Source organism: Doryrhamphus excisus, chromosome 4, assembly GCF_030265055.1.
Source record: "Doryrhamphus excisus isolate RoL2022-K1 chromosome 4, RoL_Dexc_1.0, whole genome shotgun sequence".
NCBI lineage: Eukaryota > Metazoa > Chordata > Actinopteri > Syngnathiformes > Syngnathidae > Doryrhamphus > Doryrhamphus excisus.
Window position 1 is genome coordinate 3,303,445 of NC_080469.1, and position 244,184 is coordinate 3,547,628.

The window sequence follows — 244,184 nt, forward strand, 5'->3', positions numbered from 1 at the left end:
TTAATTTAATTTAATTTAATTTAATTTAATTTAATTTAATTTAATTTAATTTAATTTAATTTAATTTTTACATTTGTTCACTTCCTGCTTTCCTAATATAATTTAAGTTTTTTTTGTTTTTGTTTGATGAACTTCGATTGATCACCATCATTTTTAAAAAGTATCGGTATGGACATGGACGATATCTGTCCTGTATTTACTTGGTATCGGATAAATAGCCAGACGATTCATTCATTCATTTTCTACCACTTAAATTGCAGGAGATCATTACTCAATACAACAGTCTGACTCATGGTGCTACAATCATCACACAGCAACTTAACTCTAAAAATATACAAAGCAAGTACCATTCATTCATTTTCACGAGGGTCGCGGGGGTGCTGGAGCCTATCCAAGCTGTCTTCGGGCGAGAGGCGGGGTACACCGTTGACTGGTGGCCAGCCAATCACAGGGCACATATAGACAAACAACCATTCACACTCACATTCATACCTATGGACAATTTGGAGTCGCCAATTAACCTAGTTATGTTTGTTACAATTTGTTAAGGTTTGGCTGCTAATGAGATGGCCGAGGATGGAATCGAACTCGGGTCTCCTAGCTGTGTGACCTGCACGCTAACAAGTCGGCCCACTATTTTTCAAAAATATATTAATTCATGCATTGGTTTCAGCAATGGCATGAATGAAGTGAGCCCTTTTTACAGCCCCTTTGTCTCGGTGGGGGGAGGCGAGGCCGGTAGCATACACACAGAATAGCAGTTGTAACATGAATTAGTGAATTGTAATATATTTTTTAAATATTTTTTCATTGTACTTTTATTAGAATTAATGCAAAAAAAAAAGTATTGTCTGGATTAACCGTAATAAACGAGGGATTACGGAACTTCTGTATCATGACAATTAACGACAACTCATTCAAAGTGCTGTAACGGACTATGGTTTGGCGTGGTTTAAAACACATGAATTAGAGTGTACATTAGGAGAATATTTTACAAGCTAGTTAATGCTAAGAAGAGGAGGTTCCCATACATCCTCCCCTCGAGTTAAATTTAAGAACGGACCCAGCTGTGCACCCATTCTGTTTACATTCATCATTTATACACACTTACTGCATGGAAGCACATGTTACTTAGCTTTATTTATAGCCATCTGTGTATGAAAGCTACGGATATACTATATATATACGTGTGTGTGTGCTCATTGGTCAAAAAGTGACGATTGATGACTCACACGCTTTAGCTTCCTTCCTCTCAGATCCAGTTGTGTCCCACATATCAACACATGTCGCCATGTTGGATATGGTGGCAGACAGCATTAGCAACTCAAGCATGCAAACGGAACATAACTTCCTCCTCATGTAAAAACAATCATACATTTATAACAAAAAACTACTTTTTGTCATTGACATGTACCCAGAAAAAATTATTACGTTTGATTAATGTTCATGTTAAAGGTTAAATAACTGTTAATAGTTATCCTCCCTATCCGTGTGGAAGTGGTAAGTTTTTGGCTATTTAAGTTTAAAGGAAATAACTTGAAGGCTACCGTTTAGGTCGCTAGCTCTCTAGTTTGCGAGTTAGCATGTGTCTCAAGACCCTGCAGTTGCGCAATATGTTGTAAATAAAGAGAGTATAAATGTGACTATAGTCGTGTTTTGTCATGTCTACAGGGCTCTAATAATGCTTTGTTAATTTAAATCTGAATAAAAATAATTTGTCTACCCATCAACTATATGTGGTTTCTTAAGCTTTTATTATTTGCTGTTTTATTGTTATTATTATATTTATTTATTTATTACGGATTGATTGATTTTCTTTATTCTTGATTTCTTTGTTTATTTTTCATCTTATTTTGTGTAGAAAAATAAAAAGTAAGATATTCGAGAACAGTGGAATGTTTTATCAGAGCTTTTCTTGTAGAAAATTGGAACCAAAGCAAATTTTTTTAATTTTTTTTTTTTGTTTTTAATAAATGCGTTTTTTTTTTTTGAAAACCTGATGCGGCCCAGTAATGAACATTTTGGAAAAACCTTACAATGGTTGTAGTAAAATACATAATTGTACACTTTACATGTAAAAATTAAATTAGTAAATAAAAAAAGTTCTCCCATTTCATGTGGAAGTGGTAAGTTTTTGGCTCTTCACTTTGTCCTTAGTCCCTACTCTGTTTGATGGTTACTATGGTAACCATTATGTCATTGTATGGTCATATCACAATGGTCATGACAAAAAAAATATGCGTATATATATTGTATATATACAAAATAATAATAATAAAAAATATATAACCCAGACCCGAGCTCCAGTGGCCCCCAAGTAAATTGAGTTTGAGACCCCTGCCTTATGTAATTAGCGTGATTATATGAATATATATGAATAGGTCATGGGTTTGTAATGGGCCATCACCGGGTCCCATTTGGGCTAGTCGGTGATGGCCGACTTATAGTACTGTATATCCTAATTGTCAAGACACAATGTGCTGAATGAGACAGAGATGGAAAGACATAAAAAAGAGAAAGTCTGGGGAGTGGCACCAACAAAGAAAGAGGACGGGAGTGGGAGGATAAATAGAGTGAGAGCAGTGGAAAAAAAAAAAAAAAAAAAGCAAAAGAAAAGAGGGCCAGGGAAAAAAGCAAGTCCTGCATGTGTGTAAGTTCCCAGCCCTGTCAGGGCCCTGTCAGCCTGTGATTTATGGCACTGAGACTGGGAGCAGTCTTCGCTGCCAGCTCAGTATTGTTACAACTGACAGCTAATGAGGCCGGACTGGCTTTCAAGCACAGCACTTAACAGAGGCCTCCATCTTCTCTACTCTCTTTTCTCGCCTCCATTTAGTTCTTCTTCCAGGGTGGTAGCGTGCAGTTACCTCACTATCCCCAATGCTTCCAGGGGTCCGTCTTAGGGAGACTTAGATATATATTCGTGTCACATATCAGATTCTGAGTTGGAAAAAAAATGACATTTAAGGTTATTATTGTGAGTGTTACAACATGGAAATGCATATTTCTTTTTGCCAAGACCAAGCCACTCTACTCTTTGAGTTCTCAATTGATCAGCACGAGCGTCATCTTTGCAAACGTTCCTGAACTTTATAGCCTTTGCACCACTATATAATCACTACCAGAGTCTCTGGCAGAGCTGTCCTCCCTCCTTTCCTCCCTCCATCCCTCCTTCCCTCCGCCTCCCTCCCTCAGCCCCTAGTTTCATGTCAGTCGTGATTAATGGCACCAGGGCCCCAGCGCGCCTTACTCTGCCAGTTCCAGCGATGTTCCCTTGATACTTAATGAACTCTGACAAACTTCTTTTCCCTTGCTCTGTAGTTCCCTCTCTCGCCCCCCCCAAACCCCATCCGTCTGGCTTAAAATGCAAAGCACACAGCTGCCATTGGCACACCTTGGGGTTAGCTGTGCTCCTCTTGTACATTTCTCAAGAGGCCAATGTCTAAAAATAAACCACCATAGTCATTTTGAGTGGAGAAACCTTTGTGTTTTGGAGGTGATTGGAGATTAAATGAAATGTATCTAATTCTGAGGCAAAACCTAAACTGAACAGAAGTTCAGTTTAAATATAGTTTACTGATTCGGTAGATTGCTGGAATGGTGGAAGAAAAGCATGTACTTTCTAAAAAAGATTAAGCATTGCAATATAGATGAAATATAGTATGAAATAGTACATGTCCGGTCTTTGTCGCCATCTGGTGTTTTTAGGTAGTAACGCAGTTTCTAATGAGCCGCCATTTATTGCCCTGTGGTTTAAGAATTTTTTTTTGTATACAAATACCATCCATGTATCAATTTTCTGTAGCGTTTGTCGTAGCAAGGGTCGCGGTTTTTATTCATATGCATACTTTCTGAATATATTTATAATGTTTTAATTTATTTTTTTAGTCGTGATATTTTTTGACATGATAGATGTGCTGTGCTAGGTGGAATAAATCAATAATAATGAAAGGATTTTTGTAAATAAATACGATTATTTCAGTTGTCGTTATCACTGCTACTATGTAGATTTTATTATCCGTGACGTGAGTACTGTAACACTTTAGTTGGACTTGCATGCCAACCTGTAGTACAACGTCTCGTCCACTAGAGGCCGATAGCACTCTGAGTACCCTGCGGTGGCGACATTGCGAAGAAGACAGGTGATTTGAGGTGCATTGTACCTCTTTTCTGTTTGGAGGCGTTTTGGACGAAATAAAAGGTAAGGGTATTCTATCAAGGACACAACATTTGTTAATATGCATACAGAAAAAAGAGGTACTGGTCTGGTCTTAGTTTCAACTTGTTTAAAAGACAGAGGTTTCACATTGTTTGCTACCTAGCCTTAGCTAAACTGATTGTCTGTCATTTTATGGCAGTCAGATAGCTCATATTGTAGCAAAACATCAAATCAAAGAATGATATCCCCTGTATAATGTAAGCAACTGGAACCTCACAATCCCAGATCGCTTTAGAAACGTGAATCTCATTGAATGTTATACAGATTTGTTTGATAGCAGATGAAGTTGACGTTTAATCGTACCGCTTTAAATGGGAACCGATGTTTAAAGTCATTACAGTCATTCGATGTAATGATTCTATGTAAAGTTTATGTTGCTGAAGCCTTATTGTGAACCGATGTGGAGCCTCTGCTTCGCCTCAAACGCGGAAGTTGCTTACTTCCACACTGAGTAGTAGAATCCGAGTGTTTCCGAGTTATTCTAGCCATATTTGTATTCATTGTATTAATTTTTATTATACTATTTTCTATTGGCTATTTACGTGCATTACAGAAAAGGTTTTGAAGGGCGCGGATTTCGGATAGAGTAGTGCTGTCCCAAATCCATTACTGTTGTTGCCGGAAACAGGAAATGACGATTACAGTATTTATCAGTTGGCTGCACTTTTCCAGCAACCGTTCGCATTCTCTCCTTATTAATTGTTATCATCAACCGTAACTAACCGAGTTAGTCCATCAAAGACGGCAATGATTGCGGGTGGTTAGGATCCAATACAACAACAACAACATCCGGGTACTGGCGGTCAATGTAAGCACTCAAACATAGCAAACCGAGTTCACATATTAGTGGGCATCACCAGTTCAAATAAACTAAATCCAAATAAATGCATGAAAATACAACAGTAGGTATATTTGTATATGTGTGGACATCACATTTTTGGTTGTCAAGACGACAATGTTAAATTTTGGACTACAATGCCCTGGCGTCCACTTATGAGGATGTTAAACTGCCATCTAGTGGTGGAAGAGTGTAACAAAGCACCTGTAAAATACAAGATGGCTGACAAGCCACCCAAACATTCAAATGGCTCCTCCCAATCCAAAAGTCGACCAGGTAAATATGTTTGGAAGTTTTCAATGTGTGTTGTGGAAGTTGAATTTTGCAAAATTAAGAAAATTTGACTATTTATCATGCTGCTAAACTTGATGTAGCAGCACTTCATATGACTTGCGTAAAGTTTTTGCTTAGAATTTTGTTTTTGCACTCAGAAAAAATGCTGCTGTGTTCAGGCAACATTACTCAACATGACATTATTGTGTTCACTCAAATTTAAAACAAATGTCCTCCTATGTGGGCATCATTTTTTCTCAGAAACTACGTCATTAAAAAGATAATTCATTGTTTTTACACTCATCAGAATCAGAAGAGGTTTATTGCCAGGTATGATCAAACACATACTAGGAATTTGTTTTGGTATAGTAGCAGACACATCTATTAAAAAAAGAATGAAAAATACAAAATATACAGAATAACAGTATAAATATATGTACACAGTCTGTTTTTTGTTTGTTATTCCGGAAGTGCAGTCTGATTGTTTTTCCTAAAAGTCCAAACTGGGCGTTAATGTAACGCATCAGGTCCCAATTAGCCTAAACATCAAAGAGAAAATAAAAATGCATGCCTTCAGGTCTTAGGGGGTTAAATTATGTTGCAACATATTAGACCACAACATTAAAAATGAGACGTGACGTTAAAGCAGAATTTATTTAATTTAAATAACATTCAAGCTTTTCCCAAAGCTTGTCAAAATTCACGACATGAAGCAGCACGACTGGTACGTAATGTCGCTTGAAGGAGCGTCTGTCATCACCGTGATTACCGCCCCAACCGCAGCAGAAATTCCGCTTTTGTGCAAGCTATCGCGTTATTGATCAATAAAATAGCTTCACTACATTACCGGATGATGAAACATGAAACAGTTTTGCTGGCAAATTATATAAATAAAGAAAATCAACAATATATTAATGCAAGATTTTTATTAAATCAGAATGATGTGATTATATTTGGGGTTTATTCCCTGTGCAAATTACGCACTTGTATGAGTACTGTCAATATATTTTATGACCAGAGATGACCGCATTCTCACACTTTAGGCTAAATCCTCTTTAAGGGTGACAAAGGCCAGTCCCAGCTGATGCCCGGATAAGCTTGAGCTGAGAGGAGATAACCAACGAGCAAGAAGCCAGCATACATGTGTTACTACATAGACTGCTGACTGAATGCAGGTCAGATTACATTTTGAGACTTAAGAGTTTCTGATCATGTCAACATTGTATCGTATTTAAAGTAGCTCGTCACTATTTTATTATCGTTTATTTTGTTCACCAGGATGGCACAGTGGGGTGCCATATTCTCAATCGTTGTCGCTCTTGCTGGAGCAGCCCTCTTGGCTTCTGTGCACAAGATCGATGAAGGCCACACCGGCGTTTACTACAGGTAAGTGTGCGGCACGCTTAGTTGTCAGGTGAAGACTTACTGAGTTCCACTCAGCTGTAAAACAGAGCCATCTGTTTTAAATCTGTTCAAGTCTTTGAAAGTAGAAATTTATAACACTAAATATAACACTGTTAACATATAGGCTTTTCACAACAATAAAATAAACCAGTTTATAAACTTGCAAGGTTGCCTAATGTGACTTAAATTGTATTACAGTATTCATTTTTAGTTAATAATAGTGTTTGTATTTGTGGTGACCAGGGTGGGACGATGGGGGGAAATCTACCAAATGTGCTTTAAGCATTATAAACCTGCCCTCTTCCTTCTTACTTTACCATTGCAAACCGCGCCTCGCGTATCTCACACAAACACACACGCCAATGTTAGCGATTATTGATATTGATATATTGAATATGCAGCCGTGCCTCCTCATGCAATTTCTTTTGCCAGAATTAAGCATTTTAAACCATACAAAAGGCTAATTGCAACATACACATGCATAGACGTTGTAATGATCTGTAGTATTCTACATTGGTCAGTAAGTGTCAGTAATGGCACCAGACTTAATGGCTGGAACAACAGGCTTTTGTTGCAGGTTTAAATGAACAACAGGCATAATGACCCCTAATACCGTTTACTGTTGCCGAACACGGTAAAACTCAGCCCTCAAGCCCCAATCTCCCCTCGCATTTATAAATATGAGCATTTATGTACATTGTACATGTATATCACAATCAAAATAGTCTACTTGTTAGTGTAAAACATACAGAACTTGTCAAATCTAACCAGTAAACTTTGCAACTACTATACTAAATACTAAAGATTAGTATTTCACAGGTCATCAAAATAGTTCCTATCATTCAATTCACAATTCAAATCAATATGGCTATAAAGATAATTGCTGGTTATAAATAAAATATTCCATTTTATATTATATTCATTCATTTTCTACCGCTTTTCCTCATGAGGGTCGCAGGGGGTGCTGGAGCCTATCACAACGGTCTTCGGGCGAGAGGCGGGGTACACCCTGGACTGGTCGCCAGCCAATCACAGGGCACATATAGACAAACAACCATTCACACTCACATTCATACCTATGGACAATTTGGAGTGGCCAATTAATTTAGCATGTTTTTGGAATGTGGAAGGAGAAAACCCACGCATGCACGGGGAGAACATGCAATTGGAATTGAACCCTAGTCTCCTAGCTGTGAGGTCTGCGCGCTAACCACTTGTCCACCGTGCAGCCCCATTTTATATTATATATTATTTATATTTATAAATAAGGAATTGTGCTTTGCGGAACATCATTTATCATGGTTGGGTTTCAAACCAGTTAACAGCAATAAACAAAGAGTTACTGTACTGTATTGTGCTGCAATACACGGCTGCACAGTGCTGCGTTCAAAACTATGGTCAAACTCTAAAAGTGGACCATCTCAGAACATTCGACAAATACTAGAATACTATAATTCTTGTCATTTTTTTGTTCCAATTTCTAATGTGCTTGTTCAATTTGTTTGCACAACAGGGGCGGAGCTCTCTTGACCACCATTAGTGGACCTGGTTTCCATCTCATGCTTCCATTCATCACCACCTACAAATCTGTTCAGGTGATTCAAGTGAACAACCAAGGGTCCCAATCACAGTAATACCTTTTCTAAATGAAAAGCTCCCTTAACTATTCCATGTACAAATGAAACCATGACATGCTGATAGTGATATCATACCACCCAAGTAAGATACAGTATTGTTCTCTTGTCATGGGTCATGAAGTTTAGTAAATTGCTCCTGACATTTGTAATATCTGGAAATAATGAATTATTTCTGCCTTGTAGACAACACTGCAGACAGATGAGGTGAAGAATGTCCCGTGTGGTACGAGGTAAGGTTTTTGTTTTGATTAGTGGTATCATATGTTGTTGCACTGTAGCACGGGTTTCAAACTCAATCACACAGGGGGCCAACTTTAGGTTATGGGCCAAACTGGACAGTACCTCCCACCCACATTTTTACATTTTAGTGGGGGGAATGTGCATTTTTTTTGGTGTCCATTCATTCCTGCTTGAATTTTCTACTTTATGATATACGACTATAGTTTTGGTATGGTTGTTGGTTTCAATATAGTGATTGTTATTCAACCACCCTTTATTATTCTCGCAATTTCTGAGCAAAAGCTACAAAAGCTATTATATATCAACACAAAAAAACACAATCTGTGAGATGTGTTTGTACTGTAGAATGGGCAAATGATGCATTCACCAGCCTGCTTTGCTGGAGTTAAAATGACCACTTTTGACTGTCTTGTGCCTTTTTAAAGTGTTATTTTGTACAGACAAGGTGTAATAGTGAAAGTGCTGCCGTTTTTAGTCATGTACAGTTTAATTATTTAAATGTAAAAATTGTTGTGAATTTGGTGCTTTATACAATATTGTTTCTACTTTTAAAATTGAAATGCCAGAGGAGTAGTTTATACGCTTACTGGCTGCACGGTGGATGAGTGGTTCGCGTGTAGGCTACACAGTCAGGACATTGGGAAGACATTGGTTTGAATCTCCGCTTGAGCATCGCTGTGTGGAGTTTGCATGTTCTCCCTGTGGGTTTCCTCCCACATTCCAAAAACATGTTAGGTTGTTATTGTTATGTTATGTTACGTTACGTTACGTCTTATGTTATGTCTTATGTTATGTCATATGTTATGTTATGTTACGTTATATGTTGTGTTACGTTATATGTTGTGTTACGTTATATGTTGTGTTACATCATATGTTATGTTATGTCATATGTTATGTCATATTTTATATGTTATGCTATATGTTATGTCATGTTACGTTATATGTTACGTTACGTTATATGTTATGTTATATGTTATGTTATATGTGATGTCATATGTTATGTCATATTTTATATGTTATGCTATATGTTACGTTATATGTTATGCTATATGTTACGTTATATGTTATGCTATATGTTACATTATATGTTACGCTATATGTTACGCTATATGTTACGTTATGTCATATGTTATATGTTACATGTTATGTTATGTCATATGTTATATGTTACATTATATGTTATGTTACGTTATATGTTGTGTTACGTTATATGTTGTGTTACGTTATATGTTGTGTTACGTTATGTTATGTTACATCATATGTTATGTTATGTCATATGTTATGTCATATTTTATATGTTATGCTATATGTTATGTCATGTTACGTTATATGTTACGTTACGTTATATGTTATGTTATATGTTATGTTATATGTGATGTCATATGTTATGTCATATTTTATATGTTATGCTATATGTTACGTTATATGTTATGCTATATGTTACGTTATATGTTATGCTATATGTTACATTATATGTTACGCTATATGTTACGCTATATGTTACGTTATGTCATATGTTATATGTTACATGTTATGTTATGTCATATGTTATATGTTACATTATATGTTATGTTACGTTGTATGTTATGTCATATGTTATGTTACTTTATGTTACGTTATATGTTATGTTACGTTATGTTACGCTGCGTTGCGCTATTGGCGACTGCTGGGATAGGCTCCAGCATACCCCGCATATCCTCCTAATGAGGAGAAGCGGTATAGAAAATGGACGGATGGATTCGCTTACTTACTCAGATCGCTTTTAGCACTTTGTTTCGTAAGGTCCATGGATTTGGCCCCCAGTCTTGAGTTTGACACCTGCAATATACAATTCATCCATGGACTGACTTTTTTCCCACTGCTTTTTAGTTGAGTTTCCTTGATTTCACTGACTGCTCTTTCTCTCTAGTGGAGGAGTGATGATCTACTTTGATCGCATCGAGGTGGTCAACTACCTTGTTCCCTCAGCAGGTAAGAAATAAAGTCATTTACAATAAGTGCATGTTTTCACCATAACGCCTGCCTTTCCCGCTGCAGTGTTTGACATCGTGAAGAACTTCACTGCAGACTACGACAAAGCTTTGATATTCAACAAGGTGCACCACGAACTCAACCAGTTCTGCAGTGTCCACTCTCTGCAGGAGGTCTACATCGGCTTGTTTGGTATGTACAGTCGGTTACAGACTCAGCCAACTACTACTTTTGTGGAACATCTACATTACCAATATGGAGTCACTCTACAACTTACATTAGCTCACAAAAGTGAGTGGTTGTTCCTCGCCATTTTGTGCTTTGAATTTTGCGGCTTCACTCGATCACGAATTATGCATGTTTAATCAAATTTAATGTACATTCGTCAATGGTGGCCACATTCTATTCCGACTGATTTTCAGCGACACACAGCCTACCACTTCAGTTCATACTTCCATGCAGGACATGCAGGGGCTCATACAGTCACAAGTCTTCATTAAAAATAATTTTGCCCAGTCCGCCATGGGGGGCCATCATTGGGGGATGATGACTTGTGATAAAATTCTGCTCTTTTATATTTATTTACTCACTCAGCAGCAAGAACGTGTAAGAGCATGGAGGAGCGTAGTGTGCAGAAGGTTATGCATTGTAGGGAAGCTTTTGCGCATGCATATGTATGTATGTGCACGAGCATGCACACGTGCACATGCACAGTTTACTTCCAAATGTGACAACTAAATAGTTCATGGTGTAAACATTTGCAAAACTATTTTTATATTGTTTATATTGTGGTAATGTTGTTTAGATAGTTAAGCTGTCACAGAAGCCAAACAATTGTGTCAAAGTGATAATTATGCTTGAAATGTGTATTTTCACAAAAAGCAGTTTTTCTACTTTTTTTTGTTGGGAACTGAAGTTTCCCGAAACCTAGCTATGTTCTGCTGCTGATTACTAAAAAAACGGAAAAAGGTAGAAAAAAATATTTTTTCTGATGAAAGATGAGTCTAATCTTTCTTTTGGTGGGTTTCATATTTATATAGACATAGAGCAAAATATTATGTGTGCCTTAAAAGAAATCTGTCAAAATTGTCTAAAATGGCCTGTAGTGAAAAGGATGAATTTTGAAAAATCTATGCAGTATAAGGGGTGTCACAAGATTAAAGTGTCATGAGAATCCTTGCTTTGGAGAAGAGCTGTATTGCGACACCAGGACAGGGAGAAAAGAGGCCATATAAGAGCACATTTAAGGAGAGGAGAAGCCAAGGAAACAGAAAGTGAAATAGGAACACAGAGGAACACTCATGACCACATAGTGTATGTTGTCGCTGATGTGTGATACCTGTCAGTTTGACAAGATTGTATTCTCAAGGGCACACCCACTTTCTTCTTCCACAGACCAAATTGATGAAAACCTGAAACTAACATTGCAAGAAGATCTAACAAGCATGGCTCCCGGTCTTATCATACAGGTACTGTGAAAACTTTGATGCCTTATATTTGTTTGACATGCCAACAATCAATTCCACTAATGTGTTTTGCCAATATGTTTCCTCAATTCCTCCCCCCAAGAAACCCACTATAAATCCATTAATCATGAGACTAAGTCCACACCTAACAATTGATCAACAGTGCCTCATCATTGCCAGGCTTCAAACAGGAGCCTGGAGTGACTGTGTGTCATCAGCAGGTTGCAACAGAGATACAGATATACTGGAAGAGTCATAGAAAGACATGTAAATATTGCAATAAAGATCAAACTGTTAAGCGGGGGTTAACATTTTTCATGTATTGGTATTTTTCAGAGCTGTAAGCATTGTACTGTAAGATACACTACCGCTCAAAAGTTTGGGATCACTTGGAAATTCCTTTGGAGAGTCTGAGATATGGCTTTTTCTTGCCAATCCTGCCATGAAGTCTGAAGTCGCTGCTTCACTGTTGAGACTGACACTCGTGTTTGACGGGTACTATTTAGTGCAGCTGCCAGGTGACGACCTGTGAGGCATCTTTAGCCACGCTTACATGAGGAGTTTTTCTCTTTCCGAAAGCAATGGTATACATGGAAAGGAATATTCCAATGGCGTGTCTACATGCGCCGCTATAATCAACCAGAATAGTGAATAGGGCATGCGCAGTAAAGCGTAAACACCAACATCACGTGATACCGACTTCCTCGACTTTTTCTTTCACTTGTTGGAATAACTCCGTATTGCCAGTTTTTCCTTCGTCCAGTCTTGAAATTTAGTTTGAATAAAAACAAACTTTCCTTAGCAGTCCAGTGCCGATTGCTCGCCTCCATTTTTTTAAACAGAAGAACGTCTGGAGCTGCGTGTTACGTCATATCTCAGCATTCGCTGAAAGAACGCACCCGGGAACAGGAAAATATAAAGTTCAATCTTGCTAATATTTTATAATTAAGCTCGGCACATGTTTTTATATAGATATGTATTTTCTTTTTGAATAAAAGTGGACTTGTGAATGGCGTATAGAAGGGTTTAGATTCTGTTCCACAGATGGCGCTAATGCACACCAAAGCTGCTTGCCAACCGCCAATAAACAACAGAAGAAGAAGAAGAACGCAGTCTGACAACTTTCCGTTTGAGCGGGTACAAGATACCTCAATCGGATTGGGGAAAGGAATATTCCACAACCTGGGAATCCCATTATATATTCATTCAGCTTGGCACTTTTCTTTCGGAATGAGGTGTATACAAAGGTTACATTATTTCCCTTTGAGCAAATAACCCGAATAGAATTGGAATATTTGGGTCCATGTAAACGTCGCTTTTGTCTTAAGCTACACACTCTCAGATATTTGTCTTCTTGGGGCCTCCTACTCCTTTTTATGTCCTTGTTAGACACAGTTTGTGCTGATCTCTGAAGAGAGTAGTTAACACATGGTAGGAGATTTTTAGATGGGTTTTCTAATAATCTATTAGCCTTATAAAATGATTAACTTGGATTAGCAGCCATACCAGGAGATTGATGCAGACTGTTGTTGTTAGTAAGCCTCTATGCAAAAATGTAGATTGTTCTTTGTGTTCTTTGTTTGTGAAATGCATGAAAATGTTTTTCTTTGGAAAACAAAGAAATTTGCAAGTGATCCCAAACTTTTGAGCGGTAGTGTATATAGCAGTCTTACATAATCAACCACCAAGGGTAGTCAGACACTGGTATCTGTTAGAACTTGTTACTTGTTAAAGATGACTCAAACGGAACATCACTTTTGAATTAATGTGACTTCAGAGGCTGCGGAAAGTACAAGAGTACCATGCTACTTCGTTACTCAATCTTTCTATCGTTCCACTTCACCTGAATTTCTGCCTTCTGATTGCCGACCTGCCAATGTGTACACATTTTTCGTACCTCCCGAAAACATCCTCAAGGTGCGCTGACATTTAAGACTTTGATTGGTCGGCTTTAGAACATTATTTCTTGTCTACATACAGCTCCTTCATAGGGCTTATAATCAATTGTTCATTCAGATTAACTGTTTTGTCACCCATCCATTAGTCAACTTGTTCAATCGCGACGAACGAAGCTAACAAGCTAAGATTATGTCCACATGTTTTGTTAAAGGGGACCTATGCTAATTTTACGACTTTTTGTATTGAGTTGTGGTCTTCTACAAAGCAGCTACACACAATAACTCGCAAAGAAAATGTTTTAGATCTGTCAAAACAGTCTGTTTTAATTTATGAACCATATAAGGACGTCCGCCCCTCTGTGACATCACAAAAGAACATTTTACCGCGCCTTTTGAATCCGAGCGTTTTGAGCAATCCCAAACTTCTTTCAGAGCTCACTTCCAAATGCGCAAACATCATTATCTGAAACTTTGGCATCATTTAACATTTGAAAACAACATTTTGACTACATTTATAGGTCAGAAAAAAGTGGGAAAAGCACAGTAGGTCCCCTTTAATAGTTGTGATGTCTTGATACAGTATTTGGGTAGAACAAATCTACAGGTACTGTTTCTTTAATTCGTTCTTGCCATCTGGTGTCCACAAACTACAGTATAAAAAAATAATAGATATGAAATGTTATCAGTTATCTCTATCAGTCTTGAAAAAAACTGTGCATCTTTAATTATAACTAATATTACTGTTTGAATACAATTGAATAATGGACACAAAATAGTGCAATAACAAACCATATTTTCCTGAACAAAAAGGTTGCATATTTCTTAGGAAACAAATCAAAACGCAAAGTAGCTGCAAAAGCAGGGGTGTCCAAACTCCGGTCAAGGGACCGTTTGCCGTTTTGCCTGTGGCTTGATGTTTTGGAGCAAAATAACAACATAAAATAGAGCAGCATAATATTAATGTGAAACCAAAACAGTCAAAGCTAGAATTCCCAAGCTTTGGGAATTTAGTCCATTCACCTAGAAGAACATTTGTAAAGTCAAAGGTCACTGTTGGTTGAGAGGGCATAGCTCATAATCTCTGTTGTGGTTTATCCCAAAGGGTGTTTGACGGGGGCTCAAGTGAGAGCTGTTATGCCTTTTATGAACCCTTGTTCACTGTTTTTCACCCTGCAACAGAAAGGGAACTTCCATAAACTGTTCCCACAAAGTTTAACAGTTGAAAAAAATCTTAAGTATGGGGGGGTAAAGTAACCAACAGCTGAACCCCTCTTGAGTTTCATGTCAACATTGTATACACAGTGTCACAGAAAGACCAGGAGGCTTTTTATAGTTAGCTTTTGCAACCTCTGCAAAAAAAAAAAAAAAAAAAAAAACAGCATCCCCACAGGATTAGCCATCAGTACCTGTTTTTTTTAGGAAGTTTTAATAAAGAACCCAACGATAAACACACATTTCATTGCTGACTGTTCAACTTCTGGCCTGCAGTTTCGTATAAATAACCAAAACCAGTTGAAACAATAGCTACTCTTTCTGGGAAGTCCATAATCTTGCCAAGTTTTTTATTTTTTTTAATTTTGCACCTGAGGTCCTCGACTACAAACTAACGAGTACTTTCTGTGTTTGGTTTGTCTCTTTGCAGGCCGTGCGTGTCACAAAACCCAACATCCCAGAGAGCATCCGCAGGAATTATGAGCTCATGTAAGTTTTTTTTTTTTCCTCTTTTGTGTCAACAAGGAATGTTCCCTGGCCTCTTACTATGTATTGTGTAACCATCCACCCCCAATGGATGGACTTACTGTTATTGTAACTCACACTGCCAGGTCTTAATAGCGGAAAGCACAGCTGGTTTTTGTCAGTTTTTCAGCATCATACTTTTTTTTTTCATTTGGGCTAATACAGTAAACCTCGGATATATCGGACTCGGATATATCTGAAATTCGCTCACAACGGACAGATAAAAAAGAACCAATTTTTCTGTAATGCATTTCCAATAAAAATTAGTTGCATATATCGGATTTTTTATAACGGATTTCGCCTATTTTGGACAAAATCTCCAGTCCCGTTCCGATGCATTTCCATTAAATTTCCCTCGCATATATCGGATGGCCGCATCGTGGCGCTCCGATTCGCCGAATCGTGACAGGCCGCTATACGACGTCATTTGCAGCGTTTGCAGCGTTGCCTGCGCGTCCAGGTACATTGGAAACATAGTCAAGGAAGTGCCTTTTTATAACGGATAAAATCCGATTTACGCATATACCGGATATAAATCCGATATAAGCGTAAAACGGACATTTTACGGTATACGCATATAATGGATTTCGCTTATATCGGACAAAACCAGTGGGAACAATTGAATCCGATATATCCGAGGTTAACTGTATATGAAACATTACAGTGCATTTATTTCCATTATTTACATTTGTATTCAACTATCTGATCACAAGCCCAAAAGGAGTAGGCTGAAGCAAAATCTTATAAATGCCTACCCCTTTTTGCAAGATATAATCATACTCATGCCACAGTCTTTTTTTCCCCTGTAATTATTATTATTGTTATTATCATTATAATTATTATCATTATACTTTGACATCGTGTGCTCTCTCACACAAACTATAAAAAGCATGCTTAAGCTTATCGATATACAGTGCTAGATAAATGTCAACGTGTGATCACATTTCAGGTTTCACAGACACATGTATCAGCGTGCAGGCGTTGCTGAGTCATCGTAACACTCATGACAGATCATTTGCCTCTCAAATCTATTCTTCATCCCCCTATCATGCGAGCATGCGGGGCCAAAGCAGAATGTAATAAGAGCACAGAGAGAGCGTAAAATTGCACAACTCACACAGTCAAGGAGGACATTAAAAAAACATAAAACACTTGATAATCTTTGAATACATACTTTTTTTTATTATTGACACATGCTGCATCATTGATGCATGTTTGGTGATGTTTATCTGTCCATGTGCGGTTTGTAGCAACGTCATTTGCATCGACAGTCAAGATGTCTGCTCCATAATGATGATTGTGACCGGCCACTGGCAATTTCATGGCTTCACCATTTTTCAAAAACATAAAAATAATAAATCAAGCGGTTTCGTGGTTGAATACGGTCTATTATTACTGTAAATTATTACTTTTGGGCTGCACGGTGGAGGAGTGGTTAGAGCGCAGGCCTCGCAGCTTGGAGACTTGAGTTCAGTTCCACCCTCGGCAATCTCTGTGTGGAGTTTGCATGTTCTCTCCAAAAACATGCTAGTGTGCTAGCTAGCTTAATTGGTGACTCCAAATTGTCCATCGGTATGAATGTTAGTGTGAATGGTTGTTTGTCTATATGTGCCCTGTGATTGGCTGGTCACCAGTTCAGTGTGTACCCCGCCTCTCGCCCGAAGACAGCTGGGATAGGCTCCAGCACCCCCGCGACCCTTGTGAGGAAAAGCGATAGAAAATGAATGAATGAATAAAAATAATAAATCAAGCGGTTTCGTGGTTGAATGCGGCCTATTATTACTGTAAATTATTACTGTTGGGCTGCACAGTGGGAAAAGTGGTTAGAGCTCAGGTCTCGCAGCTTGGAGACTCGAGTTCAGTTCCACCCTCAGCAATCTCTGTGTGGAGTTTGCATGTTCTCTCCAAAAACATGCTAGGTTAATCGGCGACTCCAAATTATCCATAGGTATGAATGTGAGTGTGAATGGTTGTTTGTCTATATGTGCCCTGTGATTGGCTGGCCACCAGTCCAGGGTGTACCCCGCCTCTCGCCCGAAGACAGCTGGGATAGACTCCAGCACCCCCGTGGACCCTCGTGAGGATAAACGGTTGAATGAATGAATTATTACATTATGCGCCTACAAATTATACTGTGCGAGTGGAACAAAGCCAGCACTCGTGCAATTACATTTGTGTTTTGTTGACATGAGCACGATACTAGCATTCGAACGTACGTACACGACTGTATATCCCAACCTCTTTATGATGAAAGCATTCAAGCCGCACCCCACATATCACTGAGACTACATGTTTGTGTATGTGAGCACATGTAACTGCGCACGCCATTAACCATTAACGCCATTGGCCATTTTCCATCCATGATTGTGAACATATGCGGTTTTAGATGGAAAAAGTGTAACTTTGATTTAAGGTTTGAAGTTGGAAGATTTTGAGATTTAAGGCACGGTTTTGCTGTCTGGCTGTCAGATGTTGCGCTGCACTCCAGAAGTCCACAGGGGGGTTCACTTTTATAGGAATACCTGGTTTAAAAGCTTAACAATCAACCATCATAACCAGACAAATAAAATATAAACGCTCTTCCCTAGGCGGTAATTAAAGCTTATTACCAGGCTTGCTAAGTGTGTATGCTTGATCATAACAGTCTTAAACAACCCAAAGTAAAATTACTGCTGCCAACTGTCAGAAGACGTGTCATTTTTCAAAATGAAAGAATGGCTAAAACTAAAGATCTGAGGTTAGAGTACTTATGGGGTAATAATGTCGCATTCACATTGTTAAAGCAGGCACCGTATACAGTAGTTTGAAGGTACGACTAGCATAGCCTAATGAATAATAAGGTATGACTGGAGAAACACACAGCCGCAGGATCAGTGGTGCTACTGTTGTTATATTTATTTGCCATTAAAAAATTTTTTTTTACATTGACACCTCTCTAGATAGGACATTTTTTATTAAGCATATATCGCTCTTAACTGTCAACGGGTGCTGCTGTGGGCCTCTCTCCCATCCAAAAGCACTTGTATGCGGCCCCTTGTTGTCTGTGACATAAAATAAATAAATAAATAAGTGACATTATTCTTCTCTCATACTTAAAATATTTGTGTGTATGTAAGTATTCATTCATTCATATTCATAAGCTAAAAGGTTTGGACATAGTTTTAGACCAGGGGTCTCAAACTAAATTTACCTGGGGGCCACTGGAGCTAGGGTCTGGGTGAGGCTGGGCCGCATCAGGTTTAAAAAAAAAAAAATATATATATATATATATATATATATATATATATATATATATATATATATATATATATATATTAAAAACAGAAACAAATAAAAATATTAATAAATATTAATTGTATTAAATATTAATAAATATATAATATAATAGTCTTCAATGCTTCTGCTATACCCTCTACTTTTTCAGTGCGTTGGTTCTTTGGAAAAGCTCTGATAAAACATGAAATTATTATAAATTATGATAAATTAATTTTTATTTATTATTAAATTATTAAATGTTTAATGTTAATTTTTATTTTTTGACACAAATTAAGATGAAAAATAAATAAGCAAATCAAAAAACAAATGAACAAATGTATTTTTATTTATTATTAAATTATTAAATAAATGTTTAATGTTAATTTTTATTTTTCGACACAAAATAAGATGGAAAAATGAATAAGCAAATCAAAAAACAAATGAAACAAATGAACAAATTAATTTATATTTATTATTAAATAAATGTTTAATGTTGTTTTTTTTATTTTCAACACAAAATAAGATGGAAAAATAAATAAGCAAATCAAAAAACAAATTAAAGAAATTAAACAAATTTAACTTCCATATCATATAAACTTCCATATCAAGGCGACGCCAATGTTCAAGGTTGTGTTCCTCCTCACAGGGAGAGTGAGAAGACAAAACTGCTGATCTCCCAGCAGACACAGAAGGTTGTGGAGAAAGAGGCAGAGACAGAAAGGATCAAAGCTGTGATCGGTAAGAGTAATGTTAGAATCTACCAAAAAAAAAGAGGCATTTATAAAAAAAAAACACAGATGTTGGATCATTTGTTTTACAGAGGCTGAAAAAGTGGCCCAGGTGGCAGAAATCAAGTTTGGACAGAAAGTCATGGAGAAGGAAACTGAAAAAAGGATCTCTGAAATTGAGGGTTTGTATTCTGGAGGGGGAAGAGATTTAGATTGCGATACAGTCAATCATTTTTTTTTCCACAACGGAGCATATTTGGCATGTCCCAGCAGGACGTGTACGTGTGTAATGTCTAATGTCTTCCATATTTGTGGGGGCGCAAATGCAGCGTACTATCATGACTTTCATCAGCGCCACTTTTTTTTTTTTTTTTTGTTAAACATGACAAGTGTGTGATAGTTTGGAAGATGCAATCTCCTTGCTACAACTAAACCGAGTCAAGAAATTATGATCCGTTTATTAATACAATCAGCAAAGTCGGTATCTCCGATGTCACGGCACCGTGTGTGATCCACAGACGGTGCTTTCCTGGCACGGCAAAAGGCCAAAGCAGATGCCGAGTTCTACACCGCACAGAGAGCCGCAGAGGCCAACAAGGTAAGAAAAAAAACAAAATTGTCAACAGTCCTGGAACCTTTCTGACAGTTTTAAAGCCACAGTATGTTGTCTATATCCCCCCCACACCCCCCACTCCTCCCCGCTATTTGTGGGCAATACATTGTGAGTGGCTTAATGCATTTTGAAATCAGTTTTAGTCATTAAGAAACAATTACAGGCATGCATTACTCACATCACATCTTGTCAAAGCATCTTCCTGCGAGAAAATATTGAATTGACATGTCAGACCACGCCCTGCGCTGGAGATGGCGCCATCAAACCATTGTCTATTTAAGTTAGTATTTAAAAAAATATATATTTATTTACTAGTGCGCAGACCTCACAGCTAGGAGACCAGGGTTCAATTCCACCCTCGGGCATCTCTGTGTGGAGTTTTCAAGGTATGAATGTGAGTGTGAATGGTTGTTTGTCTATATGTGCCCTGTGATTGGCTGGCCACCAGTCCAGGGTGTACCCCACCTCTCGCCCAAAGACAGCTGAGATAGGCTCCAGCACCCCCCGCGACCCTCATGAGGAAAAAGCGGTAGAAAATGAATGAATGAATAATTAGTTCTGTAGCTTGCTAATACGGAGTTATTCCAACAAGTGAAAGAAAAAGTCCAGGAAGTCGGTATCACGTGATGTTGGTGTTTACGCTTTACTGGGCATGCCCCATTGACTATTCTGGTTGATTATAGCGGCGCATTGGAGACAGGAGATTGGAATATTCCTTTCCATGTATACCATAGTTTTCGGAAAGAGAAAAACTCCTCATGCAAACGTGGCTAGTGATGTGAATGTGTTTGTCCCCTTCCTGATTTCTTATTTTTTTCACATTTTGTCACATTTAAATGTCTCAGATCATTAAATGTTAGCCCTGTAATTGTAAGCCATGTTCTGCCTAGTTGACCCCCTGTTCATTGTTCATTGTTGGTTATTGCTTGCCTGAGCTAGTGCCTATGAACTCGCCAAGGCTTTGGGGGTCGCACTCTTGTATGAACTTGTATGTCAAGTAGAGGGCCACAAAAGACTGATTTTGAGACCCCACTTATAGTTCATGTAATGCAGTACTGTAAATTAACAGTCATTTGTTACCTCCTCCATCTCCAAAACAAACACGATTATGAAATTATGAAAGTTTGGCTAGTACTTGCGATTGAAACTGCTCTAATCTAGCCATTTATCTGTTATGCTACATTACACTAGCAAACATCCAAATGCACTTCATACCGAAGACATGTCCAGTAAAACGGATTAAGGTTTGATTGCTATCTGACCACAAATCAAACTGGCCAAAGTTTGTTTGGAACCAACAAACTTAAAGAATCTTAAATTTGGTCTATGGTCTATGGCAGGGGTGCTCATTAAGTCGATCGCGAGCTACCGGTCGATCGCGGAGGTGGTACTGGTCGATCGCTGGTCGATCGCGGCGTGACATTACAAAAATATCATTCCAGCATCAATGCCGTCACTTGATTGATATACAGGGCAGCCATTCAGATGACAACTGAATGTTGCCCTTCGGGTGACCAATCAAATCAAACAACGTCTCTAAGTGCAGCAGAACTTACGATGTCAGCCTATCATCCATCCCTGTTACTTGATTGACATACAGGACAACCAATCAGATGACAACTGAATTTTGACCTTTAGGTCACCGCTCATGCGTAAACAACGATGCAAAGTGCTAAGCTAGTCGGCGAATTGCGAGATTTTAAAGCCCTCGCTAAAGTTTATGGTCACTAAAATGAGTGAAGGAGCTGGACCAAGTAAAAAGGCAAAAACTGGACCAAGTAAAAAGGCAAAAAACATATCACTTCCATACGGATATGGAATATTATACGGATATTATGATACGGATATTATCCATGACTGATAAACATTTGGAAGTGTGCTTGAGGCTGGCTATCAGCAGCTACTGTCCGGACTATGCATCCCTGGCTGGTTCAATTCAGTGCAAGTCATCAAAGTAAACTCAGGTAATTACAAAAAAATGTAATAGTTAATTATGTGTGTTTTGCAATATTGGCTCATTTGGTTATGTAAGGTACATCAACATACATTGTACGTACAAATAATCCTCAATACATTTGAAAATAAATAGATGTTTTGCATTTTTGTAGTGGGTAGATCATTTTGACTCGGTCATTTTAAAAGTAGCTCGCATGCTGAAAAAGTGTGAGCACCCCTGGTCTATGGTCTTTTAGAGGACTAAAACCAACAAGAAAAGTGTGTAATGTGTGAAGCATTGTGATTCTGTTTCCACTCTTCACAGATGAAGTTAACTCCAGAATATCTGCAGTTAATGAAGTACAAGGCCATTGCTGCCAACAGCAAAATCTATTTCGGAAACGACATCCCCCAGATGTTCATGGACTCAGCCGGCACTTCTCTAAAGGCCTCTGCCGCCATGGACCTTATGGGCGAGCAGATCTTGGACATGGATTAGAAAAGAAGGTACTGGGAGGACCACACACGGACTAAACGTTGGAGGCCAAGTGAGTCAAACTATGGCAGGTCGCTCTCCATGACCGGAGACCCTATTTTCATAAGAATCTCTGAATCACTGCTAGAAACCTTTCTGGGTTGGCTCTCCATTTAGATTGGTGGAAGAAGAAAATGTTGCATGGCATCATGGGTCTGAGGTCAAGGGGGGTTGGACACCTGATGTTTATAAATATTCATACGCATTAGGTGTACCAGTATTTCATTTTGCCACGATGAACACATCTAGCGTGAGACTGCATTAAGCACAACCAAATGTGAACGCCTGCAATATGACAGGATGCAAATAGGGATTAGCGCTCGAAGGACAAAAAGTCATTTTTATGTTTACATCAACATTTTTTTGTCACGTCGTATGGCTCTTTAAATACCACGTTAGTCGTTAGTCTCAAATTCCATTCCAGTAATGTAATATTTGGAGTCCTTAATGATTGCTTCAGGTTGAAACCTGTACTGCTAAATAAGTTTCACTTTACATCGATCCTTCACAACAAACGTTCCGTTCTCTTTTGTTTTGCCTTTTTCATTTTATGATAGAATGACAGATGATGTTTTACGTGTAAAAGCTTCGAGATTCTGGGGGAGATTCCCGGAAATTTAAAAAATGTTCGGGATTGTGATGTTTTTGTGTCGATTTATAAAAATGTAGTTTTTGCCCACACATTGGAATGATGACATGGAATTGGACGATCAACAATCTCTCTATTGAAATGAACCGGTTACGTTCAGCTAGGGCTTAGTCAATTAATCTGTTTGACCTGAAACATAAAGACAATAATAAGTCTGCTTTCATGGATCACTAAAGAAATTAATCATATTTGCATTGAAAAACTGAAATCAGAGGATATTTACTTAAAATTCTGGACTATGAACCGCTACTTTTCCCACATGCCCTTCTGGCTTAAACAATCGTGTGACAAATTTATGGCTAAAAGACGTAATGAATTGGAGTTGGGATGCGGATGCTAGTTGATTTTCGATGTATGTTTAGGATTAGTAATCAATCTGCGCTGTGAATGTAGCATTTGGCATCAGCCGATACACCTCCCCATTCGTTGTGTTACAGTTACCTCATCAATAAAGTAAGGCTGTTCCATGAGCAGTTATACACACCAATATCAGACATGTTTCCACCATGATGTGGTATTCTTTGGGTCCAGAGCTGTTCCATTCCCTCGTCATACATGTTTGTCCAAATGCTTTCAGTCAGTGTAATGTGGATGTTTTTTAACTGTCCATGTCACCCCAAAAAAACAAACTAATCAGTTCTTATAAACGTAGGCTACAGTTGCTTGTTTTTTTTTTTAAATGTCGGAGAAAATGGTTGAATGAACAATGCTGGTAAAGTCATGGTGGAGACCTCTGCGTAATAGAATAGAACAGAATAAACTGTTATTGTTATTGCAGTGTTAATGTTTTAGCAAAGTTACAGTTGGCACCCGACTAAACTATCGTGCCATGAACTTACAGAACTGTCAGCTATTTGCATGTGTACCCTAACATAAATCCAAAATACTTATGTAGCCACTTGACCACACCATTCTGTTTTTACAGTAAACCTCGGATATATCGGACTCGGATATATCGGAAATTCGCTCACAACGGACAGATAAAAAAGAACCAATTTTTCTGTAATGCATTTCCAATAAAAATTCATTGCATATATCGGATTTTTTATAACGGATTTCGCCTATTTCGGACAAAATCTCCAGTCCCGTTCCAATGCATTTCCATTAAATTTCCCTCGCATATATCGGATGGCCGTATCGTGGCGCTCCAATTCGTTTGCAGCGTTGCCTGCGCGTCCAGGTACATTGGAAACATAGTCAAGGAAGTGCCTTTTTATAACGGATAAAATCCGATTTACGCATATACCGGATATAAATCCGATATATGCGTAAAACGGACTTTTTCCGCTATACGCATATAACGGATTTCGCTTATATCGGACAAAACCAGTGGGAACAATTGAATCCGATATATCCGAGGTTTACTGTAATTAATAGTTACTTACTAATAGTTACTAAATTAATAGTTAAAAGTAACTTAAAGTGCTTTCAGCCTCAAACAAGCCATAGAAGTTGAAAGTTAGGTTGATGAAATTTAAGCTTGACGTTATGAAGGGGTTTTCCTTCACCAAGGAAAGGCTTCTGTGATCACCCAGTTCAGTTAATGAATGTTCATTTGGTCACCTGTCACTTCTGCTTTCACTCGTTCATTTATGTTAACTCCAAAAGTCCCCAGTAAAACCAGAAAAATCGGATAGATTTATCACATGTCACTTTTTTCAAAAATATTTTTTTAATATCTAGAATGGTCAGAGTACTCGTGGAATATAGCAACAAAGTTACTACGTTGGCAACACTGATTCCATAATTCAAAGTTGCAATCAAAGCCTGTTGTCCGGTCATCAAATCTGATGCTTGTGTGTCTCAAATATCACATAACATTACTGACACCTATTCAACAACAAAATAGCATCATTTATGAATCAATATCTTTCTGAAAATCCATGATAGAGAGGGTCCAAGTCCATCATGGTACAAATGGAATATTTTGACTATGAATCAATGGAGACGGTGCACAATGATTCCAGCTGAAATCATGCCATAACAATAAAATATTCTACACATGGGGATAGTTTTGATTTTTTGTGATGCTAAACTCTTTACTTAACTGTCCCCATCAATTAGCTGGAACTACTTTACTCGGCATCGAAATCCGACCAGAACTCTGCTTAGGACACAAAGTGGGAAGTGAGTCATTGTTGACGGACTTCACTGCTTATGGGGGTGTCATACATGTCCAAAAATCTGAACTATCCCTTCAAAGGTGCTGTGTTGTCATAGATGAATTGCATAATATTACATTATTAGTGTCCTTACAGAGTCAAGAATGAGTGTTCGAGAATGACTGGAACATATTAAAATCATTTTGCTGGTCAAATTGTCCTGAAAGCATCCCAGTGGGAAGCATGGGTCTAATAAATTGCTGGCATGTGATCTTACAGGAACTAGCAACTTGATGAATGAATGTTTCTAATTTAAGGTCCAATATAGCTCCTCAGAGTCTTATGATATGTATACTGGTGTGAAAAAGTGTCAGCCCCTTCCAAGTGTTTGTCACACTTAAATGTTTCAGATCATCACATTTAAATATTAGCCAATAACAACAGAAGTGAAGACAAAATCCAGTTTTGAATGAAACTTGTTATTATTAAGGGAGAAAACAGTTCCACACCTACATTGCCCTGTGTGGAAAAAGAGATTGCTGCCCCATTAAAACATAATATCACTGAGATTAATTGGAAACAGTTATAAGGCCATTTCTAAAGAACCACAGTAAGAGTCATTACCCACAAATATCGAAAACATGGACCAGTGGGGAACCTTCCCTTCCCAGGAGTAAACCAAATTACCCCAAAACTGCAGCGACGACTCATCCCAAAAGGTCACAAAAGGTCCCACAACAACATCCAAAAAACTGCAGGCCTCCCTTGTCTCAGTAAAGGTCAGCGTTCATGACTCCACGATAAGAATTTCCTGCATGGCGGAGTTCCAAAACGAAAACCACTTCTCAAGAAAAAGGACATTAAGGCTCATATCAATTATGCCAGAAAACATCTTGATGATACCAAAGGCCTCTGGGGGAAAAAGTGTTCTAGTTCTTCCAGAATCTGCACCTATTCCGCTGTATTTTGGGGGGGATTTTGTGGTTGCCGCAAAACATACCGCAGACATACGCAGTACTTCCATCACCGGTGGTTCTAATACGGCATCCCTCCATGTGATGTGGCTTGCGGGTTGACGGTGACGTATTCAACACTGATCCCTCCAGCTACATCTTCTTATTCTCTGGCAGACCAGGTGCCTATGAGGTGTGTTAAAGGTTGACCTACTATGCTCATTTTTCGGCCCTTTGTATTGACTTTGTTCTCCTATAGAGCAACTACACACAATAACCAGCACAGAAAGCGTTCTAGTTCTTCCAGAATCTGCACCTATTCCGCTGTATTTTTTGGGATTTTGTGGTTGCCGCAAAAACATACCGCAGACATACGTAGTTCTTCCATCACCGGTGGTTCTAATACGGCATCCCTCCATGTGATGTGGCTTTCAGGTTGTCGGTGACGTATTAAACACTGATCCCTCCAGCTACATCTTCTTATTCTCTGGCAGACCAGGTGCCTATGAGGTGTGTTAAAGGGGACCAACTATGCTAATTTTTCGGCCCTTTGTATTGACTTTGGTCTCCTATAGAGCAACTACACACAATAACCAGCACGGAAAGCGTTCTAGTTCTTCCAGAATCTGCACCTATTCCGCTGTATTTTTTTGGATTTTGTGGTTGCCGCAAAAACATACCGCAGACATATGCAGTACTTCCATCACCGGTGGTTCTAATACGGCACCCCTCCATGTGATGTGGCTTTCAGGTTGACTGTGACGTATTCAACACTGATCCCTCCAGCTACATCTTCTTATTCTCTGGCAGACCAGGTGCCTATGGGGTGTATTAAAGGGGACCTACTATGCTCATTTTTCGGCCCTTTGTATTGACTTTGTTCTCCTATAGAGCAACTACACACAATAACCAGCACAGAAAGCGTTCTAGTTCTTCCAGAATCTGCACCTATTCCGCTGTATTTTTTTATTTTTATTTTGTGGTTGCCGCAAAAACATACCGCAGACATACGCAGTACTTCCATCACCGATGGTTCCAATACGGCATCCCTCCATGTGATGTGGCTTTCAGGTTGTCGGTGACGTATTCAACACTGATCCCTCCTGCTACATCTTCTTATTCTCTGGCAGACCAGGTGCCTATGAGGTGTGTTAAAGTGGACCTACTATGCTCATTTTTCGGCCCTTTGTATTGACTTTGGTCTCCTATAGAGCAACTACACACAATAACCAGCACAGAAAGCGTTGTAGTTCTTCCAGAATCTGCACCTATTCCGCTGTATTTTTTTGGATTTTGTGGTTGCCGCAAAAACATACCGCAGACATACGCAGTACTTCAATCACCGGTGGTTCTAATACGGCATCCCTCCATGTGATGGGTTGACGGTGACATATTCAACACTGATCCCTCCAGCTACATCTTCTTATTAAAGGGGACCTACTATGCTCATTTTTCGGCCCTTTGTATTGACTTTGGTCTCCTATAGAGCAACTACACGCAATAACCAGCACAGAAAGCGTTCTAGTTCTTCCAGAATCGGCACCTATTCCGCTGTATTTTTTTGGATTTTGTGGTTGCCACAAGAATATACCGCAGACATACGCAGTTCTTCCATCACCGGTGGTTCTAATACGACTTAATTCCATGTTCTGCAAGTTCTTGATGTCATCTCCAGATGTTTCTTCCACCCTGAAAATTTTGCTCAAATTATTGCTATAATCACTTTAAACATCTTGTGTCTCGCTCATTCTCTCATGTTTGTGTACTTGGGACTTTAGACTACGTTGACGTCACTTGGGAAATGCCCCTTGCTACAAAATGTAGCAAAGGTCCTCGATGGAAAATGTTTGGACATGTGTTCTATTTATGCTTTAATTCATGGTTGGCTATTCGGTGTCACACGATGAATTTAAAAACGGGCTCTGATACACCCACACACTTTTACGAGAGCCATTTTACGGGCTTGTATTAGTTCACAACAAGTCTTGTGGAAGACGGAAGATCTCACTTGTGCTGTTGGCCAACCAAGACGTGCAGTATGGGAGGTCTGTAAAGGTTTTATGGTACCATTGTACCACTTTTGTATGTATGTTTGCATTTATTGGATACATTCTGGATTGGCTGCCATTAGATTGTACAAGTCTGTCTTATGTGAGGGGTAATTTAGGCATGAAGTTCCGTAGTTTGTTCTGTCAGGCAGGCGCCTTGGAGTTCTATTCCCACACCTCCACGGCACACCTGGTTTTAAGTATTACATAAAAAGGCTATGAGTGACTTTTGTGGAACTTTTCTGAAGTGTACAAAACGTACTCTTTGGTGTGATGCCCCTCCTCCTCCCAAGTGCTGCGTGGGCTGAACAATATGATGGCGCAACATGCAGCAGCATCACTCTTCTGCCAAGAACTTTATAAGCAAACACGTCACCTGAAAACGAAAGTGTTCTGAAGGCATTCACGGGGGAATTCACACTGAAGAAGAAATTGTACGAGATACACGCCACCCCGTGATGAACGCGTCTTCCTCGCAAAGTGGAGATCCGATTCTCCAAAATCTGTGGGACTACGTGAGGAGCGAACACAAAGATGTCCTGCTTTCTCCTTATCTGCCGGCTTGCAGCGCCTTCATGTTGCACGTCATGTTCTGCACACCTTTCCTGGTGCTGGATGTCCTGGCCGGCGTCAGTCAGCGCATCCGCTCGTGGAGGATCTCCGCGCAGCCGCCGTCGCCCGTCTGCCAATGGCTGGAGTGTCTGTGGAGGATAGTGGTCCGCTACCTGACCGCCGTGCTGCCCGCCACGGCGCTCCTTCAGACGCTACGGAATCCCCCGGTTCTCCCTTATCACGCTCCGTCTTGTTGGCAGCTTTTTGTGGAGGTTTTTGCCTGTTTTCTGCTTTTTGACACCTTCTTTTTCGTATGGCACTTATGTATGCACAGGTGAGTACAAAACAGTGCTGGCTCGTGCACCTTGTAGCAGTTAGCATTTTGTAAATGACATACATTATATTATTAATGACATATTATTACATATTACCAGTATTGGGGGAATTACTACACAAATACACTTACCAAGGAAAGTAGTTATTGTGCTACTTTTTTGAAAAACCTTAAAATATACCAAAAATTACGATTTTAATAAGCTTTGTAGTTCCCTGCCGGTTACCGGAAGTCAGCTGATGCTCCCGCGAACCTCGTGAGGATAAGGCACAGAAAAAACAATAGGTGGGTAGCTTTGTATTGTGCTTGTATCGCGAGAGATGTGTCGCGAGATTAAGGCCGATGACTGAGCTCGTGACTTGAATTGTCTATGCTGCTAATAATGTAAATAATGTAAAAATAATAATGTAATTTCTTTTATCTATCTCTATGTCAATGACATTGTATACATTAGTACCTCGCTACATCGCAGTTTAAACTTGGGTTTTCACATTTTAATTCATAAATTGTTGCTGTTTTGTGGTTGACTATTATGGCATATTATTAGTACAAAAAACAAACATACATTGAAGTATAAGTCATTTTACATTGATAAGACATGAGATTGAGATGAGATGAGAGATTACATTATTTTAACAGTGCATAGAGTCAGCCATGGCATGTCTGACAAAATAAAGTGGGAAAAAAAAGTTCTCCCATTCCATGTGGAAGTGGTAGTTTTGGCTTATTTCTTTTCCCCACTAAGTTTAGAACAATGAAATAAGGCTAATTAATTAGTTCTGTAGCTTGCTATGAGTGGCAACCGTCTCTTGTAATAGTGTAAAGGAGGGGGGGTACAGGGGGTGTCATTTTCATGTGTACAGGGCTAATGGTAAATAGGTAAAAAAAAAACATTTTTAATGCTCTTAAATATGCAAGTATTACATTTATTTATATTGAATGATACTTACTGCGGTCAGGTCTGGAACCAATTAACCGTGGGGGGGGGGTTACAGTTGTAGATGGGATGCAGCTGTGCTCCGCCCACATCAGGAAAATCCAACTCTGTGGAACACAAAAAGAGAGAACAGTACAGAGCCCAAACAACACAAAAAGAAAACCAAAAAATGACATTAAGATTGCAATTATTTTTTTTTCAAGGTCCAATTATTCTTTCAAGACATTGTCAACTCATTGTCTTTGTTGTGTGTAATACGGCCTTACTGTGTTTACCAGTACACATTGACTCACACCAGGAAATACCCTGGGTGTATTATTGGGGTTTTTTTGCCTATGAGGATGAAGTGTAATTGCATATCCAGTACAGTAGATGGCAGTGGTGCTGTCATTGTCAGTGTAGTATTAGCTCAATGTGTAGTGTTTTTATGCACAGTGAAGAAACCCTTAAGAGACAAAATGAAAAAAAAAATTTAACAGGGATGAAGAGACGGAAGTCTCCCGAAAGTTGGAAATGTAGCGTAACGGAAAATAATTGAGAAGCACTGTTCCTTTTGTCATTTTCAGTGACAATTACACATTCACACACACGCATTCGCATATATGAATATGCACACTAACAGAAGTACACACCTCCATTGGGTGCTTCCTTACACAATCTACCATCTTATCCTTGATGTCTTTATGCTCTTGGTATGCTATTATTACAGTAATAATGATGTCAAACAGTGATATTGTAATTATATATATAATTATTATTATATAAGTGATATTATTATTGATATTAATATATTATATAATAGATATTATATATAATATATATATGTTATATAATATATTATAAATATGTATATAATATATATATATTATTATTATATATATAATATAATATATATTATTAATATTATTAATAAAATATTAATGAATAATAATAAATAAAAATTTAATAGTACAGGGAAGTTGTAGCTTATACCTTTCCTGACACAGAGCAAATCTGTTCAGCATGTAAGGGCATTTAGATCAACAATATTATCTGCCCCAATCAGGTTTTCCAAAAAAAAAAATGCATTTATTAAAAACAAAAAAATTAAACAAACTTCACTTTGGTTCCAATTTTCTACAAGAAAAGCTCTGATAAAAACATTCCACTGTTCTCAAATATCTTACTTTTTATTTTTCTACACAAAATAAGATGAAAAATAAATAAACAAATCAAGAATAAAGAAAATCAATCAATCAGTAATAAATAAATCAATATAATAATAATAATAAAACGGCAAATAATAAAAACATAAGAAACCATTTGGGTAGACAAATTATTTTTTTCAGATAAAAATTAACAAAGCACTATTAGAGCCCTGTAGACATGACAAAACACGACTATAGTCACATTTATACTCTTTTTATTTACAACATATTGCGCAACTGCAGGGTCTTGAGACACATGCTAACTCGCAAACTAGAGAGCTAGCGACCTAAACGGTAGCCTTCAAGTTATTTCCTTGAAACTTAAAAAGCCAAAAACTTACCACTTCCACACGGATAGGGAGGATAACTATTAACAGTTATTTAACCTTTAACATGAACATTAATCAAACGTAATAATTTTTTCTGGGTACATGATACCATACAGCATCCATATCAAACTTGCGCGGGGCCGCACCAACATTAAACTTTCATATCAAGGCGGGGGCCTCAAACCGCGTGTTTCAGACCCCTGCTTTAGACTGATGCTGACCCTGCTTTGTTCCTTCCTCATCAGGGTTCATTGGCTCTACCGCAATATCCACCAGCAGCACCACCATCACCAGATATCCTTCGCCCTCCAGGCCCAAGACGCCAGCACCTCCGAGCTGCTCTCCCTGCTGCTACTCGCACTCGTGAGTGCCTGGTTGGTGGACTGCCACCCCATGAGTGAGGCCCTCTTTCACCTTCTTAACACCTGGCTGGCAGTGGAGGACCACTGCGGCTACAATTGGGGTCTGCACAGGTTGCTGCCTCTTTTGGGGGGAGCACCCCAACACCATATTCATCATATCTGGCACAAGGTCAACTATGCCCCCTATTTCTCGCACTGGGACCGCCTCTTTGGTTCATACTCTGGGGATTGAGATCATGTTTTTCCTCTTTTTCCTAATGAAGACAGAGGGAATTTTTTGAACTTGTAAATTGGACTTTGTGTTTTAGGATGATATTTATAATAAAATAATATTTTTATTGCATATTTTCTGAGTAACATATATGGTCTTTTATGTAAGAATGAACTGCTACGATATTTTGATGGCGGCTGGTTGGAGCTGCCTATGCAGACGTGACTTAAAGGAATCATTTTTCATTCATTCATTCCTTTTCTACCGCTTATCCTCACGAGGGTCGGTGAGGGTGCTTGAGCCTATCCCAGCTGTCTTCAGTCGAGAGGCAGGGTACACCCTGGACTGGTGGCCAGCCAATCACAGGGCACATATAGACAAACAACCATTCACACTCACATTCATACCTATGGACAATTTGGAGTCGCTAATTAACCTAGCATGTTTTTGGAATGTGGGAGGAAACCGGAGTACCCGGAGAAAACTCACACATGCACGGGGAGAACATGCAAACTCCACACAGAGATGCCCGACGGTGGAATTGAACTCAGCTCTCCTTAAAAACAGATATTGGTAATGGTTTTATTTCATTTGAACATGCATCAGATTACAATTGAATGCATCACATAATTAGTTCACAGTTCCACATGTTCAAAAGGAGTAGGAAGAAGCAAAGCTTATTAAATCCTACCCCTCCGTCTGGTACTTTTACAATCAGTAGCTGTTACATTTGTTCACTTCCTGCTTTCCTAATATGTTTTTTTTTTATTTTTATTTTTGTTTTTATTTTTATTTTTATTTTTTTTATCTGTTTGAAGATGAACTATATCAGCAAGTTGAAGTATTTGTGATTTTACAAATAATAGTATAATAGTATGTTCTCTGTAGGCGCCATTATGAATTATCCTTACTGGCCTTTTTTGCAGTACATTTAGCGAGTGATGATTGCTTTTATAGTTATTAAGCCCATATTTCCACACAATAAGTAAGATATGGTAGAACCAGAGAGCAATAAAGAGTGTGTAGTGATTTCTGATTCAGAACAAATTTTTGCTTTTTTTCAATATTGAAATATTTCTAGCCACCTTATGTTGTATATTTGTAATATGAGGTTTTCCCCTAATATTGAGCCATATTGACGTACGTGCAATAATAACTGTTGAGGGCTCAGGCATATTGCGAGATGTAATATATGTAGAGGCAATATATGGAGAGGCACTATATGTGCACTAGTACTTCAGGTCGGGAATTTGGGGACTGGGATCCTGGATGGAGCTCACGAAACCAAAAACAGGACTAAAAAATAATAGTAAAAAAGAGACCCAGCTGAGTGGCCCTGGAGCATGACCAGGTGTACAGGCACACTTTTATACCCATTTATAGGCTCCAGAATCAGCTACTTCCTGCCAAAACCATCCAAAAGATCAAACACAAAAAAACAGTCCTTGAACATAAAAACAACGTACACAATGTTCTTATTTTTTACAAGCCAGTCAACTATCCAAATAATTTTTTTTAGACTAAATTTTCTATGTGTTCTTGTTTCGGTAATCATCCAAAATGTGAAATGTGATTGCTGTGTTTAAATATTCTGGAATATTCTGTATGTATTTTGTAACATAAAGTACAGTAAATGACTGATTATATGAAGCCAATGTTTACTTTGTCCGCCACAGATGTTTTCACTTGATATAAAAACACACAAAGACTAGTCTGCATGGAGCTCATATATCTGTCTTATTTATAGACCTCTGTGCCCCCCATGAGCCTATTTTCCATCCGATGGACCCACAGGGACTAGATTAAGAAACCAAAACCATATGTTGTAGAGATAGAAAATCTTTCAGTTGTACCCTGTGTCAATATTTTTACAACACAAACTCGGTCATATAAAACCCAAAACTGTCAACTTAATAGTTGTTATGTAATTCATAATGCAAGATTTATACACGCTATACATACATGTTAATCCTGTGGAATTTAGCATGCAAAATAACACAGTTAAGGCATGTTTCCTAATTTAGATGTGTGCTCAAATGTTGACATATTTATAGTTTTGTGCATTTTTGCAACTGAAAAACAGTCCTATCGCAGACTGGAGAACCTTCAAGAACATTGGTGCATTTTTTTGGGTGATTTTATATATATATATTTTTAGAATTTATGCCCACTTGTTGTAAATTTTTTCACAGAGTACGTACAATTTGTAAACAAGGTAATTCAAAGTCTCTTCATAAAATCGTTCAATAAAACACAAAAACGCAAAAAAAAAATGAAGAGTACAAATAAAATACTACCCGAGTCCCGACTCCGGGCACCCACAGGAGACCACTACCTGATCTTCTCAGATCTCAAGGTGGTTTATGTGGCTCTAACACATGGGTCTCAAACTCAGTTTACCTGGGGGCCACTGGAGCTAGGGTCTGGGCAAGGCTGGGCCTCATCAGGTTTCCCCCCCCCCAAAAAAAACGCATTTATTAAAAACAGAAAAATATACAAACTTTTTCAGTGCTTTGGTTCCGATTTTCTACAAGAAAAGCTCTGATAAAACATTCCACTGTTCTCAAATATCTTAATTTTTATTTTTCTACACAAAATAAGATGAAAAATAAATAAACAAATCAAGAATAAAGAAAATCAATCAATCAGTAATAAATAAATAAATATTATAATAATAATAAAACGGCAAATAATAAAAACTTAAGAAACCACATATAGTTGGTGGGTAGACAAATTATTTTTTTCAGATTAAAATGAACAAAGCATTATTAGAGCCCTGTAGACATGACAAAACACGACTATAGTCACATTTATACTCTTTTTATTTACAACATATTGCGCAACTGCAGGGTCTTGAGACACATGCTAACTCGCAAACGAGAGAGCTAGCGACCTAAACGGTAGCCTTCAAGTTATTTCCTTGAAACTTAAAAAGCCAAAAACTTACCACTTCCACACGGATAGGGAGGATAACTATTAACAGTTATTTAACCTTTAACATGAACATTAATCAAACGTAATAATTTTTTCTGGGTACATGATACCATACAGCATCCATATCAAACTTGCGCGGGCCGCACTAACATTAAACTTTCATATCAATATCGCATGTTTGAGACCCCTGCTCTAACATGTCCTACATGTACTTGAAAAGACTTGTTTACAAGCAGAGCCATTTTAAAGTCTATTCTCAGAGGGACACAAAGACCTGAGTACTTGACGAACACGGTCATATTTCGTGGTTCTAGTCCGGACTCGAGCAGCAACATTGTGGATGTACTGAATCTCTTTTTCATCTTGTTTAGAGATCCTGTTGAAAGTCCATTATTACCCGTGGATTTCTAACCTGATTAAGTTTTAAAGAAAGACTTTGAAGGTGGCTAATAAAACTTGTTCTTTGTTGGAACCAAAGCTCTGTGGACCAAAGAAGAAAAGTTGTTATGCATCCACAAATTGCATGTACAGATTGAACAATAGGGGATCCAGGATTAACCCCTGGAGAACGCCACAGGTCACAGCCATTTGGTCTGAGACACAGACACACTCCTTCCAACAAAATAGTTCCTGTTTAGTTTAGAGCTCTAGTTTAGAGCAGTACCAGAGATTCTAACCTCTGTAATATGATCACATGTTGTGTCAAAGGAGGTCTAACAAAACTGAGGTTTTGCCACAAGGTCATTTGGCACCTTAATCAGAGCTGTTTCACTTATTTTGTGCAATTGTATTTCAATGTTTCACACTAATAAAAAAAATAAGTAATGGGCAGCATATGGACCCAGAGCCAATATTTGTTATCCGTCAATCAATGGAGGCAGAAGGGAGAGGGTGAATGGTAAGCCAACTCTGCCATCTAGTGGCCAACTGACATAATAACACACATGATGGCTTTGAAAAAGGCTTTCTTGATCCTGACACTTAAAGAATATCATATTCTTGACATGGACCGAAACATTTTCTAATGGGTGACATTATTTTGTAAATAATAACTGTATAGTATAATAATTCAATCCTGACCACTTTGGTACTATGCAAACTAACACATGTAGATATGAAAAACAGCATGTCAGCTTTGTGACATAGGTGAAAAAGTGCATTATTAATAAAACAAAAATTATTTACTTAAGAAAATGAATGAATAATTATCTTGAAAAAATATTTTTTTCAAATTCTTGCATTTTTTTCTAAATATTCAAACTTTCTTCTGAAATAATGTCTGTATATTATCTTTAATTATAAAAATATAATATATTATAATATATTAATAATATTATTAATTATTATTAATAATATGACATAATATTTTGACTTTTACCAACAGTATTATAACTTTTCCGCCAAAGTAATATGACACAAATTATAATTTTTTTTATTTTTTACTCATAACATTACGACTTAACAATAATCTATTTCTATGTCATATTTCAACTCTTTTATATGTACCTGCAGACCACACTTTTGGACACCCCTTTTTTTACTTGTCAAAATGCACAGAAAAGGGAAATAAATGTGTTCATATTTCATATAAGGATTGTAAATAATGGGCAAAATAAAAAAATAAAAGTGCAGTTCCCCTTTGAAATACCTTGAAATGTCAAGGTAAACACAAAAGTCCGGGTTTTTAGTAGATTCTTGCTATTTGTGCACAAAAACACCCACAAATAGCAAAAAAATAATAAGAATGGGAAGTTACCCAGCATGCTTTGCAGGTTATAAATAAGTATAAAATTGTATTTTTTGTGCATGTATGTTAGTGTGTAAGTGTTTGACTGCTTTCTGTGTTAATGGAAATGAGATTTTTTTTTCTACTAATAAATGTCCTAATTATTAAACACATAATGGCGAATTAACTAATGGGAAGTTACCCAGCATGCTTTACAGGTTATAAATAGTATATAAAATTGTATTTTTTGTCCATGTATGTTAGTGTGTAAGTGTTTGAAATGAGATTTTTTTTCTACTAATAAATGTCCTAATTATTCAACACATATTGGCGAATTAACTCATGGGTAACTAATGGGAAGTTACCCAGCATGCTTTGCAGGTTATAAATAGTATATGAAATTGTATTTTTTGTGCATGTGTAAGTGTTTGACTGCTTTCTGTGTTAATGGAAATGATATTTTTTTTTCTACTAATAAATGTCCTAATTATTAAACACATAATGCAGAATTTATGAATGGGAAGTTACCCAGCATGCTTTGCAGATTACAAATAAGTATAAAATTGTATTTTTTGTGCATGTATGTTAGTGTGTAAGTGTTTGACTGCTTTCTGTGTTAATGGAAATTAGATTTTCTTCTACTAATAAATGTCCTAATTATTAAACACATAATGGTGAATTAACTAATGGGAAGTTACCCAGCATGCTTTGCAGGTTACAAATAAGTATAAAATTGTATTTTTTGTGCATGTATGTTAGTGTGTAAGTGTTTGACTGCTTTCTGTGTTAATGGAAATGAGATTTTTTTTTCTACTAATAAATGTCCTAATTATTAAACACATAGTGGCGAATTAACTAATGGGAAGTTACCCAGCATGCTTTGCAGGTTATAAATAGTATATGAAATTGTATTTTTTGTGCATGTGTAAGTGTTTGACTGCTTTCTGTGTTAATGGAAATTTGATTTTTTTTTCTCTACTAATAAATGTCCTAATTATGAAACACATAATGGTGAATTAACTAATGGATAACTAATGGGAAGTTACCCAGCATGCTTTGCAGGTTATGAATAGTATATGAAATTGTATTTTTTGTGCATGTGTAAGTGTTTGACTGCTTTCTGTGTTAATGGAAATTAGATTTTTTTTCTCTACTAATAAATGTCCTAATTATTAAACACATAATGGCGAATTAACTCATGGGAAGTTACCCAGCATGCTTTGCAGGTTATAAATAAGTATGAAACTGTATTTTTTGTGCATGTATGTTAGTGTTTAAGTGTTTGACTGCTTTCTGTGTAATTTTTTTTCTAATAATAAATGTCCTAATTATTAAACACATAATAGTGAATATTATACAAATATGAAAACAATGTTTTGATTTAAAAAATCAGTGACTGCACTGGAAATACAAAAAGTGAGTCAGCACTATTTCCCGACTTGCATAAACAACTCGTCATCTGGATTTCATTTCTGTCTTCGCCATTTCATAACACCCAAAGTCAATAAAAAGTGTTCAAAGATGGCCGCCCCGTAGGAGCCCACATATGCATACAGTTAGCGAGTCGGTGCTTTCTGTGGGAAATGAGGAGAAAGCAGAAGAAGAGTGGTGGGTGGTGTTACCAAGAGATGAGATGATAAAAACGTGACCCAAAACGGAAAACGACAATTACAGACCCCACGTCGGACTCAGGGCAAGTCCTGTAGTCGTGTACCACGTGCACACGAAATACACGTCGGCACCCGGCAGCCCATTTTATGACGTCACTACATGTATTATTATTATTATTATTACGGAATGTTCCTGAACTACTCCCTCTTGTTTACTACATGCATCACGTACGCTAAATCCGCCACAAAAAGCGACCTTGAGAGTATTTGAGCGGGCGGTGATGTGTCAAAACAAGAAAGAGAAAAGGCACAGAGCATCCTCCAGGAATTCTTATCATTTGAGTAAATACTAAACACTTCCCATTTCATCATATTTCCTGAAAGTCGGCTCTTCGCTGACAAAGGCCAGATTCTATTTCACCCCCCATTTGTAAATATTCAATTAGTGAGCCTTACATAGCTCGGATCGCCTCGTTAGAGCCGTTGCCCTTTGACCTACTATTACAATCTACTACATGAGAGAACCATTAGAACTCAAACTGCTTGATTTTATTTCTATTATACACAGTATACTACACTTGGGTACTATGTTGGACTGTATTGACTGATTGGGTTAATTAGCGACTCCAAATTGTCCATAGGTATGAATGTGAGTGTGAATGGTTGTTTGTCTATATGTGCCCTGTGATTGGCTGGCCACCAGTCAGGGGTGTACCCACGCCTCTCGCCCGAAGACAGCTGGGATAGGCTCCAGCACCCCCGCGACCCTCGTGAGGATAAGCGGTAGAAAATGAATGAATATTTATAGAGCCCTCTACACATGAAATAACACCCCTACAGTCATCTTTCCATTCATATTACCCATTATAGTTGACTCTGTTGCTGTTGCCGTTTTGCCAGGTCTCACAGCTAGGAGACCCGGGTTCAATTCCCCGCTCGGGCATCTCTGTGTGGAGTTTGCATGTTCTCCCCGCGCATGCGTGGGTTTTCTCCGGGTACTCCGGTTTCCTCCCACATTCCAAAAACATGCTAGGTTAATTAGCGACTCCAAATTGTCCATAGGTATGAATGTGAGTGTGAATGGTTGTTTGTCTATATGTGCCCTGTGATTGGCTGGCCACCAGTCCAGGGTGTACCGAAGAAAGCTGGGATAGGTTCCAGAATGCCAGCGATGCTAATGAGGATAAGCGGCATAGAAAATGGATGGATTGGTAGTTATCACAACACAGTATAAGTGAATGTTATCATTAGCCACATTTACATGAGGAGTTTTTCTCTTTCCGAATGGCCTTTCCGAAAGCAATGGTATACATGGAAAGGAATATTCCAATGGCGTGTCTACATGCGCCGCTATAATCAACCAGAATTGGCTTTTCAGTGAGTTCATGGTTGCATGTGTTTGAATCTATTCGTGTTGTCAGAGCCAAGATGGCATCTGTTGAGAGTGTCAAAATATAAAGTTAAAACATACATTCATTCATTCATTTTCTACCGCTTTTCCTCACAAGGGTCGCGGGGGTGCTGGAGCCTATCCCAGCTGTCTTTGGGCGAGAGGCGGGGTACACCCTGGACTGGTGGCCAGCCAATCACAGGGCACATATAGACAAACAACCATTCACACTCACATTCATACCTATGGACAATTTGGAGTCGCTAATTAACCTAGCATGTTTTTGGAATGTGGGAGGAAACCGGAGTACCCGGAGAAAAAACCCACGCATGCACGGGGAGAACATGCAAACTCCACACAGAGATGGCCGAGGGTGGAATTGAACCCTGGTCTCCTAGCTGTGAGGTCTGTGCGCTAACCACTCGACCGCCGTGCCACCATTAAAACATACATTGAATTCTAATTCTAATTTTTTTACAACAAAGCACTGATGACAAGTTTTTTCAGAATTTTTCAGAGCATGAAATGGATCACTTCCTTTATTTACAACCTTTACTGCACGTTTGGTACATCGAAAGAGCAACATCATTCGCGATCCAACATCGGAATCCAACACTTTGACATCAGAGATTCCCTATCATTATTGAGATTATTGTTTTTTTTAAATTCACATTTTCCTTCTCGTGTCAGCATAAGCAGCAGATGATCAGTTCTGTTCATTAACGGACCCTCGAAGTCAGTTTCCCATGGGTCTTTGTTTGGATGAACTCTGACCTTTGTGCTGATACCGTTGAATAAAGGAAGCAGGCCTAATGATCATTAAGCGTCAACTAAAAATATCAACTTTCCTTAAATGGCACCACAACAATCAAAATGTGTCTAGTCATACTTAATAATAGCTCATATATTCTAATTTGTCATATCGGGTCGTAAAAAGGTCCAAAGGTTTTAGTCAAACATGCTCATCGTTATGTAACAACAATTCCATTTATAGTTATTTATTTTTATTAAAAAATAATAAATTAGAGCAATAAATAGCAGGTCATTTATTTCAAGCAGCAGAGGTATCAAAAGCTAAAACAACAAAAAAAAACAATAAATTTTCCTTTGGGTTTAAACCAAGAAAAGTCAACACGGTAGTTCTTTTTCTGCTCCAAAGTCGCTCCCCAAAATTCCCCAATAAATGACTCGACTCGGGGTGCTGAAGACGGAGTTGAGACCGCCGAAGAATGCGGTCTACATCTTGTTCTGTTCCACTTCCCCCTATCCTTGGAATGACGTTAGAATACATGTTTCAAACACCTTGCTATCACTGCGACTTTGCCGTCCGGGGGGGGAAGGGGGTGGAGGGTAGTGGAAAAGAGGCATGTGAAGTAGGGGAAACTGGGTTTCGGATAGATAACCTCGCCAGTCGGACCCTCGCGTGGTGCCTAACGTATCAGGAGGCCACAGGCTTGGAGAGTTCATGTGTTGTGAGATTGCCTTCGAGGAGGCCATTTCACTGAAGTGCTGATTAGTGCATGAAGTGAGGCCGGAGATAAGTGTAGAGGGAAACACATGTCGGGGATTGAGCACGGGGGGGAAACCACTGGTCCACCGGTTCCCACAGAACAAACAGTGCAGAATGTGCTTAGTTAAAGCAAAAAGTTGGCCGCTATTATTGATAATAAATAACTGGAGAAACCATAGTCTATATGTGCCCTGTGATTGGCTTAGCGACCAGTCCAGGGTGTACCCCGCCTCTCACCCGAAGACAGCTGGGATAGGCTCCAGCACCCCCTGCAACCCTCATGAGAAAATGAATGAATGAATGAATGAATGAACCATAGCTTTCAAAGACCAGGTCGCCCATGCAACCAAGCCATGAGGCCATGGTTTTCAGTCGGAAAAGGGTGGAGTGCCCCCTCCGGGTTGGGAATGAGGTCCTGCCCCAGCTGGAGGAGTTTAAGTATCTCGGGGTCTTGTTCACGAGTGAGGGAAATTTGGATCGTGAGGTCGACAGACGGATTGGTGCAGCCTCGGTAATGCAGTCTCTGTACCGGACCGTCGTGGTGAAAAGAGAGTTGAGCCGGACGGCAAAGCTCTCAATTTACCGGTCGATCTACTATGTTCCCACTCTCACCTATGGTCATGAGCTTTGGGCCATGACCGAAAGAGTGAGGATTCAGGCGGCTGAAATGAGTTTCCACCGTAGGGTAGCTGGACTCACCCTAAGAGATAGGGTGAGGAGCTCAGTCGTCCGGGAGGGGCTCTGAGTAGAGTCAGTTGAGGTGGCTCGTCGGGCATCTAGTTTGGATGCCTCCCGGACGCCTCCCTGGTGAGGTGTTCCAGGCATGCCCAGCCGGGAAAAGGCCCCCGGGGCAGACCTAGGACACGCTGGAGGGATTATGTCTCACAGCTGGCCTGGGAACGCCTTGGTGTCCTCCCGGTGGAGCTGGAGGAGGTTGGCCGGGGATCCGGAAGTCTGAGACCTAGGACCTAGGACACGCTGGAGGGATTATGTCTCACAGCTGGCCTGGGAACACCTTGGTGTCCTCCCGGTGGAGCTGGAGGAGGTGGCCGGGGATCGGGAAGTCTGGGCTTCCCTACTAAGACTGCTGCCCCCGCGACCCAGACCCGGATAAGCGGTGGAAAATGGATGGATGGATGGACCATAGCTTTCCTTTGGACCGCACCTGATGCAATGGTTCCGTGCACTGCCCGCCCGATTGGATCGCTCTTTCGAAGAGTACTAAGACTGCTGACCCCGCGACCCGGAACCCGGATAAGCGGAGGAAAATGGATGTATGGATGGAACCATAGCTTTCCTTTGGACCGCACCTGATGCAATGGTTCTGTGCACTGCCCGCCCGATTGGATCGCTCTTTCAAAGAGTCTTTGGTATTATAACGTAAATGTGAGTATCGACTATCTACAACCACACTCAGCCACAGCCATGCCTTCATACTTGTGCTTGTATGTGACGACGCCTGTGTCATCCAGGTACAGAAGAGAAATCGGATCCAGTTTGGTGGGAACGCAACACGCCCGCGCCACTTTCTGAGGACTGTTGATGTTCACCAATGTTTGAACGATGGCGTGTTTAGTCGGTGTGACGTGTTTTGTCAGCGGGAACGAACAAATCCCAGAACACTCGTAAGCGTCGTAGCTGGTGGGCGCCAGAATCCAACTGTCCCATCCGATGTCCTTGAACTCGACATGCAGAGGTTGTCTCCTGCAATGGTTGCCCTTAGCGTTGCGGCGGATACGTGAGGAAGTGTCGTAGATTAGATTTGAGCGCATTTGTATCAGGTCAGCTTCATCCGGCTCGGAATCTCCGTCGGCGGGAATGAAGTCATTATCCAAGTCGTTTCGGAAAATGACGTTGGAGGTTTCATGGTCGATCATTTCACTGAGTTCTTGCTCGTCGTCTCGATGGTCGTTGCTTTGGTCGTCAGAGAAAACGATCATAAGAGGTTTGTGTTTTTCTTTCATGCTTGTATCGATCTTCATGTCATCGGTATTCTTAATTTCGTTTTCCTCTCCGAACCCTTGAGGATCGCTATCACCCGCCATGCTGTCAATGTGCACCTCCAATCGATGCGTGGTGCCGTGCTCGGATTTACGCCACCGCTGAACGGAAGCAGTGAGATCAAATGCTTCCCAGCCGTCATCGGTGCCGAAAACTTGCCGTGAAGCCAACTCCACCAGCTCCATCGCCTCGTCGAGTTGTCCCTCTACGAGAACGTTCTCATCGGTGGTATTGTGCGCTCCATCACGGGGTACCACTTCATAGATAGTGACCCTGCGGTCAACACCGGCGTACAGACGGCGGTCGGTCTGGACGAGCGTATAGAGGCGGAGCTCGGCGGCCGTGATGCGTTCATGTTGCGGGACTGACACGTTGAAGAGAAGTTGGTGGCGCCGTACTCCTCCAACGCCTAAAGCACTCGCAGAAAAATCTGTGGAAAAAGGAAAAAATTGTCAAAACCTGAGTTGCACAGTGGTCATGTGGTTAGCACGCAGACCTCACAGCTAGAAGACCGGGGTTCAATTCCACCCTCGGTCATCTCTGTGTGGAGTTTGCATGTTCTCCCTGTGTGGGTTTTCTCCGGGTACTCCGGTTTCCTCCCACATTCCAAAAACATGCTAGGTTCATTAGCGACTCCAAATTGTCCATAGGTATGAATGTGAGTGTGAATGGTTGTTTGTCTATATGTGCCCTGTGATTGGCTGGCAACCAGTCCAGGGTGTACCTCGCCTCTCGCCCAAAGACAGCTGGGATAGGCTCCAGCATGCCCGCGATGCTAATGAGGATAAGCGGCATAGAAAATGAATGAATGAATGAATGAAGTGTAGGTTCTCAGTCATCCAGGTTATGGTAGTCCCATCCATCCATCCATTTTCCTCAGCTTATCCGTGTCCGGGTCACAGTCTTAGTAAGGAAGCCCAGACTTAATAATAATAAAGTACTTTTCAGTACTTTTTACACTATTGTCTCTCTTCCATTGTACTTCTGTTGCAACCTGCTGATGATCCTCAGTTCCTTCCGAGAACTTCCTGGCAATAAATGACGAGGCATTTGTTGATCAATTGTTAAGTGTTGTCTTATAAATGTGGACAGCATGATGTAATGGACTTTTTGAATACCAGGATATTTATTGGTCCATTCCTGGATCACACACCTTTGTGAACATTGTCATTCAGCTCTTTGTTTAATGGTAATGGTAATGGTAATGGTAATGGTTTTATTTCATTTGAACATGCATCGGATTACAATTGAGTGCATCCCATAATCAGTTCACAGTTCCACATGTCCAAAAGGAGTAGGAAGAAGCAAAGCTTATTAAATCCTACCCCTCTATCTAGTACTTTTACAATCAGTAACTGTTACATTTGTTCAGTTCCTGCTTTCCTAAAATAGATTAATTTAATTTAATTTAATTTAATTTAATTTAATTTAATTTAATTTAATTTTATTTTATTTTATTTTATTTTATTTTATTTTATTTTATTTTATTTTATTTTATTTTATTTTATTTTATTTTATTTTATTTTATTTTATTTTATTTTATTTTATTTTATTTTATTTTATTTTATTTTATTTTATTTTATTTTATTTTATTTTATTTTATTTTATTTTATTTTATTTTATTTCACGTACCGAAGTACGAGGTGATATGAGCATCCAATGCCATAATGGGTACCATAGTAAGTGTCAATATAGTGATATATATAGCACATCATGACTGGTTCAAGACTCTTCATCCTTGTATTTAGCAAACATCAACTGCTTGTATTGTTTCTTGAATTGGCTCATCGTTGTGCATTGTTTGATTTCCTTACTCAATCCATTCCATAGTTTGATTCCACATACTGAAATGCTATGGCTTTTTAACGTAGTCCTAGCATAGAAGTGTTTCAAATGTACTTCTTCCCTGAGATCATATTTCTCCTCTCTTGTAGAGAAGTATTGGATGACATTTTTAGCTAATTGGTTATTTTTAGCCGTATGCATTATTTTAGTTGTTTGAAGATGAACTATATCAGCAAGTTGAAGTATTTGTGATTTTAGAAATAAGGAGTTAGTATGTTCTCTGTAGGCGGCATTATGAATTATCCTTACTGGCCTTTTTTGCAGTACATTTAGCGAGTGAAGATTGATTTTATAGTTATTCGCCCATATTTCCACACAATAAGTATGATATGGTAGAACCAGAGAGCAATAAAGAGTGTGGAGTGATTTCTGATTGAGAACAAATTTTGCTTTTTTCATTTTGATAATATGATAATAATAATAATATAGCAAATGCAGTAGAGTAATTGATGTTCAATGTAAATCAATGTTTTGTTGTTTTTTGTTTCTAAAAAGGGTTTCAAAAATATTAAAAAAAAAAATTTTTGACATTTTTTAATTTTTGAAAATTTTTAAATCAGAATCTGAGTTTTTAAAAAATTTTTTGAAATTTTTAAATCGGAATCGGACGAAAGCAAGATGGCAGGAGAATTGTCCAAAATAGACAATTCTCCTGCAATCTTTTAATCGGAATTGTCCAAAATAGACAATTGCCCTGCCATCTTCCTTTCGTCCGATTCCGATTTAAAAATTGAAAAACATTTTTTTAAAATTCCGATTCCAATTTAAAAATTCTAAAAATTTAAAAAATGTCAAAAAAAAAATTTTAATCGAAATTTTTTTTTTATCGGAATCGGACGAAAGCAAGATGGCAGGAGAATTGTCCAAAATAGACAATTTCGTCTGATTCCGATTAAAACATTTCCAAAAAAACATTTTTAATTACGATTACGATTTAAAAATTTTAAAAATATTTTTTTAATTGGAAAAAACATTTTTTTATCGGAATCGGACGAAAGCAAGATGGCAGGAGAATTGTCCAAAATAGACAATTCTCCTGCCTTGCTTTCGTCCGATTCCGATTAAAAAATTTTTTTTGATATTTTTGAAACCCTTTTTAGAAACAAAAAACAACAAAACATTGGTATAAAGACATCTAAATTATATATTTTTTTATAAATTTTTATAAATGATTAGCAACTTAAGCAAATGGGATGTTTGGTGGCCTACCAAAAATCAGTAAATTGTGTGCGGATCTACTATAATGATCTTGAAAGTCGTTAAAATGTAAATATCCTGTCCTATATTAAAGTCGATGTACCCTCGTTTTTGAAGCTGCGGATGATGCTGGCGCTGGGCGCGGAGTCGCGGTCATTGGCGAAGCGGTTGTAGAGCTCCATCATGTACTCAGGCGGTTCCTCTCGTATGCTTCCAGGCGGCAGTGGAGGTGGACCCAATCCCGAGAGGTTAAAAGTCTGCAAAAACTGTTCTTTCAAACTCTCCAGGACCCCCTGCCTGTTCAGATTGCTGTCCTGTTCCAACTGTGTCGAGTCCACGGTCCGTCCCAGTTGGTCCGGTGGAAGCCTCTGATCCGTATTGGCTATGGGGGTGCTCTTTGCACACAGAGGCCCCCGAAGCAATTGGATGGTTAAAAGCAAGAGGAAAGTCTTGTTGCTGCAAATAGTTCCCAATAAATAAACCAAAATGCTCGCCATGGAGAACGAAAAATGCAATAATTTGCTTTGTGCAGCCCCAAGTCAGTAAAAAAAAGTGTTCTTGACCTTTGCGGTTCTCAGTAATGGCGTCTAAGCGTTATGTCGCCTTACGGTTCTCACCATGCACACCTTTTGATGTCTTTTGTGCTGCAGGTCCAATGGCAGCGTGACTTAGGCTTCTCGATGTCCGTAAAGTCATCTCTGTTGTGTCCTAAGCCTGGTCTGTGCTTTGCTGTCTCGACACAGCTTTTTCTCGCGGGTTCTTATCTACGATACGGGGGGCTCTGCTTTGCTCTTATGGTGTGTGTGTGTGTGTGTGTGTGTGTTATCTCACAACTTCCTTAATGAGGATTTTGTAAACACTGTCCTGTAGCTTCTTCCTTGTGGAAGTGCTATTTTGTTTGGGTGGGTGCACCAGAGTTGATTTTCTTCATTTGTTTATTTGGTTTGTAAATGGCAGAGTTCTCCTCGCCGTTTTTTGTCGATTCGTCTGTTCGTTGAACAGAAATATTAATCAGCCGTCTGAATGGAATTAAAATGTAATGAGCTGTGAGGCCTAATGTCTAAGTTAAATATTAACCTTTTTTCACATTTCCTGTTTTCAGCTGAGGGCCATTTACAAAAAAGATGAAAGGATGCAGTGCAGGGGCCACTTTGAACTGTTACTGTAACTGTTACATTTGTTCACTTCCTGCTTTCCTAACATAGTTTAACTTTTTTTTTTCAATTGAGTGCATCCCATAATCAGTTCACAGTTCCACATGTCCGAAAAGGAGTAGGAAGAAGCAAAGCTTATTAAATCCTACCCCTCCATCTGGTGCTTTTACAATCAGTAACTGTTACATTTGTTCACTTCCTGCTTTCCTAACATAGTTTAATTTTTTTTTTCAATTGAGTGCATCCCATAATCAGTTCCCAGTTCCACATGTCCAAAAGGAGTAGGAAGAAGCAAAGCTTATTAAATCCTACCCCTCCATCTGGTACTTTTACAATCAGTAACTGTTACATTTGTTCACTTCCTGCTTTCCTAATATACTTTAAGTTAAAAAAAATATATTTTTGTCACATACCGAAGTACGAGGTAAGACGGCTCTCGTTTAGTCTCATTTTCCCGACTAGGTAGGACAGCTCCAGTCTGAGAAACGAGGTATAACGGCTCTTGTTTAGTTTCATGTACAAGACTAGATAGGACCACTCCAGTCTCAGAGACTAGGTAGGACGGCTCTTGTCTAGTCTCATGTTCAAGACTAGGTAGGACAGCTCTAATTTGAGAGACAAGGAGGGACGGCTCTGGTTTAGTCTCATGTTCATGACTAGGTAGGACGGCTCCAGTCTGAGAGACAAGGTAGGACGGCTCTCATTTAGTCTCATGTTTGAGACTAGGTAGGACGGCTCTGGTTTAGTCTCATGTTCGAGACTAGGTAGGACATCTCCAGTCTGAGAGACAAGGTAGAACGGCCCTCGTTTAGTCTCATGTTCGAGACTAGGTAGGACAGCTCTAATTTGAGAGACAAGGTAGGACAGCTCTTGTTTAGTCTCATGTTCAAGACTAGGTCGGACAGCTCCAAATGAAAATTAAGCCATTACCAACTTCAGAGCTACTGGATCTGCATTGAAACCTACTTTAAAAATAATTACCAGAACAAAGCTGTCCTATCTAGTCTTTAATCATGAACCTATGAAGCCTGCTAAAAGGCTCCTAAAACAAACAAACAGTCCAATTATGATCAATTCAACGACGTGGATATATGAGAATGATGACATATGGATGACCTATGACCTCTGACTCTACTGTACTCGTGAATGGAACATTGCGTGTTCATGTTAAAGTAGATTGTCACTGTTGCCGTCACCGTTGCTGCTCAGACGTTTCCTGGTGTGATAAAAGACTTTGGTTGGCCTCTTTCCCGTTGGGAATAACATTCCTGCCCACCACCTGAACTCACATGCCACCCTGCAACGGTCCGTCATTCCACAGCTTCTTTGTGTGACCCGGAGATACACTCGTGATTGCGGTGCCTCGCCAAGAAGGGAAGGAATGAGCTTTTTCCCGCATCTGCCACTCATCTGCCAGGCTGACGCTTGACAGACATGCTCTTATCTGCTGCAAGTGTTACACTGCTGGCGCAACAGAGGCACATCTTCCTGATGACCCAACAGAGGTTTGGTAATGGCCTGCAGTGATACACTCACACACGCGCTTGGAGTTTTCCATCGGAAATTTGGTTGGGAGATTTGGAAATACAGTAATCTCTCACCACGTTTATTAATTAATTGCTAATTTAGTGGTTAGCATGTTGGCCACCGTCAGAAGATTGGGGTTCGAATCTCCATTTGGGTATATCTGTGTGGAGTTTCCGTGTATGTGTGGGTTTTCTCCGGGTATTCCGGTTTCCTCCCAAAAACATGCTAGGTTAATTAGCGACTCCAAATTGTCCATAGGTATGAATGTGAGTGTGAATGGTTGTTTGTCTATATGTGCCCTGTGATTGGCTGGCCACCGGTCCAGGGTGTACCCCGCCTCTCGCCTGTCCCGAAGACAGCTGGGATAGGCTCCAGCATACCACTACGACCTCAGTGAGGATAATCGATTATTGATGAAAACATTTTCAAGCATAAAAATGGCTAAGTAAAGTAAAATAAATATACTGTTTAAAGCATTAAGAATACACATTGAAAAAGGTAATGATATATGTGATATAGTGATAATATAATATAGTATAATGTATAGTATAGTATAATGTATAGTATAGTATATAGTATAGTATAGTATATAGTATATAGTATAGTATATAGTATATAGTATAAAATAGTATAGTATAGTATATAGTTTAGTATAGTATAGTATAGTATATAGTATATAGTATAGTATATAGTATAGTATAGTATAGTATAGTATAGTATAGTAGTATGTAGTATAGTATATAGTATATAGTATATAGTATATAGTATATAGTATATAGTATAGTATATAATATAAAATAGTATAGTATATACTATATAGTATATAGTATATAGTATAGTATATAGTATAGTATATAGTATATAGTATATAGTATATAGTATATAGTATATAATATATAGTATAGTATATAGTATAGTATATAGTATAGTATATAGTATAGTATAGTATAGTATATAGTTTAGTATAGTATATAGTATATAGTATATAGTATATAGTATATAGTATAGTATAGTATAGTATAGTATAGTATAGTATAGTATAGTATAGTATAGTATAGTATAGTATAGTATAGTATAGTATAGTATAGTATAGTATAGTATAGTATAGTATAGTATAGTATAGTATAGTATAGTATAGTATAGTATAGTATAGTATAGTATAGTATAGTATATAGGAAACAACGCTGCCCTTGATGACGACGCAAATGCTTGGCGGTCACCTGACCTGTGTTAGCATGTTGGCTACGATCGCTGTTGACTTTGCTACAATGCACTTTTTTCCCTTTGTCTTCTCAGGCTTATCTTTTTTTTTTTTGTTCCCGGGCAGGACATTACCTCATTGTTTTGCTTTTTACTTCAAATCCTCATTCTTTTGCTCAACACTTTTTGGACTATTTGTGTCTTTGTCTGTGTTATTGGTGGTAAATAGTGGCCTAAATGATTTATGGCTGTAAAGGGTTAGGGTTAGGGTAGGGTTAGGGTAGATTTAGGTTTAGGTTTAGGGTAGGGTTAGGGTTAGGGTTAGTTTAGGTTTTATGCATTTCCAAGCATAAAAATGTCAAAATAAACTAAAATGGATATTGGATACCGATATTCAAATATATATATGATGATATGAAGTATTCCGCACTGGTCACTAGCTGTCAGTAATGTTTCTGTAATGTTCAGTAAGACACACAAGCACCAGACTTCATCACCAAAATGACCCGAATACAGTCGTTTGCGGCTTCAGTCTAAGACAGACTGTTTGATGTTTGATGTTTGAACCCGGGCATTTTTTTCCATGAAATATGCTATATCAAATTTTGTATTAAGCATTTCCAAGCATAAAAATGTCAAAATAAACTAAAATGGATATGGATATTCAAATATGTATGTGATGATATCTAGTATTCTGCACTGGTCTCTAGCTGTCGGTCATGTTTCTGTAATGTTCAGTAAGACACACAAGCACCAGACCTCATCACCGGAACTACACACTTTTATTGCAGTTTTGAACGATCTCACAACAGGCAAATTATTCCCTAATTAATAACAAAACTGAAATCTGAACCCTGACATCACTTCCTGTCTGCTAAACAACACAGGTCCCCATCTGAAACACCTAGAAAGTCTTTCAGAATATTATTGCATGTTAGCCATAAAACAATAACATTAGACATTTCCAGTTCATGTCTATCGAGGGTCCAAGGAACCGTTAAGTGGGGGCATGATGTTCTCCACAAAGGAGCTTCTGAATGTGCCTTTGAAGTTCTTCATTTTGTCTCTGAGCTTCATCTCGGCTGCTCTCCGTGTTTCTCAGACGTGCTTCCAAATCTGCCACCCGGCAACGTTCAGCCTCTAGAGTAGACTGGAGCTCCGCTATTGCAGCCTTCAACTTCTTCATCTCCTGCTTCATACTGCAAGACACACGACACAAAGGTCAGATATTGTTCTGTTTTCCAGTGAGGGTTCAGATACAAGAACATGAAAGGATGCCGTGACCGTTTTGATGCATTTTGTACAAAAGTGTCAAATTTGGCAAAAGCCACGTTTACATGACTTTTTCTCTTTCCGAATGGAATCTTTCCGAATGACCTTTCCGAAAGCAATGGTATACATAGTATAGTATAGTATATAGTATGTAGTATAGTATAGTATAGTATAGTATAGTATAGTGTAGTGTAGTATAGTACAGTACAGTATAGTATAGTGATAATATAATATAGTATAATCATTATACTATAATGTATAGTATAGTATAATGTATAGTATAGTATAGTGATAATATAATATAGTATAATGTATAGTATAATGTATAGTATAGTATAGTATAGTATAGTATAGTATAGTATAGTATAGTATAGTATAGTATAGTATAGTATAGTATAGTATAGTATAGTATAGTATAGTATAGTATAGTATGGTGACTGGGTGTCAGTAATGTAACTGTAATGGGTGAGACACACAAGCACCAGACTTGATTTATTGCAGGTGCGAATTACCTCACAACAAGCATAATAATGATAATATTAATAATCATAAAACCTGAACCTGAATCTTTCCGAATGACCTTTCCAAAAGCAATGGTATATACATGGAAAGGAATATTCCAATGTTCCAATATTGGCGACTCCAAATTGTCCATAGCTGCACGGCGGACAAGTGGTTAGCACGCAGACCTCACAGCTAGGATACCCGAGTTCAATTCCACCCTCAGCCATCTTTGTGTGGAGTTTGCATGTTCTCCCCGTGCATGCGTGGGTTTTCTCCGGGTACTCCGGTTTCCTCCCACATTCCAAAAACATGCTAGGTTAATTAGCGACTCCAAATTGTCCATAGGTATGAATGTGAGTGTGAATGGTTGTTTGTCTATATGTGCCCTGTGATTGGCTGGCGACCCCGCCTCTCGCCCGAAGACAGCTGGGATAGGCTCCAGCATGCCCGTAATACTAATGAGGATAAGCGGCATAGAAAATGAATGGATGGATAGTTATCATGACACAGTATAAGTGAATGTTATCATTAGCCACGTTTACATGAGGAGTTTTTCTCTTTCCGAATGGAATCTTCCCGAAAGCAATGGTATACATGGAAAGGAATATTCCAATGGCGTGTCTACATGCACCGCTATAATCAACCAGAATAGTCAATGGGGCATTCGCAGTAAAGCGTAAACACCAACATCACGTGATACCGACTTCCTGGAGTTTTTCTTTCACTTGTTGGAATAACTCCGTATTGCCAGTTTTAGCAAATAATCCGAATGGAATTGGAATATTTGGATCCATGTAAACGTGGCTAATGATTGTGTTATGTTATCCCAGGATGCAAGGACACGGTGGCAGGTTGGCACAAAATGAGCAATTGTGTGACTCCCCACCTATCAAAGTTCTGGCTGTCCCTTCTGGTGTTGACTTCCTGAGCTGATCCACTTCCTGTCAAGGGTTCTGCGCTCTTTTGGGCCTGAGAAGGTTGTGAGTCACTGTCAGTTTTTGGGGAAATATTAGGAGAAGAACCATTCTTGACTGCTCCGTCTCCACCGTTGAAGTTTGCTTCTCCGTCCTTGGAGCTTCTTGGTGAACCACTGAACAAAGATCCTGAATTTCGGAGATCCAAGATCTTAAAAATGTCCTCTGATAAAGTACCACTTTTCTCCACCGTATCTTGGATGCGACTCCAACGGTTGACGGCGCCTGCCTTTGCCGCCATCCCCGTAAGGGGGCAGTTGAACGCGGGTAGGGTTTGTGTACGTTTGCGAGCGCTTCCTTGCCAGCTGTCAGAAGAAAATGAAAGAGGAGGATCTTGAAGGACATCTCTGAAGTTTCCTCTCCTGGGACCTGGACTGTGGTGGCACTCCGCCTCATCCATCTAGAACGAAGATATCAAACCTGCATCTCTTCCATCATTCAAATGTGGGTGATGTCCGCTGTTTGTACCTCAGTGGACTCCCAGCCAACAAAGTTGCGAGGAGAGTTCTTCTGGTTCCCGGTCTTGTTGGAGGGAGATGAAGGAGGAACATCTTTGCTGAGAGGGAACAATGTCACATGCCGTCTGATCATCTCCGTCATCAACTTCTGGATGTGAGGCGTTGCTGTGGAGAAAAACAAACCAAAGATCCGACAGGCTCATTTTCATAACTTTTCATATTGTAGATTATTCCTATTTAGAAAGGCTTTTCTCATTCATTTAGGTCTTTGTATTCTCAGGGCACTGAATCCAAGTCTTAGATGTCATCAGTTCATGCTCAAGGACTAGATAGGACAGCTCCAACAGACAACAAGAGTCGTCCTACCTTGTCTCTCAGACTGGAGTTGCCCTACCTAGTCTTGAACATGAGACTAAACAAGAGCCGTCCTATCTATTCTCTCAGATTGGAGCTGTCCTACCTAGTCTCAAACATGAGACTCAACGAGAGCAGTCCTACCTAGTCTCTCAGACTGCAGCTGTCCGACCTAGTCTTGAACATGAGACTAAACAAGAGCCGTTCTACCTTGTCTCTCAGACTGGAGCTGTCCTACCTAGTCTTGAACATAAGACCAAACGAGAGCCGTCCTACCTAGTCTCTGAGACTGAAGCTGTCCTATCTAGTCTTGTACATGAGACTAAACAAAAGCCGTCCTACCTAGTCTCAGACATGAGACTAAACGAGAGCTGTCCTACCTAGTCACCGACTGGAGCTGTCCTATCTAGTCTTGAACATGAGACTAAACAAGAGCTGTCCTACCTAGTCACCGACTGGAGCTGTCCTATCTAGTCTTGAACATGAGACTAAACGAGAGCCGTCCTATCTAGTCTCTCAGATTGAAGCTGTCCAACCTAGTCTCGAACATGAGACAAAACGAGAGTCGTCCTACCTAGTCTCGAACATGAGACTAAACGAGAGCCGTCCTACCAAGTCCCTCAGACTGGAGCTGTCCGACCTAGTCTTGAACATGAGACTAAACGAGAGCTGTCCTACCTAGTCTCAGACTGGAGCTGTCCTACCTAGTCTTGAAGATGAGACTAAACAAGAGCCGTCCTACCTAGTCTCTGAGACTGGAACTGTCCTATCTAATCTTGAACATGAGACTAAACAAGAGCTGTCCTACCTATTCTCTCAAACTGGAACTGTCCTACCTAGTCTTGAACATGAGACTAAACGAGAGCCGTCCTACCTATTCTCAAAGATGAGACTAAACAACAGCCATCCTACCTAGTATCTCAGATTGGAGCTGTTCTACCTAGTCTCAAAAATGAGACTAAACGAGAGCCATCCTACCAAGTCTCTCACACTGGAGCTGTCCTACCTAGTCTCGAACATGAGACTAAACAAGAGCTCTACTACCTAGTCTCTCAGACTGGAGCTGTCCTATCTAGTCTCGAAAATGAGACTAAACGAGAGCCATCCTACCAAGTCTCTCAGACTGGAGCTGTCCTACCTAGTCTCGAACATAAGACTAAACAAGAGTCGTCCTACCTAGTCTCTCAGACTGGAACTCTCATATCTAGTCTCAAACATGAGACTAAATGAGAGACGTCCTACCTAGTCTCTCAGACTGGAGCTGTCCTACCTAGTCTCGAACATGAGACTAAACAAGAGTCGTCCTACCTAGTCTCTCAGACTGGAACTCTCATATCTAGTCTCAAACATGAGACTAAATGAGAGACGTCCTACCTAGTCTCTCAGACTGGAGCTGTCCTACCTAGTCTCGAACATGAGACGAGATGAGAGATGTCCCATCTCGTCTCCCTGACTAGACTTGTCCTATCTGGTCTTGAGCATGAATTGATGAAGCCTCTGTCAATCTCCCTTAATAAAAAAATAATGTAGGAATGCAACGTTTGTCAAGGAGGACCTCCTGTACAGATGTTTGACGTGTTCGCACCGTTCATCACTGAGAAGGGGTCTTGTATCTGGGGTTTGAGCAGGTTGATTCCCATCACCGTGGCCAGGTTTTCCACACTCATCTTGTTGACTTTCGAGTTCAGCTGCACCTCAAACAAGAACCTGGTAAGCAACAAGACCCAGTGTTGAACGCGTGTTCTTTTTATGTGGCCTACAGGAACGTCTAAATGCTTTCCCTCACCGACAGATGTAGCTTAGAAGATTGTAGTTGACTGGCGGGAGGAGGGAGATCTGTTTCTCCAACATCTCTTGGCCCTGAATGACACAGAAAGACACGTGTCACATAAAGCGCATGATGTTGGAGCCTGGTTAAGTCCACATACTTCGTCTTTGTTGGAATCCAGCAGGTTGGTGCAGTCCAGGAAATTCTGGTACTGAGTCCATGGTATCACAGGTTCCGGCAGGTCCCGTAAGTAAAGTTTAAAAAGTGACGCCACTGTGTGCACATCTGTGCCACTGTGGGAGACAGCATGCAAAACACTCATTAATAGAAATATAATGACTAAATCATATATATATATAAACTTTATATATACATATATATATATATATATATATATATATATATATACGTATATATATATATATATATATATATAACTTTGGTCTTTGGTCTTGCTTTTTTTCCACATTTGTGCTGTTTTTTTGTTTTGTTTTTTATTTTAAATAATCTATAAAATAAAAATAATAAAATAAATAATAATTTATTTTATCTTAAATAATCTTCATAAATTTTTTCGTAATATTACGACTTTTTCCAATAATGCTACTATTTTATTCCCCTATTATAATCCACCCCCCACCAACCTTTTTGTTTATTTCTCATAATTTTAAAAAACTTAAAAAAAATATTTTTTCTGTAATATTTAAACTCTATGTTACTAAAATTTACTTTTTTGTTATGATATTATGAGTATATTCTTATAAAATTGCGACTTTTTGCTATTTTCTCTTAATATTTTATTATATTATAGTAATTTTTTTCATTTCCATTACTGCTGTAGTTTTTGATTTTCTGACAATTTCAAACCATCTTTTAAATTTTCTTAATTACTTTGTTCCCATAATATTTACATTTTATTCTCATAATTTCCCATAACCTGACTTAAAACATTTTTTTTTTTGCTTTTTTCTTTGTTTGTTTCACTTCATTAAAAATAAAACACATCTTTTTTCTTTGGCATTTCAACTAAAATTACATTATTTTTCTTCATATGATGTTATTCTCACAAAATTATGACTACTTTTTTCTTGTAATATTTAGTAGTTTTTAATTTTCTGACAATTTCAACCCATCTTTTACATTTTCTTAATTACTTTATTCCCATAATATTTACATTTTATTCTCATAATTTCCCATAACCTGACTTTAATTTTTTTTCCTTTTTTCTTTGTTTGTTTTACTTCATTAAAAATAAAACACATCTTTTTTCTTTGGCATTTCAACTAAAATGACTATTATTATTACACTCATATGACGTTATTCTCACAAAATTATGACTACTTTCTTTTTGTAATATTTAGTAAAACTGCTGATTTTTGCTATTGTTTGTTTATTTTTATTGTTAAATGCTATTTTTAGAATGTGCCAATAAAAAAAACATAGTGGATTGCAAAAGGCCCCTTGACCGGATGTTGGACAACCCTGACCAACATTATATGGCATGATGTAGTTAAATCATTCATTCATATCCCAGCTGTCTCCGGGCGGGTGGCCAGCCAATCACAGGGCACATATAGACAAACAACCATTCACACTCACATTCATACCTATGGACAATTTGGAGTCGCTAATTAGCCTAGCATGTTTTTGGAATCCGCGGAGAAAACCCACACATGCACGGGGAGAACATGCAAACTCCACACAGACATGGCCGAGAGTGGAATTGAACTCGGGTCTCCTAGCTGCGAGGTCTGCGTCCTAACCACTCAACCACCATGCAGCCTATTTCAATCATACCATCTATTTTGGCAATGCAAGCTGTGGAAAAAAAGGTTATGACATTGTGTAAGACATGCAGGCATCCTCTTGCATGCCCGCCAGAACAGGATGTGGTGTCACACTGCACTGAAAAAAAAAATCCAAGTTTCATGTTCTGTACTTGCTGAAATGTACTACATAAGCTTGTTTGTAAAACGCTATCAGGATTGAAGTGATTCATTCATGTGTGTGTAGAGCAGGGGTCTCAAACTCAATTTACCTGGGGGCCACCGGAGCTAGGTTCTGGGTGAAGCCGGGCCGCATCAGGTTTTCAAAAAAAAACAAAAAAAAACGCATTTATTAAAAACTGGAAAAAAAATCAATAATGCTTTTGCTTCTGCTATACCCTACACTTTTTCAGTACTTTGGTTCCGGTTTTCCACACCAAAATATCTGATAAAACATTCCACTGTTCTCAAATATCTTAATTTTTATTTTTCTATACACAAAATAAGATTAAAAAAATAAATAAACCAATTAAGAATAAAGACAATAAATCAATCAATCAGTAATAAATAAGTAAAATAATAATAAAACAGCAAATAAGAAAAATGTAAGAAACCACATACAGTTGGTAGAGAAATGATTTTTTTCAGATTCAAATGTACAGTATTAACAGTTATTTAACCTTTAACATGAACATTAATGAAACTTAATAATTTGACCCAATTAGCAAGTTAGCATCGTACTCAGTTCCAGCGTCGTAACTTTAACAACATGTTTGATGAGATGCTTTATCTTGACGTGTATTTTCCGTTTTATTCCAAATCATTTCCTGCATTTATTTGTACCCATAAGCGTCATAAGCCTTTAGCTTCATTGCTAATCCAAAGCAAAACAGGGTAGGGGTAACAGGGTAGGGTAAGAGTACGGGCGGGGCAAAATCATGTTAATTGTGTCCGGTGTGTTGTAATTTCAACATTATACTTTGGTATATGGTAAGTTGGGGGCCTCAAAGTAGCGTCTCGCGGGGCCGCATTTGGCCCACGGGCCGCAAGTTTGAGACCCATGGTCTAGCGACAGTGCCACTGAGGAAAAAACATGAAGCAGAACTGGAGGGAGCAGAGATGAGGATGCTGAGTCACTCTCATTGGGAGTGACCAGGATGGATAGGATCAGGAACCGGTACATCAGAGCGACATTACATGTTAGATTACATGTTTGAGACCCCTGGTATAGACTATATAGATCCTATGTAGTTTTTAGGGGTGCCTCACCTGGGGAAAGACGGCCTCTCTCCTGCATCGAAGGCGTCTCTGAATTCTTTGACTGAGTTGTCTTGTCCAGGAAGTCGGAAGATGCCTTCCTCGTTTAGACCGTGTTCTCTGATGTATTCCGCGCACTTCTGGACAAGGATTGGCACCATGTGGGGCCCAAAACGTTGCTCATACGCCACGGTGTCCTTCAGACTTTTTCCAAAGACTACAGGAACACAGCAGAGATGCAATTATGCATTTTTAATTATGATGAAATCTTAATATTGGGTGTACAGGAAGTGATACTGAAGGTTGAAAGTTGGGTTTTCGCTTAGTAGGTTGTGTTTTTATGAGTTTTTTTTTATTAGGGATTATTGTGAGATCATTCAAACTTGCAAAAAAAGCCTTTTGTTCCTGCGATGACGTTTGGTGCTTGTGTGTCTCACCGAACCAGTGTAGAATCCTACATAACATAACATCTTTGAATGAATCAGTCTTTATTTTTGTATTGTATTTTACTTCATTTAGCCAGTATATGCTTGAAGATGCTTAATTTTAAATAAATGTGCATTTTATATGCAGTTTTTTTGCTGGTATTTATCTGTTTTTGTTCACGATAATTTGAAAGTTTCTAATAAATTTGAGTGAAATTTTCGATGTTGATCCATCACTGTTTGGATCCAGGAAGTTTTTAAAGGATTCTTTAACATTGCGAGATAAGACCATTTTCGTAAAAAAATCAGAATTTTTTTGCAGGTTTTTGCTGGTATTTATGTTTTTTTGTTGTTTTTTTGTAATAAATTTGAGTGAAATTTTCAGGAATTGTTATAAATGACATACAGAAGTACTGGTATCATTTTGGGGGTGATCCCCATCACTGTTTGGATCCGGGAAGTTTTTAAAGGATTCTTTAACAATTAACAAGACCATTTTTGTAAAAAAAAATCTGAATTTTTTTGCAGGTTTTTGCTGGTATTTATGTTTTTTGTTTTGTTTTTTTGTAATAAATTTGAGTTAAATTTTCAGGAATTGTTATAAATGACATACAGAAGTACTGGTATCATTTTGGGGGTGACCATTTTCGTAAATAAATGTGATTTTTTTTTGCAGGTTTTTGCTGGTTTTTGCTGCAGCCACAAAGACTGATGATGAGTCCAAACCTGGGACTAAACATGAGACTAAATGAGAGCCGTCCTACCTAGTCTCTCAGACTGGAGCCGTCCTACCTAGTGTTGAACATGAGACTAAACAAGAGCCGTCCTACCTAGTCTCTCAGACTGGAGCTGTCCTACCTAGTCTCAAACATGAGACTAAATGAGAGCCGTCCTACCTAGTCTCTCAGACTGGAGCTGGCCTACCTAGTCTAGAACATGAGACTAAACGAGAGCCGTCCTACCTAGTCTCTCAGATTGCAGCTGTCCTACCTAGTCTAGAACATGAGACTAAACGAGAGCCGTCCTACCTAGTCTCTCAGATCATTTTGGGGGTGACCATTTTCGTAAATAAATGTGATTTTTTTGCAAGTTTTTGCTGGTATTTATCTTTTTTTGTTCACAATAACTTGAAAGGTTGTAATAAATTTGAGTGAAATTTCATACAGAAGTACTGGTATAATTTTGGGGGTGATCCCCATCACTGTTTGGATCCAGGAGGTTTTTAAAGGATTCTTTAACATTGTGAGATAAGACCATTTTCTGGAATGGTAAAAAAAAACTGGGGTAACTCTGGGGTACGTCTAAACAAATTGTAGTCAAATTTGAGATTTAATTGCACCTCCACTCGGAACACCGATGACCCTGCGCAGCGTGCGGACCCACTCCTCCATATCAGTCTGGGAGCTGGCCATGAACACATAAGGGCAGCGTTCTTTGTCCCCATTTGTACCTGCTGTAAATAAAGAATGAACAGTAGAACAGCAGGATCCATCTGTGGAGACGTCTGTCTATTTGGAGTTGGTTACACATCCCCTTTTTCTCTTTCTTAGTTCATACGAAATAGAAAGTGAAAGGCTGCTTAACGGAAAAATGTATAAATACCATCATATGACTGTAATCTGAATATCACCTGGTATGATTTCGAAGATATATTTCCCGTTTTCATCCGAGTTTGGGGTGAGTTCATTGATCTTACTGAACTGCAGCGGGATGAGTCCCTAAAAAATACAAATAAATAAAACATAAATTCACTGATATTAAAGGCACTGATTCATTCATTCATTCATTATCTACCGCGGGTCACAAGAGGCGTTGGGGGGTGCTGGAGCCTATCCCATCTGTCTTCGGTACACCCTGGACTGGTGGCCAGCCAATCACAGGGCACATATAGACAAACAACCATTCACACTCACATTCATACCTATGGACAATTTGGAGTCGCTAATTAACAAACTCCATGCAAACTCCACACAGAGATGGCCGAGATGGAATTGAACCCTCGTCTCCTAGGTGTGAGGTCTGCGCGCTAACCACTCGACCGCCATGCAGCCACAAAGACTGATGATGAGTCCAAACCTGAGACTAAACATGAGACTAAATGAGAGCCGTCCTACCTAGTCTCTCAGACTGGAGCCGTCCTGCCTAGTCTTGAACATGAGACTAAACAAGAGCCGTCCTACCTTGTCTCTCAAATTAGAGCTGTCCTACCTAGTCTTGAACATGAGACTAAACAAGAGCCATCCTACCTCGTCTCTCAGACTGGAGCCGTCCTACCTAGTCTTGAACATGAGACTAAATGAGAGCCGTTCTACCTTGTCTCTCAAATTAGAGCTGTCCTACCTAGTCTCGAACATGAGACTAAACGAGAGCCGTCCTATCTAGTCTCTCAGACTGGAGCCGTCCTACCTAGTCTGGAACATGAGACTAAACGAGAGCCGTCCTATCTAGTCTCTCAGATTGCAGCTGTCCTACCTAGTCTCGAACATGAGACTAAACGAGAGCCGTCCTACCTAGTCTCGAACATGAGACTAAATGAGAGCCGTCCTACCTAGTCTCTGAGACTGGAGCCGTCCTACCTAGTCTTGAACATGGGACAAAATGAGAGCCGTCCTACCTAGTCTCTCAGATTGGAGCTGTCCTACCCAGTCTAGAACATGAGACTAAACGAGAGCCGTCCTACCTAGTCTCGAACATGAGACTAAACGAGAGCCGTCCTACCTTGTCTCTCAAATTAGAGCTGTCTTACCTAGTCTTGAACATGAGACTAAACGAGAGCCGTCCTACCTAGTCTCTCAGACTGGAGCTGTCCTACCTAGTCTAGAACATGAGACTAAACGACAGCCGTCCTACCTAGTCTCTTAGATTGGAGCTGTCCTACCCAGTCTCGAACATGAGACTAAACGAGAGCCGTCCTACCTAGTCTCTCAGACTGGAGCTGTCCTACCTAGTCTAGAACATGAGACTAAACGAGAGCCGTCCTACCTAGTCTCTCAGATTGCAGCTGTCCTACCTAGTGTAGAACATGAGACTAAACGAGAGCCGTCCTATCTAGTCTCTCAGATTGCAGCTGTCCTACCTAGTCTAGAACATGAGACTAAACTAGAGCCGTCCTACCTAGTCTCTCAGACTGGAGCCGTCCTACCTAGTCTTGAACATGAGACGAAATGAGAGCCGTTCTACCTTGTCTCTCAAATTAGAGCTGTCCTACCTAGTCTAGAACATGAGACTAAACGAGAGCCGTTCTACCTTGTCTCTCAGACTGGAGCCGTCCTACCCAGTATAGAACATGAGACTAAACGAGAGCCGTCCTACCTCGTCTCTCAGACTGGAGCTGTCCTACCTAGTCTAGAACATGAGACTAAACGAGAGCCGTCCTACACCAAGATACTTGAAGTATTACATGTTATCATCAGTGTATTTGTTCTTGCATGATCACAGCATGGATATCAAATGATAAAACAAATTTTTTGAGGGTTTTGTCATCAAAATAAATGTGTCCAAATGATGTGCATTGTTAGCTAACTCATATTAACTTGTTTTCTTGTGTTAAAATGCACAGAAAAGGGAAGAAAATTAGTTTTTCACAAAGATTGTGTATAATGGGTAAAATTCCTCCAAAAAAGTGCAGTTCCCCTTTAAAACAAATCAGACTACAAAACGACAATTCCTTACCAAGATGGTCGTCTCTCTGTCATCCTTGTGGTAGGTTAGAGTGCTGCCCCTCAGCACAAAGTAGCGCTGCTGCCAGTTCTTCACTAGAGACCTTTGCTGTTTCTTGAGCCAGCCGGCTTTTAGAGGCTTCTCCATGGACCTGGTGGAGAGCCGTGAACCCACACTTGGGATTCCCTCACCGGGTAGTATGCTCTTGCACCGAGCTGGAAGACATCAATGAGAGAAGAACATAACAAAAAGCATCTGGAGTACTTCCTCTTTTTAGAATGAATATGCACCAGCAGTTCAGGGTGGCGAAGCTTATTTATGCTCTAAGGCAGGGGTCTCAAACTCAATTTATTTGGGGGCCACTGGAGCTCGGGTCTGGGTGAGACTGGGCCGCATCAGGTTTTCCAAGAAAAAAAACAAAAAAACAAATTTATTAAAAACAAAAAATTAAAAAAAACTTCGCTTTGGTTCCAAATTTCTACAATAAAAGCTCTGATAAAACATTTCACTGTTCTCAAATATCTTAAAAATAAATATAAATAAATATAAATATTAATATCTTTTTATTTTTCTACATAAAATAAGATGCAAAATAAATAAACAAATCAAGAATAAATAAAATCAATCAATCAGTAATAAATAAATGTAATAATAATAATAATAATAATAAAAAAGCAAATAATAAAAACTTAAGAAACCACATATAGTTGGTGGGTAGACAAATTATTTTTTTCAGATTAAAATGAACAAAGCATTATTAGAGCCCTGTAGACATGACAAAACACGACTATAGTCACATTTATACTCTTTTTATTTACAACATATTGCAGGGTCTTGAGACACATGCTAACTCGCAAACTAGAGAGCTAGCGACCTAAACGGTAGCCTTCAAGTTATTTCCTTTAAAATTAAAAAGCCAAAAACTTACCACTTCCACACGGATAGGGAGGATAACTATTAACAGTTATTTAACCTTTAACATGAACATGAATCAAACGTAATAATTTTTTCTGGGTACATGATACCATACAGCATCCATATCAAACTTGCGCGGGCCGCACTAACATTAAACTTTCATATCAAGGCGGGGGCCTCAAACTAGTGTCCTGCGTGCCACATTTGGCCCACGGGCCGCGTGTTTGAGACCCCTGCTCTAAAGCGTCGAAGCTGCTTCTTTATGCTGACCAAGCTCCTGTTGGGGCTGTCTGCACAGAGCTGCGATAGTTTTGCAGAAATATTAATACAAGCGGACAAGGTGTTTATGAAACGTGCAGGCACAACATGCAATGACGTTAATGGGAGATAGTAGAGAGGCCCAATTACGCAATGAATTCAGTGTGTTTTGTTGATCAAATGACAGAGAAGAAGTAGGGCCTCGCTGGAATAAACAGGAAGTGGCTGCATGACTGCCTGAGGACTACACTTTGAAGGCCTCCACCTACACGCTTGAATATTCTTTGGTCTCATTTCAAAAGCGTCATTAACAGGCAGCTCAAAGCCTCCTGAGGAACACAAAGGCCACACACAGAAATGCATTTTAAAAATTGATGTTTAAAGGCAAAAATATTTTAGAGTTACACTTTTGTCACATGCTAGTAAGCTGTAAAAAAAAAACTTAATTCACCATAAGTCGGTAATCATTTACAAATATGTGATAGTAGAAGTGAAATATACAGCATACATGTATCACTCTTACAAAGCAGTCCTTGAATGCACCATGGTTGTGTGCCACTACAATTCCATCTGTTCTCTTTCAATTATTATCATTAATTAACGGTGTGTACCTGTACATTTTATACTTCAAATACTTTTAATACGCGTGTGAGGCATATGGAGGATTTAGTCCTGGATTGTGTTCTGAGTGAAGGACAAAAATAGACATTTTTATGGGCGACCATAACATAGTATAGCACCAGATCACAACAGAAACTATTGAAGTCTAGCTTGATTCTTGCATGAAACCAACTAAAATAGACTTATATATATATATATAATATTATATATATTATAAAATGGACTTATCTTATCTTATCTTAGTGGCCATTGTTTACTACGACTGCACAATAAGTCTACATAGTTAGTTGGTTGCTCACTCTCAGAAAAACACTGCCCCCAAGCGTTTCGGCAGAGAATTGCAAGTCACGCGCTCGGCTATAGCTATAATTAATAACTTTTAAAGTAATTTGCCCAATATTTATTACATTGAAGATGTAATGGTCGGATCTACTGTATGTGGAAGCACACATTGCAGACATGGTTGTAAATTTAATCCAAATATAAGAAGAGAATAATAAAAGGCTCACGTTAAACTTGTATGGCAAAATAGAGTCGTTCAACAAAATGCTACTTCCGGTCATTGTCACATATTTACAGTCGATAAATGAGCCTGGGGGAGCAAGGTGTGGTTTATATATTATTAAAAATACATAAATACATAAATTTAACAACACCACGTGAAAAAAAATATATAATATAAAAAACAATTATATTACGATATTACGTATATGATATTACGGCCAAACAGGGGTCTTCAAAGGTGGGCTATTTTCAAATAACTGCTTACTTTTTTTTATTGGCCCTCAGTATATTATAAAAAGAACATGAATTTATTAATGAGCTACACTAGTAGCTCATTAATATAACCCTAACACCAAGCATGCATGACATTGGATTGGCGTTAGCATCTTTCATGCATAAAATGTAGCATTTTTTATTTTCATGATATTTGCTGTAAATTCAACCCACACTCGCCGCCAAAAATATTGAGAAAAACACTCATCTGTTGCTAAGTCTCCTTGAAACACAACTGAACTGTACTACATTTGACCTAATGTCAAAAACTCCTTTTTTTTTTGCACTTTTATAGTGAATTCTAAGAAGTACCATGCATACCGCTGTCAGTGAACGCCGCATATCCACTTACCTATCCGTGCTGTCTCGGTTTTAAAAGTGCTAAAATCCCAGTGGCGAGGTAGTTTCAAAGACATTATGCTCAATTTTTAGCATAGGTCAGTGTTTAATTACACAAACACACACACACAAACTCACACACACACACACAGAGAAAAGTTATCGCAAATCACACTTCCTGCTTCCTGTGTGTTCATGTTTGGGTTTTTTGTCACACTTTCAAAACACACTCGTGTTTCCTCATGTTGCATTTGCATCCATGTTCTAACTTGTTTTGAATCAATGTCTTAAAGGGGACTCACTGAAAAGGCTCAGGACTTTTAAAAATGTCAAATGTTTATTGAAACGGCGTGAAATGGTTTTTCAGCAACCGGGGTTCAACCATCCATCCATCAGGCCGGGAGACCAGCACTCTACGACCTGAGTCACCATATTAAAGCACGGTGTTAGATGTCAGAGTAAGTGTAACGTTCCACCAATAGGGGGCGACATTGAGCGTGTCCTCTAATTTGATCTAGGACAGGGGTCTCAAACTCAATTTATCTGGGGGCCACTGGAGCTAGGGTCTGGGTGAGACTGGGCCGCATCAGGTTTTCCAAAAAAAAAAAAAAAAAAAAATATTATTTATTAAAAACATAAAAATGAATAAACGTCAAATATCTTAATTTTTATTTTTCTACACAAAATAAGATGAAAAATAAATAAACAAATCAAGAATAAAGAAAATCAATCAATCAGTAATAAATAAATGTAATAATATATTCAAACGGCAAATAATAAAATGGTGTTTTAAAATTAACAAAGCATTATTAGAGCCCTGTAAACATGACAAAACACGACTATAGTCACATTTATACTTTTTTTTTTATTTACAACATATTGCGCAACTGCAGGGTCTTGAGACACATGCTAACTCGCAAACTAGAGCGCTAGCGACCTAAACGGTAGCCTTCAAGTCATTTCCTTTCAACTTAAATAGCCAAAAACTTACCACTTCCACACGGATAGGGAGGATAACTATTAACAGTTATTTAACCTTTAACATGAACATTAATCAAACGTAATAATTTTTTCTGGGTACATGATACCATACAGCATCCATATCTATTATTAAACTTTCATATCAAGGCGGGGGCCTCAAACTAGTGTCCTGCGGGCCACATTTGGCCTGCGGGCTGCGTGTTTGAGACCCCTGATCTAGGATGTAGGATTTGATTCTAGGATCTTTGTTTTAGGATCGGGCGGCACGGCGGTCAAGTGGTTAGCGCGCAGACCTCACAGCTAGGAGACCAGGGTTCAATTCCACCCTCGGCCATCATCTCTGTGTGGAGTTTGCATGTTCTCCCCGTGCATGCGTGGGTTTTCTCCGGGTACTCCGGTTTCCTCCCACATTCCAAAAACATGCTAGGTTAATTGGTGACTCCAAATTGTCCATAGGTATGAATGTGAGTGTGAATGGTTGTTTGTCTATATGTGCCCTGTGATTAGCTGGCGACCAGTCCAGGGTGTGCCCTGCCTCTCGCCCGAAGACAGCTGGGATAGGCTCCAGCACCCCCCGCGACCCTTGTGAGGAAAAAGCGGTAGAAAATGAATGGTGAATGGTGTTTTAGGATCAAATGCCATGGGAAATTAATTTTCACCAGTAGGGGGCACTATTTGATTGTTGTATGTTTTTAGCAGACTAAAAATGACAATATACAAAATATGAAATTTGACATAAAAATGTTGACATAAATTAAGTAGAATTCCACTTATCATGTTTTTGTTATGTATTTTTTCTGCCTTAGACAGCAAATTATTAAAATGATGTATAGTCAGCTTCTTAGAATATTACACTCAATAAATCTTCACTCTTTTTCTCCACACTCAAAAACACTCAATTTGACTACCACTCCCCTAAACAAAAATAAAAACGACCTGAGCCTTTATATTGAAGGAATAAGTTACACATACCGTTTGTTTGTTTTTGTTTTATTTTCTGACAAGGCAAAGTACATTTTAGCATCAAGAGTACATTTTTTCCTACACAAATGTACAACACAAAGCACTCCACTCCCTAGGAATAATATAAAGAACGCATTTTATTCATAGGAGACTCTTGAACCACAAAATAAAATGCAAAACAAAGGCGAGCCAAAAACGTGCTACTTCAATGTTGCACAACTTTTAATACATTCCAGCAAAGGTTTTGACTGAGGAAACTTAACATTTCTGACAGTAAAGAATATTTGTCCTGTGATCATAAAATAGGGTTGATTGTTTTTCTGTTCATCAGCAGGGTGCCCCTAAAATCTGGCCATATCATATACATATATTATACAAACAATGATTCATAAATTATTTTATTTTTTCAATTTTAAAACTATTTGAAGCAAAGGATATATAAATATATTCAAAAAAATTAAAAATATGTATTTGTATTATTTCTCCATATATATCTATATATATATTAATGTGTATTTTTGCAGGTCTGTCCAGATTTTGGGGATACCCTTTGTATGGGAGCTCTGGTTCCCTCTAGTGGTCGTGTCTAAAAAATAATAATAATAATAAAGACAATGACAAAGAGCCCAGAAAAACAGCCAACAAACAGCAGACTGCAAGAAAGCCAGCAGGTCTCCTTTTCTAAATGACTATACAGTAGCTTTAGGCAAAAATGTTAAAATACACTCAAAATATATGTAAAAATCTTAAATGTATAATAATTTTGATGGGTATAAATAAATACTTTATGGATAAAGTTCCATTTAAGACACAGATGAATAACATGCATCTAAGGAAAAAAAAAACACACATTTGCCTGCTTTCAGTGTTTCATTACAAGAAAAAAAAAAACAACACTTTTGCAGGTGAATGAATTAATACGTCCTAAAATATATTTTGGAGGACATCAAAACCTTGTTGACGTTCTGTCCAATCTTGCTAAAAGCCTGACTTCACATTTACAAGCCCCACGGACATCCACGTCTCCGGATCTTATTCGTATTTACATAACGATGTGAATATTTTTTTTTTAAAACTGGAGACAACAGGAAAAACACCATGGTGATAATGTGATGAAACCAACAAAACCTAGTCTTGAATGGACCATTGAACTGCTATTAGCTTGCACCGCTAATTCATCACAAAATCATTCTGGAATGCTGTCATAATAAAACACAAACATGGACATCAAGTGTGTAAACATTGCGATACTCATTGTGAATCGATTTACTGCACCTACGCTAAATAACATAACCGAGTATGTTAGTTATCTGAAAAAAAATAACCTCAATGTTGTAAAATATGGCATTAATGTTGGTTATATATTAAAATAATCTTTAAAAAATGTGAGAAATTATCTGTTATGTTCATAATTTCATCAGAAACTTTCATTCATTCGTTCATTTTCTACCGCTTTTTCCTCACGAGGGTCGCGGGGGGGGTGCTGGGCAGGGCACATATAGACAAACAACCATTCACACTCACATTCATACCTATGGACAATTTGGAGTCGCTAATTAACCTAGCATGTTTTTGGAATGTGGGAGGAAACCGGAGTACCCGGAGAAAACCCACGCATGCACGGGGAGAACATGCAAACTCCACACAGAGATGCCCGAGCGGGGAATTGAACCCGGGTCTCCTAGCTGTGAGACCTGGCACAACGGCAACAGCAACAGAGTCAACTATAATGGGTAATATGAATGGAAAGATGACTGTAGGGGTGTTATTTCATGTCTAGAGGGCTCTATAAATATTAATTCATTCATTTTCTACCGCTTTTCCTCACGAGGGTCGCGGGGGTGCTGGAGCCTATCCCAGCTGTCTTCGGACGAGAGGCAGGGTAAACCCTGGACTGGTGGCCAGCCAATCACAGGGCACATATAGACAAACAACCATTCACACTCACATTCATACCTATGGACAATTTGGAGTCGCTAATTAACCTAGCATGTTTTTGGAATGTGGGAGGAAACCGGAGTACCCGGAGAAAACCCACGCATGCACGGGGAGAACATGGAAATTCCACACAGAGATGCCCGAGGGGTGGAATTGAACCCTGGTCTCCTAGTTGTGAGGTCTGCACGCTAACCACTAGACCACCGTGCTTCATCAGAAACTTGAAAAATGAAAAACATTCAAGCAAAAATAATCACATTTGGCAGTAGGTGCTCAAGAATCTACCATCTAAACCATGGTCCCCAAACTAAGGCCCGGGGGCCGGACATGGCCCACTTCCACATTTGTCACGGCCCCCTGAACAATAAAGCATGGTCATTTTTCTGTCATAGAAGTGGAAATGGTAACCTATTGTGACGTGACTACAACCACACTTTGCCCCAGTCATAGAACATAAACAAACATACGACCCTGACCCTGGCCCCCCTTCAGAGGAAAGAAAAGTCATGTGGCCCTCACTGGAAAAAGTTTGGGGACCCCTGAATTCTAAACCTTCTTGATTGAATCAGGAATGAACCGTGAGGAGGTTGATAGTTGACACAAAAAAATCTATAAGCTACGGTCAGCAATAACGTTTCAGCTAATCTGCTGCGGAGCTGCGCTCATTGAAATCGGCAGACATAAGCAGACGATGGCAGTGATTTGATCGGGACAGTTGACCTAACATTAAGAAAAAAACAAGTTGACAGCGTCTAACTTCACAGATAAAAAAAAAAAAGTCGATGTTAATGTGGCTAATTAAGAACATGTCAGTAACGCCGCGGGTGTTGCCTGTGCCCTCACACTCAACAAAAACATAAATACATGAAATATAACATACCATATGCGGCGTTTGGTTTTTGCGTGAGGAGGGGCGTCGTATTGATGTCATCGTATTGAACTCGAACACATCAATAGATAGCGACGGGGCAACGTTCAACCGCAACTGAGATATTTAAAAAGTATAAATATAAAGACATCACAACAAAACACACAGCGTGAGTGAGTTGAGAACAGTGCATTAAAAGAAAGACGCGTGATAAAAAATATAGCATACACACATTTAACTGTATATATAGAATACTGTGTGTATTCAACAACAAACAGTCGGGAATAGACTTGATGTACAGTACTTGAATGGTGTAACATGTGGTTCACATTTAGTATGGACACACACACACACACACACACTAGGACTAATGAAATACCCAAAATGAAATGGAATGACCCGAAGCTGTGAACAGGTCTACGCGGCCGCTTCCTCCAATGCCGGCAGCAAGCCCTTCTCGGTCAGGTGCGCCTTAAGAGAGTTAAAGATGTAGAGCTGCTGGTCAGCACGGAGCGCCAGGAGCTGCTGGATCACCTTGCTGGGATTAGGACCCCTGAAAGGACGCACCATCAGAGACATGACAGTTAGCAGGGTTCTACATAAAAAAAACAAAAATGACTTGCCCATGGGGAATCCTTATGGTGAGAACTACAGTAAACCTCGGATATATCGGATTCAATTGTTCCCACTGGTTTTGTCCGATATAAGCGAAATCCGTTATATGCGTATACCGGAAAATGTCCGTTTTACGCATATATCGGATTTATATCCGGTATATGTGTAAATCGGATTTTATCCGTTATAAAAAGGCACTTCCTTGACTATGTTTCCAATGTACCTGGACGCGCAGGCAACGCTGCAAATGACGTCGTATAGCGGCCTGTCACGATTCGGCGAATCGGAGCGCCACGATGTGGCCATCCGATATATGCGAGGGAAATTTAATGGAAATGCATTGGAACGGGACAGGAGATTTTGTCCGAAATAGGCGAAATCCGTTATAAAAAATCCGATATATGCAATGAATTTTTATTGGAAATGCATTACAGAAAAATCGGTTCTTTTTTTATCTGTCCGTTGTGAGCGAATTTCCGATATATCCGAGGTTTACTGTATTTGCCCGAATATGCTAATAATTCATCAGATAATAGTACTGATGCATTGTATTTGGAGGAATGTCTGAAACGTATGTTAACATGGCATATGCCATACTACCTTACACTTACCACAATGAAACATTATTGATTAGACACATTTGTGTACTACAGTAAACCTCGGATATATCGGATTCAATTGTTCCCACTGGTTTTGTCCGATATAAGCGAAATCCGTTATATGCGTATACCGGAAAATGTCCGTTTTACGCATATATCGGATTTATATCCGGTATATGCGTAAATCGGATTTTATCCGTTATAAAAAGGCACTTCCTTGACTATGTTTCCAATGTACCTGGACGCTGCAAATGACGTCGTATAGCGGCCTGTCACGATTCGGCGAATCGGAGCGCCACGATGCGGCCATCCGATATATGCGAGGGAAATTTAATCGAAATGCATTGGAACGGGACTGGAGATTTTGTCCGAAATAGGCAAAATCCGTTATAAAAAATCCGATATATGCAATGAATTTTTATTGGAAATGCATTACAGAAAAATCGTTTTTTTTTTTTTATCTGTCCGTTGTGAGCGAATTTCCGATATATCCGAGTCCGATATATCCGAGGTTTACTGTACTTGCCCGAATATGCTAATAATTCATCAGATAATAGTACTGATGCATTGTATTTGGAGGAATGTCTGAAACGTATGTTAACATGGCATATGCCATACTACCTTACACATACTACCTTACACTTACCACAATGAAACATTATTGAATAGACACATTTGTGTACTAGTAAAGTGTTTTTAATGCAGAAAAAAAATGCTCAATTTGTGAAGCAAAAGGTGAGAAAAATACACAGAGAAACGGAACCGCTAGATTTTGTAGTTTGTGCAAAAATCAGCACTTTGGTATTGGATCTAATGGGTGGTGTTTCATTGTGACCACTTCAAATTGTCACAGCAATGTGATTCACTCACCTTTGCCATCATTTGATTTGCTGCCGCTAATAAAATACTTGTTTAGGAGGCACTGGTTCATCACTTTTTGCTGTTTTTTCCTTCAGAAGTTGTTGAAGAATTAGACCATGTTGGCAGGGACGCCATGATAGATGTAGTCAAACGATCGCAAACAATTCAATAGAATGGTCCATTTCAAGATTTGCAAGGATTGCTTTGCAAATTACCACCGGAATTACGCAGTCCGTGTTTTTTACCAACACCCAACAAGAACCGCTTTAAAAAAAAAAAACAAAAAACTTTGCAGTATGGCATTCCAAAGTGCACTTGCCCGACGGGAATATCACTGATTGGATTTACTTGCCCCGAATTTTGTTTTAACTTGCCCCGGGCCATCGGTACATCGTTATTGTCGAGCCCTGGTTAGATCAATACCGTCTAGTAAGCAATTGTCGACATGGCAAAGCTTTACCACAGAGGTCTGCTATAGAATGTGAGGATGGTACATTTTGTGTATAAAAGATGCTAAAAGCAGTCACGGGTAAGTTTATATATACCAAGATAGATCAATAAAACACCCGCATTCTTAGTGACAAAGCAAATTGGTGTAATATTAAATAATGTGTATCAGAAATTTTAAGACCAGCTCAAAAATTGCACTGTAGGATCTTAAGAAGGTTCTAAGTAGAGCCTCAAAATACAAACATAGCGAAACCACTTCATTGCAAAAAAGCATAAAAAGGAAACAGGCTGGTTGTCCATCAAAACATGGGATGATGCTCGGCACAAATTAAGGTTGTTATCAGTGCCAGCATCTGCGAGAGAAGGGTTTTAACGGCAAAAAAACTCTTCATAGGCCTCATCTGTTTCAATCTGCTACCCAAATTTGCACAAGAGCACCTACGATGAGGAAAAATTTAACCTAGATGGTGCCGATGGCTTCCAACGTTACTGGCATGACAAGGAGATCCCATCTGAGATTCTTCCAGCATCATAATCTGGGGTGCTTTTTCCTTCAATGAAACAATGGAGCTTCAGGTTGTGCGGGGGCGTCAAGAGGTATCACTCGCCTGTGTGGTAATGACTAGCTTCAATTCACAATGGCCGCCTGAGAAAGGACTTCTTCCAGAGGACTAACCCCACCCTGTGTGTCATCCTGGTCTAAATCAATTAAGAACATTTTGGGATTGGATGACAAGGGAAGAATGCATTTTAAAGCTTTACTTGGAACCTCTTTACAATCAAACAAAATGCTAAATGTCAGCTCTTGCAATTTTTCAACTGGTCTTTTTTTTTATCACGGTTGTTTATGTCATAACAAATGAATTCATTTTAATTTTTTATTATGCTAAAGACTAATAAAAAAATAGATACGGAGCCAAAAATGGTCCGCATGTCACACTTTTGCCTCAGAGCACACACTAATATCACCTTGCATAAATTGAATTGAATGTAGTTGTACCAAAGCCCACGTGAGGTCATTCTCCCATTGTGTGTACCTGATGAAGCTAGCAATGTATACATTCACAAAGGTGGCCATGAGGTACTGGCAGTCAAATCGATCCATTATTCCCCCGTGTCCTGGAATGGTGTTGGCAAAGTCCTGGAAAACAAGACAATTACTGGAGTCTGTCATGGAACTACCTGTTAGTTCACACGTCATCATTCTTAACAATGACTGACTTGGTCTCACGTCAATCAACAAAATGTAGTCAAATACCCATCCCATCATTAGCCACATATACATGGACCCAAATATTCCAATTCCATTCGCATTATTTGCTCAAACGGAAAGAATGTAACCTTTGTATACACCTCATTCCGAAAGAAAAGTGCCAATCCGAATGAATATATAATGGGATTCCCAGGGGTGGAATATTCCTTTCCCCAATCCGATTATCCGAGGTATCTTGTACCCGCTCAAACGGAAAGTTGTCAGACTGCGTTCTTCTTCTTCTGTTGTTTATTGGCGGTTGGCAAGCAGCTTTGGTGTGCATTAGCGCCATCTGTGGAACAGAATCTAAACCAGGGGTGGGCAAACCTTTTGACTCGCGGGCCGCATTGATTTAACAAAATTGCCGGGAAGGGGGGGGGGGGGGGGGGGTGGTATATAGTATTTTACACGTAACAGTCAATTTTTACACATATATTTTTACACATATTTTACATGTAAAAGTGTCATGCAATCTGCTATATGTGAACTTTGAAATCATTTATTTGATGTGAAGTGTATTAGAAATTAAATGTATTATTATTATTGTTATTATTTTTTTTATTAGAATTACTATTGTTATTATTATTAGTTATAGTAATGTTATTATTATATTATATAATATAATATATTATAATTATTATTTATATTATTATATAATATATTATTATTATATATTAATAATAATAACAATAATATTATTATTATTTTAAATAATAATAATATTATTACTATTATTATATTAATATTATTAACAACAATATTAATATAATAATAGTAATATTATTATAATAACAACATTATTATTGTTATTATTATTATTATTTTTACTATTGTGCTTGTGTTCCTTTTTCCAGGAGCATTTTGTAAACAACAGACCACATCAAATAACGAAATTGATAAAGCAGCTACCTCAACCATCAAAAAGTTGGCCCAAGCCACAATGCCAGGTTGTATGTTGAGTTTAATAAAATACTTTGGAAAGAACAGGCGGGCCATATTGAAACACTTGGCGGGCCGGATGTGGCCCCCGGGTGCGTTCTTTCAGCGAATGCTGAGATATGATGTAACACGCAGCTCCAGACGCTCTTCGGTTTAAAAAAATGGAGGCGAGGAATCGGCACTGGACTGCTAAGGAAAGTTTGTTTTTTATTCAAACTAAATTCCAAGACTGGACGAAGGAAAAACTGGCAATACGGAGTTATTCCAACAAGTGAAAGAAAAAGTCCAGGAAGTCGGTATCACGTGATGTTGGTGTTTACAATTTACTGCGCATGCCCCATTGACTATTCTGGTTGATTATAGCGGCGCATGTAAACACGCCATTGGAATATTCCTTTCCATGTATACCATTGCTTTCGGAAAGGTGATTCAGAAAGAGAAAAACTCCTCATGTAAACGTGGCTATTGTATAATATCCATTTACCTTTATCTTAAAGGCTCTCTTGAAGCCACTGGCGAAGAAGCCACCAAAGGGCCCGACGATTGATGCGAAAGAGGACAGAGCGATGCTGTGGATCTGGAAGGGATAGAGGCGCACTGTGGTCTGCAGAGAAAAGTCGTAGAAGATTAGAAGCAGTAATCATTAGCTGCATTATAGAGATTAAGATATGCCTTTATTCGTCCCTCAGTGGGGAAATTTGTATTGCACAGCAGCAAGAGTACAGAGTCAGTTAAGCAGTACAAAATACACAATATAGAAAAATAAACAATATAAATAACCCAAGTATTAACAAAATCAACAGTTTTTCCCATAGTTATATACAATACAGTATGTAGATAATATGAAACGAGATGAGATATATGACCAGTCTATACACTGAGATCTTGTTAGAGAATTAATATGACGCATTATGGAAATACTTATATAGAATAGAACTTAGTATATATATATTATACCTTTATACAACATTTTTTTCCTAATAGCAGAGAAAAAAAACCAAACAAAAACCCTCTCCATATATAATATGACATTGCAATGCGTTTCAAATGTGTGCATCGCAAATGTCCTGAACTCACCCATCCAGTTACAGACTCCAGGACGCTGGGAAGTGCGTAATCCTGAAGCTGGAATAGCTCCGAAGGCTCACAGTCTACCTGGAAACTGTTGGAATCGTTGTTGAACTCCACTGGGCATACAAAGTAGCGGTAGCCTGCCATCACATAGGAGAGCTGCGAAAGAAATATTTAAAAAGCCGGTTATTTAAAAGCAAAAGTAGCAATAAGATGACAGCGACTGTCTAAGACAGGGGTGGGCAAACTTTTTGACTCGCGGGCCGCATTGATTTAACAAAATTGACGGGGCTATACATTTTACACGTAACAGTCTGCGCCTGGTATTATTGTATCTGTAAAAGTGTCATGCAATCTGATATTATTATTTATTATTTTATATTTAAATATTTTATATATATATTCATTCATTCATTTTCTACCGCTTTTCCTCACGAGGGTCGCGGGGGGTGCTGGAGCCTATCCCAGCTGTCTTCGGGCGAGAGGCGGGGTACACCCTGGACTGGTCGCCAGCCAATCACAGGGCACATATAGACAAACAACCATTCACACTCTCATTCATACCTATGGACAATTTGGAGTGGCCAATTACCCTATTAACCTAGCATGTTTTTGGAATGTGGGAGAAAACCCACGCATGCACGGGGAGAACATGCAAACTCCACACAGAGATGGCCGAGGGTGGGGATTGAACCCTGGTCTCCTAGCTGTGAGGTCTGCGCGCTAACCACGAGACCGCCGTGCCGCCCTTTATATATATATATTTATTATTATTATTATTAATTCATTCATTTTCTACCGCTTATCAACACGAGGGTCGCGGGGGTGCTGGAGCCTATCCCAGCTGTCTTTGGGCCAGAGGCGGGGTACACCCTGGACTGGTCGCCAGCCAATCACAGGGCACATATAGACAAACCATTCACAGTCAATTTGGAGTCGCCAATTAACCTAGCATGTTTTTGGAATGTGGGAGGAAACCGGAGTACCCGGAGAAAACCCACGCATGCATGAAAAGAACATGCAAACTCCACACAGAGATGGCCGAGGGTGGAATTGAACCCTGGTTTCCTAGCTGTGAGGTCTGCACGCTAACCACTCCACCGCCGTGCATCCCTATTATTATTATTATTATATTATATTATATGCTTGTGTCCCATTTTTCAGGAGCACTTTGTAAACAACACACAACATCAAATAACAAAAATGTTGGCTCAAGCCATGATACCAGGTTGTATGTTGAGTTTAAATGAAATACTTTGGAAAGAACGGGCGGGCCGTATTCAAACACTTGGTGGGCCGGATGTGGCCCCCGGGCCGTACTTTGCCCACCCCTGGTCTAAGAAGATATAACGTCTCACCATGATGCCAAACACGATAGTGGAGAACAATCCACCAATGAATCCCTCCCATGTTTTCTTGGGTGACAGCTGCAGGGGAGACAGCAATTTAATACACACAAACTTTACTTGTTTTGGGGAATTTATACTTGTATTTAAATCTGCAAAACCTGATGTAAACTAACCTTAATGAGAGGGGTGCGGCCGAAGAAGAAACCAAACATGTAGGCCATTATGTCATTACAGATCACACAGGAAATTGGCACAATAAACCTATAGACGTACGAGCATAAACAAAAGAAATCCCACAAATGACATAACTGCTTACTGGAAGTAATACAAGTAATACAAGTAAGACTGTTTACATACCAGATCATCCCTTCAAACAAGTTGTGGATAATGAGGTGAGACTGAGTGACAACAATCAGCAGAGTCACGTGAGTCCAGCCAAACTGAAAAAAAACAGAAATTACACAGATTACATTTTAAATACACTCTTAAAAGCTTTTTGGAGAAAATTGCTTTGGTGTTCAGGAGACATTTTGGTTACAGTGGTTAATCATGATTAATGATTAGTTACGAAAACACTATTGATTTCTGCTTAATACACATTTATGTGTAATATAGCAACCAGCTTTCCTAACAATTATTTTGACTGTTGGAAATAATCGAATAGTAGCCATGTTTACATTTGGAGTTTTTCTCTTTCCGAATGATCTTTCCGAAAGCAATGGTATACATGGAAAGGAATATTCCAATGGCGTGTCTACATGCGCCGCTATAATCAACCAGAATAGTCAATGGGGCATGCGCAGTAAAGCGTAAACACCAACATCACGTGATACCGACTTCCTGGAGTTTTTCTTTCACTTGTTGGAATAACTCCGTATTGCCAGTTTTTCCTTCGTCCAGTTTTGGAATTTAGTTTGAATCAAAAAAAAACTTTCCTTAGCAGTCCAGTGCCGATTCCTCGCCTCCATTTTTTTTTTTTTAATCGAAGAACGTCTGGAGCTACGTGTTACATCATATCTCAGCATTCGCTGAAAGAACGCACCCGGAAACAGGAAAAGATAAGTTCAATCTTGCTAATATTTTATAATTAAGCTCGGCACATGTTTTATATAGATATTTTTATATTTTCTTTTTGAATAAAAGTGGACTTGTGAATGGCGTATAGAAGGGTTTAGATTCTGTTCCACAGATGGCGCTAATGCACAACAAAGCTGCTTGCCAACCGCCAACAAACAACAGAAGAAGAAGAAGAACGCAGTCTGACAACTTTCCGTTTGAGCTGGTACAAGATAGCTCAATCGGAGTGGGGAAAGGAATATTCCACAACCTGGGAATCCCGTTATATATTCATTCGGATTGGCACTTTTCTTTGGGAATGAGGTGTATACAAAGGTTACATTCTTTCTGTTTGAGCAAATAATCCGAATGGAATTGGAATATTTGGGTCCATGTAAACGTGACTAGTGTTGTGTTTTCAGTCAAGATGAAAGCTTGCCAGTGATTTCTAGGACAACCACTTGCCCACGTGTCTAATTAAACGATAAATGCCCTCTGCCAGGCCTCATCAATAACCAAAGTCCCCTCAGGGCGGAGGTAAGGAGCGGGTCGAGGGTGCTACTTACCATGTAGAATTGAAGGCGGTAGTGCTTCTTCACCAAACTCAGCACAAACATGCAGAAACCTGAAGTAAGCACACACACACACACACTTGTCAATGCAATGCACATTATAGGAAGATTAATTAAGTCAGAATCCAGGTCATCTTTGGTCAAACTGAATAATTTTAGTTTGACCTACTTTAGCTGAAAGACAGTGTTGATATGCAGCGAGTGACTCAAGGTTGTTGGATACATTCTATTTATAGTTGAATAAGCACTGGGGAGAAGGTGTCTTTATAGATCAGTAATGGTAATGGTTTTATTTCATTTGAACATGCATCAGATTACAATTGAATGCATCACATAATCAGTTCACAGTTCCACATGTCCGAAAGGAGTAGGAAGAAGCAAAGCTTATTAAATCCTACCCCTCAGAATTTATGAATATGATTCTTTTGAGGTTCATTTGACCATTTTTGGAAATTGAAATAGAGGGGTATAGTGCAGGGGTGTCAAACTCATTTCGCATCGTGGGCCACATACGGCCTAGGGAGATGTCAAGTGGGCCGGACCATTAAAATTATACCATACTCTGCTATAAATAACCAAAATATCATTTCTTTCCTTTGTTTTGGTGTAAAGAAGCACAAGAACATTAGGAAAATATTGAAATTTAATGAACTATCCTTTTACAAAACATTTCATGAAACACCTCATATTTCCTTAGACAAATGTGCAATTTACTTTTATCATTCACAAATATGCATTGCAACTGATCCCACTGATTGTACAAAGGCACACAACTTTAATTGGTACTGAAAAATATAGTAATGCACTTTAAGATTAAATGAGACTTTTAAAGAAAGGGATTTTTAAACCACTTACACATACGCATATAAAATCTAAATGTAATCCCTGCGTACACCTTACAAACTAAGGAGAGTGATTTTAAATGTGTAATGAAGAAATGAAGCTGCTGACTAACATTAAAGTGCACATTTTTTAAATCACCACAGTAAGGACTCATCTTCACAGAGCTGTATTCTTTCAATGCAAACAGTAAGCCGTCATATTTTTCGCTGTGATGAGTCTCGTAGTGGCGTCGAATATTATATTCCTTCAATACCGAAACTTGTTGCAAACACACCAAGCACAAAGGTTTTCCGTGCATGTCTGTAAATAAATAGGACGTGGTCCATTTTTCTTTGAAAATTCTACACTCCTTATCTACTTTTCTCCGTTTGGATAACGACATTTTGGCTAATGAGGGTGTAGCGGAGAGGTAGAGACCAAGGTATTAACAACGTCGTAACAAGCAGCAGATGGCGCATTGATACCGTCTGCTGTTTTCAGTCTGTCTCAGTGATGCGGCTTGTCTTCTACTCTGATGGAAAGAGTGCGCCCCTTAGCGGATAATCCATGAATTGCAGCGAATGAAAAATATTAATTCCATGTCTTTTATGCATTTTTTCCACTTTCAAATTATCCTGCGGGCCTGATCGAACCTCCTTGGGGGCCGGTTCCGGCCCGCGGGCCGTATGTTTGACACCCCTGGGTATAGTGACAAAAAATGGCCTACATGCCCACACCAAAAGTATTAAAACCAACATTTTCATGGACGAGGAAGCCTAAGAAGGTAACCAAGACATGAGAAACAACTGAACCGTTAACATAAGAGGTTATACCAGAAAGCTAACACAAGAGTAAGGTTAATAAGTATAGTACATGAAGATGATATTATGGCATTATGTGTGTATTACTGTAATACCTGTAAGATACAGCGCAAAGGAGATGAAGCGATGGTATTTGCTGAGGATGCGTAGCGGCTCTTCCCTTTGCACCAACGTGAAGAAGTAATCGGTGACTGTCTCGCCGTAGAAGAAGTAATTGACACACAGCAGGAAGTACCTGTACGCAAACCACGTTAACCCTCACAAGAACACAACATGTGGAGATGCAGTACTTATAGCACAATGTGTTTTGATGTGATTTAAGACTATTATTAACTATTACATACTATAACTATCAACCATTAACTTATTACCTAACCAAGTTCTTGTTTTTTTTTTAATGCACAAGATTAGACACATGCAATCCAGAAAATAAGTAAATGTCACAAAAAAGTGGGCTAATAAATTGACACACAAATACTGCGGATTTCAGAAAATAACAGATGAAATGATACAGGACTCTACAAGAAGCAATGAAGTCTGTAAAATTAAATAATTAAAAATAAAAAAAATAAAAAAATTTTTAACTATAATGATGAAAATGGTAATATTAATGATGATTATAATGATGGTAATAATGATAAAGATTATAACAATAATAATAATAATAATAATAATATTACAATGATAATAATAACAGGGGAAAACAAGACAGTGGCATGAACATCATTATATCCTGCAAAAAGGGGTAGGCATTTATAAGCTTTTGCTTCAGCCTACTCCTTTTGGGCTTGTTATCAGATAGTTGAATACAGATGTAAATAATGGAAAGTTATATTTTGATTGATGTAAGAAATGCACTGTAATGTTTCATATATATATATAATAAAAAAAACTATAATTGCACACATCCAGTAGTTTAACAATAAAAGAGGGACAGTAACATAAATTGTTTAAGTACCTCAATGTAACAGTCTATCTAATAAATCGTGGAGGAACAATGGGGGTTCTAATCCAAACTACTGTAGTGTATAATCGGGGAACATCTAATTGATTATGCTTTACTTGTTCATTCACTTAATGATCTACAACTACGTTTCGACAACTAAGACACCAAACCTCATGAAATCTGCAACAAATTAAAAAAAAAAAAAACATGAGATGCAATAAGTGGGGGGTAAAAAAAAAGTGTTTCATATTGATTTTATAGGCGGAGGCCCTCACCAACTCAATGTCCTGAACCATGGCAGATGGTATGAATGGTAAACACTGTATCCAATGGTGATGATTTCTTGGAAGCACTTGATCTGAACACACAGGACCTGCAAAAGGAAAACACCCAGTTACAGATTAATTAATTAATGCTCATTTGACAGTAGGTAATCATTACTGTGCATGGAACACTTTAACTTTGCAGTGCATACATGTCATGCATACCACAGGTTTATATTTGTACAGTACAGTACCATGCAAAAAGTCTTAATGGACATTTAGACTATAAGTCGCGCTTTTTTTCATAGGTTGGCTGTTCCTGCGACTTATACTCCAGAGCGACTTATAAATGAAAAAACTGTTTATGTTACATAAATACTGGACACCATTTCTGTTCATGTTTATTTTTTATGTAGCTGAATAAGCATTGTGTTAGCATATCTTACACCTATTCAGCCTGTTCTCTATTCTTTTATTAATGTTAGAACTTGCCTTCCAAGAGGACGTAATGTCTGTTTTGGTCAAATAGTTAAAATAAATTACCCGCAAAATAATGTGTACATAATTATGCATTTTTGGCCTTGTGCGACTTATACTCCTGAGCGACTTATACTTCTAAGCGACTTATAGTCCAGAAAATATGGTAATAATTAAAAATAAAAATGAATATGGTTTTGAAAAAAAAAACATGGTAGGGAAATTTATAGCCCAAAGTTGCAAGGAACGAGTGCATTTCTCTTATTTTGCATTTTTGGCCTTGTGCGGCTTATACTCCAGAGTGACTTATAGTCCAGAAAATATGGTAATAATTAAAAATAAAAATTAATATGTTTTTGAAAAAAACATGGTAGGGGAATTTAGAACCCACAGTTGCAAGGAACGAGTATATTTCTCTTATTTTGCATTTTTGGCCTTGTGCGACTTACATTCCTAAGCGACTTATAGTCCAGAAAATACGGTAATAATTAAAAATAAAAATTAATATGTTTTTGAAAAAAACATGGTAGGGAAATTTAGAACCCAAAGTTGCAATGAACGAGTGTATTTCTCTTATTTTGCATTTTTGGCCTTGTGTGACTTATACTCCTGAGTGACTTATAGTCCAGAAAATATGGTAATAATTAAAAATAAAAATTAATATGTTTTTGAAAAAAACATGGTAGGGACATTTATAGCCCAAAGTTGCGAGGAACGAGTGCATTTCTCTTATTTTGCATTTTTGGCCTTGTGCGACTTATACTCCTAAGCGACTTATACTCCAGAAAATATGGTAATAATTAAAAATAAAAATTAATATGTTTTTGAAAAAAACATGGTAGGGAAATTTAGAACCCAAAGTTGCAAGGAACGAGTATATTTCTCTTATTTTGCATTTTTGGCCTTGTGCGACTTATATTCCTAAGCGACTTATAGTCCAGAAAATATGGTAATAATTAAAAATAAAAATTAATATGGTTTTGAAAAAAAACATGGTAGGGAAATTTATAGCCCAAAGTTGCAAGGAACGAGTGCATTTCTCGTATTTTGCATTTTTGGCCTTGTGCGACTTATACTCCTAAGCGACTTATACTCCAGAAAATATGGTAATAATTAAAAATAAAAATTAATATGGTTTTGATAAAAACATGGCAAAGAAATTTATAGCCCAAAGTTGCAAGGAACGAGTGTATTTCTCTTATTTTGCATTTTTGGCCTTGTGCGACTTATACTCCTAAGTGACTTATAGTCCACAAAATATGGTAATAATTAAGAATAAAATAAATATGTTTTTGAAAAAAACATGGTAGGGAAATTTATAGCCCAAAGTTGCAAGGAACGAGTGTATTTCTCTTATTTTGCATTTTTGGCCTTGTGCGACTTATACTCCTAAGCGACTTATAGTCCAGAAAATACAGTAGTTGTGACAATGACAACATAATTACAATGTCATTCAGTAGGAAAAGTAAAAATGATCGAAATTATTTCCAGTCCATCGTATTTTGGTGCAGTAAAAAGCAAACAAGCTGATGATGCTTGATGCCGGTCATACTCACAATCATCATAAGCACCATGGGGCCCAGGTAGATGATGATGAAGAAGAAGGAAATCATAGCCAGAGTGAGAATCCCTCGAACCCACCAGTTCTTCCATCTGAAGGGTACAATGTGTGTTTTGAAAGACAGTCAAAGAGCTAAAAGAAACATTAAACAAGCTTTTTCTTACTGAAATAAGGATGTAAGAGATGAAACCCGTCCACGAAAACCAAATTTATGAGAAATATAGTTATGTAAAGAGTTTGCTAGTATGTTTATCATGACTGAAATCCAACCAAAACTGGCTCACAGGAGAGCGGGGTAAGTCACTGTAGCATTTATTACCATCCCAACTTAACAGAAATCAGTATGTATGGATAACAAGTGTTTGTATATTGAAGTATTTTTTCAGTCAAACTACAAACTGCACCTTGAGGAGAGCCCGGACAAGGCTTTATTTAACACTTCTGGGGTGTCATCAGGTGGGACTGGCACCTCTGGGACCCCTGAGTCCACCTTGGGGTGGCTGTCTGCTCCGTCATCTTTTTCCGACTTCAGCTCACTATCTGAACCCTAAAATAAAAAGAAGCACAGGGGGAAAAAAATAACATTCCAACATCTCCACAGCAATATTGGCCAGATGTATTCAAATGTTTCAACTTTCATGGATTATGAGTAGAATAAAATCCTGATCGGAACATCCGATCAGATATATTTCACCAAATATAGCATTGTAACTAGTCGCAGAAGAAAACACAGCACAAATTATATTATGGCCACAGTGCATTGCTAAAATGGTCACCTTGTTATCTAAGTACTCAAGGTGTAACCTTGTGTACCAACTACGTTCAAGTACAGTTGTTTTACTGGCTAACTACTGTGTAATAGTTGTATTGCTCAGTATTACTGTTATTTTTAAAATGCTAATACAGTAAACCTCGGATATATCGGACTCGGATATATCAGAAATTCGCTCACAACGGACAGATAAAAAAGAACCAATTTTTCTGTAATGCATTTCCAATAAAAATTCATTGCATATATCGGATTTTTTTATAACGGATTTCGCCTATTTCGGACAAAATCTCCAGTCCCGTTCCAATGCATTTCCATTAAATTTCCCTCGCATATATCGGATGGCCGCATCGTGGCGCTCCGATTCGCCGAATCGTGACAGGCCCGCTTTACGACGTCATTTGCAGCGTTTGCAGCGTTGCCTGCGCGTCCAGGTACATTGGAAACATAGTCAAGGAAGTGCCTTTTTATAACGGATAAAATCCGATTTACGCATATACCGGATATAAATCCGATATATGCGTAAAACGGACATTTTCCGGTATACGCATATAACGGATTTCGCTTATATCGGACAAAACCAGTGGGAACAATTGAATCTGATATATCCGAGGTTTACTGTACATGTATTCACGTTTTACAACCATTATCATGTTTGGCCACATTATGCGTTTCCCACAGGGCTGCAAGCTATCTGTGGTGCTGGGTTGCGGGAGTGGAGGGCTTGATGATGTCATCATCTAATCTGTATCATTGCACATGATGCAAAACGAAAAGTTGTCAGACTGCGTTCTTCTTCGTGGCGTTTTTCTTCTTCTGTTGTTTATTGGCGGTTGGCAAGCAGCTTTGGGGTGCATTAGCGCCATCTGTGGAACAGAATCTAAACCCTTCTATACGCCATTCACAAGTCCACTTTTATTCAAAAAGAAAATACATATCTATATAAAAACATATGCCGAGCTTAATTATAAAATATTAGCAAGATTGAACTTTATCTTTTCCTGTTCCCGGGTGTGTTCTTTCAGCAAATGCTGACATATGACGTAACACGCAGCTCAAGACGTTCTTCAGTTTTAAAAATGGAGGCGAGCAATCGGCACTGGACTGCTAAGGAAAGTTTGTTTTTGATTCAAACTAAATTCCAAGACTGAACGAAGGAAAAAATGGCAATACGGAGTTATTCCAACAAGTGAAAGAAAAAGTCGAGGAAGTCGGTATCACGTGATGTTGGCGTTTACGCTTTACTGCGCATGCCCCATTGACTATTCTGGTTGATTATAGCGGCGCATGTAAACACGCTATTGGAATATTCCTTTCCATGTATACCATTGCTTTCGGAAAGGTCATTCGGAAAGAGAAAAACTCCTCATGTAAACATGGCTAATGAATCACACTTAACTTGTACTGTCCCTGCCATTGACTCTATAACATTACTATTGAAAAAAAATCATATTCGCCACTCATAGTAGCTGTACAGTATAGTAGCTTTGGTGAAGTACCTGTATCGTGAACATTTACCAATAATCTAAATAATTAGATTTATCTGTTCACGGATGGAATGCCTTTTAAAACACACGGTGATCTTTGCACTGCTGCTCAGTGCGAGGGTCTTCACACATCACTAACACCGAGCAGAAGAATGAACCCTCTGTGGTTAGTGACCAAATTAGGAATGGGAGTTATCACAGCAGAGCAGATGGTTCGCTGACCGTATGCTGTGCAACTGTATTCTAAAAGCTAGAATCACATTTTAAACAACACTGAATACTGTAAAAAAAAATAATTAAAAATCAGGATTTGTTCCTTTGACTATAGAGTCTGCCTTCTGTGACTCATATCTCAAGGCAGTGAATTAGATATATGGCTTGTGTACTAAATAATACTAAATACTAAAGCATATAAAACTACATATACACATCGGATTATAATTAATTCCAAAAGGTGCAAGCATAAAAATACTTGCACACATTTGTACACAATCTTGCACGCCTGTTGGTTTCCACAGCAACCACAGCTGCCTTCCTGGAGGCTTGATTTAAAAATAGCCACCACTCTTTCACATAACCCTGAGCCTGTTGGAGCCGATCTAAACAACAACAACAACAACCGGTCCTCCTCTTCCAATGAGACACACAGACATCCAGGTTAATAATCATGGAAGCCAGGAAACAGTATTTTCAGTCAGGAATAGACGCTTGCATTTCCTGTTTTCTGTTTCCTCTAAAACAGGGGTCTCAAACTCAATTTACTTGGAGGCCACTGGAGCCTGGGTCTGGGTGAGACTGGGCCGCATCCGGTTTTCCAAAAAAAAACAAAAAAACGCATTTATTAGAAACAGAAAAATTAATAAAAATTTGCTTTTGTTCCGATTTTCTACAAGAAAAGCTCTGATAAAACATTCCACTGTTCTCAAATATCTTAATTTTTATGTTTCTACACAAAATAAGATGAAAAATAAATAAACAAATCAAGAATAAAGAAAATCAATTAATCGGTAATAAATAAATAAATATAATAATAATAATAATAATAAAAACTTAAGAAACCACATATAGTTGGTGGGTAGACAATTTTTTTTCGGATTAAAATGAACAAAGCATTATTAGACATGACAAAACACGACTATAGTCACATTTATACTCTTTTTATTTACAACATATTGCGCAACTGCAGGGTCTTGTCACACATGCTAACTCGCAAACTAGAAAGCTAGCGACCTAAACGGTAGCCTTCAAGTTATTTCCTTTAAACTTAAATAGCCAAAAACTTACCACTTCCACACGGATAGGGAGGATAACTATTAACAGTTATTTAACCTTTAACATGAACATTAATCAAACGTAATAATTTTTTCTGGGTACATGATACCATACAGCATCCATATCAAACTTGCGCGGGCCGCACTAACATTAAACTTTCATATCAAGGCAGGGGGCCTCAAACTAGTGTCTGAGACCCCTGCTCTAAAACGTTGGAAGGACAGACACTGAACCCCCCCCCCCCCCACTCAAGATGTCGAGGGATCAACACAGGCAAATAAATTGTGCAGCTTGAGTCAATCACCATTTTTCAAAACTTCAGCTCTCCAAAAACATATGTTTATTACTATTTTTATGACTATTTTGTAATGTAGAATAATGGAAAGCATAAGCATATTATCTTTTAGCTTTGAGTTGCTCAATGATGCGTTTAAACCCAACATCACACATGACTGACAGGGGCTCTTTTTTTTTTTTTCCTGTTATAGCTAATGACTTTTAGCCATCCCGTGGGAGTTTTTCCAGTGGGATTCCACTTCAAATGCGCAATGTGGTTGGTCATATTAAACTTTCCTATTTCTGTGTCACCGTGACAAGCTTGTGCATGACAAGTTTTATACTCAGCTGTAACATCATTTTACTGCCACACCTGCTCCTATAGCACACTGTTGTTTTGATCACATTACGTCTACTAGATTGGGTAATAAGAGTGGAAATGTGATTATGGGGTGTTATTTAATGTCTAGCGGGCTCTAATAATGTTAAAACACATATTTAGAAAGTCATAAAATATGTTTTTGTTGCTCATACTACAAAAATATTCTATTATAAATAAGGAATCCTACTTTGTAGAAATTCACTGGAACCAGTTAACCGCAATAAATGAGTGCATACTGTAGATCAGGGGTCTCAAACACGCGGCCCGCGGGCCAAATGTGGCCCGCAGGACACTAGTTTGAGGCCCCCGCCTTGATATGAAGTTTAATGTTAGTGCGGCCCGCGCAAGTTTGATATGGATGCTGTATGGTATCATGTACCCAGAAAAAATTATTACGTTAGATTAATGTTCATGTTAAAGGTTAAATAACTGTTAATAGTTATCCTCCCTATCCGTGTGGAAGTGGTAAGTTTTTGGCTATTTAAGTTTAAAGGAAATAACTTGAAGGCCGTTTAGGTCGCTAGCTCTCTAGCTTGCGAGTTAGCATGTGTCACAAGACCCTGCAGTTGCGCAATATGTTGTAAATAAAAAGAGTATAAATGTGACTATAGTCGTGTTTTGTCATGTCTACAGGGCTCTAATAATGCTTTGTTCATTTTAATCTGAAAAAAATAATTTGTCTACCCACCAACTATATGTGGTTTCTTAAGTTCTTAATTTGCCATTTTATTATTATTATTATATTTATTTATTCTTGATTTGTTTATTTATTTTTCATCTTATTTTGTGTAGAAAAATAAAAAGCAAGTAAAAAGTAACCATCAGAGGTTTCAATTAAAATCAGAAATGAACCTTTGCCGTGTCTGCACTTGAATTAATACCATATACAGTCTATGATAAATGCCTGAAAATATCCATATCATATTTTTTAATATCAATACAGTTTCATGAAACGAAGTATCGCGATATATCGCCGAAACGATATTTTCTTACACCCCGATTTCACACAGGTACACTGCACACTTGAGTACCATCTAGTGGTTCAAGTGTGAATTACATTGATATGTGATAATATTTGATAATGTTTTGTTTTTCAAAAGGAGCATATTGCCGAATATCATCGACAATAAATCAACCAGCAAAAAGACACACGCACAGACATATTTAAGGATGAAGCTGAGAGTGACTTTTCATCACAAAGATGTGCGTATTCAGGCAGTATATTAAATATTTCTTGATATTCTTAACAATTACAGTGATATTAAGTGTTAGTTAGCTAATAATCCACCAGGAGAATGTTCAAGGCTTTATCTAGCTCGGGAAATTTGAGAACTAGCCTTTCGTAAAAATTTATTAATTAAATTTAAATTTTAAAAAATCATTTATTAGTGTAGTAGCAGGATGTGGAGGCCCCCAATGACGAGGTTTGCCTTTACCCCCCAGCTTCAACACACACTCTGACAAGGAAGCACGCTTACTTCCTGTGTACATGAAGTACACACAAGGTACTATGTAGGTTAAAACATCGCGAAATCCTGAAGGGTCTGGTATTTCGAACACGAGTGACACAATCCGCATCGTCACTTAATCACTATAGTGTCGGTCGGTAGCTGAGAACAAATAAGCCACGTTTGGAAAAAACAGCAATAAACGTTTACTTAATGTAATAACACCATCCCTGTGCTGATGAATTAGGACTATCAGCTGGCTAGCTGGCTAACTAGCGTTAGCATCACATCCAGGCGGGCAGGACCGATTCGGAGCTAATGTAAAAAGCTAACCTTGTCCTCAGACGGCTGCTGTTGTAAGGTTGCCTCGGTGTCTTTGGCTCCACGGTGCCTCAGTTCTGCCGTCATCTTAGCGAACCACAACCGAAAAACAAGAATGAAGCTCCTTGGTTCCCTGACACAAGGGTACTCTGGATGTTTTTTTTACACGGGTTTAACTTTCATTACTGGCGTATGTGGAAAATTGGAACACATTTCCGGTTTTCAAAATATATCCTCAGCAGCTGCATACGCTGTCACAACATGGTTAAAATAAATGTTCAGTCGAAGAGGCATTTTCAAGATTTGTCGTATTTAAGATTACGAAAAGAATTGCTGTATTATTTATGACTATTATCAACTGTAGAGTTCAAACTGTGCTTTTATTTTTAAGGTGTATTTACGTCACAATCGCTAACACTAACGCTACCTTGACAACTGTTGGCAAATTGTGACGTCAATGATGCAAAGCTCACACAACTGTGCAAATGTTTCACCACGAGTTGAACATTATCAAGAAAACAATCAGTTGAGCTGTTTATTTTAAATATTTAGCTCACTTTTCTCACATTTAACTCATTTTCCTCACATTTGAAAAACCTTTTAACTTAAATTAAATTTTAAATGTAAAACAAAATGCTAAATCTTTTGTTTATGTTTAATTTGAATCTAAATGATAAATCCAAATTTAAATCTAGAATGTAAATATTACATGGAAATAAAACATAGAACCGCTCTCCACAAGGTTTATTAATTTATTAACAACTCCAATACCGACAAAATCAGAAAGTGGGGTTCGGCAGTAGTCCAGAAGTCCTCAGTAGGGCTCGGGAGTGTGACCAATCACATTGCAATGAGCATGCTCTGAGGCTGACCGTGGGTGGAATAAATTAAAACAGACCGTTTTGGAAATCCAAGGAAATCCAGCTGGAATAGGTGCAGATTCTGTAAGATCTAGAAAGATTTCTATGTCGGTTATTGTGTGTAGCGGAGTCCACAACACAATACAAATGGCCTCAAATGATCATGATAGGTCCCCATTAAGATTAAGATTAAGATTTACTTTTTGATATTTATATTTAAATTTAATATTCCTATTTAAATTTAGGATTTACTTTCATTTAAATGTAACTAATATTTGCATTTAAGATAAGATAAGATAAGATAAAACATTTAGATTTTTCTATGTATTTTCTATACTGCCGATCCTCACCGTGGAGGTGTGCTGGAGCCTATCCCAGCTGACTTCAGTACACAATGGACTGGTCGCCAGCCAATCACAGGGCACATATAGAAGGAAATAAAAGTGGCCCACTGTAATTTTCAGATTTACCACCAAGTGGCAGCAGGGTCTCATGTTTTGTTTATGTGTGTGTGTGTGTGTGTGTGTGTGTATGAGCAGTCAGCATCTATAAATACTTAATAGCTTGTTGCAAAGGGGGGTGGACGCTGCAGAGCCAACGGTTCAATATTATCTGACATCTCCGAGGGTGTTGACTTGGTTTGTAGTGGGTGTGATTAAGGCATTAAAAGATACTGTCATGTCACAGGTTTATTCATTCATTCATTCATTTTCTACCGCTTTTCCTCACGAGGGTCGTGGGGGGGTGCTGGAGCCTATCCCAGCGGGAGCTATTCGGGCGAGAGGCGGGGTACACCCTGGACTGGTGGCCAGCCAATCACAGGGCACATATAGACAAACAACCATTCACACTCACATTCATACCTATGGACAATTTGGAGTCGCTAATTAACCTAGCATGTTTTTTGGAATGTGGGAGGAAACCGGAGTACCCGGAGAAAACCCACGCATGCACGGGGAGAACATGCAAACTCCACACAGAGATGGCCAAGGGTGGAATTGAACTGGGGTCTCCTAGCAGATCTGTGGACGAGGACTATGGAGAAAACAATTGATTTTCTTGTAGCTGCCAAAGGTCATGACTGTAGAACAGTTTTTTTTGTATAAATTTGGAAGCATTTTTTTTTATTCTTGATTTTTTTTTTTACCTCCTACTTTGGTATGTGACAAAAATAAAATAAAAATAAAAAAACAAAACTAAAATAAATTAAATTAAATTGAATTAAATTAAATTAAATTAAATTAAATTAAATTAAATTAAATTAAATTAAATTAAATTAAATTAAATTAAAATTTTACTGATAAATCACTTAAACTATATCAGGAAAGCAGGAAGTGAACAAATGTAACAGTTACTGATTGTAAAAGTACCAGATGGAGGGGTAGGATTTAATAAGCTTTGCTTCTTCCTACTCCTTTTGGACATGTGGAACTGTGAACTGATTATGGGATGCACTCAATTGTAATCTGATGCGTGTTCAACTGAAATAAAACCATTACCATTTGCTTTCTTTTCGAAAGAAATCCTTTGTAAATTAATTCTCAAGCAAATTCTAAAAGTAATTCTGCTGCTGCAAATTACCTTAAAAAAAAGAAAAGTCTGCCGCCATATAAGGACATTTTAGGTTGAAGGATATGCTATATGTTCAATAACTATATAAAAAAATAAAATTACACATACTACAGGTGTTTTGAATTAGGTGCAAAATAGTCACAGTGTATTGTAATACATTGAAATAATCTACACAGCCAATAGAATACACACAATATAAGTAATATTATTCCTGCTGTTAAAATACTCACAATAAATGGATGCACATACACGCACACTCAATGATTTTAACTGCAGTGGTTCTAACTGTGGGGGGGGGGGACCTCATGCTTGCTACATACAGGATACCTGCCGTGGTGCACTGTATCACATCATCGCAGTGATATGACACTTAGCTGTAATGTGGGTAACTAAATAGAAAATTCGGCACGGGCTCTTTAGCAGCTCCTTCAGTTCTGCAGGGCTGTGGGACATCTGCAATGCAGAAGTCTATATATAGCAATGGAGCAACGGGGTGAGGGTGTGGGAGACAGAAGGGAGGTGATGGGGGAGAGAAGAGACAATAAGACAATAAAGGAGGATAATAAGCCCTGTATTTAATCATAAGTAAAGTGAATATGCAGTCAAACATGCATGGTTACTTCCCTACACTGAATATGTGACATACATAAAATCAACATTATTATGAAATATCAATGCCGAGCACATCCAGCTTCAACCCAAAGGAATCGCTAGAGAGTTCGATTGAGTATGCATCGCCGCCGCAGCAAAACTGCTGACTGCGGCTCACAAACACGATGAGCCGATCAAGGGCGACGCTTCAGCAAGCAACGCATGACATGCTCTCGCCATGGCATTGATTGCAACCCCCCGGATTTGCAATAAATCTACTCTCTATGTCTATGCCCTCACTTCACGGGGGCCCTGACAGAACCATTAGTCTCCTTGTGTCAAGCGGGAAAGATCATCGTTCATCACGCTGACACTGGAAGGCTGGAACACACTCAAAAACCAGCCAGGTCTACATTTAAGACAAATTGTTAGAATAAAATGTAGATCAGGGGGTCTCAAACATGCGGCCCGCGGGCCAAATATGGCCCGCAGGACACTAGTTTGAGGCCCCCGCCTTGATATGAAAGTTTAATGTTAATGCGGCCCCGCGCAATTTTGATATGGATGCTGTATGGTATCATGTACCCAGAAAAAATAATTACGTTTGATTAATGTTCATGTTAAAGGTTAAATAACTGTTAATAGTTATCCTCCCTATCCATGTGGAAGTGGTAAGTTTTGGCTTTTTAAGTTTAAAGGAAATAACTTGGAGGGTACTGTTTAGGTCGCTAGCTCTCTCGCTTGTGAGTTAGCATGTGTCTCAAGACCCTGCAGTTGCGCAATATGTTGTAAATAAAAAAAAGTATAAATGTGACTATAGTCGTGTTTTGTCATGTCTACAGGGCTCTAATAATGCTTTGTTCATTTTAATCTGAAAAAAATAATTTGTCGACACACCAACTATATGTGGTTTCTTAAGTTTTTATTATTTGCCGTTTTATTATTATTATTATTATATTTATTTATTACTGATTGATTGATTTTCTTTATTCTTGATTTGTTTATTTATTTTTCATCTTATTTTGTGTAGAAAAATAAAAATTAAGATATTTGAGAACAGTGGAATGTTTTTATCAGAGCTTTTCTTGTAGAAAATCGGAACCAAAACAAAGTTTATTTATTTTTCTGTTTTTAATAAATGCATGTTTGTTTGTTGTTGTTTTTTTTTTGGAAAAGCTGCTGCGGCCCAGCCTCACCCAGACCCTAGCTCCAGTAAAATCCAGGCTAATACCACCATGTTTTTATTTTGAAGTTTTCTTTGCACTGAACAGGAAGTCACTGTATGCAGGTTTTAATGCTGTGTAACTAGACAGTAGTTATATTCAATGCTGCTTAATGATATGACAAAATAGAAATTCACCCCTTTGGAAGTAGAGGGGTCGTTTCTTAACTTGATGGTTGCTAGTTCGATCCTCCATCCTAGGCATGAGTACCGCCTCAGTAAAAAAAAAAAAAGGTGTATTTTGTTAGTTCCTGTATTAGAAACCAGGCTAATACCACCATGTTTTTATTTTGAAGCTTTCTTTGCACTGAACAGGAAGTCACTGTATGCAGGTTTTAACGCTGTGTAATATTCAATGCTGCTTAATGATATGACAAAATAGAAATTCACCCCTTTGGAAGTAGAGGGGTCGTTTCCCAACTTGATGGTTGCTAGTTCGATCCTCCGTCCTAGGCATGAGTACCACCTCAGTAAAAAAAAAAAAAAAAAAACGTTGTATTTTGTCAGTTCCTGTATTAAAATCCAGGCTAATACCACTATGTTTTTATTTTGAAGCTTTCTTTGCACTGAACAGGAAGTCACTGTATGCAGGTTTTAATGCTGTGTAACTAGACAGTAGTTATATTCAATGCTGCTTAATGATATGACAAAATAGAAATGACCCCTTTGGAAATAGAGGGGTCGTTTCCCAACTTGATGGTTGCTAGTTCGATCCTCCGTCCTAAACATGAGTACCGCCTCAGTAAAAAAAAAAAAAAAGTATATTTTGTTAGTTCCTGTATTAAAATCCAGGCTAATACCACCATGTTTTTATTTTGAAGCTTTCTTTGCACTGAACAGGAAGTCACTGTATGCATGTTTTAATGCTGTGTAATTAGACAGTAGTTATATTCAATGCTGCTTAATGATATGAAAAAATAGAAATTTACCCCTTTGGAAATAGAGGGGTCGTTTCCCTACTTGATGGTTGCTAGTTCGATCCTCCGTCCTAGGCATGAGTACCACCTCAGTAAAAAAAAATTGTGTATTTATTTAGTTTCTGTATGAGAATCCAGGCTAATACCACCATGTTTTTATTTTGAATCTTTTTTGGCACTGAACAGGAAGTCACTGTATGCAGGTTTTAATGCTGTGTAACTAGACAGTAGTTATATTCAATGCTGCTTAATGATATGACAAAATAGAAATTCACCCCTTTGGAAGTAGAGGGGTCGTTTCCCAACTTGATGGTTGCTAGTTCGATCCTCCGTCCTAGGCATGAGTACCACCTCAGTAAAAAAAAAAAACAAAAACGTTGTATTTTGTCAGTTCCTGTATTAAAATCCAGGCTAATACCATGTTTTTATTTTGAAGCTTTCTTTGCACTGAACAGGAAGTCACTGTATGCATGTTTTAATGCTGTGTAATTAGACAGTAGTTATATTCAATGCTGCTTAATGATATGACAAAAATGACAAAATAACACATAAGAAATCTGGAAAAAAGCTGTTTGGTTCGCGACCCACACTTCACTAGTAGCTTTATTTGGCTTTTGAGAGAAATATCACTGCATGATAGGAGCAGCATGTACAGTCACATTTATGTATGTAGCATTCTTCTTCCTCCCCCCGGAAATCTATTACAATGTGATTGTTGCATTTCAGTTACGGTTACGGTTAAGGCAAGTTGAAATTGAACACACGACAACAAGCAAATCAGGATTTCCAAATTGCAGAATCAGGCCATGCATTTGTCGTTTCATTGGTCAAAGGGACGCGAAAATGATGAATGAGTTAATGAACGATGGTTACTAACGGTTCAAGGTAAAAGTAATAAGGAAAGGGGGGGGGGGGGGGTTAGGGTGAAAATAGCCCTTGTGTACACTGCAGAACCGTGACCCACCTGCCACTTGCAGTCACAGTGGAGGACCATCAGTGTCACGGTCAGCTGCTTGCCACTCATCCACACTCCCGTTGGCTACATTCAACATAAAAATATATGGGCATGTTTGTTTTGAATAAGATGGTGGAACATGACGCATGGAAACAAGGGGGTGCAGCCAAACCATACAATACATTGAGCCAAACCAATTTTGGAGGTACCTTAATGCGGAACCCCTGCACGGTGATATTGACTAGAACCTGCACTTGCATAAAAAAAAAAAAAAACATTTGATTGGCGTTATTGCTGTGTTTTTGACAAAAAGAGAGCAATGAATGGACGGATTTAATTAATTATGTTTACGTTTTGAGCTGATCGTGCTCGGATAAAAATGTCGGCCAACTTTTATCTGTGAAAAATCACATAGCACCGTAAAACGTTGGCGTGGCTGTCAAGTCTGTGTGCTCGTGTGTGCTAGTCGAAGGTTTGATTGCTCTTGTTGGTCAGAAATGGCACAATATTTGCCGACAAGGAAAAGTATCATCATGCTAGCTTTACCGGATCCCACGTTTCTTCTGCTGATTCAGCATTTTTTGCAAATGGATGATGCAACCGTATGAGATAATAAGCATGGTCGATGAGATGTGGTGATGCTGGTGATGCTACGTAAGCGGTTTTAGTTCTTGCTGGTCTTCCCGGTGGGGGTCTCCTTCTTCTTCTCCTTGTCATCCTTCTCTTTTAGCTTTTCCTCCTCTTCTTCCTCCTCCTCTTCTTCTTCTTCCTCGCCGTCACCTCCCTCCTGGTCGACTCCCTCGTCTTCATCCTCGCCCTCGTCGTTGTCGTTCTCCTCCCCGTCATCGTCATCCTCCTTCTCTTCTTCTTCCTCCTCCTCTTCAGGCTTAGACTTCCGGTACGCTCCCAAGGAATATGTGCGGGATGACATGTAGGAGAAGCCCGGGTAACCGGACTGGACCATGGCGCCGCCGACGGTGCTGAGGCGGCATTCCTCGCCTTCCAGCAGCTTCCTGTAAAGACAAGTCAAGGACAGATTTGTCGCTATTACGTTGGAACTCGATGTAACCAAAAATAGCCATTTTGTTTTCCTCCGTAGGTGAAAAATTGGATATAATTTAGTTGTGGTAAAAAGAATGAAACTACTAGGAAAAGATTTAGTGCCCTGTGATTGGCTGGCGACCAGTCCAGGGTGTACCCTGCCTCTCGCAGGGATAAATGAATATTTAATGTTAGTTTTACCTTCATTGAAGACCCGATTGTTGGCTGGCATAATGTGGCCGTGATATCAACACAGACACCACCTTTGGGTTTTGCCATAAGTTATTTCTTGAATTCAATAGTGTTTCTCACCTTAGGTTGCTTTTCGTATTGATTATGGCTGCAAAGTAACCCAAAATGAAGCCAAAGAACATTGGAAGTGTCAGCATTTTGATTTTTTAAAAAAAGGAAGCAACACTACTAAATTCAACAAATAACTCATAGCAAAACAGGAAGGTGGTGTCCATATTGCTTTTCGTATTGATTATGGCTGCAATGTAACCCAAAATGAAGCCAAAGAACATTGGGAAGTGTCAGCATTTACATTTTTTTAAAAAGGAAGCGACACTACTAAATTCAACAAATAACTCATAGCAAAACAAGAAGGCGGTGTCCATGTTGACTTTGGTGCAACATGCAATTGTTGATATTGTGTCTTTGTCAACAATCCCATCTTCAATGAATGCAAAAGTAACATTAATGTTCATTTATCCGTTTAATTTATCATTTATATTAAATTAATACATTTTAATTTAATAATAATTTAATATTAAATTAATATTAATTTAATATTAATTTAATATTAATTTAACATTAAATTGATATTAAATTTATATTAATTTAATATTAATTTAATATTAATTTAGTATTACATTAATATTAAATTAATATTAATTTAGTATTAAATATTTTTTAATTATATATATATATTCAGTATATTCAGTTCATATTCTATTGAAACTTTCTACTCTTAAATGGGACAGATTATGCACATTTTTCCGTCCCTTTGTATTGATTTGTGAAGTCCTATAGAGCAGCTACACGGGATATGCTAGCATGCTAGTACTTCCAGAATCTGCACCTATTTATCGGGCTTACAGCCGCGCCCATATAAGGAAGTCCACCCCTCTGTGACATCACAAAGGGTCAGTCTTACCACGCCTTTTGAAACCGAGCATAAAACAGTAAAGAGTACTTCAGCAAACCTGTAAGCAGCAATTTCAATGTCCAGCGCCATTTTGACATTGAGCAGATCCTGGTATTCCCGTAGGTGACGGGACATTTCTCCTTTGGTGCTGCGCAGTGCAGCCTCCAGTTGCTGAATAGTGTCCTACAAGCACAAACATAACGTCATGACGTTTACAGACTTGGGTGGTGGTCTTCCACAAAAGCATTGCGTAGTGCAACCCATCCACGTACCTGCATGTCTCCAATTTCACCGTTATGGCGGTCCTCCATCTCAGCAATCTGCCTCTCCAGGGCCTCATTGTGGCCCCGGAGGGCCTCAATCTCCAAGGTGCGGGCCTGCACCTGCCTGCGGTACTCGGTGAGTTCCTCCTTGGAGTGCTTGATGGCATCCTGGTTGCGAGCTGCGGCCTCAGTCACGGTTGCAAACTTGGAGCGATACCATTCCTCTGCCTGCGCCTGGTTCCTGCATGACAGGTTCTCATACTGGGCCCTGATGTCCTTCAGGGCCGCCGCCAGGTCCGGTTTGCTCATGTCCATCTCCACTGACACCTGGACATAAGAGGGTTTTCAGGGTTCTTCTGTTTAGTTATCATGCATTTCCTGTTCTGACTTGTATGTTTACAAAGTTGTACGGTACTCTTGCAGGCCTGCAACTTGTTTCGATTAATCGAGTGATGGATTATACACAGTATGTGTAGAAAAAACTGCATCTCAGCTACGTGAAAAACTGTATTATTAGTATGACGGTCGCTCTTTGCTCTTTTTCTGCCATATTTGAAATTTTCTTTTCATAATATTATGACATTTTTCCCATAATATTTTGACTTATTCTCATAATATTACAACTTTTCACCAACCTAATTTTCCAAAAAGTACCACTATAATTGTTTTGTTCATTTCTCATCATATTACATGTTTTTCAATGAATTATTTTACTTTAATATTTCAACTTTATGCTACAAAAAGGACATTATTTTATTATTTATTATTTAAAATGTTATTTTATTACCAGTTATTCTCATAAAATTCTCATATATTTTTAGAATTATGACTTTATTCTTGTGAAATTACAGCTATTTTTTCCTGATGTTATTTTTTAAAATTAATTTTCCAACTACAGTATTTCAACTTTCTCCTTGTAAATATTTTCCAGTAATTTTGACGTTATTCGCATAATATTTCTGACTTTATTCTCATAGACCTATGCAATCAAATTTAGCAAAAAAATTAACATGACGAGGATTAAAAAATAACATCTTTTTTATTTAATATTTCAGCTTTATGGTACTAAAATTGCATTATTTTTCCTCATAACATCACCTTACTCTTGTAAAATTTAAATGTTTTCTCATTAATTTTTTTTCTGTTCATATTTTGACTTTATTCTGATACAACCACTGCTGATTTTCCCCATTTTTGCTGTTGTTTTTGAGTTTTAAATGTTTGTTTTCTTTTGGCTCATCTGATTTTTTTGATCCGCATCCTGATTTTTAGCTTGAGTCCTTTAAGTGTTCTTGTTAAATTATATTTTTAGAATGTGTGGGATAATAAAAAAATAAAAATACAAAGCCGAGGGCCGAAAATGTCAAATTAATTTAATACCAATACAGTTGTCAATAAATTAATCATAATAAACTAATCATCAATTCGTCGATTTATTGTTGCAGCTCTATACTCTTGGTCTGTGTGACGTGGAAGTGTCATGTCATGACTGGTTGGTGTTTTTTTTAAAGTGTTTTTTAATTTTGTAAGTAACTCCTCTTTTATTTTTACGGCACTCCCAAAAAGAGCAGAAAAGCAGTAACAGTGAGGCAGGTCTTTAACACTCCCAGAAACCCCCCCCCCCAAAAGGTGCACTGCTCCGCCACGGAAGACGGCTGACTCAAGCATCTTGCGCTACGCCGTCAATCGCTTACACGGCAGTAAAACTGCCTGCCAGAAGGCGACAAAACCCTGGAGAAATCTACCCGGCAACCATCCCTCTCTGCTGCATATTCAATGTATTGATTCCACTATAAGTTACCCTGACTCACCAAAGCTGTTGACACACTGAATTATGCAACATAATAAACAGTATTATTGTTATAGAGTAAAAAATACACACTTTTAATACTGTATTGAATACTATGTCAAGTCAAAAAAGGTTGACTTGACTCCTGCTACTTGGGGGGACCACACCCAGGGATGATTTTTCTCCCCACTCTCCCTTCCCCTCCTTCTTTTGTGTAATGATCAATTACAAATAATATGAGGATTAAAAAAATAACATCTTTTTTATTTAATATTTCAGCTTTATGGTACTAAAATTGCATTATTTTCCCTCATAACATCACCTTATTCTCATCAAATTTAAATGTTTTCTCATTAATTTTTTTTCTGTTCATATTTTGACTTTATCACTGCTGATTTTCCCATTTTTGCTGTTGTTTTTGTGGTTTTAATGTTTGTTTTCCTGATTACCATACTACAAATTTCCCCACTGAGGGACAAATAAAGGCATATTTTAGTCTTAATCTTCATTACCATCCCCACATCAATACTACAGTGATACTTTACTGTAGTAAAAAAAATATAGAGCTAAATCAGATAACACTGTAGTGCAGTCGAAACAAATGACATTGAATGCCTGTATGTCCATATAGGGACATTTGCAATAACATTACTGCAAAATAGTCTGATAAACTAATACAAAATTATTATTTTCTCTTATATATTACATTCGATTGTTTTTTTGTCAAAACAGAACATTAAAATTTAGATTTTGTACAAAGTCTGGACACCCATAGAAGTTTTCAAGGGGAAGGGGTGAGACTGCAGGGCCATAAATTAGCCAGTGCGCATGCGGGGAAAGTACTCATAAAGAGCCGGGCGAGTGTATATAAAAGTACTACGGTGCAATATACGACGTTGTACTACAATATAACGTTCAATGTGTGTTTCGTGCGTGGGTACCTGAGTGGCCTGCAGCGACGACTGCAACTCCTGCAGCTCCTCCTCGTGAACTTTCCGCAGGAAGGCGATCTCATCCAGGAGCGACTCCACTTTCTTCTCCAGCTCCAGGCGCGCCAGGGTGGCGTCGTCCACGTCCTTCCGGTAGCTCTTCAGGGCGTTCTCGGCTTCTTCTCTCAGCCTGGCCTCCTCGTCGAGCTTCTCGCGCAGGCGCTCCAGGGCCTCGCTCATCTGCACGCAGTCCAGGTGCATCTGGCTCTTCTCGTGAGTCAGCTCCTCCACGCGGGCGCGGAGCTCCCGGATCTCCTGCTCGTAGAGCTCGTGCAGACGCGAGGGCTCGCTGTTGCGCTGCCGGAGCAAGGTCACCTCCGCCTCCAGGACTTTGTTCTGCTGCTCCAGGTTGTGCACCTTCTCGATGAAGGACACGAATCGGTCGTTGAGCCCCTGCAGCTGCTCCTTCTCGTTGGTGCGGATGATCTTGAGCTCGTTGGTGACCGCCGTGGACTGAGTCAGGTCCATCAGGGAGTCCTGCATGGAGGAGGAGGAGAAAACCCTGCCGGGTGCCGCGCTCCTGCGGTAGCTGGCGGTGGACATCATTGACGGGGACCCGTAGGTGCGGCTGCGGTACCCGGAGGTGTGCACTCGGGACGGGCTGCTGCTGCCGCCCAGACCCGCACGACCCGCTCGTGGAGCATCACCGAAGATCTTACGATAGGAGCTGCTGCTGTACACCTCGCTGGAGTAACTCATCTTTGCGGCTGCTTAGCTGGTGTCTGCCGGGAAGTGGAGGTTGTGAGAAGAAAAGTGAGAAGTTTGGTCCGGGACAGGTGCTTTTATAGCCAGCGCGCCTGCGCATCATCTGACGCAGGGACAAGAGAGGAGATGGGATGGATGGGTGGGTGCAGAGGGGAGGCTGTGTGGGGGGGGGGGGGGGGGGGGGGGGGAACCTGCAAGCTCATGCACAATACCTCCTATCCTCCAGGGAGCCAAAAACTTACTCATTCAGCACCTCTCTACATCTCAGTTAATATATATATATATATATCTACTATATATACATATATATTAATAAGGTAACACTTCATGGATGCATGTATAGCATCCCTACATTAGTTCAACATTGTCATTGGATCTCTCTGCTGTCCTTGTAGAAGGGGGTGGGGGGGGGGGGGTGTTGTGGGTCCATACAGCTGTGCACCACATTGTATGCTGCAGTCAAGCAGCCCCCACCCTCGCCTATCTCCACCTCTGCATGGAGACTTGTGAAAATGCTCCCCCCCCCCCCCCCGCACATATAAACACGTGATGGTAATGCAAAAAAAAGGTTATACATGAACATAAATATCATAAATATCATAATAGCATGTCATGGAACATTTCAATATTCAACATTTCAATAGCTACATGTTCTTGACTTGTAGCCCCACGCTCAAAATGTCAACAAATATTAGTGGTGTGACATTGAAGTGAAGTAAGGTGTCTCTGCATGGCTTTGGTTCTTATCCAGAGTGGGAGGCCACACCCCTACACACACACACACACACACACACACACACACACTGCACCACTTCAAATCTGTGCACTGAACACAACGCAAAGTCATGCAAAAAGAGATGACTCCCTCTCTGTTAAAAAAAATATACATATATATATATATAATCCATATTATTGTATTGTAAGTCAATCCACTCAGGCAAAGGTCCACGTATTTTACATGCAGCACATTTTTTATTCATCACCATTTCATGATTATACAAGTACATGAATATTATATTGGCTATACATTTTCATCTTTTTTATCTTCTTTGAAGATAATTTTTTTCAACTTTTTTGTTTGTTTATAGGTTTTCTAATCTACATCTTAAAAAACAAATATTTTTGGTTCTGTAATGTTTGTTGATTTTGAGATTTCACAATAAAATACAGTCTAACAGAGAATTTCTGGTATTTATTGTGATGTCAGTTAAAGGACATTTTGTTTTTTTGTTTTTTTTTTTACGTTGAAGTTGTTGAATTTGCTAATTTATTTATTATTATATTATATATATAATATATAATATATAATATATATATATAATATATATTATATTATATATTATTATTATTATTATTATTATATTTATTTATTATTGTTAAATATCCCACTATAAGGTTGTTAATTTTGCTTATTGTTAAATGTCCAAACCATGTTCACATTTTATTTTGGATAAAGTCACATTTATTACACTATATATTAATTTATTTTTTTAACGTAATTTACTTTTTTTAAAGTTTTCAACTCCACAGTGAAAAAAACATGTAAGGATAAAAGGTAAATAATATTTTCTGGCTAATTTAAATACCTAATTGAATGCGATTTTGGTTAAGTTATTTTTGTAACTGTAATGAAAATATTCTTAAATATCCCAATCATGGAAAAATATAAATATAATAATGCAGGGTAATTTTTAAAAGATGTTCTAATTTTATTTTTTATTATTTATAATTAAAACTACATGTATGAATGCAACACAAATTTTTTTTAAGTTACTATCCATCTGCAATTGTATTTACATTAAATTGTATTAAACATTTTTTGGGGGGTTTTGATTGACAGCATTCAAAAATACAGGTACGAATACAGGGTAAAAACATAATTTCTGGCTCATGTCATTTATTTTTATAGTTAAAGGCAATTTTATGGATGATATTTTTTAGTTATAAGTTATTGAATTTGCAATTTTATTTACATTTTACATTATATTGGAATTTGGCAACACGATGGGGAGTGGTTAGCGAATAGGCCACACATCTAGAAGACCTGGGTTCGATTCCATCTCTGTGTGGAGTTTGCATGTACTCCGGTTACCTCCCACATTCCAAAAACATGCTAGGTTAATTGGCGACTCCAGATTGTCCATAGGTATGAATGTGAGTGTGAATGGTTGTTTGTCTATATGTGCCCTGTGATTGGCTGGCTCGCCTGAAGACAGCTGGGATAGGCTCCAGCACCCCCACGACAATAGAAAATGAATGAATGAATGAATTATATTGGAATGATTTCTTACATACCAATACTATCAAGGACAGTAATCCATCCATCTATTTTCTATACCGCTTAGCCTCATTAGGGTATGCTGGAGCCTATCCCAGCTGACTTCAGGCGAGAGGCGGGGTACACCCTGGACTGGTCGCCAGTCAATCGCAGAGTGAAGCGAACAATAATGTTAAATAATTTTGTTTTTGACTAAACCAAATATAACTGCCCCCCTGCACTCAGGAGTACCAAAGCATCATTGGTATCTTCAATCTTAGGTACCATCTTAGGTACCTCATTGAAATAGAAAAAGGTCCTCATTGTCCTTCAATCAGTACACACATAATATGCACAAGCATCTCCCTGAGTTTTTGGATAGAAATGGAGTATGGGTGACGTTGCGGCTTGCCTTGCAGTGTGTGCTGTCAGAATGTTTAAGAGATGGGGAGGGGTGTGGAATGGCAGTGACTCAGCAGGATGCTAAAAACTGGTTACTAGCATCATCCGCTGACATGCTCGCCTGTCTGTGGTTACCGATGGAAGCACCAAAGACACACTGTATCTATTGCACATTATTGCATATAGTATCATGCATTTATGGTCATGCATGTGTTTCTGCTTAGAAAACTACAAAGACTGACACCATGTTGATATTGTTGTATTGTTAAATTGATCACACAAGTTTGTTAGAAGTAAATATATGTTGTTTGTATAAAATCTTAGTGATTAACAAATAAAACGTCCAAGTCATAAAATTACTCAATGAGCCTGAATGTACATTGTTGTTCATATTTGATGTCATCTATTTATTTTCCACATTGTTATTGTTATTATTTATATTATTTATTATATTGTTATTATTTATTATTATTTCCTTGGCAATTTCACTGCTATGTTATTGTGCAATGACAATAAAGAAAGTCTATGAATATTTTTCAGTTAAAAAAAGGTATCCATTTAAGCACTATTGGCTCTGTCATACTGCCTCAAACCTGAAGAGGGCGCCAAGCGCCCAGTAGACAAACTGTTACGGATATGCAGCAAAAAATACATTACAATTAAAAATACAAACGATTATTATTATTATAGTCATAATTACATATTAGATAGAGTCCTCCAAATGTTTGTTAAGTATTCACGCCGAAATGTAATAATATAAATGTTGTTGTTTAATGCGTCAAGTGCTACCTGGCTGTCTCCTTCTTCTTTGTTCAGCCTTGGATGCCCTGAGCTTTTCTTTTCTCACTCCATTCCCCTGAGATACATGATCTCCTCCGTTTGTTTGAAGATACATAGCAACTACACAGTAGTCCCTTGCTTTTCCCGAGGCGTTACTATTAAGGACCGCCAGGGAATGGCAAAAAACTAAGATAACAGTGTACTTTTTACGGTTAGCGTACATTGTGGCTCGTGCAACTTCGTTCTGAATGTGTTTTGTCACAAAACCGGAACCGGAAGTCAGCTCGTCGCATGTCTATGATGTCATCAGCAGTTGTCTTTTGTAGTCCTCTGCTCAAAAATGTCTCAAAAATGTTAATTTTCAAAATTTCAAAATTTGAAGTCGTTCCTCGACTAATAAATAAATTAATTCACAATTAATTAATTAAGAAATAATGCTGTTTCATAGTTGAATACAGCATATTCATTCATTCATTCATTCATTTTCTACCGCTTTTCCTCACGAGGGTTGCAGGGGGTGCTGGAGCCTATCCCAGCTGTCTTCAGGCGAGAGGCGGGGTACACCCTGGACTGGTGGCCAGCCAATCACAGGGCACATATAGACAAACAACCATTCACACTCACATTCATACCTATGGACAATTTGGAGTCGCCAATTAAGCCTCAAACCCAGGGAATCGAACCCTGGTCTTCCCCAGGTCTTCCCAGGTCTCATGATTGTGTGGCCTACATGCTAAAACCTCGTCCACCGTGCCATAAAAATGAGACATTGGGTCCTCTCTATATGCCAAATATTCCAAATATTTAATAATGTGAGTTATTTCCATTTAGGACTGAACCAATTCCTTGGTTAATTGAAACATCCATCCATACATTTTCTATACCGCTTATCCTCACGAGGGTCGCGGATATGCTGGAGCCTATCCCAGCTGTCTTCGGGCGAGAGGCGGGGTACACCCTGGACTGGTCGCCAGCCAATCACAGGGCACATATAGACAAACAACCATTCACACTCACATTCATACCTATGGACAATTTGGAGTCGCCAATTAACCTAAACAATTTTTTTCAGATTAAAATGAACAAAGCATTATTAGAGCCCTGTAGACATGATAAAACACAACTATAGTCACATTTATACTTTTTTAATAGCCAAAAACTTACCACTTCCACACGGATAGGGAGGATAACTATTAACAGTTATTTAACCTTTAACATGAACATGAATCAAACGTAATAATTTTTTCTGGGTACATGATACCATACAGCATCCATATCAAACTTGCGCGGGCCGCACTAACATTAAACTTTCATGTCAAGGCGGGGGCCTCAAACTAGTGTCCTGCGGGCCACATTTGGCCCGCGGGCCGCGTGTTTGAGACCCCTGATTTAAAGTGACATTCCAAACCCCCTTTGACGACATATTTTCTCAAAAGCGACAAATCTAGCATCTTATTCTGGTGTTGTTGGGGTGTTTTCTGGTATTTGGGGACTCAACAGTGAAAGCACCTACTCTTCAGCATAGCGTGTTTATATTTTATTGTTAGTCTATTTCTACTCTTTATTTGTAAAATGAAAATGGACTATATTACAATTATTGGGGTAAATTTAAGTCATTTATAAACCAGTTGCTATTACATATATTGGGTGGGTCACTTGACCGCCAACCTTTATACTCAGCTGTAAACACACATTGATTACATAACATGTTTTTTTTAACAGGAAGTCACTGTGTGCGGTTTGAAGTGTAAAGTGTAAATAAGGCTGCTTAACGATAATGATAACGTTAAAATGACCCCTGTGATTATAAATGATGCACATGCAATTTTGATTATTTGCATGCATTCTTATGAGACTTGACACTTAAAGTAAAATGTAATAAAGTCATTTGGCTCGACGTGTGTTGGTTATTGAGCAGCTGTCTCAACCTTGGATTTGGCAAGTCGACTGCTGAGAACCAGTCTGCCGAGTCTTTCATGTGTTGTTATTAATTCTCATTCCAAGTCGTCTTATTATAGCACCAACAGTTAGGTCATTTGGGGTTGACATGAAAATATGATAATGACACCATTTTTGAGGCTCATTACAACATGGCCTTTTTCTTTTATTGTCGCTAAAGTGTGGTTTGTATTTTGTCGTGTCGTCATTGTAGTTTTGTTCATGAAGTGAACAGCTCTGAAATGTTTTCCTCGACTCCCCCTGTTTGACTCTTGTTACTTAGTACACAAAAGTATTTCTTCTTCAGGTCATTCCAAATGGTTGTACTGTCTATGATCAATATTTTTGCTTATTCTTCAACCATAGAAAGCTCTCTAGTTTTCATGTTGTTTTCACCTCTAAATGCAGTGCAGTCATTCCTTTTTTTTTAAAGCAAATTGTATGTATTTCTGGCCTAAATTACACATTTTCAAGCATAAAAATGACTTCACCTTTCATTCATTCATTCATTTTCTACCGCTTTTCCTCTCGAGGGTCGCGAGTGGTGCTGGAGCCAATCACAGGGCACATATAGACAAACAACCATTCACACTCACATTCATACCTATGGACAATTTGGAGTCGGCAATTAACCTAGCATGTTTTTTTTGGAACGTGGGAGGAAACCGGAGTACCCGGAGATAGTCGAGGGTGGAATTGAACTCAGGTCTCCTAGAATACAGCATATTATTATTCAAAATATGTAAATGTTCCATATTTTTTTGGTCTAAAGGAAGCATTTTCAAGCATAAAAATGGTTAAATAAAAATACAAACATCAGTAAAAAGATGCATTCAAAGATTTTCATGTAGTATTCTATACTAGTCTCTAGGTGTCAGTAACATTACTATAATGTTCCGTGAGACACACAAGCACCAAACATCAATGCCAGAATTTTTTTTTTTTTACTGCAGTTCTGAATGATGTCACAATAGGAATAAAATTCCTAATAAGAACAACGGCGGTTGAGTTGTTAGTGCGCAGGCCTCACAGCTAGGAGACCCGAGTTCAATTCCACCCTCGGCATGTTCTCCCCCCGGAGTACCCGGAGAAAACCCACGCATGCACGGGAAGAACATGCAAACTCCACACAGAGATGGCCGAGGGTGGAATTGAACTCGGGTCTCCTAGCTGTGAGGTCTGCACGCTAACCACTCGACCGCCGTGCAGGCGCCCTTGTTCTTATTAGGAATTTTATTCCTATTGTGACATCATTCAGAACTGCAGTAAAAAAAAAAAATTCTGGCATTGATGTTTGGTGCTTGTGTGTCTCACGGAACATTATAGTAATGTTACTGACACCTAGAGACTAGTATAGAATACTACATGAAAATCTTTGAATGCATCTTTTTACTGATGTTTGTATTTTTATTTAACCATTTTTATGCTTGAAAATGCTTCCTTTAGACCAAAAAAAATATGGAACATTTACATATTTTGAATAATAATATGCTGTATTCTAGGAGACCCGAGTTCAATTCCACCCTCGGCTATCTCCGGGTACTCCGGTTTCCTCCCATATTCCAAAACCATGCTAGGTTAATTAGCGACTCCAAATTGTCCATAGGTATGAATGTGAGTGTGAATGGTTGTTTGTCTATATGTGCTCGGCTGTGATTGGCTGGCCACCAGTCCAGGGTGTACCCCGCCTCTCACCCGAAGACAGCTGGGATAGGCTCCAGCATACCCGCGACCCTCGTGAGGATAAGCGGTATAGAAAATGTATGGATGGATGTTGGATGAATTAACCAAGAACATGCACGGGAAGAACATGCAAACTCCACACAGAGATGACCGAGGGTGGAATTGAACTTGGGTCTCCTAGCTGTGAGGTCTGCACACTAACCACTTGTCCGCCGTGCAGCCCAAAAAATATGGGTTGTTATTGCTTAGTATCACCTGAACAGCTTTGGGTGTCTCGGCATGTGAGTCTGCCCTTCATTGTCTCTGTTCCTTACATGAGGGAGTTCTATGGTCTTGTATTTTTGTCAAACCCAAATATTTTCAGTAAAGGTATTTATTTCACTTTTAGAGAGTACTATATAAAAATTCCTGTGTCTTCTAAAATAAAGACAAAGACACGTCTCTAGGTAGATAAACAAGGGTTTCAAATTGTTTTAATTGCTTTCTCTGGCAAATATAAATTGCCGCCACATATTCCAAGTGGCGTCTTTCAGTTCTCCAATTCTTAAAAATGAAGTGCACAAAATGTCCACCTTTAGGTCGTATTTGAACACAAGACGTGAGCCTTCTTAGAAGAAAGGCAGCATCAGGTGACAATGACATTCATGGGATCTATGACCAAGCCGGATCTGTCTTGTCGTACGAATGCGCGCCATGTATACGTTTTCAATATATATCATATTCAAACATGTAGTGTATTTTTTGTTGGGGGGGGGGTTACATTTTCAAAACATTAATAGCCACAATGTATGCACAAATATTACAAACATAAAGAAGATCCACCCATGCTGGAACATGTAGCTTAAACAGCTGGTTGTTCTTTGAGACTGAATACTTTGTCTTTTAAAGACAGGTATTGAAAGCACCAGGGTCTTAAACACTCCCCCCCCAACTCACCCATGTACCAACCTGGCCTGCACCACAGATTGCCAATGCAGCATGTGGAAGGGGGGGGGGAGTTGCACATGTTTGATTGGCGGAAGACACGCAGGCCACGGATGGGGAAAAAAAAATGCTAATGATAACGCATAAATATCCCGTCAGATGGATTCGTTTTTTTTTTGTTTTTGAATTAAAAGCTAAACAACATAAAGTGCCTTTATGTTCTTAAAACTACCATTACTCCCCTCCTCCTCCGCCCGAACAAAAATCTCTCTGAAGACATTCACGGAATAAACATCTATTACAGTAGAACCCGTTGAGATTGGATGATCGGGATTATTTTTTAAATGTGTGCATTTTCTTCGAAAAAGGTATACAAGAACCAGCAGAGAAGTCTATAAGCAAAAAAAAAAAAAAAAAAGGATCCTTCATTTCCATTCATTTTGCCCCTCCCTTCTTCATTTGTTCCTATTGGTTTGGACACACCTTTGAAAAAAGACGCAAACAATAATAATAAAGTTAACAATACTATAAACATGGCGGCATGGGTGGGGACTTTAGTAATAAGAACACGGAGGACGAGGACGTGAGTTGCTCGACTTTGAAGAGTTGTCGACGTAAGCGAAGGTTCCACTTCGGTTACATCTCGACAAAAGTGCCGTAATAAATAACGTTTTTGACTTACAGTCATTCCAGGTTAAAGGGGAACTGTACTTTTTTTTTTTTTTACAACGGTAAAAAAGATATGAGCTAGCAAACAATGCACGTCATTGGGATGCATGAACATGAACAAGTACATTGATAACATGTAATACTTACATTATTTTTGCCTTATTTAAATTATTTAAAACATTATTGGAACATTTTTGCTGAGTCTAAGTTGGCAGCTGGTATCATTCATTCTGTCGCTAGCTTGTGTCTTGGCTTTGATGCCCACAGCAAATCGTTGTGATACTCCGTTAGAAATATAGTACTCCAAATTAGCTGCTACAATAACAATATCGGTGTACCTCTGAATATACAGGTCGGTTATGGAAATATATTTTTTTTTTATGTTTTTTGGTTAGCTGTGTCCCAATGATGTGCATTGTAGCAAGCTCGTATTAACTCATTTCCTTGTGTTATACAGTAAACCTCGGCTATATCGGATTCAATTGTTCCCACTGGTTTTGTCCGATATAAGCGAAATCCGTTATATGCGTATACCGGAAAATGTCCGTTTTACGCATATATCAGATTTATATCCGGTATATGCGTAAATCGGATTTTATCCGTTATAAAAAGACACTTCCTTGACTATGTTTCCAATGTACCTGGACGCGCAGGCAACGCTGCAAATGCTGCAAATGACGTCATATAGCGCGGCCTGTCACGATTCAGCGAATCGGAGCGCCACGATGCGGCCATCCGATATATGCGAGGGAAATTTAATGGAAATGCATTGGAACGGGACTGGAGATTTTGTCCGAAATAGGCGAAATCTGTTGTAAAAAATCCGATATATGCAATGAATCTTTATTGGAAATGCATTACAGAAAAATCGGTTCTTTTTTATCTGTCCGTTGTGAGCGAATTTCCGATATATCCGAGTCCGATATATCCGAGGTTTACTGTAATTCACAGAAAAGGGAAAAAATATATATATGTTTATGTTTCACATAAGGATTGTGAAGGATGGGCAACATTCCAAAAAAGCGCACTTCCCCTTTAAGGTCACATGGTATATATTTTATGGATGACACAAAATTAAATTCCTGCTTTTTACAGGAGTGATGTTCCAGGACTTCCAATGAATGGGAAAAAAATATTTTCTATTAGCAAAAAAAAAATAAAAAAAATAAGTGACTGTTGTTATTATTACATTAGATTCAACTACAAAATCCTTCTGTTCACTTTTTTTTTTAAAAAAACAAAAATCCACAAATTTGCTGAATTGCAAATGTGATTCACTGCATTATGCTTAAAATAAAACCAGATTATGTTGATGTTTTCTTTCTATGATATACTTCACTTTATCGAGATGTACCTTATCAATCGCCAAGGATGTACACACGCACACACACACACACCCAGCCAAAACCCCTTTAAAACATTGCTACACGGTTACTTTCTGGATTACAAAAAAAAAAAAAGCATTCCACACTAAAGGACTATTTTCTATTTTTTGGATTTTGTTGCTTTTTTTTTTCCATTATTTATTTTGGTGTACCATCTTCATGCTTGAACCGCTAGAAACAAGTAATGGGGGCAAAGGGGGCTCCTTTGGCACCGAGCGGACACGACGTTGGATGCAGGATGGAGGACATCTACATTCAAAAAAACTGCAATCCTCCCCCTGCATGCGTCTTCCTGACCAAAACAAGGAGATGAAATCTTTATTTGAGGCTCCTATACTCTAAACCACCACTTTCTCTATTTCAGAATTTTTAATTGACTTAAATTTTTTTTTTTTGTCTTAGGGGGGGCGGTGGAAAAACCATGAACCACCGAGTAACATTTCATCTTCTAAGAGCTCCTCGCCCAACTTGTGAAGACACACACACACACACACACACAAAACTGGAGGCACAATAGACATTTCTAAATATTCTATGGATTTGACTATTCTGTGCAAACAATCAGCACAAAAAACTCTTGATTAAACCTCACAAAAAGAACAAAAGCTGGGTAGAACTAATGAAATATATATTTATATCCTCTAGATTTTTGCATCTCTAATAAATACTTCTGATAGACATAAATATCTTTCTGTAAACTATTTACATTAAAGGTGTACATTTGTTCCGAAACAATAGACGGCGATCAAGGCAAGGCAAAGGAGAGATCATTTGTGTTTTTTTTCCGCACAGAATAAATAGATTTGAGTCGTCTAAAAGGAAATAAAAAAGACATAAGGGATGGGCATAATAATTCATGAGCGGCGTTCCTGCAAGACGTCCGTCACAGTACGACTACACGAGGCAAAGTTATTTTGATCAAACTTTTAAAACCAGTTGAAAAAATATTAATTATGCATTTTGGACATTTTCTGGATTTCCACTTATCCTCATGAGGGTCAAGGGCATGCTGGAGCCTATACCAGCTGTCTTTGGGTGAGAGGTGGGGTCGCTTTTCTACAATATAGAAAAGCGAGACGAAATTTTTTTTTGAATTTGTCTTAAAAAAAAAAAAAAAAAAAAAGACTAAACTGAAATAGGTTTTTCACCTGAGAAGGTGTAGATGTCAGATCGGGTGACTCACGTCGACATAAGTGGTTGTAAACACAACCAAAAATATCTCTGACCATGACTATGAAAAAAAAAAAAATTAAAATATATTATGAAAGCAGGAAGTGAACAAATGTAACAGTTACTGATTGTAGAAGTACCAGACGGAGGGGTAGGATTTAATAAGCTTTGCTTCTTCCTACTCCTTTTGGACATGTGGAACTGTGAACTGATTATGTGATGCATTCAATTGTAATCTGATGCATGTTCAAATTAAATAAAACCATTACCATTACCGCTGTGCCGCTGCGTTTAACAGTGTGAGTGGCACTTTGCGGCAAGCCGGACTGGATCAGGCCCGGAGCCGCAACGGATTCAGTGTGAGCCTTAGGTAAGGGTGCCCACTGGAGTGGAAATTAACCCTCAGAACAGTTTCAAAAGGAGATCTGATCATTTGGAGTGAAGTAATGAAGTTAAACTCATTCATTCATTCATTTTCTACCCACCCTACTCACGAGGGTCGCGGGGGGTGCTGGAGCCTATCCCAGCTGTCTTCTCGGCCAAGAGGCGGGGTACACCCTGGACTGGTGGCCAGCCAATCACAGGGCCCATATAGACAAACAACCATTCACACTCACATTCATACCTATGGATAATTTGAAGTTGCTAATTAACCTAGCATGTTTTTGGAATGTGGGAGGAAACCGGAGTACCCGGAGAAAACCCACGGGGAGAACATGCATGAACTCCACACAGAGATGGCCGAGGGTGGAATTGAACCCTGGTCTCCAAGCTGTGAGGTCTGCGCGCTAACCACTCGACCACCGTGCCGCCCTGAAGTTAAACTGAAATATCAAATTGAATCAACTTTGGTGACTTTTCATGCACGTTAAGGCCAAAAAAAGTGTAAAAAAAAAATGTAATAATAAAATTGCAATTTCAAAAAGGACCTTTGCATCGCATGCGATACCAAACCCTAAATGGTGAGAGTTCTGCACTTTTTTTTTGCTAACCAAGTCTGTGCTTTCTTTGTGATGACGAATGCAAAAATAATTCCCACTTCTGGAATAAATTAATGATAACCAAGGTTCCACTGTATATGTTGAACTGGGACTTGAGTTAGTTGACATAAACATAAAAAAAATCATAATTGACTTAACTTTCTGAATGAATCAATCAAGCACATTTAGTTGAATGCCCATCCCTTGCAGTTATATCGTTTTTTTTTGCGTGATACTTCTATAACATCTACATTGCTATCAAAAGAAATTAACGCTCTCAACCTAACTTGCCTGTCCGCCCCTCCAATAGTGGAATGTGCTCCAGTCTCTTGACTGCTCTCTACAGGTAGACTTTTTCCTCAACGGGTGACACCCATTCGAGAAGTAGTGGACAAAAATGCACCAGCACCGAGTTGACCTGGTGGCTGGTGTTAGAAACTGACTGGTGATCTCGATTGTTGACAAGGTCAGACTCAGACACACACACACACACATACATTAAAAACACAGTCATTAGAGAGTGGCAAAAAGCGTCAACCCTTTTACCCCTACTCTAAATCCTCCAGTGTCCAAGTGTGGACCCCAAAAATGCCAGGGTAAAGATGCCTTGATAGTGAGGCTCATATTGCAGTTCCCTGACACTTTTTTTTTTTTAAGTTTTTTTTTTTCTCTTTGTTTTTAAAACAAAAGAGTTTGCAAAAACTCTTCTAGACAAGCCACTCAAAAATGTCTTTAAACACCCTCCCTTTGGACTGGTGTTATTTCTGCTGTGGTATAAAGAGGGCCTTTATATTTTCAAGCAAAAAAAAATGATGTGATGCATAAAATGACTGGTGGTTAGACCAGACCGAAATGCCCCATTTGTGTGACACCTTTTTTGGAGCACGGTCATTCCGGGGACAGCGAGGATGGATAGTGTGTGTAAAAGTGTGTGTAAAATCTCATAAGTGCTTCCCATGGCTCTTGAGACATAGAGAAGAGGCAGTGGGCTATTGTGTGGTGACATTCTCTGTCTGAACGACCCGACATATTTGATTGGTGCAGAGAGACTAACCCCCTAAAAGATGGTCAGCTGATGACGTACCGATTGTGGGCAAAGATGCTCGGTCTAGATGAGAGTCAAAATGCTTTGCTGGATGAGAAGACTCAGATTTGGTTATTCCTGGTAGGGTGAGAGTGTGTGGGGGGGGGGGGGGGGGGGGGGTGAGGTGGGTGTATGACCAGGACATGACGACACATTCTGATAGGCCGGTGACCGTGTGACTTTTTACAGGCTGCAGCCCAGCTGCTTGGCTCTCTCCTGAGTGTCCTGCAGACGCTGCAGGCTGGCGCTGGCGTAGCCCTCGTCGCTGCAGCTGCTTCGCAGGCTGCCCCGCTCGTCCCCTGAGTCACTCACGCTGCTGGTGCTCCACTCCAGATCACCCAGCAGGTAGTCTGTTCCTTCCACGTCCACGTCCAGGTCCTCTGTTGGTGACAGGGAGGATGTTAAGTCAGTTGAATAGCCACATTTGACTGTTTGGTTTTGTGTCAAACATACAGGAACAGCCAAAAGTGACATGTATAGTAATAGTGAGTAATGGAGATGCCCATTAAAAAGTCTGTTTTTGATACCTGACTGGATCATTATGCATTTTTTGGCCTTGTGCGACTTATACTCCGGAGCGACTTATGTATGTTTTTTTCTACCTAATTATGCATTTTTGGCCTTGTGCGACTTATACTCCGGTGCAACTTATGTATGTTTTTTTCTACCTAATTATGCATTTTTGGCCTTGTGCGACTTATATATGTTTTTTTCTACCTAATTATGCATTTATACATTTTTGGCCTTGTGCGACTTATATATGTTTTTTTCTACCTAATTATGCATTTTTGACCTTGTGCGACTTATATATGTTTTTTGTCTACCTAATTATGCATTTTTGGCCTTGTGCGACTTATACTCCAGAGTGACTTATGTATATGTTTTTTTCTACCTAATAATGCATTTTTTGGCCTTGTGCGACTTATACTCCGGAGCGACTTATGTATGTTTTTTTTCTACCTAATTATGCATTTATGCATTTTTGGCCTTGTGTGACTTATATGTTTTTTTTCTACCTAATTATGCATTTTTGCCCTTGTGCGACTTATGTATGTTCTTTTTCTACCTAATTATGCATTTTTGGCCTTGTGCGACTTATACTCCGGAGCGACTTATGTATGTTTTTTTTGACCTAATTAAGCATTTTTGGCCTTGTGAGACTTATACTGCGGAGCGACTTATGTATGTTTTTTTCTACCTAATTATGCATTTTTGGCCTTGTGAGACTTATACTCTGGAGCGACTTATGTATGTTTTTTTCGACCTAATTATGCATTTTTGGCCTTGTGCGGCTTATACTCCGGAGCGACTTATGTATGTTTTTTTCTGCCTAATTATGCATTTTTTGGCCTTGTGCGACTTATACTCCAGAGCGACTTATGTAAGTTTTTTTTCTACCTAATTATGCATTTTTGGCCTTGTGCGACTTATACTCCGGAGCGATTTATGTATGTTTTTTTCTACCTAATTATGCATTTTTGGCGTTGGTCAACTTATATATGTTTTTTTTCTAGCTAATTATGCATTTTTGGCCTTGTGCGACTTATACTCCGGAGCAACTTTTGTATGTTTTTTTCTACCTAATTATGCATTTTTGGCCTTGTGCGACTTATACTCCAGAGCGACTTATGTATGTTTTTTTTCTACATGTTTTTTTTTACCTAATTATGCATTTTTGGCTTTGTGCGACTTATACTCCGGAGCGACTTATAGTCCAGAAAATACGGTACCTTTGCATTCACCCAAACCCCCCCACTCATGAACAAGGAACACTCCTTTAAGCCATGTATGAGGAACGCTCATGAGTTTGAACGATAACAAAATGTTCTGAAATGTTGGTGTAGATTTTGCACCAAAACAAAACAAACCAAAACAGGGAGGACGTATGTCCGACTGACCTTGATCAGAGTCAGATTTGTCAGAGGACACGGTGGACCCGGTGCTGTCCATGCGGGTTCTCTCCACCCCGAGCTGCTCCAGACGCCTCCTGAGATGTCTCTGCTCCCTCTGAAGCTGCTCCAAGGTGTGCTGAGCTCTTCTGTCACTCTCTTCCAACCTCTGCGGGGCAAACAAGGAACAACAATGAAGCTCAATTTACACCATGCAATGTCATTTGGTTTAAGAAGAGACTGTGTAGTCGGTGATCACAGAAATTGTCACTTCTGTTTTGACAAGAGTGAATTACCGTGGAGATGAGATTCCATCGATTGACAAATGTTCACCGCGAGCAGTAACTAGAGGAGTAAAATAGTCCACGTGCGTACACACCTTGATGTGATCTTTGGCCTTCATCAGCAGGCTCAAGGTGGTGTGTCTGTTGGCGTCCGGACCCAAAGGAACCAGAGATTTGAGTCGCTCTAAACAAAGTCGTAGATGCGCCCGTCTGAAGGTAGAGAAAGGAAAAGAAGAACAATTCATACATGGTTATACTGCTCATCTTTTTGCATGCACGTCAAGTCATGCTATGCAGTGCAAAAGCCAACTTAGTTTTGGGTTTGTTTTTTTTTAATCGCTGGAAATATACTTTCACAGAACACATACTATCTTCACCGTGTCTGTACTTACTAATACGTGATAATACAGGTAAAGTGTACAGAATGCATGTACCGCTATTAGAATTATTTTCACGTTTCTGGGATAGGCTCCAGCATGCCCGCGACCCTGGTGAGGAAAAAGCGGTAGAAAATGAATGAATGAATGAATGAATGAATGAATGAATGTCTTCATCCTACACTCATAATGTTTATTCGTCAAGCGCTTTGATTCCATAGTTTGCTTTGGCAGTCCTTGAATGCACCACAGTTGTGTACTGTGGCGTTTGTTTGGTTATGGAAGCATTGGCTTAGACTGCCAATCAGGCGGGCTGCACGGCGGACGAGTGGTTATAGGGCGCAGACCTCACAGCTAGGAGACCCCGAGTTCAATTCCACCCTCAGCCATCTCTGTGTGGGGTTTGCATGTTCTCCCCGTGCATGCGTGGGTTTTCTCCGGGTACTCCGGTTTCCTCCCACATTCCAAAAACATGCTAGGTTAATTAGCGACTCCAAATTGTCCATAGATATGAATGTGAGTGTGAATGGTTGTTTGTCTGTATGTGCCCTGTGATTGGCTGGCGACCAGTCAGATGTGTAATTAGCACAGTTTATGGGGTCAGAGGAAAGAGAGGATCATGGGGTGAGTGTAATACATAGTTTTTGGGGGGGGGGGGGGGGTGCGTGTGACAGCTGGGAGAGAGTTTAGCATCCTGATATTCTCATTTTTTTTTTTTCCAGATGGCAGGGGACCGAAAAGGTGATGTGAAGGGTGGGTGGGGTGCCGCGTCATGGCAAGGGCACTGCTGGTCAAATGTGTGTTGTTCAGGGGAAAAGAGGGGCAATGCTGCAGGGTCCTTTGCTGCATGTGAATGCACCGTTTGATGGCTTTAAATTAGATTATTATTATGACTTATTATTATAATGTAAAGTCTAAAAAGACTGATTCATTCATTAATTTTCTACCGCTTTTCCTCACGAGGGTCGCGGGGGTGCTGGAGCCTATCCCAGCTGTCTTTGGGCGAGAGGCGGGGTACACCCTGGACTGGTTGCCAGCCAATCACAGGGCACATATAGACAAACAACCATTCACACTCACATTCATACCTATGGACAATTTGGAGTCTCCAATTAACCTAGCATGTTTTTGGAATGTGGGAGGAAACCGGAGTACCCGGAGAAAACCCACGCATGCACGGGGAGAACATGCAAACTCCACACAGAGATGGCCGAGGGTGGAATTGAACCCTGGTCTCCTAGCTGTGAGGTCTGCGCGCTAACCACTAGACCGCCAGACTGATTCATATTATTGAATATAAAAGTCCATTGCAAACTGATTGAATCCACATTAGCAACAACAGTGCAAACAATGCATACAAAATATGCTGCAAATGTATCCATATCATATAGAAATAATTGATAATCTGCCCATATGTCATGTGACATCTTCACACATTTTACTGTACATCTTTTCCGTTTCCGCCTGCACTACATGCTGCTCACAGTTCTGGCAGTTGCTGAGGTCTTGGTGGGTGTTTGAGACCGACTGACCCCGCTGTTATGCAACACACACACACCTCCGTCTCCAGCCTCATAAAAGTGTGTGTGTGCGTGCCTGTGTGCATCATGTGAGCCTGTGAGCGAGTGGGAGTGTGGACGTCACACTCCTTCTGAGGGTTGATTGTGAAAATGTTTTTTGAGTTTTCTGCTGGTTTGATGTTGGCAGCACGGAAGCGTCACTGTCAGAACTGAATTTATGATCACAAATATTCCTATTGGGGCGGCACGGCGGTCTAGTGGTTAGCACGCAGACCTTACAGCTAGGAGACCAGGGTTCAATTCCACCCTCGGCCATCTCTGTGTGGAGTTTGCATGTTCTCCCCGTGCATGCGTGGGTTTTCTCCGGGTACTCCGGTTTCCTCCCACATTCCAAAATCATGCTAGGTTAATTAGCCACTCCATAGGTATGAATGTGAGTGTGAATGGTTGTTTGTCTATATGTGCCCTGTGATTGGCTGGCCACCAGTCCAGGGTGTACCCCGCCTCTCGCCCCAAGACAGCTGGGATAGGCTCCAGCACCCCCGCGACCCTCATGAGGAAAAGCGGTAGAAAATGAATGAATGAATGAAATATTCCTATTTTGCTGTGGTTTTAGTCAAATGACACCTCGACTTAGTTACATCTAAGTACAACGTACTGCAAGACATTCTAGAAGAGTGTCTATCAAAATAAAATATATTTTTTTTCTTATACACACACACACACAGTAGCATTGTATGAATGCTACCAGGTTATTCTGGCTGAATCCATAAGATCAGTGTGTCAATATGTAAGTATACCTACAGCAATATAGATGTGTAAAGGAGCAGCTATGCAACAATGTTTTCCTCTTTCATTAGACCAAGACTGGCTAAAAACGACAACTAGGTCACTCCGACTGATCAGTGGCAGTAAATAAATCATACTGCTTTTGTCCTCAGACAGCTTGCGGTAAACGGCATACATAGCTGGTAGGACCGTATGTAAGACAAGAAGGTGGTCAATCTGGGGGCATAAAATACAACGATATAAATGTTTTACAACATGGATGATTAAATATGAGTCTTTTCAAGGGCTGCAACTACCGATTATTTTCTCAAGTCGATTAATCTGAAGCTTGTTGTGTCGATTAATCAAGTACTGTTTTAGGCGCTCACAAAAAAACCCCAACAAAAATGAAAAAATGAGCACTACTTAGTACTTTCCCCAAGTACATAAAACAGTAATGAAACAGCATAAATGTTTTATGAGAATTATGTTATAATATCAAGAGAAAAAAAACTATATTAAAAATAATATTCATAAAATAATAATAAATTCTATTCAAAGAAAAAAGTTTTAATATTACGAGAATACCTTAGAAGCATGTGTATTATTATATATAACTGTGTGTGCCTTTTTTTATTGGAAGGTGATTTTTATTAAAGTGTAGCTTTATATATATATATATATATATATATATATAGCCCATATTTGTATTTGTTGAGGTCGGAAAAGTATTTGTATTCGAGTCAAATGTAAAATATCCTCACGAGGATCGTGGGTGTGCTGGAGTCTATCCCAGCTGTCTTCGGGCAAGAGTTCTATTCTAAACTTTAGAAAGTGTTTCAAATGGAGTGGGGAAGATGGACAAAGCAAGACGTCCAAAATTACCACTTCCACACAGGATGGGAGGAAAACGTATGTTTTCAATATGCCATGTCGGACATAGCTGACTTAATGTCTTAATGACTTCATTCATTCATTCATTCATTTTCTATCGCTTATCCTCACGAGAGTCGTGGGCGTGCTGGAGCCTATCCCAGCTGTCCCCGGGCGAGAGGCGGGGTACACCCTGGACTGGTGGCCAGCCAATCACAGGGCACATATAGACAAACAACCATTCACACTCACATTCATACCTATGGACAATTTGGAGTCGCCAATTAACCTAGCATGTTTTTGGAATGTGGGAGGAAACCGGAGTACCCGGAGAAAACCCACGCATGCACGGGGAGAACATGCAAACTCCACACAGAGATGGCCGAGGGTGGAATTGAACCCTGGTCTCCTAGCTGTGAGGTCGGCGCACTAACCACTCATCCGCCGTGCCGCCCTGGAACTAATTTATGTCATGTTTTTGTTGATCCAAAATCAGAGAAGGTGCTTGTGGAGGTGTGCCGTCTGCACTCTGAGCCAGTTGTATACACACAGGAAATAACGTTATACAAGTTTGATTTGATTTCAGTGCACATCACTGAACTTAAAAACTGAGACGGTGCAAAATGTGTACCTGCACAGCAGCAAAGCACACAAGCGAATTCAAGGTCCAAAATGTGTGTGTGGTATGAAATATGCATAAATCTTGTCAGGTCTGGAGAACTGACTTTGAAAAGTAAGGCAAACATGCTGCTCGTCTTATGTAGATTTTACCAGAGGGAAGATGGTTATTGATAATTGGTAAGTACAAGGACGTCTGCCAAGATGCTGGAAAAGGAAAAATTAAAAACAGCGCATCTTCCTACTGAAGACATTAACCATAGTCAGTATTGACTATGCATGAAAATGATCTATTACTTACCACCGAATATCATTTATGTCTAGTTACAATTAATGTATTCATGGGAGTCTGGATTTATTATGCTGCAGGATGTCTGTAAAATGTTTGATAATGATTTGTATGCATATTTCCATGGCAATAGCATGGGGTGGATTTGAGAGATGAAGGAAGGTGTTGTATTGTATTGCTATTAACATACCTGTTCTTTTCCATTTCATTGTGTGTAGACCTGTGAAGATAAAGCAATACATGAGCAACCAAACATAACAGATCTGATAAAAAAAAAAAAAAAAAACATAACCGTCTTGGTGCAGTCTATGCAGTGCAGAGGAATGGGCATGAACGTGAGTCAGAAAAGGATGCGTGGGAGGGTATGGCTTAGCGGACCAAATGTCTAGTATTCTAATAGTAGTCTGAAGCCTTCAGGTCCATCTGGGGTGGAAACATGTCCTTTTTAAGGAGCACACTTACACACGTGATGAGGTGGGCCGGCGATAAACATAGTAACAGTAACCAGAAACAGTAAGGAAGGACTAGGCCAGGGGTCTCAAACTTGCGGCCCGTGGGCCAAATGCGGCCCGCGAGACGCTACTTTGAGGCCCCCACCTTGATACCAAAAGTTTAATGTTGAAATGACAGTTTAAAGCTGTGTGCAAACACCGGACACAATTAACATGATTTTTGCCCCGCCCATACTGTTACCCTGCCCTGTTTTGCTTTGGATTAGCAATGAAGCTAAAGGCTTATGACGCTTATGGGTACAAATAAATGCAGGAAATGATTTGGAATAAAACGGAAAATACACGTCAAGATAAAGCATCTCATCAAACATGTTGTTAAAAGTTACGACGCTGCTCCCAGATGGAACTGAGTACGATGCTAACTTGCTAATTGGGTCAAATTATTAAGTTTCATTAATGTTCATGTTAAAGGTTAAATAACTGTTAATACTGTACATTTGAATCTGAAAAAAATAATTTCTCTACCAACTGTATGTGGTTTCTTACGTTTTTCTTATTTGCTGTTTTATTATTATTTTACTTATTTATTACTGATTGATTGATTTATTGTCTTTATTCTTAATTTTTTTTTTCATCTTATTTTGTGTATAGAAAAATAAAAATTAAGATATTTGAGAACAGTGGAATGTTTTATCAGATATTTTGGTGTGGAAAACCAGAACCAAAGTACTGAATTTTTTTTTTTACAGTTTTTAATAAATGCGTTTTGTTTGTTTTTTTTTGGGGCCAGAACCTAGCTCCGATGGCCCCCAGGTAAATTGAGTTTGAGATCCCTGGACTAGGCCCTTTGATATTCCCCAATTGTCCATTTTGCATGCAACTGAGGAAGTGGATATTTTTTCTGTCTGGGTGTCAAAATTGAACATGTTAAAACTAGACAAGACATTGATATTAATGAAGTAAGAAATTGGGTCAGTTGATTATTTTTGGAGCAAATTTCCTTGACCTACAGTATGTAAAAAAAAATGGTGGCCATGTCTCAGGGAAGAAGATCCCTTTGCATTCCTAAGCACCTCACTACCTCAACCAGACCCCACGATCCCTCAAACCCCTGTCCAAAATTAGCCCGTTCCAACATCAGGGGATTCCAACTTGCAAGTAGCATGTAGCTGTCACCTTTAAAAACTCACCTCGGTTGCACTGAGGCCCCCCACCAGCAGAGTATGAATTCTATGCAGGGCAGACAGACGCTCGTGACATAACAGTGCTGGCAGGAGATACCTCTCGTTCAGAATGCATTCTAGTTACTGACCGATCTATCCTTTCACAACCTCTATTCTAGTTTCTGGGTGAACGGAAGAACACAGTGAATGAGTTTGTGCTATATTTGTTGAGTGTGAATGGTTGTTTGGCTATATGTGACCTGTGATTGGCTGGGATAGTCTCCAGCATACTACTACATAGTAGATAGATGAATGGATGGATTTTTTTTTGGCTGATTTGTGTCTTCCAAAATTCATTCATTCATTCATTTTCTACCGCTTTTTCCTCACGAGGGTCGCGGGGGTGCTGGAGGCTATCCCAGCTGTCTTCGGGCGAGAGGCGGGGTACACCCTGGACTGGTGGCCAGCCAATCACAGGGCACATATAGACAAACAACCATTCACACTCACATTCATACCTATGGACAATTTGGAGTCGCTAATTAACCTAGCATGTTTTTGGAATGTGGGAGGAAACCAGAGTACCCGGAGAAAACCCACGCATGCACGAGGAGAACATGCAAACTCCACACAGAGATGGCCGTGGGTGGAATTGAACTCGGGTCTCCTCGCTGTGAGGTCTGCGTGCTAACCACTTGACCGCCGTGCAGCCCAAAAATATGGGTTGTTATTGCTTAGTATCATCTGATTCAAAAAGCCTTGGGTGTCTCGGCATGTGAGTCTACCCTTCATTGTCTCTGTTCCTATAGTCTTGTATTCATCTTTTTCTGGGGTGGACTTGAACCCTGGTCTTTTAGCTGTGAGGTCTGCGCGCTAACCACTAACCACAAAATAAAAACACAAGGTGGCACTGTTATTAAACCCCAAAGTTTGAAGTCGGAACTGAAATTTTCAGCAGAAAAATTTGCTACATGCCTTTCAGGAAGTGACAAGCAAATGTATTTTGAGCACAACCTACAGGGGGGGCGGCACTAATGTATATGCATGTCCATGTGAGGAAGATAGGAAGGGAGGAATGGAGGATATATATGTCTCTAATGGAGGAGATGATGCTCTCCATGCTAACAGTGGGAAGTGAGCTGTGAGGACATTGAGGTGTAGGGAGTGAGGGAAGGTAAAATACATAGAAGGGAAAAGAAAGCAAAAAAGCAAAGAGATGAGGGGGGGAGGGGAAAGGAACTACAACTGGCACATACACATACACATTCCCCTCCCCCACTATCTCAAACGTCTACTCCATGGAGAAACAACGGGCACTGGAGGAGCTTCTCCTCACTCTGACATAGGCAGTTCTTCCCTGCACACCAACTCTTGCCGGCAGGAAAATATCCATACAATAAATACAATAAATGACCATGCTAAAATTTAAGAACCACATTTTTATACATCATATGAGCTACATTCAAAAGATCAGATGATCTTACAGATAAGCGTGATCATGCTGATAACCATAGAATGTCTCATGGCTTGTGGAAACCAGATCAAACTACGACCTAAATCAACTAGATCCATAATTTTCAGGTGCAAGCGTGCTGGAGTTTATCCCAGCTGTCTTCAGGCGAGAGGCGGGGTACACCCTGGACTGGTGGCCAGCCAATCACAGGGCACATATAGACAAACAACCATTCACACTCACATTCATACCTATGGACAATTTGGAGTCGCTAATTAACCTAGCATGTTTTTTGGAATGTGGGAGGAAACCGGAGTACCCGGAGAAAACCCACGCATGCACGGGGAGAACATGCAAACTCCACATAGAGATGGCCGAGGGTGGAATTGAACCCTGGTCTCCTCGCTGTGAGGTCTGCGCGCTAACCACTCGACATTCATTCATTCATTCATTTTCTACCGCTTTTTCCTCACGAGGGTCGCGGGGGTGCTGGAGCCTATCCCAGCTGTCTTTGGGTGAGAGGTGGGGGGTACACCCTGGACTGGTGGCCAGCCAATCACAGGGCACATATAGACAAACAACCATTCACACTCACATTCATACCTATGGACAATTTGGAGTGGCCAATTAACCTAGCATGTTTTTTGGAATGTGGGAGGAAACCGGAGTACCCGGAGAAAACCCACGCATGCACGGGGAGAACATGCAAACTCCACACAGAGATGGCCGAGGGTGGAATTGAACCCTGGTCTCCTCGCTGTGAGGTCTGCGCGCTAACCACTCGACAGTGTTTACTTATTTTTTTTACAGTAGTTAACATTAAAAGGTTTTATAATACAAACTAGGGTTGGGCGATGTTTTTTTATGCACCAGTATACCAGTATAGATACTTCCAATGATAAGAAAATGACTTATATCCGTATAAATGATAACATAATCTGAACTCCTGACCGAAACAGGTTGAATGGTGATCAATGCTGTAAGTTGGCTGAATCTCCTCACACAGAGCGTGAATAGAAGATGGGAAAAAAAGGTTAGCTTGTGTGTGCACAACTCGGCTTGAAGAGTATAACTAAAAGGGGTGTACAAAATAAAAGCACTGCAGAGCAGTAGTTGTATCCCAGTGAGGATCGCTGGCCAAGGTAACAGAAGAGTGATTTAATCACCGAGCAGGGAGGTGTGGATGCAACACAAAACTGTCTTGACTGGAATAATTTAAGGCATCCAGATCACGCTATGAATGTACACTATGCTCGAGCAGTCGGCGCTGAGGTGACCCGAGTTGTCAGAACTGGCCGTCGCTGAAATGTCTCCTGCAGTCACCTTGGCTGACACACTTTGCCTTAACAAGCGGCCGCCGGACATCGGCCAGACGCTTGTTTGCTGCTGTCACTCCATGTGACGTCTTCAAATGCAATGGAGTCAAAACATGGCCCTTGACAACACACATGGACACATGCAAACTCCACACAGAGATGGCCGAGGCTGGAATTGAATTGGGGTCTCCTAGCTGTGAGGCCTGCGCGCTAACCACTTTGTCCGCCATATACATTCATTCATTTTCTACCGCTTTTCCTCACGAGGGTCGGGGGTGCTGGAGCCTATCCCAGCTGTCTTCAAGCGAGAGGCGGGGTACACCCTGGACTGGTTGCCAGCCAATCACAGGGCACATATAGACAAACAACCATTCACACTCACATTCATACCTATGGACAATTTGGAGTCGCTAATTAACCTAGCATGTTTTTGGGAATGTGGGAGGAAACCGGAATACCAGGAGAAAACCCACGCATGCACGGGAAGAACATGAAATCTCCACACAGAGATGGCTGAGGGTGGAATTGAATTTGGGTCTTCTAGCTGTGAGGCCTGCGCACTAACCACTCGTACACACACACTTCGGGCGAGAGGCGGGGTACACCCTGGACTGGTGGCCAGCCAATCACAGGGCACATATAGACAAACAACCATTCACACTCACCAAAATAGTTGTTGATTAATTAAATTAATCGATTCATATTTGCATTTTGTTAGTTGCTGTGGTAGAATCCTGGCTGAGTGATAATAATAATAAGCCGAATCCGCTGAAGTCACTGTGTATAACACTGTGTATCACCTAACCCTAACCGCTGCAACAATTAATTGATTAATTAGCGATTAATGGGTTATGCAGTTAATTGACCACTATTTTGGAATTGGATTTTTAAAATTTTTTAAATATCGTCTGATTTCAGCCTCTCATACGTGACTAGGTGAGAATTTCCGAGCCTCCTTTGGGATATGTTGCAGTCTTTCTAAGGCCTAACCGTTTTCTGAACATATCGGATTGATTTTAGCCAGTTTTAAAAACAACAAAAATATCAAAGTAGCCCCCCAAAAAGAGACTGTGTACATATATTTATTCTGTATATTTTGTATTTTTCATTCTTTTTTAATAGATGTGTCTGCACCTACTTCACCAAAACAAATTCCTAGTATGTGTTTGATCAATAAACCCATTTTTCTGATTCTGATTCTGAATGCTATGAATTTTCGGTATGTTTTCGGTAAGTTTGGACACCCCTGATGTACAGTATGCAATACAGAAAAGAATCAAAGCTGTCAACGTGACTGTTGCATTGTTTTCACAGAAAACAAACACAGCAGTCTGTGTATATTTTGAGGCGTTATATATGGCGGAATAAACCCCTAATCTTTAGGGGTTTCACAATTATTTCACAATTGTTGCAAAATTAATGCAGAATGATTCCATGCACGGAAACTGGAGATGAACGGTTTGTACCTGCTACTTATGTTTTTCTTGCTTTTGTTCTTCCTTTTCAAGCTCTCTCTCTCTCGACTGCTAATGAAGGGAGGCATGGAGGCATAGCCATGTTCAGCTTCTGCAAGCACATAAGAGTGGTCAGATGGACAGACATTGAGCCAAAAACCATGACCAAAATTCACACTGTGTGCATTTCTACCTTTTTTTTTTTTTTTAGCATTGCACTGATATTATTTTTTGCTCAATTTGCAAACACAAATTAAGCATTATATCTTTGTACTGTATTTTCTCCCCCTCAGCCTGGACAATGATGTCATCTTGAACTGGAATAAACCCCACTAGCAAACCACAACAGCAGGAAAGGAGGGGCCAGTGTGAAAACAATGTCTCCAGCAAACATCACATTGCAGCTTTCATTGTAAAAAAAAGAATAAAATGCGTTAAATGCAATGCAAATTTGACTTTGCTCAAGTGCACGACAGTCATCGCAAACATTATTGATGTCTGCATTTTAGCCAGTAAGTGGTGCACCTTAGTGCATAGTTGTGCAAAAATGCAAACAGTAAATGAACATACTGGTTCGTAATAGCAAATATTAAATAAATGAGAAATATGAACCGTCGCTGATTTGACATAGTAGGTAGGTAGCACAAATAAGGGGGAGGGGAGTCGCTGCAAATTCTCAACAGGATACAAAAATATCATTACAAAACAAGAATAAAAATGATACTTTACCTCGTTCCCTTCGGTCAAGATATTCGGCTGCTTCGATCAGCATCTGCACCATTCCGATAGCCGTCATGTTTAGAGTAATAACCGCTGATATTTTTCAACACAATCCGGTTGTACACAACCTGCTTCTCGTCCCAACACAGCGACGTTGTAAAACTCGGATACAGGCTTCTTTTTGGTTTTGTTTCTGCTTTTTAAACGCCAATGATTGTATTGCCGACGATCCGTCGAATGGATAATAAAGGCAAAGCGCTTGTTTTTCTCCCGGTGTCGTCTCTCAAATGACAGCAGTTGTTTCAGGTAAGAGGCTAGCTTTACTGTTTAAGCTAACTCTGTTCGTTCGAGGCAACTGTCAATAGCACCACAAAAAAAAAAAAACCTACAAATATCCGCCTCCTTAAGTGGTTATAGTGTCATTGAGTCTTTTAAAAAGTTCCCCCGGCAATATCACACAACCTGTCACTTCAGTAATATGTCGCTAGAGTAGCAGTTGTGTGCTAGTTCATGGTTTTTCGCGTTTTACCACTAATATAATTCCGCTTTCCAAAAAAAAATAATTGTGTATATTTGGAAAACAGCTAATAATTGTATTTCGTGGCAAAGCTTTGTGTGAGATAAAATATTATTGGCTACTGGACATAGTAACTCTAGACTTCTATTGGTCATTCAATATGTCACTCATGCGAATAGCAGCAACCGAAGGCCGCGATCAGCCATTTTGTTTCACGTCTACATAAAAGTGTAAGTGACGCAGAGCCACAATGGACGCAGATACGCTGGGACGCAGTGTTGCACTCTGATTGGTTAGATATAGGTAAACTCACCAATCATTGGTCGAAATTGCATCAATTGCTCAAGTGATACGCCCTCTTAACGTGTCGTTTTGCGGTGTCTGACTCTGATTGGCTGTTGTGGTGTTGTTGGTCTCGTTTCTGATCGATGATTCGTCAAATTCCCATGCTGTTTCCCAACTGGCACCTCCTACAAATCATATACACCCGGGAAGGCATAATTCGTAGATACATTTGTTCCAAGTTCAATATTGACTGAAATAGTAGTCAGGACAACTAAATATGTATGGAATCAGGTTTTGACTTTCATAATAAAGACAATGCAGATATTAAAAGACTTTTATTTCAATGGTTTCAAACAACTAATTAACTACTTACATGAGTCATGCTATGACAGCTTCATTAGCCACATGTTTGCAATGGAATTGCACCAAAACTTAACACGAGCTTAACAATTAATGAATCATAAATGTACTGTATATACAAAAGCATCCCACACAAAATATTACAAAATAACAAAAAAAAGCAAACCATTATCTATCCTTGTCAGGTACATCAAAAGCTAAGTTTCAGGAGTATAGCAGCAAAGATGTTGCGAGCTTTCATGCGATGAAGTCCAGTGGTCTGTTGAACCCACCTTTTCTGTTCATGTACTGCCTGGAAAATAATTAGAAAAAAAAGAGAGACAAAACATTACATCACTGTTACCCTCGCAACACTCACAGGTTACATCATCATGCACCAATAGGGAAGCCAGAATCTCTGCATAGAAACACCTGCAGAGGTGATTGGCTACACTAGCAGCGATAGCGCTTCCTGTGAGGGGACAAAAAATAATTTACATTTTGAAACAGCAATGTGGGGGGCGGAGGGGTTTGATGAGTATCATGGGATCCACGGCTGCGTTATCAAATGTGACAGCGTGTCAAAAAAGTAGAAACATTTATGTGCTTGTCATACCTGTATTTTCTCTTCATGGTCACGTTGACAGCATACGCGTTGGTCGATGCTTCACTTTTCTTCCCCTGATTGAAGAAAAAAAATGTCTTTCGAACATTCCTCAGGACAGTCTCATGGTTCAAATTGAGGAGCAAATTAAAAAACAGTCAAACAGTTGACTGGAATGCCTGCTGCGAAGCATTAGATTATGCCTTTTACCTAGGGATGCTCCGATCCATATGTGGCCCGCAGGACGCTAGTTTGAGGCCCCCGCCTTGATATGAAAGTTTAATGTTAGTCCCCATGTACCCAGAAAAAAATATTACGTTTGATTGAGGTTCATGTTAAAGGCTAAATAACTGTTAATAGTTATCCTCCCTATCCGTGTGGAAGTGGTAAGTTTTTGGCTATTTAAGTTTAAAGGAAATAACTTGAAGGCTACCGTTTAGGTCGCTAGCTCTCTGGTTTTCCGAGTTAGCATGTGTCTCAAGACCCTGCATGTTAGACCGTTAGATGGGTTGTCTATTAAGCAATTTAGATGAAGAGCAGTGACTCAGCTGTTATAGAAGCATTCTTGATTAAACATCTAACACGCTTACCTTGCTGGTGTCAAATGTTGAAAATCCCATCAGTTTCATCATCTCAATTTCCTCTTCGGTTTTGCCTTGCATGTCCTCAGCTGTTAAAAAAAGTAATGTAATTGAGTGGAATCACATTAATGGTGCCTATGTGTCATGTATGAGACTACTGAATGTCACTATGTCCTGGTACCTGATATTTGAATGGGCTTGGATGACTTCATGTCTTTACGGTCATCGTCACGTCTGTCTTTTTGTCTCAAAGGAGAGATGGAGGAAGAGCGATGGCGTCGGGGAGACCTATAGAGGAAAAACAAGACAGTTGCCAGAGGGTTTATTTTCAACTATTGAGTGTATCTCTGCAAATGTGGAATTAATACATTTCATAGTTGATTAAAGGGGACCTGCTATTCTCATTATTGCCCTTTGTATTGAGTTATGGACTCCTATAGGGTGTTCTAGTTCTTCCAGAATCTGCACCTATTCCATGGTTCCTGCGAAAACGCTATAATGCATTTTTCCTCCATGACTTAAACAAAATAAACACAGTTAGGACACTGATACACTGTTACTTACTGTTTGCCCTTCTGACTCCTCTACATGAGCAGAGCTTGCATGAGGGAGACGAGTTTACATATAAGGAAGTCCGCTCGTCTGGGACATCATAAAGGAACGGTTTTACCACACCTTTTTTCAAACTGAGCGTTTTGAACCATCGCAAACTTCTTTTAGGACTCACTTCCAAATGTGCAAACCTCATTATCTGAAACTTTGGCATCGTTTAACATGATAATACAACATTCTAACTACATTTATAGGTCAGAAAAGTGGAAAAAGCATAGTTCATCATAGTTTATGTAGAAAAAAAATACGGTAGATCCCTGTTATTGGCTATAATGGTGAAACACCGCAAGTAATTGTACACAAATGTGTATTTTGACACTAACACAAACCAACAGGAGGTCATCGAACTGACACCTCTCTCACTCACAGTGCCAACAAAAACCTGAGAAGTAACACATGCGGAACACACAATGTAACGGCACCACACGGACGATGTGGGTATCAAAATGAACATAATAAAACAATACTATCTTATACTGATTCATAACCGCAAAGCATGCAGCACAACTTCCTGTTGTACACATGGGTTTCCCAGTATAGCTTGTGGGTTGCAACTTAGTATATAAATACCATGTTTTGTATGTACATTGGTGTGGAAGCTCGAATGGCCCCATACCTTCCAGCATCTTGGGGATTTTGTGCTCTTTTAAACTTTTGAAAATACTGTAAGAAAGCAACTTTTATATAATTTACTTGTTGATTTTATAATGGAAGATTAATGTCTACATTAACCGTAGAATCAAACTGAATCATATGTAGACTGTATGGAATCATTCTGTTTTGTAAGTATATCGTTTTGAATTGCATGGCAACCTGCGTATCTAGATTCAGATCGAATCGCCTATCACAAAGAGATTTACACTCCTACTTTCCTACCATGTATGGATGGACATTATAAGTCCCACAAATAGAAAAAAAAATGCTGCAAATTTGCAGGCTCATGAATGCCGAATCAAAAGATTGAAACTTAAAAGTTCCATCACCTTGATCGTCTTCTGTGAGGAGATCGGGAACGACTTCTTCTTCGGTCTCTCTCTCTGTCTCGATCCCGAGACCGATCTCTCTCCCTTCTCCTTCGATCGCGTTCTCGTGAAGCAGAGCGGGAACGTCTTCTGTCTGAGTGAAATACGATGAGTGAATTACACAGGAACGTAAAGAGAGTATGCAAACAACACGCTGTAGTACTATAATAGTCCCTTGTTTATTGTGGTTAATTGGTTCTAGACCAAATCCTGATAAGTGAATGTCCGCTAAGTAGGATTTTATATGAATAAATTGAACATTTTCATAGAGCCCTGTAGACATGAAATAACACCGCTACAGTCACATTATTATTTGTTTACAATACACTGCTCAACTGTAATGCTCATGTTACCATAGAATGCTAGCCTCCAATTTGTTGATTCTAAACGTCGGGGTTTCAAACAGAATAGGGAATACGGACAAAGTAAGAGCCAAAAACTTACACTTACCAACCTACGGAATGGGAGGGGAACTTTTTTTCACTATGTCATGTCGGACCGGCTATGGCTGACTCCATGTAGTGTGAAGATATGCAATGTCATGTCTCATCAATGTAACATTATTGACGCTTAGTGACCAGAATACAACATATGACTTGTCTTTCAATATTCTTTGGACCAGGGGTCTCAAACTCAATTTACTTGGGGGCCACTGGAGCTCGGGTCTGGGTGAGACTGGGCCGCATCAGGTTTTCCAAAAAAAAAAAAAAATTTTTTTTTTTTTAAATTAGCTTTGGTTCCAATTTTCTACAAGAAAAGCTCTGATAAAACATTCCACTGTTCTCAAATATCTTACTTTTTATTTTTCTACACAAAATAAGATGAAAAATAAATAAACAAATCAAGAATAAAGAAAATCAATCAATCTGTAATAAATAAATATAATAATAATAATAATAAAACGGCAAATAATAAAAACTCAAGAAACCACATATAGTTGGTGGGTAGACAAATTATTTTTTTCAGATTAAAATGAACAAAGCATTATTAGAGCCCTGTAGACATGACAAAACACGACTATAGTCACATTTATACTCTTTTTATTTACAACATATTGCGCAACTGCAGGGTCTTGAGACACATGCTAACTCGCGAGCTAGCGACCTAAACGGTAGCCTTCAAGTTATTTCCTTTAAACTTAAATAGCCAAAAACTTACCACTTCCACACGGATAGGGAGGATAACTATTAACAGTTATTTAACCTTTAACATGAACATTAATCAAACATATTTTTTTTTCTGGGTACATGATACCATACAGCATCCATATCAAACTTGCGTGGGCCGCACTAACATTAAACTTTCATATCAAGGCGGGGGCCTCAAACTAGTGTCCTGCGGGCCACATTTGGCCCACGGGGCCGCGTGTTTGAGACCCCTGCTTTGGACTAATAAATCCAAAGTCAACCACAAAACGGAGCGAAGCGGCAACTCCAAATTGTCCATAGGTATGAATGCGAGTGTGTTGTTTGTGCCCCGCGATTGGCTGACGACCAGTCCAGGGTGTACCCCGCCTCTTGCCTAAAGACAGCTGGGATAGGCTCCAGCATACCCGCAACCTTAGTGAAAATGGATGGATGGAGTGAGGGATGACTGTACTTTAATATTGTGCATGCAGCAAACGGTGTACGTTTGCAGTCAACAGAGACACCTTTGTAACCTGTATTGATTTTTTTAATTATAATTTATATGCCGAAGACTAAATTATGATATATGTGACAATATGAAACTCAGGTCATAACATTCTAATCAGTACAAGACATTGCTTCCAATCTGCTGGTGACCTTATTTATTTTCTTCACTTTGCTACCTGATGTGATCAAAAACAGATGTAATCTACTTCTAATGTCTTTTATTATGATTGCTTTGTGTTTGGATAATTTCTACGTGTTTGCAATTGTCAGCCACCATGGAATTGGCACATAACCATTACAGAAGACAAAAGTAAAAACACACTTACCTTACATGTTAAAATGCTAATGAATGTGTCATTTAATGGCGAAAAACATCGGTGATTTTGCACTACAAGCTCTAACTAACAGCTGTATTATTAACATTATCACACGTTATACAATATAGCAGTGCATTTTTTGTAAGTATAAGTGCTATATCCTTGATTCTTCTACAATGTTATCGAAGTATGCTAAATCACACAGTGAATACATCACGCTTAACGACATCTTGACTCTTACCACGCCTTGGAGGAGTTCGACTCCTGCTCCTTCCCATTTTCAATGGTGAAATACGTAACAAAAAATATAAAAGGAACAGATAAACGAAGTACAACAAAAGAAATTACGGCTCTTCACTCTAGTTTTTTTTAGCGATCTAGAACTGGTTTTTAGCTAACCGCTAACATTAACGACACACTTCCGCTTTGTCCTATGCCTACTTCCGCTTGTTTTTTTTTCTACAGCGCCCTCTATGAGTCGGAGGTAAACAATGATAGTGGCGCCTGTCAGGTACTGTGTGTATATAATGAAGCCTAAGTTGTTATTTTTTTATTTGAAATTCACATAAATTAAACTTATTTCATAAAATTAAAGAATGTGTCCATAATTAAAATTCACTTGATTTTAAATAAAACTTTAATCATGACAGATATATGGTAAACTTGCAACATTCACTTACACATTCTAATATGAAATCAACAAAACTATGAGCAAACAACACATTAACATTGTTGTTTTTTTTCTGTCCGACTTAAGACAGAAATTAACTGGAGGTATTTGGTATACACATATGAAATGTGGAAAAATGTGGAATGTACTAGTGCCGTCAGTGTATATTTACCAGTCTTCAAGCTGCAGTTACATATCTTATAGATGACCACTTTTTCTCGCAAGACAGGATGCCAGCTTTTGTCTTGTTTTTTTTTCCTTGCTTTAACAACATCTATTGTCAATAAACAATAAACAGCATTCAGTAGCACAATCAGTAGCTATCAGTGCATTAGTATACCTGCAACATCAATGTTATACTTATAGCTAAACCATTAGATGCTATGATCAGTCACAACATGTAAATCTACATTATTCCAAGTGCTTGTAAGGGGATCAAGCGTGCACTATTTTAGGGAACTGGAGAGTTGCAGTTGTGTATATTTTGTATTAATATATTAATTGACCAAAAGGAGTGTTATTGGCTTCTTGAGTCATGGTTTCATTAAGCCGTAGGTGACAAAAAAGACATGATAGGTACACAAAGTGTTGAAAAATGTGATGAAATTGAAGGGATCAGCGGTGGGTCAAATAGTATGTTTTGTTTTTTTTTCAAAGCAAAGAGTAAAAGTGTGATTGTTGTCTTTATGTCTGTTTGTGTGTTGGAAAGGCAGTCAACTGCACCAGTCTGTTACTGCATCCTACACAAAGACACACCTCAGCGATAATTCATCGAGGTTTCAAAACTCAGGTTTCCGCTTTCTCCTTCTGCTTCTTGCTTTTTTTCAGGAACGACGGCGGCTTAAACTTCTTTTTCTTCTTTGACGGGGACTTTGATGGCGAGCCTTCGGGGGTGCCGCCCTGCGGTTTGGCCGACACGTCGGTAGTAGCAGAGGAGTCGTTGGTGGAAAGGGCTTTCATCCCTTTCTCCAGTTCTTCGGTCGCTTGTTTCTCCTCTTCACCTCCGTTTTGTATGACTGGAGAGTCCGTTTTGGCATCTCCTGCTCAGAGGATTGGAAAAATAGGATATTATTTTAGCAACGGGACACAAAAAGTGTTGCATTATCGGCGCTGTAAAGCTAAATGGCAGTGCAGATGAGCATGCTCTAGTCATGTGAGATGTGTACTGTTTCTGTACTTACTAGTGAGACAAGACCAAAGCACCAGAGGTGTGCCCTATGAAATCATTGTGGAGTAACACAGAAAAGGACAGACAGACACAGAGGGACACAAGATACAGTGGGTACAAAGACAGATGGACCTACTTAGGATTACAAACGTGACATTTTTGACTGGCGGTATACAGTAAGCTGTAAACCATCATGGGGTTCGGATGCTGCGCAAGCTGGCGTCTACATAAAGGTCTTCAGCCCCGTTTCCGGCTAGCATGACAAGCCAAAATGTCTTTCAAATGAAAAACACAGCATCATGCAGACAGCAAATAAGACCTGACACCCAATATTACTCCCTTCTGGCTGAGAAAAATTGGATGTAACACTATAGATGCATCAATTGTATCAACAATAATATCATTATGTAGTAACTATTATTTACTTTTTAAACAATTAATTTTGTCGCGACAAACATCAGCTCCATATATTCATCACACTGCATATTAACAGACCAAATTTCTAATATACACAATTAGGCTTTTTATTGGTAGGAAACCCATCTCCAGCCAATCACAGGGCACATATAGACAAACAACCATTCACACTCACATTCATACCTATGGACAATTTGGAGTCGCTATTTAACCTAGCATGTTTTTTTTGGAATGTGGGAGGAAACCGGAGTACCCGGAGAAAACCCACGCATGCATGGGGAGAACATGCAAACTCCCCACAGAGATGGCCGAGACGGGAACTATTATTTACTTTATAACAATTCATTTTGTAGAGGCAAACATGAGCTCCATATATTCATCACACTGCATATTAACATACCAAACTTCCAATCGACACAATTAGGCTGTTTATTGGTAGGAAACCCATCTCCAGCCAATCACAGGGCACATATAAACAAACCTTCATTCACACGCACATTCATACCTATGGACAATTTGGAGTCGCTAATTAACCTAGCATGTTTTTTTTGAATGTGGGAGGAAACCGGAGTACCCGGAGAAAACCCACACATGCACGGGGCGAACTTGCAAACTCCACACAGAGATGGCCGAGAGGGGAACTATTATTTACTTTATAACAATTCATTTTGTCGAGTCAAACATGAGCTCCATATATTCATCACACTGCATATTAACAGACCAAATTTCCAATCGACACAATTAGACTGTTTATTGGTAGGAAACCCATCTCCAGCCAATCACAGGGCACATATAAGCAAACAATCATTCACACTCACATTCATACCTATGGACAATTTGGAGTCGCTAATTAACCTAGCATGTTTTTTTTGGAATGTGGGAGGAAACCGGAGTACCCGGAGAAAACCCACACATGCGCGGGGAGAACATGCAAATTCCACACAGAGATGGCCGAGGGGGGAACTATTATTTACTTTATAACAATTAATTTTGTCGCGACAAACATGAGCTCCATATATTCATCACACTGCATATTAACAGACCAAATTTCCAATCGACACAATTAGGCTGTTTATTGGTAGGAAACCCATCTCCAGCCAATCACAGGGCACATATAAACAAACAATCATTCACACTCACATTCATACCTATGGACAATTTGGAGTCGCTAATTAACCTAGCATGTTTTTGGAATGTGGGAGGAAACCGGAGTATCCGAAGAAAACCCACACATGCACGGGGAGAACATGCAAACTCCACACAGAGATGGCCGAGAGGGGAACTATTATTTACTTTATAACAATTCATTTTGTCGAGGCAAACATGAGCTCCATATATTCATCACACTGCATATTAACAGACCAAACTTCCAATCGACACAATTAGGCTGTTTATTGGTAGGAAACCCATCTCCAGCCAATCACAGGGCACATATAAACAAACAATCATTCACACTCACATTCATACCTATGGACAATTTGGAGTCGCTAATTAACCTAGCATGTTTTTTTTGGAATGTAGGAGGAAACCGGAGTACCCGGAGAAAACCAACGCATGCACAGGGATAACATGCCAAGGGGGAACTATTATTTACTTTATAACAATTAATTTTGTCACGACAAACATGAGCTCCATATATTCATCACACTGCATATTAACAGACCAAACTTCCAATCGACACAATTAGGCTGTTTATTGGTAGGAAAACCATCTCTACGTTGGTCAACCATAAGTAGGACAAAAAGTTGTCACTGACAAACTTCAACTAACGCTTACGAACTAATATACTATTTTATACTAATTTAGCACCCACAAGGCATGCTGGTAAGCTCAATGCACACTTCCCTGACAGGTTACCCAGCATATACTGCGGTATTGTATATTACTGGAGGACTGTTTATTTCGATACCCACTCCATGTGGCTTAGTTACATTGTATTTTCCGTGGGTGTGTGTGTTTTTGGTTGCACCTTGAGTGACTATTTACTCTTTTAGTGTTTATGTAATGAGTGGCACGGGGATATATAACTTATAACTATAACTCAGATCAACAATTTCAAATAGCATGATCATACTAGTTCACTAGAGGGAGTAACAGGGCTGTCAGTGAGCATGGGAAGCGGTAGAGGCAAAAAAAAAAAAATCAATCTGGCTGCTTCATGTCAATCAGACTGCAGAAGGCGGCTGACCAGGCAGCCACTGTAGATGGCATGCAAGGGCAGGCAGTGAGTGCATTGCTAAACCTCACCTGAGAGGGGAGATTGGTTGGGCAGAGGGCCCTTTGTGGGGGAGGTAGCAGGCGAAGTCTCATCTGCCACCTCCTCCCCTACTTACAAAAACACAGAGTAAGACGCTAAGAAAGGGAGATAAGTGCTTGGCTGTGCAGAACGTCAAGCTGAGAGGCCAAGATTAGCATTAAAGGTGAGGTTGACATCAGTAATGATGACAGTATTAATCAGTGTAGGAACAAAACAAGTTCAGTGTGTCGATGAATGATATGAAACAGTGAAAAAAAACATTTAAGACAAAATACATCACAACAATCACGTCAAAGGAAGATGAGGTCTCAATATTAAAAGTACAGTAATTGTGTAAAAGCCAATGCTGGCGCTCATATGGAATTTTAAATAAAACTCCATGCAATACACTTTCTTCTCATGTTCATTTCTTGCAAGAATTATAGTTCACAAATAAATAATAAGTACTTTTCAATCCCCCTGTACAATGACAATAAACTGTGGAAATATTTTTTTATTATACTGAATTATAATATTGAAAAACAACTCAAAACCCACCTCTGTAAATCTGTTTTTAATGTCTAACTTTTTATACCTGACTGCTGTGCCCCGCTTTTACTGTTGTTTTAGCTGTGTATTAACGAATGAATGTTGTATTTTAATGTAATTTTAATCTTTTACTCTGTTTACTTGCTTTTATTCAACTCCATTCTTCTGTAAAGTGTGTGAGGATTTTGAAAAGCGCTATATAAATAAAATGTATTATTTTTATTTTTATTTTTATTTTTATTTTTATTTTTATTTTTATTTTTATTTTTATTTTTATTTTTATTTTTATTTTTATTTTTATTTTTATTTTTATTTTTATTTTTATTTTTATTTTTATTTTTATTCATTCTCTACCGCTTTTTCTGAGAGCCTATCCCAGCTGTCTTCGGGCGAGAGGCGAGGTACACCCTGGACTGGTGGCCAGCCAATCACAGGGCACATATAGACAAACAACCATTCACACTCACATTCATACCTATGGACAATTTGGAGTCGCTAATTAACCTAGCATGTTTTTGGAATGAAAAACATGCTAAGGATTTTTATTTTTATTTATTTATTTTTTTATTTTTATTTTTATTTTTATTTTTATTTTTATTTTTATTTTTATTTTTATTTTTATTTTTATTTTTATTTTTATTTTTATTTTTATTTTTATTTTTATTTTTATTTTTATTTTTATTTTTATTTTTATTTTTATTTTTATTTTTATTTTTTATTTTTTATTTTATATTATGATGATTTCATATTATTAGGCCCTTAGGAATTGTCAAACAGGGCCCCTGACCAATACCACTCATCATAAATAAATGTAAAAATGTACGGTAGACTTCAGGAATTGGTGTACATAGACCGGTTGTTGACAAGAAGGGTTTCATTGGGTCTGGGTCAGGTCTGGGTGTACTCTAAGTTGGCTTGCAAATATAGTTTTTTGCTATTTCAGCTCTAAATTAAAATGTACTGTACAGTTAAAAGTACTTTATATCTCCTGAGTAATGATAGATAAACAGCTCATTGACAATGAAACATACCGTTGGTCCCACTGTCCTGTTTCTTCTGCACTTCCTTGCGATACTCCTCGAGTTCCTGGTCTGTCAGCTGGTTAAAGGGGTTTGGGGTTTCAGGCTCTGGTGGAACTTGTGGTGGGCTGACCGGAGACTAACATAATAAAAAAAAAAAAACAAAGCTCTTAAAATCTGGAGATAATCTGCAAGGAGATGATGTTGTGTTTTACCGGAGGACTATCGTCCGTTATGACACTGGCGAGGACTTGAGACTGTGGACCTGCTGTCTTCATGTCCTGGCGATTCTGCTGTCGGATCTGTGGTGGTGTTGGGTTTGAGGTGTGGGGGGGGGATGGTTGAACATCAGTAGGACAACCTTACCTTGTTTCGTGTCTCAATCACTTCCCGAGGGTTGGTAAAAAGAGGCACAAACTGGTTGGGGTTTTCTATCTTGATGGATGTACTGCCAGCTTGTGTCACCTCTTCTGTCTTCATCCACTGTGGTAGACAAAGAGCAATTGAATATATTGAACAAAAACAGTGCAATGTTCAACAATGTTATTATTTTATTGGAGATTTAGGTCTAAAATGTATTTTGGTGCTGTTGGGTTTTTTTCCACCAGAGGGCAGACGCTGCACTGCAGCAGTCAGAGCTGGCTTTCTCTGCAATGCAGAGAGCTTCAGTGAGGTGGGAGGAAAAAAAAGGGGGGTAAACATCTTGGAGCGCCTCCTACTGATTCAAACAACCAGTATCATTTCCTTTCGCCACAATTTCCATTCATTTTTAATGCTGCTTCATTCCAGCACCCTGGACAGTTCACCTAATAGTTAAAGCATGATTTTGAATACAGCAATGGACAGCTTTGCAGACCACTATATCACCAATGACTCATATTGTTTTTGTATTACAAAAACATAATTGCAGGGCTGCACGGTGATCAGGTGGTTAGTTTCCAAAGTGCTGCACAGACTAGTAAAATAAAAATTAAAAATAAAATACAATAAATAAAGGTACAAATTGAATTTAATCCAAAACTAAAAGATCAAATAAGAAATAAAATAGTAAAATAGATATTAAATATTAAAAACATATTAAAATATTAAATGTTTTAAAATATTACAATATTAATTAAAATATAAATTTTTCTATTTTTTAAAAGAAAATGTTAAATAAAAAAATAATACTTTTTTTTAATTTTTTAAAACAATTTTTTGAAACAATTTTTAAAATTTCATTATTTTTTTAATTTAAAAAATATTAAAATTTGTTGTTATTTCTAGAATTTTTTTTAATTTAATTAATTTTTTTTAAATAAAAGAAATAAAAAAATAAAAATTAACATTTTTTAAAAAATTAAACAAAAAATATTTTAATTAATATTTTAATAAATATTAAAAAAGCAAAGCAATAAAAGTATAAAAAATAAAACCAATTAAAATAAAAACAAAGAACTAAAAAACACAGGACCATACGACTCACTCCAAGTTAAAAGCCAGAGAATAAAAGTGGGTTTTAAGACGAGACTTTCGATGTTGGGGGCCTTTTTTTTACATGGGAGGGGAGAGACTTCCATAGCTTGGGGCCAACCAAAGAAAAGGCTCGGTCTCCCCTGGTCTTAAGTCTCGTCTTAGGCACCACAAGTTGGAGCTGGCCCTGAGATCCGAGAATTATTTGGGGGTCAGGCCATTCAACGCCTTAAAAACAAACAATAAAATCTTAAAATCAACACTAAAGCGAACAGGAAAACTAAACAAAATGAATTAATGGTGCTAACCAATGTTCCACTGACGTTGTGTTTGCACTCCATTAATGGACTCCGTGGTCTGAAATCTCATTAAGTTTCAAGGCTTATTCTCATTGTCCATCTACATTTCATTTTAATCTCAGTCCTGGTCTTGATCGTGTCCCTAATGTCTGACCTGACATGCCCCTCACGGGATTAGTATATGACTTTTTGACTGTCCTTTTGTATTCAAATTTGAATTAAGTCGGTTATATACAGTCCCTAACCATCCAGTGTATTCACCAATCCTAACGCTACATACTTACAGTGGTCCGCTGTCCAGGACTGGCCTGCTCCTGGCTGACTTTTTGGTAGGTATTCGGAGTATTGAGCCATCGAGTTCTCTCCTGCTGCTGGCGCTGCGTAAAAGGATGCTGCTTGAGACCCAAAGGGACTCCGTCATCGTCAAACTGGTGAAAGGCTGTGGCGGTCGCAGGAACCTCTATATCCCTTCGTGTTCGTGATCTTTCGAGCAGTAACGGGAAACGGTAGGTGTAGCCTGTACGGTAACCCTAGAGAACACCAGACAGTAAAAGTTAACATTTTATCAGATAACGAACATTTACCATCACAGTAAGTTTTTAAGTTTTTTCTTCCAAATAAAGTTTTAGGTTACAGTACATAAAAATACATTGTGATGTGTTGATTTTGTAGCAGACTACTTCCTGGTTCGACCATTCATTCATTCATTTTCTACTGCTTTTTCCTCACAAGGGTTGTGGGGGGTGCTGGAGCCTATCCCAGCCGTCTTCAGGCGAGAGGCGGGGTACACCCTGGACTGGTCGCCATCCAATCACAGGGCACATATAGACAAACAACCATTCACACTCACATTCATACCTATGGAGTCGCTAATTAACCTAGCATGTTTTTGGAATGTGGGAGGAAACCGGAGTACCCGGAGAAAACCCACGCATGCACGGGGAGAACATGCAAACTCCACACAGAGATGGCCGAGGGTGGAATTGAACCCTGGTCTCCTAGCTGTGAGGTCTGCGCGCTAACCACTCGACCGCCGTGCCGCCCCCTGATTCGACCAATTAAGCCAAATATTTTGGATATCTTGTATATATCTTGTATATATCTTGTATATATCTTGTTAAACTGTCTATTTTTACTCTTTGTATACTTTTTAACTTGATTATTGCACTGAAAGGAGAAGCTCTCCATTCTCGTTCCATTCTAAATTGAATCAAAAAGGTGAAACTAAATTTCTGTATATGCATTTTTTATCCAGATACTCTCCAAAATATCATGGGATATTCCAGTTTAGGGTTCTACATTAAAAACAAATTGACTTGCCCATGGGGAATCCTTAAGGTGAGAACTACTTGCCCGAACTTGCCCCATGTAAAATGAATAGACTGCCATAATGATATTATCTAATTTTTGTGGCATCACATGTAAATCTCAAATAAAGATGAAATGATTATCATTTATTGCGGTTGTTTCCCTACATAGATCATGACGTTGCATGGAAATCTGGATTGTCAAGAGACTTATGCATTATTTTAGCTGTTTGAAGATGAACTATATCAGCAAGTTGAAGTATTTGTGATTTTAGAAATAAGGACTTAGTATGTTCTCTGTAGGCGGCATTATGAATTATCCTTACTGACCTTTTTTTGCGGTACATGAGTGAAGATTGCTTTTATAGTTTTTAGCCCATATTTCTGTTCTCAGAGGATCCATTCTTTATCCATGGCTTTGTTCTTAGGCAAACTAATGAGTGAACCCACTGACACGCATATACAGGAAGCTAATTATTTATTATTATTATTATTATTAACATTCCAATACAGTTGAACCTTGTCTTTTGGTTTGTTTTTTTTATTTTTTTTTCCAGTTTGTTAGCGTACAACATGGAACTGAATTTTTTCCCCCCATCATTCACATGAACACATATTTCTTTCCCTTTTCTGTGCATTATAACACAAGAAAACAAGTTAATTTCAGCTAGCTAACAATGCTGTCATTGTCAATCAACCACCAAAACATAAAAAGGTTCAACTGTATCTTACTTTTTACTTGCTCAGTATAACTTTGTATAGAATTGACTCACCAAATTATCTAGCGTTCTCATAAGGGCTTCAAACTCGTGCTCTCCAATGCGGCTCTTGTGCATTGGACCAAAGGTAGAGCCGGTTCTACCCACTGTTCCAGCATAGTTGGGTTTATGAGTGGTCCGGTCAAGGAGGATCAGGTTCTTTTCGCCCCCGGCACTACACAGTGCTGATACCTGGCACACAGAAGTTGAAATGATATTTAGTTCTACATTAAAGTTTATATATATTTGAAGACCTGTGTGTGTGAGTGTGTACCTGGATCTGACAGGCAGCCTGAATGTGGTAGATTGTGTAGAATGCCTCCTCCACGGACTCCCCCAGGGCCACTATTCCATGATTTCTGAGCACCAGAACCTTCACATGATTAAGACTTGATTAAAAACAATCAATAAAATGAGATGCATGCATATGGAATAAAAGCGTATCATAAAAGCAATAATCTTGCCGCAGTGCTTGATTTGATAATTAAGTATTTATACAAAGCACGAAGCAGCTGCCTGACTCAAGCCTCGATTGTCTCACCTTACAAGTGGGTCCGAGGCTTTTCTGAAGCTCCACACGTTCCTCCTCCGCATCCATGACTCCATTGAATTCATAATAGGCGACATCACCCACGAGCAGTGCCTCGTGGGATAATGGCAGGAGGCCACATTTAATGGCTGAAACCTGAGGACAGATATTTGTCACTCTTGATGTTCACATCGCCAAGAAACCCATGCATGCACGGGTAGAACATGCATTGAATTAAATTAAAATAAATTAAATTAAATTAAATTAAATTAAATTAAATTAAATTAAATTAAATTAAATTAAATTAAATTAAATTAAATTAAATTAAATTAAATTAAATTAAATTAAATTAAATAAATTTAATTTAATTTAATTCAATTCAATTCAATTCAATTCAATTCAATTCAATTCAATTCACTTCCTGCTTTCTTAATTTAATTTAATTTAATTTAATTTAATTTAATTTAATTTAATTTAATTTAATTTAATTTAATTTAATTTAATTTAATTTAATTTAATTTAATTTAATTTAATTTAATTTAATTTAATTTAATTTAATTTAATTTAAATAAATTTGGTACATCTGGTACTTTTACAATCAGTAACTGTTACATTTGTTCACTTCCTGCTTTCTTAATTAAATTAAATTAAATTAAATTAAATTAAATTAAATTAAATTAAATTAAATTAAATTAAATTAAATTAAATTAAATTAAATTAAATTAAATTAAATTAAATTAAATTAAATTAAATTAAATTAAATTTAATTTAATTAAGAAAGCAGGAAGTGAACAAATGTAACAGTTACTGATTATAAAAGTACCAGATGGAGGGGTAGGATTTAATAAGCTTTGCTTCTTCCTACTCCTTTTGGACATGTGGAACAACTGTGAACTGATTATGGGATGCATTCAATTGTAATCTGATGCATGTTCAAATGAAATAAAGCCAGCATGATGAAGCAACCTTACCAACTTGAGGCAAAAGCCATAGTAGTTGTTTTCAAGGACATCAAGATATCGGACAAATACAAAACATTACATCAAGGAACGACAAGGAAAAATGAAAGGCACAAATATCGATGCCTTCTGATGGAATAATGTCATCAACATTCCACGCCAACAACACAACAATTCAAAGGATTGCTGAACAGGAAGATGTAGAATTGGATAGCAGTAACATTAAATATGACAATAAAATGATCAATTATTCATTAAAACATCAGAAGCTTGTATGTCAATATCAACAATGCCAAGCAATGTATCTCATTCATGTATCATTAATAAGCCCAGTTGATATTATGCATTATTTATGCATTATACAATGTTTCTGTATACTGCTGTATTTATTATGCATTCATATCTGTATTTACATTAAACACAAGTCCTGAAAGAGATTAAGGTTTGTGGAGTTTCCTGATCACGGACCCAAAATGTTGATGTTTTGTTTCCTGAGCCAGTTAGTTATCACTTTTGCCTTAGGTTGGTAAGGTTGCTTCATCATGCTGGCTGGAAAAGGCATCAACTGTCACCAAACTGTAATGGTAATGGTAATGGTAATGGTAATGGTAATGGTAATGGTAATGGTAATGGTAATGGTAATGGTAATCAGATTACAATTGAGTGCATCCCATAATCAGTTCACAGTTCCACATGTCCAAAAGGAGTAAGAAGAAGCAAAGCTTATTAAATCCTACCCCTCCATCTGGTACTTTTACAATCAGTAACTGTTACATTTGTTCACTTCCTGCTTTCCTTATTTAATTTAATTTAATTTAATTCAATTTAATTCAATTTAATTCAATTCAATTCAATTCAATTCAATTCAGTTCAATTTAATTTAATTTAATTTAATTTAATTTAATTTAATTTAATTTAATTTAATTTAATTTAATTTAATTTAATTTAATTTAATTTAATTTAATTTAATTTAATTTAATTTAATTTAATTTAATTATAATTGTGTTAATAATAATATTATATTATAATATAACAATAATACTATCTTATTATTATCATTATTATTATTGTGTTTTATTATTGTATTATTATTTTGTTAATAATAATAATAATTGTATATATTATTAATTATATATTATATATAATAATATATATATTATGAAATAATAATAATGATAATAATAATAATAATTATATTATATAATAATATAATTATACATAATAATAATTATATATAACAATAACAACAACAATAACAACAACAATAACAACAACAACAATAATAATAATAATAATAATAATAATTATTATTATTATTGTTGTAATAATAATAATAATTATTATTATTATTATTATTATTATTTTATTATTATTATTATTATTATTATTATTATTATTATTATTATTATTATTATTATTATTATTATTATTATTATTATTATTATTATTATTATTATTATTATTATCATCATCATCATCATCCCCAAATGATGCCCCAGGAAGACTCACTGCAGCTGTGGCCGGCGTATGAAGGTGGAGTAGGCAGCGAGCATCAGGTCGGGCCGAGTAGATGGCTGAGTGCAGGCTGAACTTCTCTTCGTCCACGCCAAGGTTGGTACTGCCCTTCTCCACTATTTCACCCAAGATATTCACCTTTACCTGAAAATCAAATAATCCCCAAAGCATATGTTTACTTAGTATCAACCAATAATAAAAATAGACTGTTTTTTTGCCCTCATTTCCGAGTGCTAGAGTGGTCATGGATCTGGGAGGACATAACCTCTACTAACCAGGCTTGATCCAGTAACCTCGCTATAAGCCAGGCCGTCGGGTAGCACCAAGAAGTGTTCCTGTTCTTTGCTGACTCGCAGCTGTTTAAAAAAAAAGAAAAAAGAAAGAAAAATACAAATCCTAAATGATAACATGAATAAAAACGGAATCGTAACGCAACTGTTACCAACAGGTGAGTATCAACTAAAATACAAAACCAACAGTGAGACAGGTGTGACTGATCTGGGACCAGCCGTAGAGATCAAACAGACGATGGACGCTGGCGAGTTTGCAGCGCATCAGTCTTTCCCCTTTCACCATGCTGCCAGGGTCGCAGCCCTGGAGGTCATTGATGGGCGTCACCATCATCATGTCTGTGGGGTGGACAAAAGCATAGGTCACAAAACCACACAAGAGAATATCGTATATACCATAAGCTATACCTTTGTGTGTACCTTGGACTACTGTATGTGTGTGTTTGATTTGTCCACCTGTGCCTTCCTGTTTCCACTTTTGTGTTTAGCCTTAGCATTGCCTTCTAGCTTTCCTGTTATTTTGGTACATTGCATTTTTTTCGTGGTGCCGACACATTGTTCATGAATTATTATGATTCAACATCAGCAACCATGTCCTTTGCATCCTGGGGTCACAGCAATCAATCAAAACCTGAAGTCTGAAATTCATTCAAAGATAGTATCAGGAATACTTGTCCTGTATTTAAAAAAATTAAATTAAATTAAATTATAATAACTATAAAATATACTATAAAATAACTATAAAATATAATAACTATAAAAGCAATCTTCACTCGCTAAATGTACTGCAAAAAAGGTCAGTAAGGATAATTCATAATGCCGCCTACAGAGAACATACTAACTCCTTATTTCTAAAATCACAAATACTTCAACTTGCTGATATAGTTCATCTTCAAACAGCTAAAATAATGCATAAGGCTAAAAATAACCAATTAGCTAAAAATGTCATCCAATACTTCTCTACAAGAAGCTGCTCTCAGAATTATTAAATTAAATTAAATTAAATTAAATTAAATTAAATTAAATTAAATTAAATTAAATTAAATTAAATTAAATTAAATTAAATTAGGAAAGCAGGAAGTGAACAAATGTAACAGTTACTGATTGTAAAAGTACCAGATGGAGGGGTAGGATTTAATAAGCTTTGCTTCTTCCTACTCCTTTTGGACATGTGGAACTGGTAACTGATTACGGGATGCATGAAATCAAACCATTACCATTACCATTACTTGGTATGGCATCAATACCAATTTTTGTAGTGTCGTCCACCCCAGAACAAATAGCCGAAGAATTCTAACATTTGTACCTGACGGTGTATATAAATGTACATACTGGATGGGGAGACAGGTAGGGTGGCCGGGGAGCCATGCAAGGTCATGTAGTCCGCCAACTGCCTGAGTGCCCATAGGTTTGAGGAGTTGCCGCCTTTTTTCATCTGTTCCTGAATCAGCACATCCAGTTCCTCCCTGAATGACTGTACACACAGGTCGATGTACATCAGTCATTAAAGATATGTACATTAGTGTACTCCATTAAAACCACTGCTGATTGTACTCATAGTTCATGCCTCATTTGCACTCTTACTTCAAACGCATCATCAAAGTCTCACCATCAATATTTCATATCAAACACTGTATAGAGTTATGACAAGTCTACATTTGATGATGTTGTATTCCTGTAGAGCTCGCTGATCTTACCGGACTCTGAAGGAGGCTAGAGATGCGTTTCTTAAGCTGGGGTCCAGAGCTTGGTGTTGAATGCTGAGGAGACTGGAGGCCCTCCGGGACCCCATCACTGGGGCTGCGCTGCACCGGGGTGCCCTTCGGGGTGGGGGACTTGCTCATCTTACACAGTTGGTGTCTTACAACCAGGTCTGGGTCGAGGATAACTCTGGAGAACATATGAATACAGAAAATATAATAGCTCAGATGAGATAGGGAACATACTGTAACTGTAAACATAGCAACCATTCTTGAACCAGTCATGATGTGCTATATATATCACTATATTGACAATTACTATGGTACACATTATGTCATTGTATGGTAATATCACCTCGTACTTCAGTACAGGACAAAAAAATTTAAAATTAAATTAAAAAAAACAACAACAAAACTTTAAACTATATTAGGAAAGCAGGAAGTGAACAAATGTAACAGTTACTTTTCAAAAGTAAAAACATTTTTTTGTTTCTTTACTTTATTTTCCTTTTACTTAACCTACAAATGTGTCAGATCATTTTGACACATCTCGTACTTCGGTACGGGACAAAAAATTACAAAATTAAAAAAAATTAAAAAATATAAATAAAAAAACCTTAAACTATATTAGGAAAGCAGGAAGTGAACAAATGCAACAGTTACTGATTGTAAAAGTACCAGATGGAGGGGTAGGATTTAATAAGCTTTGCTTCTTCCTACTCCTTTTGGACATGTGGAACTGGGAACTGATTATGGGATGCGCTCAATTGAAAAAATAATTAAACTATGTTAGGAAAGCAGGAAGTGAACAAATGTAACAGTTAGTGACTGTAAAAGTACCAGATGGAGGGGTAGGATTTAATCAGCTTTGCTTCTTCCTACTCCTTTTGGACATGTGGAACTGGGAACTGATTATGGGATGCACTCAATTGAAATTTTTTTTAACTATGTTAGGAAAGCAGGAAGTGAACAAATGCAACAGTTACTGATTGTAAAAGTACCAGATGGAGGGGTAGGATTTAATAAGCTTTGCTTCTTCCTACTCCTTTTGGACATGTGGAACTGGGAACTGATTATGGGATGCACTCGATTGTAATTGTTCCTCCATTTGTGCAAAACTTAAATGGGTGCTTTGGAGTTATATTTAATTCTATTAATTTATATAAAAAAAATAAATTCCAATTAGTCATAATAGGAAACATTGTTTCAATTTTATTCCCATGATATTTTGGCTTTCTGCTCATCGTTCTGCAACCTAATTTCCACAAACTTATAACTTCTATTAGTTCTGTTGTTTCTCATCATAAGATTATGACTTCTTTCTTTAATATTGTTTTTCCTCATTATATAACAAAATTATTCTCATAAAATTCTTACTCATAAAATGTTCTTCCTAGATTAACACTTTTTTCTCTTAGTATTTTCACTTTTTCTCTCCTTTGGAAATTGTTTTCTTGTTGAATTCTATTTTTTGAATTTGAAAATGATAACCAGGGTGTACCCCGCCTCTCGCCCAAAGACAGCTGGGATAGACTCCAGCACCCCCCTGCGACCCTCGTGAGGAAAAAGCGGTAGAAAATGAATGAATGAATGAACAAAATACAGCCATGGGTAAAAAATGTCCCATAGTCTGCATTTTGGACACTCCTGAAATACAGTTTTTAATATAGAGCCCGCCAGACACAATCTAACACCCCTATAACCACCTCTACACTTCCTTTAGTCAGTGCTAGTTCCTTTCCAGTTGCCCCTCTCACCCTTCTTTATTTGTTCTTATTGATTTTGACATAACCAGGACTGCCACAAATCATTATTTTGTTGTTTCACAGGGCACATATAGACAAACAACCATTCACACTCACATTCATACCTATGGACAATTTGGAGTCGCTAATTAACCTAGCATATTTTTGGAATGTGGGAGGAAACCGGAGGTAGTAATTCCACACAGAGATGCCCGAGCGGAGAATCGAACACAGGTCTCCTGACTGTGTGGCCAACATGCTAACCACTTTTTATCATCACATTAGCAGCATTTAGCAGATGACACATGAAATTTCCAAAAAGTAAATAACAGAAAAAGGATAACTGAAAGGAAACCTACCAAAACAAAGGAAAGCGTATACTCGTACACGCAGCATGGTAGTACAAGCTCACGTAAAGATTAATCCGAATGATGAACAGGAAGTGGATCAGCAACACAGCCTGGTAAAGTGGCGAAAAACACCAGATATACTTTAACGATCTTTGGAAAAGCGGTGGCCTCTACCCGACATACACATGCATGTACACACACACATACACACACACATATACACACACACTTATAGCGCTGCAGGGAGCAGATAAGGTCCCAAAACACCACGCCCTCCCTTTTTGTGTGTCTGACTCAATTACTTACATACTGTCTGCCAAAAAATGCATTCTATGGGAACTGGTTTTATGTAAGTACTATACACTATTTTCATACTTGGCTATTTTTACAAGTAATATATGTATAGATAACGCCTGAGGAGAGACTGATGGAAACATGGAATCAAATTTCGCAGAAATCCATTATGGTGCACATTAGCCTCTCATACACATGCATGTAGTACATACTGTAAATGCACATGTACATGCATTGGAATAATACTTACTTAAGCAGGTTTGCATTGATTTTTTGTGGCTCCACTTTTATGAGACTAAAACTTGTGAGGATAAGCGGCGTAGAAAATGGATGGATGGATGGATGGATAAACAAAATTGCATGTTTTATGACCGAGTCATCACTAATCTCTGTGGCAACATAGTATAAATTTCATAAAAATGATGTTGATTTCGATGTGCATGTTTTTATTATAGCCAGTTGTAACCATAGTCACTTCAACATTTCACTCCAACGCCCACCTAAATCAGGACCATCAGTATTATACTGTATTATTATTATTATTACACATAACTTGTACTTGTAACAGGCAAACAAACAGCCACAAAGACATTTGTCGACTGTCTGTGAATGCTGTTACAACTCCGTACAGTAGATGGCGTCGTAATGCTGATTCTTAAGACATCTTATATGTATTTGGTCCGCTGCAGAATAAGAAGACACAGCAAGAGGGATCAGTGTTGCAGACATTTAAGACTATTAAGACTAGTACTGCAACAATTTATTTATTATTAATTGATTAATTAATTAATTAATTCATAGATCTTTAAACACATCAGCTTTTGTGTTTGGTTCATATTGATTTGTAATCAATTACGACTAATCAAAATAAGCTTCAGATTAATTGAAGGAAGAAAATAATTGTTAGTTTCAACTAGGGCTGGGCTATATATATATTGATAATTTAAAAATATCTATATTTATTTTAAGGATGATGCCAAAAAACAAGCATATCATTTGTAGACTGGATTTGATGCGTGGGTCTCATGTTTCAAAATGGTGTAGCTTGTGTACAAGCTAGTTACGACCAGTCTGCATCTTCTGCAGCGTTTTTAGTGTTTTATAGTACTTCATTTATTACTTCATTATTGTTTTTGGTGCCATACCGACCCCTTAAGAAGGTTTGCAGCTATGGATGTTCATTTTGTTATGTTTGTAGCTTGCTCCATTGCTTACACTCGGGAACAGGTGTTAGCTTTGAGCACCCCTTCACTATGCGGCGCAATCGGAGATCCCTGCAGAGATACAAAGGAGGAGAGGCTGCATAGCGGGAGTGAACTGCAAAAAAGACGGTATAAAGGTTTCTGTATAAAGACGGTGTCAATCATATTTACCGTCTGTGGTCATGGGTAACGTGAATTGGAAGAGCTAATGGTGCTAACCCGGCTGCAGAGACTAGTGCAGCATGATTCGACTGAAGATTGAACATTAGATTAACTTTTTCTATATTTATTTAAAGATAATATAGTATTTATTTCAGCAGCTTTGTTCGATAAGATTGTTTACATTTTAATAAAACTTTGCGCGCACATTTGGCTTTTGTCTAAACCAGGGGTCTCAAACTCAATTTACCTGGGCGCCACTGGAGCTAGGGTCTGGGTGAGACTGGGCCGCATCAGGTTTTCCAAAAAAAAAAAAAAAAAACGCATTTATTAAAAACAGAAAAATGAATAAACTTTGCTTTGGTTCCAATTTTCTACAATAAAAGCTCTGATAAAACATTCCACTTTTCTCAAATATCTTAATTTTTATTTTTGTACACAAAATAAGATGAAGAAAAAGATAAAGAAAATCAATCAATCAGTAATAAATAAATATAATAATAATAATAATAAAACGGCAAATAATAAAAACTTAAGACACCACATATAGTTGGTGGGTAGACAATTTTTTTTCTGATTAAAATTAACAAAGCATTATTAGAGCCCTGTAGACATGACAAAACACGACTATAGTCACATTTATACTCTTTTTATTTACAACATATTGCGCAACTGCAGGGTCTTGAGACACATGCTAACTCGCAAACTAGAGAGCTAGCGACCTAAACGGTAGCCTTCAAGTTATTTCCTTTAAACTTAAATAGCCAAAAACTTACCACTTCCACACGTATAGGGAGGCTAACTATTAACAGTTATTTAACCTTTAACATGAACATTAATCAAACGTAATAATTTTTTCTGGGTACATGATACCATACAGCATCCATATCAAACTTGCGCGGGCCGCACTAACATTAAACTTTCATATCAAGATGGGGGCCTCAAACTAGTGTCCTGCGTGCCACATTTGGCCCTCGAGCTGCGTGTTTGAGACCCCTGGTCTGAAACCCATATTTTTTTTTGTCTCAAAAATATGGGGATATACATATATTGTAGTATATCGATATTCAACCTAAATATATCGAGATATGAGTTTTGGTCCATATCGACCAGCTGTAGTTGAAGTCCTAATTCAGACACTACATTGTCTTTATCAAAAAAAAGCGACTAGCTACATATTTAGTGACTTTTTCTGGTCTTAATGGACACTTTTGGAGACTGCAACATAAAAGCATGTGCTTCTGTGCCCTCTCTCACAATCTAAAAGCACTCACATGCAGTTCCATCTTGCAGAAAAGAAAAAAATACCATATTTGTTTTTGCTTTTCATTTCATATTTCTGCTCTCCCAGAGCGTCCATAAACACGCACAAGCACCACGGCCAATATGCAAATTCATCGATATCCGTCAGCACGACTATGTAAACACAGGGCCAGCATTGTCAATACAGATACCGATAACAATACTTTTTAAAATTGAAATTTAATACAGCATATATATCTGTATCACTATCAATAAAGTAACAATATGAACAATACAACAAAAAAACACATGCAATTATGAAAATAAACGTCCCTCGGTGTCAGTGCTATGAATATTTGGATCAATCCACCGTCTACTGCATAGCCCCTTCAAATACCAAAAACAATAACAATGTAGCAGAAGCAAAACATGTACGGTGAGTGAATCATATCCACAGGACGCCCCTCTCTGTACTCCATCATCCCCTTGCGGTCGCACGTTGCATGGCTCCCTAGCAACACTCAAAGCACGCAAAGGCAGCATCAGCACCAGCAGAGCCAATGATGCGTTGACGGCCATCCGCAATATGTGGAGGCCGACAGCGACGGAAACACGACAAGGCCGATTCAACGCAATACAAAAATGTTGTAGGAGAAAATTGAGGTTGTTTGGCAACAACAAGTATTTGTATCCTACTCAGATAAACGACGCCATGAACGCAACGGAGTATTAAAAGAAATACACACACATATATTATATTTCATATATACTTAAGAGTAATGGACATGCAAAGCGTTTGAGATGCAGCATCAATGAGGATGCTGCACAACGCCCAATCACACACGCAAAAACACAGAAACACAAAAATAAAACACTTATTACTAGAAAGCAGTGCACTCACCTCAGTGCATCCCCAGCATCCCCTTTCAAATAAGGCAAATTCGGTGGATTAATATACGTTGCAACAACCGCCTTCCTTTGTCAAGGTATCTACTAGCAAGTCTGAGGGACCATGATGCTTTTCATTGCCGACTGCGCCTCCAAAAGGACCAGCCCACTGCCACGCCTGCCCAGTCTGGAGCGGTCGTAACACAGTGCTCCAAATGGCGCACTTGCACACTTACACTTAGCATTTCGAGTGTACAAGTGCGTTCAAGATGGAAAGAAAGAGCTGCAGTACCCGGATGTTTCACTAAACGCGGGTCTAAATGGTGAATCTGCAAGCCAATGAATCATCGCCATTTTGGCTACGTAGAGGAAGAAGGGGCGTAGTCTTGAGTCATAATTGATAAATAATGTAGAGAATTGGAGAAAACGTCATATTACCGTTGTAATTTCCGGTAAGAGTCAGTGACAGTTATCGATTTGGGATAACGCTACTCTATCAAAATATGATACTTTAGGAAACAAGTACTCAGCTAAGTATAGGCCTACAGTACATATTGTGGCGTCACTGCGGGCACTTCCTTGTTCCCGGCGTGCTTTGCGGCGCTACCTATGTGTATGGTTCGTAGGTTTGTAGCTGGAGGTGCATATTCGTTCGTCCTCGTTCTGTTCAAGCAGTGGGAATGCTTTTGTTTGTCTGTTGCGTTGTTATGTATTTAATGTTGTTGACATTTACTGTTATAACACCATAACTTTAGCTGCTATATATAGCAGCTATATATATAGTTTCTCTCTTATTCTCTTAATAAAAGTTATTCCCTGCAAGAAAAGACCCTTGAGTGTCACAATATTGATGTGGAAGTGTGCTTTCGAAAGATAGATGATCCTCAGGAAAAATGTAATCGGTGCAACCCTGATATAAATATATATGACATAACAATGTAACAAACCAAGATAACACAATTGTTCCCTTAATGCCTTTTATTACATATAATTGTTTGAGGAAAATACAGAAGTCGAAAAAAAAGTAAACAAAAACTAATTTGCTCTCATTGAAATTCTTAGCCTGTGATCAAGGAATTACTTGTTAAAATACTTACATTTCAACATAAAGCAACAATACAGCACAAAAAAATTGGGGGGCTGCACGGTGTTCGAGTGGTTAGCGCGCAGACCTCACAGCTAGGAGACCGGAGTTCAATTCCACCCTCAGCATGTTCTCCCCTGTGCATGCGTGGGTTTTCTCCGGGTACTCCGGTTTCCTCCCACATTCCAAAAACATGCTAGGTTAATTAGCGACTCCAAATTGTCCATAGGTATGAATGTGAGTGTGAATGGTTGTTTGTCTATATGTGCCCTGTGATTGGCTGATGACCACCAGTCCAGGGTGTACCCCACCTCTCACCCAAAGACAGTTGGGATAGGCTCCAGCACCGCCCCCCCCCGTGACCCTCGTGAGGACAAGCAGTCAAAAATGAATGAAAAACATTGATTTCACCAAACACATTATGATGGGACTTGTAGCTTGTCCTTACAATTATTGTACAGTAGATGGCATCATAACTCACCATATACTGCATATGACTTGGTCACATTAAAACAGAGCTGTTTATCAATACATAGTGGTATACGAGATGTATAAAAACACTATATTAAAAATCAGAGCCCAGGAAACATCAGGAAGCCCTTGTGACATTTTGATTAAACTGTATTTGAAACTACAATAACGCATATACAACTCACAATTCATTATTCAGTTTATTGGCAGTCAAAAGTTTTTATTAGGATTGTACAAATAACTGGAGCACTGCCGTTCCTTTACAAAATCACTTGGATGTACACTTCAAAATGTGGCCAAGGATATATTTGGTGAAACAAATACATTTTATATACCAACAACCAATTACAACTAAGTTTCAAAAGTAAAATAGGAAATAGAACACCATCTTCTGGAAAATTCCTTTCTTCAAATTAACGATCCCTGGGGGGGGGGGGAAGCAAAAATAATAATTTGACAAAATCAATCACCCACTTGACCTAAAAAAGAAAGCATATATTGCACTGCTGAATCGCAAAGAATAAGCTGATAAAGCCTTGGTGGCAATATTGATACGGTAGTAATCTTAGTAGTATTACACTATCCCTTAGTGAAATTGTACAGAAATATTTGACCATACGAGGGCAGCATACGACTATGAATCTTACCGCTGCTGTGTAGTATTTTGGTTCTGTAGTGAAAATGTCCATCACAGAATTTCCACCACAATGTCAACAAAATTACTACTTTAGAGAAAATATCCGTATCGATAATCATGACAGTGTGCAAGAAGATCAGCTTCAAGCTAACAGCTTCAACTATCAAACATCAGCCCTGCATTCAATGCAATGTATTAATTACCTTACTTTTAACTTTTATATCTATCAAATTTTAAGACAGGGGTCTCAAACACGCGGCATACGGGCCAAATGTGGCCGGCAGGATACTAGTTTGAGGCCCCCGCCTTGATATGAAAGTTTAATGTTAGTCAAAATTATTACATTTGATTTATGTTCATGTTAAAGGTTAAATAACTGTTAATAGTTATCCTCCCTATCCGTGTGGAAGTGGCAAGTTTTTGGCTATTTAAGTTTAAAGGAAATAACTTGAAGGCTACCATTTAGGTCGCTAGCTCTCTAGTTTGTGAGATAGCATGTGTCTCAAGACCCTGCAGTTGCGCAATATGTTGTAAATAAAAAAAAGAAAAGAAAAAAAAAACTACACAAACCTGGTATGTTTCCAAACATCATTCAACAAGGTAGGGAGATCTGTTGGAAGAAGAAGGCCTCCGTTATAAATTGTAGACATTTGTTTTCCTGGATGAGAATTAAAAAAAAAAAAGCTCCACTAGCACTGATCAATGTTGGCACACCACATCCCTCACCTCAGATGTTGTGTGAGCGTCACAGTACAGTTGATGTACTTCAAATTGTGTGTGAGTAACGCAGCTGTAATCACAGCCTATTCACCTTCAATCATCAAATCACAAAAACACAAACACAGTTCCGATGTCTTAATTCCATCTCTTTGTGACTCGTTGACAACAATCAAATGCATTGTGCTGAAAGTCATTTCTAATAATGTATTCCGGGGTTCGTCATTTCAGGAATTGAAGCATCTGATTGCCGTTTGTTCAAAAGGTTGCATTTAAGTATTTTGCAAACGCTTGAACTCAATTAGGGTAAACTGAAAGGCAAATGAGCCCAGAAACACAAAAAAAGGTCTATTTCTCTGAAATACTGTTCATAAAATCCGTGTTCGTGAGCGCTCCTCCTTTGCTGAGCTAATCCACACACTTCACAGGTGTGGGAAATCAAGACGCTGATTAGACAGAATAATATTACACAGGTGTGCCAGTTATAGTGAAGACCTCATACACCTGTGCTTAGCACATTCAAAAGTGCATCGTTTAGTAGTCGTCCTGGTATATAGCCTACAAAAATGCTTGTTGCGTTGCCTTTTAATAGATTCAATTATTTTCTGATATCAATACTGCATCCTGTCCCGGGAGGCCAAACTTTTATTCAGAACTCTAGAGCAGGGGTCTCAAACACGCGGGCCGTGGGCCAAATATGGCCCGCAGGACACTAGTTTGAGGCCCCCGCCTTAATATGAAAGTTTAATGTTAGTGCGGCCCGCGCAAGTTTGATATGGATGCTGTATGGTATCATGTACCCAGAAAAAATTATTACGTTTGATTAACGTTCATGTTAAATAACTGTTAATAGTTATCCTCCCTATCCGTGTGGAAGTGGTAAGTTTTTGGCTATTTAAGTTTAAAGGAAATAACTTGAAGGCTACCGTTTAGGTCGCTAGCGCTCTAGTTTGCGATTTAGCATGTGTCTCAAGACCCTGCAGTTGCGCAATATGTTGTAAATAAAAAAGAGTAAAAATGTGACTATAGTCGTGTTTTGTCATGTCTACAGGGCTCTAATAATGCTTTGTTCATTTTAATCTGAAAAAAATAATTTGTCTACCCACCAACTATATGTGGTTTCTTAAGTTTTTATTATTTGCCGTTTTATTATTATTTGTATATTTATTTATTACTGATTGATTTTCTTTATTCTTGATTTGTTTATTTATTTTTCATCTTATTTTGTGCAGAAAAATAAAAATTAAGATATTTGAGAACAGTGGAATGTTTTATCAGAGCTTTTCTTGTAGAAAATCGGAACCAAAGCACTGAAATTTTTTTTATATTTTTCCGTTTTTAATAAATGCGTTTTTTTTTTGTGTTTTTTTTGGAAAACCTGATGTGGCCCAGCCTTGCCCAGACCCTAGCTCCAGTGGCCCTCAGGTAAATTGAGTTTGACACCCCTGATCTAGAGGTAAGGAGTTCTATAGTTGTCTACTTCAGCAACAGTGACAAAACAAACAAACAGTTACCGAGTTTTGATCAGGTGCTACTTGAATGATGAACTGGTAGGAAGGCATCACGCAATGTTGCAACACTAGACTCGTCAGATCTTCGTCTTCTGTTCCTGTTTCTGATGGCATCGTGAAGATATCTTCAATGTTGTCCTCCGGCATACTCAGAAACTGTCATGGGAAAAACATGCACAAAATGCTTACGTCCTTTCTTCTCGTTTATCTCCCCATCCCAGTAAAGAACACAGACATTAACTCACTTTGAGGCCTACAGTTCTTTGCTGTATGAAGTCAGTCTGGTTACCATCAGTCTAAAGATCAGAATGGAATTAAAACAACTAAAATATTTCCTTTAAATAAAAAAACAGTGCATTGGCCAAGGCTACGTACATTATCAGTGTCCTGTAGAACTGCAAGTAACAATCGAATGTACTCCGTTGCAGCTTTAAGTGTGTCTACTTTACTGGGCTTGCGGTCTGGTCGCATCAACGGTACCATGCGCTTCAAGCGAGAGAACATGGTGTTCAGGTTCCTTATCTGCATAGAAATACACATTGAAAATTACAGTCACAGAATAAATAAAGCACAGCATAAATTCATAATACATTAGCTCAATTAACAGACACTTGTGCATAAAAAGTCATTTTTAGACTTAAAAAGCAATATTTGCATTATAAACCCAGTTTTGAGTGTGTCCAGTTTTAACATAATTGATTTGCGCTCTGATCAAGTATTGATAATTGCAGATTAAATGAAGGTTGGGCAAAAAATTTTGGTATTGATGCAACACCAAATAAATACAGAGCCTGTATTGCCAAAACTTTGTAATTTTGCCTTTGCTGATCATGATACTTACAGGCCCATAATGTTCAGTGAACTGCGGCAAAGACAGTTGGTTTGGGTGAGCCTGCAATCTTTGGTATGATCCACTATTAAGTAATATCAGCAAAATCAGCTAATATTTTAGTCTGATTGTGCCTTCAAATTACTATTATAGTATTTTATACATCCTTTAAGTCAGGGGTCTCAAACTCAATTTACTTGGGGGCCACTGGAGCTAGGGTCTGGGTGAGACTGGGCCACATCAGGTTTTCAAAAAAAAAAAAAAAAAAAAAAACGCATTTATTAAAAACAGAAAAATTAATAAACTTTGCGTTGGTTTCGATTTTCTACAATAAAAGCTCTGATAAAACATTCCACTGTTTTCAGATATCTTACTTTTTATTTTTCCACACAAAATAAGATGAAAAATAAATAAACAAATCAAGAATAAAGAAAAACAATCAGTAATAAATAAATATAATAAATAATAATAATAATAAAACGGCAAATAATAAAAACTTAAGAAACCACATATAGTTGGTGGGTAGACAAATTATTATTATTTATTTTTTTTTTATTGTAATGACTGTTTTTATTGTATTATTTTTGAAGTTTTAAATATATATATTTTTTTGGACCACAGGAAGAATAGTCTTCACTGCAGTGAGGACTAACGGGGATCTGTAATAAACAATAATCAATAAAAACCACAATCACACAAAAATATTTGTGAATGTCACCAAAGGACTCTATATTGCTACTGCTTTTGGTATCATTAGAATCGATATTTGGATCGATCCACACACACCCTCGGTGAACCACATAGAGCTGCTTGCTAACTAGCTATTATTAGCTAGCTATTCCTTTCTGTTCAATTTAAGAACAGCGTAACTTTCACAGTGAATGCCTGTATATTGTATAAGTCAAACACTGTGTTAAAGTGTACGAATGTAACCATTCACTGCACATAAAAGAACAGTACTAACTCACCCTCAGCCGTTCCTTGGCGTTGACTTGCTCTCTTTTTTTAACAGTTTCGTGGAAGTCCTCAGCCACCACGTAGAAGCCATCCTTGCCTCGTTTGAATTTCTCAATGTTGCTGTAAACTGGCAACGCCAACTCACCTGTCAGACGTTTCAAAATGTCACTCATTAACTCCTCCTCCGGCACCTTCATTTTATCGAGCAGCGCCTAATTGGAGTCATGTAAGGTGCCGTGTGCTGTTAATGAACTGTCATGGCGGCAGGTGGCGACGGGGGGAGATGATGGCAGGAGAGACCCACACCTGAGTTGTTCCTCGCTTAATTAGGTTGCATTGTTGTTCGTTTCTTTTTTACATAGCGAAGTTATATTTCGTGTGTTTAAATTATTGCTATTAAAACTACATTTAATTAAAAAAAGTTAATGACATGTTCATGAGTTCATGAGCAAGACCGTGCTTAACATAATGTCCGTTGTAGCATAGAGATGTGCGAGTATTGAACGACTCATTCACAACTGCCGGGTTTTTCCGGAACCGTTTTTTCCTAACTCGTTCATTTATTTATTCATAACCCTGCTACTGTTAGTTACATTAGAAAAGGGAAACCAGGTAACATGTCGGAAACGTGATTAAATGCGGGCCCAAGTTTATGCCCAAGTGCTCTTTGACGGTTTACTCAAGGGAATCGAATCCCCCACATTCACTTCAGCTACTGACTCAGAAGAATTCGAGTCAGTAAAAGTAGAAGAGTTTCCCCAGCATTGGTACACACACAGCATTGGGGCGTTTGCTGACCGCAGTTCGTTTTTAAAAGCCCGGAAGCATATTCTACAGTTACAATTCAACACACATTAGAACAGGGTTTAATACCCAAAAATGACGCCTACAAAAAAAAATAAAAACCGATGATTTTTGACGATGTTTGATGATTTTCGAATAGATCACATCTCCTGTCAATCACAGCATCACAGACGTTTGAGTGTATTTATAGATTGTTCAGTTGGTTGTTGATTTTTTTTGGCTAAAAATATTTATCCTACATCTTTTATTGTAATTATAAACTTGATAAAGGCAAATATACAAAACCATTCCATGTCATGAAATGTTTCGGCATCGGTAATAATGAGTCTACATTTACTTGGTATCGAATCGACACCTAAATATGCAGTATCCCCCCTAACAGTGTGGAGCAGGACAGCACGTCATGACGTCACTCCCTCTTTCCGACCAATCAGCGACTCGACCTGACGTGAGAGCGTGACCCTACTGAATCCCGGAAACTGGAATTTTGTTGTTGTTTTTAAAAAAAGTTTAAACGGAGACGTGCGGTAGTTAAATGAAACGGTTGGAATAAACAACATTAAAACGTTGAACTATTGCAAAAGCTGAAGAAGTAGGATCGACAATGTTGGCTTCGAGTCTACTTGCTAAATACTCCACCGAACTCCATGACGATCAAGTACTTAAAGTGAGTAACTATATTGGTGTTTTATACAAATCCGTTGAAAAGACTTTTAGTGCGTGCTTACTCGGTACTATACCACGAAAGCCACCTTGAAGACGGGCCAAACTGGTAACACTGGTTGAAGGTAGTGGTGTTGTCTCAATATGTGACACCATCACCTGCTGAGGCCGGAGAGGCGTTCACTTGTATCAGCTACTTTTAGTTAGGACATTTAGCTAGCCTGTAATTTAGTTTTTTTATATATATATACACCTGAAAGTCACAAGAACAAGCCTGTTAAAAGTTTCTTTTTAGCGTTTAGCCCGGGTAGTAAGACGGGCTACAGAGCAGAAATAGCACAGCAGGAAATCAGACATTGAGACGCCATCATATTTTGCTTAATAAATTACGCAAGCACTTGGCCTGTCGCAGTAATAACTTTTGCTGGACGATAACCCACCATGGCGGGAAGGTGGATGAGTGGTTGGCATGCAGGCCACACAGGAAATTGTAAAGACCATATTGTACACAATTGTCCATAGGTTTGAATGTGTGTGAATGGCTGTTTGTTTATATGTGCCCGTGACCAGTTTGGGGGCCCCCAAGAGCATTCATTCATTCATGTTCTCCCGCTTATCCTCACGAGGGTCACGGGTATGCTGGAGCCTATCCCAGCTGTCTTCGGGCGAGAGGCGGGGTACACCCTGGACTGGTGGCGAGCCAATCACATCACCAATTAACCTCACATGCATGTTTTTTGGAATGTGGGAGGAAAACCACGCCTGCACCACACAGAGATCGGGGGAATTGAACCCAGGTCTCTGAGGTGTGTGGTCTGAAGTGGGGCTGCACAGCTAGGAGACCCGAGTTCAATCCCGCCCTCGGCCATCTCTGTGGAGTTGGCATGTTCTCCCCGTGCATGCGTCGGTTTTCTCCGGTTTCCTCCCACATTCCAAAAACATGCTAGGTTAATTAGCGGCTCCAAATTGTCCATAGGTATGAATGTGAGTGTGAATGGTTGTTTGTCTATATGTGCCCTGTGATTGGCTGGCCACCAGTCCAGGGCGTACCCCTGCCTCTCGCCCGAAGACAGCTGGGATAGGCTCCAGCACCCCCTTGACCCTGCATGCCATGTGTCTATTTGCCTTTAGACATTAGTAAATTAGCTTAAATGCTAACATGCTAACGGCTACCGTGCTATTACCTAACAAGACAGCCTCAGGTCCCGAAAAGTTTGGATCAGTCCCATAGTGTCCACACATCATGCCATGTGCGTATTTGCCTTTAGACATGAGTAAATTAGCTAAAATGCTAACATGCTAACAGTCATCATGCTAGCGCTTACACAAGTATCCAAAAACATGCTAGGTTAATTGGCGACTCCAAATTGTCCATAGGTATGAATGTGAGTGTGAATGGTTGTTTGTCTATATGTGCCCTGTGATTGGCTGGCCACCAGTCCAGGGTGTACCCCGCCTCTCGCCCGAAGACAGCTGGGATAGGCCCCAGCACCCCCCACGACTCTCGTGAGGAAAAGCGGTAGCAAATGAATGAATTTAAATAGGTGGGCTGCGCGCAGACCTTACAGCTAGGACACCAGGGTTCAATTCCACCCTTGGCCATCTCTGTGTGGAGTTTGCATGTTCTCCCCGTGCATGCGTGGGTTTTCTCCGGGTACTCCGGTTTCCTCCCACATTCCAAAAACATGCTAGGTTAATTGGTGACTCCAAATTGTCCATAGGTATAAATGTGAGTGTGAATGGTTGTTTGTCTATATGTGCCCTGTGATTGGCTGGCCACCAGTCCAGAGTGTACCCCGCCTCTCGCCCGAAGACAGCTGGGATAGGCTCCAGCACCCCCGCGACCCTCATGAGGAAAAAGCGGTAGAAAATGAATGAATGAATGAATGAATGAAAATAAAATGGGCAAATGCACAAGTAGCTGAAAAACTTACTTTCAAGGTCTGAAATTGTACTTGCAAAATGTGACCATTTAGTTCCAGTCTGTGACCCTGAGGCAGACATTTTTATAATAGGCCTTAATGGCAATAAGAGACTGTAGTCCTTTAGTGCCCCGAACAGCTTCTGCATTAATGTGGGACCTTGACAGTGCCCCCTCCATTTGCTGCAACTCTCTGCTTGTTTCCATAATGCTTGTGCTCCGTAATGCTTTTTTTTTACCTCCACCAAGCACAGCACGGAGGATTTATGTTTATGTTGGCATTTGTACTTTTGTCTGTTTGTTTGCTTGTGGACACAAGTGGTTAGCGCGCAGGCCACACAGCTCGGAGATTTCCCGCTCTGGCATCTCTGTGTGGAGTTTGCATGTTCTCGCCGTGCATTGCATGGTTTCCTCCCACATTCCAAAAACATGCTAGGTTAATTGGCGACTCCAAATTGTCTGTAGTTATGAATGTGAGTGTGAATGGTTGTTTGTCTATATGTGCCCTGTGATTGGCTGGCCACCAGTCCAGGGTGTACCCCGACTCTCGCCCGAAGACAGCTGGGATAGGCTCCAGCACCCCCACGACCCTTGTGAGGATAAGCGGTAGAAAATGAATGAATGAATATTTATAGAGCCCTCTAGACATGAAATAACACCCCTACAGTCAGCTTTCCATTCATATTACCCATTATATTTGACTCTGTTGCTGTTGCCGTTTTGCCAGGTCTCACAGCTAAGAGGCCCGGATTCGATTCCCCGCTCGGGCATCTCTGTGTGGAGTTTGCATGTTCTCCTCGTGTATGCGTGGGTTTTCTCCGGGTACTCTGGTTTCCTCCCACATTCCAAAAACATGCTAGATTAATTAGCGACTCCATATTGTCCATAGGTATGAATGTGAGTGTGAATGGTTGTTTGTCTATATGTGCCCTGTGATTGGCTGGCCACCAGTCCAGGGTGTACCCCGACTCTCGCCCGAAGACAGCTGGGATAGGCTCCAGCACCCCCACGACCCTCGTGAGGATAAGCGGTACAAAATGAATGAATGAATGAATATTTATAGAGCCCTATAGACATGAAATAACACCCCTACAGTCAGCTTTCCATTCATATTACCCATTATAGTTGACTCTGTTGCTGTTGCCGTTTTGCCAGGTCTCACAGCTAGGAGGCCCGGGTTCGATTCCCTGCTCGGGCATCTCTGTGTGGAGTTTGCATGTTCTCCCCGTGCATGCGTGGGTTTTCTCCGGGTACTCCGGTTTCCTCCCACATTCCAAAAACATGCTAGGTTAATTTGCGACTCCAAATTGTCCGTGAGTGTGAATGGTTGTTTGTCTATGTGCCCTGTGATTGGCTGGCCACAAGTCCAGAGTGTATCCCGCTTCTTGCCTGAAGACAGCTGGGATAGGCTCCAGCAACCCCCCCCCCCCACCCCCATTCCCCACTATTGAATGCTCTTGGTGCCCCCTACTGGTCACGGGCACATATAAACAAACAGCCATTCACACACATTCACTAACAGTTGTGTTGGCTCACTCCCGTTTGATCTGAATGATCTGAAGCTCTACTTAAAACCCCCTTGAGATCCAACAGTGTAAAATGTAAATTCTTCCACTGGTTCAACAATTTTAATTAGGTATAATAAAGGAGCGAGCTGATGTATTTAAACCATTCTCTGTTCGCATTACACAGAATGATGAAAAGTTAATATTTGCAGAGATTAAAACAAAGCTGAGGAAGCGATGAAAGAACAGAAGTGTGTCACTCTTGGCTCAGGAGTGGACAGCAGGTGACGGTAAGAGGAGGAGACAATTGGAATGTGAAACACAGCAGTGGCCAGAAAGGCCACAAAGTCAAGGAGAGAGCGTCAGCCGCTCGTCAAGAGCAGAGACAGCCGTGTCATTTCCGTAATCGAAACACTGTTGGCGGGAACATCATTAAGACTTAAAATATTCATTTAGTGAAAAAAAAAGGGATAACCAGGGCTCGACGTTAAAAACAAGAATTACTTCCCCATGGGGAATCCTTAAGGTAAAAACTACTTGCCCGAACTTGTCCCATGTAAAATGAAAAGACTGCCATAATGATATCATCTAATTTTTAATTTTTGTTTAATATATTGTCCATAGGTATGAATGTGAGTGTGAATGGTTGTTTGTCTATATGTGCCCTGTGATTGGCTGGCGACCAGTCCAGGGCGTACCCCGCCTCACGCCCGAAGACAGCTGGGATAGGCTCCAGCACCCCCGCGACCCTGCATGCCATGTGTCTATTTGCCTTTAGACATTAGTAAATTAGCTTAAATGCTAACATGCTAACGGCTACCGTGCTAGCACCTAACAAGACAGCCTCAGGTCCCGAAAAGTTTGGGTCAGTCCCATAGTGTCCCCACATCATGCCATGTGTGTATTTGCCTTTAGACATGAGTAAATTAGCTAAAATGCTAACATGCTAACAGTCGTCATGCTAGCACTTAGCAAGACAGCCTAAGGTCCCAAAAGTATCCAATAACATGCTAGGTTAATTGGTGACTCCAAATTGTCCATAGGTATGAATGTGAGTGTGAATGGTTGTTTGTCTATATGTGCCCTGTGATTGGCTGGCCACCAGTCCAGGGTGTACCCCGCCTCACGCCCGAAGACGGCTGGGATAGGCTCCAGCACCCCCGCGACCCTGCATGCCATGTGTCTATTTGCCTTTAGACATTAGTAAATTAGCTTAAATGCTAACATGCTAACGGCTACCGTGCTAGCACCTAACAAGACAGCCTCAGGTCCCGAAAAGTTTGGGTCAGTCCCATAGTGTCCCCACATCATGCCATGTGTGTATTTGCCTTTAGACATGAGTAAATTAGCTAAAATGCTAACATGCTAACAGTCATCATGCTAGCACTTAGCAAGACAACCTAAGGTCCCAAAAGTATCCAATAACATGCTAGGTTAATTGGTGACTCCAAATTGTCCATAGTTATGAATGTGAGTGTGAATGGTTGTTTGTCTATATGTGCCCTGTGATTGGCTGGCCACCAGTCCAGGGTGTACCCCGCCTCACGCCCGAAGACGGCTGGGATAGGCTCCAGCACCCCCGCGACCCTCGTGAGGAAAAAGCGGTAGAAAATGAATGAATGAATATTGAATATATAGTGTCCCGCGGGCCATGTGTTTGAGACCCCTGATGTAATCGGTGGTGTTTCATTTTGTGACCGCTTCAAATGTTGGCATGGGACGCCATGATCGATGTTTTCGTAGTCAAACGATCGCAGATTGGTTGATCGCGAACAAGAACAGGTGTGGGTAAAACATGGACCGCGGTCTAAATAAACGATTCTGATTGGTCCATTTCAAAATTTGCAAGGATTGGTTTGCAAATTACCACCGGAATTACGTAGTCCGTGTTTTACCAACACTCAACAAGAACCGCTTTGGCAGTATGGCATGCCAAAGTGCACTTCCCAACAGGAATATCACTGATTGGATTTACTTGCCCGAATTTTGTTTTAACTTGCCCCGGGCCATCGGTACATCGTTATTGTCGAGCCCTGATAACGTTAGCACAGGTGTTATTTGTGTAAAGGTACATCCGGAGATTATTAAGATTATTGTGCATATCTTGTGTGTTCTTTCTCTCGTGGTTTAGTTGGACAAGTACTTACACGACCTCCAGCTTCCAGATGAAACGCTGATGGATATATCTGTGAGATTCCGACGGGAAATGGACAAAGGACTTTGCAGAGACACCAACCCCACAGCAGCTGTCAAGATGCTGCCAACTTATGTGCTCTCAACACCTGATGGAACAGGTATTTTGTACTATATATGTACTATACTCTAATATACTCTATGTACTAGGACCGGGCGATATATTGATATTTTTAAAATATCATTGACTTCAAGCATAATATCAAAACCAAACACATGGTTGATATCGATATTGACTTGATTAGCACTGTATCTCCATCATGCCTGCATGCAGGTTGTAGGAGGGGTGGAGCAGAAGCCCGCAGGCTAGCAAAACAGGCTATCACGTCTGCGGTGGAAGACGTCGGCAAGGAATACGCACTAACTCAGTAATATGGAGGTAGTTCGAATCCAGAACATTAAAAAAATATTTTTCACCAACTTAACCCTTAGATCACGGGTCTCAAACTCAATTTACTTGGCGGCCCCTGGAGCTCGGGTCTGGGTGAGACTGGGCCGCATCAGGTTATCAAAAAAAAAAACCAACAAAAAAACGCATTTATTAAAAACAAAAAAATGTAAAAACTTTGCTTTGGTTCCAATTATCTTACTTTTAATTTTTCTACACAAAATAAAAAATAAATAAACAAATCAAGAATAAAGAAAATCAATCAATCAGTAATAAATAAATAAATAAAATAATAATAATAAAACAGCAAATAATAAAAACTTAAGAAACCACATATAGTTGGTGGGTAGACAAATTATTTTTTTCTGATTAAAATGAACAAAGCATTATTAGAGCCCTGTAGACATGACAAAACACGACTATAGTCACATTTATACTCTTTATTTACAACATATTGCGCAACTGCAGGGTCTTGAGACACATGCTAACTCGCAAACTAGAGAGCTAGCGACCTAAACGGTAGCCTTCAAGTTATTTCTTTTAAACTTAAATAGCCAAAAACTTACCACTTCCACATGGATAGGGAGGATAACTATTAACAGTTATTTAACCTTTAACATGAACATTAATCAAACGTAATAATTTTTTCTGGGTACATGATACCATACAGCATCCATATCAAACTTGCGCGGGCCGCACTAACATTAAACTTTCATATCAAGACGGGGGCCTCAAACTAGTGTCCTGCGGGCCACATTTGGCCCGCGGGCCGCGCGTTTGAGACCCCTGCCTTAGATGCATAAGTGGGTCAAAAATGACCAGGTCAGGTTGTTTTCTTGAAATATCTTCGTAAATTAAAAATTGTTATCATTTCATATTCCAGGTATTGCTCAAAAAACATGTTTTTGATATCATGCCATTCAAATTTTTAACTTATCTTTTATACATTTTAAGAAATTTTAGTTTTTGTGTTACTACCCCAACCTTCCATAAGTGGGTCAAAAATGACCCGCATGCATTTTCTATGGAATCCAATAGGAACCTTTGATTCTTATCAACTTTGGCTGTCAGGAATAAATTAACTGTAGACCACACAGACTATATCAGACGTATCACCCCTCAGGAAGATTATTTTACACATCAAGTGCTAATACATATACGTAAGTATTATCTTCATATGATATTTTGTGTGTCCTTCATGACACACAAAAGTTGTATTATCAACAAATTAGCCTACTTGATAACTAGCTGACACTAGCTGGCTAACATTACTATATGTATTGTTGGGCATACTTTATAAATAGCTAACACTAGCACAGTTTTTGTAAAATATAATATGCAGTATAGATATTACACCTGTCTGAGATACTGTCAATCTGGAATAATATAGCATTGGCATAGTGAAGTATGCTATAGCATGATTCCTAACCAAAATGGCAAAAATGGCTTAAAAACACATTAATTCTAGTATGGGTCATTTTTGACCCACTTATGGAAGAGTGTAGGGTCCAGTCACTCATGCATTTAAGGGTTAAAACTTGTTCCAAACCCCACTATGAGGAATGTGTGCGATGTCTGCCGTACTTTCAAAATCAGTTATTTACAAAACAAGCTCTACCACACATGTACAAGTTATACAGCCGCTAAGCCTGATGTAGCTAACACGTTGGTATTCATGGAACAAAATAATGACATATTGTGTCTTTTGAAAAATGTTTACTTAAAAATACTCTGGTATTTTTGAGTTGTTGACATTTTAAAATGTCCTCGTAAACCAGGCACTGTTTTATAATGTATTCTTTTGTTATTGGCTGAGGATTTGTTATATAAAAAAAGATTATATTTGACCTTTCCGATATTTATTTAAAAAAGAATGGCCTACTTTATATACCTGGATATACTGTTCTTTTCATCATCTACCTCTTCCCCTTTAGCAATATCTTCTGCAGGTTCAATATCCAGTTCCATTGCTTGGTGGAACCAAACTCCGCACTCCCTGCCTCCTTCCTTACTTCCTGTGTATCTGATAACAAATCCTTGTTTGCCACAAACTTTCTCATCACACTAGCCACATTTACATAGACCCAAATATTCCAATTCCATTCAGGTTATTTGCTCAAACGGAAAGAATGTAACCTTTGTATACACCTCATTCCCACAGAAAAGTGCCAATCGGAATGAATATATAATGGGATTCACAGGTTTGGAATATTCCTTTCCACAATCCGATTGAGGTATCTTGTACCCGCTCAAACAGAAAGTTGTCAGACTTCGTTCTTCTTCTTCTTCTGTTGTTTATTGGTGGTTGGCAAGCAGCTTTGGTGTGCATTAGCGCCATCTGTGGAACAGAATCTAAACCCTTCTATACGCCATTCACAAGTCCACTTTTATTCAAAAAGAAAATACATATCTATATAAAACATGTGCCGAGCTTAATTATAAAATATTAGCAAGATTGAACTTTATCTTTTCCTGTTCCCGGGTGCGTTCTTTCAGCGAATGCTGAGATATGACGTAACACGCAGCTCCAGACGTTCTTCCATTTAAAAAAAATGGAGGCGAGCAATCGGCACTGGACTGCTAAGGAAAGTTTGTTTTTGATTCAAACTAAGACTGGACGAAGGAAAAACTGGCAATACGGAGTTATTCCAACAAGTGAAAGAAAAAGTCCAGGAAGTCGGTATCACGTGATGTTGGTGTTTACACTTTACTGCACATGCCCCATTGACTATTCTGGTTGATTATAGCGGCGCATGTAGACACGCCATTGGAATATTCCTTTCCATGTATACCATTGCTTTCGGAAAGGTCATTCGGAAAGAGAAAAACTCCTCATGTAAACGTGGCTAGTGACAAAACTGAATTTCTTCTAATTGGAACACAATCACCCCGCCTAGAAAACGAATGAATAGTTTAAGGCGGCACGGCGGTGGAGTGGTTAGCGTGCAGACCTCACAGCTAGGAAGACCAGGGTTCGATTCCACATCTCTGTGTGGAGTTTGCATGTTCTCCCCGTGCATGCGTGGGTTTTCTCCGGGTACTCCGGTTTCCTCCCACATTCCAAAAACATGCTAGGTTAATTGGCGACTCCAAATTGTCCATAGGTATGAATGTGAGTGTGAATGGTTGTTTGTCTATATGTGCCCTGTGATTGGCTGGCCACCAGTCCAGGGTGTACCCCCGCCTCTCGCTTAAAGACAGCTGGGATAGGCTCCAGCATGCCCGCGACCCTCGTGAGAAAAAAGTGGTAGAAAATGAATGAATGAATGAATGCAACACAATCATCACTTTCAAAGTCAGCTGTTTCACTCTCACCATGGACAGCTCCTCAGTTTCCCCCTCCCCTCAGGTAAAGAGCCTGGGTGGATAGCAGACGGTCTTTCATTCATTCATTCATTTTCTACCGCTTTTCCTCACAAGGGTCGCGGGGGTGCTGGAGCCTATCCCAGCTGTCTTTGGGCGAGAGGCGGGGTACACCCTGGACACATATAGACAAACAACCATTCACACTCACATTCATACCTATGGACAATTTGGAGTCACCAATTAACCTAGCATGTTTTTGGATACTTTTGGGACCTTAGGCTGTCTTGCTAAGTGCTAGCATGATGACTGTTAGCATGTTAGCATTTTAGCTAATTTACTCATGTCTAAAGGCAAATACACACATGGCATGATGTGGGGACACTATGGGACTGACCCAAACTTTTCGGGACCTGAGGCTGTCTTGTTAGGTGCTAGCATGGTAGCCGTTAGCATGTTAGTGCTAATGAAGTGCTGGATAATATCTGTACATCGGATATTGGTAGGAAAGCCAATATAAAGCATGTCTAGTAGTAGTTAGGTGCTAGCATGGTAGCCGTTAGCATGTTAGCATTGAAGCTAATTTACTAATGTCTAAAGGCAAATAGACACATGGCATGATGTGGGGACACTGTGGGACAGGAAACCGGAGATTGAACCCTGGTCTCCTAGCTGTGAGGTCTGCACGCTAACCACTAGTCCACCGTGCCGCCCTAGCAGACGGTCCTGTAAATCACAATTCAACAACTTCACTTGATTTGCTGATGTTGACCTTTCACAACATGAATCGTCTCCGCCCGTCCCTCGCTATCCATGCTGCCTCCACCCTTGGTCACGTCCCGCATTGACTATTTCACATCACTCCTTTTTGGTCTCCCCCAGAAGTCTCTCCATCAACTTCAACTGGCCCTGAACTCTGCTAACTGGATTTGAACCAGAGCCGCCTCATTTCATTACATCCCCCGATCCTACGAACAGACTAAAAAGTCCTTCCACATACCTTCCACGTACCTTCAAGGCCACACACAGCCACAGACCCCCACATATAACCACCTCCACATTACCCTTCTTGGTCCCTCCCTCAGATCCTCCTCTTCCATTCACTTTACTGTGCCTCTGCTGCCATGGCGAGCAAAGCTTTCAGCCGCTGTGTAGTTCCAAACTCTGGAACTCATTACCATCTGACATCCATATCCACTCACTCCCCATCTTCAACTGGAGACTCAAAAGTCATATGTTCAAGTCCTTCCATCAGTGCTCATGTTGCTTTTATCCTATGCTGTTTTGTCTGTATTGTGTTCAGTGTCCTTTTTTTTATTTAGAAAAGCACTTATAAATAAATGTATTATTTAAGAATATTACATTCACTATTAGAAATAGTTGTGCAAATTTGACACATTGTTTTTTTTTCATGTCATCTTTTATGTGCTTTTGTGTTTAAAGAACAAGGAGAATTCCTGGCCCTTGACCTTGGTGGATCCACCTTCAGGGTGCTACTGGTTACAGTTATGGCAAACGGCGAGCCAAAAGTGGACATGGAAAATCAAATATATGCTATTCCTGAACACCTAATGAGAGGCAGCGGCTCTGAGGTTAGATGCACCGCACAAAACATGCAACCGACTCGCGACTTTTTACCCTCACCAAATCTAGATTTACTGTAACATGCACCATTCCATGAATATTTTTACACTCAGACTATAAATTATTGCTCTTTATTTTATTTTTTAATTTACTTAAAGGGGCTGCACGGTGATCGAGTGGTTAGCGTGCAGACAGCGCAGCTAGGAGACCAGGGTTCAATTCCACCCTCGGCTATTTCTGTGTGAAAAATAAATAAACAAATCAAGAATAAAGAAAATCAATCAATCAGAAATAAATAAATAAATATAATAATAATAATAAAACGGCAAATAATAAAAACTTAAGAAACCACATATAGTTGGTGGGTAGACAAATTATTTTTTTCAGATTAAAATGAACAAAGCATTATTAGAGCCCTGTAGACATGACAAAACACGACTATAGTCACATTTATACTCTTTTTATTTACAACATATTGCGCAACTGCAGGGTCTTGAGACACATGCTAACTCGCAAACTAGAGAGCTAGCGACCGAAACGGTAGCCTTCAAGTTATTTCCTTTAAACTTAAATAGCCAAAAACTTACCACTTCCACACGGATAGGGAGGATAACTATTAACAGTTATTTAACCTTTAACATGAACATTAATCAAACGTAATAATTTTTTCTGGGTACATGATACCATACAGCATCCATATCAAACTTGCGCGGGCCGCAAGGCGTATCAAGGCGGGGGCCTCAAACTAGTGTCCTGCGGGCCACATTTGGCCCGCGGGCCGTGTGTTTGAGACCCCCGTTCCACAGAAATAAATATTTTTCAACATCATTTTTATTTTGAAGCCCTAAACTGGATTCTCCTCATATAAATAATTTCTTTAGGATATTTACATACAGAAACAAAAATGTAATGTTTTTAAGTAGAGCCCGACCGATATGGGATATCTGGGGCTGATATTTGGGAGTGAGAAAAAAAACGATATGTTGCTTCAGCACAATGAAGTTTGGTATCATGCAGAAAGGCAGAGGAAACTACTTTGTACAATTCATTGATTACTTCTTCCTGTGGTGTCAGAGTCTCGACCAGATTGGCTGCCATCTTGTACTCCTTTGCTATTGGACAGATAAGTTGTGGAATAGGTGGTGATAGCAATTTTTTGCACCAACGTCCTGCTGAGCATGTTCAATTTGGAGTTCCATCTGGTTGACACAGCTTGGAGTATCGAATACCGGAGGACTCCAACCGCCTCCTGGATGGAGAGCCCCTGCCGTGCAACAAGTAGTAGTAGTAGTAGTAGTGGCAATTTTCTTTCATTTTGGCCAACATGTCTCCTACCATCCTCTGTGCATTGAGCGCATTGTTGATGCATAGTTGGAGTGTGTGGGCAGCGCAGGTCAGATCAGGGATCTGTGCCATTTTCGTGCCTTTCACAACATTGGCAAAACCTGTACCAGGTGTCAATATGCATTATTGGAGCATTGGTTCGAAAGACCTGCCTGATGGACACCCCTGTGTGAGACCCTGACGTGGCCTTCACATTAAGGTGGGCTGTCATGTGTGCTTCAGTGGTCCCATGTATGGGTTTTTTATTATTATTATTTTAATACATTGGGGTCCATTTTTGTATTGAGCTGTTAAAAACAAAAATAAATGTTTCATAAATTAAAATTTGCATGAAGAAAACATAGTATCCAGTCTTTAAAAGGAACTTTCAAAGTTACGCTGTAGAAAGATTTCCATCTGCGATTCATTGTTTATTATTTGTACAAATTACTGTTTACGCTGTACATTGTTGTTCATATTTGATGTAATCTATTTATTCTCCACATTATTATTTATTATTTATTATTACATGGGAGCCAGACAACGACATTTCGTTGGCAATTTCACTGCTGTCTTATTGTTATTGTGTGTGACAATAAGGAAAGTCCATGTCATTGTGATTAACACACATTTTGTCAACAGTACAGTAATTAATCACGAGTAAATATTTTTGACATTGTTGATCACATTACATAACCGTCACCTTACGTTTGGCCCATATATTATCCCGTCATTTATATTTCTGTAAATAAAATATAGTGAAAATGGACATAAGATACCTTAAATCATCTGGAATAATAAACTCATCTTGTCGAAGGAGTTCTGAAGAAAACAAATTCCTTGGTTAACGTTAAAAATGAAGAATTCTCTCGTCCTGTGTTTTGATTTTACAACAACAGGGTTCGCAATTGCACCACAATTCCACAGTTCTGATGGATTAATTATTTTTAATTTCTTTTCAGTTATTTGACCACATTGCTGCATGTTTGGCTAATTTCATGGAGAAGTTAGGAATCAAGGATAAAAGGCTTCCTTTGGGCTTTACCTTCTCCTTTCCCTGTCAACAGAGCAAGCTGGATGAGGTGAGATTTTTTTTGGTTATAATTTAGTATAATAAAATATATATCATGCTTTCTGGGTTTTTGCACCATCAAATTTTCTTTTATAAATGAATTATTTTTTTCATTATTTTAGTGTAAAAGTAAAACCTTTTTTGATGATGACATTGTTTCAGAGTATCTTGATTTCTTGGACCAAAGCCTTCAAGGCAAGTGGAGTAGAAGGAAAAGATGTTGTCAACCTCCTGCAGAGATCTGTTCAAAAACGAGGGGTAAGTGTTCAACACATTTTTGTATCCATATTTGCAGTATTACTACTAGACATGCTTTATATTGGCTTTCCTACCAATATCCGATGTACAGATATTATCCAGCACTTCATTAGCACTAACATGCTAACGGCTACCCTGCTAGCACCTAACAAGACAGCCTCAGGTCCCGAAAAGTTTGGGGCAGTCCCATAGTGTCCCCACATCATGCCATGTGTGTATTTGCCTTTAGACATGAGTAAATTAGCTTAAATGCTAACATGCTAACAGTCATCATGCTAGCACCTAGCAAGACAGCCTCAGGTCCCAAAAGTGTCCAGGCATTCCGATAGTGTCCCCACATCATACCATGCGTGTATTTTCCTTTAGACATGAGTAAATTAGCTTAAATGCTAACATGCTAACAGTCATCATGCTAGCACCTAGCAAGACAGCCTCAGGTCCCAAAAGTGTCCAGGCATTCCGATAGTGTCCCCACATCATACCATGCGTGTATTTTCCTTTAGACATGAGTAAATTAGCTTAAATGCTAACATGGTAACGGCTACCATGCTAGCACCTAACAAGACAGCCTCAGGTCCCGAAAAGTTTGGGGCAGTCCCATAGTGTCCCCACATCATGCCATGTGTGTATTTGCCTTTGGACATGAGTAAATTAGCTAAAATGCTAACATGCTAACAGTCATCATGCTAGCACCTAGCAAGACAGCCTCAGGTCCCAAAAGTGTCCAGGCATTCCGATAGTGTCCCCACATCATACCATGTGTGTATTTTCCTTTAGACATGATTAAATTAGCTTAAATGCTAACATGCTAACGGCTACCATGCTAGCACCTAGCAAGAGGGCCTCAAGTTTAGAAACTGCTAAGGTTATCCTATAACCTCCCTGCATCATGCCATGTGTGTATCTGCCTTTAGACATGAGTAAATTAGCTTAAATGCTAACATGCTAATGGCTACCATGATAGCACCTAGCAAGATAGCTTCTGTGATTGGCTGGCGACCAGTCCAGGCTGTACCCCGCCTCTTGCCCGAAGACAACTGGGATAGGCTCCAGCACCCTCCGTGACCCTCGTGAGGATAAGCAGTATAGTATTAATACATCATTAATACTTACATACAACTCCAATAGAATCATCAAAACGAGTACTCGGATTCAGACCTTTTAACTTGTATTATATACAATCAACATATGTTGCAGGACCTCAATATTGACATTATGGCAGTCATTAATGATACAGTTGGCGCCATGATGACCTGTGGCTATGACGATCATCGTTGTGAAATTGGCCTCATTGTGGGTGAGTCATCGGAACTAACTTTTGTCGCCGTGGATGTTGTTTTCATTGACGATAACTGTAGTGGTTTACTTTATTTCAAACATGCTGAACAAAGGTTCGTTCGAGAAACATCATGGTTTCACTTGCACTATTCAACATATATGAAAAGGAGTAGAAAGATCCCTGCGTCTGCTAACATGCTAACGGCTACCATGCTAGCACCTAACAAGACAGCCTCAGGTCCCGAAAAGTTTGGGGCAGTCCCATAGTGTCCCCACATCATGCCATGTGTCTATTTGCCTTTAGACATTAGTAAATTAGCTTAAATGCTAACATGCTAACGGCTACCCTGCTAGCACCTAACAAGACAGCCTCAGGTCCCGAAAAGTTTGGGGCAGTCCCATAGTGTCCCCACATCATGCCATGTGTCTATCTGCCTTTAGACATTAGTAAATTAGCTTAAATGCTAACATGCTAACGGCTACCCTGCTAGCACCTAACAAGACAGCCTCAGGTCCCGAAAAGTTTGGGGCAGTTCCATAGTGTCCCCACATCATGCCATGTGTCTATTTGCCTTTAGACATTAGTAAATTAGCTTAAATGCTAACATGCTAACGGCTACCCTGCTAGCACCTAACAAGACAGCCTCAGGTCCCGAAAAGTTTGGGGCAGTCCCATAGTGTTCCCACATCATGCCATGTGTCTATTTGCCTTTAGACATTAGTAAATTAGCTTAAATGCTAACATGCTAACGGCTACCCTGTTAGCACCTAACAAGACAGCCTCAGGTCCCGAAAAGTTTGGGTCAGTCCCATAGTGTCCCCACATCATGCCATGTGTCTATTTGCCTTTAGACATTAGTAAATTAGCTTAAATGCTAACATGCTAACGGCTACCCTGCTAGCACCTAACAAGACAGCCTCAGGTCCCGAAAAGTTTGGGGCAGTCCCATAGTGTCCCCACATCATGCCATGTGTGTATTTGCCTTTTAGACATGAGTAAATTAGCTAAAATGCTAACATGCTAACAGTCATCATGCTAGCACCTAGCAAGACAGCCTCCCGCGTCTTCAAACAGCCGCTTCTTAAAAAATCGATTTAAAGTTACAGTATCGTTTCAGATCGTATCGTTCTAAATTAATCAGTGTTGTCCTTGAATCGTTATAATAATCGGTATTAAAACTAATTGTTACACCATGCAATAAATAAATTGAGGAGAAATTATTATTTTTAATTAATTAATAAAATTAATTAATAATTAAGTTTTGCACACGCAAAACTTTAAATAATTATTATTTATTCTAAATTATTTAAACTTTATTAAAAATCTGAGGGTTTGTGTGTTCTCTATAGTGATTATTGGTGTCAATTCGAATGTAACGAGGGTAAGAAACCATATTTTGTAAGAATAATTTGTGTTAACTACATTAATATTTCATTGTTTCAGGAACAGGGACCAATGCCTGTTACATGGAGCAGATGAGGAACATTGAATTACTGGATGGTGATGAGGGGCAGATGTGTGTAAATACAGAGTGGGGTGCTTTCGGAGAGGATGGTAGCTTGGAGGACCTACGCACAGATTTTGACCGAGAAATCGATGCTGGCTCTCTGAATCCTGGCAAACAGCTGTGAGTAATTCAGACAACGGCAGAGTTTATGTAGTTTTGCTTTTTGATTTCAGAAAATATTTAGAATTATAATGTGTGGAGTGGAATGGGATGGAATAAATATTGAGCAGAAATGGAGAAAGAAAAGATTATTTAGATTGGTAAAGTTATCTTCAAAGCCCTGGCAAATGGCTCTTGTAGCAAGACCAAAGTTATCTGATTTTTGCATTGAACTGCTAGCTAAATTGGAGTTACTGCTGTCAATGTTATGACCGTGGATGAAGTCCAGTGTTGTGTTAGCATTAGCCATTTAGCATCAAAATACCACAATTATGCACATTAGGAACGGTGCATTGAGGCAAATCTGCATTGAGGCAAATCTTTAATAATAATCGTTTCTGAATGTTCCTAAATAAGCTTTTTTTTTACTCTCAATCATTTAGAATGTAAAACCAGTATCATAAATAAATCTTATTTGGAGCTGACACTGTAATCAATAAAACATATTTGCGTCAGTGTGAGAGGTCTCAATCGCTCACATTTTGTATTTGTTGAGTGTTTGTGGGCGAGTTTAAGAGCTGATATGTTAATACTAGAGAAAAATGGTAATCCAAAAATATGCTTGCTGACTGTATTGTTTTAAATAATGGCCCACAGTGCTGAAATCGATATCTTTTTCCATAAAATTTGATGTAATTATTGCAGTTGCACATGGAATCATTTACCACAAAGAGATTTGCCCTAGTATCATAGATAAAAAAACATTTTTTTAATCTGCGATTAAATGTGATTAATTGTGAGTTAACCATGGACAAAATGTGCCCATGGAGTTGGTACACTATGTCAGGATGAAAACATTTAACTGTACAGTCACAGGTAAAAAAAAAGGAAACCAACCCACGTAAGATCAACAGTTTTGAAGGTCAACTATAGAGGCAAACACAAACGTGTGGAAAACTACTAAATCTTACAATGGAGAGGGTTCAAGAGGTTTCATAACAAATGGGGTGTACATGAGTATGACTCATACATACTTTTATTACATATCTTAGTAATGGTAATGGTTTTATTTCATTTGAACATGCATCAGATTACAATTGAATGCATCACATAATCAGTTCACAGTTCCACATGTCCAAAAGGAGTAGGAAGAAGCAAATCTTATTAAATCCTACCCCTGCATCTGGTACTTTTACAATCAGTAACTGTTACATTTGTTCACTTCCTGCTTTCCTAATATTATTTTTATTTTTATTTTTATTTTTATTTTTATTTTTATTTTTATTTTTATTTTTATTTTTATTTTTATTTTTATTTTTATTTTTATTTTTATTTTTATTTTTATTTTTATTTTTATTTTTATTTTTATTTTTATTTTTATTTTTATTTTTATTTTTATTTTTATTTTTTTTATCACGTACCGAAGTACGAGGTGATATGAGCATCCAATGACATAATGGGTACCATAGTAAGTGTCAATATAGTGATATATACGTATAGCACATCAACTATATATATTATGTATATTTTGTAATGTGGGATGTTGGAAGCTGCTTTAATTTCATTTTATATTTTGATTTGTAGCTTTGAGAAGATGATCAGTGGACTGTACATGGGAGAACTTGTTCGTCTCATTCTCGTGAAAATGGCCAAAGACCAGATGCTGTTCGGTGGCAAGACAACGACCCAGCTCCGGACTACTGGAAAGTTCACCACCAACGACATCTATTCCATAGAAAGTGACAAGTTAGTTTGTTTTTCTGTTTGTACTGATCCAATGCTTGTTTCTTTGGTGAAACACAATACACCGGGGTCTTCAATCAAAACAACAAACAATGAATTAACACAAGAAGCTAAATTTTTCAAAGTGCAACAGTTTCTCTGAAAAAACAAAAAACTTTTTTTTATTTTATTTTTAAATGTCTCTTTAGCAGAAGATCTGCAAGGAGAAGGCATACCGTCTTCTGCTACAGAAAGATTGTTTGTTTCGCGTCAATACCCGTACGATCCTGAGTGAACAGTCATTTCCACATTGCTGTACCATCAGTGAACATGCTATAATTCTCATAGCTTTTACCTACTGGGCTTTAAGCAGCGTTATTTTACACGATCTCACGTCAGACTTGGGCGTAAACGTCCTTTCAAATGATCTGTGTTTTGTCATGTGATGTCCGTCCATTCACTCTTTAATGTCTGGTTTTCCGCCATGGTTGAGCCATGAGCCATGGTTTTCTCGCTTCTCGGCCATTCATTCATTCATTCATTCATTCATTGCTTCCTTCCTTCCTTCCTTCCTTCCTTCCTTCCTTCCTTCCTTCCTTCCTTCCTTCCTTCCTTCCTTCCTTGCTTGCCTGCTCGCTTGCCTGCTCGCTGGCTTGCTCGCTTGCTTGCTTGCTTCCTTGCTTGCTTGCTTGCTTCCTTGCTTCCTTCCTTGCCTCCTTCCTTGCCTCCTTCCTTGCTTCCTTGCTTCCTTCCTTCCTTCCTTCCTTGGTTTTTTTCACAATGTAGTGGCGCTTAGGCATAATCTAGCAAGGTTCCCTTCCTTCCTTCCTTCCTTCCTTCCCTCCTTGCTTGCTTCCTTGCTTGCCTGCTCGCTTGCTTGCTCGCTTGCTTGCTTCCTTGCTTCCTTGCTTCTTTGCTTCCTTCCTTGCTTCCTTCCTTCCTTCCTTCCTTCCTTCCTTGTTTTTTTTCACAATGTAGTGGCGGTTAGGCATAATCTAGCAAGGTTCCCTTCCTTCCTTCCTTCCTTCCTTCCTTCCTTCCTTCCTTCCTTCCTTGGTTTTTTTCACAATGTAGTGGCGGTTAGGCATCATCAAGCAAGGTTCCCTTCCTTCCTTCCTTCCTTCCTTCCTTCCTTGTTTTTTTTTCACAATGTAGTGGCGGTTAGGCATAATCTAGCAAGGTTCCCTTCCTTCCTTCCTTTCTTCCTTCCTTCCTTCCTTCCTTCCTTCCTTCCTTGGTTTTTTTCACAATGTAGTGGCGGTTAGTCATAATCTAGCAAGGTTCCCTTCCTTCCTTCCTTCCTTCCTTCCTTCCTTCCTTCCTTGGTTTTTTTCACAATGTAGTGGCGGTTAGGCATAATCTAGCAAGGTTCCCTTTCTTCCTTCCTTCCCTCCCTCCCTCCCTCCCTCCCTCACTCCCTCCCGCTTATCCTCTCAATTCAATTCAATTCAAAACACTTTATTTATCACCCAGGGGCAATTGTAAGGACACAAAGAGCAGCATATGGAATCAATAATAAACGAGGACAAGTAGACACAGACACAACTGAACACACACATACCTAGAAGAATAAATAGTAATTACATATCAAAGAAAAAAAGTAAAATAAGTACATTGAAGGTTGTGCAAAATCTGGACAGGATATTAAATTAAGTCCTTAAACCTTAACTACACATGTTCACTAACAGTACATGCAATTTTATTTTGCTCTTGCAGTTTAGTGCTCGTTATTTGGCATCTTTGTTGATCAGGCCCTAATACTGTATACCCCCTTTGTTGTTTGAATTAACTTCATCCAAAAAGATGAGCAAAAGAATATATATTATTATACATAATAGACTCAACATAATAGAATTAACTGGTTTTAAACTCTTAAAATATGAAATGATAATCTTAAATTGGTTCCACATATTTGTTTCATCTGCAGCAGAGAGGAAGGGCTAACGAGTGCTCAAAGCGTGCTTCGGCGTCTCGGTTTGGACCCGACTTTGGAAGACTGCATAGCCACTTTGAGAGTGTGTCAGATTGTTTCTACACGGGCTGCACATTTGTGTGCCGCCACTCTCGTGGCAGTGCTTCGGCAGATCCGGGACAATAAAGCGGCGGAGAAGCTTCGCACCACCATCGGAGTGGATGGCTCTGTCTACAAGAATCATCCAGAGTAAGTTCTGCTTCCCATCACGTGTTTCAAATTAGGAACAAAGAAAGAAAAAAATGTCAATAAATGTGACATAAAATGTCAATGTTCTGAGCTTCATTTGAATTGCTGTTATTGCAGGCAAACAATGTCAGATGGGCCACATGAACATATAATAATAGCGTATGGATTATTGCTGTAGTGCTCACTGAATAGAATAGTCCCTTATTGTTGTTGTAACAAGTACAATGAAATCGGCTCAGCATTGCGAATGGAGCCACGACAAAGAGGCTCGCATGTGGAGGTCTCCAATACAAAAGGACTATTAATATTTGCCACTTATTCGTAGTGTTCCTTTTGTCCAGACAATGTAAATGCGAACATAGAGCCGCTGATAAGATATGCTGTCTATTAAGAGATGGAACCATGGGATTTTATCCACAAAGGACTATACAGTAGCACCTGTCCTTGGTTGTGTCATGAATGGTTGTGTCAAAAAGGAATGATTTCACTTGAAAACAAACTTGAAATTTCTGTGAATCATATTTCTATTTCAAATGCTACTACTTATTGTGTTGTATTGCAATGTATTGTATCATTTTTCATAGCTTGTGAAGAATAAGAGAAGTCACACAAAAAAGTCCTATATGGGAACATTATTAATGTAACAGTGAAGAAATATTTCTTAAGAAATAGACATGCAAACATGTCTAACAGACAAGTTTAGTTGCTGGGCAAAGAGAGAGAGAGAAAACCTAAATAGAAAACTTGGAAATACCAGAAACTTTTACAAAGTGTATATTAGAACTAGTGCTAGCGATAATGAAAATTGTTGCATTTGTTGCAAATAGGGCTGCACGGTGGTCGAGTGGTTAGCGCGCAGACCTCGCAGCTTGGAGACGAGGGTTCAATTCCACCCTCGGCCATCTCTGTGTGGAGTTAGCATGTTCTCCGCGTGGGTTTTCTTCGGGTACTCCGGTTTCCTCCCACATTCCAAAAACATGCTAGGTTAATTAGCGACTCCAAATTGTCCATAGGTATGAATGTGAGTGTGAATGGTTGTTTGTCTATATGTGCCCTGTGATTGGCTGGCGACCGGTCCAGGGTGTACCCCGCCTCTTGCCCGAAGACAATTGGGATAAGCTCCAGCACCCTCCGCGACCCTCGTGAGGATAAGCAGTATTAATACTTTGAAATTTTGATGGGCTTGCCACCTGTGGGAGTGACCAGGATGGATAGGATCAGGAACGAGTACATCAGAGGGACATTACCTTGGAGATGAAACTTAATGCATTTCTCACATCTTTTTTCATAACCTTTACCCAGGTTCTCGAGGAGGCTCCACAAGATGGTACGACGGCTAGTGCCTGACTGTGACGTTCGTTTCTTGAGGTCTGAGGTTGGCAGCGGGAAAGGCGCCGCCATGGTAACAGCTGTTGCCCTACGCCTCGCCGCTCAAAATGCTGAGCGTCAACGCATTCTTGACACTCTGCGTTTGAATCACGAGCAGCTGCTCAAAGTAAAAAATCGAATAAGCGAAGAAATGGCGCGAGGCCTGTCAAAGCAAGAACACGATCAGGCCAGCATCAAGATGCTTCCGACGTTTGTCGGGTCCATTCCAAATGGAACAGGTAGCTCTTAACACATACTGCAAAGTGCCTTCCATGACTTGAAAATTGCAGGTAACTGTTCTGTGTCTTTAGAACATGGCGATTTCTTGGTTTTGGACCTTGGAGGCTCAAGTTTTAGAGTGCTGCTTGTCCGCGTGAGAAGTGGAAAGACACACAATGTTGACATGCATCATAAGATCTACAATATCCCACAGGAGACAATGCAGGGCACAGGTGAAGAGGTAAAGTATCATTGCACTTATAGAGGTTTTGTTCATAAATTATATATAGGAATATGTCATTATAACAGGCTGCACAGTGGATGAGTGGTTAGCGCGCAGACCTTACAGCTAGGACACCAGGGTTAAATTCCACCCTCGGCTATCTCTGTGTGGAGTTTGCATGTTCTCGCCGTGCATTGCATGGTTTCTTCCCACATTCCAAAAACATGCTAGGTTAATTGGGGACTCCAAATTGTCCATAGGTATGAATGTGAGTGTGAATGGTTGTTTGACTATATGTGCCTTGTGATTGGCTGGCCACCAGTCCAGGGTGTACCCCACCTCTCGCCCGAAGACAGCTGGGATAGGCTCCAGCACCCCCCACGACCCTCGTGAGAAAAAGCGGTAGAAAATGAATGAATGAATGAATATGTCAATATAACAGGCTGCACAGTGGTTGAGTGGTTAGCGCGCAGACCTCACAGCTAGGAGACCAGGGTTAAATTCCACCCCCGGCTATCTCCGCGTGGAGTTTGCATGTTCTCGCCGTGCATTGCATGGTTTCCTCCCACATTCCAAAAACATGCTAGGCTAATTAGCAACTCCAAATTGTCCATAGGTATGAATGTGAGTGTGAATGGTTGTTTGACTATATGTGCCCTGTGATTGGCTGGCCACCAGTCCAGGGTGTACCCCACCTCTCGCCCGAAGACAGCTGGGATAGGCTCCAGCACCCCCCACGACCCTCGTGAGAAAAAGCGGTAGAAAATGAATGAATGAATGAATATGTCAATATAACAGGCTGCACGGTGGATGAGTGGTTAGCGCGCAGGCCTCACAGCTCGGAGACCAGTGTTGAATTCCACCCTTGGCTATCTCTGTGTGGAGTTTGCATGCTCTCGCCGTGCATTGCATGGTTTCCTCCCACATTCCAAAAACATGCTAGGCTAATTAGCGACTCCAAATTGTCCATAGGTATGAATGTGAGTGTGAATGGTTGTTTGACTATATGTGCCCTGTGATTGGCTGGCCACCAGTCCAGGGTGTACCCCACCTCTCACCCGAAGACAGCTGGGGTAGGCTCCAGCACCCCCCACGACCCTTGTGAGTATAAGCGGTAGATAATTAATGAATGAATGGATATTTATAGAGCCCTCTAGACATGAAATAACACCCCTACAGTCAGCTTTCCATTCATATTACCCATTATAGTTGACTCTGTTGCTGTTGCCGTTTTGCCAGGTCTCACAGCTAGGAGGCCCGGGTTCGATTCCCCGCTCGGGCATCTCTGTGTGGAGTTTGCATGTTCTCCCCGTGCATGCGTGGGTTTTCTCCGGGTACTCCGTTTTCCTCCCACATTCCAAAAACATGCTAGGTTAATTGGCGACTCTAAATTGTCCATAGGTATGAATGTGAGTGTGAATGGTTGTTTGTCTATATGTGCCCTGTGATTGGCTGGCCACCAGTCCAGGGTGTACACCGCCTCTCGCCCGAAGACAGCTGGGATAGGCTCCAGCGTGAGGAAAAGCGGTAGAAAATGAATGAATGAATGAATGTCAATATAACAAAATACAACAATAGGGAAATATGAACAACACAACAAAGAATATATTAAAAATGAAAATAACAAATATCCATCTTATCACACTAGAAGCCTATCAGTCTCATACTGATACAGCTCTTGGGATTGGGATTGATCGGTATTTGGATTGATCTGGTCACCCAAAGCGTACAGCCCACCTTCTCAAAAGCTTTCTCCGATTTTGGATCAACATTTGCAATTAAAATTTGAACATTTGACACTTATGGATTTGTTCTAGCGCCGTTACTGTTTCGTCGCCATTTTTCAAAAGTCAAAGAAGCTATCAAGATGAATTGTTGACAAGTTCCATGTTTTAGATACAGAGGTTATATGGTTAACTATCTCATAAACCTCAAGTGAAAGAAACAAAAAAAAGCTCAGGAAATAATTGTTTTCTATACAAAAGACCATTTTTTTAACCAAAAAAATCCTTTACGGCATCATTTTAATGCGTGTCAGTACACAAGCATACTGTATATGATGGAAGAAATGACGTGCATAATTTGTTTTTTTTTGTGGGGTGTAACAGCTTTTCACACACATTGTGGACTGCATGGCCAACTTTCTGGAAAACATGGGTATGAGTGGAGCATCCTTACCGTTGGGATTCACATTCTCTTTCCCCTGTCACCAAAGCAAACTGGATCAGGTGAGGATGTTTGTACCTTGATTCATCTCTACTTCACATACCTCAACTTTAGATGGTATGGTACGCTCCAGTTGAAAAATGGCAAGAATTGTCATTTTGCACTGTTGGATCTTAAGGAGGTTCTCAGTAGGATTTCATAAAATGCAAATAGAAGAAATGGGAGTGAGACAAAAATTGTAATGGTAATGGTTTTATTTCATTTGAACATGCATCAGATTACAATTGAATGCATCCCATAATCAGTTCACAGTTCCACATGTCCAAAAGGAGTAGGAAGAAGCAAAGCTTATTAAATCCTACCCCTCCATCTGGTACTTTTACAATCAGTAACTGTTACATTTGATCACTTCCTGCTTTCATAATATAATTTAATTGTTTTTATATTAAATTAAATTTAATTTTATAAAATTTTATATTATTTTATATTATTTTATTTTATTTTATTTTATTTTATTTTATTTTATTTTATTTTATTTTATTTTATTTTATTTTATTTTATTTTATTTTATTTTATTTTATTTTATTTTATTTTATTTTATTTTTGTCACATGCCGAAGTACGAGGTGATATGAGCATCCAATGCCATAATGGGTACCATAGTAAGTGTCAATATAGTGATATATATAGCACATCATGACTGGTTCAAGACTCTTCATCCTTGTATTTAGCAAACATCAACTGCTTGTATTGTTTCTTGAATTGGCTCATCGTTGTGTATTGTTTGAGTTCCTTACTCAATCCATTCCATAGTTTGATTCCACATACTGAAATGCTATGGCTTTTTAACGTAGTCCTAGCATAGAAGTGTTTCAAATGTACTTCTTCCCTGAGATCATATTTCTCCTCTCTTGTAGAGAAGTATTGGATGACATTTTTAGCTAATTTGTTATTTTTAGCCTTATGCATTATTTTAGCTGTTTGAAGATGAACTATATCAGCAAGTTGAAGTATTTGTGATTTTAGAAATAAGGAGTTAGTATGTTCTCTGTCGGCCGCATTATGATTTATCCTTACTGGCCTTTTTTGCAGTACATTGAGCGAGTGAAGATTGCTTTTATAGTTATTAGCCCATATTTCCACACAATGGATGAAGCTTGAATTGACTATAACCTTAACATATGAACTAAACTTGACCGTCTCTCAACTTTTCAATGGAAAATGTCCTACTGTTCGGTATTTCAAGGAAAGTGGCCCCTGAACCTGATTTTTTTTGCAGAGTGTCATCAGCAAGCTGCAACAGAGAAACTGGAGGAGTTCTGACATCCTTTAACTAAAAAAAAAAAAAAAAAATTGAAAATTTGAAGTGTAGCCATTCTTTGTAATTATTAAATTATTTGCACAATATTTCTTATTTTCAGGGTATTCTTCTGAAGTGGACTAAAGGCTTCAAAGCGAGTGGTTGTGAAGGACATGACGTTGTTACATTACTTAAGGATGCTGTGCGACGCCAAGGGGTTAGTACACGCAGCATGACATATTATCACATGATTACATGACCAAGGCGCATTATTCAAAAATTTAAATGTTTTAATAATCACATTTTTATTCAATAACATTTAATGGATTGTTAAAAAAAATGTTGTTGTCGGCAATAATGATTTCATGAACTTGCAAGACAGACAGAAAAAAAGCAATGGGATTACATTAACACAGTATCATTATCAGTGTTTTTTTTTTCATGGTAATTTGGGAAGCTAAAGTCGATGAATTAGACGTAGAATTTGCTATTACAGAAGTGCATAATACAACACAAGCTATTGTAAATCTTGCAATCTAAAGGTCTTTAAATATTGGTTAATGTGGTATTTATTTCTTTGTGTGTTGTCACAACTTGCAGGAATTCAACATAACATTTGTGGCTGTAGTTAATGACACAGTAGGAACCATGATGACTTGTGGTTATGAGGACCCTAATTGTGAGGTGGGACTCATTGTTGGTAAGTGCGCCACCATCTTTCAGCCAAATTTAGTTTCTTTGCATATAAATTGTTTCAGTGCACCAATTTTGAGTGCCCAAGTATTTTATTTTATTTTTTGCTTTGCATTCCATGTAATTCCTACTTCTAATTCAGGCACAGGGACCAATGCCTGCTACATGGAGGAAATGCACAACATAGAAGTGGTTGATGGTGATGACGGCCAGATGTGTGTCAATATGGAATGGGGTGCATTTGGTGAAAATGGCGAACTGGATGACATCTTCACGCAGTTTGATCGTGTTGTCGATGCATCCTCAAACTATCCTGGAAAACAGAGGTAAGGAAGGGCAGTCTATCGTATTCACATACATGCTGTGACTTTAAATTGAATGTAACTTGCTGCGTGCCTACCACCACTGCTCAGAACCATCTTTTTTTTTATTTTTAAATGGCAGCCAGAAAGTGTTTTTGCTGAATTGTGTATATAAACTGGAGTCAGGTTGCAAAGTGAAGTATGACCCTTATGGCAAGTGCATTGTGGACAAAAAAAAAAGGCAAATGTCAAACAGTACTATACTCTGTCGAGTACAAACATGACAACACATTTACGCAGACATCACAGTGATGCGGATATAACTGGAAATGTAAGAAAACAATGGTAATTGTTATGGTAATGGTTTTATTTCATTTGAACATGCATCAGATTACAATTGAGTGCATCCCATAATCAGTTCACAGTTCCGCATGTCGAAAAGGAGTAGGAAGAAGCAAAGCTTATTAAATCCTACCCCTCCATCTGGTACTTTTACAATCAGTAACTGTTACATTTGATCACTTCCTGCTTTTCCTAATATAGTATTTTTATTTTTATTTTTATTTTTATTTTTATTTTTATTTTTATTTTTATTTTTATTTTTATTTTTATTTTTATTTTTATTTTTATTTTTATTTTTATTTTTATTTTTATTTTTATTTTTATTTTTATTTTTATTTTTATTTTTATTTTTATTTTTATTTTTATTTTTATTTTTATTTTTATTTTTATTTTTATCACATACCGAAGTACGAGGTGATATGACCATCCAATTACATAATGTGTACCATAATGTAGTTCTTCCCTGAGATCATATTTCTCCTCTGTTGTAGAGAAGTGACATTTGGATGGCATTTTTAGCTAATTGGTTATTTTTAGCCTTATGCATTATTTTAGCTGTTTGAAGATGAACTATATCAGCAAGTTGAAGTATTTGTGATTTTAGAAATAAGGAGTTAGTATGTTCTCTGTAGGCGGCATTCTGAATTATCCTTACTGGCCTTTTTTGCAGTACATTTAGCGAGTGAAGATTGCTTTTATAGTTATTAGCCCATATTTCCACACAATAAGTAAGATATGGTAGAACCAGAGAGCAATAAAGAGCGTGGAGTGATTTCTGATTTTGCTTTGTTCAATATTGGAATATTATTCTTACTTTTTCCCAGGATAATATAATATAATGAACATTTGAAATATTCCACATATGAATATTTCAGTATTTTAAGGCTCTGCCATCATCAAGCAATTTCCATGTTGAATCAACAACAAGCTTCTGTCATCAATTAGCCTTATTAGCTTGGCATAGCAGTCAGCATTCCTCTTTCCGTCTTAAGTATTAAGTATTAGTCATTTTAGAAATAAGGAGGAACACATATGCTACAAAGTGTACCCGGGTCATTTAGCCGGCCATTACCACATGATTCAAAGAAGGCAAAAGAGATCAACTGGGCGATAGCTACTTTTATTGCTGTTTTTGATGTAACAATTAAATTCTTTGTAATATATCAATATATCAAATAGTAACACAAACGTACCAAACCAAACCCCAAATTTTATGTATCTTTGCATCCCTAGTATTTATAAATTATTACCAACTTAAGGTGTATGAGGTGGGTTTTCGCACACTAATACAAAAAATCCTGTTTTTTCTCCTTCAAGGTATGAGAAGATGATTAGTGGCATGTACCTTGGCGAGATTGTGAGACATGTGCTGATGGAATTCACTGCAAAAGGCTTGCTGTTCAGAGGCAAGCTGTCTGAGAGACTCAAGACCCGGGGCATCTTTGCCACAAAATTCTTGTCACAGATTGAAAGGTAAGGATTATACACTTGTCTTGTCATCGATCTCTTGTTCGTCTTATTTGCTTACCATTGTTGGTAAGCAAATTCATTGTATGTCCCCGTTAATATATGTCATACTATTCAGTTTTCAACCCATAATTCGCCTCAGGTTTCGTACACCATTTCGGTTTTTGTAGTACAGTACTGCACATAACAAAGTAGTTTGTTCGGCCTGTACTGTGTCTTCCCATGAAATCGAGTCAGGCAAGCCCAGACGTACCACAGAGAGAGCACGAGGATGTCAGAAAGAAAGAGGAATGCTATAAAAATTCATTCAGATTTACATTTATTCAGATTGATGATGCAGGCACCTTGATTTTTTTTTTAAGTATTGTATTTACTTGCCTCCCCCCCCCCCCCCGCCCCAACAACTGATTGCATTTTTCCTCCACATTTCCATAAATAGCGCAACACCACCAGTAAATGTTGCTGTTTACCAGAAGTATTGGCAAATGACAGTTATTTGACAGCTATATATATAATGACGTCTTGTTATTATCAGAATTATTACCTTGAAGTGTCAACAGAGTGAAACTGCAAGACACAGAAATTACAGCCTTTGGTGGTGGTGATGATTTGAAGGACCAGGGGGCTTCACCAATAAAGGTTGCGCACACACAAAACAGGGCCGGACAGTTTTTATATGTCGTTTTCCACACCAAGTACTGTATCTTACCTTTAAAAACACAACCTGGCGTGAGAATGCGAACACCGGTGCACACACTTCATAGATGGCGTACACATTTTTTGGAGACATGGCAAAAAGGCAAGGCACATTTGAAGTGATGACGTTAGAATTAAACATACAAAAAATAATAATAATAATTAAACATACAAAAAAGATGTGTCAATAATTGCATGAAAACATCGAAAGCATCTATTGATTTGGTGGAAAGTGTTATTTCACACGAGACATGAATATAATTTGTCATTTATCATAAACACATCGAGTGGTTAGCGCGCAGATCTCACAGCTAGGAGACCAGGGTTCAATTCCACCCTCGGCCATCTCTGTGTGGAGTTTGCATGTTCTCGCCGTGAATGGTTTCTTCCCACATTCCAAAAACATGCTAAGTTAATTGGCGACTCTAAATTGTCCATAGGTATGAATGTGAGTGTGAATGGTTGTTTGTCTATAAGTGCCCTGTGATTGGCTGGTGACCAGTCCAGGGTGTACCCTGCTTCTTGCCCGAAGACAGCTGGGATAGGCTCCAGCACCCCCCGCCACCCTCGTGAGGATAAGCGGTAGAAAATGAATGAATATTTATAGAGCCCTCTAGACATGAAATAACACCCCTACAGTCATCTTTCCATTCATATTACCCATTATAGTTGACTCTGTTGCTGTTGCCGTTTTGCCAGGTCTCACAGCTACGAGGCCCGGGTTCGATTCCCCCCCGCTCGGGCATCTCTGTGTGGAATTTACATGTTCTCCCCGTGCAAGCGTGGGTTTTCTCCGGGTACTCCGGTTTCCTCCCACATTCCAAAAACATGCTAGGTTAATTAGCGACGCCAAATTGTCCATAGGTATGAATGTGAGTGTGAATGGTTGTTTGTCTATATGTGCCCTGTGATTGGCTGGCCACCAGTTTAAGCAAAAGCGGTAGAAAATGAATGAATGAATTTATCATAAACACAAACATATTGGATCCGGACTAAAAGATACATGAAAACCACAATGCAGCGCTTGAATACTTCATTTTATGTTATAATCATGATAATATTATGTGTTCCATTAATATTGATGATAACAAACATCAGGTTGTCAGTTAAATAATTCTGTGGATTTAAGATCACAAGGCTACTGTGTCCTTATTTCTAAGGTTTTCAATTTTCTTTGGATGGTTTATCAAAAATAAAATATACTATATATGTATTGCAAATGGCCAATATGTCATCAATAGCCTTATTTGTGTGGACAATGTCAGTTACTCTTTCCTTTTTCGAGGGTGGCCGTGAAAATCCACTCCTTCATCTGTATGCACTCTATGGGTTTCCAGTCATGGAAACAAATATTAGACCGGCCTTGTTTCTTCAATTTTGGCTTCATTTTAATGGCTGCTACCACTACAAGTATGTTACTTAAAGAATATAAAGAATGCCTAAAAGCACTTTTTCTGCAGTACAATGCCATAGGCTTTTGATGTAAGAAATGAGTGAGTGAATGAGTGATTTTGGTTATTATATAAAAAAAAAACATGGAAAATGCTATATACTCTCTTGAATTTGCACAAATGAATAGTTGTACTAGACATCAAAGTGAAAAAAAAATATGAGCCGGAAATCACAAATACTTCAACTTGCTGATATAGTTCATCTTCAAACAGCTAAAATAATGCATAAGGCTAAAAATAACCAATTAGCTAAAAATGTCATCCAATACTTCTCTACAAGAGAGGAGAAATATGATCTCAGGGAAGAAGTACATTTGAAACACTTCTATGCTAGGACTACGTACATTAAAAAGCCATAGCATTTCAGTATGTGGAATCAAACTATGGAATGGATTGAGTAAGGAAATCAAACAATGCACAACGATGAGCCAATTCAAGAAACAATACAAGCAGTTGATGTTTGCTAAATACAAGGATGAAGAGTCTTGAACCAGTCATGATGTGCTATATATATCACTATATTGACACTTACTATGGTACACATTATGGCATTGGATGCTCATATGACCGCCTACTTCGGTATGTGACAAAAAATTAAATTAAATTAAATTAAAAGTCATATCACCTCGTACTTTGGGATGTCACATACCGAAGTACGAGGTTTAATTTAATTTAATTTAATTAAATTTTTTGTCACATACCAAAGTACGAGTTAATTTTAATTTTAATTTTAATTTTAATTTTAATTTTAATTTTAATTTTAATTTTAATTTTAATTTTAATTTTAATTTTAATTTTAATTTTAATTTTAATTTTAATTTTAATTTTAATTTTAATTTTAATTTTAATTTTTGTCACATACTGAGGTATGAGGTGATATGACTTTTAATTTTAATTTTATGTAATTTTTGTCACATACTGAGGTATGAGGTGATTTTAATTTTAATTTTAATTTTAATTTTAATTTTAATTTTAATTTTAATTTTAATTTTAATTTTAATTTTAATTTTAATTTTAATTTTAATTTTAATTTTAATTTTAATTTTAATTTTAATTTTAATTTTAATTTTAATTTTAATTTTAATTTTATGTCACATACCAAGGTACGAGGTGATATGAATTTTAATTTTAATTTTAATTTTATGTCACATACCGAGGTACGAGGTGATATGAATTTTAATTTTAATTTTAATTTTAATTTTAATTTTAATTTTAATTTTAATTTTAATTTTAATTTTAATTTTAATTTTAATTTTAATTTTAATTTTAATTTTAATTTTAATAAACTTAAAACTATATTCGGAAAGCAGGAAGTGAACAAATGTAACAGTTACTGATTGTAAAAGTACCAGATGGAGGGGTAGGATTTAATAAGCTTTGCTTCTTCCTACTCCTTTTGGACATGTGGAACTGTGAACTGATTATGGGATGCACTCAATTCTACTTCTACTCTTCTTTAGGGGACTAAATGATGAAATACTTATTTTACGCTAGACAGTTTCTTATCAACGTTGTCTCTTTCTTCCAAAGTGACCGCTTGGCCATGAGGCAAGTCCGTTGCATCCTTCAGCACCTGGGTCTTGTCACTTCGACCTATGACGACAGCGTCCTCGTTAAGGAGGTCTGTGGCGTGGTGTCCCGACGTGCGGCGCAGCTCTGCGGCGCCGGCTTAGCCGCTGTGGTTGACAAGATAAGACAGAACCGCCACTTGCAGCAGCTCGTTGTTACAGTTGGAGTCGACGGCACCCTTTATAAGATGCACCCTCAGTAAGTAGCATTTATTCTTTTATCATATATCTGAATAAATAAATAAAAATTCTGATCATATTTTGCTCTTTTATTTTGAATTCAAAGTTTCTCCAGGATCATGCAAGATACCTTGCAGGATTTGGCACCCCAGTGCAAGGTGACTTTCCATAAGTCCGAGGATGGAAGTGGCAAAGGAGCCGCACTGATAACCGCGGTGGCCTGTAGAATCAAGAGCGATGATCCCGATCTGAGTGGTTAATCGCCGGAGCTCAACTCTCACATTATGTGCCTTGTCGGTGTGCATATTATATCCACCTAAAGACTATCTGCTCTTTATTTGACTTATTCTCTTTGTTGACTCCATAGTAATGGGAGCTGACAATGGTGTGAATGATTTGATGGACCTTTGCGTTACGCTTGAAAAAACAAAAATGGCAGCTATTTGCTGTATGCATTATATAGTTTTTCCAATTGAATTTCCTGAAAGGTTATCCTTGACCTCTTTGACGCAGTAAAAGATTCAAAATGCAGTATAAAGGAAACGGCTAATGGATTGTGTAGTACGGATGTTTTATATATCACAATATAAGATTCTAAATGAAGTATAAAGGAAACGGCTAATGGATTGTGTAATACGGATGTTTTATATATCACAATATAAGATTCTAAATGAAGTATAAAGGAAACGGCTAATGGATTGTGTAATACGGATGTTTTATATATCACAATATAAGATTCTAAATGAAGTATAAAGGAAACGGCTAATGGATTGTGTAATACGGATGTTTTATATATCACAATATAAGATTCTAAATGAAGTATAAAGGAAACGGCTAATGGATTGTGTAATACGGATGTTTTATATATCACAATATAAGATTCTAAATGAAGTATAAAGGAAACGGCTAATGGATTGTGTAATACGGATGTTTTATATATCACAATATAAGATTCTAAATGAAGTATAAAGGAAACGGCTAATGGATTGTGTAATACGGATGTTTTATATATCACAATATAAGATTCTAAATGAAGTATAAAGGAAACGGCTAATGGATTGTGTAATGCGGATTTTTTATATATCACAATATAAGATTCTAAATGCAGTATAAAGGAAACGGCTAATGGATTGTGTAGTACGGATGTTTTATACACTACCGTTCAAAAGTTTGGGGTCACCCAGACAATTTTGTGTTTTCCATGAAAAGTCACACTTTTATTTACCACATGAGTTTTAAAATGAATAGAAAATATAGTCAAGACATTGATAAGGTTAGAAATAATGATTTGTATTTGAAATAATAATTTTTTCCTTCAAACTTTGCTTTCGTCAAAGAATCCTCCATTTGCAGCAATGACAGCATTGCAGACCTTTGGCATTCTAGCTGTTAATTTGTTGAGGTAATCTGGAGAAATTTCACCCCACACTTCTAGAAGCACCTCCCACAAGTTGGATTGGCTGGATGGGCACTTCTTGCGTACCATACGGTCAAGCTGCTCCCACAACAGCTCAATGGGGTTTAGATCTGGTGACTGCGCTGGCCACTCCATTACAGATAGAATACCAGCTGCCTGCTTCTTCTCTAAATAGTTCTTGCACAATTTGGAGGTGTGCTTTGGGTCATTGTCCTGTTGTAGGATGAAATTGGCTCCAATCAAGCGCTGTCCACAGGGTATGGCATGGCGTTGCAAAATGGAGTGATAGCCTTCCTTATTCAAAATCCCTTTTACCTTGAACAAATCTCCCACCTTACCAGCACCAAAGCAACCCCAGACCATCACGTTACCCCCACCTTGCTTGACAGATGGTGTCAGGCACTCTTCCAGCATCTTTTCAGTTGTTCTGCGTCTCACAAATGTTCTTCTGTGTGATCCAAACACCTCAAACTTTGATTCGTCCGTCCATAACACTTTTTTCCAATCTTCCTCTGTCCAATGTCTGTGTTCTTTTGCCCATATTAATCTTTTTCTTTTATTGGCCAGTCTCAGATATGGTTTTTTCTTTGCCACTCTGCCCTGAAGGCCAGCATCCCGGAGTCGCCTCTTCACTGTAGATGTTGACACTGGCGTTTTGCGGGTACTATTTAATGAAGCTGCCAGTTGAGGATCTGTGAGGCGTCTATTTCTCAAACTAGAGACTCTAATGTACTTATCTTCTTGCTTAGATGTGCAGCGGGGCCTCCCACTTCTCTTTCTACTCTGGTTAGAGCCTGTTTGTGCTGTTCTCTGAAGGGAGTAGTACACACCGTTGTAGGAAATCTTCAGTTTCTTGGCAATTTCTTGCATGGAATAGCCTTCATTTCTAAGAACAAGAATAGACTGTCGAGTTTCACATGAAAGTTCTCTTTTTCTGGTCATTTTGAGCGTTTAATCGACCCCACAAACGTGATGCTCCAGATACTCAACCTGCTCAAAGGAAGGTCAGTTTCATAGAGTCTCTAACCAGCTAAACTGTTTTCAGCTGTGCCAACATGATTGCACAAGGGTTTTCTAATCATCCATTAGCCTTTTGACGCAATGAGCAAACACATTGTACCATTAGAACACTGGAGTGATAGTTGCTGGAAATAGGCCTCTATACACCTATGTAGATATTACACTAAAAACCAGACATTTGCAGCTAGAATAGTCATTTACCACATTAACAATGTATAGAGTGTATTTCTGATTAGTTTAAAGTTATCTTCGTTGAAAAAAACAGTGCTTTTCTTAAAAAATAAGGAAATTTCTAAGTGACCCCAAACTTTTGGACGGTAGTGTATATCGCAATATAATATTCTAAATGAAGTATAAAGGCAACGGCTAATGGATTGTGTAATACGGATGTTTTATATATCGCAATAAAAATTACCCCGCAAAAAAATACAATGTATAGTTTCAAATACGTACATTAGGATAAAACTTATCCCAATATTTGTTGTACTTTGTACACATATACTTCAAAATTAAATGTCGGAATTGAATTTTAAATGTGTTATGTCGACCTATATCATAATCCCTCGTTTATCGCAGTTCATTGGCTTAATACCTGACTGTGATAAGTGAATTTCTGTGAAGTACAGAGGCATTCTGTGGAGAGTACTGCAGTAATACGGAGTACTGCATTACCTAATTCAGATTGTATGACCAGTGTTAGTTTGGTTCGCATTACCGGAAATAATTTGGATCCATTTTCAGGCACAGACAAGGTGTTCAGGGGTTCCGTTTTTTTTGGGGGGGGGACGACGCGGGATTGGGTTTTTTGCCTTTTTTGCAGATGATTGGGTTCAGCTAGGTTCATCCAGGTGTGACCCTTCAAATCTCACTGGATCGGTTCACAGCCGAGTGTGAAGTCCGAATCCATGGTTCTCGCCCCCCCCGGACAAGGGTCGCCATCTCCGGGTTGGTGATCCAGCCCCAAGTGAAGGAATTTAGGATTCCTCGGGGGAAGACCCAGTGCACGATCTGCCGAGGAGCTGGACAAAGGTGCCAGGGAGAGGAAAGTCTGGACTTCCCTGCGACCCGACAGTTCAAATCCCAGAACAAAAATACATTTTATTATGTAAAGGCTGTACTTAGGCAATAACCATGCATTTAAACACTACTGGAATATATTATAAAAAAGGAACTAAAACTTGGGCTGCACGGTGGTCAAGTGGTCAGGGTTCAATTCCACTTTCGGGCATCTCTGTGTGGAGTTTGCATGTTCTCCCCGTGCATGCGTGGGTTTTCTCCGGGTACTCCGGTTTCCTCCGACATTCCAAAAACATGCTAGGTTAATTAGCGACTCCAAATTGTCCATAGGTATGAATGTGAGTGTGAATGGTTGTTTGACTATATGTGCCCTGTGATTGGCTGGCCACCAGTCCAGTGTGTACCCCGCCTCTCACTTAAAGACAGCTGGGATAGGCTCCAGCACCCTCGCGACCCTCGTGAGGATAAGCGGTAGAAAATGAATGAATGAATATTTATAGAGCCCTCTAGACATTAAATAGCACCCCTACAGTCATCTTTCCATTCATATTACCCATTATATTTGACTCTGTGGTTGTTGACATTTTGCCAGGTCTCACAGCTAGGAGGCTCGGGTTCGATTCCCCGCTTGGGCATCTCTGTGTGGAGTTTGCATGTTCTCCCCGTGCATGCGTGGGTTTTTTCCGGGTACTCCGGTTTCCTCCCACATTCCAAAAACATGCTAGGTTAATTAGCGACTCCAAATTGTCCATAGGTATGAATGTGAGTGTGAATGGTTGTTTGACTATATGTGCCCTGTGATTGCCTTTTCTTTTATCATGTGACTGGTCTCCACTTTCCACTGAGATGTCTTGAGGGTATGCTGCCATTTAAAGTGCCTGACGTAGCCGTCCTGTGTGTTTGTCTTCTGGTGTTGCCTTGGAGATAATTCATCACCTCTTCCTCTGCATTGAGTTATTCCGTTGTGCCGTGTTCCATCTGCCAACTGAATACGTCTCCCGCTGAAACGTGTCATCAAAATTTTGAATCTCGTTCGATGTCATTATAACGATGCGGGATGTTTTTCATGTTGGATGTTGTCGCTCGTTGGTATGTCATTCTTTGTGTGGTTCCACGTTGACGAGATGGCCTTCATCATCACTTTCTTGCTCTTCTGCTATTTTTCTATCTGAAAGACTCTGCTTGTCATCTTCTCTTCTTTATTGTCTCCTCTTCAAGTCCGAAAAAATACAACATTGTCTTCATTTTGTGCTACAAGGACAGCTGCCTTGGAGGAGGTAGCCTGTCAGTATTGTGGCTATATTTTAATCCATAATTCATTCATGCTTTCTCCTGCATCTCAATGCTGTAATAACATTATCCGCTCTTGGTTACTCTTTCATTGTCCATCATGCTTATTTTGGTCAATGAAGTATATAGGCTTATTATTACTATTATTATAGTAATGGTAATGGTTTTATTTCATTTGAACATGCATCAGATTACAATTGAATGCATCCCATAATCAGTTCACAGTTCCACATGTCCAAAAGGAGTAGGAAGAAGCAAAGCTTATTAAATCCTACCCCTCCATCTGGTACTTTTACAATCAGTAACTGTTACATTTGTTCACTTCCTGCTTTCCTAATATAGTTTTAATTTTAATTTTTTAATTTTTTTAATTTTTTGTCACGTACCGAAGTACGAGGTGATATGACCATCCAATGACATAATGGGTACCATAGTAACTGTCAATATAGTGATTTGTTCACTTCCTGCTTTCCTAATATAGTTTGTTTTTTTTTTGTAATTGTTTTTTTGTAAAAAAAAATATTATTTAACAAATTATTATTATAAAAATGTTGAATTTTTTAAACATTAAAGATTTTTCAAATTGAAAAAATATATATATTTTTTTATTTTTTGTCACGTAGCAAAGTAGGAGGTGATATGAGCATCCAATGACATAATGGGTACCATAGTAACTGTCAATATAGTGATTTGTTCACTTCCTGCTTTCCTAATATTGTTTGGGGTTTTTTTGTAATTAAAAAAAAATATTTAAAATAAAAAACAATATTTAACAAATTATTATTATAAAAAATATTATTACATTTTTAAACATTAAAGATTTTTTTTAATTAAAAAAAGATATATATATATTTTTATTTTTTGTCACGTACCAAAGTTCAAGGTGATATGAGCATCCAATGACATAATGGGTTTTAGCTGTTTGAAGATGAACTATATCAGCAAGTTGAAGTATTTGTAATTTTAGAAATAAGGAGTTAGTATGTTCTTTGTAGGCGGCATTATGAATTATCCTTACTGGCCTTTTTTGCAGTACATTTACGAGTGAAGATTGTTTTTATAGTTATTAGCCCATATTTCCACACAATAAATAAGATATGGTAGAACCACAGAGCAATAGAGTGTTTGTTCAATATTGAAATATTATTCTTACTTTTTCCCAGGATAATATAATATAATGAACATTTGAACTATTCTACATATGAATATTTCAGTATTTTAAGGCTCCGCCATCATCAAGCAATTTCCATGTTGAATCAACAACAAGCTTCTATCATCAATTAGCCTTATTAGCTTGGCATAGCAGTCAGCATTCCTCTTTCAGTCTTCAGCCGATTGCTCTTCATTAACCCCGTTGGGAACATGTGGGTCTCCTTCAAACGTTCCACGTGCAAGTAACCAAGTCTTGTTTCCCAGAGATGATACTCCTTTGGTCGCCATTTTTCCACACATTAAATTTTCATACAGTTTTTGTACAGCATAATTCTTAGCTCTTTCGTTTGTGTTGTTAGGAATGGAATATTTTCTTTTTGTTGGAAATAAGTTTTGAGATAGATTAGCTTTTAGACATGTATCATAATAATCATGATGCATGATGGCTAGTACAAACACACCTTGTTCGTATTGTTACCCTCACACAAACACACACAAACACACACACACACACACACACACACACACACATTGTCGAGATGAGCCACTTTTTGTTATCTCAGTCTGAGGAGCGCTTAGTTGTCCAGACTGTCTGCAGGAAATAAGAAGGTTCCTCTTCAGATATGAATTGGACTTTCATTGGCCGCCAGTGGCTTTCTCTCCAGTGCTGGCATTGCAGTTGCTTATACTCACGCCTGTTGGTACAACTTTGGCCTCAAAGGTGTATTTCACAGCTGATAAAATGAAATAACCTGGGCCCATAACCTATTAGCATCTTCTCATTGCGTGCGGGAGTCAAGCAAATGAACATCAACTTATGTAACCTTAGGGTGTATTCATTGCAAACAGCAATCATGAGCTCAGTTTCATGAATATTCCGTCATTTTCTGGTGCAACACAAAGTCAGAGCCTAGTACAAAACAATCAAAGGCGTACTTTTTAAATATTTAACAGAAATACTGAAAACAGCATAGCATTTGCACGGCACAACAGCAGCATAATGAATAAAAGAAAGATGATTTTATGTATTACATTACTGTGCAGACAGTCCAGAATTGACTTTATTAAGTAAACATAACATCACATAAACATCACTTTTAACAAATTCATACAAAAAACATGCATGCAACACAGGACGCTATATTCATCTTAAAATATAGTTATAGTCATCTATTTTCATATTAAATGGAGCTGTATGAGCAGGCCAGGGAACGTTTAACAATGTATTTTGCTTTGATATCATGCCATTCACATTTTTAACTTACCTTTTATACATTTTAAGAAATTTTAGTTTTTGTGTTACTACCTCAGTCTTCCATAAGTGGGTCAAAAATGACCCGGTCAGGTTGTGTTCTTGAAATATCTTTGTAATGAAGATTTTTTTTATTATTTTATATTCCAGGTATTTCTCAAAAACATGTTTTTGATATCATGCCATTCCTTTTTTTAACTTACCTTTTATACATTTTAAGAAATTTTAGTTTTTATGTTACTACCCCAACCTTCCATAAGTGGGTCAAAAATGATTCCGTCAGGTTGTTTTCTTGAAATATTTTCATAATGAAAATTTTTTATCATTTCATATTCCAGGTATTCCTCAAAAAACATGTTTTTGATATCATGCCATTCACATTTTTAACTTACCTTTTATACATTTTAAGAAATTTTAGTTTTTATGTTACTACCCCAAACTTCCATAAGTGGGTCAAAAATGACCCGGTCAGGTTGTTTTCTTGAAATATCTTTTAATGAAGATTTTTTATCATTTCATATTTCAGGTATTCCTCAAAAAACGTGTTTTTGATATCATGCCATTCACATTTTTAAGAATTTTTAAAGAAATTTTAGTTTTTGTGTTACTACCCCAACCTTCCAATAAGTGGGTCAAAAATGACCCGGTCAGGTTGTTTTCTTGAAATATCTTTGTAATGAAATTTTTTTTATCATTTCATATTCCAGGTATTCCTCAAAAAACATGTTTTGATATCATGTCATTCATATTTTTTAACTTACCTTTTATACATTTTAAGAAATTTCAGTTTTTGTGTTACTACCCCAACCTTCCATAAGTGGGTCAAAAAATGGAATCCAATAGGAACCTTTGATTCTTATCAACTTATCAACTCCTAAATATAATACTAAATATCATACAAGTGATTATTCCTAACCAAAATGGCAAAATTGGCATAAAAACACATTGATTCTAGTATGGGTCATTTTTGACCCACTTATGGAAGAGTGTAGGGTCCAGTCACTCATGCATCTTAAAGGGTTAAAGGCTAATACACCTATTATGCTAATTTTTCAATCTATTTAATGAGTTGTGGACTTCTATAGAGCAGCTACACACAATAACCAGCACTAAAAGCTGTCGAGTTCTTCCAGAATCTGCACCTATTCAGCTGTATTTCTTTGGATTTTGTGCTTCTCGGGAAAAGGGATGAGTTTAATTTATTCCACCCACAGAAATTAACAATAAACGGCGATTTATCTTTTAAAATGTCCACTTTGAACATACAGCCAAGACATGTCTCAATGGTAAGTAGCTTTAGCATTTTAGCATCACGTCCTTTTTTTTTTGCGGGACTTTGAGCCCATAATTGTGGTGGGAAACGGCTATTAGCAACCCCCGTATGCACACTCTATAATGCTACACAGACACTTTTGCTCCATGAATTAAACGAAATAAACACATGACACTGATAAACTGTTACTTACTGCTTGCTTTTCTGACTCTTTGACACAACTTAAGTCACGTTGGAAAACTTCAGCAAGTTTGTCGGCTATTCCAGCTGCATACTGGCCTCCTCCATGTTCATGAGACAGTCCAATGCATTTTTTTTTTGCTGGTAGGGAATCGGGAACTCCAACGTGGCGTCTTTAGGAATTGTAAACAAATAGCTTGTCATGGTTTAACACGAGAATACAACATTTAAACTACATTTATAGGTCAGAAAAGTAGATAAAGCATAATATAATAAGTCCACTTTAAAGGATACCGTACAAAGACGCATCTAAGACAAAGTTGTGTTTCTTTATGAAACAATCGCCAATAACAGTAACACAAGTACATGCAATACAAAAACATACAACATGAATAAATTAACAACATTTATGAACATTTAAAGAAATACAGTGGTGCCTTGGTTAATGTCATGAATTTGTTCCACTTAAGGTCCGACTTAAACCAGAACGGACTCTAACCAAAGCAAATTTTCCTCATAGAAAATCATGTAAATAAAATTAATCCATTCCATATCTACAAAAATGATAACACAAAACACATTATAGACAATAATTAAAGTTTTACATTGTAATTACAAATGACTAATGAATGGACAACATGTTTTTGTACTCATGCCACAAAACAATCTATCTAGAGAGGTTTTCTAGAATGTACAATTTTGCATAAAAAAAAAATTAAAACATGATATATTTTACATCATTTTACCAGTAATGGACAAAAAAAAGGACAACAACAATATATACAGTAAACCTGGGATATATCGGATTCAATTGTTCCCACTGGTTTTGTCCGATATAAGCGAAATCTGTTATATGCGTATACCGGAAAATGTCCGTTTTACACATATATCGGATTTATATCCGGTATATGCGTAAATCGGATTTTATCCGTTATAAAAAGGCACTTCCTTGACTATGTTTCCAATGTACCTGGACACGCAGGCAACGCTGCAAACGCTGCAAATGACGTCGTATAGCGGCCTGTCACGATTCGACGAATCGGAGCGCCACGATGCGGCCATCCGATATATGCGAGGGAAATTTAATGGAAATGCATTGGAACGGGACTGGAGATTTTGTCCGAAATAGGCGAAATCCGTTATAAAAAATCCGATATATGCAATGAATTTTTATTGGAAATGCATTACAGAAAAATCGGTTCTTTTTTATCTGTCCGTTGTGAGCAAATTTCCGATATATCCGAGTCCGATATATGCGAGGTTTACTGTAACACCAAAAAAAAAACCACATAGCGCTCCCGTCAATTTGATTAACGTAAAATCAATTTCTGCACCACATGTGCACAAGCACCATGTGCAAAAACAATGCATGTATGCATAATCGGAGTGTGTCTCATTCATCTGAATTAGTAAACGTCAAATGAATATTAGAGTAACAATCACATTAAACCGAGAATTTTGATAACACAAACAGTAACGTACACGGTCTGTAAATAAATAATGACTCTCACTATCACAAAAAACGTGCACAGCTAAGGTAACATTATGGTGACCAGACATCCTGTTTTCCCAGTACATCCTCTTTTTTTTCAAGTTTTTTGAATTGTTTGGGTTTTTTTTTGGGACTTAATGCAGGGAATGCATTCAAGGTGCACATCCTGCACAATGTTCATTTTCCATCTTGTCTCTGTTGTTATAGGGTTTCAACTGCCAACTGTGGTTCAAAGGTGGGGAAAATCACTGAGGGAAGAATGTTGCTGATGGATGCTTCAGTTTTAGTCATTTCATCCTGGATCGCTTTCGTCTTGTAGAGTCTCAAGAGTGCTGGTGTTGGGGGTGTTATGGTCATACAGGCAGGTCAGGCATTTTATAGGTAGGATATTTCAATGAGGTAGATCAGTGTCTGACACTTTTTCTTGGCATACAGCAGGGGTCTCAAACACGTGGCCCGCGGGCCAAATGTGGCCCGCAGGACACTAGTTTGAGGCACCCGCTTTGATATGAAAGTTTAATGTTAGTGCGGCCCACGCAAGTTTGATATGGATGCTGTATGGTATCATGTACCCAGAAAAAATTATTACGTTTGATTAATGTTCATGTTAAAGGTTAAATAACTGTTAATAGTTATCCTCCCTATCCGTGTGGAAGTGGTAAGTTTTTGGCTATTTAAGTTTAAAGCAGGGGTCTCAAACACGTGGCCCGCGGGCCAAATGTGGCCCGCAGGACACTAGTTTGAGGCCCCCCGCTTTGATATGAAATTTTAATGTTAGTGCGGCCCGCGCAAGTTTGATATGGATGCTGTATGGTATCATGTACCCAGAAAAAATTATTACGTTTGATTCATGTTCATGTTAAAGGTTAAATAACTGTTAATAGTTATCCTCCCTATCCGTGTGGAAGTGGTAAGTTTTTGGCTATTTAAGTTTAAAGGAAATAACTTGAAGGCTACCGTTTAGGTCGCTAGCGCTCTAGTTTGCGAGTTAGCATGTGTCTCGAGACCCTGCAGTTGCGCAATATGTTGTAAATAAAAAGAGTATAAATGTGACTATAGTCGTGTTTTGTCATGTCTACAGGGCTCTAATAATGCTTTGTTCATTTTAATCTGAAAAAAATAATTTGTCTACCCACCAACTATATGTGGTTTCTTAAGTTTTTATTATTATTATTATTATTATTATTATTATTATTATTATTATTATTATTATTATTATTATTATTATTATTATTATTATTATTATATTTATTTATTACTGATTGATTGATTTTCTTTATTCTTGATTTGTTTATTTATTTTTCATCTTATTTTGTGTAGAAAAATAAAAAGTAAGATATTTGAGAACAGTGGAATGTTTTATCAGAGCTTTTATTGTAGAAAACTGAAACCAAAGCAAAGTTGATTCATTTTTCTGTTTTTAATAAATGTGTTTTTTTGGAAAACCTGATGCGGCCCAGTCTCGCCCAGACCCTAGCTCCAGTGGCCCCCAAGTAAATTGAGTTTGAGACCCCCTGGCATACAGCTTATAGTCATCTCATTTATTTAAACTCAATGTTTGTCTGCTGTGTTTGTTTATGATACAATGAATAATGCAGCTAAAATTTTACAGAACCGATACAATGGTGATGCCAACATGCAAAAAATACATCATTGCTTTTTTAAGATTTTTTTTTTTTTTTTTTATGGCTTCAGCAACTTCGGCTGAACGCACATCGATAAGCCAGGGAGTCGAAGTCATATGTGGAGATATTTTGCATCCAAAATAATAACAACAATAATAATAATAATACTAACTGCGTAGCTAAACTAGGCAGCTGCTACTGCCTTTGAACTGACTGATCTTCAATAAAGTCGGCCATTTAAAAATACATCGGTTATGGTTTTGAATCATTATTGTGGTATCAAATATGTATTTTAGAATTGTGCAAATTCACTGGTATCGACTGAAATTCTGGTATTGTGACAACACTACTTTATTTTATACGATGTTTTCATGACCGTATTCTCGAGCGAGATGCTAACCTGCAGTTGCTGCTGACGCTGCGTCATCAGTCGGTAAACGAGGTAGGTAACGAGGTGTCAAAAAAGCATGGTAAGTTTTTACCATATTACTTCGCAATTTACACTCGGAGTGGAGGTAGTTTGGCTGTTTTTTGTAGAGGTCATCAAGTATTTTTCTATGAACTACGTATTCAAAGTTGTGTTTAGGTTCATATGAAGCGGGGGTGGGCAAACCTTTTGACTCGAGGGACACATTGAGTTAAATAAAATTGTCCATTAGGCCAGAAAATATATTTCATACACGCATGATTTTACGGTTTTAAGTTCACCTGCAATTATTTGTCTTATTTTATCTGTATGAGCGAGGGAACGATATTGGCTTCTGACAAAGTGTGTACGACAATGAGTGCTCCTCCTCGGACAGGCAAGTTTGAAGGAGGACCAGTCATGTAGCTAGCTTGTATGTTTAATATTTATATTAAATACTTTGAAAGCCGGATTCTACACTTGCCGGGCCAGAAGTGGCCCCCAGGACATGGTTTGCCTAACTCTGAAACTGGTACAGCGTTCGCATATTGACCCAACTTGCATGTCATGTAGCTAGCTTGTATGTTTAATGTTTATATTAAATACTTTGAAAGCCGGATTCTACACTTGCCGGATCAGATTTGGCCCCAAGGACATGGTTTGCCTAACTCTGATCTAAAGTCTAAACTCAGTTTTTCCATGCTTGATTCACTGAAACTGGTACAACGTTCGCATTTTGACCCGACCTGCATGTCATGTAGCTAGCTTGTATGTTTAATGTTTATATTAAATACTTTGAACGCCGGATTCTACACTTTCCGGGCGAGAAGTGGCCCCCAGGCCATAGTTTGCCTAACTCTGATCTAAAGTCTAAACTCAGTTTTCCCCATGCTTGATTCACTGAAACTGGCACAGCGTTATTTTATCTGTATGAGTGAGGGAACACATTTCCACTATCGATATTGGCTTCTGACAAAATGTGTACGACAATGAGTGCTCCTCCTCAGGCAGGTAAAGTTGAAGGAGGACCAGTCATGTAGCTAGCTTGTATGTTTAATGTTTATATTAAATACTTTGAAAGCCAGATTATACACTTGCCGGGCCAGAAGTGGCCCCTAGGCCATGGTTTGCCTAACCCTCAGTTATCCCATGCTTGATTCACTGAAACTGGCCCGGTGTTCGCCTTCCCCAAGTTGTCACCATCGTTGTTTTTTTTACCCACAGCTGACATTTCGATGCCTTGCTCAGAACTGCTTCTCGCACCCGTCCGCCCCCCCCTTGCACCCAGGTTCAGCACGGGTTTGTTGTTGTGATTGTGGATTCTGTTTCTCAGTCCAAATAAGAGCCGGTTTTTATGTCCGCCGCTATCTCTGCAGTCGGGGGCTTCAAAAGGCGTCGGTACACTTTCTTTCCGAAAACACCCCGAAATCCTTCTCCACACTTTACTCGGTACCAGACAGGAAAAAGTCCTGGACCTGCACACCACTTGGAATCCTTTTTTAAAGTTGTCATTATAGTAGCCGTAGACTACGGGATTAATGCTAGAATTAGCAAAAGCCAGCCAATGAGCAAAGGGGAAAATGTAACTAGTCAACAGATCTATCTGGTCACTTTCCAATCCGGCAAAGTCTGCCATTATCATCAGCGTCCAAAGTGGTAACCATGACAACATAAAGAGCAAGGTCACAAGAATAAGCATCTTTATCGCTTGCATCTTTTTTTGTGAAATGACTCTCTGGACGTTGGCACCCTGCGGCCTTCTATTTGCAAAACCGGGTGAACACAGTTTGACCCCGATGCAGCCATACGTCACCGCGATGATCATCAACGGGACCACGTAGATGTGAGCAAAGAGAACCACTGTGTAAACCTTCGTCATTTTTGGGTTGCCGAAGTTTTCGTAGCAGACGTATACGGGCATTGTGTGGTTGAAGTCATCGTTGCAGACCATGTTGTGGAAAGAAACTTCCTCCACGGTCAACGCAACCGCAGCTGGACACATGATAGCCATCGCTAGCACCCAGATTAACCCAATAGCTGCCTTAGCAATGCATAGCGTCGTTTTGGGGTGCAGAGGGTACACGATGCAGCGAAATCTGTCGGTGAAAAATACAAAATATTATATTCCATAAGACAAAACAATTTTCAAAGACCTCACAGCTAGGAGACACGAGTTCATCACACAGCGACTTAACACAGCAACGACTCGAAATGTGTACCAAAGAAATATACAATAACATATATAATAACAATATATGTACCAGTGTGATTTGAGGGGTTGGTGCGAAGGCCACACAGCTAGGAGACCCGAGTTCGATTCCCTGCTCGGGCATCTCTCTGTGTGGAGTTTGCATGTGTTCTCCGGGTACTCCGGTTTCCTCCCACATTCCAAAAACATGCTAGGTTAATTAGCGACTCCAAATTGTCCATAGGTATGAATGTGAGTGTGAATGGTTGTTTGTCTATATGTGCCCTGTGATTGGCTGGTGACCAATCCCAGGGTGTACCCCTGCCTCTCGCCCGAAGACAGCTGGGATAGGCTCCAGCACCCCCCGCGACCCTCGTGAGGAAAAGCGGTAGAAAATGAATGAATGAATGAATACATTGACTGGTTGTAGTACAGTAGATTCCCACTTTCATGATAGTTATGGTTCAATCTCCCCCTAAATCCTACTGCTAGCTTGATGTTAACATTAATTTTGCATCAATATGTGCAATAACCGCGCGGTAATTATTATATTTGATTCAGCTTCACAACTCTCCCATGTCTCTCTTCAATATGCATCACATATGAAATGCATTTTAAATAGGAATATGTATAGGTACTCATCACTAATGAATGATAATGTAACATGATGGATGAACAGATTACCCCTGCGACCCAAGTGAGGATAAGCGGCATAGAAAATAGATGGATGGATGTAGCCAATGGGTTAACCTCACAACAATTCACGCTTCAAAAGCTCTGCTTCTGTGTTTTTACGAGGTTCTCCTGAGCTCCACGGCACCAACGGTGCTTCTGACAAAGTGTGTATGACAATGAGTGCTGCTCCTCGGGCAGGCAAGGTTGGAGGAGCACCAGCGGTGCCTATACTCTTTGAGTTCATACACGGTAAGTCTATCCCAGCTGTCTTCGTGTGAAAGGCGGGGTAGACCCTGGACTGGTCGCCAGCCAATCACAGGGCACATATAGACAAACAACCATTCACACTCAATTTCAAGAAACCGGAGTGGGAGGAAACCGGAGTACCCGGAGAAAACATGCAAACTCCACACAGAGATGGCCGAGGGTGGAAATGAACCCTGGTCTCCTAGCTGTGAGGTCTGCGCGCTAACCACTCGACCGCCATGCAGGCCACTTTATTAATTTATTATCTTTATTAACTCCTATAACCACTATATTAGAAAGTGGTGTGGCAGTGGGCGTGCCAAGTGGCGGGCTGCGGGTGGAATAAATTAAACAGACCATTTTGGTGGGAAGCATAAATCCAAGGAAATAAAGCTGGAATAGGTGCAGATTCCGGAAGATCTAGAGCAGGGGTCTCAAACTCAATTTACCTGGGGGCCACTGGAGCTAGGGTCTGGGTGAGGCTGGGCTGCATCAGGTTAAAAAAATAAATAAATAAAATATTAAAAAAACAAACAAAAAAAAATATATATATATATATAAAAGAAAAAAATGTAAATAATAAAAATATTAATAAATATTAATTATATTAAATATTAATACATATATATAATATAATAGTCTTCAATGCTTCTGCTATACCCTCCATTTTTTCAGTGCTTTGGTTCTTTGCAAAAGCTCTGATAAAACATTAAATTATTATAAATTAATTTTTATCGATTATTAAATTATTAAATAAATGTTTAATGTTAATTTTTATTTTTCAACACAAAATAAAATGGAAAAATAAATAAGCAAATCAAAAAAGAAATGAAACAAATTAACAAATTATTTTTTATTTATTATTAAATTATTAAATAAATGTTTAATGTTAGTTTTTATTTTTTGACACAAAATAAGATGGAAATATAAATAAGCAAATTAAACAAATTAAACTTTCACATCAAGGCGGGGGCCTCAAACTAGCGTCCCGTGGGCCGCATTTGGCCGTGAGTTTGAGACCCCTGATCTAGAGTGTTTTCTGTGAGGGTTATTGTGTTTAGCTGCTCTATAGGACCCCACAGCTCAAAAAATGAGCAACTCTTAAATCATTCTAATCTACAGTATATCTAAGTATACCATCAACTTATCCGAATCCTCCACTTTTCATGGAACAAAAGGATGCGGCAGCCCTCACCTGACAGTTTCACCAAATTATTTAGGAATCCAAAAATTATTAAATTATTTAGGAATCCACAAATCTCACAAATTTTTACCGTGGCTCAACTGCCTTATCACAACAATATCTCAATTCTACTAGAAAAATACAAAAGTAGGAGGGTTGTTTGAGGCCAAATTTGAACCATATAACCTGTCAAGTCAATCATTCTTCACCACACAGGTACTCAAGGCACTTATACGCCTTTCATTCGTCCTATTGAGCAAACAATGAAAAAGGATACCTGCTTTCAAAACATCTCTATAGCCTCAGCTCTCACAGCTTGGTGGAACACAATTTGTATCAAAGGCTCCACGGTTGCACTATCCACTCACTCGGCAATTTGAAATAACCCAGACATCACAATGGGAAAAACCATTACACTTCATATCATGGGCACACAACAGTCAATATATCTCCAATATATAATAATATATCTCCAATATTTACACTTCAAATGTACAGTATATGTATGGGCGGATGATTGCACAAACGTGTACTTCTGTATAAGTCACAGGATCAATAAAGGGCCATCTCATCATCCTTAATCATTACAGTGGAATGAAAATTTCCAACATGCAGTAGATGATTATTATTATTATTAAGGCAGGGCTCGACAATAACGATGTACCGATGGCCCGGGGCAAGTTAAAACAAAATTGGGGCAAGTAAATCCAATCAGTAATATTCCCGTCGGGCAAGTGCACTTTAGCATGCCATACTGCCAAGAGTTTTTTTTTTTAAGCGGTTCTTGTTGGGTGTTGGTAAAACACGGACTACGTAATTCCGGTGGTAATTTGCAAACCAATCCTTGCAAATCTTGAAATGGACCAATCAGAATCGTTTATTTAGACCGCGGTCCGTAATCCACAGTCCGCGTTTTACCCACACCCGTTCTTGTTCGCGATCAACCAATCAGCGATCGTTTTACTAGGAAAACATCTATCATGGCGTCCCTGCCAACATGGTCTAATTCTTCAACAACTTCTGAAGGAAACAGCAAAAATGATGAACCAGTGTCTCCTAAACAAGTATTTTATTAGCGGCAGCAAATCAAATGATGGCAGAGGTGAGTGAATCACATTGCTGTGACAATTTGAAGTGGTCACAATGAAACACCACCGATTAGATCCAATACCAAGTGCTGATTTTGCACAAGCTACAAAATCTAGCGCTTCCATTTCTCTGTGTATTTTTCTCACCTTTGCTTCACAAATTATTGTTTGACCATTGAGCTTTTTTTCTGGATTAAAAACACTTTACTAGTACACAAATGTGTCTAATGTTTAATTGTGGTGCACAACTTATAAATATCACTGCTTACTACGACTACGATGTGTAAGGTAGCATGTCTGAAAATTTGTGGAGATGTATGTTAAATACATCTCCACAAATTTTCAGACATTCCTCCAAATACAATGCATCAGTACTATTATCTGATGAATTATCAGCATATATTGATATATGATATCATTATGGCACTTTTCATTTTACATGGGGCAAGTTCGGGCAAGTAGTTCTCACTTTAAGGATTCCCCATGGGCAAGTCATTTTTGTTTTTAACGTAGAGCCCTGTAAGGCTATATATATTTCTGAACACCACTGACAATGCCATATGTACCAAACAGGACCATCCCACCGACCTAAATATAGATTTTTGGCATCAAATATGTCAAAACAATTCAAGATTATCCACAGAATACACTACACGTCCGGCCTCTGACAAAGTGTGTACGACAATGAGTGCTCCTCCTCGGGCAGGCAAGGTTGAAGGAGGACTAGCAGTGCCTTCTCTTTGTTTGTGTGCCTTTTTTCAGGAGCACTATAAACACCAGGCCACATCAAATAACAAAATTAGGTTGTTGTTGTTCTACTAAATATGACACTGATATATGATATGATATATATGATCACCGATTGCACTTATTAGTGTAATCTGTAATCTGCCGATTGGAGAATAGGGAGGATAGTCTGCTTTACAAATGGAACACTAATCATCACACAGCGACTTAACACGGCAACGACTCAAAATGTGTACCAAAGAAATATATAATAACAAAATATGTACCAGTGTGATTTGAGGGGTTGGTGTTTCCATCTGTACATTATTGTATGAATGCTGAAAGGAGTCAGCCATTTTCCATCTATTTATTCTTCTTTGTACGTCTCCACTATCGATATTGTGCCAAGATTGTCTACAGTTCGTAAATGTGGTGGCCTCACATCCGGCTTGTGACAAAGTGTATACGACAATGAGTGCTCCTCCTCGGGCAGGCAAGGTTGAAGGAGGACCGGCGGTGCCTACTCTTTGTTTGTGTGCCTTTTTTCAGGAGCACTTTAAACACCAGGCCACATCAAATAACGAAATTGGGTTGTTGTTGTTAAATTTTGTATTTTGTATATTTAAATGTTGTAAATATGATATGTTTTCTGGCACTGTACCCCTCAGTTTTTTGGATCAAAATCACAAATCACCGATTACACTTATTAGTGTAATCTGTAATCTGCCGATTGGGGAATAGGGAGGATAGTCTGCTTTACAAATGGAACACTAATCATCACACAGCGACTTAACACAGCAACGACTCAAAATGTGTACCAAAGAAATATACAATAACATATATAATAACAATATACGTATGTACCAGTGTGATTTGAGGGGTTGGCGCGAAGGCCACACAGCTAGGAGACCCGAGTTCGATTCCCTGCTCGGGCATCTGTCTGTGTGGAGTTTGCATGTGTTCTCCGGGTACTCCGGTTTCCTTCCACATTTCAAAAATATGCTAGGTTAATTGGCAATTCCATAGGTATGAATGTGTGAAATTTCAACACTTGATGAAAAGGCACAAGTGATGCATAAATAAACATAAAATATTTGTGGGATTTCTAAAATTGGAATATGTATGCCATATATTTTACCTGTATTATCACGTATTAAGAAATTCTTATCGACTCAATGGTGAATTTGTAGGGCCATGAATATGCGGGAATCCACTGTATTGTAAAATTAAAGAGTATAAAATGTGTACAAAATGTGTATTTATATTCAGGTGTACAAATCTCACCGAATCGGAAAAAATGCATTCACAGTCTTGCCGTCAGATGTATAAAACTCCACGTACGTATATTCCCACATGCTTTTCCTTCATACATTAAAGTGGTGAAAATTAGCATGCATGCTAACTCCGCCAGCTTCCATTCACTCTCCGAGGTGCCACCGACCTTTGCCGGTGTTTATCGCCTTTCAACCTGTTTTGTTCGGGAGGAGGCGGTTTAGTGCTTATAATGAGAACGGGCTGCCGAGTATATACAGTATGTCACAAAAGTGAGTACACCCCTCACATTTCTGCAAATATTTTATTATATCTTTTCATGGGACAACACTGAAGAAATGAAACTTTGCTACAATGTAAAGTAGTCAGTGTACAGCTTGTATAACAGTGTAAATTTACTGTCCCCTCAAAATAACTCAATACACAGACCTTAATGTCTAAACTGCAGGCAACAAAAGTGAATACACCCCTAAGTGAAAATGTCCAAATTGGGCCCAATTAGCCATTTTCTTTCCCCAGTGTCATGTGACCCATTAGTGTTACAAGGTCTCAGGTCTGAATGGGGAGCATGTGTGTTAAATTTGGTTTTATCACTCTCACACTCTCTCATACTGGTCACTGGAAGTTTAACATGGCACCTCATGGCAAAGAACTCTCTGAGGATCTGAAAAAAAGAATTGCTGCGCTACACGAAGATGGCTTAGGCTATAAGAAGATTGCCAACACTCTGAAACTGAGCAGCAGCACGGTGGCCAAGACCATACAGTGGTTTAACATCACAGGTTCCACTCAGAACAGGCCTCGCCATGGTCGACCAAAGAAGTTGAGTGCACATGCCCAGCGTCATATCCAGAGGTTGTCTTTGGAAAATAGACGCCTGAGTGCTGCCAGCATTGCTGCAGAGGTTGAAGGGATGGGTGGTCAACCTGTCAGTGCTCAGACCATACGTCGCACTCTGCATCAAATTGGTCTGCATGGCTGTCATCCCAGAAAGAAGCCTCTTCTAAAGATGATGCATAAGAAAGCCCACAAACAGTTTGCTGAAGATAAGCAGACTAAAGACATGGATTACTGGAACCATGTCCTGTGGTCTGATGAGACCAAGATAAGCTTATTTGGTTCAGATGGTGTCAAGCGTGTGTGGCGGAAACCAGGTGAGGAGTACAAAGACGAGTGTGTTTTACCTACAGTCAAACATGGTGGTGGGAGTGTCATGGTCTGGGGCTGCATGAGTGCTGCCGGCACTGGGGAGCTACAGTTCATTGAGGGAACCATGAATGCCAACATGTACTGTGACATCCTGAAGCAGAGCATGATCCCCTCCCTTCGGAACTGGGCCGCAGGGCAGTATTCCAACATGACAACGACCCCAAACACACCTCCAAGACAACCACTGCTTTGCTAAAGAAGTTAAGGGTGAATGTGATGGACTGGCCAAGCATGTCTCCGGACCTAAATCCTATTGAGCATCTGTGGGGCATCCTCAAACTGAAGGTGAAGGAGCACAAGGTCTCTAACATCCACCAGCTCCGTGATGTCATCATGGAGGAGTGGAAGAGGATTCCAGTGGCAACCTGTGAAGCTCTGGTGAACTCCATGCACAAGAGGGTTAAGGCAGTGCTGGAAAATAATGGTGGCCACACAAAATATTGACACTTTTGGCCCAATTTGGACATTTTCACTTAGGGGTGTATTCACTTTTGTTGCCTGCAGTTTAGACATTAAGGTCTGTGTATTGAGTTATTTTGAGGGAACAGTAAATTTACACTGTTATACAAGCTGTACACTGACTACTTTACATTGTAGCAAAGTTTCATTTCTTCAGTGTTGTCCCATGAAAAGATATAATAAAATATTTGCAGAAATGTGAAGGGTGTACTCACTTTTGTGACATACTGTACAGTACCCCCCCACCCCACACCCCCGAACATTTCTTCCCTTCACAATGACAGCATTTCATTCATCGTATGTATCAAAGTCTTGTTTCTGTTGATCATTTATACCGGTGTACTAAGTCATCACTGGAAGACTATTATCGCCCAAACCTAATGTGTAAGGGGCGTGTCACAATGCGGAATGACAGCGTGCAGGCTCTGAGTGAAGACGGGAAGCACGTTTATTCTTGTACCCAACTATTCTCAACACACATGACATACGTGCTCATGGCCTTAGTGTAAACAATGACACAGTGTCATGAAAAATATCTACATATGCAGTTGGAATTGCATGGGTGACTACATCTTCCTTAATGACAAGCGCAGGCGTTACAATTTGTTGGAGATTTAGTAGCAATGTATGCAAAGGCTAACATCCTGTAAGCAAATGTAGCCAGTTTGTTACTAATAAATAAATGTGTTTTTACGATTTCAGTATATTTCATTATATGGGTTAAGGTTTGTAGCTTTTTTATACAAAGCTCCGATGTGTAAAGCATTATACAGCACCTGTTGTGCGTTTCAGGAATTAAAAAAATGGCTTAAGGGCTTCAGTGCATATTCAGTCACCTGAGAGTATCACATTTTCATATTTCATAATTAGTTAGCTATTTTTTTTACTTAATTATCAAATGTAAATAAAATAAATCCATAACAAGTTTTTATTTAATTACATCCTAAGAAAGTGAAATTAATTCATTCATTTTGTACCGCTTATCCTCACGAGGGTCACAGGGGTGCTGGAGCCTATCCCAGCTATCTTCGGGACTGGTGGCCAGCCAATCACAGGGCACATACAGACAAACAACCATTCACACTCACATTCATACCTATGGACAATTTGGAGTCGCAAATTAACCTAGCATGTTTTTGGAATGTGGGAGGAAACCGGAGTACCCGGAGAAAACATGCACGGGGAGAACACGCAAACTCCACACAGAAACGTCCGAGGGTGGAATTGAACTTGTGTCTCCTAGCTGTGAGGTCTGCGCGCTAACCACTCGACCGCCGTGCAGACCGAAAGTGAAATTAAATTGAAAAAAACATCTAAATGAAACACTTCATGTATTAGCTTGTCCTCAAAGGACTGTCTATATCAGGGGTCTCAAACACGCGGTCCGCGGGCCAAATGTGGCCCTCAGGACACTAGTTTGGATATGAAAGTTTAATGTTAGTGCGGCCCGCACAAGTTTGATATGGATGCTGTATGGTATCATGTACCCAGAAAAAATTATTACGTTTGATTAATGTTCATGTTAAAGGTTAAATAACTGTTAATAGTTATCCTCCCTATCTGTGTGGAAGTGGTAAGTTTTTGGCTATTTAAGTTTAAAGGAAATAACTTGAAGTCTACCGTTTAGGTCGCTAGCTCTCTAGTTTGCGATTTAGCATGTGTCTCAAGACCCTGCAGTTGCGCAATATGTTGTAAATAAAAAGAGTATAAATGTGACTATAGTCGTGTTTTGTCATGTCTACAGGGCTCTAATAATGCTTTGTTCATTTTAATCTGAAAAAAATAATTTGTCTACCCACCAACTATATGTGGTTTCTTAAGTTTTTATTATTTGCTGTTTTATTGTTATTATTATATATATTTATTTATTACTGATTGATTGATTGTCTTTATTCTTGATTTGTTTATTTATTTTTCATCTTATTTTGTGTAGAAAAATAAAAAGTAAGATATTTGAGAACAGTGGAATGTTTTATCAGAGCTTTTATTGTAGAAAATCGGAACCAAAGCAAAGTTTATTCATTTTCCTGTTTTTAATAAATGCGTTTTTTTTGGAAAACCTGATGCGGCCCAGTCTCGCCCAGACCCTAGCTCCAGTGGCCCCCAAGTAAATTGAGTTTGAGACCCCTGGTCTATATGCTACACATGCCCAGTATTCGCATTCTCATCACCAATGGATTTTTATACATTTAAATAAACATGTGGGAAGTGCCGTACGTATATTTTTGATGTGTACGTTTGGTTTATACATTCACGTTCTGTCAAAAGAAAAAGTATCAGCGACATGTTTACCAACCTTTCAACAGCTATCGCCACCAACGTGAAGACTGATGCAGACACAGACACACCCTGAACAAAACCGCTCATCTTGCACACCATGTTGGAAAAGGGCCAACCTGTTAAAAAAAGGAAAGACAATACAATTCAAAATGGGGCGGGGGGAGTGGTTACTTTAAATAAAATAAGCCGTACCGACATATAAGCCACACGCACTAAATTTTGAGGAACAAAACCATTTGTACACCAGACTATAAGAGATATGTCCACATCATAAGTCATTTAAAAATTGTGTCATTCGATATAACAGTCTGACGCACTGTGTTATTTTTACAAAGAACACTAATCATCACACAGCAACTTAACAACTTAACAGCAACGACTCAAAATGTGTACCAAAGAAATATACAAACAAGTACCAGTGTGATTTGAGAGGGTTGGTGTTTCCATCTGTACATTATTGTATGAATGCTGAAAGGAGTCAGCCATTTTTTATCTATTTATTCTTCTTTGTACTTCTTCTGATTCATTTTTGATTTTGATGCAGTGTGTGAATGCTGATGCTATTGTAGTAGGCAATTTTCATCCGTTTATTCTTTTTTTTCTACTTCTTACCTAAAGCTACTAACTTGTCTGGTAATGTTCGCGGTACATTTGACAAGACAGCGCTGTGCAGGCTTGTATTAGATAGATAGATTTTCTTTATTGTCATTGCACAATAACACAGCAGTGAAATTGCCAACGAAATGTCGTTGCCTGGCTCCCGTATATTAATAAATAATAATGTGGAGAATAAATAGATACATCAGTCACTTATGCATCAGGGGAAGCATAGCATGAGCTCTATTTTCCTTGAAATATATTTCTGTCTTATTCCATGAAGTCATCATAAAAAAATGCGTGCTATTTACAATATAACACAGACAGTGGTAACAGTAACCGATTGACTGACGGACTAACTGGCCACAACATTAGGTACACCTGCATCAAACACACTGCCTGTATGGTTATGGTCAAATATTATGCAGTATGCATGTTGAGATCTTAAACTTGTTCCGTACATGGTGCAATTCACAAGAAAGCTGGATACGGCTTGTTGTGTCACTGCTGGTGTTTTTTTTTTTCTTCTTTTTTTGTCTGATCTCTTCTCATTTGGCTGCTGAGATAAAGTCAACTGAAAAACTTTAAAAAGTTCTGAACACTGAACACACAGAAAAAAATACAGTGAATATTTCCCTCTTTGCTATCATTGCAGATCATCATCACAGATCATTAAAAAAGAATGAAATAATAAGTCTTGCAGATCATTTAAATAAACATACACAGTACACATATAGTGGGGTAATAATAAATATAGCAACTTCTGATTCACTCATGTCAATTTATATATATATTTATTTAATTTATTTATATATATAATTATTTATATATATATATATATATATATATATATATATATATATATATATATATATATATTTATATATTTATATATTTATATAATTTTCTACTGATGCCGTAAAAAATCTTGACTTCTTCGGAAATGAGTCATCCTTTCGCCGTTTCCTCAGTTCCTTAAAAAGTAGCTATTGCCTGTTCTAGAAGTCGGTAAATTATGTAATTGTCTAATTTGCATATAATGTTGCCAAATGCAGTAGGTTAAGATCATAACCCGGTAGTCGAGACAAAAAAAAGTAAGTAAAAACACCTTAGTTAATTATTGATTTCTGGTTTGTTAGTTAATTTTTTTTATTTTATTGTATTTCAGCGCCTCTCAAAGTTCTCCCATCAAAAGTTGGGAATTGATTTTTTTTTTGTTAAACCAGCACAATTTAAAGGCAAATAACAAATGATGCCGTGTTTATTTTGTTAACATGAATCGATGTGGTTGGTGAGTAGCACCCTCTTCTGGTAAGCACATGTAACAGCAACTGAGAACATAGCAATACAGTAGGCTTATCAATGACTTATATTTGACTATGCAGTTGTTCATTATAGGACGGATGTTTATTCTTGTACCCAACTATTCTCAACACACAGGACATACTAATGGCCTTAGTATAAACAAGAGTGTCATAAAAAAATATCTACATATGCAGTTAGAATTGCATGGGTGACTACATCTTCCTTAATGACAAGCACAGGCATTACAATTTGTTGGAGAGTTACGTAGTAGCAATGTATGCAGAGGCTAAGATCCCGTTAGCAAATGTAGCCAGTTTGTTACAGTTTTGTAATAAATAAACGCGTTTTTACGACTTCAGTATATTTCATTATATGGGTTAAGGTTTGTAGCTTTTTTATACAAAGCTCCGATGTGTAAAGCATTATACAGCACCTTCCTCTAGATCTAGAACACTGGCGGATAAAGAAGTCTAGAACGCGATTAATATGAATACTTCAATCATAGAAAATTGAAAAACAGCATTTCATTTCATAGAATAAGGATAATTAATAGAACAGGAAGCCCGGGATTGCAAGGGAAAAGCTTGTTACTGATCTCAGAGGCCGGAGTCACCATGGAAACCACTGGCGCCGCAGTTTGCTGTTATCGACTGATATCCAGCCGTGCCCTCCAGCATGAATACAAGACATTTAGAAGTTTGCCAATGAATATGCGGATGATTTAGGGAAAGCATGTGGCAATGTGACAAAGTCAAATTACTGAAAAAAAAAATGAACTCTTTGGTATTAAGTCGACTTGCCATGTTGGAGGAAGACAAATGCTGAATATGCTTTAAAGGTTGTTTCTCTGCAAAGGGTACAAGAAGACTTCAGTGCATTGAGCGGTCAGTGGTTCCTGAATGCTTCCTAACCTCAGCTTGAACACTAAAGATCTGTCCGCCAACAAAACAAACATACGGCCAAGACAACAAAGGAGTGGCTCAAGAAGTATCACATTAAGGTACAAGCTCAGATATTTTCACAAACTCATATATACCCCCAAAATGTCCGTACACACGAATGGAGTTTAAAAAAATTAGCATTTTGGCCAATCAGAAGCCAGCAAAAGCTGACTTGTTGGCACATTAGAACGCATGTGTTCATCAATATAGTAAGATACAATAAACCGATGTGGGGTTTCTGTTTTTTTGTTTGATTGATTGATTACCTGACTGATGACGTATCACCCCTGAAACATTACTGTTGGTGTAACCCCAATTGTCGTAGCAGGTATGTCAATAAAAATGAAAAACAATTAGCGCTCAACAGTCCAAATTACGGGTGCGCCTGAACGCCTGACACAGCAAAAAAGGAGACACAGCATGAAGTTGTTAATTGCTATGTGTGCATTCGATGAGCAGAGTACGTTTGATGATGTATGGGAGTGGGATTCCCCCCCCCCCAAAAAAATGAGGCTTTATCATTGGCTGTATGTATTGCTTTATCATGATTATTAAACTTTCACCTTTTTCGGAATTTTTTAAAGTTTTTTAAAAACATCGGTAGTCCCGCAAAAATGGTGTAATGACCAAATTTCCTTTACCGATGTTGTATCAAGATTAACGTGGACCTCGGTTACCGCTCTTTGAGTTCATACACGGTAAGTTAGCTCACGAGCTAACCACTTTTCAAGTCGCTCACCAAAGGGTTTAGTCATTTACTATCAAGAAAGTGATCGGCAGTAGTCCAGAAGTCCTTGGGAACACTTGGGAGCGTGATCAATAAGCATGCCTGGGGGTGGGCCATGGGTGGAATAAAGTAAAATAGACTATTTGGGAAATCCAAAGACATACAGTTGGAATAGGTGCAGATTCTGGAACATCTAGAAAGCTTTCTGTGCGGTTTATATGTGTGTAGCTGGTCTATAAGAGGCACATCTCAATACAAAGGGCCAAAAATGAGTATAGTAGGTCCCCTTTAAACCATAGCCATAATGAGTGGACAAAAATAGTGAAGCTTAAATTCAACCTATTGAAATGGAAAGCGAGCAAAACTAAGTTAATTTGAGCACAACTATTTCGACTACAAAGCCCTCTAAAAAAAACTCCTATCCTTTTATATACATGCTGTGATCATGCATGAACAAGTACATTGATGATAACATGTAATACTTACAGTATTTTGCCTTATTTTGATTATTTAAAACATTACCAGAACATTGATTTCACAGACCCAATGATCGGAACTCACGCTAGCTCCATTTTAGCTTTTCCAACACGAACGCTGAAAACCAATCTGTCGAGCGTTTTCCAAAGCTTAATAAGGGACCTATTATGCTGATTTCTCTTCCCTTTGTATTGAATTGTGGACTCCTATAGAGCAGCTACAAACAATAACCAGCACAGAAAGCTTTATAGTTCTTCCAGAATCTGCACCTATTCAGCTGGATTTCTTCGGATTTCGTGCTTCCCGTGAAATTGGTCTATTTTAATGTATTCCACCCACTCCGCCGTGGACTTATAATATAGATTTATCTTTTTAAATTGTCCACTATTAACATACAGCCATATGTGTTGGATCCAGAATCCGATCCGGAAGTAGAGCCTGTACAGTCCGAAGTTCCTCAAGAAAAGAGGTTACTTCAAGACGTCGCTCAATGGTGACTAGCTTTAGCATTTTAGCGTCCAGTGTGAAATACAGTTGACGGATTAAAATAAATGTATTTCGATGGAACTCTAACCGTTTTTGGTTTCCACTCTAGATGCTCATTTTTATTCTGATGTGCACCAGCATGTAATGGAGTCTTACTACGTCCTTGCCACCTTCACACAATAATTTTTGCATAAACCTGCTTACTAATTCATGATCATTAACACAATTGGCAGATGTTTTGTGGCATTGAGCTGCTATCCTGTTTAGAATAATGACTAAAGCTGAATTGAAGGGGGAGGGGGAGTCTTTGCCTTGCTCAAGGGCTCGTCTTCTGTATTCAGGAAGCCGAGCATCACATGTCCGTATTTCTATATTTCGTTCTTGACAGGATTTTTAAGCTTCAAATTAAAATGAGTTGCTACCGTCAATAGTTTCAAACTTCTTGCATCACATTAGTGTCAGAGTGACATTTTATTACCTGTAATAAGGTTGTCCACAAGTGTTGTAGGGATGCAGAAGATGCCCACCAGAAGGTCACTGATGGCCAGGTTTAGGATGAAGATGTTAGTGACAGTTTGCATACGACGGCTTCCCAGAACGATGAGGCACACAAGGATATTCCCCACAACACACAGCAGGAAAATGAAGAGGTATGCTAGAATGTAGCTTGTAGCCACATACCATGCATGTGGATAATAAGGTAATAAGGTAATATTGTTTGTGGAATCAAACAGGCTGGTATTGGAGGTAGTGTTAGCTGATCCAAGTGCCATGCCCACCGTTTCTTCCGTGAGGTTGTCCAGCATCGCCATTCTTTCCTGGAAAAAAGAAAAATGAGTTGCACAGGTGATGTTATATACATATGCTGTATATAACAATTTGCTCTTTAGGTTCTACAATTTGGAATTCTAACACAGTTTTGCTGAAAGATACAGTATATCTAAAAAGTTGAAGAAAAACTGCAGAGTCAAGGTTATGACTGAGCTTATTCATGCTTGAAATAAAGCGTCTTCAGTGCTGTCATTGCACTGTGTAGTCCTGTCATGCTGTCAGTGGTCGTTGTTATTATTTAGGACTATTAAAAATAACATGGTAACTCATTTATTTCAGTAATTACGATATTTAACGTAAAATTAACGCATGTGCACCAGAGCAAGCACCCCTCACACTGAGTTTGCAATTTTTATGAAATGTTTTATGACTATTGCCCTATGTTTTAGGTATTTTCTTTTGTACATTTCATGAAGGTGCATTGAGGCCCGCAGGACACTAGTTTGAGGCCCCCGCCTTGATATGACGGTGAAGTGCAGCCCGCGCAAGTTTGATATGGATGCTGTATGGTATCATGTACCCAGAAAAAATTATGACGTTTGATTAATGTTCATGTTAAAGGTTAAATAACTGTTAATAGTTATCCTCCCTATCCGTGTGGAAGTGGTAAGTTTTTGGCTATTTAAGTTTAAAGGAAATAACTTGAAGGTTACCGTTTAGGTCGCTAGCGCTCTAGTTTGTGAGTTAGCATGTGTCAAAGGACCCTGCAGTTGCGCAATATGTTGTAAATAAAAAGAGTATAAATGTGACTATAGTCGTGTTTTGTCATGTCTACAGGGCTCTAATAATGCTTTGTTCATTTTAATCTGAAAAAAATAATTTGTCTACCCACCAACTATATGTGGTTTCTTAAGTTTTTATTATTTGCCGTTTTATTATTATTATATTTATTTATTTATTACTGATTGATTGATTTTCTTTATTCTTGATTTGTTTATTTATTTTTCATCTTATTTTGTGTAGAAAAATAAAAAGTAAGATATTTGAGAACAGTGGAATGTTTTATCAGAGCTTTTCTTGTAGAAAATCGGAACCAAAGCAAAGTTTATTCCTTTTTCTGTTTTTAATGAATGCGTTTTTTTTGTTGTTGTTTTTTTTGGAAAACCTGATGCGGCCCAGCTTCGCCCAGACCCTAGCTCCAGTGGCCCCCAGGTAAATTGAGTTTGAGACCCCTGAGGTAAATGTTTAATAATAATACTTTCTGAATTTTCCTAAATAGGCTTTTTTTTTACTCACAAACATTCAGAATTTTCATAAATAATCAAAAATCTTATTTTGAGCTGACACAAATAAACAAAAACATATCAGTGTGAGAGGTCTCACTCGCTCACGTTTTGTATTTGCTGAATGTTTGTGGGCGAGTTTATGAGCGAATATGTTAATAATAAAGAAAAATAGTAATACAAATAAAGCTTGCTGATTGGCCCGTAGTTCCATAATTGATATACTTTTACATAAAATTTGATGTGATTATCGTTGTATTTGTACATCGAATCGTTTACCACAAAGATATTTTCCCTACTTATTATGGATTAAAAACCTATTTCTATCTGCAATTAAATGTGATTAATTGTGAGTTAACTGAGGACAAACTGCGATTAAATCGTCATTGATTTTTTTTTCTTTTTTTTTCGAACAATTGCATATTTTAATCGATTGACAGCCTAATAAATACGTATAATCCGGTCAGGTCATTCATCTGTGAAATTAGGCATATTTCAGACATAGTTGCAAATGGTGATTATTCATGATTAATTAATCTGTGATTTATCTAATGAAAATCTTTAATCATTTGACAGCCCTAATTCATTCACAATTTGTGCATGGAACAAAAACAAATTAAATTCAAAGAAGAACGTGTGTTCACATTCGTAAGTAGAAAGAGAAGTTGGCGTTAGTACTGAGATCGTGAAAACGCAAATGTATACGTAAGACATGAAGGGAAATTCCAGGTTTCGAGAGCAATGTAAGTACAAGTGTAATTAAGGGTCAGAATGCATGCTGAGTACAATAATTATCTGTGAAGGGGGTAAAATCATGCCTCCTGACACCAAACCAGAGGGTCCGTGAAAGCGGGTGCCAGGTTTAATAATTCTAGAGTTGGAAGTGGAATCGCCAAACGATCTAGGTTAAGGTAGGTCGGACCGTGTGGCAGAATGGATGTATGAGAGATTTTCGAGGTCTACATACCAGAAATGTTTGTTCAGTCCCCTCCATCAGGGCCAGTTTGACCACCAGCAGGTAATTCTATGTTACGTCGTAATTTCCTTTCTGTTGGGAAGAGGCGCCTGTAATAAAAAGCAAATGGGTGCACCTTTAGATCTTGAGAACTTTTAGATAAAGCTGCTTCTTCCATGATGTACGATGAAGAGTCAGGTTGGATCGGGATTGGGGTGGTGGTAGTAAACAGCTGCTTGAGCCCCTGTGTTGTTTTTGTGTGTGTGGGGGTTCTACAGTACAGTGATCTTGATCAATATTAATGCAGATGGGAGTGCTGCAAGGCGGCTGAAATGTATAAATCTGCTTAAGTTACATGTGACGACAGTGCCTTCCTAGCCTGAGGGGTCAACAACTCTAGCACTGCCTTCATTTCCTCCAAGTCCGCCTCAACACAATCTTTTCTCAGAAGGTAGTCCAAGAATGACAGAACATTTTGTTTTACCAGATGTACCTGCTTGACCCGCTAACCTCAGGCAGGCGGTACAGGTCACACAAAACCCGGACAAACAGACTCAGGGACAGCTTCTTTCCCAAAGCCATCACTGCAATGAACAATCATTAACAATCATAAATGAACATTATTTATTTTTGCACTATTAAAACACACACCTCACTGTTATGTACAATAAGCTTCAATTGTGCAATACTGGACTTATGTGGAATAAGTTAATTCAAGTGAAACAAAATTTTGGTTACTGCAATTCTACACCTTGTTACTGCATAGGTTATTGTTTTTGATGTACATATATTTACACTTTAAACTTTATATTGTTATGGTAATGGTTTTATTTCATTTGAACATGCATCAGATTACAATTGAATGCATCACATAATCAGTTCACAGTTCCACATGTCCAAAAAGGAGTAGGAAGAAGCAAAGCTTATTAAATCCTACCCCTCCGTCTGGTACTTTTACAATCAGTAACTGTTACATTTGTTCACTTCCTGCTTTCCTAATATAATTTAAGTGTTTTTTTTTTTACTTTATTTTACTTTTATTAAATTTTTTGTCACGTACCGAAGTACACAATGACATAATGGGTACCATAGTAAGTGTCAATATAGTGATATATATATAGCACATCATGACTGGTTCAAGACCAGGGGTGGGCAAACTACGGCCCGGGGGCCACATGCGGCCCGCCAAGTGTTTGAATACGGCCCAAAGTATTTCATTGAAACTTAATATACAACCTGGCATTATGGTACAACCTTGGTACACCATGGTACAAGTACATATAGCTGATTGCACTACATTTTTACAGATACAATAATTCCAGGTGGACTGTTACGTGTAGAATATATAGTATTATGCCCCCCCCCCCCCCCCGTCAATTTTGTTAAACCAATGCGGCCCGCCAGTCAAAAAGTTTGCCCACCCCTGTTCAAGACTCTTCATCCTTGTATTTAGCAAACATCAACTGCTTGTATTGTTTCTTGAATTGGCTCATCGTTGTGCATTGTTTGATTTCCTTACTCAATCCATTCCATAGTTTGATTCCACATACTGAAATGCTATGGCTTTTTAACGTAGTCCTAGCATAGAAGTGTTTCAAATGTACTTCTTCCCTGAGATCATATTTCTCCTCTCTTGTAGAGAAGTATTGGATGACATTTTTAGCTAATTGTTGTTTTTAGCCTTATGCATTATTTTAGTTGTTTGAAGATGAACTATATCAGCAAGTTGAAGTATTTGTGATTTTAGAAATAAGGAGTTAGTATGTTCTCTGTAGGCGGCATTATGAATTATCCTTACTGACCTTTTTTGCAGTACATTTAGCGAGTGAAGATTGCTTTTATAGTTATTAACCCATATTTCCACACAATGAGTAAGCTATTGTAGAACCCTTATTTCTTGTTTTATTTTTATCCTTTTCCTTATTCTTATTTTTACTTTCTACAAAACGCACCGTGACTCTGGTTCTGATGTTGTAATTACCCACTGTACATACGGCAGAGGAGATAGCACAAGCACTCAAGGAAGTACTTGAACAGGGGTTTTTAAACAACAACGTGATGTGTGCATCACGACTGATAATGGAACAAACCTGATTAATTGTCTCTGGATGATTGGACAACAGACAGGCAGTGCAGGCTGCAGTTCTTCCAACTTGGTAGGTTGGAATATTTTGTGCATCATGTTATAACGATTTGCGTATATCATTATGCTTGAAAGGAAATGTTGAGATGTAGAATTTGCTATTTCAATGCTGCATTTGTGATTCCTGATAGTAATTCAATTATAATCAAGCATTTCAGTTATTGCTGTGTGTGTGTGTGTGTGTGTGTGTGTGTGTGTGTGTGTGTGGGTGTACCTGCGTGTATGGAGAGAGAGTGGGTATTAGTGAGTGTGTAGAGCTCTTAAAGGGGACCAATTATGCTTTTTCCTGTGTGCTTGAACTTACTTTGATGTGTTCTTTCACCCATGTTCAGTAATCCTTTTCATTTTATTTCATTTCCACTACCATCAGCTCCCTCCTTCCCACCTCCATTTGTGTATCATACCTCCTTGCGCTTCATAACCTCATGTTCTACTGACTCCTCATCTTGATACTCTTAACACGAGCCAGCGTCATGCTTCCCCAGCACTAGCAATGTATTGTTATTGTCATGGTGGCATGCTATTATGCTAATTTTTTTTGGCCCTTTGTATTGAGTTGTGGACTCCTATAGAGCAGCTACACACAATAACCAGCACACAAAGCTTTCTGTAGTTCTTCTCGAATGTGCACATATTCAGCTGTATTTCTTTCGGATTTTGTGGGTCTGTTTTAATGTATTCCACCTCCAGGCACGTTTACTCCACTGTGGTTGGTCACACTCGCAAGTGCTTAAAATTGACTGTGTGGCCTACATGCTAACCACACTCATTCATTCATTTTCAACCGCTTTTTCCTCACAAGGGTCGCAGGGGGTGCTGGAGCCTATCCCAGCTGTCTTTGGGCGAGAGGCAAGGTACACCCTGGACTGGTCGCCAGCCAATCACAGGGCACATATAGACAAACAACCATTCACACTCACATTCATACCTATGGACAATTTGGAGTCGCCAATAAACCTAGCATGTTTTTGGAATGTGGGAGGAAACCGGAGTACCCGGAGAAAACCCACGCATGCACGGGGAGAACATGCAAACTCCACACAGAGATGGCCGAGGGTGGAATTGAACCCTGGTCTTCGAGCTGTGAGGTCTGCGCGCTAACCACTAGACCGCCGTGCCGCCGCTAACCACATTGTCCCATTGCCCCTAATAATAAAATAGTTTCCATAAACACTGCATTTTGTGTTCAGTTGTGTTGTCATTAGCTAACATTGAATTTTGTTTATGATCTGAAACATTTAAATGTATTAAAAAAAAAAAAATCAGGACGGGCGATTATGTTTTCACACCACTGTACATTTTTTCACACATATACCAATTACAGTTGCCATTCGTACCCTGCTCTCACACACATGTAGTCGCCAATTAACCTAGCATGTTTTTGGAATGTGGGAGGAAACCGGAGTTCTCGTAGAAAACCCAAGCATGTACGTGGAGAACATGCAAGAACATGCAAGAACATGCATTCTTGATTTTAATAAGTAAAGTTAAATATATTACCTAAATCGTTTTTTTTTTTTTTTCAAGGATTTGATTGTTAAAATTTGAACTACAATTAGCGTCTCACTGATGGTCATGCATGGATGCTGTGCCTATCAGGATTCAAAATGTTACCTGAAGGCATGATGCAAATACAATCTAAAGATAGACCTCCCCGAGGAAACAGATAATGTCACACTCATCAGGGAAGAGTGAAAGGAAATTCTGCTAATTTAACGCAGCAACGTGATCAAACTGAGTTGTACCAATCAGAGAAGTCCTTATAAAGGGTGTGTAAATTATTATTATAAGTTATTATTTAACTGTCCAATACCATACTATGAAGGGTAATGTAATTAATTACTATTTTTAAATGTTACATTTAACATGCATTGTTTTTGTTGTTTTTTTTAAACATTATTCTGACCTTAACACATCAACAGCAATGCTCGGTTCCAACATCTCCAACTGCGTCCTCTGCACAAACATACAATATGTCTTCATTCTCAATCAATCACACGCAAAGTGTATTCATAAACATGAACACAAATCATGCAGGTTGTTACATTATGTACTGAAATGTTAAGCTCTCAACGGCACACATCAGCGAGTTGAAGGTTTTTCCACTCAAAAAGCTAATTACATTAATACTGTTACTAATTAAATTACTTTTTTGAACAAATAAGCACTAGCTGTATGTAATTTATTTTTTAATGGGGACCTATTGCTCATTTTTTGATCCTTTTGTATTGAGTTGCGGTCTCCTATAGAGCAGCTTACACACAATAACCTGCATGGAAAACCACTTAGATTTTCCAGAATCTGTACCTATTCCAGCTGTACCTGTCCAGCTTGAATTTATTCTCCCCACGGCATGCCCACTTGGCTGGGATTGGTCACACGCCCAAAGTGCTTCCTAAGTATGAACCATATAAGGAAGTCCGCTCCTTTGTGACATCACAAAGGGGCAGTTTTACCACGCCTTTTGAAAACGAGCGTTTTTAACCATCCCGAACTTCGTTCAGGGCTCACTTCCAAATGCGCAAACATTCAATCTGAAACTTTGGTATCGTTTAACACAAGAATATAATCATTATCATCATACAAATACACATTCTAACTACATTTATAGGTCAGAAAAGTAGAAAAGCATAATAGGTCCCCTTTTAAAGGACAAAGCTGTGTTTCTTTATGAAACAATTGTCAATAACAGTAACACAAGTACAAAAACATACAACATTTATGACACAAAGAAATACAGTGGTGTCTTGGTTAATGTCATTAATACGTTCTAGAAGGTCAGACTCAAACCAGAATGGACTCTAACCAAAGCAAATTTTCCCATAGAAAATCATGTAAATCCAATTAATGCATTCCAGATATGCATAATTGATAAGGGGGTTCAAATCAGTGGATGTCATCTATCGTCTATTGTTGTCTAGTTTTGCCTGCTTGTTAAGCCCTTGACTTGACTTCCTGTTGGTTTGTGATGTATGATTAAGTGTGTCATCTCGTTAACAACTTGTTAACACAGGCATTAAAAAAAAAATTACATAAACAAACATGATGTTTCGTAGGTCACACAGCTAGGAGACCCGAGTTCGATTCCACCCTCGGCCATCTCTGTGTGGAGTTTGCATGTTCTCCCCGTGCATGCGTGGGTTTTCTCCGGGTACTCCGGTTTCCTCCCACATTCCAAAAACATACCCCGCCTCTTGCCCGAAGACAGCTGGGATAGGCTCCAGCACATCCGCGCCCTTGTGAGGATAAGCAGTAGAAAATGAATGAATATTTATAGAGCCCTCTAGACATGAAATAACACCCCTACAGTCAGCTTTCCATTCATATTACCCATTATAGTTGACTATGTTGCTGTTGCCATTTTGCCAGGTCTCACAGCTAGGAGGCTCGGGTTCGATTCCCCGCTCGGGCATCTCTGTGTGGAGTTTGCATGTTCTCCCCGTGCATGTGTGGGTTTTCTCCGGGTACTCCGGTTTCCTCCCACATTCCAAAAACATGCTAGGTTAATTGGCGACTCCAAATTGTCCATAGGTATGAATGTGAGTGTGAATGGTTGTTTGTCTATATGTGCCCTGTGATTGGCTGGCCACCAGTCCAGGGTGTACCCCGCCTCTCGCCCCAAGACAGCTGGGATAGGCTCCAGCACCCCCGCGACCCTCGTGAGGAAAAGTGGTAGAAAATGAATGAATGAATGAATGAACATGATGTTTCACGGCACGCAGGTCACACAGCTAGGAGACCCGAGTTCGATTCCACCTTCAGCCATCTCTGTGTGGAGTTTGCATGTTCTTCCGTGCATGCGTGGGTTTTCTCCGAGTCCTCAAGTTTCCTCCCACATTCCAAAAACATGCTAGGTTAATTGGCGACTCCAAATTGTCCATAGGTATGAATGTGAGTGTGAATGGTTGTTTGTCTATATGTGCCCTGTGATTGGCTGGCCACCAGTCCAGGGTGTACCCCGCCTCTTGCCCGAAGACAGCTGGGATAGGCTCCAGCACATCCGCGACCCTCGTGAGGATAAGCGGTAGAAAATGAATGAATGAATGAATGAATGAATGAAGTTTCCTGTGCTCTGCAGCTATGTAACTCCTGCACATTCCACCTGAAACTGGGAAGCAAGTTGTCTCCAGTCACCTTGGCTCTTTGCCTGGTCTATTGGTCATCCAGGTCCTCCAGGAACGTCTTTTGTTATGTTTTTCTATGTCTTCTTTTCTCCTTTTTCTTGTTGGTCCTGCAACCCTTGGTAACCATCCCTTTGGCAATGATAGCACATATCGTGCCTTATTTTTCTTCTGCTATTGATTGCTTGGAGCATGCGAAGTTCCATTCTTTTGACTTGTTTATTTTGTGATCTCTTGTCTGTGACTCTGTGACCCGCACTATATATGCACTATTCTTGCTGTCCTTTTCCATTTTCAGCAGCATACAGTATATTGCAGTAGGAAAAAAACCAATGGTTCGATAAAGTTGTATCTTCATGTTCATGCTCACATAAGTGAATTTCCAGATGTTATTCAGGAGTTGTAACATTATTGCTGATCCTCTCAATCTACAGTGCACTTCGGTTTCTGTATCACCATCGGATGTCATGATGATGCCGAGATAGTATGTGAAAATGGTAACCGATCATATTAGTGGTTTTCCATTGAGGAATACCACATCGTCAGAATCAGCCGTATATTTGAACCTCGGATTAGGATGCCTCGGAGGTGTTCAGAGCACGTCCAACTGCTCGGAGGCATCGGGGGAGATTCAGTGGCCGAGGAGAGGGTATAAGCGGTATAAGATGGATGGATGGACACGCATTATGAAGCTGTTTTTGTGACGTTCGAAGTGTCCTTGAAGGCATCTCGCCCTCTTGTAATGAGAGTGAGAAACAATGAACACACCAGAGACATATGGCTTGGAGATACATACAGTACACGGTGTTGGTTTTGTACCGCTGTGTGTGCTCAGGTCAGACTGAAGTTCTAAGACAATGTCAGGCTCTGTGTGACTGTTTGAGGACGCGCCACTGTGCTCTGTGTGCCAATGTGTGTACGACATCAAACCCGAGGCGTGCTTTGCTCTGGTGTGCAATTTATTGAATTTAATGAATGAGTTCGTGCCCTTAGCACATTATTTTTGACAGCCCTATTAATACTAAATTATTATCGACTATCGAGAGATGTGTTTTCTGCTAAAACAAAAACTATTTTTGGTGTACCAGTGCAATATCTCACAAAAGTGAGGGTACCGCTCACATTTCAGTGACATTACCATCCTTTGAAAATAAGTAATCACTATTGTCTTCATAGCAACACAAGTGAATAAACCTCAAACCGTAAATAAATGTCAAATATTTGTATGAGCACATTGTTGCCTAGCACTGCCTTAGACATGGAATTGAAATTATCTTCAAAAATCTGGCAGCCTAAATGGTTAACAATGAAACATGTTCATGGGAGCCCCTGTCATACCCACAACAACCAGTACTTAATTAACATTACTAACATTCATGCAAACAGGTTCATCAGCACGAGACTTAAGTTAATTCCCTGCGGGTATAAAGGCGCAATTCTCATTTGAACACTGTTACAGTGTTTTAATTTATAGAGCTGCACTGATGCTTTCAATTCATTGTAATTAACCAACAAGCATGCTGCCACTTTTTTTCACTGGTAATGACTGAAATTACTTTTTCGTAATTGACTTGATAAAATGAGTCATAATTCCAGTGTTGTCACTTATGGCACAATTTGTTTACTATAAGCTATATAGATAATAATGTCTTATTTTCAGAAGACAGCTGTACACTGACTACACTCATATAACTTTTTAGTATTTGTAGAATTTAAAAGAGATTTTTTTTTTTACTTGTTCTTCTGTCTATGTAATTATTATTGTATGTGTAAAACATATCCTCATATATTTTTCCAGTGTCTCTGCAGTGAGTTGGACAGGGTCACACAGTGACCTCGACCCACTGGTGGTATCCTAGTAGAGATGAAGTGTTTGTTTTGTATAAAAAGCCTCAATGTATGTGCATTTACGTCCTAATGATATACGCCTGCATGTTTATTTGTCTTGGGACACTCTGCAGTAGACAGCAACATTGAATGTTCTCTCTGTTTCATTGTCACCTTATCAAAGCTTCTAATAATAACATCGATAAAAGATAATTTGTTTTTGTGGCAAATATTCATGGGTTTGACAAATTGCTGACACACTTTATCCTTAATGATGGCCACTTGGCCAATGCTGATCAGGTCTCTCAATGTGTACCTTTTCTGAGCCCTTTATGATGTCTAATTACAACCTACTTTTCTTTCATGCACTACCATCACGCATAGGAGATATAATGGAGGGAAAAGGGGTTAACAACAAAAACAAAAATGACATCATCCTTCCTCAGCGTATACGTACTATATATACATACGTATTATTCTGCCACACCCACATTAAGTTCTCCTTTTCTTTTTGTACAATATTTCATCATTCACATCATTTATGGGAATGCATCACAACCATGAAATAGAACACGGAACATCTTAATTCAAGTGCTGCCTTAACAACAACATCACTGTCACGTCATAACAATCAATTCGATATTGTAACTGATATTATAATTATAGAAGTGCATCATATAAAAAATTATACAAGTGCAACCCGATAAATGTGAATATAGTGCAAAAGGCATTTGATTTCATTAAGATCAGGGGTGTTATGTGGAAGTGAAGAAGCCAAAAATGTACCACTTCCACACGTTGTGAGAAGATAACATTTTCACTTGATCATGTTAAAAATGCTCAATTCCACCCTTGGCCGTCTCTGTGTGGAGTTTAATTTTAATTTATTTATTCTAAGCTTAAGGAAGTGTTTCAAATGAAGTGACGAAGCCAAAAATGTACCACTTCCACATGTAGTGAGAATATAACATTTTCACTTGATCATGTCATACATGCTGAATTCCACCCTCGGCCATCTCTGTGTGGAATTTAATTTTAAGTTTAATTTATTCATTCTAAGCTTAAGGAAGTGTTTCAAATGAAGTCAAAAAGCCAAAAGTTTAGGTGCTGGAGCCTATCCCAGCTGTCTTCAGACGAGAGGCGGGGTACACCCTGGACTGGTAGCCAGCCAATCACAGGGCACATATAGGCAAACAACTATTCACACTCACATTCATACCTATGGACAATTTGGAGTCGCTAAGTAACCTAGCATGTTTTTTGGAATGTGGGAGGAAACCGGAGTATCCCGAGAAAACCCACGCATGCACGGGGAGAACATGCAAACTCCACACAGAGATGGGCGAGGGTGGAATTGAACCCTGGTCTCCTATCTGTGAGGTCTGCGTGCTAACCACTCTACCGCCGTGCCGCCCTATTTATCGTATTTTTTCAAATATTCATTCATTCATTCATTTTCTACCGCTTATCCTCATGAGGATCGTGGGGGTTGCTGGAGCCTATCCCAGCTGTCTTCAGACGAGAGGCGGGGTACACCCTGGACTGGTGGCCAGCCAATCACAGGGCACATATAGACAAACAACCATTCACACTCACATTCATACCTATGGACAATTTGGAGTCGCTAATTAACCTAGCATGTTTTTGGAATGTGGGAGGAAACCGGAGTACCCGGGGAAAACCCACGCATGCACAGAGATGGCCGAGGGTGGAATTGAACCCGGGTCTCCTAGCTGTGAGGTCCACCCGCTAACCACTTGTCCACCATGCAGCCCTACTGATATATAGATATATACAAGTGTATCAAAATAAATGTGAATATTGTGCAAAAGGCATTAGATTTTATTAAGTTTTTGCAGATTATTTATCGTACTATTTCAAACATATGATTTTAAATAAGTTTTTGTTTTTTTTGTTGGCTTTAATATATAATCAACACAATTTTTATGACATTATAAGACATTTCACTCTATGTGTAGTGACTCTATTCATGTCGTGAATCAAAGTTTTTGATTGAACGAGTGAAATAAAAATAACTTTTTTAAAGATATTGTATAGTGTTCTATACGCACCGTACACAGTATATACACACAGTACATAGGCACAGTATATACAATATAGTGTTTATATGGCTCGGCTTGTTACGGCAAGTGTTAAAACCTCGCAATAGGGACGAAAAAAAAAGTCAATAAGACTTTGTTTTAAAAATGTTTTAAAAACTGAAATCAGTGAAGTCGGGAGACAATAATGACATATAAAGATAACCTACCTTTCTCTGTGGGGCGCTCGATGCTTCCGACGGAAGAAAGGATGGTGGAGATTAAGACTAATAGTATTATTACATCAAAAAAAAATAAAAATAAAAGGAACCGACAAGCGTAGTCGTGATATCCAGCCAGATATTCTATACTAACATTTCGCTGCTCCAAACACCTTGTTATCGATCGATTGATATTTTCTTCACAGCGGGGCTCCGAGCTGTCATCACACACTCAGAATTGTGTGTGTGTGTGCGTCACAAACATAGGTCACTGTCATTAAAATGTGTGTCCATAGGCAACATTTTTTCCTCCACATGTGCCACTTGACGTTGGCAGAAGAATATTAACTCTTTAAACGGACTCTATACAAAAGGTTAGTTTGAAATAAAACAATATAAACACACCGCCACTGGCTAGCATATCTTAGTGATAGTGTTTTGGTACGGATTGTACAGTATTCTTCATTCATTCATTCATTTTCTACCGCTTTTCCTCACAACCGTAAATTAAACGGCATAAAAAGTGGCATATGTTTTAATTAAAAATAAACACCTATATCAGGTGTACATATAGTTGTGTGGCAATTATACGCTATATACTCAATCATCAATGGTATAGAAGTCGCTATCGTTAACTGGCACTGCGCATGCGTCACTTTTGCTAACTTTCAGTAAGAAGAGTAGCTATTGGTTGTACTTCATTCATTCATTTTCTACCGCTTTTCCTCACAACCGTAAATTAAACGGCATAAAAAGTGGCATATGTTTTAATTAAAAATAAATACCTATATCAGGTGTACATATAGTTGTGTGGCAATTATACGCTATATACTCAATCATCAACGGTATAGAAGTCGCTATCGTTAACTGACACTGCGCATGCGTCACTTTTGCCAACTTTCAGTAAGAAGAGTAGCTATTGGTTGTACTTCATTCATTCATTTTCTACCGCTTTTCCTCACAACCATAAATTAAACGGCATAAAAAGTGGCATATTTTTTAAATTAAAAATAAACACCTATATCAGGTGTACATATAGTTGTGTGGCAATTATACGCTATATACTCAATCATCAACGGTATAGAAGTCGCCATCGTTAACTGACACTGCGCATGCGTCACTTTTGCCAACTTTCAGTAAGAAGAGTAGCTATTGGTTGTACTTCATTCATTCATTCATTTTCTACCGCTTTTCCTCACAACCATAAATTAAACGGCATAAAAAGTGGCATATTTTTTTAAATTAAAAATAAACACCTATATCAGGTGTACATATAGTTGTGTGGCAATTATACGCTATATACTCAATCATCAACGGTATAGAAGTCGCTATCGTTAACTGACACTGCGCATGCGTCACTTTTGCCAACTTTCAGTAAGAAGAGTAGCGATTGGTTGGACTTATGTGGCTTAAATTACATCATTGGCTAATTTGCACATCATTTGTATACATGTTGTAAAACAGCAGAGAAAAAAAATATTGTTTTTTTTTCATTCAAAACTGGCCATAATTTCATTAAAACTAAATTAGCACAGTTGAACAGCGGATAACAAATTATTTAGTGTTTATTTTGTTAAAATGATGCTTCTGGTATGCAAAAGCGTGTAATTTGCACATAGGATACACAAAAAAAACAGGCAATATAACCTCCCAAATGTAACAACATTTAATAAAATATACATTATATTGATGATTTTCTTTATTTACAGGATATCATCATCCATTTTCTATGGTGCTTATCCTCACTCGGGTTGCAAGGGTATGCTGGAGCTTATCCCAGCTGACTTCGTGCTTCACATCTTTGCCAGCAAAACAGTGGCATGTTTAATCATTCAGTAATGTAATGTAATTTATTACACAATGTGCTTTCTCTACCTAATGTTCACTATTTGTATGTTGGCATGGATGGAGACAGCAGAACTGAGGAAACATGAAAAAAAAAACACTAAAAGTTGAACAGACACCCAAACAGTAAGCACTAAGGATAAGCGAATACACAGCACGAATGCGGATAATAATGAAATGTACTCATTTAATACTCGTATCCGGAAAAAATGCATTATCCATAATGGATAATCTGCATCATCCTTAGTAAACACCTTCAAATATCTGGGAATAATTCTGGACAAGAAACTCGCTTTTGATCCTCGGCCATCTCTGTGTGGAGTTTGCATGTTCTCCCCGTGCATGCGTGGGTTTTCTCCGGGTACTCCGGTTTCCTCCCACATTCCAAAAACATGCTAGGTTAATTGGTGACTCCAAATTGTCCATAGGTATGAATGTGAGTGTGAATGGTTGTTTGTCTATATGTGCCCTGTGATTGGCTGGCCACCAGTCCAGGGTGTACCCCGCCTCTTGCCCGAAGAAAGCACCCTCTGTGACCCTCGTGAGGATAAGCGGTAGAAAATTAAATTAAATTAAATTAAATTAAATTAAATTAAATTAAATTAAATTAAATTAAATTAAATTAAATTAAATTAAATTAAATTAAATTAAATTAAATTAAATTAAATTAAATTAAATTAAATTAAATTTTTTGTCACATACCGAAGTATGATGCCATAATGGGTACCATAGTAAGTCAATATAGTGATATATATAGCACATCATGACTGGTTCAAGACTCTTCATCCTTGTATTTAGCAAACATCAACTGCTTGTATTGTTTCTTGAATTGGCTCATCGTTGTGCATTGTTTGATTTCCTTACTCAATCCATTCCATAGTTTGATTCCACATACTGAAATGCTATGGCTTTTTAACGTAGTCCTAGCATATAAGTGTTTCAAATGTACTTCTTCCCTGAGATCATATTTCTCCTCTCTTGTAGAGAAGTACTGGATGACATTTTTAGCTAATTGGTTATTTTTAGCTTTATGCATTATTTATTTTAGTTTGAAGATTAACTATATCAGCAAGTAGTGAAGTATTTGTGACCACACCAACTAGGCAAAACTCACACATGTCACATACACGGCTGCTAAAATCATCTGTCTCCTCACAGAACTAAAGAACAGGTTATCCATTGTGTAGCCAATAACATAGCACATCATCAACATCATCGCACACCCACTGAATCAATACCTCATCTCACTACCTTCAGGATGAAGATACAGAACAATTAAGTTCAGGAGGGCCTGTCTTGGGAAAAGCCTGATCCCTTGGACCTTAGCTTCCCTGAATTGTGCGTTGTTACTGTTGTGGTATGGGATGTGCTCTGTGGTCTATGTAATATTGTTCTTGTTATGTACAGTCAATGAAGACCAATCTCCCCCAGGGGACCAATAAATTTAATCTAAAATCTGAAAAAATATTCAGTTAACAGTTGTCAGTGGTGGTTTTCGCTAAGGGTTACATGGGAATTGCACGGTGTGGTGTGCTCTAGGGCAGGGAAATCACCCCGGGTCCAAATCACAGTTGTGTTTGCCCACTCCAAAGTGGGCGTGCTTGGAGATGCAATAAATTAAAACAGACCATTTTGTCCAAGGAAATACAGCTGGAATAGGTGCAGATTCTGGAAGATCTAGAAAGCTTTCTGTGCGGATCATTGTGTGTAGCTGTTCTATAGGAGTCCACAATTCAATACAAAGGGGCGGAAAAATGAAACTGTAATTTTAATTAACAAATTAATTATCTTATCAAATCTTTTATTTTTTATTTATAACTTTATTTACCCAAACAAGAAATTTAAGAACAAATTCTTATTTACAAATGCAGCCTGAACAAAGAGCAAAACCACTTTGACGGGAGTGCTGAAAATAAGAATAACATTATATAAGATTAAAAGATTATATAAGATTAGATTCAAATCTTGAAAAAAAAAAAAGTAGTAGCGATACTGGCTGGATTCATACCTAAATTTGTAATTTTTCTTGGAACAATTTTGGACCTTTAGAGCCAACATTGGCGCAGTTGCATTATGTAAATCATACACAAAGTCAATTTTAACACATTCATACATTCATTTTTTATTCATTTGGGCGAGAGGCGAGGTACACCCTGGACTGGTGGCCAGCCGATCACAGGGCACATGTAGACAAACAACCATTCACACTCACATTCATACCTATGGACAATTTGGAGTCGCTAATTAACCTAGCATGTTTTTGGAATGTGGGAGGAAACCGGAGTACCCGGAGAAAACCCACGCATGCACGGGGAGGACATGCAAACTCCACACAGAGATGGCCGAGGGTGGAATTGAACCAATTTTAACCCAATGGACTATCATTTCTTGGACCGGGCGCAGGCGCAGCGCACCCACGCCTCCATCCCTTTACACCGAAGTAAAGAAGGAGGAGAGAAGGCATGAGAGGGCCAACCAATTATCTTAATCTTATCTTAATTAACATTAACCAATCAATGCCTTTAAATGTGCAGGACTGGGCGGCGCATCAGAGGCCACCGTGCGCCTCATTCACCACCTACGCCACCTCGGGATACGTCATCTGTTCCTGACAGTTACATTAAACGCAGCATCAGTGTAAAGTCGGCCCCTGTTGGCATCGTACTCTCAGCTGCTGTCAGGTTTAGTTTGGTTTTTCCACTGAAATGTGCGGACACTTTACTATTATGCAGGCTGCGCTTCGCCTGCGCCCTGAATAGACCAGGTCAGAGCTGGCGAGCTTTTGTCACAAAATTGTCACTGCTGAAAATGTGGACTCCTCGGCACATCTCGGCGCAGTCCAGTCTACCAAATTACACTGGACCACACTATACTACCCTGCGCCCCCTTTGCTGCGCCATGAAATTAAAGCCCAATAACTTAATTTTTCGTACTTTTGTGTATCTTGCTCATTCTGCAATGCCCTTGTTGATATATCATTTTATTTGTGTTTGTACAGCGACAATTTTTTTTTTTTACAATACAAGTGCTCCAAAATCAATAGTGGTACGGCCCAGTCACGCTATGTCATCCACTCATCCTGTGTACCACAGCTTGTATTCTGCAGCTGATTAGCTGAGTGGCAATTTCACAATCAGCAATGACAACCAGCATGGTTAACCTTTACCTGGACCCTGATTTCAGGAGGCGGAACACTAAACACATACAGTATCTGTACTCGTAAATACTGGGAGTTTTTGTTTTTGTTTGTTCTGGTTTGTGGAGAATGTCAGACAATATTAAAGATAGACCACGTCGGCGCTCTCTGGTGGGTGGAGATAGTGGGGATACAAATATTCCATTAAATTTGGTTGTGTACAAGTGGTTCATAAGCCTGTTCCTAGAATGTGATGTGCAGTAAGTCGAGGATTAGCGTAAATCGGAATTATAAATCATACTTAAATTAACTCCAGAACACACAAAAAATACATAAAATACAGTAATAATAAGATTAAATACTAGATATAAACAACATGTACTTGTGTCCCCCGTGGTTGTCTTGCAAACCTTTCTGACTTTTTCAAATATTCTGTAAAGCACTTTGTGTTGCACGTCCTTGCAGGAAAAGTGCTATACAAATAAAGTTGATTTGATTTGAAGTTCCGAAGAACTCAAGAAACAATACAAGCAGTTGATGTTTGCTAAATACAAGGATGAAGAGTCTTGAACCAGTCATGATGTGCTATATATATCACTATATTGACACTTACTATGGTACCCATTATGGCATTGGATGCTCATATCACCTCCTACTTCGGTATGTGACAAAAAAAACTTTTTTTTAATTTCAAAAATCTTTAATGTTTAAAAAATTAATAATAATTTGTTAAATAATAATTAAAAAATAATAATATTTTTTAAAAAATTACAAAAAAAACCCAAACTATATTAGGAAAGCAGGAAGTGAACAAATCACTATATTGACACTTACCATGGTACCCATTATGCCATTGGATGCTCATATCACCTTGTACTTTGGTACGTGACAAAAAAAATATTTTTTTAAATTTAAAAAATCTTTAATGTTTAAAAAATGTATAATATTTTTTTTATAATAATAATTTGTTGAATAATATATATATTTTTAAAATAATTTGTAAAAATTAAAAAAAATACTAGATATAAACAACATGTACTTGTGTCCCCCGTGGTTGTCTTGCAAACCTTTCTGACTTTTTCAAATATTGTCCCTGGTTTGTTTAACCTCCATTTCTCCTCCCAGATATCAGTGTAACAGCACACAGAATCCATGACCCCCCCTTGAGTACTCATTAGCATTAAATAGGATTAATTAATAGGATTCAGGATTCCACTCCAAAGTCTTCATTTTGTTTTTCTTCAGCCATTCAGAGGCGGACTTGCTGTTGTGTTTTGGATCATTGTCCTGCTGCAGAACTCAAGATCTCAAGAAGTTTTAAAAGTCGTTACATTGGCTCCCCCGTTCATTTCAGGATCGATTTTAAGATTATCTTATTGGTTTTTAAATGTCTTAACGGCCCCGCGGACCCTGTGGTCCTCCGGCACTGGCCTTTTAACAATACCAAAACCCAGAACTAAAACCCACGGTGAGGCAGCATTTAGCCACCTGTGGAACAGCCTGTCGGAGAACCTCAGGACTGCGGAGACTGTTGATATTTAAAAAAAAAAGATTAAAGACACACCTTTTTAATCAGGCTTTTAACTCATATTTTTAAACTTTTCTTATGTTTTTATCTTTTTAGTCCTATTTTATGCTTTTAGTCTTATAGCTTTTAACTTCAGTGTTTCCTCAGGGGGTGTCCTCCACACTGGGGACTGTGTCAGGTCTGCTGAGGGGGTGCCATGCTTGGGTCCCTTCGACCCGGCCGGCTGGGGGTTCCTCCCTTTAATGTGGGGGTCCGCCTGTCTGTCGGAGTCGGGGGGGTGGTCCCCCGATGGCACGGCCTGCGGCTCCTCCCAGTGTGGACGGCGTTTCCTTGATCCTCAGTGCCATGCCATGTCTCCCTACTGTGTGTGATTGTGTAATTGTGTGTGTGTGTGTGTGTGTGTCTAGTATGGAGGGTGGGAGGGAAGGTCTTTCTTAGTATTTTGTTTTTCCTTTTAATTGTGGGAATTGTTTTTAATTCTGTAAAGCACTTTGTGTTGCACGTCCTTGCAGGAAAAGTGCTATACAAATAAAGTTGATTTGATTTGAAGTTCTGAAGAACTCAAGAAACAATACAAGCAGTTGATGTTTGCTAAATACAAGGATGAAGAGTCTTGAACCAGTCATGATGTGCTATATATATCACTATATTGACACTTACTATGGTACTCATTATGTCATTGGATGCTCATATCACCTAGTACTTCGGTATGTGACAAAAAAAACTTTTTTTTAATTTCAAAAATCTTTAATGTTTAAAAAATTAATAATTAAAAAATAATAATAATTTTTAAAAAATTACAAAAAAAACCCAAACTATATTAGGAAAGCAGGAAGTGAACAAATCACTATATTGACACTTACCATGGTACCCATTATGCCATTGGATGCTCATATCACCTTGTACTTTGGTACGTGACAAAAAAAAATATTTTTTTAAATTTAAAAAATCTTTAATGTTTAAAAAATGTATAATATTTTTTTATAATAATAATTTGTTGA

The 244,184-nt window shown here is 38.7% G+C and overlaps 12 protein-coding genes across 23 annotated transcripts; 3 read left to right on the forward strand and 9 right to left on the reverse strand.

Moving 5' to 3' along the window:
* Window positions 1-4,081: 4,081 nt before the first annotated feature.
* erlin2 (ER lipid raft associated 2) lies at window positions 4,082-32,356 on the forward strand. Of its 6 annotated transcripts, none has more exons than XM_058071037.1 (14): window positions 4,096-4,198; window positions 6,371-6,502; window positions 6,606-6,713; window positions 8,245-8,326; window positions 8,552-8,598; window positions 10,518-10,579; window positions 10,646-10,771; window positions 11,975-12,048; window positions 15,586-15,644; window positions 19,582-19,673; window positions 19,756-19,845; window positions 20,182-20,261; window positions 22,537-22,684; window positions 32,083-32,356. In XM_058071037.1, exons 3-14 carry the CDS (start codon window positions 6,607-6,609, stop codon window positions 32,202-32,204), a joined length of 1,089 nt encoding a protein of 362 aa, XP_057927020.1. In that variant the 5' UTR covers window positions 4,096-4,198; window positions 6,371-6,502; window position 6,606; the 3' UTR covers window positions 32,205-32,356. The 6 variants fall into 6 exon arrangements, with proteins under 6 accessions (XP_057927017.1, XP_057927020.1, XP_057927018.1 ...); XM_058071035.1 differs by having other exon boundaries at window positions 22,537-22,718; window positions 32,083-32,215; XM_058071036.1 differs by lacking the exon at window positions 32,083-32,356 and adding an exon at window positions 27,522-27,540 and having other exon boundaries at window positions 22,537-22,718.
* Window positions 27,542-31,032, forward strand: LOC131128315 (cholesterol 25-hydroxylase-like protein 1, member 1). Its single transcript, XM_058071038.1, has one exon. It carries the CDS (start codon window positions 28,957-28,959, stop codon window positions 29,386-29,388), a length of 432 nt encoding a protein of 143 aa, XP_057927021.1. The 5' UTR covers window positions 27,542-28,956; the 3' UTR covers window positions 29,389-31,032.
* An 8,309-nt stretch (window positions 32,357-40,665) lies between the features above and the next one.
* bmp10 (bone morphogenetic protein 10) lies at window positions 40,666-47,354 on the reverse strand. Of its 2 annotated transcripts, XR_009129596.1 has the most exons (3): window positions 46,727-47,354; window positions 42,891-44,011; window positions 40,666-42,745 (listed from the first exon to the last, which is right to left on the reverse strand). XR_009129596.1 is itself a non-coding variant. In XM_058070732.1 (2 exons), the coding sequence occupies exons 1-2, from the start codon at window positions 47,118-47,120 to the stop codon at window positions 42,978-42,980; spliced, it is 1,428 nt and encodes a 475-aa protein (XP_057926715.1). In that variant the 5' UTR covers window positions 47,121-47,354; the 3' UTR covers window positions 40,666-42,977. The 2 variants fall into 2 exon arrangements, 1 of the variants encoding a protein (XP_057926715.1); XM_058070732.1 differs by having other exon boundaries at window positions 40,666-44,011.
* Window positions 47,355-51,276: 3,922 nt separating this feature from the next.
* On the reverse strand, window positions 51,277-66,197 carry arhgap25 (Rho GTPase activating protein 25). 2 transcript variants are annotated; one of them, XM_058070506.1, is made up of 11 exons: window positions 65,866-66,197; window positions 62,955-63,157; window positions 60,913-61,000; window positions 60,622-60,732; window positions 58,870-59,074; window positions 55,995-56,127; window positions 55,853-55,926; window positions 55,652-55,773; window positions 53,723-53,877; window positions 53,167-53,654; window positions 51,277-51,703 (listed from the first exon to the last, which is right to left on the reverse strand). In XM_058070506.1, exons 1-11 carry the CDS (start codon window positions 65,927-65,929, stop codon window positions 51,502-51,504), a joined length of 1,845 nt encoding a protein of 614 aa, XP_057926489.1. In that variant the 5' UTR covers window positions 65,930-66,197; the 3' UTR covers window positions 51,277-51,501. The 2 variants fall into 2 exon arrangements, with proteins under 2 accessions (XP_057926489.1, XP_057926488.1); XM_058070505.1 differs by having other exon boundaries at window positions 60,622-60,735; window positions 65,866-66,193.
* A 1,610-nt stretch (window positions 66,198-67,807) lies between these two features.
* On the reverse strand, window positions 67,808-90,408 carry cds2 (CDP-diacylglycerol synthase (phosphatidate cytidylyltransferase) 2). 2 transcript variants are annotated; one of them, XM_058071271.1, is made up of 14 exons: window positions 90,224-90,408; window positions 84,661-84,803; window positions 84,252-84,348; window positions 82,231-82,328; window positions 81,105-81,244; window positions 79,361-79,419; window positions 78,096-78,178; window positions 77,912-77,999; window positions 77,748-77,816; window positions 76,396-76,548; window positions 75,803-75,922; window positions 74,165-74,268; window positions 70,982-71,155; window positions 67,808-70,719 (listed from the first exon to the last, which is right to left on the reverse strand). In XM_058071271.1, exons 1-13 carry the CDS (start codon window positions 90,296-90,298, stop codon window positions 71,020-71,022), a joined length of 1,365 nt encoding a protein of 454 aa, XP_057927254.1. In that variant the 5' UTR covers window positions 90,299-90,408; the 3' UTR covers window positions 67,808-70,719; window positions 70,982-71,019. The 2 variants fall into 2 exon arrangements, with proteins under 2 accessions (XP_057927254.1, XP_057927253.1); XM_058071270.1 differs by having other exon boundaries at window positions 67,808-71,155.
* Window positions 90,409-95,958: 5,550 nt separating this feature from the next.
* neff1 (neuronal intermediate filament family member 1) lies at window positions 95,959-105,937 on the reverse strand. Its single transcript, XM_058071478.1, has 5 exons — window positions 105,711-105,937; window positions 101,510-102,279; window positions 98,789-99,106; window positions 98,575-98,699; window positions 95,959-97,341 (listed from the first exon to the last, which is right to left on the reverse strand). The coding sequence occupies exons 2-5, from the start codon at window positions 102,254-102,256 to the stop codon at window positions 96,993-96,995; spliced, it is 1,539 nt and encodes a 512-aa protein (XP_057927461.1). The 5' UTR covers window positions 102,257-102,279; window positions 105,711-105,937; the 3' UTR covers window positions 95,959-96,992.
* A 6,212-nt stretch (window positions 105,938-112,149) lies between these two features.
* mxd1 (MAX dimerization protein 1) lies at window positions 112,150-129,357 on the reverse strand. The gene is made up of 6 exons (XM_058070104.1): window positions 128,720-129,357; window positions 128,003-128,102; window positions 122,343-122,372; window positions 117,803-117,917; window positions 117,433-117,592; window positions 112,150-115,914 (listed from the first exon to the last, which is right to left on the reverse strand). The coding sequence occupies exons 1-6, from the start codon at window positions 128,784-128,786 to the stop codon at window positions 115,718-115,720; spliced, it is 669 nt and encodes a 222-aa protein (XP_057926087.1). The 5' UTR covers window positions 128,787-129,357; the 3' UTR covers window positions 112,150-115,717.
* A 473-nt stretch (window positions 129,358-129,830) lies between these two features.
* snrnp27 (small nuclear ribonucleoprotein 27 (U4/U6.U5)) lies at window positions 129,831-135,047 on the reverse strand. The gene is made up of 6 exons (XM_058070105.1): window positions 134,863-135,047; window positions 132,632-132,764; window positions 131,218-131,324; window positions 131,046-131,125; window positions 130,468-130,532; window positions 129,831-130,164 (listed from the first exon to the last, which is right to left on the reverse strand). The coding sequence occupies exons 1-6, from the start codon at window positions 134,897-134,899 to the stop codon at window positions 130,110-130,112; spliced, it is 477 nt and encodes a 158-aa protein (XP_057926088.1). The 5' UTR covers window positions 134,900-135,047; the 3' UTR covers window positions 129,831-130,109.
* Window positions 135,048-135,259: 212 nt separating this feature from the next.
* On the reverse strand, window positions 135,260-155,666 carry add2 (adducin 2 (beta)). 3 transcript variants are annotated; one of them, XM_058070102.1, is made up of 15 exons: window positions 151,594-151,927; window positions 149,487-149,679; window positions 149,122-149,263; window positions 147,977-148,128; window positions 147,775-147,855; window positions 147,494-147,643; window positions 145,038-145,181; window positions 144,771-144,869; window positions 144,512-144,688; window positions 142,716-142,961; window positions 141,047-141,163; window positions 140,896-140,982; window positions 140,693-140,819; window positions 139,124-139,201; window positions 135,260-136,331 (listed from the first exon to the last, which is right to left on the reverse strand). In XM_058070102.1, exons 2-15 carry the CDS (start codon window positions 149,631-149,633, stop codon window positions 136,078-136,080), a joined length of 2,001 nt encoding a protein of 666 aa, XP_057926085.1. In that variant the 5' UTR covers window positions 149,634-149,679; window positions 151,594-151,927; the 3' UTR covers window positions 135,260-136,077. The 3 variants fall into 3 exon arrangements, with proteins under 3 accessions (XP_057926085.1, XP_057926083.1, XP_057926086.1); XM_058070100.1 differs by lacking the exon at window positions 151,594-151,927 and adding an exon at window positions 155,383-155,666 and having other exon boundaries at window positions 135,261-136,331; XM_058070103.1 differs by lacking the exons at window positions 139,124-139,201; window positions 151,594-151,927 and adding an exon at window positions 155,383-155,657 and having other exon boundaries at window positions 135,266-136,331.
* A 1,421-nt stretch (window positions 155,667-157,087) lies between these two features.
* On the reverse strand, window positions 157,088-161,781 carry figla (folliculogenesis specific bHLH transcription factor). The gene is made up of 6 exons (XM_058069767.1): window positions 161,587-161,781; window positions 160,165-160,311; window positions 160,035-160,085; window positions 159,793-159,945; window positions 158,132-158,171; window positions 157,088-157,347 (listed from the first exon to the last, which is right to left on the reverse strand). Exons 1-5 carry the CDS (start codon window positions 161,770-161,772, stop codon window positions 158,154-158,156), a joined length of 555 nt encoding a protein of 184 aa, XP_057925750.1. The 5' UTR covers window positions 161,773-161,781; the 3' UTR covers window positions 157,088-157,347; window positions 158,132-158,153.
* Window positions 161,782-162,792: 1,011 nt separating this feature from the next.
* hk2 (hexokinase 2) lies at window positions 162,793-204,789 on the forward strand. Of its 2 annotated transcripts, XM_058069764.1 has the most exons (18): window positions 162,794-163,046; window positions 168,600-168,762; window positions 173,796-173,944; window positions 176,222-176,341; window positions 176,494-176,589; window positions 177,787-177,886; window positions 179,312-179,495; window positions 181,059-181,220; window positions 183,124-183,357; window positions 184,660-184,964; window positions 185,037-185,185; window positions 187,276-187,395; window positions 188,754-188,849; window positions 189,233-189,332; window positions 189,468-189,651; window positions 191,287-191,442; window positions 195,114-195,350; window positions 195,438-204,789. In XM_058069764.1, exons 1-18 carry the CDS (start codon window positions 162,984-162,986, stop codon window positions 195,589-195,591), a joined length of 2,772 nt encoding a protein of 923 aa, XP_057925747.1. In that variant the 5' UTR covers window positions 162,794-162,983; the 3' UTR covers window positions 195,592-204,789. The 2 variants fall into 2 exon arrangements, with proteins under 2 accessions (XP_057925748.1, XP_057925747.1); XM_058069765.1 differs by lacking the exons at window positions 188,754-188,849; window positions 189,233-189,332; window positions 189,468-189,651; ... (1 more) ...; window positions 195,114-195,350; window positions 195,438-204,789 and adding an exon at window positions 188,612-188,753 and having other exon boundaries at window positions 162,793-163,046.
* A 1,795-nt stretch (window positions 204,790-206,584) lies between these two features.
* Window positions 206,585-237,299, reverse strand: npffr1l2 (neuropeptide FF receptor 1 like 2). Its single transcript, XM_058069766.1, has 6 exons — window positions 236,829-237,299; window positions 236,684-236,706; window positions 226,336-226,433; window positions 223,793-224,132; window positions 218,798-218,897; window positions 206,585-209,551 (listed from the first exon to the last, which is right to left on the reverse strand). The coding sequence occupies exons 3-6, from the start codon at window positions 226,360-226,362 to the stop codon at window positions 208,594-208,596; spliced, it is 1,425 nt and encodes a 474-aa protein (XP_057925749.1). The 5' UTR covers window positions 226,363-226,433; window positions 236,684-236,706; window positions 236,829-237,299; the 3' UTR covers window positions 206,585-208,593.
* Between the last annotated feature and the right edge of the window lie 6,885 nt (window positions 237,300-244,184).

What these genes read in the sequence shown, in the direction of transcription:
- erlin2 (XM_058071037.1), top strand. Translation starts at nt 6,607, where the DNA reads ATGGCACAGTGGGGTGCCATATTCTCAATCGTTGTCGCTCTTGCTGGA. An exon ending in CACACCGGCGTTTACTACAG is followed by an intron (nt 6,714 to 8,244) that starts GTAAGTGTGCGG and finishes TTTGCACAACAG; the next exon opens with GGGCGGAGCTCTCTTGACCA. An exon ending in GAGCCGCAGAGGCCAACAAG is followed by an intron (nt 20,262 to 22,536) that starts GTAAGAAAAAAA and finishes CACTCTTCACAG; the next exon opens with ATGAAGTTAACTCCAGAATA.
- LOC131128315 (XM_058071038.1), top strand. Translation starts at nt 28,957, where the DNA reads ATGAACGCGTCTTCCTCGCAAAGTGGAGATCCGATTCTCCAAAATCTG.
- bmp10 (XM_058070732.1), bottom strand. Translation starts at nt 47,120, where the DNA reads ATGGCGAGCATTTTGGTTTATTTATTGGGAACTATTTGCAGCAACAAG. An exon ending in CCGCAGCTTCAAAAACGAGG is followed by an intron (nt 44,012 to 46,726) that starts GTACATCGACTT and finishes CTTTTTCCACAG; the next exon opens with ATTTTTCTGCGAGTGCTTTA.
- arhgap25 (XM_058070505.1), bottom strand. Translation starts at nt 65,929, where the DNA reads ATGTCTTTGAAACTACCTCGCCACTGGGATTTTAGCACTTTTAAAACC. An exon ending in CATCGGTGTTCCGAGTGGAG is followed by an intron (nt 59,075 to 60,621) that starts GTGCAATTAAAT and finishes GTGTTCCTGTAG; the next exon opens with TCTTTGGAAAAAGTCTGAAG. An exon ending in CTTCTAAGCTACATCTGTCG is followed by an intron (nt 55,774 to 55,852) that starts GTGAGGGAAAGC and finishes GTTGCTTACCAG; the next exon opens with GTTCTTGTTTGAGGTGCAGC.
- cds2 (XM_058071271.1), bottom strand. Translation starts at nt 90,298, where the DNA reads ATGACGGCAGAACTGAGGCACCGTGGAGCCAAAGACACCGAGGCAACC. An exon ending in CCATGGTGCTTATGATGATT is followed by an intron (nt 82,329 to 84,251) that starts GTGAGTATGACC and finishes TTCCTTTTGCAG; the next exon opens with GTCCTGTGTGTTCAGATCAA. An exon ending in TTGTTTGAAGGGATGATCTG is followed by an intron (nt 78,000 to 78,095) that starts GTATGTAAACAG and finishes GTACGTCTATAG; the next exon opens with GTTTATTGTGCCAATTTCCT.
- neff1 (XM_058071478.1), bottom strand. Translation starts at nt 102,256, where the DNA reads ATGAGTTACTCCAGCGAGGTGTACAGCAGCAGCTCCTATCGTAAGATC. An exon ending in CGTCGCTGCAGGCCACTCAG is followed by an intron (nt 99,107 to 101,509) that starts GTACCCACGCAC and finishes TCTTATGTCCAG; the next exon opens with GTGTCAGTGGAGATGGACAT. An exon ending in ATTGAAATTGCTGCTTACAG is followed by an intron (nt 97,342 to 98,574) that starts GTTTGCTGAAGT and finishes TTGTCTTTACAG; the next exon opens with GAAGCTGCTGGAAGGCGAGG.
- mxd1 (XM_058070104.1), bottom strand. Translation starts at nt 128,786, where the DNA reads ATGACGGCTATCGGAATGGTGCAGATGCTGATCGAAGCAGCCGAATAT. An exon ending in TCTTGACCGAAGGGAACGAG is followed by an intron (nt 128,103 to 128,719) that starts GTAAAGTATCAT and finishes ATGTGCTTGCAG; the next exon opens with AAGCTGAACATGGCTATGCC. An exon ending in CAAATCTGACTCTGATCAAG is followed by an intron (nt 115,915 to 117,432) that starts GTCAGTCGGACA and finishes TGTCACCAACAG; the next exon opens with AGGACCTGGACGTGGACGTG.
- snrnp27 (XM_058070105.1), bottom strand. Translation starts at nt 134,899, where the DNA reads ATGGGAAGGAGCAGGAGTCGAACTCCTCCAAGGCGTG. An exon ending in TCGAACTCCTCCAAGGCGTG is followed by an intron (nt 132,765 to 134,862) that starts GTAAGAGTCAAG and finishes TATTTCACTCAG; the next exon opens with ACAGAAGACGTTCCCGCTCT. An exon ending in ACCATGAAGAGAAAATACAG is followed by an intron (nt 130,165 to 130,467) that starts GTATGACAAGCA and finishes ATTATTTTCCAG; the next exon opens with GCAGTACATGAACAGAAAAG.
- add2 (XM_058070102.1), bottom strand. Translation starts at nt 149,633, where the DNA reads ATGAGCAAGTCCCCCACCCCGAAGGGCACCCCGGTGCAGCGCAGCCCC. An exon ending in CCTACCTGTCTCCCCATCCA is followed by an intron (nt 148,129 to 149,121) that starts GTATGTACATTT and finishes TCCACCCCACAG; the next exon opens with ACATGATGATGGTGACGCCC. An exon ending in TGATTGAGACACGAAACAAG is followed by an intron (nt 140,983 to 141,046) that starts GTAAGGTTGTCC and finishes ACACCACCACAG; the next exon opens with ATCCGACAGCAGAATCGCCA.
- figla (XM_058069767.1), bottom strand. Translation starts at nt 161,772, where the DNA reads ATGAAGGTGCCGGAGGAGGAGTTAATGAGTGACATTTTGAAACGTCTG. An exon ending in ACGCCAAGGAACGGCTGAGG is followed by an intron (nt 160,312 to 161,586) that starts GTGAGTTAGTAC and finishes ATTTCTATGCAG; the next exon opens with ATAAGGAACCTGAACACCAT. An exon ending in AAAGAACTGTAGGCCTCAAA is followed by an intron (nt 159,946 to 160,034) that starts GTGAGTTAATGT and finishes TTCCCATGACAG; the next exon opens with TTTCTGAGTATGCCGGAGGA.
- hk2 (XM_058069764.1), top strand. Translation starts at nt 162,984, where the DNA reads ATGTTGGCTTCGAGTCTACTTGCTAAATACTCCACCGAACTCCATGAC. An exon ending in TGAGAGGCAGCGGCTCTGAG is followed by an intron (nt 173,945 to 176,221) that starts GTTAGATGCACC and finishes ATTTCTTTTCAG; the next exon opens with TTATTTGACCACATTGCTGC. An exon ending in TGCAGGGCACAGGTGAAGAG is followed by an intron (nt 185,186 to 187,275) that starts GTAAAGTATCAT and finishes GGGGTGTAACAG; the next exon opens with CTTTTCACACACATTGTGGA.
- npffr1l2 (XM_058069766.1), bottom strand. Translation starts at nt 226,362, where the DNA reads ATGGAGGGGACTGAACAAACATTTCTG. An exon ending in TGTGGACAACCTTATTACAG is followed by an intron (nt 218,898 to 223,792) that starts GTAATAAAATGT and finishes TTTTTTTAACAG; the next exon opens with GTTGGCCCTTTTCCAACATG. An exon ending in GTGGCGATAGCTGTTGAAAG is followed by an intron (nt 209,552 to 218,797) that starts GTTGGTAAACAT and finishes TTTCACCGACAG; the next exon opens with ATTTCGCTGCATCGTGTACC.